The sequence below is a fragment of the Podarcis erhardii genome, assembly GCF_964252035.2.
Source record: "Podarcis erhardii genome assembly, chromosome: 17".
Lineage (NCBI taxonomy): Eukaryota > Metazoa > Chordata > Lepidosauria > Squamata > Lacertidae > Podarcis > Podarcis erhardii.
The window spans coordinates 22,814,538-23,102,895 of NC_138515.1; the positions used below are offsets into that span (position 1 = coordinate 22,814,538).

The 288,358-nt window shown below is 43.5% G+C and overlaps 1 protein-coding gene and 2 long non-coding RNA genes across 3 annotated transcripts in view; 2 read left to right on the top strand and 1 right to left on the bottom strand.

The window, feature by feature from the left end:
- Positions 1–3,358: 3,358 nt before the first annotated feature.
- On the bottom strand, positions 3,359–114,924 carry GRIN3A (glutamate ionotropic receptor NMDA type subunit 3A). The gene is given in 11 exon segments (XM_081844835.1): positions 3,359–4,335; positions 9,366–9,439; positions 10,603–10,767; positions 35,073–35,224; positions 42,672–42,787; positions 43,571–43,716; positions 59,684–60,731; positions 64,526–65,130; positions 111,644–112,060; positions 112,063–112,203; positions 112,205–114,924. Coding segments are annotated over 11 exon segments (3,411 nt in total). The 5' UTR covers positions 112,388–114,924; the 3' UTR covers positions 3,359–3,971.
- LOC309332637 lies at positions 6,197–9,196 on the top strand. Its single transcript, XR_014152271.1, has 2 exons — positions 6,197–6,244; positions 8,738–9,196. It is a non-coding gene; the product is annotated as an uncharacterized lncRNA (long non-coding RNA).
- A 158,057-nt stretch (positions 114,925–272,981) lies between the features above and the next one.
- The window catches only part of LOC309332621, an 894,019-nt gene continuing 878,642 nt past the window's right edge, over positions 272,982–288,358 (top strand). The window contains exon 1 of the long non-coding RNA XR_014152253.1: positions 272,982–273,148. This is a non-coding gene — a long non-coding RNA (uncharacterized lncRNA). The remainder of the gene's footprint in view (positions 273,149–288,358) is intronic.

Sequence of the window (288,358 nt, forward strand, 5' to 3'; positions counted from 1 at the left end):
GCTTCTAACTCCCTGAAGTGTGGTAATTCCTCTTGCTTGTCTTTATGGAAAGATGTGGGGAGGCCTCTGATTCCCCCCGCCCCCCCCCCCCCCGTGTAAAGGTCACAGTTACCCCAATAGCTCCACCCACTTTTTTCTCTTGCCCCACCCACCATTGGAACACACCCCTTGCGAAGGAATATGTCCCTCTGGCTAGAGATTCTCCATCCATTACCTATGGAAACTGGGATATAGTATGTCTCAAAGCAACATGCTAAATGGCCCACAATGGTAAAATAATCTTTGTTCCTATTTAGTGGTGTACAGTGAAATTTTTCATAGGGGAGTAGCTTGCAAGGGCGATGGGGATGTTGCGTGTGTGAGCATTGTACCCCCCTCCCTAAACTGGACAGAAGCTTCCTGGGCTTTGGGAAAGAGTCGCCAGGCCTGACGGGATGCTGGGGCCATTCTACCTCCTTCCAAAAACCAGGTGGACATTGGGAAGAGGGTAAAATGGTTCTTGAACCCTTCAGAGCACCGTGTCTCTTTCCCTAAGCCAGGCAGAAGCTTCCTGGTTTTGGGGGAAGGAGGTGCCAGGCTTTAATGCTTTAATAGTCTAATTTACTGGGAACATTTAGAGGACTAATCTAGTCCCCTTAGTCCACTGACTGAACGTCACTGCTCCTTATGTATGTATGGGTTGTGGGGAAGTGTAGGTGGGATGATTTGCCCGTTTGGTTGTATGCCGTTGGACATTTTTTATCGCACCCACAGCTTGCATAGCACCTGCATAAAGAACAAACATCGACAACTGGAGAGCAAGCCACCACCGGCAACTTACACAACACATTTCACGGAAGGATACCACGTCGTGCTTCAAAAACATTTAAAGCCATGGCGCCGGCTTTTAGACCAACCCAATAAGCCAGAGGTTCCCCATCAACAGCCTTAAAACAACAGGTCCTGAAATCATGACTGGGAATCTTAGGCAAAATAGATAAAAGCACTCTGGAAAACTAGAAACACTTCAAGAAAAACCATACAATAGATAATTTTATCTGTAGCTTTTTTCAAAAAATAATAATTTTAAAATATTCTTTTTTGTGTGGAAAACCGGAGTACAAAGCCTGCTGATTCTCTGAAAGAACCTGAGGGTGGCTGGGCCCTGCCCTGACAACTGATTTTTGAGAAGGGAAAAGGGCAGAGGTTAGCAAGGAGATGTCTGATTGTATTTGATCGCTGAGAGCTGATCCACACACCAGAGCCAGGATGTGGCAGTTGAGTTGTAGGCTGTACCATTGAAGATGGTGAGTGGGAAGCCACATTTTGAGTGCTCCCCCACAGGGGAAAAACAACAAGAACCCTGCCTGCATGTTGGTTAATGCTTGGTCTGATAACACCAAGGCTACAGGTTTGATCCCCACATGGGACAGCTGCATATTCCTGCCTTGCAGAGGGCTGGACTAGATGATCCTCAAGGTCCCTTCCAACTCTACAGTGGTTTGGTTCAGCAGCCCAGCACATCTGGGCGAAAGGTTTGTAACCCAAGGTGGTTTGTTTCTCACGTGGGAGTGAAGGTAAAAAGGTAAAGGACCCCTGGACAGTTACATCCAGTCAAAGGCAACTAAGGGGTTGTGGCGCTCATCTCGCTTTCAGGCAGAGGGAGCCGGTGTTTGTCCACAGGCAGCTTTCCGGGTCATGTGGCCAGTATGACTATACCGCTTCTGGCACAACAGAACACGGTGACAGAAACCATTGCACACGGAAGCTCCGTTTACCTTCCTGTCACAGTGGTATCTATTTATCTACTTGCACTGGTGTGCTTTCGAACTGCTAGGTTGGCAGGAGCTGGGACTGAGCAACAGGAGCTCACCCCGTCACAGGGATTGAAACCACTGATGTTCTGATCGGCAAGCCCAAGAGGCTCAGTGGTTTAGACCACAGCGCCACCCGCATCCCCATGTGGGAGGGTGGACCATCTTTCAAATATATGATTCCTTTCCTTGCATTCTGAGGTGGCAGAGTCCAGAATGTTACCACCTCTCATCTTTTATTTATGTAAACCGCCTTCAGAATTTCTATTAAAGGACGGTATAATTAATAATAATGATGATAATGACGACAGTAACAACTATTATTATTAAATATGTTAACTGCCTTTCACCAACAAATCCCTGGGCGGGTTGCGACAATTTAAAATTCAGAATTAACAATAGATAAAATGGACGGCAGTCCCAAGAATAAGGTGAGTCCTGAAAACACGCATCTCAGGGGTCAAAGGTCAGGGTAAAAAGGTGTATCCTCAACTTTCACCAAAAGCTGTAGAGTGATGAAGCCAGATGCACCGCTGGGAGGAGGGAATTCCACACTTTCAGGGCGAGTACAGAAAATACTCTCTCCTGGACTACGCCCTGAATTTCTGAACTTCACTTCTGTTACTATTAACAACTGGAAGGGACTGTAGGTGATCCTTCAGATACATTCATACCTTGGATCCCAAATGCCCTGGAACTCAGACATTTTAGCTCCTGAAAGCTGCAAACCCGGAAGTGACTGTTCCGGTTTGTGAATGTTCTTTCGAAACCTGAACATCCAAGGGGGCTTCCACAGCTCCTGATTGGCTGCAGGAACTCCCTGCAGCCAATCAGAAGCCGTGATTTGATTTTTGAACATTTTGGAAGTTGAATGGACTTCTGGAATAGATTCTGTTTGATTTCCAAGGTATGACTATATTGGGGCCTAAATTCTTTAAGGTTTTAAAGACTATCATGAGCAGCTTGAAGTAGGAAGCCAATGCAACTGTTTTATGGAATTATCTGAGTTCCAGCCAGGAATGTGGTCACTGTATTTTGGACCAGATCTGGGTCATCTTCAAGGGCAGCCCCTAGCGGAGAGCATTGCAACAATCCAACCTGGAAGTGTAGATCAGCACTAGGTAAAGGTAAAGGACCCCTGACAGTTAAGTCCAGTTGCGAACAATTCTGGGGTTGCGGCGCTCATTTCGCTTTACTGACCGTGGGAGCCGTTGTTTGTCCGCAGACAGTTTTTCCGGGTCATGTGGCCAGCATGACTAAGCCACTTCTGGCAAAACTAGAGTAGCAAATGGAAATGCCGTTTACCTTCCCGCTGGAGTGGTACCTATTTATCTACTTGCACTTTGACGTGCTTTCCAACTGCTAGGTTGGCAGGAGCTGGGACCGAGCAATGGGAGCTCACCCCGTCGTGGGGGATTCGAACCGCCGACCTTCCGATCGGCAAGCCCTAGGCTCAGTGGTTTAGACCACAGCGCCACCCGCGTCCCTAGATCAGCACTAAGCCTCTGCAAAAAGATATTGATTGTTAGTATTTGTCCTTATGCCCAAATGTTTTTTGGGGTGGATATCGACACCAGTGTTGTTAAGATTGGCTAATGAAATTAACAGAAAGGTTTCACGCTAACAACGCCTTGGGGTTCCTCAGCACACAAAGGTGTATTTCCCCCCACCCACCCCCACCCCCAGGCAGGCCGTAACAAATTCCACTAGCAAACTCCAAACAAAGCACCACCAGGACGCACAAATCTGAATCATCATTTTAAGTCTTTCAAAAAAAAAAAAAAAAAAAGCACAGAAAGGGCTAAAAAGTGGGGATTCCATTTGAGAGCGTGGCAAGAAGAAAACCAGGGAGCTGTGTGTTCTGGATGCTTGGAAGAGTCCCCCAGAGGCTTGGAAGTGTTTCCTGCAGCCTGAGGGTCAACCCTTCTTCAGATGGAGGGCGAAGTTTTCCCACGGAGCCTTTGCCTCTTTGAAACGTTCCCAGAAGAGGGAACCAGGGGTGCTGGTGCCTTCTGCAAAAAAAATGCTGGTTTTGCAGGAAGCAGCCGTATTGCTTGTTGATTCCGGTGCCGCTTTCTGGCATTACAAAAAAAAAAGAGAGAGAGAGAGAAAGAAAGAAAAGTGCATTATGAATAGTTACAGGGAAGAGAGGGCTTGTGAGGGCCGGAGCCCAGCCACTTAGGGCTCCACAGTCCTGTTTGTCCTCTGAAACTCTTCCAGCTCCAGTTTCCTGCTCATGGCCAACTGCAGTTCCTGCTTGATAACCTGAATCTGCTTCTCCAGCTCGGAGAGCTCTTGGATCACAGAGGTCCTGGCCACGTTGAGGGAGTCCGCTTTCCCGTTTGTGGTCAGCGATGCTGGGGAGTCTCTCGTCAGGAGGGGGAGAGGGATGTCTTGCTGCTGCTGCTGCGGCGGCGGCGACTGTTGCTGCTTAAGCACCACTTCATTTTGGCTCTCTTCACTGCAGATGTATTTCTTCCGAAGGCAGTTGCCTGGGCTGGCTGTGTTCCAGACTGAATGCTGGCTGTTCCCTGCGTTGGACCTGGAAAAAAAAAAAGAAGAAGTCATATTTATTTCTGCCCTACCTAAGGTGATGGAATATTTGCTGAAAGCATTCAAAATTTCACAAATGGCCAAACAGATACTGTCCATCAAGGAAATGGAAAAAAAACAATCCAGAATGATTTTCTCCCACAAATGGCTACTGGCCAATGGACAATGCAGCGTATGCAAGGGTAATAATAATAATAATAATAATAATAATAATAATAATACAACCCTACCCTAGGACATCTCTATTTTCATCAGAGAAATGTTGGAGTATGGAGTTATGTGGCCCCCGAGCCAAGGTGATAATACAACCTTTAGAAGTCACCTGAAGGCAGCCCTAGATAGGGAAGGTGTCTAATGTCCAATGTTTTATTATGTTTTCATATATGTTGGAAGCCACCCAGAGTGGCTGGGGCATCCCAGGCAGATGGACAGGGTATAAATACCAGAGTCCCTACCAGAGAAGAATGGCAAACCAAGCTGATGGACTATGCAGAAATGGCAAAGCTGACTGGAAAATTCGGGAACTAAGAGGACAAAAACTTTACAGAAGAATGGGGAAAATGTGTAAGCTATTTAAAAGACCACTGTAAGCAGGTGGAAACTTTGGCAGGATTTTGATTTCACATGTAGTGTAACAATTACCATGGAAAATATGGATTGATATAATAGAGTATGGAATAAGATGCAGCTTTAAATGTTTAAAATGGGACTCCAGGGAGGGGGGAGGGGGAAGTCCTGAAATTTGGAGGAATCTCTGTATATGCATTTGATTTTTTAAAAATAATTTTGTATTGTAAAATCAAATAAGAGTGATTTCATTAATTATTATTACTATTATTATTATTGAACAAGACTTCCTTATTTTCATAGGAGAAATGTTGGAGGGTATGCCAGGGGTGGGGAGGGTGAGGCTCTCCCAGTGTGAATGGACTCCCACCAGGATGGTCAGGGATGATGGTTTCCCAGCCCTGACTTACATTGTGCCAATAGTAAAGTAATGGGAAACCCCCAACTCTTCCTCCTATTCTTCTCGGCCACCTCTTGCTTCCAATGTGTGAATGCAGGCGATGCAAATGTAGGAGTACTGCTAGATCAGCGGTTCTGAACCTGTGGGTCCCCAGATGTTGTTGGACTACAACTCCCATCATCCCTGAGCTCTGGCCTTGCTAGCTAGGGGTGATGGAAGTTGTAGTTCAACAACATCTGGGGACACACAGGTTGAGAAAGGCCATGCTAGATGAAAATAAAGGCCAATTGAGTTCAGCATCTTGTTTCGAACAGCATCCAGCCGGAAAATCCACCAGCCCCCCCCCCCATTGTTGTTCGCTTTCCCGGGAGGCGGCATCCATAGACAAAACTACAGAGAAAGTGCCCAGGCCTTAATCCAGCCCATAGGGCATCAGATTTTGGTTCTACAGACTCTTTTTAAGAGATAAAAGCAGAGCAATAAACAGAAATGGCCCTGGGCATATGCTAAGCGCAAGTGGGGCAGTGCAGAATCCACCTGCAATGAGCTTTTGTTTTCAAAAAAGAAAACAGGGGCCAAAAATATGCCACAGATCCAGATTGTGTGTGAACCACATAGAAGAAACAAGCATACAGTCTCCACTGATTCTAGAATAAAATGTTGTGTATATGCAGCCCTATACTAAAATATACTCCACTTACCAGATGTTGTTTCATTTTCATCTCAGTTATTTTATTACGTTTTAATCACATCTTTTTTTAAAATGTTTGCAGGCCTTATAACTCAAATTTAAGTTTGTTTCCTTCTTTTGCTCTTATTGTACGGAGTATTTTCAACTGGTGTATGCTTTGCAAATCTTATATATTGTGTGCATGTTTACAATAGACAGTTGAAGAAGACCTCTGGTCAAAACATCTTTGGTTTAGCTATGGTAAGGTTTCCAAAAACGAGCTCATGTTATTCTATTTCGTGGAATTTTGCTATCCAGATCCCAATTTGCTTGCAGAGGTTCATATCCCCACGCAGCCACGAAGCACACTGGGTAACCTTGGGCCATTCCTGGTCTCTCAGCCTAACCAACCTCACAGGGATGTTGTTAGGATGAAATGGGGAAGTGGAGAACCATGCACATCCCAGTCTGTGGGATGCAGGAGTTGACGGCAGATGGCGAACATCTTACCTGCTGCCAGCTAACAATCTCGCTTGTAAGATTTCTTGCTTCTGCTAGATCCACATAGAGAATGTGGACCCCTAGGCCAAAGAATTTGCACTTAGCAAAATCTATGCTGACTGAAGCAAATGAATCCTGATACCTTTGAAACTATCAAAGAGGTGAAGGTGTGCATGTACTTTGTTTTTTATAGGTAAAAGGTAAAGGTAAAGGACCCCTGGGCGGTTAAGTCCAGTCAAAGGGGACTATGGGGTTGCGGTGCTCATCTTGCTTTCAGGCCGAGGGAGCCGGCGTTTGTCCACAGACAGCTTTCCGGGTCATGTGGCCAGAATGACTAAACCGCTTCCAGCGCAATGAAACATCTGGGGACGGAACCCCAGAGCGCACAGAAATGCCATTTACCTTCCCGCAGTAGTAGTACCTATTTATCTACTTGCACTGGTGTGCTTTTGAACTGCTAGGTTGGCAGGAGCTGGGACAGAGCAACGGGAGCTCACCACATCACAGGGATTCAAACTGCCAACCTTCTGATCAGCAAGCCCAAGAGGCTCATTGGTTTAGACCACAGTGCCACCCGTGGGGGGGGGGGTGCGTGCGCCCCCGGGCCTTCTGGGAAATGTATGATTGAAGAAAGTGTCAGAGTATTATTCCCTAGGGAAATAATAATACAGTAGAAGCTATTTTCATCAATCCTCTGTTTCTTCTCGTTTTCCAATGCAGCAGCTATCTAAAGGAATAAATGAGTTTTATCGTGGGATGGAGGGGGAGCTTTGCTACACTGTTCGACTGCATTAATTTATTATAGTTTGGTGCCTGTGCTCTGGTTCAGCAGCATGGCCCTGTGGACATTCTCGGTGAATCTGCAACAGAAACGCTGCTGGTTTGAACAGGCTTGGGGCTGGGATGGTTCCAATTAGACCCAGCAAATGTAAAAGGGATATTTTTTATGATGGTGCACGACCCTTCCTGCTGGAGAGATCTTGGCCCCGCCATCTCATGCAGAATTGTTCTTTCTATCAAGAGTGTTCGGGAAGTCACATTTGCCCGGGGATTCAGTTCTGTCAGATTTCCCAAACTTGCCCTACGGTCAGGCTGGGTTTGTTACGGGGACATGGAAAGGGAAGGCAAAATGGGCTCCGTGGAAAAGCAGAGGCAGGCACAGTTTGTGTGACTCATGGCATGAGTAACGCCAGGGCACTAAAAACACAGCTGTCAAATTTGATGCAGTGTTGCGATGCCAACTTGTATACTTAAGCCTTTTAAAGAGCAAAGGCATAGTGTGTTCTCCTTCATGGAGAGCACGTGTCGCGGTGGGGGCCGACAGGACACTCCAAAGTTGGGGGTGGGCTAATTGATTGTTGGCCACTGATGTGATTGGGCTTCCCTTGTTGTTGGGAAGAAGTTAATGTTGCCATTTGTTGACTGATAGCCAGAAATGCTAAAACTTTTTGCACCAAGCTAGGGCTTCCTCTTTTCGCCCGTGCATCGGATTGCCCGTCCCTCCCGCCCTCCCTAGAATTAGGGTTGTTCGCTTTGACCTTGCTGTGCCTGTCATGGGGTCGTCTGCTCTTGGGGCAGGGGCCCGGTAGGAATTTTGTCCATCTGGCTGTTTGGCTGGGGCCATTTGGTTTTTGCCTACTGCGTGGCAAATCGTCACAACTTGTAAGGTTGCGGTTAGGCATTGGTTTATGGTTTGGTTGGTTGAGGGGCATGGATTGGCTGTGCCTGCCCCTCTAATGCTGCTGCTGCTGCTGCAAGGGATTCCGTTAAAGGAATCAGGGGCTAAGTATTGCTTGTCCACCCTGTCAAGGGGGCTCGGGCCATAGCAATGAGCTCCTGGTTGCATTTGGGGAGGGCTGAGGGCAGCTTCCCTGCTCCGTTGCTACCCCCAAGTGTATTCCCCTTTTCTGACTTTCGCAGGCGTGTGGAATATCAGTCTGTCCCCTATGGTGGGGGCAGATAGTCGCAACCAATGCCTAAGCAACCACTCACATTTTTGTATTTTAATAAAGTTGTGGCCAAAATTATGCCCAAACCTTAAACAAAAATTTCTGTGTGATGTGTGAGTTATTGGGGTGGCCCTGGGGACCTCGACATGCAACATGTTGTAAACGGCACATTATTATTATTATTATTTTTAAAAGGTCAGCGGTAACAATGTTGGAAAAAACAGGTTCACAACTGTGGTGCCTTTTTTAAACAAGTCTGAAAAGGCCCAAAATAAATGTATGCCTAATTATAATTTCTGAACAGATCGTACAATGCCTGGCATTGCGATGCTTTCTCCATTCCTCGGTTTGCACATAAGGAAAGGGATTTGAGCGCACAGAACAGCTTGGCCTACATCTGCAAACCTGCACTGGGATGCTGACCTTTTGGGGGGACGAAAGGGCAAATTCAAAAATCTGCCTTCTGTGAGTGTGCTGCTGCTACAGATGAGGAAGTCAACTGCAGCTGCCATTGTGAGTTGCTTCCCCTGTTTTTCTAGACGTGGTTGTCTTAATGGGAAGTTTGTGTGCCAAGCACATTGAAAGGAAAAAAAAGTGATTACATGTCTGACTGTCATGTCACTACTGGGTCAGACAGCTATAGTGTGTATATAATAAAATGATGTGAATGGAATTGCTCCCTCATATAAAGTCATACAGCCAAAGGCCATTCTTTATGATTTACGATTCTCTTGGCACAATAATAAAAATGATTTTCAGTTTCTCTTCAGTGTGTGACTCACATTATACACTACAGTTTTCCCAAGTGTTTCTCTTTCCTTTTCCTTAACAAAAAAAAAAAAAAAAAGGGGGGGGGGAGTGTTTTGTGTCATGGGAGCCAATATCTACAGATTCATCTGGAAACAAGGGGTTTTAAAAGTCATTTTTCTTACCTCTTTTCAACTCGCTTTGCTTTAGGCTGGTGTTTGTCTTCAATAAATGAACTATTTAGAGCACGGTGCAATCTCTAGAGGAAAAGCAGGGAACAAATTAATCAGTAGCATAATCAGCCTTGCATTTTAGGGTGGAGCGGATAGGAAATATGAACACTGCATGTAACAGGCTACGATTTTGTTTGAAGCAAAGCACAGTGGAACCTTGGTTCTCGAACGGCCTAGTTGACGAACAAATCGGCTCCCGAACGCTGAAAACCTGGAAGTAAGTGTTCCGGTTTTTGAACATTTTTTGGAAGCTGAACATCCAATGCGGCTGTTCCAGGATGCCTGAGCCAATCGGAAGCCATGACTTGATTTTCAAACGTTTCAGGAGTTGAACGGACTTCCGGAATGGAGTAAGTTTGAGAACCAAGGTTCCACTGTATTGAGCTGTTTGTGTATGACCACCACTGTTCTGACCCCCCCAACCCATTTTCACTGATGCTGTATGGTTTGGGAAGAGACCACAGAAGATAGCTAGAACCTTTCTTATTTAGAAAAGATGCTTAGAAAGTTGAAGTAATTTTGATCCTTTCTAGTATTTTAACATTTGTTTGTATGTATGTTTGTTTAATTTGTATACTGCCCTACACCCGCAGGTCTCAGGGTGGTTCACAACATAAAATCACAATATAAAAACACAAAATACATAATAAAAACAAAAACAAGAATAACTCAATAATCGCCCTGCTCCCCAGCACATTTTAAAAGGGCATTGGATGTCAATTGGCCAAAGGCATGGTTAAAGAGGAACGTTTTTGCCTGGTGCCTAAAGGTACATAATGAAGGCACCGGTCAAACCTCCCAGGGGAGAGCATTCCACAAACTGGGAGCCACTGCAGAGAAGGCCCTGTTCTTGTGATGCCATTCTCTGGACCCTCATGGAGTAGGCTCATTAAGAAGGGTCTCAGAAGATGATCTTAGGGTCTGGGTAGGTTCATATGTAAAGAGGAGGTCCCTGAGGTACTGTGTTTTGACGTATGGCTGTGACCCCCGATTTTGTTGTTTTGTAAACAGCTTTGAGGGTTTTTCCCGATCAGTTAAGTGGTGTTAAATTTTTATGAAATAAAATAAATACAATTTAAAAAAATAAAACCTTTGCTTCTCTGGGTGGAGGATATAGAGAGGTTACCCAAGGCAGTTTTGTGGTGTAATCGATTCAGAACAAGAGTGATTTAATACCAGGAGGACGTACCTGACTTGTATGAAGCCAGTATCTCAGCTTGGATTTCTTTTTGATTCGTGGGATCACCAGCCTGTATACGATGTGCTCTCCAATAGTAGTGAGAATTGACAAGCCAAACCCAATGCATAGCATCACAAAGAGTCCAGAAAAGTGCTTGATGCCCATCTGCAGTGTCTGTTAAGAAAACAAAGGAAGTGAGTGACATTAGAAAAACTGGCTGGTTTTCTTCTTGCTGGTTTAGTCCTTGCCCCACCCAGGTCTAATCAGACCCAAGACCCACCTCCAATCTCAACATGCAACAGGTCCCCTCTCTTTATCACATATGCCCATTTTATCCTTCCCACTTTCACTGCGCTTGTGCTCATCCCCAGCATCTGATACAGCATGAGGGGCTTTAGCCAGAGGCAATTCTGTGCTGAAATTGGGGTTGCTACCCGTCCCTGGAAAAATGGGATCACCTCGTTTTTGGACAAAAATGTCCCTTGTCCCATTTGGACTTCAAATGGGATGTCTTAACCCAAGGTAATATTTCTGGGTTAGCGGAGTCTGTCACCTGAAGTGTATGTAACCTGAAGCGTAAGTCACCCGAGGTACCACTGTACAGCAGAGGTACCACTGTATATAGTTTTCACTCAGGTCCATGTCAGTTAATTTAGGCAGGACACCCTGGGCTGTTGTTGTTACAATGTTGACTACCGGCTGCCTATAAGAGCAGGCCGGCTGAGCTGTTCAGTTCAGTTCTCCAGAACCACTTGGAGAAATCTCTGTGTTAACTGCTATGTACAATCACAACCTAATACATGGCCTGGGTCGGCTGCTGCTTGGCCACTCTGCCACACCAACCAGACCTTTCCTCCTCCCTCCTCCTTCCTCCTCTGCACTTGAGTCTCTTCAGCTGCAGCATGCATGAGAGGCTGGAGCTGCAGCTCAAGTCGTTCACGGGAGCCATCTAACCCTGGCCTCTGCCCATCTATGTGGGTCAAGTGGAAGAGCAGGACACCTAGCTCTGAGGGCCTTCTGGTGGTTCCCTCACTGCAATAAGTGAAGTTACAGGGAACCAGGCAGAGACACCTCTTGGTAGTCACACCTGCCCTGTGGAACACTCTCCCATCAGATGTCAAGGGGATAAATAACTCCACAACTTTTAGATGACTTCTGAAGGCAGCCCTGTACAGTGGTACCTCTGGTTGCGAACAAGATCCATTCTGGAGCCCCGTTCACAACATAAGCAGAATGCAACCTGCGTCTGCGCATGCGCGGTTCACGATTCACCGCTTCTGCGCACGTGCGGGACGTCATTTTGAGCATCTGCACGAGCGGTGAAACCCAGAAGTAACCTGTTCCATTACTTCCGGCTCGCCGTGGGACGTATCCTGAAAGAACGTAACCTGAACCGAATGTAACAAGAGGTATGACTGTATAGGGAAGTTTTTAATGTTTGGTGTTTTATTATGCTTTTATGTTTGTTGGAAGCCTTCCAGAGTGGCTAGGGCAACCCAGTCAGATGGGCAGGGTACAAATAATAAAAATCATCATAATCTTTTAAGTTCACTAGTAACCCTGGTTAAGTACCTGACCAATTTGTAGCTATCTCTGGAGACAACCAGGGATCGCAAACAAAATGTATGACATGCGATTAATACCAGCTTGATACCCTTTTGTCCATTAGGACATTCTCCTCAATAAGCCCCCATGAAATACATAAAACTTTGGTGTCTCTGCTATAATATTCTGTCTCATGTTAATTAATGAGTAAAGGGTGCTATTGAATGACGCTCTCAAATTTGTATTGACCAACCCCATGCAAAACAAATAGATGGGTTCCTAATGGAGGCATTTCAATGTATGGGTAGTTTTCGGTTAGTAGGTAGGTGTGCATCAGAACAAATATCTTTCTCTGTTCACAAAGGAGATGCCAAAACAAAGCACGAGCGAAACAGCCGATAAATATACTGTGACAGCTCTTGAAAGCCTACATTTCAGATGCACATTTAAATAAAAATAGAAGAAGAGGAGGCAAATATAATTACAGCAGCAACAGCAGATTTACAAACCAGCAATTTTATTAGCTGTATATATCATAACACACACACACACACACACACACACTTTGGGCAATCATAGAGCAAAATATGTATAAATTTCAATAAAGACAACAGAGCCTTGTGGCACCTTAAAGAACTGACCAAAGCAGAATAAAGTGGTATTATTCCTTTCCTTGATCTGGATGCTATGCTTCTGTTGATGTAGCCTAGAATAGCATTAACTGTTTTTTGCTGCTGTATCATACTGTTAACTCATATCAAACTTAAGGTTTACCAAGACCTCTAGAACTTTTCCACGTGCGTCGCTAACAAGGCAGGTGTCTCCTGTTCTAAATTTTGGCATTGGATAATTACTGCCTTAGGGCTTATCCATACACCTGTTTGTCCTGAGACTTCCCCCCTGGAAAACCTTTTGTTTAGTGCTGAATCGGAACAAAGGGAGTGGGCTTTCTGTAGATTACCATTTAGTGCTAAATCGAAACAAATGGTAATCTACAGAAAGCCCACTCCCTTTGTTCCGATTCAGCACTAAACGAAAGCTCGGGAAAGTGGCTGGTCAAAGGCAAATTTGCTTGGACCTGTGTCTAGAAAACATGGGGTGAGCAAAAAACAGCTTGCACTCATGTTTTCTAGGTATGGGGCAAGCAGAAAGTATGGATGACACCTGAGTATAGTACCGTACATTTGAAATTCATTTTGTTTGTTAGTCTGCCCCCACCCCCCGTAACCAGCTCTGGTAAGTAGACTGGCCACAGTCTCTTAAAACTAAATGCTCCCCAAATGCTATTGTTGTTATTAAAATGCATTACAAAATGCAATTCAGAGCACAGCTGCGTTGAAGGGAAAAGGATAAAAGCGACTGCAAGAGCAATATCACCACAAGCCCAAAGAATGTGGCTAATACAACAAATCGGCTCCACTTCCCAGTGGGGAGGAGTTGCAGTGGACCGCGTGGCCACCCACTCCCCACCGAGGGTGGGGGACTTTGTCCCCCGTTGCCTGGGGGATCCCGGCCAGCCAATCCGCTGGCCGGGGGGGGCGTGGCCGGAGCCATTTAAACATAGGAGTGAGCCAGAGGACTTCCTCTTTGGCTCGCTTCCTCAATCACCTGCCCTCCCTCCCTATTTTGCAGGTTAGGCAATGGCCTTGCTATGAACTTCGGTTGGTCGCCTTGGTTGTCCGAGGGGACTGGTAGGAATTTTTCCACTTGGCAAATTGGCACTGGTCACTTGGTTTTCACCTACCTCGTAGCAATTGTCACAACTTTGTTAGGGTTGCGGTTAGGCATTGTTTGACCTTGTGTGGGGGAAGGTGAGGTGTGGCCATCGCCTGCCCCTCCATGCTTGAGGGTATTCCATTAAAGGAATCCGTGGGTGTTGATCTAGTCTGAAGCCCGGCTGGTGGGCTAAGGCCTTGACATGACCCCGACGGGAACACCAGGGGGAGCTTGAGTTGGTTCGCATCGACAGGGCTCCCCCTACCAGTGGCTTACCCTTACTGGACTTCCTGCACAATGGGCAGGAGTCAGATATAGTCAGGTCCAATCAATGCCTAAGCCAATACTGCTCACACTCTGTATTTTCAAGAAAGTTGTGGCCAAAATTTTGCCCAATAACATAAACCTAATATCTGTGTCCTTGCGTGAGTTATTTCCAACGAGGGGGTGGCTGTGGGGTCTCGACACGCAACAACAACAGCAGCAATTTTATTATTTGTACCCTGCCCATTGGGTTATCATGCCCAATTTGGCCCCGGGACTGAAAGAACAAGTTCTTTTGATGGCACAGATAAGCTTCACCAAGCTGAAAAAACCAGAATTGATCCAGCTCCAGGATATGCCAATCTCAATAAAACTTTTTTTTGTTTTGTTTTTGTTTCAGCCCCTTTCTTTTCTATAAACCGCATTAGTGAAATCTAATCTTGCTCACTGGCTGAAGCAAGCTTTGTAATGAAAATGTGCTACTGCAGAAAAGGTTTCAATATCATTCCCTTCCTATTCAGAACTGATAGCAAAAAAGTGTGGCATCTGTGCTTGATTAATTAAGTAATGAGCTTAATGATTCCATTTACTTAATGGGGGGGGGGTGCTCAATTTCAATGAGCTGAGGCCAAATGAAAGTGAAGGTGGAATTCAAAGTGAAATATCTGAGTAGACCGGACACCTGAGGGGGTTTGGTTTTTCTCACAAGGATTCCGTTGTGAAAGTGCTCCCTTTAACTGGGACCTTTGTAAAACTGGGACGGCTTCTCCAAATCAGGGATGTCCCTGGAAAATAGGGACACTTGGAGGGTCTGAATGTACAGAGTTACATGATTTAGAGGAAAGTGTCCAAACAGATCCTACAGAGGTGCAAAAGCTGTCTTCCATGCCTGAGTTGGGAAGAGGAGGAAGAAGCAAAATGCCAAGAAAGGCTTGGAATTCAGGCAGAGAACTGAACTGCCCATTGAACAGTCAGCAAAGTCTGACTCCAACGAAAGACTCAGCAAGACACTCTGTGATAGAAATGGGAAGTAGGGCCAGCTGAGGAGTTGCCAACAGTAGACATTTTGGCCTAGACATTTGCAAATTGCTTTGCAAAAATGTGTCTCTTAGGAGAAAACCAGGGCAAAATGCTGGTGAATTTTCAGGGTGTGTATGTGTGTGAATCTGTGGGATGTGACACATAGAAAGCAGTCATACAACATTCCTAGAGTGGACATGAAAGGGGATGTTTGCTCCAGCCAGTCAGAACTTCCTGTGTCCTCCTGAGCTGGGACAAACTTCCTCTGCATGTGACTAGAGATGGGTGTGTCCTTGCCTGCTCAGGTAACAAAAAGGCAAGGCACACTTCCTTCTTTTGGACTAACTTTTCCATCTTGCTTTCGTCGTGTGAGCAGCAGTGACTTCCTGTGGGGTAGTTCCACATGTATATACTTTGTAACCTAAGTCTGCCTTCAGGGATCCATCTGTGAACTGAATGTGTGAGTAAACTTCTTTTATAATACTTTGCACAAGACTGTGTCATGTCTTTTCTTTTTAAGGGGGAGAAAAGGGGATTACCAGGAATCCTTTATTGAGAAGCTTAAACAAGCTTGCAACAAGTTAACTGTTGTGTGTTTAAAGGGGAATGATAAAACTCTGCTAAGTTATAGAACTTGCTGGTGCAAGTTAGGAAGGATATTATAAAACAATATATCCTCTCCAGCCTCCTTGAACATTCCAACAGAATCATAGACTGGTGTAAAAATGTAGAGAACTAATATAGGAAAAATGAGAAAGCGAGAGAAACTGAAATTGATAGATTTGCCCATTCCTTCCACAAACGTTGTGCAAAAAAAGCAGGGTGAAGGCACAATAAACAGGTCTCCTAGCCACAACCCCTGTGTTGTGGGAGGCATCTAGATGTTCCTTGACCTGTGCTCTACCCACAAGACCGTCATTTCCTAATAAAACTTAAATCGATCAAGCAGCTAACACATGATTAGGTGAAGCAGGCAAACAGCTCTGCCCAAGGAAAACAGCACCTTTCCCCCATAGAACAAGTTCAACTGTTTGGTTTTTTTTTTTTTAAATGTATGGGAAAGCAAAATCTAGAAATCAATTCACAGAATATTTCATCTGGGAATAAAGTGAAAATGCATTGTGTGTCTAAAAATGGGTTATAACACCACAGAGGTAGCAGTGAAAGCACCAAGATGGATATTTTGCCGTTTAAAAGGGTCATCACAATCAATATTTCACTTACAGATATGAGCAGGGTTGTGCCATTATTCTTTGCTGACATATCCTTGTAGACCAGCCAAAAAATTCATTTAAAGAAGAAGAAGAAAGATGCAAGGGGGAAACTGCATGGAATCTTGCACTGGTTATTACAAATATCCAGGTTCCCATTGTAGCATGTAGCAAGGGAGAATATCCTCTTTGCCAATTCTTTCAGCCCAGAGAGATTTGCAGTGGAGCCAGCAGAAATGCAGAGAATAGGCTGAGGGGATTGTTATGAGGCTTACGCGGCAGTCCTGTGCCCACTTACCTGGGCGTAAGCCTCACTGAAATCAATGGGATTTACATCCAAGTAGACGTGTATAAGGGACATGTATGAGGGACGCGGGTAGCGGGAAGCCTATTTCCAGACCCCTTTGTAGGCTTTGCGCTTAGAAACCTAGTGGGGAGACCAAGATCCACTGGACTGTTAATGCTGCGAGCCCTTCAATCTTATACTCAGCCTAAATACAGTGGTACCTCGGGTTAAGAACTAAATTCGTTCTGAAGGTCCGTTCTTAACCTGAAACTGTTCTTAACCTGAGGTACCACTTTAGCTAATGGGGTCTCCCATTGAGGCACCTAACCATAAGCCTGCATTTTTATCAAAGCTTCTATATATTTCAATCAAGGCTTGTATTTAAAAATGAGCTTAAAAAAAGGATTTTCAAATGTTTCATGCCAGGCAGAAGAAACCTTGGCCATTCTCCTAAGACAAGAGGGCCCCATTGATTTATAGTAGAAAAACAATTCTCAAAGTCATAAAAAGGGAGAATTACATATGCTGCCCCAAGGCTGAGAAAACACCATTAGGAATGGGGTAAGATAATACTAATGTGCCTCCCAGTAAAATGAGCCAGATCTTCTTTCTAAGGTTGAAAGGCCAGGAGCAAATGGAAAGAAAAACATTTAGCTAGAAGAAAGAGAGCATTTTTGGGGAAGTCTTTTTCTAAAGCCATTCTTTCTTAAACTGAAGAGGCTTCTTTTAAGAGCTGTTTTACTGAGTTTCTTCCTTTTTACTTTGAAAAGCTTTATTCTTTTAAGAGGCTACCTATGATAAATGTATGAAATATATTAGCTTAAATATATTGGCTTAAATGTAATTATGCAAAGGATTTAAGGAATGCTAGATTCTTATTTCATAGAGTCATATTGCAATAGGAGACCAGAGGGGCAAATGAGCCTAGCCCCCCCCCCCCTGCCAGACAGAAGACGCCATCCAAGCAGTCTTGATATATAGTTGTCAGGCATTTGTTTAGAAACATTAAATGAAGGAAATCTTTCAATGTTGATGTGAAACTCAAGATCCTTGACATCTGTTGAACATAAAAAATGTAAGATTAAACATTTGTTTTAGAAGGCAATAGGGCAAGAAGGGCAAGAGGTGAGCTGGTAATTAAGATTCCATGTAAGATATATTATTACTTATATGTCATATATATAGCTCTTTGTCTCCCTTATAAGGGCAAGGAAATGGGTGTATCTTTTGTGGGTGTATTTTTTGTGATTGGTTCTAGCAAACAGCCAATAGGAATTTCAACCAGGCTGATTGGACAGAGGCAGCCACAGGAGGAGCAAAGGGGGCTGGATTAAGGGAATATAAGTGCTGGCCAGAATGGCAGGAGGCCAGGCCAGAGCTTGGTAACCATGTACCACTGTGCCTCTTATTTATTTGTCTGACAAATAAATTACTATTTTAATTTCTCTATTGCTGCGTTGAATATTTCATTCCAGCTAAGCGTTAACCACAAGCAGGGTGCTACATTTTATGGTGCCCTGTGACTCGGATAAGTGGTCTGCTGGAACGCAGCCCCTTCGCCCTACTGGGCAGGGTACAAGAGAGAGGACAACTGCTTACCCAAAGCGCGCACTGGTAAATTTTTCCAGGGGGAACGCAGAAGACTCGTCTGTCTGATACCCTGCTCACTGGCGGCGACGGACCGGGGGAAACAGGGAACCAACCAAGGGTAAGTGCACAAAGGGATTTTTGGCCCTCCAATTAATTAGGAGGAAGAGAAGTCTTGATCAAACTTCTGCGTCTCAGTAAGGGGAAACTGAGTACGCTAGGTGGTTGGGTACATCAGATGGTGATCTGGTGTAGGGAAAGGGAAGGATTGGGAGGTAGAGTGTGGTGAAGTATCCAGCGCATTGTATGTGTGAGAAAGTACAGAGCAATCTGTAGCTGACCTGAGTGTGGAGTGGGCAGTACTTCGGTTCCTAGTAAGGCGACTTCACTAGGCAAGGAAACCCACGAAGCGCGTCTGTGAGTGACTGAGTGGATACTTCACAGGGCCATACAATGGGAGTTGGGGGTTCAAAGGGGGAAAATACACCTCTTGAGTGTATGTTAAATAATTTTAAGAAAGCCTTCTCAGGGGCATATGGAGTCAAAATGACGCCAGAGCGCTTGAGAACGTTATGTGAACTAGAATGGCCAAAACAAAATACTGGATGGCCATCTCAGGGAACTTTTGATATAAATTTAGTGAGCAAACTTTGGACTGATATCGCCAAAGAAACTGGAGGGTGCCCAGAACAATTTCCATATATAGATTCCTGGCTGAGCACATTAAATAAAAATCCTCCATGGATAAGGGAATGCAAAGTCAAACGATGCAAATTATTGGCTGTAAAAGCCGAAGCTAGGAAAGGAATCTTGCCAAATAAACTCAAACCCATTTTTGAGGGGCCAGAGGAAGAGGTGCTTCCACCTCCACCCTATGCTCCACATCGAAGGGAGCTTAATCCAAACACTCCACCAGTTGTAACCCCAAGGCAAGAAACTGGAATGAATAATGGGAGTGGAGTCACAGAGCTTGATTCCTTGATAGATTATGATAAATATCTTCAGGAGGCATTGGAGTCCTATAATAAAGCCCAAGCAGAAGTGGTTATTCCACCTGTGACTCCTAATAGACCTCCATCTACAGTCTCCTTTAGTGGAACAACTGATTGCCCACCCCAAACCCCTGTACATCCAAGTCCCAGAGAAATATTACAGAAGTTACAGGGAGACCTTGCTCGGTCAGCAAGCAATACAGCCAGGCGTATAAAGCTGCTAAAAGAACGCCTTGCGACAGATACCATCCCCTATGATTTGAGGCCCCTAGAGCAAAGTGAAGAGAAAGATCACGTAGTAGCCCCTCTTAGAAGAGTATTTGATGCACTTGAGGAGCCTGCGCTGGTTAATGGGCAACCCGGACCACGGCCACCTCGAACTTCGACCCTGCAATATATTCCATTCACAACTACAGATCTGATGAATTGGAAAACACACACCCCATCTTTTGCAGAAAAACCTCAGGCTATGATGGACTTGGTGACTTCAATAGTAAATACTCATAGTCCTACTTGGACAGATTGCCGCCAGCTCCTGAATACTCTGTTCACCACTGAGGAAAGGAGAGACATAATTGAAAAGGCACAGATATATTTGCGTGAGCAGGCCAGAGGGGGAAATATTTATAATATTGACCGTCATCTCCAAGATAACTTTCCCTTGGAAGATCCTAATTGGGATCCAAACAATGCAATTCACCTGGCCAGACTTACCACCTACCGCCAGACACTTGTGCAAGGTATCCGCAGGGCATGCCAGAAGCCCACTAATATGTCTAAAGTCTCAGAAGTAGAACAAAAACCAAATGAGAGTCCGGGAGACTTTTTAGAGAGGCTGCAAGAAGCCTATCGTATATGGACTCCTTTTGACCCTGAAGCCCCTGAAAACAGTAGAATGATTACTGCTACATTTGTGGCCCAGTGCGCTTCTGACATTCGTAAGAAAATTCAGAAATCAGAAGGATGGGAAGGGATGCTGATGAGCCAAATTATGGCCATTGCACGCCGAGTTTATCGGAATAGGGATGAGGCTGAGAAGCAAGAGAAGAAGAAGTGGCAGAAGGAAAAGATGGTAATGCTAGCCACAGCAGTGAAGCAAGACCACCGCCCCTTAAATGGAGGGCGAGGGCGAGGAAGGAATCCACCACTGGGAAGGAATCAATGTGCAAATTGCAAGAAGGAGGGTCACTGGAAGCGGGAGTGTCCTGAACCCCTGAGGTTGGAAGAAGTACGCCCAGGCCCAGGCCCAGGCTCCGGCCCAAGAAACCAGGGACGGGGACGGGGAATGATCCGAGATGGAAGATATCAGAGACCAGGACAGGGACGGAGTAGAGACAATTTCATTGGACTGGCAGAAGAGGATTTTACTCAAGACTAGGAACGACCGGACTCCATAAAGTTAGGCTTCCAGGAGCCCACGGTCACGATTCAATTAGGAAGCCATTTAATAGATTTTATGATTGATACTGGGGCTGAATACTCAGTACTCCCAGAACTATTGCAGAAAAAGGCATCCAAAAGTGTAATCATTAAAAGTGCCACTGGACAGTCAGCTAAGAGGTCTTTCCTCCAACCTTTGGAATGCCAGATTGGGGGACATCGTTTAACCCATCAGTTTTTGTATATACCTGAGTGTCCAATACCTCTCTTAGGCAGAGATATGCTGTCCAAATTGCAGGCCCAAATCACTTTCACTCCTCGAGGTCCAGAAATGAAACTGCCATCAAAAGCAGCAGGAATAATTACCCTCTCAGTACCTAAGGAACAATCATGGCGCCTAATGTCAGCCTTGCAAGTCCAACCCACATTGGATACAGAATTAAACAAGCTCCTCCGAACTCTACAGGTGCCACCAGGAGTATGGGCCGAAAATAGCCCACCAGGAATGGCTAAGAATATAGCTCCAATTGTAGTAACCCTAAAACCTATGGCTACCCCTGTATCTGTAAAGCAATATCCCTTACCCCGGCGAGCAGCGGAGGGCATCCAGAAACATTTGGACCGCCTATTAAAATATGGTCTGCTTAAACCTTGCCAATCAGAATGGAACACACCCCTTTTGCCTGTTCGAAAACCTGGGACAGATGAATACAGGCCAGTGCAGGACTTGAGGCTCGTAAACCAGGCTATCGAGACCTTGCACCCAAATGTACCAAACCCATATACCTTGCTGAGTTTGATCCCACCAGAAGCAACATTTTTTACTGTATTGGACTTGAAAGATGCATTCTTCTGTTGCCGGCTGGCACCACAGAGCCAACCTATATTTGCCTTCCAGTGGGAAGACCCTTTGACAGGAACAAAAGGCCAGCTAACCTGGACAAGATTGCCCCAAGGATTCAAAAATTCCCCAACTTTATTTGGCACTGCCTTGGCGAGGGATCTAACAAGTTACCCCTCAACACCGGGAGAAAAGGTGGTTCTGCAATATGTGGATGATCTTATACTAGCTGCAAAGGATTTTGATACCTGTAAAGAAGGGACAGAGGAACTGCTCCACTTGCTCTGGGAAGCTGGCTACCGAGTTTCCCAGAAAAAGGCACAGTTATGTTTAGAAAAGGTCAAATATTTGGGCTTTGACATCTCACACCAACAACGAGCATTGAGACCAGAGAGGAAAGAAGCTATTTGCCTTATCAAGGAACCTACCACAAGAAAACAACTTAGGGGATTCCTGGGAACAGCAGGGTTTTGTAGACTATGGATACCTGATTTCAGTAGTCTGGCCAAGCCCTTACATGAAAGCACTCGAGGTGCAGAAAAGGACCCATTCGTATGGGGACCTGAGCAGAAACAAGCCTTTTTAGTTATCAAACAACGACTTATGGAGGCACCAGCCCTTGGATTGCCTAATTCGGAAAAACCCTTTCAGCTGTATGTACATGAACAGAATGGGATTGCAGCGGCAGTCCTGACCCAGAGATTAGGAAGTTGGAACCGTCCAGTAGCTTATTTGTCTAAACAATTGGACTCAGTAGCAAAAGGATGGCCTCCATGCCTAAGGGCAGTAGCAGCCACTGCGAGCCTTGTCAAAGAAGCTGATAAATTTACCTTTGGCCAGACGATGTATGTGAATGTACCTCATGCTGTTCTGACACTCATGGAATATAAGGGTAGTTATTGGCTAACGAACCCAAGGATGGCTAGATACCAAGGCCTGTTGTGTGAAAATCCCAGGATTCATCTACGAGTAGTGAATATGCTCAATCCAGCGACTTTGCTGCCCCTACCAGAGGTAGATGATGAGGAATCACATGATTGTCTCCAAGTAATGGATGAAGTTTATTCCAGTAGACCTGATCTGAAAGATGAGCCATTGAAAAATCCAGATGTTGTATATTATACGGATGGTAGCAGTTACCTGCATGAAGGTGCCAGACGAGCAGGATATGCTGTGGTCACCAATGAGGAAGTTGTGGAAGCTGAGGCTTTGCCTGCTGGCACCTCAGCACAAAAGGCTGAACTTATAGGTTTAACTAGAGCTCTGCAATTGGCAGCCGGATGTAAGGCAAACATCTATACTGATTCAAAATATGCCTTCTTAACCCTGCATGCACATGGAGCTCTATGGAAAGAAAGAGGTCTAATCGGAGCCCACGGGAAGGCTTTGAAATATGGACCTGAAGTAGAAATCCTGTTAGAAGCAGTATGGGCTCCAGAACAGATTGCTGTAATGCACTGCAAAGGTCATGGACGAGGAAGGGATCCAATAACCAGAGGAAATCATGCTGCTGACAAAGCAGCCCGAGAGGCAGCCCAAAAGCCTGTGGGAGGATTTATAGCAGCCCTCATACCAGAGGTAGTTCCAGAAGATGTTAAACCTCACTATACCCCAGAAGAGAGGAAGTGGGCTGAACAGGAAGGAGCAGTTGTGAAGGACGGTTGGATGATCCTGCCGGACAATAGGATTTATGTACCTCATCATCTAGCAGGCACAATTGTAAGAAATTATCATGAATCTACTCACCTTGGCGGTACTGCAACTAGAGAGAGTCTCAGTCGGAAGTTGTATATTATTAATCTATCACAATTAGCAACTTGCATTTCACAGAAATGTGTTCTTTGTGCTAAAAACAATCCCAGGCAGGGACCGGTACAACCTCCTGGAATTCAGCATGTGGGATACGTCCCCATGGAAAGCCTAATTGTGGACTTCACAGAGCTGGTCCCTTCTAAGGGATTCAAGTATCTCCTTGTGTTTGTAGATACTCTTACCGGATGGGTTGAAGCTTTTCCCACCCGAACTGAAAAGGCACGAGAGGTAACTAAAAGACTCCTCACTGAATTGATCCCAAGGTTTGGATTACCTAGATGCATTGGAAGTGATAATGGGCCAGCGTTCATTGATCAAGTAGTACAAGAAGTATGTCGAGTCCTACAAGTAAAATGGAGACTGCATACAGCATATAGGCCTCAGAGTTCAGGGAAAACTGAAAGAATGAATCGGACTCTGAAAACCCAATTGGCAAAATTAACCCAGGAAACGGGATTGGGATGGGTAGATGTGTTACCCATAACACTGTTTCGTGTTCGGTGTGCACCCACAAAAAGACTTAAGTTGTCACCTTTTGAGCTCCTGTATGGGAGACCGCCCTCCTTTGTTCAGGATATTCCAGCTGACCTTAAACAAATAGGAGATCATGTGACACAGGGACAAGTGCAATCTCTCTCCCGTGTTTTTGTTTCTCTTAACAGGTGGGCCCTCGAGCGCACGCCGTGCAGCATTGCCGAGCCGATTCATCAGTTCCAGGCTGGCGATAGCGTATGGGTGAAAGAGTGGAAACGTGATCCACTTGCACCTAAGTGGCGTGGACCTTACACCGTCTTGCTCTCTACTCCAACAGCGGTGAAGGTAGCTGAGGTGACCCCCTGGATTCATCACTCTCGTTTGAAGAAGTCTGAAGGCAGTTGGACGTGCAAAGGTGACCCCTCTAATCCTTTAAAACTAACTCTCTCCAAAAACCCCTGTATCTAGCCCTACCGGGAACGGGCTAGGTCACGGGCAACATTTGACGACCGGCCTGCTGCAGCCACAACCTGGAAGCTGGCTGACCTGCGCACGCCTGAAGCTTGAGGAGCGTCTGAACCAGCGACTGTGAACGGAAAGATTCTCTAATACAATTGATTGACTGCCCCCCCCTTGTGGAACAATTATCAGAGATATTACTCATTGGGGATCCTCGGGATATATGTTTTGGTCTTGGTGGTTCCCCATTTCTGTCACTGGGGGAATTATATTGGGGCTAATAATTATTTGCTATCACAATAAGGTAATCTTTTGTGGAAGGAATGCATATACTAGACATCAACATGATTTTATTATTAATCCTGATCCCTTGGGAAGGGGAAGGGTCCTTGAATCTGACCAAATTGGCTAAATATGGATTCAGCCATGACCACAATATGTGGGTAGGTTTAGCTGAAATGGTAGCTAATGTTGCAAATAGGACCAATTGCCTTGTTTGCTCTCTTGGGCCAGATGATTCAGAGGGAGGTATGCCCTTATTACCAATACCATTAGATGCTATTGGTATGGTAAGCGAAATGCCACACCAAACTGAAATACAGAATTTCCCCGGATGGAACTCAACTAAACCATTACGAGTTATACCTGTACAAGGGGAATTCTGTGTACATAAATCATCAGATGCAGCTGATTCTCCCATGATAGGCTCTTCTCATTGTCACTATACTTGGGATTATAAGAAGAATAGTCATACCTGGGCACACGGTACTACCTATCGAACTCGGAATACCTTGCCCTGTGCACCTCCTTTTATTCATGCATGGAAAGTGGTGTGGAACATAACTGTGACAGAAAAAGGCAATCTAACATACTGCACTGTAAACTCTCTACCCCTTTTGGTATTTCGCCTTCTGTATTCCCCGTACCAAAAACCTCAGACCCGATGGTTGTGGTGGATATGTGGAGAATGGGCATACAAGAAACTCCCTTCCAAATGGAGTGGGACTTGTTTCTTGGGTTGGGTATTACCACCAATGTGGATTATGCCCACTAGTTCGGCCAGGCGAACACGAAGGAATGCTGATATTTCTCATATAGCAGGAGGAAGTACCCAAAGTTGGAGCGGTACTGATGATTGGCCACCAGAGCGCATTATAGCCTATTATGATCCTGCCTCCTGGAATCCTGGTGAGCTCATACAAGGGGCACAGGATCCTATTTATAATCTAAACAGAATAATTCGATTGCAAGCAGTAGTGGAACTTGTAACCAATGCAACGGCCCAGAGTTTGAGACTTATTGCACAACAGTTGGATGAAAGTAGAGCCGCCATTTTGCAGCTGAAAATGGGAATGGATTATGTACTTGCCAGGCAGGGAGGCCTATGTGGAGTCTTGAACTTGACAGGGAATGCCTGTTGCTTTAACATTTCTGATAATGGTGAGGCAATCCGTGTGTTGGCCACAAAGATGGAGAATATAGCACATGTCCCAGTACAAACATGGGAAGGATGGGATATGGGATGGCTCACCAATTGGTTACCTAATGTCACAGGACTCAAAGGGATACTATTGTCTTGCTTGTTTTTCTTGACAGTAGTAGTATTGGTTTTATGTATGATGCCATGTATCATTTCATGTTTTAGAAGTACAATTAGCAAGATGGTTTCAAATGAAACTCTACCTCATATCATGGCCCTATACAGAGCTTTACCTCAGGAATATGATGAAGGTCAAGCTATCAAGGACACTTGGGATGAAGGTCCTTGAGCTTGAAAGGGGGGAATGAGGCACCTAACCATAAGCCTGCATTTTTATCAAAGCTTCTATATATTTCAATCAAGGCTTGTATTTAAAAATGAGCTTAAAAAAAGGATTTTCAAATGTTTCATGCCAGGCAGAAGAAACCTTGGCCATTCTCCTAAGACAAGAGGGCCCCATTGATTTATAGTAGAAAAACAATTCTCAAAGTCATAAAAAGGGAGAATTACATATGCTGCCCCAAGGCTGAGAAAACACCATTAGGAATGGGGTAAGATAATACTAATGTGCCTCCCAGTAAAATGAGCCAGATCTTCTTTCTAAGGTTGAAAGGCCAGGAGCAAATGGAAAGAAAAACATTTAGCTAGAAGAAAGAGAGCATTTTTGGGGAAGTCTTTTTCTAAAGCCATTCTTTCTTAAACTGAAGAGGCTTCTTTTAAGAGCTGTTTTACTGAGTTTCTTCCTTTTTACTTTGAAAAGCTTTATTCTTTTAAGAGGCTACCTATGATAAATGTATGAAATATATTAGCTTAAATATATTGGCTTAAATGTAATTATGCAAAGGATTTAAGGAATGCTAGATTCTTATTTCATAGAGTCATATTGCAATAGGAGACCAGAGGGGCAAATGAGCCTAGCCCCCCCCCCCTGCCAGACAGAAGACGCCATCCAAGCAGTCTTGATATATAGTTGTCAGGCATTTGTTTAGAAACATTAAATGAAGGAAATCTTTCAATGTTGATGTGAAACTCAAGATCCTTGACATCTGTTGAACATAAAAAATGTAAGATTAAACATTTGTTTTAGAAGGCAATAGGGCAAGAAGGGCAAGAGGTGAGCTGGTAATTAAGATTCCATGTAAGATATATTATTACTTATATGTCATATATATAGCTCTTTGTCTCCCTTATAAGGGCAAGGAAATGGGTGTATCTTTTGTGGGTGTATTTTTTGTGATTGGTTCTAGCAAACAGCCAATAGGAATTTCAACCAGGCTGATTGGACAGAGGCAGCCACAGGAGGAGCAAAGGGGGCTGGATTAAGGGAATATAAGTGCTGGCCAGAATGGCAGGAGGCCAGGCCAGAGCTTGGTAACCATGTACCACTGTGCCTCTTATTTATTTGTCTGACAAATAAATTACTATTTTAATTTCTCTATTGCTGCGTTGAATATTTCATTCCAGCTAAGCGTTAACCACAAGCAGGGTGCTACACCATTGCTGCTGCAGAAAATTTCTGTTCTCATCCTGAAGCAAAGTTCTTAACCCAGGGTACTATTTCTGGGTTAGGGGAGTCTGTAACCTGAAGCATCTGTAACCTGAAGCGCCTGTAACCCGAGGTACCACTGTATATGTGCAAATAGAACCATACATCACCAAGGCACCACCGTCTCTAGTGACCTTTCTTGTAAGGAAATCAAACCTGAGGTATGCACTGGAATGCTTGAAATCTCTCACCACCTGGAGCAGGCTTCCTCAAACTTGGCCCTTCAGATGTTTTTGGCCTACAACTCCCATGACCCCTAGCTAGCAGGATCAGTGGTCAGGGATGATTGGAGCTGTAGTCTCAAAACATCTGGAGGGCTGAGTTTGAGGAAGTCTAGCCTGGAGACCGGGGAGAATATAACAAAGGTAAACAAGCCAATCCTAACATTTCCTTAAAAGGATTTACTGCTGAGACTAGACAATACATTTACCATATGATCATCTCTCTCTCTCTCTCTCTCTCTCTCTCTCTCTCTCTCTCTCTCACACACACACACACACATCTATATCTATCTATCTATCTATCTATCTATCTATCTATCTATCTATATCATCTATCTATCTATCATCTATCTATCTATCATCTATCTATCATCTATCTATCTATCTATCTATCTATCTATCTATCATCTATCTATCTATCTATCATCTATCTATCATCTATCTATCTATCTATCTATCTATCTATCTATCTATCTATCATCTATCATCATCTATCTATCATCTATCCGAATAGTATTGCAGATTCAAGTGGTAACAAGAATAGCACTATCACACAAGTGTGTGTGTTGTGTAACTGTGACTCTTCCACCTTATTTCCTCCTTTGCTAGGCCTCTGGGAACTGGACATGCAAACACAGCTTTTGCTTGGCAAGTGTAAAGAAGGATGCAGCCTTGAGCTTGACAGATAAACTCAATATCCTGCCTTTAGCCTGCACAGATATCTCAGATGTAAGCAAGGGTTATCTAATCTGCAGAAGGATTTTTCAGCTAGGGCTATCTTCTGCTTTAACAGTTACAGATAGGTAGCCGTGTTGGTCTGCCATAGTCAAAACAAAACAAATTCCTTCCAGTAGCACCTTAAAGACCAACTAAGTCAGTTCTTGGTATGAGCTTTCGTGTGCATGCACACTTTCGTGTGCATGTATCTGAAGAAGTGTGCATGCACACGAAAGCTCATACCAAGAACTGACTTAGTTGGTCTTTAAGGTGCTACTGGAAGGAATTTGTTTTGTTCTGCTTTAACAGTTCACATCTCCTCTAGTATAAACTTAACATTTTGTTGTTGTTACATGGAATCACAGAATCATTGAATTGTAGTGTTGCAAGGAACCATGAGGACCATCTAGTCAACCCGCTGCGATGCAGGAATCTTTCATCCAACGTGAGGCTCAAACCCACAACCCGGAGATTAAGAGACTCATGCTCTACTGACTCAGCAAGGCTGGGAGAATATTTGAAGCCACTTCACCTCATGTTCAATGGCCAAGGCCTTCTGTTCTAAAAGGCTCATCACTTAGCAGGAGCGAGAGAAGCTTCTGCCTGAAACAATGGACAGCCTTGGCCAGCATATAATTCTAGGCTAAATGGATCAATGGTGTGACTCAGTAGAAACTCCCAAAACAGCTAATTTTTTAATGAGCCAATATATTGTGTTGGTACTTTATAAACAGTAGTAGAAGAAAAAACACCGTCCATGCTAGTGCAGTTTATTCTCTTTCTGCTGCCCATGCAGAAGGATGATATTTAGCTTCTGAGATTCGAAAAAAAAGTAGTCCAGATAGTTTCCAACTGATGCTTTGTAACTGAAGAGCTCAGCGGGGAGGTGTTTTTTGTCAAGATCCTGACTGGTGAGGGGAGGGTGAAGCCTTCCTTACCCCTGGTGTGTTGCTGCCCTGATGAAAATTGGTATTAAGTTTTTAAAAACCCTGATATAGTTGTTAACAAAGCATTTAGCAGCACATGTAGTTTGATGCTCTATGGCAGAGGTGTCTAATCTGTGGTCCTCCAGGACTTGTTGGGAGTACAACTCCCATCATCCCTGATTTTTAACCAGGCTGGCTAGAACTCCAGCATCATCTTGGAGCCACCTCTGCTGTACAGACCAAAAGGATGCTGAAATCTTCCAGAATCAAAGATTCGTGTAATTATGGTTACATTTAAAAAATACATAGAGGGCTGCAAAGCATGATTCTTAAGCAAGCAAGCAAGCAAAATGCATGCAATCCTTTACTTAAATTTAGAAACATAAAGATTGCTTTTCAGCATTCCTAATAGGCAATTTTGTGCAATGCCTCAAAGGCTCAACTAGATGTCTCTCTTCCAGTACGGATTAACTTCAGCTTTTGAGTGTCATCACACATTTACTCCATTGTGGTTTAACTTTTAATTCAATAGGAGGCTTCTAAATAAATGTTATTACATTTTTTTTCACTGCAGGAGTTGCCAAGAAGTGTTGTCTCTCTCTCTCTCCCCCCCCCCCCCCATTTAAACAACTTGACAGACTTTTCTTTCTGACCTATTAGCTCCTTACCGGGGGAAAAAAGGAAGAAGAAGAAAGTTATATCCTTTTTGCATTCCGCAGGCCAGCTTTTTCCTGGCAAAGGTACTGTTTCCTCTGTAAGTACCTTGATGCTAATGGACGGCAATTGCCTGTTGTTCCTTTTAATACAATTTCATCCAAGTGGACAATATTCCAGAATATGTAAAGGACCAAGAGGTCAGAGATTATAGAGTTTGCTGGGTGCAGGCGTGCTGCCTTGAAAACTGGCATCCCCCCAATAACATTTTATTTTGGATGACACTGTTGTTGGAGAATGTGGAGTGTATCTGGCTTTCAAGAAACATCTCGAGATCAGCAGGTTGTCGGCATTAACTTGCTCTGCTTAAAGCCTACTGATTTCTACACGGCTGCTGCAATGAGTGCTGGAGGGAAGACCGCTCACTGCTGCAAGGCCCATTTCTATCTGGCCTAGCGGGCAGGGCCCACACTCACCCTGAACAGCTAAAAGAGGCTCCTGGGAGGTCACTCAGACACTGCCGGAACAACTCTTGGGTTGGGGCAACTGGCTAAAATGCTTAAAACGTTTCTAATTTTGGTTCCTCTGTTTCATTTTTGTTGGGTTGGTGTTGGTTAAATGTTTAGTTGGGGTTGGTGGTTACTTTAATTTGGGTATAACTGTAAATTGTTTATTCTAATTATTATTATTATGGATTTTTATTGATTTGTTTGTTGCTTGTATAGGATATCTTGTTTTTTTATGTTTGATGTTTTGTTGTGTTTTATATATTGTAAGCAACTCAGAGTTGCTGGGGAAAGCCAGCTAGATGGGCGGGATATAAAATAATAATAATAATAATAATAATAATAATAATAATAATAATAATAATAATATAGCCCCATCTATTTTTCTGTGCTCTACAACATCCAGAGCTGGGGAACCATTGGCTCTCTAAATGTTGTTGGGCTCCAACTCCCATATACTCCAGCTAGCATAACTGCTAGTCAGGGATGTATTGTGGCATGGGCAAAGTGCCCATTCAGCACGCCAGCGGAGTGCGCCAATGGAACAGAAAAACACCAGACAGTCCCAGGTAGGGTCAGTCCCTTTACTGATAATATAATGCAGCCTCACAGCTTATAGGTGGCATACAGTTGTAATATACAGTCCTTCCAGCAGTATGCAGGCTGGATCTAGACACATCCCAAAAATGTTTCAGAAAAATGTATTGTAAACCTCATCATGGGAAATCACATCGCTGAAAGATGTAACATCACAGCGGCATCTGGTGTCATGGCGTTATAACGCATTTAAAATGCCTTTTCTTTTTCCACAGTCTCATTGCAGTGTTCCAAGACAGACTAGGCTCTGGCCAAGGCAGTGGTAGAGCATATGCCCTCACTGCCCAGTGCAGACACGTTCCCGAGGGGTGCGGGGCACAGAGGGTGCCCTCCCAAGCATGGGATAGCTACTCGGGTGCATGGAGCGGTGCACATGCCCTGCAGCCGGGGGTGGAGTGAGCTGCTGGTGGCATACATTTGGCACACAGCCTGCCCACAACTTCCAAGCCTCCCCCAGCTGTCAAAACGAAGGGGGAAGGGCGGGATGCTGCTGGCAAAGCGGCGCAGCTCCTCTGTTCCCCCGACGACTCGGGGTAGGCTTGGGAGTCACGGGCGGGTGGGCAGTGTTTCCAAATGTCACCCCCCTCATCAAAGGCACCTGGGGTGGTCCGCCCCCACCTCACCCCCTTCCTCCGCCCCTGGGCCATGGGCAAGGGTCAAGAGCAAATTTGCTTCAAACACAAGTACATTTAAACTTTAGATTGTGCTGACTCGCTCTCAGATGCTTGCTTAACCAATTCCTGGTGCAGGACAAACACACTCGAAAATCAACCAAAACACCTAACTCAACCCTTTCTTGTCCTTTGATGATGGGAGTTGGAGTGCAGCATCCTCCGTGGGACCACAGGTTCCCCACCCTTGCAACATACAATCCAGTTTTGCAAGTTCACAACCTGCGTATCTCAGCCTTACAGATGAAGCCTAAAGTTTCCTTCCCTTTTAAGGTGCCATTCCATCAAAAGGCAGCAGCGATTGTTCTCATAGTTCTCGCCACACATCACCATAATCCCCAAACTGCAAAATTGCTACATTTGTCTTAGCAGAGGGCGTTTATTTTCCCGGTGTTTTTCACCCCACTGTCCCTTGCATTAACAGTGATTTGTCCTACTTTTCGCCATGCTGAAGCGCAATTATTCACTTTAGCATATGGCTTTGGATTAATGGAAGCAGCTACGTTTTGCCATGGTAACTAATATGGCTGTAGCTCAGCAGCAGAGTGCACAGACGGCAAGCGAGAGGTCTCATGTTCAACGTGACATCTCCAAGTAGGGCTGGAAAGGCTCCAGCCAAAACTCTGGAGAGCCGCCACCACCACTCAGCATTGCCAATGAGCTGACTTTGCACAGGCCTGATGACTATTGGGCTGTGATAACGCAGAGGTGGGATTTTCCACTGCATTATGGAACGCACTCCCTGAAATATGAGAGGCCCCAGCTTCTGAAGACCTATTCACCTAGACTAGTGTTTCCCAAACTTGGGTCTCCAGTTGTTTTGGGACTACAGTTCCCATTATCTTATCCCTGACCACTGGTCCTGATAGCTAGAGATGATGGGAGTTGCAGTCCAAAACAGCTAGAGAGACCCAAGTTTGGGAAACACTGACCTAGAAATTTCTAAGGTTTCTCATCCCGAATCGTCTGTTTTCAATTGCTCTACAGTGGTACCTCGGGTTAAGAACTTAATTCGTTCTGGAGGTCAGTTCTTAACCTGAAACTGTTCTTAACCTGAGGTACCACTTTAGCTAATGGGGCCTCCCGCTGCCGTGCGCGATTTCTGTTCTCATCCTGAAGCAAAGTTCTTAACCCGAGGTACTATTTCTGGGTTAGTGGAGTCTGCAACCTGAAGCGTCTGTAACCCGAGGTACCACTGTATTGTCTTAATGCTGCTACTTTAATGTGCATCTTAATAGTGGATGCTTATATTTCAACATTTGCACAACTTCTTATACTTTGTCAACCATATGGCTGCTTTGCTTACACAAACCCCACAGCAGCATGGGTTCATAGCCACTGAAAAGTGAAACCCAGAGCACTGTGTGGCTGCATGTGGAAAGGAATCAGTAGAGTTAATCTTTGGTATTTGACTGGCTTACATTGGGCTCAATGGTCCTCTGTATTCATCATGCTGCAGCTTCCAAAACCACCTGGGTGTGTCAGAGATTGGCTGGATGAGGAGGAGTGGTAGAAGCTGCCTGACCGAGAGCCCCCTCAGGGAAAGCACAGAGGGAGAGAATTTGGATCCTGGCTTCAGGTGGTGAGAAACTAATCACACCCCAGAGGAGGAGAGGAGCTGGGAGGTAATGGAGGCTGAAATCTTGAAGGATGACAAAGAGGAAACAGGTAGGTGCCCCAGTACAGGACAGAGACAAGAATCAGACTTGGCAGCTCCACCACAGAGCCACCTGGACAGATTCTGTGCTGACAGCCTGCAAGTCCCTGCTCCCCACCCCGCTCCCAGAACAAGGCGTCTATTGCATGTTACTGAGCAGAGAGCCAAGCAGAAACCAAGAGGCTCCCTCGGGGCTCACCATCAACAGAGGGAGGGGCCTGACACAGAGGGCTAAGAAGTGAAGGGGGAGCTACAAGCCAGTCCAGGCAACTGCTTCATTAAGACCAGAGCAACCCTTAGAAGTCTCCTTGTGTTCTCTGTTCTGCTTCTTTTATAAATAAACTAACTCTAAGTTAGCCAGTGTTTCACTGACTTTCTCTGATCTGCAAACGACCTGTTCTCCTTGTCGGCTCCCTGACAATGTGCCAATTAACCGTACATCATACAGTGGTACCTCGGTTTAATAACAGCCCTGTTTATGAACTATTCGGTTACGAACTCCGCAAAACCGGAAGTAGTATCCCAGTTTGTGAACTTTACCTCAGTCTAAGAATGGAAGCCGAACGGTGGAAGGGCACTGGTGGCAGGAGGTCTCATTAGGGAAAGCGTGCCTCGGTTTAAGAATGGTTTTGGTTTAAGAACGGACTTCTGGAATGGATTAAGTTTGTAAACCGAGGTACCACTGTATTGGCATTTTACCAAAGTGCTGCTCAGAGGCTTGTCGTATTATTTCTCTCTCCACCACTTCTAATAGTCATTGTTATTCAGACCTCCAAACACAAATACAAAGGACAGGAGCCCACCTGCATGAACAGCTACCTCTATTCACTCTGTTTTGCTCCCTTGACACCTTTTTAACCCCCCCCTGTAATTTCTGTATTTTTTGTTTTGTTTTATTCTTTAATTCTCAAGAAGCACACATGGTTTGCTTTTCACCCAGGGCAGCAAGAGCAATTGCTGCCCATTTCTGGTCAGTACTTAGAGGGAGCCACCGTTGAACCTTGGTGCATCAAGGTTTGGGATTTAGCAATACTGGAAAAGCTGATTCAAGAAGGCCTGATTGCTTAAGGGGCAAATTCAATATGACAAGGTTTCACAATACATGGTTTTCTTTTATTAAATTTCCAACAGGACACAAGGAGTTCAGAAAAAGTTCCTTTGCAGTGCACATTTCTGTGGAGTGGGTAATGGACATGTGTTGTTGCTCTAGTGGATACCTTGACAGGTTAACAGAACATCTATACAAGAAGCATTTGGCCTGGGGAAAAGGCCAGGAGAAATATAATTGTTAGATGGTTGCGTCTCTCCCCACTTTACTTTGTATTATTTTATTTCCTTCTAAGGAAAAGGAAAATGAAAATCTTTTTTTAAAAGAAAGAAACACACCACATGATCACATTTCAGCTGCCTTTGCATGCTAATCCCACACACTTCTTGGAATAACTCTGCAAACAGCACTCCTTACATCAACCAGAGGCAGAGGAAGCTGCTTGGGCTCCTGGGACGGTGTGCCCAGGGGTGGGGTGAGCTGCCCATAGGGGTGGAATGCACTGTGGGGTCTCTGGAGTCTGCCTGCCTTCTCCCACTCAGCTGCCCTATAGCTGGGGGGAGGCAGTGGGCGGACCGTTTGGGCAGCATGGAGCCTGAGCGAATCCAAGCCACTGTGTCTCTCCCAGGAGAGACGTGTGGCTCAGGCGCAGAGTGCTGTCTGGCATTTTGTCACCCCTCTCAGTGGTGACACCTGGCATGGACCACATCCCCCCTTCCTCCACCCCTGACATCAACACCAATTATCTTTTAATTTCTCCCCTTGCTGCATGCCACGTACTGAGTATGTGTGCGTACATGTAAGTAAGAATCTGAGCCAAGAGAAAAACGAGGATGCTGTCGGCTGGGTAATTACGAAACGTCTCTTACCTCAGTCACAGCAAAGCTTCTTTTCCCACACGGTACAACCTTGTACCACTTGTCATGCAAGACATCCATGAAGCCATGGGACTTATACTGGCTTATCAGTTCAGAAATATTTGAGGTTAGTGGAGAGTTTGGAGGAAGGCCAATACCATACCCTATGGAAAGACAAAACACAGTGCAATTAGAGAGGCACAAATTTGGAAGACATCTCACGAGGTCACCCTTGTCCATTGTTTTGCCATGATGACCATAATAATAATACCCACATTTTCCTGAGTACTCTTCAGCTTGCTTATATACTCCATGAACAGTGGATGTTGCCAGCTGGATGTCCAAACTGAATTAGGACTAATCCAATTTAAAATTCAGTGTCTATCCAGGGGTCTCCTGAGAACAATTGATTGGCTGCACAGCTGAATGTGGGTTGCTCTTTTTCTTATAACGAAGCAAAGGTTCCTCTCCCTCCCCCAGATCATTAATTAAGGCTTTTTTTGTCTATTAGTATCTTCATTTTGGCAATAAAAGTCCAATAACAGATGCTGGTTAGCCAATCATCATACCTTCAAAATGTCAACAAATTTGCTTCTCCCACTTTCTCACACCAGCTGTGGGGGGAGGGGGGAAAGCATAACTTATTTGTCCTTCCTGATCCACTCCAAACCTATAATATGCAAGGGATATTAACCCTAACCCTCACCTACCTTGTAGAATGAAAGTAAAGACCCCCCCCATGTTCCACGGAATAAAGTGTTCAAATATAAATGTTAACAAATATATGCATATGTGTTTACTCAGTTCCCTGGAAAGCCATAATAATAATAATAATAATAATAATAATAATAATAATAATAATTTATTATTTATACCCCACCCATCTGGCGGGTTTCCCCAGCCACTCTGGGCGGCTTCCAATAAAACACTAAAATACAATAACCTATTAAACATTAAAAGCTTCCCTAAACATGTGGTGCTTGGGATATAGTTTTGTGACTGGCGAACAATCAACAAAATTATATACCTCCCCCATCGTGGACCCCCAGTTCTAAACACACTATAATTCTATTATGCGAAATAAGTCGCTTGAAGATGAAATGTCTCCACTATTGTAAGAGGGATTTCCACCCTCATTTGCTTTGTTCAGTTTTGTTGTTCCTTGTCAACTGGCCAAAATCAAGGATCTCTCTGTGAGCCACAAGAATAAGTGACAACTATTGGCAAATGTGGAGGCTTTTCAAGGTCACATAAGTAATAATGAGGTAACCCAAACAGGGAGCTCATCAGAACCGCAAGATTGAAGCTATTTCCACCAGAGCAGTCACAGTCTCCTCTAGTACTACTTCAGATTGTGTTGTGATTTGCAGACAATACATCTGTTATTGTGCACAAATGTGAATGTGTGAGTGCATGTACACCCACACACCATGTGGATTCTTTGTGCCCCATCCGCCCCCGTGTATACACATAAGTTCATTTGTCTCTTCATCTACTGACAAACTGGATACAGACAAGGAAAATGCTGTCATAATGACTGATGGGAGTGTTTGCAGAGGGTTCGTATAATGCAGAGGTGGCCAACTCCCAAGAGATCTACTCACAGAGTTAAAAGCTGACAGTGATCAACCCCATTTTTGGGGGTTCAGGTCAACGAACGTTGTTGAGCTTTTTTTAGGGGAGCCAAGGTTCTTGAGCTTCTTTGGGGGGGGGAGCCAGTGATCTACCACTGATCTATCAAAGTGATCTACTGGTACATCACGATCTACCTGTTGGACGTGCCTGATATAATGCATAGCAAACCTTTGGTTCCTTTGCATCTAGAGACATTTTGAACCTCGGATCCCGGTCAGCGTGGGTTGGGTTCCCCCCACTCCACCACAGCCCCAAAGTGCAGCACTTTACTTTCCCCTCAGATGGAAATGATAACTGTTCACATATCTTGGAACAGACACAACGGCTTGTGCCAAAGATTGGGGCAGCGTTGCATGCATGACATGCGACGTCACATCACAACCATTGGGAGGAGGTAGGAGCAGAGCTGAACACAGTGCCAGAAGCTCCTCCTCTCAGGTGCTCAGCCTCCTCCTCCTGCCATTGGGGGTCTGCCTCCGTACCAAAAAATATTGGGGGGGCAAATGAGCCCAGCCCTTAGGAGATGGCACCCTTGTCTTGCAGAAGGTAATGGGGAGTACTTGGAATGGAAGCTTGACCAGCTCCTTCTCTCATCAGAAACCAGCCATCGTGAATCATGGCTGCTTCCATCCTCTCAGCCCCAATGCGGATTCTATTCCTTGGTCACACTAAAGTGCGACAGAGTGCTGGGAACTACTGCAATGCACTCTATGTGGGACTACCTTTGAAGGTGACCCGGAAACTACAACTAATCCAGAATCTGGCAGCTAGACTAATGATTGGGAGTGGCCACCAAGACCACATAACACCGATCCTGAAAGATCTACATTGGCTCCCAGTACATTTTCAGGCACAATTCAAAGTGTGGGTGCTGACCTTTAAAGCCCTAAACAGCCTCGGCCCAGTATACCTTGTTGTAAACAAAAATCTGCCCTTTCCCCCCTTATGGGGTATCCAAGAGCCCATATAGAGTCCTTACGTAGGTTCCCTATTGGTAGGAGAAAATAACAAAGGCCAACCAGAGAATATTGAGAAGCAAAGCAGCTAGTAAGCCTAATCTTTATTGATCTGTTGCAACAGGGTCCTCACTCACCACATGCTGGAGGGAGGAGGAACCCAGAACAATGGCGCGCAAGGCAAAGGAGCGTCTCCACTCCTATCGTTCAGCCTGGACACCGAAGTCCCGCTCTGAGGGCCTTCTGGCAGTTCCCTCACTGCGAGAAGTGAGGTTATAGGGAACCAGGCAGAGGGCCTTCTTGGTAGTGGCACCTGCCCTGTGGAACGCCCTCCCATCAGATGTCAAGGAAATAAGCATCTAATTGACTTTTAGAAGACAGCTGAAGGCAGCCCAGTTTAGGAAAGTTTTTAATATCTGGTGTTTTATTGTATTTTTAATATTTTGTTGGAAGCTGCCCAGAGTGGCTGGGGAAACCCAGCCAGATGGGCGGGGTATAAATAAATTATTATTATTATTGGAAAGTGGGGCAGAATATTGGAAACTATTTCTAGTCAGGTGTAGATCTCTTTGCATGTATGTATGTGGAGGGGGATGCTTGTGGTTTGCACTGTCATAAACTGGATGTACAATGACTATGCTACATTGCTTCCCATTAACTATGCATGTGAGTCCTGCATTCAAATGCCAACTCATAGCTCCAAAGATCCTTTGTATGAAGGGGTGGGGGAGGAAATTGGGCTGGCTGGGGTCAATGAGAGTTGTATCCCAAAACAATGCAGGGTACCAGGTTGATGAAGGGTGGTACTGATAGGCATAAAGGTAAAGGTAAAGGGACCCTGACCATTAGGTCCAGTCGTGACCAACTCTGGGGTTGTGGCGCTCATCTCGCTTTATTGGTCAAGGGAGCCGACGTACAGCTTCCGGGTCATGTGGCCAGCATGACTCAGCCGCTTCTGGCGAACCAGAGCAGCACACGGAAACGCCATTTACCTTCCCGTTGGAGCAGTACCTATTTATCTACTTGCACTTGACGTGCTTTCAAACTGCTAGGTTGGCAGGAGCAGGGACCGAGCAACGGGAGCTCACCCCATCGCGGGGATTCAAACTGCTGACCTTCTGATTGGCAAGTCCTAGGCTCTGTGGTTTAACCCACAGCGCCACCTGCGTCCCACTGATAGGCATAGGGGTATGTTTATGTGTGTGTCTGGTAAGAAATTTTTTAAAAGTACATGTATTTTGTGTGCCACAGTTAGTTCACTGTTGCACTAACCTCTAAGTGCACAGAGAGAAGCAGCAGGTTCAGATTAGTAAAACAGAAGAAGCAAAAAGCTTTTATGCCTATTAAGTGGGTGAATTCACAAACAACTCTGCAAGTTGCCAGCGGGAGATTGCTAATTGCTTGTATAATCACCCTTTTTAGCACATGCAAATTCATGACTATTTGCGGCAGAAGAGTAGCCCACAAAGCCATGAGCACAAAGCCAAGAAGCAGCGGGAAGTCGGCAGCCCCACTGCCATGTTATACAACTAGGAAATTAGGCGACGTTGTAGTGTGTGTGTGTATATATATTTATATATATGGGTATATACACATGAAACTATATTTAGCTGGTTGAGCTGGCCTGCTCTAGGGGCTTGCCCGTTCTAATCAGCTAAACACACATAGGCGGGAGGGGAAAGTCAGGCTACCGAAAGTTTAAAGTCAAGTTCTAGAGAGAGGCAGGCAGGAAACTCAAAGTAGTCTCAGAGAAAGAGAACGGCATGTTCAGGACTTGTGCACTTGGATTTGGCAACTACAGATGCACCAGGGGAGTGAAACAATGGCCCGAAGGAGCAGAGGAAACAGACCAGTTTCAATATGCAAACCAGTTCCTGGATTGCATCTCTTTGTCACACTACAGCATGACCAGAAGAAGAAGAGGAGTTTGGATTTGATATCCCACTTTATCACTACCCTAAGGAGTCTCAAAGTGGCTAACATTCTTCTTTCCCTTCCTCCCCCACAAGAAACACTCTGTGAGGTGAGTGAGGCTGAGAGACTTCAGAGAAGTGTGACTGGCCCAAGGTCAACCAGCAGCTGCACGTGGAGGAGCGGGGAAGCGAACCCGGTTCACCAGATTACGAGTCCACCGCTCTTAACCACTACACCACACTGGCTCCCTGACCAAAAAACTGAATGCCGGGCAGATCTACGGTTGATTTGAGAGCTGCATTAACATTCTATAGGCTGTCCTGCAGGCTAACAGTACATTCATTCTCTGGGTGTTGATCCGTATGTCACCAAAACACCACCATCAACAGACAAGAGGAAGGTACCAGCAGAGTGCATGTGTGAGGAATCCCAAGGTTGGCAAAAAGCAAAAAGCAAAACTCTTGGGTTTTTTGGGGTGGACCCCTTAGGTAGGAAATTGCAGAACAGTTAAATGAGGACATGCTCCGTGGCCACAAAACACTGGATAGTTCAAATACAAAGACCCTCCAAGTGTCCCTATTTTCCAGGGACAGTCCTGGATTTTACAGAAGCCACCCTAGTTTCTGATTAGACCCCAGAATGTCCCACATTTTGTCCCAACATTTTGAAGACATCAGGATGTCCCAACATTTTGAAGACATCAGGAGGCAGTCCTGTACCCAGCCAGATGGGTGGGGTAAAATAATAATAATAATAATAATAATAATAATAATAATAATAATAATAATAATAATAATGGCAGCAACATCCCTCTTTTCATCAGAGAAATGTTGGAGGGTATGTAATATTTCTGCTTTTATCTGTGAAAAAATGGAGGGTAAGTTAGTGGTGCTGAGAGCCTGTGACTGCTGCATGCAAGTCATGAATCTAAAGGACATTTAAAACACACCCCAAGGATTTTTTGAGTTATCAAATGTGTGGTGTGTTTGCAGCCAAGGGCTGGGGGACCTTTGACTCTGCAGATGCCATCGATCTACAGCTCCTCTCATCCCTGACCACTGGCCATGCTGAATCCAGCTGATAACAGTTCCCCAGCCCTGGCTTAAGCCTTGCAATATGAGCTTTCAAGGGATTTGGTAATCTGAGACAGCAGCTACCATGTCATTATTCATCCACAGCAACGGAGAGTTTAAAATGGCTTTTCAAACTGTCAGGTTGGACCGCAGCACCGCCAAAGTCTTTAAAATGGCAGTGCTCGAGTTACAGATAGAACCACTCGACTTCTCTTGGCTTCATTTAGCACATCAAGTGGCAGAAAGTGTGCTTGGTCCAGCACAGAGGTCGGTGGGTGTGTAGTTTGATAGATTGCTGCAGAAAGCGGCGGACGGGAAGTGGGGAAAGGGCATCAATCACGTCCAGCTTGGATCATTCCTCCCAGAAGAGTGAAGAAGCCCAAAGTCTAACGGCTCCTATTATGGTCCATGGTGGTTATGTTGCTGGTCCTTCAAGCCGTTCTTTTGAGTTTCCTTCATATCAGCCTCAAGGGAGCATAGCGGTGGGAGAGGCAAACCACCCATTTGGTTGAAAAGTCAATATGTCTGTTTGGAAGAGGTATCGGGGGAACCCAATTTAGGGTGCAGTTGTGCACCAACAGCACCAGTGAAACCAGGACTCTGAGTCATGAACCACTGGAACTTTAGCGAGCGCCTTCAGTTGCAATCCTGTACCACACACACATTTACTTGGAGTAAATGCAATTGAACTCACCGAGACTTCTGAGTAGACATGTGTGGGATTGAGCTGTTTTGTCATTTAATGCCCAAACAGACAAACCCCCAAAACCTGATTATAAAGGAAGTGAGATGTACTGGAAATGATGGAAGTGATTGATGTTGTGACAAATATCAGTGACGGTTATGGATGGCAGGCAGCCTGAAATAATCCCAGAGAGGAAAACATACAACAGCAGCACAGTCTCAAGTCTAATCAGAAGTAATCCCCTTTGAGTTCAATGGAACTTACTCCCAGGTAAGTGAGTTCAGGATTTCAGCCAAGACGGCTTTGGCTTGCACCCAATGTTAGCATAGATCCACCGAAATCCAATGTAGCACAGATCCACTGAAATTTAACAATATTTTTAAATTTGGTCCATTCAGTTCAATGGGTCCGCCCTGAGTATACAGCCTTTTGATTCCAGAGGCTGAATTGATGACTCATTACACAGCCCCAAGACTTACTGCTTTTCATGCTACACCCCGGGCTGTCGCTTATTTATTTACTTGTATTTAAAACTTTAAATGATTGCTATTGTACTGTTTTCAATACTGAAATGCTTCGAATTTTATTATTGTAAGTCATCTGGTGGGCTTGTGTAAAAGAGAAAGAATCATAGAATTGTAGAGTTGGAAGGGACCATGAGGCTCATCTAGTCCAACCCCTTGCAATGCAGAAATATTTTGCCCAATGTGGGGATCAAACCCCCAACCCTGGGATTAAGAGTCTCATGCTCTACTGACTGTTAGGCTTCGGGGAATTGGCTTCCTCCCCTGTGGCCGTAAACAAGCCGATCAACGAAAGGGAATTCTTACCAGTTTGTTTCTTTAATAAACACAGCGAAGGACAAAAGAAAGCATCTAACCAGAATGGCGGTGCTCCCAATTAAGGTCTCTCCCGTCTCCATCCCTATTAATCCACATCGCTCCCACATTTTGTAATCTGAGTTTGTACCCTCTGTGCTTTCTGTTCTGACACTTTCTGAGCTCTCCGGGACTTTGGGGAAGGGGGTGGATATACTATCCAGAGACTGTGAATCTGTTAACTCTCTCTCTCCCTGTGCTTCTTCTCCTAGCTGTTCCCCATCCAGTATCCCCCAGCTTCTGCCTTCTGAACTATGCCCCTCTGCAAACCACTGTTCCAAATCTATACTGTCCTCCTGCTCCTGGGAAGATCCAGGATCAGGGGGAGGGTGTGGCTCCCACCATTATTATCAGTGCAGCCCTCCTCTGGGGTAGCACACTGACTGAGTTACCCCAGTTAGCTGGATGTATGTATAAGTAATAAAGAATAACTGAGTGGCCATACACATTTGTAGAAAGATATTTCCTACCTTCAATAGCAAATGGTTTCCCCACTGTTAAAAGTTTGCAGTCGGCATCTATTGACACTTCATAATCCAGGAGTGCTTTGTCCATGATGAAGGCATCTAGTTTCTCTGGATCATGCCTGTAAGTCAAAGCATAAAACCACCACCACCGAGAAAAATCACTTGATAAGGAACAAGAAGCTATTCCACTGTATTCATCTGCAGAGGCCTTATTGTTTCTGGATGGAAATTCTGGATCTAATTTAGCTAATCCTCAGGAAGCCTTTAACATAAACACTGTACAAAATCAAACAGAAATCTAATTTATAAGTCAATAAACACAAGTGCTTGATGCTGATGTCAGAACACATAGTAGTCAATCGATTTATTTATCTGATTTTTTGGTGTGTGTTTTTTTAAAAACACACCTCTACGAATTGAAACTAAGTTGGTTTATAAATGCTTTAAAATGCATTTTATCTAAAATATAATTAAAAATAACCAGAGATTATTTTAAAGGAAATGGGTAATATTTTTTTTAAAAAACAATTAAAGGTTGTCTGGAAGGATTCCCTAAATAAAAATGATTTGATGGGTCCAGAAGGCTAAAAATATATTGGCCACAACACACCTGTAGTTAAGAATTTCAGTGGGAAATATTTAAAGGCATGTATAATTCATTACAATTGATGGAGCTTTCAAGCACTTAACTTTGACTTTGAGTTCATAGAGCATTGTACAGACTTCTCTGGTGGCTTAGCTTTGATGGTTTTTAGTAATCTCTGCCAATTTACACAGGCTAAGCATCTAGGTGGAACTGAGCCAAACGGTGGCAATTAAGTCAATCTATAGGAAACCTACCAGATCCCAAAGGTCCACCTCAAGATACAGTATCTTTATGTGAAATTGCAATGTGCACTTACTTCAGGTATTCCACTCCATCGGGAGTTGCAGGCACATTGAATCTTTTCATGTACTCGTGCATGTCTGGAAAGCTTTGCTTGAAATAATCTTCCGCGCTGCTTTCTCGCACAGTTCCAAAGCGAAACCCTTGTGAAGGGTGGTGCAGCTAAGGAAAAATAATGAAACATTTTTTTTTTCAAAAAAGACGAAGGAATATGTATTATGATTTCTGTGTCCAGGGTAGCTGTCTACCAGCTCTATCTGGTATGCAGACTGAGACCCTACCTGCCCACAGACTGTCTCACCAGAGTGGTGCATGCTCTGCTTATCTCCCACTTCAACTATTGCAATGTGCTCTATGTGGGGCTACCTTTGAAGGTGACCCAGAAACTGCAACTAATCCAGAATGCAGCAGCTAGACTGGTGACTGGGAGCGGTCACTGAAACCACATAAAACCGGTCTTGAAAGACTGGCTCCCAGTATGTTTCCGAGCACAATTCAAAGTGTTGGTGCTGACCTTTAAAGCCCCTAAACGGCCTCAGCCCAGTATACCTGAAGGAGCATCTCCACCCCCATGGTTCTGCCCAGACACTGAGGTCCAGCTCTGAGGGCCTTCTGCTGGTTCCCTCACTGCAAGAAGTGATGTTACAGGGAACCGGGCAGAGGGCCTTCTTGGTAGTGGCACCCGCCTTGTAGAACACCCTCCCATCAGGGAGTATAAATAATAAATTATTATTATTATTTCATTCATGGGTGAGGAACCTCTGGCCTTTATTATGCTGTTGGACACCAACTCCCACCAGCCCTAGCTAGTGTGTCTAACCATCAGGCGTGATGGGTCCTGTAGTCATAGAATCATATTATCATAGAATTGTAAAGTTGGATGGGACCATGAGGGTCATCTAGTCTAACCCCCTGCAATGCAGGAAAATTTAGCCCAATGTGGGGCTCAGACCCACAACTCTGTAATTAAGAGTCTCATGCTCTACCTACTGAGCTATGTACTTGGCCCATAAACATCTGTACCTCAACATCATTTAGTTCCTCTAGCTTCTCAGGCCTTTGAGCATCTCAGCCACATTAACAGATGAAGATCACAACTTCTGTGCTTAGGGAGTTAAGTGCTTAGAGTCTTCAGTTGTCTGTGATAACTGTCTGAGTTGTGTGATGGGCTGCACAGTCACTGTGGGATCATTCTCCTGATCTAAGATTCCAACATCCTCACAATTGAAAGAACTGTATGCTTACACTTTGCTTTCCATTCTCTTCCTTCTACATTTTATTAATTTATTAATTTATTAAATTTATTTCTTGCCCTTCTTCCCAAAAGAGCCCAGGACACTAAATGACAAAACAATGGAAGTATTGAAAAACAATTTCATTACAGACGCAGACTGTTTTGCGGAGGTTTTTTTAAAAAAATCAACCTTGGAGGTAAGCCTGGAGGCAGGCAGGTGCTTTGAAAGCTCAGTCAATACTCAGGACTTAGCTATACAGATGCAAATAAAATGCATTGTAAGGTGCATTATACAAATGTGACACCAGATGGCGATGGTGAGCTATGGAAAAAATTCAATATATTTTTCAAAACTTTTTTTAAAAGCATTTTCACAGCGTTTTTTAAATACAAGTCTAGATTCTACCTCAATCAACATATTGTTTCAATGGCGGAGCCAGATCAGAGTGAGCTTCTTTTATAGGAACAGCTGCAAACTTTGGGTGTCACCTGTCCTCTGTTCAGCAGGTAGCTGCAATACCATTCTCTGTCCATTTATGGTGGTGGTGCTAAAGTACAGCAGAGATCAGATGCGCTATCATTTGGCAAGTTTATACTGTGGCACAGACTATAAAGTATCTGAATGACAAAACACCAGTTGCAAAGAATAAAGTATTCTTTTAAATCTATGTTGTTGTTGTTTGTTGTTTAATCGTTTAGTCGTGTCCGACTCTTCGTGACCCCATGGACCAGCGCACGCCAGGCACTCCTGTCTTCCACTGCCTCCTGCAGTTTGGTCAGACTCGTGTTTGTAGCTTCGAGAACACTGTCCAACCATCTCGTCCTCTGTTGTCCCCTTCTTCTTGTGCCCTCAATCTTTCCCAAGATCAGGGTCTTTTCCAGGGAGTCTTTTCTTCTCATGAGGTGGCCAAAGTATTGGAGCCTCAGCTTCAGGATCTGTCCTTCCAGTGAGCACTCAGGGCTGATTTCCTTAAGAATGGATACGTTTGATCTTCTTGTAGTCCATGGGACTCTCAAGAGTCTCCTCCAGCACCATAATTCAAAAGCATCAATTCTTCAGCGATCAGCCTTCTTGATGGTCCAGCTCTCACTTCCATACATCACTACTGGGAAAACCATGGCTTTAACTATACGGACCTTTGTTGGCAAGGTGATGTCTCTGCTTTTTAAGATGCTGTCTAGGTTTGCCATTGCCTTCCTCCCAAGGAGCAGGCATCTTTTAATTTCGTGACTGCTGTTACCATCTGCAGTGATCATGGAGCCCAAGAAAGTAAAATCTCTCACTGCCTCCATTTCTTCCCCTTCTATTTGCCAGGAGGTGATGGGCCCATTAAATCTATAGTATGCCTAATTTTCCTACAGTTAACAAGAGAAAACCATGGTCTTTTAGAATGTTCAGTATCCAACCCCACTATCCTCTCATACAGTTCAACCAATTTTCAGATTTTAGATACAGAAGTTGCCAATATATATGCACCCTAATATACTGCATTGTTGTATGTCATTTCCCATAATGTCTTCACTTTCATGCACACTTTCCCCCTAATATATGCAATTTTGTGAATAGGGTTTTGCTGGAGAATTAGATTGCAAAATTCAAAAAAGTGTGAACTTCAAAAGATAGTTGTGTTTTAGTTCGCATATTATTTCAGAAAGTGTGAATTTGATAGATTCAAAATCTCCCCTTTCCCCGAATTTTAAATCAAATTGCACATGCGAAATTCAACACGGAATTGTGTGACTGTAAAATTTTGCAACGATATTCCATGTTTTTGAGTACTTTAGACTTGATGGAATCTCTTGATAGTTTCCTCAAGCATAAAATATGAATCTCAGCTGTCAAATGCTACAGACCATTGCACATTAAATACCAAATACCATTTCAGGCCAACTACCAAATTCAGTAAGATATGAAATACCATTGCATTCCAGCATATTAATGCTTCAGTTGCAACACATGAAAAAAAGAAAGAATTTTATGTCAAACTACTGAATGCAATGATCAAATATTGTAATAAAATATCAATAGGGAAATCCAATACTTTCATATTTCAGGTACAAGTTTCACTTGTTCAGCAAATGTTCAACAAACATTTGAATATTCAGAGAATATGGTGAACTTCCAATACAAACACTTGCAGAGGAGAATGGGAAGAATATGTTTTGTGAGCAAATTCATTTCCACAAGAACTCTGCTCTGTGGCCAAAGTCTCTCAGGGGAAATGGAACTGATTTTGGAGACCAGGCATACTTCACTACAGAGCTACTTCACATTACCTCATCTTTTCTTAATGTTTTTTTGGTCATAAATAAGACTTAGGGAAAAGCTTGTGAGGAGAATGCTTAAGTCTCCTTCTCCTTAATGCTCAATGTCATTTAGTGCCATTTCGAAAATAGACCTGTGCCATTATCAGGCTAGTTGTGGGCCTACTTCTGTCTTGTCACTATCCTTCAGTCATTATTACATCAAAACACCTCTGCTGCTCCTTAACTGAGTGATGTGATTCCTGAGTTTCAGATACTTAAGAAGTCCTTGAAGGATACTTCATGTCTAAAGTTCGTTTCAGCGGCCTAATCCGGCCTGGCGGTCGGTTCAATCCGGCCCCTGTGGCAGTTTATTTCCTGGGGTAAAATCCTAAAAAAAACCCTCAACAACTTCAATCCTAAAAAAAAGCTCAACAACTTTGGTTGGCCCTTTGGTTGGCCCTCACGGCCCTTTACTTCATCAAATCTGGCCCTCTTTGAAAAAAAGTTTGGACACCACATAACCACTCGCTAGTCAAAGAGCTCACAACTGTATTGTGAACAAGAGTATTTGAAAACTGAATATGCATGCCTCTCTGTAGCATAGTTATTTTCAGTTACAGTGTTTGTCAAATCAAGGTAACAGAATTGCCCAGCAAACCTAAAGAGATTCAAATAATATTTCCAAAATATGCACACAAGCCACATCTTGCTGACCCCTCTGCTGTTCTGTTCTGCTTGTCTGCCATGACCCTGATACACACCCTTCTATTTTCCAGGGACAGTCCCAGAATTACAGAAGGTGTTCCAGTGTCTGATTTGATCCCAGTATGTCCCAGTTTCCCCTTCTTCCTCCCCTCCATGTCTCAGAGAACCTCTAAAAGTGGGGTATGTGGAGATGCAAAAATGGAGTCCTGTTTATATTGAAAATTAAATTCCTGCTAAATTCCTGCTGAATGAAGAAAATTAAATTCCTGCGCTAAATGAAGAAAATGGTGAAGCTGGCATACAAAGCCTTCCCTATAATTTTGAAGGAAAATGTCACCAAGACACTTTTAACTGCAATGCCAATTCTTTAATTGCAATGCTTCACCAGTCAGCCATTTTTTAAAAAGGAAATGTGTGAAGTGTTTATTCCTTTATTGTAAATGGAGCTTTATGCTGCAAGCCTTTATATGTCTACTCAGAAGTAAGTCACACTGTATTCAATGGTGCTTACTCCCAGGTAGCTGGGTAAAGGCTGTAAAGTCTTAAACTGCTATTCTAAGCATTTTTATACAGAACTAAGTCCCACCAAGTTCATTCTCTCAGTTTCTTCTTCTTCTTCTTCTTCTTCTTCTTCTTCTTCTTCTTCTTCTTCTTCTTCTTCTTCTTCTTCTTCTTCTTCTTCTCCCTCTCCCTCTCCCTCTCCCTCTCCCTCTCCCTCTCCCTCTCCCTCTCCCTACTACTATTACAATTATACCTTTTCCCCTGGCAGGGGCCCAAAGCAGCTTACAGCCAAATTTTTATTTCATTGTATTTATCTATGTAAGGTGTTGTACATGATCCCTTCCCTCACACAACCATCTTCCTTCACAACAATCCTGTGAGGTAGGATTGGCAGAGATCTTGTAATTGGCTCAAGGTGACAGATTTCTATGTGTACAATACGTCTATGTGTCTGTCAAGTTCTAACACAGGAGAAGCTTCCTGATGTAGAATAGAAACGCCTCTCTTTTTATTGGAGAAATGTTGGAGGGTATGATCTAAAGGCAGCTCTGCAGCTTTCGATAACAGAAATGCATCCCAGAAATTAGCTATTTCCCCATTTAATTTGCAGTTGAGCCAAACAGAAAGTTGAATAATTGCCCCATAAACACAGCAGGGGGGCAATAGCTGGCACCAATGCTTTATTGGGGGACGTACAGCACACACTCTCACGCGCTTGGCAAAGGCTGCTTTCATTGCAGTCATGTGCTCACTGATTCACTCTGATTAAATCTCTCTGAACTAAAAGGCTGCAGATTCATCTCCAGCTCTGTGACACAGCCGGTCTTGCAAAAATGCAGATAGGGTGCCCAAGGCTGCTGTAAAAGTCAGCGACATTAGCACGCACGGCTGTCAGGAATGGAGGCCTGGGCTAGTCCAGAAATCACTTTTCCTAGCATCTGTAGCAGAGCTCTTTCCAAGCAGTAATCCAAATGGGTCCTTACTTTAAAATTTGATCTTGTTTTTGCCTCAGGGATTTCTGAGGTCCAATTCTTAATAGCTTTGTTGTTGCCACCTGGAACGCCATTGCACAAGGAAAGATATATGTGACAGTTTTACCACACCACTGCACCTGATGCTGTAAAAAAAAATATTGTTACTGCTGTTGCGGGATGATATAGAATTTTGGGAATGACATGTAGCCAGAGAGGCTCATGGGACGCCCATGCAGATGTGGTGATTTTCATCACTCCAAGGCTATCTCTTGCAACCATAAAGGCTTCTTCTCAAAAGAAAGGTTTACAACGTGTGATGCTGCTTCCACAGGGCTGTCAGGAAATTGGCTCTTGACTATGAGGACAATTGGAAATGGGAATGATGGGCAGTGACTCTGAAACACAAGGACTTACCCTCCCAAAATGGCTGAGCACCCCGCCCCCCAAGCTAAGCATGGTATTGAAAAAAAGAGTGCTGTTGTAGTCAAGGCTAATTCACAATGTACATTATAATCTACGGTTGTCATATTTCTAGAAGTAAAATACAGGACACAAAGCTTTTTTTGGGGGGGGCATGGAACTCAAAGTTGTTAAGCATTTTGGGGGAAGAGCTTTGTCAAAGAGTAAGTACCGTATTTTTCGCCTTATAGGACACACCGTCCCATAAGGCGCACCTAGTTTTTAGAGGGGGAAATAAAGGGGAAAAAATTATTTCCCCCCCCCAGGTGTTGGGCTGGGGTGGGGGAAGCCCGAGCTTCCCCCGACCCCAGCCCCCAAACAGGCAGCTCTCTGCAAGCCGTGGGAGCCCAGCATCGGCTCCCACTGCTTGCGGAGAGCTGCGCGAAGCCTGGAGAGCGAGAGGGGTCGGTGCGCACCAACCCCTCTCGCTCGCCAGGCTTCAGCGAAAGCCTGCATTCGCCCCATAGGACGCACACACATTTCCCCTTCATTTTTGGAGGGGAAAAAGTGCGTCCTATAGGGCGAAAAATACGGTAGCTCAGAGCAGCTGAACTCAAGCCTTTTTCAGGGTGTGAGGAGGGGAAAGGAAAATATTCCTTTTTGAAATCCTGGAGGGCAGCTGCAGGACCAGGGCCAGATTTAGCTTTGCTGAGGCCCTAAGCTACTGAAGGTAATGGGGCCCTTTATATGTCCAGCTGTCCTTTGTCAACAACAAATTGTCACTGTTTTTTGTTTGTTGAATATATGCTATATGGTAATTTATGGACCTAAAGCCATTTGCACATGCAGAATGTAGCCACCCTATATATAGAAATGAGCAAACCAGTGATATTTTAGGAAGCAGGCTAGCAGGCGGGGCCCATTACTTATATTATAGGAGGCTACACAACACAAAACACTGTTGCTGTATGTAGGATTTATTTTATTTGCTTTTCATCTTGTATTTTGGAAATGTACATCCAGGGTGTTTTTTCCTTTATTTTTTTGCCCCCCCAAGAGAGTGGGGCCCTAAGCTATAGCTTATTTAGCTTATACATAAATCTGGCACTGTGCAGGACAGTGCAGATCATGAGTAGGCAAACTAAGGCCCGGGGGCTGGTTCCGGCCCAATCGCCTTCTAAATCCGGCCTGTGGACAGTCTGGGAATCATAGAATCATAGAATCATAGAATCATAGAGTTGGAAGAGACCACAAGGGCCATCGAGTCCAACCCCCTGCCAAGCAGGAAACACCATCAGAGCACTCCTGACATATGGTTGTCAAGCCTCTGCTTAAAGACCTCCAAAGAAGGAGACTCCACCACACTCCTTGGCAGCAAATTCCACTGTCGAACAGCTCTTACTGTCAGGAAGTTCTTCCTAATGTTTAGGTGGAATCTTCTTTCTTGTAGTTTGGAACCATTGCTCTGTGTCCGCTTCTCTGGAGCAGCAGAAAACAACCTTTCTCCCTCCTCTATGTGACATCCTTTTATATATTTGAACATGGCCATCATGTCACCCCTTAACCTCCTCTTCTCCAGGCTAAACATGCCCAGCTCCCTTAGCCGTTCCTCATAAGGCATCGTTTCCAGGTCTTTGACCATTTTGGTTGCCCTCCTCTGGACACGTTCCAGTTTGTCAGTGTCCTTCTTGAACTGTGGTGCCCAGAACTGGACACAGTACTCCAGGTGAGGTCTGACCAGAGCAGAATACAGTGGCACTATTACTTCCCTTGATCTAGATGCAATACTCCTATTGATGCAGCCCAGAATTGCATTGGCTTTTTTAGCTGCCGCGTCACACTGTTGGCTCATGTCAAGTTTGTGGTCAACCAAGACTCCTAGATCCTTTTCACATGTACTGCTCTCAAGCCAGGTGTCAGCGTGTTTATACCTGAGTAGAATGTGTGCTTTTATTTAAAACGCATCTCTGGGTTATTTATGGGGCATAGGAATCTGTTCATTTCCCCCCCAAAATATAGTCCGCCCCCCCCACAAGGTCTGAGGGACAGTGGACTGACCCCCTGCTGAAAAAGTTTGCTGACCCCTGGTGTAGCTGGTTCTCGACTCGGTGCAAGGCAGCTTCCAGTGTTCCCTGGAATGGTGCTGCTGTCCTTAAGCAGCAGGTCCTGAAGTCTGAGGCTCATCGCTGTAGGATTTGTTGATCCGAAGAGCTCCCAGTGCCCTCCTAATCCTTCTTGACAGTTCTTGAATGTACATCATCATCAGCTGTCAGATTACATATCTCCAAAGAGAATGGCAGGAGATGACAAAGAGCAATTTCACTTCTAATATTTTAGGGCCAAATTAGATGAGGGGATGAAAATGCATGTATAGTGGTACCTCTGGTTAAGAACTTAATTCGTTCCGGAGGTCTGTTCTTAACCTGAAACTGTTCTCTCTTTCTTTGAATTTTTTATTAGGAATTTAAACAGAACATATTATCTTTAAACATATCATCCTTAATTTCCCCCCTCCCTCCCACAAAACAACCCAGCCTCCCCGCCCACCCACCCCCGACTTCCCTCAGTTCCAATCTCTGGTTTCTCTATAAACACTCACAAACTTTTTATTGATAATAACCAATTAGACTAATCAAGGATTTATACAATTTTGTAACATGCAGAAAATAACCTGAAACTGTTCTTAACCTGAAGCGCCACTTTAGCTAACGGGGCCTCCCACTGCTGCCATGCCGCCACCGCCCGATTTCTGTTCTCATCCTGAAGCAAAGTTCTTAACCCGAGGTACTATTTCTGGGTTAGGGGAGTCTGTAACCTGAAGCGCCTGTAACCTGAGGTACCACTGTAGTAGGGCTATGTGTTAGATGCTATTTATTGAAGGGTTTGTTTTTGGGGTGGGGTGGTAGAATGGCTAACGATCCAGATTGATGGAGGAGGATTTAGCCCTGTCCTCCCTTGCTGCAGTTGGTTAGAGCTTGGTGCTGATGATGCCAAGGCTGCAAGTTAGATCCCCATATGGGGCAGCTGCATATTCCTGCATTGCAAGGGGTTGGACTAGATGATCCTCAGGGTCCCTTCCAATTCTATGATTCTATGAAGCTGCTTGTTTGCATAGGGAGCAAATCCCCCACTAGGGCCAATGACGGATTTCCCCAAAAGCAAATCCCAGCTTGAGAGGTGGAATTTTCTTCAGGAGCAGAGTTAGAGTTAGGAACTCCATCATTATCAGCTACCACCCTTGCGATGATGCCATTTGCATTAAAAATATAAAATAAAAAACTGTATGTGGTTTGACCCGCAGAAAAGTCTGTTTTTGGATCCGGTTCTATCATACCAAGAATACACAGTGTTTCGTATGAGTTATATACCAGTGATTTCTTCACTGAAAATTAAGTGGTCTGCCTGTAGCCATCACTGACCTTAGACAGTGGAAGTCACTATGCTTGACATACTGGTCTTGCAGTAGTGGGATTTGCAACTGGCTCATCAGATGCAAAAGATCTAACCTGATTAAAGTAGGACTCTGTTATTGCCGTTTTGCAATGCTGGCAATTTGCTGCTAATGTAATAAGGTTTTTGATTCTGGAAGCAGTTACCTATCTTCTAAAAAAACTACACACACCCCAACTCCCTTTCAAAACAGCAGTGACAGCTAATGGGTCTTACTTGGTGCTCCTTCCCTTTTTAATTCTTCAGAGTGCAAACGTAAAGCCCATTTGCCATGCTTCAGTGCTTTTGATCTTTATCTGAATTTAGATTGCTTTTTTTTGCTGCTACTGTTCTAGTTCACACACAGTTTAATTGCCAGGAGATTCCATTTTTAGAAACACATAGAGAAGGGTGGGAGAAATGTCAGGGTGCTAGACTGGTGACTGCCTGATCCCAATCAACATCTGGAAGCCCTCCCACACAGGATCCCCAAGGCCTGTGACCTATGCTGGAACAGATGTGAGGAACCATTGGTCCTCCATTTGCTGCCGAACTACAACTCCCATCAGCCCTAGCAATCATGGCCAATGGCCAGGGATGATGGGAATTGGAGTTCACCAACATCTGGAAGCCCACCAATTTCTCACTCTTGTTCTCTGACTTGATGCATTGAAATGAGTGGCAATGACTAACTTAGGTCTATTCATTTCATTGGGTTTTAGTCTGGGGGAAAAGCTAATAGAATACAACCCTTTCTATCACTTTCTCTTATAATCTGTCCCTCACTATCTTGAAAAGATGAAGAGACATCATAAAATACAAACACTATATTATAAAATATAGTACGTAGCCAATCATGTACTGAATTTCATGCACTCCTGATTGCTCATTATATTCAACTGTTTCTTTTAAATTATCACCACCATCATCATTAGTCTTCTGAGTTTAAGAGCCCAGTATCAGGGCAGACTTGGGTGATACCAGTGAGGACAAAATTTGGCGCCCCCTAAATATTTCCTATTTTTATGCTCTCCTCCCTTTTGCCTTCCATTCTGCACATTTTCTCAAGTGTACTACGTCATAGTTGTGGCAACTCAATTTCCTCTCTGACTTGGGCCTAACTTTGAGTAAGGTAAAGGTAAAGGGACCCCTGACCGTTAGGTCCAGTCACGGATGACTCTGGGGTTGTGGCGCTCATCTTGCTTTACTGGCCGAGGGAGCTGGCATACAGCTTCTGGGTCATGTGGCCAGCATGACTAAGCCGCTTCTGGCGAACCAGAGCAACGCACGGAAACACTGTTTACCTTCCTGCCGGAGCGGTACCTATTTATCTACTTGCACTTCGTGCTTTTGAACTGCTAGGTTGGCAGGAGCAGGGACCGAACAATGAGAGCTGACCCATCGCGGGGATTTGAACCTCCGACCTTCTGATCGGCAAGCCCTAGGCTCTGTGGTTTAACCCACAGTGCCACCCGCGTCCCAACTTTGAGTAGGTACCTGTATAAATATAGGTAGCATCATCATCATCATCATCATCATGCACCCCCTCAGTTTGGCTCTCTGTGTGGGGGAACCCCCCTCACTGCCAAAAATCGGGCACTGTTAGCATTGCAGGGTAGCAAATTCTCACCTCCCATATAGCCATTGGTGTCATTGGATGGAATGAACAAGCTTTACAAATTTTGCTTGGTCAATACTTAATGTATTGTCTGAAAACCACAGAGGAATGTATATACTGTTACTTACATGGATGAAGACCTTCATTTCCCTCCTGGAGCTACAATTCCTTAGAATGTTCAAACAATCAATCCCTCTTCACAGGAAAATCTGAGAATGGTTTCTCTCTGCAGAGGATAGGAGTTTCCTAAGAGCTCTTAGCTCCCTTAACAGACTAAAGCTCCCAGGATTCTTTGGGGGCAGCCATGACAGTTTAAAGTGGTCTCATAGCACTTTCAGTGTGTGATGTGATTGGGCCTTGGATTGAGGAGACCTGGGTTCAAATCCCCATCTGCCGATGGAGCTGAACACAAGGCGTTGGGCCAGTTTCTCACCTGAAGGCTAACTTACAGGGAGAGAAGTGGGTAGCGCTGTGGTCTAAACCACTGAGCCTCTTGGGCTTGACGATTGGAAGGTCGCGGTTTGAATCCCCATGGCAGGGTGAGCTCCCTTTGCTCTGTCCCAGCTCCTGCCAACCTAGCAGTTCGAAAGCACCCCAGTCCAAGTAGATAAATAGGTACCACTGTGGTGGGAAGGTAAACAGCGTTTCTGTGTGCTCTGGTTTCTGGTGTCCCGTTGCGCTGGAAGTGGTTTAGTCCCGCTGGCCACAAGACCCAGATAGCTGTCTCTGGACAAACGCCGGCTCCCTCGGCCTGAAAAGCAAGATGAGCACCGCAACCCCATAGTTGCCTTTGACTGGACTTAACCGTCCAGGGGTCCTTTACCTTTACCTTACAGGGCTAATGAAAAATGACTGAACATTGCTCTAAGCTCCTTGGAGGAAGAGGAAAGGGGTTTAATTTTTTTAAAGAAATAGCATGCACCGTATTTTTCGCCCTATTGGATGCACCGGCCCATAGGACGCACCTAATTTTTTTTGGGGGGGGGGGAAATAAAGGGAAAAAAATTATTTCCCCCCCGGGTGTGGTGCTGGGGCGGGGGAAGCCAGAGCTTCCCCTGACCCCAGCCCCCAGAATGGGAGCCAGAGCGATGCCAAAGCTGTGGGCAGCTTCAGCATCGCTCTGGGAGCTTGCACGGCTGGGGGAGGGGGAAGCCCGAGCTGCGCCTCCCCGCTGTCCCCCGAGCTTGTGGGGCTGGCAGTGGGGCTCTCCTGAAGCCTGGAGAGCGAGAAGGGTCAGTGCGCACCGACCCCTCTCGCTCTCCAGGCTTCAGCAAAAGCCTGCATTCGCCCCATAGGACGTACACATGTTTCCCCTTCATTTTTGGAGGGGAAAAAGTGCGTCCTATAGGGCGAAAAATACGGTACTTTAAATGTCTGGCAGGAAGAAATGAACAGGAGCTTTTATCCTGCATGGAGAAGGAGTGATGGGCACACTCCACCTTTTGATGTCTGCCTCCTTGGCACTTGTTAAAGAGATGGGGGACTTGTTTCATTTCAAACACCCTTTAAGACTCTTAGCCCCTGATGAGTTCTTCAGCTACCTTAGCATGCCTTCTTATTGTGCATTTTGATAGGGAGACAGACAGCTTTGTTTCCATCTGACCCTGCTTATCTCTTGGAGGCACCAATGTACCCTGGCAATGGCGACTTTGGATGGGAAAGTTCTTAATCTCCCTTTTTTTTCCGGGGCAGAAAGTCTGTTTAATATTTCAGCGCAGACTGCCGACTCGCTTGAGAGCTCGCAGGGGATTTTATTTCTGTGTCAAACTTGCCATCTGCCAGCCCCAAATCATACTTGTCTTCCACCACCTTGAAAAGGTTAGCATTTGTTAAAAGATTTTTTTTAATGCTCCCCACTAAAACCGAAAAAGGATCCAAGAGGCAATTTGAGTGGGAGGAGACCATCAAGAAGAAAGTCTTGAGAAATGCAGTTTGATACTATTTGATCTGTTTGATTTTTTGTCCTCATTCATACTACTGGTTTCAAAGTGAGGGCACAGTTAGAGTTTTTGTGGTGATATGCCCCACAGCTATTTTTAGATTTATTAGGTCTTTTTATTGTACATGTAAGAGTCAAATTAGATGCCAGGAGCCATTTGTCTTCCCCAATCATTATAAAGTAGGGTGGAATAAGAACATAAGAAAAGTCTGCTGGATCAATTCCAGCTTCTTCTTCTCACATTGGCCAACGAGATGTTTTCTAGATTACACTGCAGCCTCTGCATGCTTAGTTGGTGGAAACCAGAAGGAGAGTCTTCTTTGCGGTGGCCCCCTTATTGCAGAACTACCTTCCTTAGGGCTCTTCCAGATACCATTTCTATTGCACATGATGGTTGGCATTGGGGTGGTTATATGGTTGGTATTGCTGGGTAGGGACAGTGGGAGTAGGATGTCCCTATTGTCATCAGAGAAATGTTGGGTGGTATGCAGCTTGCAGAGGAGGAAGCAGCAGGACCCAGAAGGAGAGGACATGGGGCAGATTTGGGTGTGCTGTGGACCACACCCAGCCCACAGCAAAGCAGCCCCCCCTGTTTTAACTGGGCCCACAACATAAACAGGGAGAATAAAGGAGAATAAATGTAAGGAGTACATTTCTTCCACGTTTTCCTTTCACCTAATGAATAGATTCCACCCACTGCAGGAGCTAATTGTGCACAAAGAGAGAGGAAGGATTTGTCATAGCCAATCAAGGAGAGGGCAATAGTCACCCAGAGGCTTTCCGGTTAATTAAACACTTGGGGGGGGGGAGGGAGGGAGAGAAAGCCAATTACTTTGATTGGAACTGGTCTGGACTTCCCTTGAAAGTAGCTGCTGTTTTATCACTGCATTTGCCAGGCCTCTAACCAATATTAATATCGTAAGCCATCTCACCACTGTTCTCTTCAGCTAGAACAAGGAAACCCTGTTCTAGATTCTTGTCTGGGCTAGAAACAGAATGAAGAAAGGAGCAGTAGACATTATGGGATGACATGCATGGAAGTAATTTCAAAGTGATCTAAGAACTGAGATGGCTTTTCTCCCGAAGAAAGGTAAATGCATGTATATTTCAAAACCAATGAGAAGAGGACAGAGCCAACTCTTGTTAACTGCAGTATCTCAAAACCAGAGGATGCTTGAAATTCATCCGTGAATTAAAGTATTACAATGGACCCTACATGAAAACTCGACTCCTATGCCTGCTCAGAAGAGCATAGTGGCACACTTTCAAGTAAGTGTGTTTATTATTATTAATTATTTATTGAATTTACCTACTGCCCTATGCTGGGATGCGGGTGGTGCTGTGGGTTAAACCACAGAGCCCAGGGCTTGCTGATCAGAAGGTCGGCAGTTTGAATTCCCATGACGGGGTGAGCTCCCGTTGCTCGGTCCCTGCTCCTGCCCACCTAGCAGTTCGAAAGCACGCCAGTGCAAGTAGATAAATAGGTATCACTCTGGCGGGAAGGTAAACGGCGATTCTGTGCGCTGCTCTGGTTCGCCAGAAGCGGCTTAGTCATGCTGGCCACATGACCCGGAAGCTGTACACCGGCTCCCTCGACCAATAAAGCGAGATGAGTGCCACAACCCCAGAGTCGGCCACAACTGGACCTAATGGTCAGGGGTCCCTTTACCTTTACCTTACTGCCCTATATCCACAGGTCTCAGGACGGTTCACTGGATGTAGGATTTCACTGAACGTAGACAGAAATTTCATTTGAAACCTTCCTTCTAGAAACAAAACCCAGCCATTTTGTCAAAACATTTTCCAGCCATATTTTGAGTACTAACCTTCACTGTCACTTAATTTCAAAAGCAATCCTGCATTTAATTCTTTAACTCCATCCCACACATCCTCAGATCTTCCCATTAGTATTCTTTTTGCACACAAGAAGATCCTCGTTGTAAGAGAACAGAGACCCATCTAGTCTAGCGGCCTGTTCTCACAGTGGCCAGTCAGATGCAACAGCCAAGTGCAACAGCCCTTTCGCCTCTCTTGCGATTCCCAACACTTGGTAGCCAGAGGCATAAACTATTTTAAATTAAGACTTGCTAGTAAAATCCACTCCAATGGAACCAACTGGAACCAACTTGGTTCTCATTTTAAAAGCTGCTAATGCAAGAGAAGAAGAAAAAAGAAATCTAGATCTTTGCCCTCTAGCAAATGAAACCATGTTCACACACACACACACCACCTTTGTGAGGACTATCCAAAATGTCATAAAATAACCTTTCTGTTTCTCCAGAACTCATCACCAGGCCAGATGTTAAGCAAAGTAAAGGGGCGAATGGGTAATGACTCTTAGGCTCTATACTCACTACCTCAGGTTTGAGAAATCCATGACCCTCCCTATATAGGTGGACTCCAGTTCCCAGCAGCCAGCAGGACCAATGGTCAAGGATGATGGGAGCTGTAGTCCAGCAGAAGTTTCCCCACTCCTCTGCTATGTGTTATGAATGGGGATGCACATTTCCACTTGTACTGCAAGGTACATAGGAATGTGTAGGGTGTCCAGGTCCTGAGTCAACTGTGGCTCATGATTATGTTCAGTCAAGGCTGCTGCTAGTGCATGTATTGCATACATAGCTTTTCATCCCTTGATGACTCAACCATTGCAGTCTCACCGCTGAATGTACAATGAGCACTCAATTTGAAAGTAGGGCATTGGAGTTGACATGTGGCACAAAATCTTGTCCGTGATGATTGATCCGGCTCATTCATACATAGAATCACAGTTGGAAGGGAACCCAAGGATCATCAACCCCTTGTGATGCAGGAATCTTTTGCCTAACTTGGGGCTCGAACTCACAACTCTGAGATTAAGAGTCTCATGCTCTACCGCTTCTTGCTGCAGTCATCAAGTGATGAACAGTACGTATGTCTGAACCAGCCCCCTCAAAGCCCTTACAATGGGGAAACATGAAATACAGTTCTAAATGTGGCACTGTGGCATAACGGAAGAATTTGCACAAACAGCAGTAGGGAAGACTGTTCTTATAATGGAAAGAACCAAAAGCTGACTATATAAATAAACGGCTGGTCCTTACTTTTGGATCGTGTATTCCAGACAGTTCTTCGTAGATTTTCTCTCCCACCATGACAGCAGCCAGATTAGCTGTGTACGTTGACAGACAAAATAAACAAAAAATGGCCCAGAGGTTCATGAGAAACCTTCCAGTCCAGCACTTGGGGGGTTTGATGGCAGCTGTTCTACCAAACAAGATGGCGTAACAGACATTCAAGGCAGAGGAGAAGGAGAAAACTTTATCCCTGTTTCTTCCCTTGGGGGTCATCCCAAAGGGGCTTTTCCATTCATACAGAGTGAGAAAGATTGCAGTGATGTGCAGCGCCACAAAAATCCCCAACCACATGGTCCAGTGGAGCGGCCACATAAAAGCTCCAATAGGAGCCGCGGTGTCTTTGGTTCTCACCAGAATGCCCAAGCTGGTGGAAAAGAATGGGCTGGTGAAATCGATCACTTGGCTACGGGCTGTGTTGATGCTGAACGATGTCACAGCCATGTGGGCGGTCCCAGCCAGGAGGTCGCCTACAAGCCCTGTCCACTGACCGTTCTTCAGAGCCCCATATTTCCCGTCGCCGACAATGTACAGGTCGAAATCGAAGTTCATATCCTCCGCTAATTTTTCCAGCAAATCTATAGTGTAGCCATAGCAGCATTTCTTCAGCTCTGTGGGCACTGTGTCATTGCCCCCTTGGAGGCTTTCGAAGAGGGCATCCAGCACCGCTGAATCATTGGTCAAGGGGTCCAAGCAGAGCTGTCCAGCTGGGCACAGTCCTTCATCATCCACAGCCCTTGTGAACACGAAGGGATGCTCAATGAGGGTCACCACCCTCAGGTGCAGCCGGGTGGGATGCTGGTTGTGATTTTTGTGCCTCTGGGCCTGCTCTGGCCAGATCCCGTAATCCATTATGATCTTTCCTTCTTGCCAGCTCCCCAAACGAGTCCACATCGGGTTCCCTACCGGATCGTGCTGCAGATTCCAAATGAAGAAGTTGTTTTCTGAACTGATGATGGAGGAGCCTTTCACTTTAATGTGGCCACTGAGCCCGTGAAAAGTGGTATTGGCTAAAAACCTATGGGACAAATGCAAGGTGTTACCAAGAGAGAATCAAGACAACAGATCTCCCACAGCAGAAATTTGCTTTGCCCTCTCATTCCTATGCTTTTTCTTCAAAAGAGCCTGAAACTGTAATCCAAATGCTATCTACTCAGAAGTAAGCCGCCCTGAATGCATTGGTAAATGGGATGAGGACTGGAGTTTAAGGCCAAATTCAGATTTTTCTTTGGGATGATCCATTTCCCATGATGTGGGGAATGCTGTATTTGTGGTTTTCAGACTCAAAAAAAGAAGGCGAGACATTAGGGTTATTTAATCATGGGAGCATCTGTGTGGAACACCTGCGTCATATATTACATTATGGATCTGATAGAATATTGAGGGCATGTCTGTGCATCCAGTGGCGGAAGAAGCTTCTCTGGCACCCGGGGCGGCGTGTCCAGGGGCAGGGCGAACCGCTCATAGAAAGGGAGGGGAAGGGGCACGTGGCACCCATTCCAGCCCCCTGGTTTGTTTGCTTGCCTGCCTCCTTCCCATCCTCTCCCCTGCCTGCCTGCGTCCTCCAGCCGGGAGTGCAGGGCAATGGCGTACCATCCACCTGCGACTCTCCCCCAACTCCTGGGTTGTCAAAATGAAGGGGGAAGGGCACCAGCAAAGTGGTGCAGCTCCTCCCTTCCCCTGAAGGCTCGGGACTCTACCCCGAGCCATCGGGGGGAAGGGGGAGAGCTGCGCTGCTTTGCCCGCAGCCTTCCCCCTTCATTCTGACAGCTTGGGAGGCTTGGGAGTCTCAGGCAGGGGGCGCACACCGAATGTCACCCCCTCAGGATGACACCCAGGCGGACCACCCCGCGCCCCCTTTCTCCGCTACTGCCTTTACAGTGGGAGAAAGATCTGTGGCCTGGACAGAAATATATGAGATTTGTCTAAGGCAGGGGTGGCCAACTCCCAAGTGACTGTGATCTACTCACAGAGTTAAAAACTGGCAGTGATCTCCCCCCTTTTGGAGGGTTCAGGTCAAAGTTGTTGAGCTGTTTTTTTTAGGAATGGAAGCCCTGTTTTGGGGGTTTCAGGTGAAAGAGTTGTTGAGCTCTTTTTTTAGGGAGGAGGAAAGCCCCATTTTTTGGTGGTGCAGGGAGAAAATGTTGAGCTTTTTAAGGCAAACCAAAGTTGTTGAGCTTCTGTGGGGGAAGCCAGTGATCTACCAGTGATCTATCACAGACGTCCAGTGATCTACCGATACATCACGATCTACCTGTTGGACGTGCCTGGTCTAAGGCAATGATTAAGGCCTTGCTGGGGTAAAGTGAATGATAAATGCAACAAAGGACTTCAGCTTTGGCCAACTACATCTCCCTAGTAGTGTGCAAGTATGTTACATACAGTGGACGCACGGGTTGCAAACGTGCTCCGTGCAGGAGGCACGTTCGCAACCCGCAGCATTCACAACCCGCAGTGCCATGTCTGCACACATGCGGGTCATCATTTGGAGCTTCTGTGCATGTGCAAAGCACAATTTAGTGCTTCTGCGCATGTGCGAGCACCGAAACCCGGAAGTAACCCTTTCCAGTACTTCTGGGTTCGGCGCAGTGCGCAACCCGAAAACGCACAACCTAAAGCGTCTGTAACCGAGGTATGACTGTACTTGTCATCTTCACACTTTACATTTTAGGTGGACACTTTTTTCTTTTTTTTAAAAAAAAAGCTTAGTTGTGTGCCTAAAATGTAATGCGTGCAGCCAGTAGCTCATAAACACAAAGGCACTGTATTTTGGTCCTTTTCATGAAGATTTTGAAACACTGGTGCTTCTTTCCCACAGAGTCACAGTAGTCAACATTCGCTGATGGGTTAATTCAATTATTCTGCATTCATTAGTCTGATGACTTGGTCATTCTGTCTTTATCTCGCAAAGTTTAGTACAGAATGAGAAAATGAGTATGGGCAGCAAGTCAAATCACACAGTGCTTTAATTACCTAAATAGCACAGTTAAAACACCATAATTTACAGATGAGATGGGCCTTTCAAGTCCTAATGCTTTTTACCCTGTTACAAGGGTGATCAGCAGAAATTCTCTCATCACGAAGCCTCTAATGCATGTGATCCACTGCAAAAGCACAGCCGCAAACTTATACGAGAACTGTTGAGAGACCCCAGTATTTAAAGTACAGAGATTGCTCTCCTGTACTAGCAAAGAGTGTGGGTTTCATCTGCAAAGTAGAATGCAATAGCTTTTTAAAATAATTAGCCTTTAGAAACTTATAATGACCATAAATCCCATAAATAAGGAATAATACAATCATAAAATAGGAGAGTTGGAAGGGACCCCAAGGGTTATCTAGTCCAGCCCCCTCCAATACATTAATAAGAATACTGTCATAAATCAGAGATGGGGAATCCTTGGCCCTCCAGGGATGGGGAATCCTTTGGCCACCCAGTTTCCTGTTTCCCTGGCCATTGGTCATGTTAGCCAGGGCTGATGAGACTTGAAGTCCAATAGCTTCTGAGGGCAGGGTACAGGCTTCCTACTGCTGTCCTAAAGTTACCCCATATCCTCTATCATTACTGTTCTCCAGTCTTCCTGAACAAAAACCAGTAACTCAATTTAGCTCCTATGACTGAACATACTAAGGTGAATAATCATAGGAGGTAAATGGAGTCCTCCCCCCTCTTCCAGGTTGACTTAATAAGCCCAACAAAAGTGACTGTGCTTTTCAAAATATCCCTGGGTCAAAGGGGAGGTCAGGTTGAAACACTACTATTTTGAGGGTCATCACCTGCCACCATTTTTCCCCCCAGACCATTACAAGTTCTATTCTAAAAGCAAGCTGCACACCTTTAAATGGAAGCTGTCACATCACAGAATTTAAAAGTCAACTTAAAAAATTCTGGCTAAATCCTTAGATATCATAGTGTCATAGTCAAATGGCTTAATTGCCACAGCAACATCACGGTCCAAAAGCCTCGCTTGTATTTGAGAAAGCCAGACTTGTGAGAGCGGAGATGCTTTGTTACTTTATATAACCATTTGGAAAGCTTCTCTATAATAGGTGAGAATAGGCTAGCTCTTGGTTCTGTATGGCCACGAGTCCTGTGATCACTGGAAATGGCCATAATATGCTGACATTTCCTTGATACCATCATAGTTGGGTCATGCCAGCTGTCACATTATTTCTGCTCCTGGAAAGGAGAGTTCTCACATCAGCACTGGCATTTCTGGAAAGGAAGTGATGATGTGATGACCATAGTCATTTCCACCAGACTCTCCATGATGTCATTGTTGTTTGTTCTGTCTAGTACTCCACTGAGGTCAACATGAAAATCCAAGTAAAATTATTATACAGTCAATCATAAAAATAATAGCCTACAGAGCACATGAAATTAAAAAGAAGCTGTTTCACTGGAAATAAGGGCTAGATTGAATGACTGGCAGAAGACCCAGGACTCCACCAAACAGCTGCAAAGTGAGTGAGGACCCAAGTCATAGTGGAGAAGTTGCAGTTGGGTTAACAGTGCGTTAACTCCCTGTCCCTGTTACTTTCCTCCTACACTTCAAACCCCAGCTCAGGTTCCCAGGCCCAAGTTTCCTGAGGCTGAGAGAAAACTAGCTGGAGAAGTTGAGCTCCAGGGAAAAACAGGAGGCAGGGTCAGGGTTAAGCACCTCATCCTTGCCCTCTTGCTCCTGTTCTCTAAGTCCCACCCTACTCAGTACCATCTGGACCTTTAGGCAAGTCCTGATTGAACCCTTAAATATGGAGTGTCAGCATCACACATTCACAGTGCTTGCAAGGAAATTAATTGAGAGATAATCTTACTTTGATAAATACTGGCCTGAAGTGAGATTTTTTCTCTCAGTGTTCAAGCAATTGGTTGTACTTGGAATAAGCGCCAGTTCTGGTTGGATCATTGTAGCGGAAGCAACAGCTCTAGCTACAAGCTCCATTGCATCCTGTATGTAGTCTTCAAAAAAAGACTGTGTTGTTTTCCCATGAGCTATGAGACCCAACGGCAAGCCTTCTGTCCTCAGCTCTTCCACGTTGTGCGAATCTCCAAGAATCCAGTGGAGATCAGGAGGCATCACCCCAAATTGGGTGGTAATTTCAAAAATCCTCCTTGTGCTTTCCATGTCACAGCCAAACATCACCACCGTTGACGTTGTGTCCTTAATGTTCTCCAGATGAACTTGCAAGTAAGTCAAGAGGTTGCTGGTTGACGTGAGGTTCCCTGTGATATTTATAATGGATCCCAAATGAAACTTGGAGCTCTGCTGTGTGAGGAAGAGAAAATCTGTGATGTTCCACTCTTCCTGGCACACCATCAAGCTAAAGTTATACCAGTTGTTCAAGGCCAAGATGGAGAAAGTGACATCAGCGTCAAAACTTAATGAGCGTTCTAAGCTCAACTGCAAGTGAAGGGGATTCTGTAAAATAAGAAAAATATTGGTTAGGGAAAGCCTTGACCACAAATATATTATACTTGGAAAGGGATTTTTTTGCGGGTTGGGGAAGCAAATGTATGCAAAACTCTGTTACTTGAGTAAAGCCATAAATCATAGAATCCTTTAAAAGTATCTAATTCACCTTGGTGTTTCAATTTTTATTGACCTTGTAGCATATGTTCAATTTACATCTGCAATCAAGTATCCTGTTCCTGGCTGCTATTTGTAATAGCTCATCCCCTAAGAAAACTCCCACAGAATGAAAATCCATCCTACACATGCTTGCTTGGCTCTGGAGTCCTAGCTTCCAAAATGGGGCAAACCTATCTTCCCATGTTTTGACTGTTCATTAAAACATTCCATATCCAGCCTTTCCTAGCTTTTCAGGAAGTCTCACAGGCTATGTGCTGATCAAATTCAACTTTTCTATCTAGCTTAACTATTTTGGGGTACTCTTCATATTTCTCATTTTGAGGGAGAGATGCAGAAATGTCCTATTTTCAGATTTATTTTTTAAAAAGCACACAATTAGGGTGCACCAAATTCAACGCTTTACATGGTGTGGAGGTATCCAAATAATTTTGGTCGATGTAAGTGAGTGACTACCAAGCATCATTACATATCTGCCATTTTGTAAAAGGTAAAGGACCCCTGGATGGTTGAGTCCAGTCAAAGGTGACTATGGGGTTGCAGCGCTCATCTCGCTTTCAGGCTGAGGGAGCCAGCGTTTGTCCACAGACAGCTTTCCAGGACATGTGGCCAGCATGACTAAACAGTTTCTGGTGCAACGGGATACTGTGATGGAAACCAGAGCGCATGGAAACACCATTTACCTTCCTGCCACAGTGGTACCTATTTATCTACTTGTACTTCATGCTTTCAAACTGCTAGGTTGGCAGGAGCTGGGGCAGAGCAACAGGAGCTCACCCCATCGTGGGGATTCCAACCACTGACTTTCTGATCGCCAAGCCCGAGAGGCTCAGTGGTTTAGACCACAGCGCCACCCACATCCCTGTGCCATTTTGTATAACATGTTAATCACTAGAATCATGCAGCTTGGAAACATCAAAAGGCTACCGAACATAACCTCCCATTTGAGTGCAAGACCAGCCACACACTAAGCTCCAAATACCAAGAGGTGCAGCCTAGGCTACAAGGTTTTACAAGTCAAAGTGAATAAACAGAAGCAAGACATACTCCATACATTTTGTTTTGCCCAGTGCTTTACATTTTCAAACACCAGAGACAGGTATATGGATTTGCAGTGTGGAAATCACATAAGAAAGCTTATTAACATGGGAAAGGTTTGCAGCATGTTAATCCACAGCGAGATGAATATGCAGTAGCAAGAACAGATTTGTAATGAGCCAATGATGTAATTCCCAAAGGTGTGATAAGCAAAGCTCCAGTTCAGGATATTCAGTCTCCCCCCTCCCTTACTCCTCCTTTAAGTATCCAAAACCTCTTTCGCAGACCAGCTAATTAAATGGATAAGAGCAACACAATCAATATGCATCTTGTAATAGCAATAATTTACTTGGACTGTAGAATGAATAAAATGTGCTGATGACTTGGAATTGCAGAAATCCAGCAGCCACTGAAGAGGGCATGGCATACTCTCCAATGGTACTATTTCATAAATAGTTCAGTAATGTTTTCTCTCTATGCATAAAGTGGGTGGTGTGCACATGTGTTAATACTTAATTTTACTTAGGATGTGTCAGGGACCTGCCATCAGAGCTCAGGGGGGTGGAGAGGCTCCCGGATGCTGGGGAGGGAACCAGCAGGGAAAGAGGGAGAGCTTCCGCTGAGAAAGGAGGGAAGGAGGAGGAGTCGGAGGGAAGGCTCAGGGACGCTTCCAGCAAGACCAGTGGCGAGAGCTCAGGACCTCCCCTTGGGACGCCCATTCTGCGCAGAAAGCTGTCGCGCAGGGAATCCAGGCGGAGACTCTCTGTCAAGGAGCTTTTATGTTGGAAAAAGTTCAGGAAACACCCACTGACGGATTCTGCCAGTGATTAAGACAGCCACGAAGTAAGGGCTGTCCGGTTAGGGAAAGTTTTAGCCAACTACTCAACTTGGAGCGGTTTGGCGCTTACGCACAAGCAACCCCTTATCCCATTACAGAATGCTTCCACACCAGAGTTTATCATTGATGCTGCTCAGGCATGGAAGTTTTGTGCAGCATCCACACTATCATCGTCTTCAAAACCTCTTCTCATATTATTTTTCCAGTTTAATCTGGATTTACCATAGAAAACCCAGCACGTAAATAAAAATGCAGAAAAAGTAAATGCAGATTGAAACGGGGGAGGTGGCAGGAGGAGAAATATGGGATATCATTTTGAAGAACACAATATCACGTGATTCCTGCAAAAAATTCACAAGCATCAACAGTGCCAAGTCCATAATAAACCACAGTTTGGAAGTGCCTTTAGCAATCTAGAATATAGCTTCAAAACTGTTACAAAAAAACAAACATGCAAACAACCCATTACATATTAGCAATGGGCTTCAGTCTTACAAATTTTGCTCTTGCTGATCCCAGGGTGAGATTTTAAACATCTTTACTAAAATGTAGCTTCTCTGCTAAAATCACGAACAGCACCTCTCTCCTTCTGCTGTGTCTCTGTGTTGCAAGCATCCTCATTTACATATATACACACAGGCAGGTACTCAGGTCTTAGTTCTCCTGTTGAGTGACAGACCTAAAACTTTTGATGCATTCACAAGATTTAGTCACAAGTCACCTTACCACACCCAGTGGAAAATTACTAGTTCTGTCCCTATACCCAAAACACACACACACAAATCAATGCTTATAATACACTTTAACACAGCATTGTTATGTACATGAAATTTATAACTTCAGCACTGGGGACATGGCCGAGATGCATCAGACGATCTCTAAATTCGCCTCACTGTGCTGTGATGCTGAGCCTGGGTCCTATATAGAGATCTAGAAAGGTTGTGTGCCATCTTAAGATAAGGGACCATTGCAGGCAGGAAGTGAGAACCACAAGAGGAAGGAACAGCAAGCTGCAACTAGGCTAGGTGAGTGCACAGTGGTACCTCGGGTTAAGAACTTAATTCGTTCTGGAGGTCCGTTCTTAACCTGAAACTGTTCTTAACCTGAAGCACCACTTTAGCTAATGGGGTCTGCCGCTGCCGCCACGTGATTTCTGTTCTCATCCTGAAGCAAAGTTCTTAACCCGAGGTACTACTTCTGGGTTAGCGGAGTCTGTAACCTGAAGCGTCTGTAACCTGAGGTACCACTGTATATGTTTGTTCAAAGTGGTATCTCAGTGCTTAAAAGGTATGGTGTGAATGTGGCCTAGGACTGAGGAGCCCTGGGTTTGAATCCCACTTTGTCATGAAGCTGACTACATGATGTTAGGCCAGTCTCTCGGCTGAAGCTATGGTGTGTGAGAGAAATGACCATTGTACATTGCTCTGAGCTCATTGGGGGTTTGTTTTTGTTTTGTCCCCCCCCCCCTGGCATTAGCTGAATCATATGAAGATGCTCCCATTTAGTTCTCTTAGTCACTTTACAAAATGCATATTGGAGCACAGTTCCAATATTCCGTTTATGTGCTTGGGGATCTGGCTCAAGAAATGTAAGCCTGCTGCAACTGCAGTTTTGGCCCACAAGTCTCTGGAGTTCTTCCACTTATATTAATAGGCATTGGATCAAACTCATTACTCTGATTTACTGATCATGTTAAGCCTGCTTGATGTATAGTGCTATTTCGTTTCTTAGATGGGAGTACTTCTAGAACTTATTTGTTCCTTTTTTTGGATGGCTTCAGGTTTCTCTACACCACTGTAGTAAGAACTGTTATTTCATTTAACAAGCAAAGGCTTGTAGCTGTGCCTTGATCAGCGACTTCCTTGTGCAGGAATGAGTCCCACAATTATATTGTCTCCACGTGATGCAGCATGAGCTATCTTCAGTTGTAAAACTTAATTATTTTTATACCTTTAAGCTGCTGTAATCTCCCCCGGGACCTCATGCTAGAGGGTGGGCAAATAATTGAACAACAGCAAATTCTTTTCCGACCCACTATTTAATTCAGAAGGAGCCATGTTGAAATTGCCCAAACTCTTTGATCAAAACCACCGACATATTACCTCTCTCTTTGGGAAAAAGATTTCTCTCCAAGATGTGTGAAATTTTCTGCCTTATTTAGACAGAATTTCCACTGTCCCTCCCTCTGTACCCTTCATAGTGTTCAATATTCATGTGGCATGGCTCAGATACCTTCACGTGCGCAGGGGTGTGGTCAGCCCTGCTTGATTGGGGGAGGGGGATTCCCGGCTGTGTCACTGCCCAGGCAACCAAGCCGATTGCTCTGGGGGTGTGGCCTGCTTGATTTAAGCAGGACGCAGCAGGAATCTCACCCCTTTTCATGCTTCCAGGTGCTCTGGCTTGGCGGTTAGGAATTGGAATATTGCTGGACAAGAGAGGAGGGGAGGTAGCGCCATCACATCACATTGAAGGGTATTCTGTTAAAGGATTCAGGGGGCGTGGCCCTGTCCAAAGCCTGGGGAGGCTAGGGCCTAAGGCACGACCCCTATGGGCAGGAGTCAGATATAGTCAGTTAGGTCCAATGCCTAAGCCAATACCGCTCACAGTCTGTAACCAATAAAGTTGTGGCCTTTTTTTTTAGCCCATTAAACTAAAATACTGTTGTCAAGTGTCTTATTCAACCTCGTGGGGTGGTGGTGGTTTGGGACCTTGCCATGCAACATCTGCCGACAGACATGCACTACCGTATCTCTAAAATAAGAAAGCAGCAATGAAACTCTTTGCCTAAGGAATCATGGCCCAATGCAGACAAATGTATGGATGAACAGCAGCAAGGAGGGGAAGAATGGTTCAGCGAGATCCATTCCCACCTGCCTATTTTTGGAGCTGCTCCATACATGCACCTATATGGAAGCTGAATATGGAACTATGTTTCTCTGTGTATTTAGCAAGCTAGATTTCAGAATCAACTTCTGAAATGTTCACGAAGGGAGCTTCAGAAATGGAAGCTAATTTAGACAGTCTTAAAGATCCCTTGCTCCTTGCAGCAAAAGCAACTTGGCAACCAGCCAAGCATCACAAATATGCAGACATCCAACTATTGATTTTTAAAAAGCAGCAAAATGTTAATCACCCTCTCTTTTGATTAATTTAAAGGTTCTCTGAATTTTGTCTTTGGACCAGATTGTGGACCACGGCTCGCAGGGTTGCTGAGCATTTTGAAAGGCTACACTCCAGCACCCCAACGTAGCGCATATGAATATTTCAAGCTTTTGTACAAGGTCAGAGAGGCTCTAAACAAAAACCCCAAAAAAGCAAAATTATGAAGAGTCAGCCATTTTAGGAGAGAACAATCTATTATTTATTCACATTTCTGGTTACAAATGAGGATAAATACTGTGGCTCCAGAAACTTGCAAGTGTTCTCCATTAAAGGGCATTTAAAGGGAGCAGAAAAACTGGAATCTAGTACAGGCTATTTTAAGTTATGAAAATTAGATCAATGAACAGTGGTGGCTCCATCGAAGCATGGCATGATGTTGAAGCTAAATGGGAATACTATACAAAGGGGCTTTCAAATTATTTATACTGCAGCCTGTGTTCTACTGCCTGTGTTTCTGAAGCCACACCACAGAATACAGATCCTCAGCAAACATGATGCCTAACTTTAGCTTGTTTTCCTTACCAACCAACATTAAGCATAGTGTCTGAATACCTAAAGCACAATCAATGACTGGTCAGCAGCCACAAAACAGGATTTAATACGATGGCTAAACTGTACAGCCGTACCAAGCAAAACATAATTAAAGCATCTTTCCACTTGGATACTGGAAGACACATCAGACTAAAAGTGTGAATTATCAAATATTGCAATCTATCAATATCATGGTCAATAAATAAGCTGCCAGGCAGGTCTCACCTGTGTCCAAACATAATCATGGGTCCGTGGTATGCTTAGGATTTTAACTAGGCCAAAGGCAACAAACTATGGTTACAATTAACCACAGAGCCTAGGGCTTGCTGATCAGAAGGTTGGCAGTTCGAATCCCCGCGACGGGGTGAGCTCCCGTTGCTGGGTCCCTGCTCCTGTCAATTTAGCAGTTTGAAAGCACACCAAAAAGTGCAAGTAGATAAATAGGTACCACTCCGGCGGGAAGGTAAACAGTGTTTCCGTGCGCTGCTCTGGTTCGCCAGAAGTGGCTTAGTCATGCTGGCCGCATGGCCCGGAAGCTGTATGCTGGCTCCCTCAGCCAATAAAGCGAGATGAGCGCTGCAACCCCAGAGTCATCCGTGACTGGACCTAATGGTCAGAGGTCCCTTTATCTTTACCCTTTAAGAATTGTTTACAGTGGGTCCCACCCATATCCATATCACACACAATCTTGCTTTAAGTGCTTGGACTTTGCCATCTGCAGGGAAAATCTTCAGATTCTGAAAGAGGAGGAAGGGGAACAGTAGAGTGTTTCTCAACATTTGGCAGGACGGTGTAGATAGTTAGGCTTACTACATTCCACTTGGTAGCTGGCCCAGAGCAAAGAGTGGAAATGAGCAGTTCTGAGTGGATAAGAACACACACAGGACAAGATAAAAAATTGTTCTTATATGCAACAACTGCAGCAAGAATCTTATTAGTCTGAAAGTGGAAACAGCATGAAGTGCAAACAAAAGAAGAGTGGCAGATGAAAATGATGGACTTTGCAGAACTGGCCAAACTGACGGGAAGAATCCGGAACCAGCAAAATCAAGCATTCCAAAAAGACTGGAACAAATTTATATTATACTTGAAAGACTACTGCAAGCAATTAACATCATTATCAGGGTTATCTGAAGACTTGTAAGATGAATTAGTTACCTATTCAGGTTGATTAATTGAAGATCTTAAGTAATGATATAGCAAGAATAGGAAAAGAAGTGAAATGCAATAATATAAGATTTTAATTTTGTAAACCATCAGTGGGAGGAAGGGAAGTCTTTTAGGCTCCATTGAGCCAAGAGATTTAATAAGAGGATATGATGTTACATATTGTGACCAATCTTTTTTTTAAAAAACAAAGAACACACACAGGAGAGAACTGCAACCATTACAAAAATATGCATGAAAACTTATCATTTGGATAGAGCCACTCAAGTGATGCTGATCAATTGCTAGGAGGCCAATGGAAATTCAATATCTCTAACATCTTCATCTGTAAAATGAGATTAATAGCAACCTGTTTGTACCATTTTCAAGTTGAATACTACTGATTTTCCCCTATAAGCATTGAATAATGAAGGTGGGCAAGTTATAAAATGGTCTGAGGATTCCTCTCCGACCTCCCCCACCCCCATGACCCCTGTAGTGCCTGCACAAGCTGCCAGTCCCTGACAAATCTGAGGCATACCTGGACACTGACATGCAGCACAACCTTTTGATTGTTTGCCATATGTCTACACAGGAACGTAAGCAGGTCTCCTATTCTTGGAGCCACAGCATAACACAGAACAAGACCCAAAAGATGAGAAAGGTACTGTGTTGTACTCAGTGCATATAACGTAAGCTCTATCAGTAAAGATACGTTGAAACAAAACAAAACAATATACAGTGGTACCTCAGGTTACAGATGCTTCAGGTTACAGGCGCTTCAGGTTACAGACTCCACTAACCCAGAAATAGTACCTCAGGTTAAGAACTTTGCTTCAGGATGAGAACAGAAATCGTGTGGCGGCGGCGCAGCGGCAGCAGGCGGCCCCATTAGCCAAAGTGGTACCTCAGGTTAAGAACAATTTCAGGTTAAGAACAGACCTCCAGAACGAATTAAGTTCTTAACCCGAGATACTGGTGTACACCAGAAAATATAAATCAGAAGATGCAACACAGCCCTCCACTGTCCCGAGAAAACCCCTTCATCTCGGTTTTATTTTGTTTTATTCTTCAGTAAGTTTTAAAAAAGAAAAGCACTCACCAATAAATCAATTTTAGAAAGGGGTAAGATTAGATGCAAAGGGATGTGGGTGGCGCTGTGGGTTAAACCACAGAGCCTAGGACTTGCTGATCAGAAGGTTGCGGTTCGAATCCCCGCGACGGGGTGAGCTCCCATTGCTCGGTCCCTGCTCCTGCCAACCTAGCAGTTCAAAAGCACGTCACAGTGCAAGTAGATAAATAGGTACCGCTCCGGCAGGAAGGTAAACGGCTTTTCCGTGTGCTGCTCTGGTTTGCCAGAAGCGGCTTAGTCATGCTGGCCACATGACCCGGAAGCTGTACGCTGGCTCCCTTGTCCAATAAAGCGAGATGAGCGCCACAACCCCAGAGTTGGCCATGACTGGACCTAATGGTCAGGGGTCCCTTTACCTTTAAGATTAGATGCAGATGCACAAAGCATTTTTTTCAAAGATCAAGACTCCTTGCTCTCCACACCCCTTTCTTCCCACCCAGGGCAGCCCTTTTCTCTGCTTGCCCCTCAGAGCTGGCACATCACACAGGGCTGGGCATCGCCAGCCACAGCTTCTCCTCCTCACCTGCTCTCCAGCAGCTGCTATGAGCTGCCCAAAGGAGGAGGCTGGCAGCAGCAGCAGCCACGGAGAGGCCATGGAGAGACAATAGGATGCTTCCTCACAGCCACCAAAGCTGCAGCCACTGTTGCTCGGGACAAGCACTGACTCATCTTCCTCCCCGAGCTGGGAAGTGGCTGGACTGGTAGAGGAAACAGGGGCATTCCAGGATCAGATCAGAAGCCGGGATGGCTTTCGTGATTCTGGGACTGTCCCTGGGAAATCTGGACACTGGGAAGGCATGTAACAATAATCTCTCAACAACAGCAAAAGAAAAGATTTCACATGCCTTTTCCAAGTGAGCCAAGACCAATGAACTGGTATGACTACCCTGACTTACTGGTAGAATTGACATGTGGAATTGACAGCTTGCTACTGTCACAGAGCTGCCCAATCACGAAACCAGACACTACCAAGCCTCCATGGCCCTCATAATCTGTCTGGGGCTTGCTGGGACTTGACTAGTGCCTACAGGGTAGGATGTGTGTCAGCTCAAGTCAATGGCATGCAACACAGGCATTGCTCAGTTTACTTTTCCTGCAAGAAATGCAATTGTTTTCTGTGATCGTAACAATGCAGTTCTAGCTGTGTCTAATGTTGGGTGCATAAAAAGCTTTAGCATTCTCTTTCTCTGGACCAATAGATGGCACTCTATATCCACTTTGCAAAAGAGCACCATGCAGCTCTGTATCCCTCTTCTAATTGCCAGGACACACCTTTGCCAGGTCTTCCACACCTTGAGGCCCTTTGACATACTCTGTTTGGTATCTAAACAGCCCCACTGTCAAGGAAATCTCTGCAGAATGACAACGGATTCATCACTGTATTAGAACCTGAAATTCTTATTCTCTGGAGCGTTCCTGATTTCTTCATGTAATTGTGAGAATAGTCTTATGATTAAGGATTGCTGGTGGGAGGAAAAGCTGGAGGACCAGTGCTTTATGTGGGCTGGGACAAGAAGAAGAAGAGAGTTTGGATTTGATATCCCGCCTTTCACTCCCTTTAAGGAGTCTCAAAGCAGCTAACATTCTCCTTTCCCTTCCTCCCCCACAACAAACACTCTGTGAGGTGAGTGGGGCTGAGAGACTTCACAGAAGTGTGACTGGCCCAAGGTCACCCAGCAGCTGCATGTGGAGGAGCGGAGACGCGAACCCGGTTCCCCAGATTAGGAGACTACCGCTCTTAACCACTACACCACAAAAGACCACTCGGAGCATGTAGTGAAGGCACTAAATGCCATGCACCACTGGGGTGGCTCGCTCTCCCATGTCGCCTGCCTCTGCCACCCACCGGTAGTTGTAAGGGGGATGCCCAAGTCTGAGTGGGTTCAGGGGGTGGCGGTGTCAGGAGCTCAGCCTACACTCAAGTAGGACCCTGGCAGAGACACATGCCCAACTGGCATGTTCGCTCCCTCCTGGCCATTCGTTCGGGAGCTTCGAAAGCTTTCTTCTGCCTGAACATCACAGCGACTGATGCCAACAGACACCAGCACACTTAGGGATCTGCAGAGTCTGTGCAGTTCGCATGACAGACCTCAGCAACTCAGCATTTTGGCTAATCTACTTTATTTACATATAAACACACACGGAGCACTGCAACATTGCTCCCCCCCCCTCTCTCTAGCATTAGACAGCAAAGAGGGAAAAAACAAAGGACAATAGTCCCACTTCACGGAACACAGTATATACAAACATCCTGTCTCCGTCACATCCCCCTCTGTGGAGTCAAAACATATACCGTCATGTGAAAGACAACAATCCCATGACTGCAATCATGGAGCAGGAATTCTAACAGGCGGCACATGCACACACTCTCCCACTGAGGGAGAAGGAAGGCACGGAAGGGGGGAAAGAATGAATAGTGCAGCATGGCTGCACCCCTCTCACTGTGCATCCCTGTGGCACCCGGGGTGAGCCGCTCCTCTCGCCCCCCCTTCCTCTGCCAGTGACTGGTGGCCCAGAAGGTCAGCAGAGCAACAGAAACTGGAGTCCGAGCCAGACGGAGCTTGATGGGGCATTGGCCCATTTGCCTGGATAGTCCAGCATGCAAACCTTTCAGACTAGCTGCAGCCACTGTTGACAAGGGGGTGGGGTGCCACTATCCAATAAAGTAAGCTATGCACACTGTCAGCGGATGAGAAAGCAGAGCGTACATACTTTACGGATTATTTTCAGCTGACATTAAAGGAGCCCCCCTTCCTCATGATGGTGTCTGAAGCCTAAACCTCTCATCCAGCATTTGCTTAAGGAGCATCTGGTGCGCTTTCAACCATTCAGACACGGGGATTTCTTCCGTCAGTCTTCCTGGCTGTAAAATATTCAGTGGTGAAATTAAGTTGGCCTGCAGAGCGTATAAATCAGCTTGATTTCGTGCCCAAGGCTTGTAAAAGATCCTGCTCCTGGGCCACTTCTAATGCTGTTTTTAAAATGTATATGAAAGCATGCATTTAAAAAAGCCCCTGATACTTTTAATAAGAGTGAAGCGTTTTTATGACCTCATTGAAGGTGACTTTGAAAATGGAAGACACACACACACAAAGAGAAACACACACAGAGACACACAGACACCAGTCACTGAGAACAGAGTTGGGGCCTTTTAAAACTAGTCAAGGAATTTCAAGGGAAGCACTACTTAGGGAAAGAGGAAGCTGCCACTCTGAGTCAGATCATTGGTCTATCTAGCACAATGTCTGCAATAACTTGCAGTAGTTCTCCAAGATTTCAGAGAGTGTTCTCTTCCATCCCCACCTGCAGATGCCAGGGGTTGAACCCAGAACTTTCTGTGTGCATAACACATGCTCCACCACTGAGCTATAGTCCGTCCTTGATCAACCTTTTCCACACTAAATATGGCCTTTCCCACATTAACTTAATTATTTACTTGTGGATACAGTATTTTTGGTCTGAACTGGAGAGAGAATGGCAGAGAGGGTGTTTAAAGAAGGTGTTAAAGGTAAAGGTAAAGGGACCCCTGACCATTAGGTCCAGTAACGGATGACTCCAGGGTTGTGGCGCTCATCTTGCTTCACTGGCCGAGGCAGCCGGCATACAGCTTCTGGGTCATGTGGCCAGCATGACTAAGCCACTTCTGGGGAACCAGAGCAGCGCACGGAAACGCTGTTTACCTTCCTGCCAGAGCGGTACTTATTTATCTACTTGCACTTTGATGTGCTTTCGAACTGCTAGGTTGGCAGGAGCAGGGACCGAGCAACGGGAGCTCATTCTGTCACAGGGATTCGAACTGCCAACCTTCCGATCGGCAAGCCCAAGAGGCTCTGTGGTTTAGACCACAGCTCCACCTGCGTCCCTAAAGAAGGTGTTAAGAGGGTGAAATTTTCATTTATGCATGTGGAGGCCTGTAATATAACCCCCACATAAGTGGGGGTGGGGAGGACACAGTTGTAATATATGTGTGTGTGTGTGTGTGTGTGTGTGTGTGTGTTTAAATAATGCATAGAACTTTGCCATTACAGTCCTGGAAATTATTATTTTTTAGCGTTTTCTCCAGTTTTTGTCATTCTTACCAATTTAGTTGAATAAGTTGTTTTGATGTTGCATTTTATTGTTTCCATCATAGGCAGCCTTGGGGACACATTAGCCAAAGGGCGGGCTATAAATCTATGAATGAATAAATGATTGGCCTTTGTTCCTGCAAAAGGTTGGATGAGACAAACCAAAGACACAATTCTTTCTCTGTGGACTCCTCCAGATTTGTTTTGTTTTTTAATGCATTCACGATGATTTGTGCTCATAATGGCTTGGGGGCAGCTATATGTGATTCTGCTTTCAAATACTGTTGACATCTGCAAAAGTTTCAGGGTAGACATGCTGCTTCATTTCCAATCAAGGTATGTCCCATAATTTCCTGTTGAATCCCTGTGACTTTTTATACCAGAAATGTTCCAGATTACTTTTTTGCCCTGCTTTTGTCACCCCATCTGCACCATACATTTAAAGCATTATCATGCCACTTTAAACAGACTTAGCTTCAGAGCAGTCTTTCCCATTGGGTTTACTGGCACTTTGCGCCAGGGCTCTGGCCTCTTGGGGTGCCCCAGAGATTGGGGGAGCTGTGCAGCTTTGCCGGTGGCCTCCTCTTTCCCTCCTGCATGCCCGCCTGTTGCGCCCCATCAACCATATGGCTGGCAGGCATGTAGCTTCCTTCCCAAGCCCCCGTGAGAGGAGAGCGATCCCCGCAGAGGCTTGGGAAAAGGTAGACAACTCTGGGAAATGGGGGGTGGGGTGGGGTGTCAGAGGAATCTTTTCACCATGGTGCCGGATATGCTTAAGATGACCCTGCATAGCTTCCTTCAAAGATTCCAGAGCACTGCAGTTTGTTAAGGATGCTGAGATTTGTTCAAGACCCCTGTTCCCCTCACAGAGCTACAATTCCCAGAGTTCCCTGGGAAAAGAGGCAGACTGTTAAATTACTCTGAGAAATGTAGTTCTGTGAGGGGAATAGGGATCTCTTAACAACTTGGCACAGTTACCAATATGTGTGTGTGTGTGTGTGTTTTGTGCAGATGGGGCTGCGGTAGCAATAATGCAGTAACACTGGGGCATTGCAGAATAACTAAAAAAGTGGGACGACGTGTATTTCTTTTTCTTCTCCTCCTGCGATGAGGCTACATTCTAATATTTTAATGTTCCATTATTTTAATGTTGTATTTTATTTTTGTTTTTAAGTTGTAATCATTCACCTTGTTTTTATTATTGCTTGTAAGCTGCTCTGAGCCCGGCCTTGGCTGGGGAGGGCGGGGTATAAATAAATTATTATTATTATTATTATTATTATTATTATTATTATTATTATTATTATGGTCCAGCATAAATGAGCTTTTATTGTGTCGATGCTGCAGAATATACCCACAAAAAACACCTGTCTGCAGAGGCTCTGTGAAAAGGTCTTTGAGAAATAGCAGGTTTGACAACAAAGCAGGCACACAACATAAAAGTCTCCATTTCCCAGTTACTAGAAGAGATCAGAAGGTGGTGTTGATCTGTTTAATTAATGGGAGGACTTCCTGTGGGAAGCCAGCATCTGAAACTGAGACCATATTTTATTTCTTGCTGATGTTGCTCTTCTGCCACAGGACCAGGTGTACTCCCACTTCTCAAAGAAAGCCTCATTTGAAATGGTTATTTCACCCCCCCCTCTTTGTAACACCTGCTTTTGGGTTGTAAGTTATAAATAGCTTCACATTTCGCTAGGAGAAAAGTGCATCCGTCTTCTGAACAGGCTAGCTTAAAACTGGAATGGAAGTTGGAATGGCCCAACTTCTCAGGAGTAAATCGTGGTTTGAAAACAAAACAAGCCCCACAACTCTTTTGCATGTTTAGCATGTTTCACCCAGATTCCATTTTTATGAATGGTAAGCCGTGCTTTCTTTTCTAGAAAAAGAGGTGCAGGAACTCCCACTTTCCTTTGACAGACATTGAGCTTTTTTTTAGGGGGAGCCAAAGTTGTTGGGGGTGGGGGCTGATGGTTAACTATGTTACCATTAGAATACCAATCTTTGATTTTTTTATTTTCGTGTGAATGTTTTAAAAGAAGCTAGAGCCAGTGACGTACCCTCCAACATTCCTCAGATGAAAATAGGGACATTTCTCACCAACCCCACACCCCACAACTGATCCTCCTCAAACCCCCATTTTTTACCACCTCCCCACAGAGCATTTCCTGTCAGAAGAAGAGCAAGTACAGTGGTGCCTCGCAAGACGAAAATAATCTGTTCCGCGAGTCTCTTTGTCTAGTGGTTTTTTCGTCTTGTGAAGCATCCCTATTAGCAGCTTAGCAGATTAGCGCTATTAGCAATTTAGCAGCTTAGCGGCTATTAGCGGCCTAGCGTCTTAGTGGCTAAGCGGCTATTAGCGGCTTAGCGGCTTAGAAAAAGGGGGAAAAGGGAAAAAACTCGCAAAACTCGCAAGACGTTTTCGTCTTGCGAAGCAAGCCCATAGGGAAATTCATCTTGTGAAGCACCTCGAAAAATGGAAAACCCTTTCGTCTAGCGGGTTTTTCGTCTTGCGAGGCATTCGTCTTGCGGGGCACCACTGTACCACCACCACTACCACCACATGAATGGAACAAAGCGCACACACCCTTCTCTGTCATGAGAAAACCCCCTCATCCCTATTTTATTTTATTGTTGCTCAGGGCATTGCTGAAAGTTGAAAGATCAAAGTCTCTATCCCTGCAGGATGGGAATGCTGGAGCTGTGTGCATGAGGAGAGATTATGTCCTCCCTCAAAGAGGGTGAGATCTGGAGACCAACCTCCTGTGTTGTGGGTGGGTAAGATTGGATGGCCACAACACCCAATTGGTAGCTCCCTCGATGTTGGGTTTAATCTGGCCAATGGGGCGCAGTCCAAAGATCGAGGGACCTATATATACCCATGCATATGACCCAGAGCTTCCTCTTTTGGCTCGTGCATTGGAACACCCTCCCACCTCTCCCTATAGTTAGGGCATTTTGTGATTGACCTTGCTACGCCGTCGTGTGTCGTCTGTCGTTGGGACAGGGGCACTGCAGGAATTTTCCCCACTTGGCTGATTGGCTGTTGCCATTTGGGTTTCACCTGCCGCATAGCAAATCGTCACAACTTGTAAGGTTGCCGATAGGCACTGGTTCAGGTGATAGGGATGGGAGAATGGTCTTGCTATCCTTATGTGAAGGGTATTCCGTTAAAGGAATCCGGGGACTCAACTGGTTTGGTCAACCCCCAAGAGAGGGTTGTGCCCGTGCCTAAGTCCAGGGGAGCATCGGGGGGGGGGAGTGAACACAGTCTGTTTCCAGCTTTTCGCCGACCCAGATGTTCACCCTTGGCTGACCTATGCTGGTGCCCTGGGTCAGCGCTGCCTGCAAGGCTGCAGGGAACTAGTCGAACCAGAGCCTATGCAACCACTCACTTTCTGTAATCAATAAAGTTGTGGCCTAAATTCTGCCAAAAACCAAAACTAAAATTTGAGTCAAATGTGTCTTTATTTAGGGGGCAGGTCTCTGGATCTGAACACGCAAAAGGGGAGAGGTGAGGAGGGAATGTGCGGGCACATAGCTTGATAAACCAGAAAGCATGGATCAGCAACCAGGTAGCATTATGTCTGAACCAAGCCATTGTCTCTAGTCATGGTGTCAGTCTTCAACACTGGACACTTTTGCTCCTGACTCTCAAATGTCAGGAATATCCCCACTCTGGGATTGCTTTGGCGACAGAGAGTCGGCTAGAAATATTTTAAATAAATGAACAGAAGGCAGATTTCATGCCAGTAACTTCACTGGAAAATGACCCCTCGCCTCCTGCACATCTCTCTCTCTCTCTCTCTCTCTGGTGTCCCTATTGCCCTCTGGAAATTTGTTCTTCCTCACATGGAGGTTATAGTAACTTTGTTGACGTGAAGTACTTGGAGTGCTAAAAATGATTATGTCAGCCATAACTGTCAGCAAGATGCTATTTATGCTTCGGAATGTTAAGGACACTGCATTAAGCATTAGATCTTCTTATAAAGCATCTATGGAAATGGAAGACTCGGGTAAGGCATTGGCTCCCACTGCAAAAAAGGAAAGAGGGAAAAGCCTCCAGAATACAAAGATCAAATGGAAAGGCTACTGGAGATCAATGCCATACAAGTAAAGGACAAACACTATTGTGGCTTTTCAGAATTCGGCCCATTCTTTGACACCTGGGTCATCATGCCAAAAATAGCTTCCTTCTTGCCTCCATCTGAAACAGGCATCAGAGGCGTTGCAAGCCCAGGTGCTACACAATGCAGAAATTTTTTTGTCAACCCCCGCCCCCCAAGAACGACAGCTCGGGTAGGCTTGGGAGTTGCAGGTAGGTGCAGAATGTCACCCCCTCAGTGATGACATCTAGGGTGGTCCGCTCCCTTTCCTACGCCATGGCTCCTGTCCGCCCCTCCCTGGCTCGCTGTAAAGCGGCAAAGCAGGAACCGCTTACGACGAGCCGGGGAGGGAGGGAGGCTGAGAGGGGGGTAAGCGGCTCCTGCCAGCGGTGGAGGGATTCCACTGCCATCCGTAGGGCGTTCCAGCGGCACCGGTGGCAAACCACTATGTACAGCACATGTGCGGCGTCACTACACACAGCGCATGCATGCGACACCGTGCATGTGTTGTATGTAGCAGTTTGCCGCCGGCGCCGCTGTGAAGTGAGAATGTACCCATTTTTAAAAAGCATGAGATTGTAAATATATTCTTTTCAGTTATAAGCTAATGACAATAAAGTTCTTTTGAATATAAAGACTCTGGACATTGTATAGTCTTTACAAAGAAGCCATACATCACTTGGAACAGTTATTTAGCTTCCTGGGTATATGTTTCTCTGCTACTTTTAATATCATCAACATTTATTATTTACATACCACCTCTGACAGTAAGGGAGAAATTCAGAGCTATAATCATTGGAGGTCTCATAAAAAGACTTCCAGTGCTGATCCAAAGCATAGGACTATTTATTTCTTAAGGGATTTCTTTTGGCCTGCTAACATACTATTTTTTAAAAAACAAAATAATTCAATTAAATTTAACAAAGGTTCTACCATCTCAACAGCCACCAGTTAAAAAAATTGTATCAAGATGATCTATCAGTGGTACCCGGACTGCTTGGCTATCTTATCAAGTTGGAAAAACTGGAAATGCTAGGTGTTGGCACAGTGGAAAGGATTTCATTCATCTGTGATGGAAATGTAGCAAAGCAAAAAGCTGTTGGATTATGAGAAATAAAATTCAGGTATGGTATCCCATTACACACACCTCTCCCCTGAATTAATTAAATGATAGGATAATGACTCATGTATTGAACACTGTAACTTTGGTCATTTGATTGCCCACTGCTGTCTTTTTTATTTGTATATATTTTATTTGTATATATTGCTTGTTTTATGTTGCTATGGCCATTGGCTAATGCGAATAAAGTTTATCTTATCTCTCTGTCAAAACAATGGCTATAACTTTATATGCAAATGCAGTCATACTTTGGAAGTCAAACAGCTTAGTTCCCAAACATTTTGGCTCCTGAATGCGGCAAACCTGGAAGTGACTGTTGTTGTTTGTGAATTATTTTTGGAAGCTGAACATCTGACGGGGCTTCCGTGGCTTCCGCAGCCAATTAGGAAGCTCCTGCAGCCAATTAGAAGCCGCACTTTGGTTTTCGAATGTTTTGGAAGTCGCACGGACTTCTGGAACCAATTCCGTTCGACTTCCAAGCTATGACTGTAGTTGGAAATAAAGAGGAAACAGGTAGAACAGGTGAGCTAGATATTACAAAACCAACTGCTATTTTTAGGAAAAAAAGGAGATTTAGGGAAAAGATAAATGGTTGGAATCTAGGAACACAATTTGTAACACCCTCCCCCAAACTAGTAATCAAGGAGAAGGAATTTTTAATGCCATTTATATCCTTCATGGAATGTGATGGAGTTGTGACCTAAATTAAATAATGTGATGATAGATTATTCAGAAGTTCATACTTTTTATACTACCAGTGCTAGAAAATATCTATACTCCCACACAATCTTAGTGGTACCTACTTAAAAACAGTCGACTCAGAAGTACATGTACTAAATTGTAGATAACTTAATACTGGCATACAGTGTTTAATTGTCATATGATTTGTGTATATAGTACATTAATATCATGCAACCCTTACTCTCGAAATAGTCCACTGGGCGGTTGTTGAATCCAGGCCTACTCTCTCACATTAGGTACCATCACCAAACAACATACAAACACCACTCCTGCCCCAGGGACCAGGGGTGTTCACATATTACATTCAATTAGTGTACAAGCTGTGTTCTTGTGTGCACAAATGGATGAGCTGTACACATGTTATGCTCAAGGAATGTATTGGCTGTATACCTTGAACATAATGGTTATGCAAATCAACAAATGTGCACTCTCTTACACAAACCCTGTGTACAGTCTGAATCTGTGTTCTGTGCTGTATGTGAATAAGCCTCCTCTTCTGTGATGGCTGATCAATGCGCTTTATTTCAAAGTATTACAGTACAAAAGAAAACATTTTGCTCTTGGTTCCTTTGAAAGAACCTAGTATCACCACAGTCAAAACTAACACCCTGTAAAAAAAAAAAAAAGTACAGCTGAGGGAGGACATAATAAATATTGTGAGAGAGATTGCACTCACTAAGGAGAATCTTCTGGGTGTAATCGGATGCAAACACAGCACTAATTGCTTTAGCCAGCATGTAAGTACCCGACACAAAGTGAATAATTCATACTGATTAGAAAAAGTGGCCCTGGAGATGATTGGGTAAATGACAGCTTTGGCTCCAAACAGTCACTGCCGCAGCAAGATTTTTAATAGGAGTTCACAAGAGAGCACCGTGGAAATGCAATAGCGCTATGCTCTGTGCTGTGCCGACACACTTAATGAACCTGTTTATTTTCAGAAGAAGAGTTTTGCTCCATGGATCTCCATACAGTGACAATGAACAGAGGTGAAAATCTGGCTTTTACCCAGAGGTCCAAAAAATAATAATATACAGGGCCATTTTTTTTCCTTTTTGTTTTTTTGTTGGTAGGTTGACAATACTAATCATGTCTCTCTCTCCTTCTTAGCTTTTTTCTTTAGCTGCAGGCGGAGATGCTGAAACTCAAATGATCCAAGAGCTCACCCCTCTGTTAGTGTTGTCATGTGGCCAGGATTCATAGGCTTTTTGACATGACATGTTTAGTCCTTCAGCTACTTCAGAGTCCCAAGTTTGAAAAGCAAGGCTGCAGCAGTCCTAACCCCACTTACCTGGAAGTAAGCCTCCTTGAATTCAACAGGATTTGGGGCTACCATTGAGACTGACCCAGAAACTCCAGCGGGTGCAGAATGCCACGGCGAGACTCCTTATGGGGTCTTCGCTGCGAGATCACATTCATCCAGTACTATACCAGCTGCACTGGCTCCCGGTGGAATACAGGATCAGGTTTAAGGTGCTGGTTTTAACCTTTAAAGCCCTATACGGCCTAGGACCCTCGTACCTACGGGACCGCCTCTCCTGGTATGTCCCACAGAGGAACTTACGGTCTGCAAATAAAAACATCTTGAAGATCCCAGGCCACAGAGAGGTTAGGCTGGCCTCAACTAGAGCCAGGGCCTTCTCGGCCGTGGCTCCAATCTGGTGGAATGCTCTGTCACAAGAGACTAGGGCCCTGCGGGACTTGACATCTTTCCGCAGGGCCTGCAAGACAGAGCTGTTCCACCAGGCCTTTGGTCAGGGCGCAGCCTGACCCCCCTCCTCTGGCAAGCTGCACAGAATTTTGCTTATTGGTTGCCATCAATTTGATTTTAATTAATTTTTATAATGAAATGTTTTTAGAATCGTTGGATTATTTTGATTGTTGTTAGCTGCCCTGAGCCCAGCTTCGGCTGGGGAGGGTGGGATATAAATAAAATTTATTATTATTATTATTATTATTATTATTATTATTATTATTATTATTACTTCTGGATAGTCATGGTTAGGATTACACAGTTTGTCTTTAGACCTTTTAGAATTAATGTGGTTAGAGATGCTTGAGGAAATCAGTCTTTGTGAATTCCATTATAAAATGCCCTGATCCAATGGGGCTTACTTCCAGGTAATCAGGGTTAGGATTTTCAGCCTTCGTTATTCTCTGGGGTTGTTACGAGGATAAAATGAAGGTGGCGAGAACTATGTACTAAACTTCCTGGGGGGGAAGTGGTATAGAAATGTAGTAGTAGTAAAATAATAACAATAATGACAACAATAACCATATGGCTCATGCTGAAGCATATTCTTTTTTTCTTTGTCACAAACACATTTTCCTCCTTAAAACCAATAATATTAACTGCAAAAATGTGGTTCCTTAAATATTATCAGCAGTGTAGCTAAAGTGTTCTTTGGTCATCTTTGGGAAGCAACTGCTGCATTTGATAATAGTTCTCTGTCCTTTCCACTGAGATTTTAAAATGCTACCTGAGCAATCTGAGATAAATGTATGGGGTTTAGTTCCCCATAAGAGTCTTTTATAAAACTTCATCAGCGCAGACCGTGTATCCAATACATCGTTCGCATGTCTAAGAGCACAAAAAAAACCCTGGAGTGCAACTTAGACTGCCATTAGGGAAATACAGAAATCTTGACAAAAATGCCCTGGCAGCATATTTTCTACTTTCGGTTATGTCTTCCCCATTTCCTTTCCCAATTTGTGAAAGAAACACTGGGAATATAGCAGAAAGCTGGCGATGAATCAGCAGTAAAGATTCCATGGCTGAAAATAAAAGGCTGCTCAGCTCTGAATTTCTGGACACTTTAAATCTTGCAATATGATTCTAGCAGTCAAATGATGGCCATCATTTCCCCATTCATTCCTCATTGGCAGTGGCTAATGGTCCACCAATGTCTTCCACCCCTCCATCTGCCACTTGCTGCTATTCAGATTTCGCAAGCGGAAACCTTTTCAGAGGAAAGTTAATTAGCCAGCACGCTGCAGATCAAATATTTCCAGTCTGCTGCCGAATGAATGCCTTCTTGTCAGCTGCTGCAAGGTGTCCCTATCAATCTCTGCCACTCTAGACCCAGTATTGTCACCCCTCAGACTTGTGAGATTCTGATCTCAAAGGAAAGTCTAGGCAGCAGCCAGCAATGGCTGGTGTTCCCTAGAACTGGTAGGGCAGGAGGCAAGGAGGCCAGCAGCAGGTGGCGCTAGAGCTAACGACAAGCAGAGCCACCCCTCTCACTAAACAAAATAAAAATGCATATATCATAAACATGTGTTATGTTATGCAAAAATGCTTTGAAAACATGGGAACATTAGGCAAAGTTGCATATCTGAATATTAGGGGGAATTTGCACTAAAACACTGATGATTTTTGGAACTGATGTGGGGATGTGGAGAACTTACACCTGGTAAAATAAGAAATGGGGAGAAACTGAAAACAACAGATTTGTTCAGCCCTCGTTCTGGGTGATCATCCCTAGGAGTCACCATTTTAGATTAGGCTTCTAGTTCAGGGTTCACCAGACCCTTAACTGCGAGAGCCACACAAGGCTTAACTGCAGCTTGCACAGCTGAGGAATGGCGAGTTGTACCACTTTAGGAATCAGCTCCTGGTGTCGTGTGCAACCGAATCAGATGTTTGATAGAGGAGAGACCTTGCACCTTTGAATTGCAAGGTGGCTGCGCCATTTCGAGGAAACCCATGTTGCCTCTGGCTTTCCTAGTTGCTAACATCAGATCAAAAGGTCTTGCCATTTGAGAGCTCATAGACAAAAGTAGACAGGAAGGGGGGAGGGAGAAAGAGAGTGCTGCAATCTCCCTTCCCATTGGCTTTCTGAGTGTGAGCACAGCAGCAGGAAGGCTGGATAACTGGCCAGTGATTGGCCTTTAAATTTTTTTACCTTAGTGATCCCACAACATGGCCTGTTCTGAACTTACCAAAACAATAAAGGTAAAGGACCCCTGACATTTAAGTCCAGTTGCGAATGACCCTGGGGTTGCGGCACTCATCTTGCTTTACAGGCCGAGGGAACCGGTGTTTGTCCGCTTCCGCAGACAGTTTTTCTGGGTCATGTGGCTAGCATGACTAAGCCGCTTCTGGCGAAACAAGAGCAGTGCACGGAAATGCCGTTTACCTTCCCGCCAGATCAGTACCTATTTATCTACTTGCACTGTGTGCTTTTGAACTGCTAGGTTGGCAGGAGCTGGGACTGAACAACGATACACCAACCTAAACACAGCTATCCTTTGAAATTTGCACTTGTCTGAATATTGTGATGCAGTTCTCCAACAAATGTTTACCAAAAATGCGTATATCATGGGAGCGTGCATGAAAATGAAGGCATTAGTGAAAGCAACATACAAAACTGCATTATTTTAGGGAAATAGTTCTCCATCCCTGGTGTAACAACTAACCAAAAACTTAAAACAAGGTTGCAGTTCTCTAAAATAAGAGAGCAAAAGATCAAGAATACAAAGAGGAGTGGAATTTCTGTGTGGAGTATTTAGAAAATAATTGTAAACAAGTGAAAATGCTAGCAGGATTATTTAAATTCAACAGTATACTACATAATAAAGGAAGCATAAGGGGAGGAAGTGAACTACCATAAATGGATATATAAGCATATATAGGAATGGTGGGAAAATCAAAGGAACCAGGGAAGGGGAAGAAGGGAAGTCGTTGAAAAGAAAGATATTAATGGTGGAAATGCATATTTGAATGTGAATGTGATTTTGGAAATGGTATATATAAGCTTTAAACAAAGCCACTCTGAAGTTCCAATCCTATTCTCATTTACCTGGGAATAAGCTCCATTATACTTAGTTGTGGATTATTCCTGAGTAGGCATGTATAGGATTACACTGCATTTCCCAAGGGCAGTAAATTTCATTTCGGTTGTTTTTGTTTGCCACAAATGAATGACTACTTGCATTTGATTTGCGCAGTCAGAAAGAGCCAGTTGCCTTTTGCTCTCAGTCATACAAGAAGCCTTGCAAGCACCATCATTCCTGTGCACAACTATAGCATTATGCTACATTAGCACAAGTTCCATCCTTTCCATGGCTTTGCTTGAGAAATGCATCTGGGGGAATATTCTCCCGTCTGTGGCTTGGCTTGGCCTTTTCATCACATTACCGAATCAATAGGGGTAATGATTTCATACAAGTCGGCTGCAGAGGTGTTTTGTCATGCAATGTCAGATAAATGAAACAAGCCAAGCAGCAGAGTGCATGCCTCCTCTTTGACAACTCCAAAAGGGAGGGGAGAAAAGTAATTAATTCTGGCGTCTCACCCACTCGCTGTTTTAAGAAATTGCTACAACTTCGCCAACCTTGCTAGCTTTGAAAAATCGAAAGGGCTGCACCCAACAGCTATTTGCTTAGACTTGACAGATACGATTTGCAAAATGCTAATTGGATAGGTCAAAGGTTTACAGAGGAAGCTTTGTGAGTGGCTGTGAGAGGAATAAGAGATAGTGCTTTTTCAGCTAGTCATTTTGTTCCTTTGAAGTGTGTGTGTGTGTGTGTGTGTGTGTGTGTCGGGTAGGCGAATGTAACCTTTTATTGGGACCAACTGATCACGCACTGAGCAGCAAGCTTATCACTTTCCTAGAACTTTTCTTCAAGCTAGATATTCAGAGGTTGGGGGGGGGAGAGAAAATGTATTTCAGGCCATTACAAAGAGCCCAAATTTCACTAGTTTTGGATAGAGCTGGGCAATATATCGATCTAGCGCCAAAAGCTAATTTGGAGTCCATACCGTGATATCGGTTTCTTAATTTTTGACCTGGCAATATATTCTGAATCATGTGTGTGTGTGTGTGTGTGCCATGCAAAAATCACAATGCGGGGAAAACTGTGAAGCCAGCCAATGCCTCTACATAGCTCCATCCTTATTTCAGATGTCGTGATATATCAGTAAATTACAATGTTTAGCTGGTGATAAATCACAACATTAAAAACCTGATATCGCCGAACCCTACTGTTCACCTCTACATAGTTCCACCCTTACTTCTGACATGATTATTAATTAATTAATTAAATTTATATGCAGCCCTATACCTGCAGGTCTATTGGTCTTTTTATCTCTTTATTCAGCGGAGTTGTTTATATTCCTCAGTGCTTTACCTAAATCAAATCATCTTTCTCTTTCCTCAGATAATGATCTTATAATACCTTGAATCAAATTTCATACTAATGAGTAAACAGACCTGCAAAGGTCAGAGCTGTAGTGCCGTTTATCTGTAATCTGCATTTCAATATACACCTGTATCGCAGAAAACAAGATAAAAATACTAAAAAGTACAATGAATTCAATTAAAAATGCTGGTGAACTACAAAATCAATTAAAAAGTGGAAAGAATAAAAATGAGAGCAATACAATCTGAGCTAAATTATGAAAGTTGGTGGAATATGTTTGTCAGAATGTTATTTCCAGAAACAGGCCAGGGTCATGTCTACAGCATACATTTAAAACACAAGGTAAAAGCAAAATAAAAAAATTCCTTCCAGTAGCACCTTAAAGACCAACTAAGTTAGTTCTTGGTATGAGCTTTCATGTGCATGCACACTTCTTAGCTCATACCAAGAACTAACTTAGTTGGTCTTTAAGGTGCTACTGGAAGGAATTTTTTTATTTTGTTTTGACTATGGCAGACCAACACGGCTACCTACCTGTAACTGGAACAAGGTAAAAGGTAAAGGTACCCCTGCCCGTACCGGCCAGTCTTGACAGACTCTAGGGTTGTGCGCTTATCTCACTCTAGAGGCCGGGAGCCAGCGCTGTTCGCAGACACTTCCAGGTCACGTGGCCAGCATGACGAAGCTGCTCTGGCGAGCCAGCACCAGCGCAGCACACAGAAACGCCATTTACCTTCCCGCTATAAAGCGATACCTATTTATCTACTTGCACTTAGGGGTGCTTTCAAACTGCTAGGTGGGCAGGAGCTGGGACCGAACGACGGGAGCTCACCCCGCCGCGGGGATTCGAACCGCTGACCATGCGATCGGCAAGTCCTAGGTGCTGGGGTTTTTACCCACAGCGCCACCCGCGTCCCACCGCCACCCACGTCCCACTTAAAACACAAGACTTCCCCCCAAAGAATTCTGGGACATGTTTAAGGGTCCTGGGAATTATAGCTCAATGGCAGTAAACTATGGTTCCCAGGATGGTGTGGTGGTGTGGCCCAAGACTAGAAAGAATGGGTTGAAACTGTAGCTAAGCATGTTTTGGTCAAATCACACTGGGTTCAGCTGCGGAACAGACTGCCTGAGGAATTGGTGGTGGGCTCCTCTTCACTGAAGATATTGAAGCAGAGGCTGGATGGTAAGGTGACTGGAGATGCAGAAGAGGACAATTCTCCTGCATAATTAAGTGTGAAAGGGGGAATATTAGCAAATGTAACTTGTCTATTGCACATCTGTCAAGGATGCTACAGGTGTGCCTAGAAATGAACATATTAGTGAAAGCACTATTCTACTCCTGGTAGATGACCAGCCTATCTTTAAAAAAGGATGGCATCTGCCATGGGCCTTTTGGACAGAGCTTTCAAACAATAGCAAACAGAGTATCATGCATGAGAAGGTGCTCCTTACGTTTTTCTTTCTTTGAGTCTTTTATCAGCCACATTGAACAATTGTAGACCTATCACAGCAGTGGGAACCACCAACCCTGGACCCTAATTAGGCCCACAAGGCCTCCATATTTGCTGTGCCTGTCTGTTTGGCTCAGCTGTGCCTAGCTATGCATCACCTGATGTCATGTGATGTCAGGCACAGGGCAGAGAAAAGCTTGGCTTCCAACAGCACCAAATCCAAGCTGCAGTTGCTAAGGAATACCCTACAACATCTTGCTAATCAAAATTGGAATGTTCATTTTTTGGTTCTGAGAACTTATGAGAGCCAGGTGACTTGTGCCAGAGAGCAAGACCAAAAAACCCCAAGTGAATTTTTTTGTCTGGTACTCTGGCACGAGTTAGCCGATTCATGCCACAGCGCTGGACCAAAAAATGGGACATTCTGGAATCCAATCAGAAGTTGGCTTGGCTTCCATAATTCTGGAATGTCCTGCTAAATCAGGATGGTTGAGGGGTATGCAAAGGCATATTCCTTTGTAGCCACGGGTTGAATATGATGCCTGACATTGTCACTCTCCTTCTGCCAAAGATGGGATCACCAGTGTCAAAGGAATGATTCTGCAACATCAACTTCATTGGGCTAGTCATGTTGTGTGGATGCCTGATTATCATCTTCCAAACCAACTACTCCATTCCAAACTTAAAAATGGTAAACATAATGCTGGTGGTCAACAAAGGAGGTTCAAAGATTCTCCCAGGGCAAATCTTTAAAAATGTAGTACAAACACTGACAACTGGGAAACACTGGCCTGCGAGCGCTCCAATTGGAGAACAGCCTTTACCAAAGGTGTCATGGGTTTTGAAGACGCTCAAACTCAGGGCGAAAGGGAGAAATGAGCTAAGAGGAAGGCACGCTTGGCAAATCCACACCATGATCAACTCCCGCCCGGAAACCAATGTCCCCACTGTGGAAGGATATGTGGATCCAGAATTGGCCTCCACAGTCACTTACGGACTCACTTTTAAAATCGTGTTTATGGAAGACAATCTTACTCGGCTATGAGTGATTGCCAAAGAAGAAGAAGACACTCAGGAGATCTTCACTGCACCAGAGAGCTCTCAGTTCTTCCTTGGCAGCTGTGTCTTGAATACAAGCTGAGGTTGCCAAGAAATAATCTTTATAGCTACAGCTTAAATTCATTTTGAATTCAAACTGTGTTTGCAAAGGAAGAACTGGGGATTAAGTGACCCTCTTTTTACATTTCAGTCTTCTGATGTCAGGTAACTGACAGCTGGGCAGCTCCATCCACCTGTCAGAGTGGTCCACAGAGGGTTGCTCACTTCTGGGTCCTTTAGTTGGATCCAATTCCTCATCCCTGACTCAGAACAATACAATATTGTTTTTCTTCCTTTGGTGGTGGGAGAATAATCCCAGAAGTGCACCACAACCAATAGGGAACCATAGTAAGAGTAAGAGTCCCGGTACTGGAACATAGTAAGAGTCCCGGTTGATTAGGCCACAACAGTGGAGGCTGCTCCATCAACCTCAGTGCATCCTTAGCCAGGTCTGACCTACCTGCCTTCAGAATAACAACCAGTCTAGGAGGTGGTCAGCTGTCAGCTTCCTCCTTCTCCATCTCAGTGCTGCCCTTGTAGAACTCAGCAAGGAAGCGGATGGGGACAAAACTATAAATAATTGTCTCTGCCTGTCATTGTCTCTGGGTCCACCAACTGTGCCATCTCTAATCCTGGAGGTTTCTTCTTCTTCTGTTCAAGTTATCTTACAACATCACTTGGTGGATCTGTCAATCCTGGAGGTTTCTTCTTCTTCTGTTCAAGTTACCTTACAACATCACTTGGTGGGTCAGATGTAATCACCATTGAGCTAGAATAAGCTTACTTCTAGCAACGGTATTTCTGAAGATGAAATGTTTCAGGTCAAGCATTAAACTCCCAGAAATGGACCTCAGAAATATCACAGGGTTGTTATCTAGACTATTATAAGTATCAAATTCTGTGTGCAGAATATAAGGATGGATGAATCTGTAACTTTCAGTTTCTCTCCATTTTTCATTTTTCACACCAGCATTTTAATTTTCCAGTTTGCAATCTTTCTCATATATATTCATATATATATGTGTGTGTGTGTGTTTTCACAAAAAAAAATGCCAGCATGATAGTGTGCTTCTCCTAATATAGACATTTGTGTGTGTGCATTTTGGGCTAATAAATACATTTTCCTGCAAGTAATTTTCTCCAACACAATGTATTTTGTATATTTTTTCTATTAATATATGCATGTTTATGTACACTTTCCCTAATATACCCCGGTGGTTACACATTCTTTGGTTGGAGAAGAGCACTGCAAAATTCAAAGAAATGCAAATTTCAAAGGATAGCTGGATTCACAGATTGTATTGCGAATTGCAAATCTGGCAGGTTCACATTGAAAACTGAACTGAACCAAATCTCGCCCCCATTCCTAGGAGCAAAAGTAGGATGTGATGTAGGATGCCCTGAGTTTTTAATGCAATCTCAGCCATGCCTTTTCTAGGTTTCTCATCCTTTTATCCTAATTTGGGAATAATATTATTGCTATCACTTTCACATTTACTACATGGTTCACTGAGAATGTAGAGCAATTAGGAAAAGTGTGTCATAAATATTAAATAGTATAGACATGAAGCTTCGAGAGAGAGAGACAATCCCCATGTTTTCATGCAAAATGTAGTTGTAGATAATTAACAGGAGTTGCTGGGGAAAGAGACAATACTTGTGGCATGGTAGCATTCAGCTAAGCTTCAGCTAAGTATGGTGAGTTTTAAAAAAAGAAAGAAAAAGGAAAATGTTAATTCGTCGCATTTTAGAATACACAATTTATACATGACAACAGGGGGTACCCATGGGAGTTAGTGCCAATCTATTGCCTTAACTGCCCACAATGTAAATTGCTTTAGTTGAGTGCTAGAAGATCTGAAAAGCAGCAGTTATAACAGGCATTTTTTTTGGTAGACCAGTAACATTTCAGGTGTCAGCCAAACTATATGTTACATTAGTCACAGTGTTTCTGAAACATGCTTAAATTGGTCATTTTTATTTTGAAGAAAAAGCAGCTCTGGGACCTTGTCTGGAACATGCTCCAGATCTGGACTGGTGTCCCACATTCAACATTCTTCTCAGAATCCCTTTGTGCATTTTAGGAGCAGATAACAGGTGTGAGCAGAAAGCTGGCATCTCCCACTTCCACCTCACAATCTAGATTAAAAAAAAAAAACATTCTGTACTGGAATCCCGGGGCTACAGTTTCTTCAAAATAAAAGTTACGAGTTCCAACAAACATTTTTAACAGCATGAGTAAAGTAACATGCAGTTTGGTCTTGTGTTAAATCAATTCTCTATGGCATCTGAATTGGCATCAGTTAGACATATGACTTGTTACAGAACATATGCCATCAGAGTGCAGACATGGCAATTCCAAATATGTTTGTATTGCACCAAAAAGAACCCCATCTGCTATAAGTGGCACTGGTGACTCCTTTCAGACCATGCCAAGAACCCACAAATGGCTGATGCTAGCGCTGAGAGGAAGTTCAGGTTTTGGTGACTTCAAGGTTGGATTACTGCAATGCGCTCCATGTGTGCCAAAATGAGTTCACGTGCCTTATGTTGGAACAGGTGTTCCAGAAGGATCAGAATGAAAACATTTATTGTTACCGTTTTGCTTAGTTTAAATGTATTTAAGCTTACAGCGATACATTTTGGTTCTCAGAAGATGCCTTGATGCCTACAAAGTCGTCTTTGAAGTGGAAGCTATACCACTTTGTATTCTCTCTGGAACGAATCCAGTTTTCCATAAAATATTTTAGAAGCTTTTACTGACAAACTTGAACTTGATCTCTTACTGGGAGTGCTGCCCCATTGAGAAAAGGATATCAACCTACTCCATGAACTTCAGAACCTCTAACCAGCGATACTGTCAACTTTCCTGGGCTGCGTTTGTTTCTCCCAGTGCAAATGTCGAGCATCAATTCAGCACAGTGAAGTTGCTCGTGTGTTTATGCATGTCTGCACTCTCCCTAAATTAGAGGCTCCAAAAGCAGAGGACAAGCAAAGTTCCCTAATGACCCTGGATTCCTGCATAAAGACCTTCTTAAGCAATTGTGTACAGCAGCGAAACATGTATAGTGCATAATTGGAAGTTTCCCAAGCAACCTTAGGAACAGCAGAGGACTGATAAAATTGAGGACACTATGATTATATACACATTTATTCAACAAGTGCAGCAAGCAAGAAACTCCAACTTTTTTTAAAAAAAAGAAAGATATAGAATACTATAGTTTCCATAGGTCTCCTGTTTGGAAGCCCTTCAAGTCTCTGACCAAATTTCAAATACAGATGCATATGTTTTCTTTGGTTTTGCTGTCTTTCAGCTATGTAATTAGCACAATCCTATATATTAGGGCTGGGACGCGGGTAGCGCTGTGGGTTAAACCAGAGCCTAGGACTTGCCGATCAGAAAGTCGGCAGTTCGAATCCCCGCGACGGGGTGAGCTCCCGTTGCTTGGTTCCTGCTCCTGTTGACCTAGCAGTTCGAAAGCACATCAAAGTGCAAGTAGATAAATAGGTACCGCTCCGGCGGGAAGGTAAACAGCGTTTCCATGCTCTGCTCTGGTTCGCCGGAAGCGGCTTAGTCCTGCTGGCCACATGACCTGGAAGCTGTACGCCGGCTCCCTCGGCCAATAAAGCGAGATAAGCGCCGCAACCCCAGAGTTGGTCACGACTGGACCTAATGGTCAGGGGTCCCTTTACCTTTATATATTAGGGCTGTGCACTGGGACCCATGTTCATAGTAAATTGAAAACATGAGTAGTGTTAAGATATATCTGTTTTATATTTATTATTTCATAAAATTTACACACTGCTTGATTGTTTTTTTTTAAAAAACCCTTAATGCAATTTTAAAAAAGAACAAAACAACAAAATTACTATCAAAACAGTTTTTTTAAAAAAATGACTATTTAAAGCATTCAAAAAATGAAAGTAAAAGACTAAAAACAGATTAAAACACATGCCAACATTTGATGCATCTGGGTGGGCTTGTCTAAAGACACCCGTTTTTAGCAGGTGCCAAAAACAGTACAGTGAAAGTGGCTGTCTGATGTCGATAGGCAGGGAGTTCTAAAGTGTAGGCTTCTTAAAAATGGGGAATGAATGGCACCTGTAATCATGCTAGTTCTGCAGGGTAGGGAGGATCGTGTGTTGGAACACACCTCAGTCACTCATGCTTTCAGTTTCCTTTTGGATAATTGAAGCATAAGAAGATCCTGCTACATCAGTTTAATGGTCCATCTAGTCCAGAAGGGACACGGGTGGCGCTGTGGGTTAAACCACAGAGCCTAGGACTTGCCGATCAGAAGGTTGGCGGTTCGAATCCCCGCGACGGGGTGAGCTCCTGTTGCTTGGTCCCTGCTCCTGCCAACCTAGCAGTTCGAAAGCACGTCAAAGTGCAAGTAGATAAATAGGTACTGCTCCAGCGGGAAGGTAAACAGTGTTTCCATGCACTGCTCTGGTTCGCCAGAAGCGGCTTAGTCATGATGGCCACATGACCCGGAAGCTGTACGCCGGCTCCCTCGGCCAATAAAGCGAGATGAGCGCTGCAACCCCAGAGTCAGCCACGACTGGACCTAATGGTCAGGGGTCCCTTTACCTTTACTTAGTCCAGAACATTCTTACAGTCACCATCCATACGCAGATGCCTATGGGAGACCTCCAAGCAGAAGCTGGGAATGGAGGTGTGACTTGTGGGTGCTAGGGAAGACCCTGTGGCAGCCACAGGGCACCCCTCCATTCCCATGTGTGCCCGTGGGCAGCATTCTGGAACTATGAGGTCTCAGAAAAAACCCTTAGAGGCCTGTTCTTGTCCTGGTTTCTGGTTAGCCTAACTGATGCCATTTTGCTTCTGTAAAAAACTGCCTGCTTTAGAATTTAGAAGGGTGAGCCACAAATATGTGAAGACCAGATAACATTGCCAGGCGATTTTCAGGAAAACCTCCCTGTGCTGGGCAACTCTCTTCTTCAAGGTCTCCAAGCAAGGTGTCCTGTTTTGATCAGCGCAATGAACCTTGAAAGGGGGAAAGGGGATTTCTATAAAAAGTATGAACAAAGGCTATTTGGGGTGGCTTCACCATCACACTGGTGAGTGTGGCTTGCCCACTCTGTTTTACTCAGCTGAATAAATGAGTGGTTATAGGGATCTCCTCTGTCTATGGCATTTATTGGCTTTTCAGGGACCAAGGCAGCTTGGGCCCGATTAGCGGACCCCAACAGAACCATCTGGTTAACAAAGGCCATCTTGTTGAGAAACTAGAAAATGTGGCTCCTAGGCTTCAAAATGAATGAAGCACAGGTGAAGCCAAAAATTCCCAAACTTGCTACAAAGAGGGCCCAGTAATGGAATTGGCTTTGTCTCCATTTGGGACCCCACCTCTTCCTCCTTTCCCTTCCTATATCCCCTTAATTTCTTTGTTCTGAAGGAACTCAGCACATCTCGCCAGCAGCCTGGAAGCCTACCAAGAAGACATCCATAACTCATGAGGCTCTTTAGTCACTGCAAAGCCACTCTTCATTTCTATTATATAGACTCAGTCCCCCAGCAGCATCTCGGATATCACATTTTAAAAAATTACTTGGCCAGCTAATTAGTACAGAAGATATTCATTCTTTCTTACAGGAAACTGAACTTTCTTTTGGCAGCATAGAAGTACACTTTGTTTCTGGGTTGCCTGCATTTTCAGCCTACCATCAAGCCTTGCTTCATAGGTAAATTATTTTTATTTTATTTTTAAAAAACACCTTTATGTTCATGTGTGAAAATGCTTCCCTCTCTCACACTTTTTATGCAAACAATATCTTCTGCTTGTTTAAAGTTATAAGAAATGGAGAACTTCCACATTTCGGTCTTGCCTCTCCCCTTTGATGTTGCACATCATCTGTCCTCTTGCTTGCTGTTTTGTGTTTTAAAATTGTCTTCAAATATACAGGCTTGCATGGAATGGAATGCCAGTCATAGCCTCTCTATGCTACATGGTGCCATCTTCATTATGGAGAATGGCCACTGTTGAGATGGGTTGCAGCTTAGCAGACAGAACATCTGCTTTGCATGCAGAAGGCAGATTCCATCCCTGGCATTCCCAGGTAGAGCTAGGGAATGGCCCCCTCTCTGAAACCTGAATTGCAGGTCTTTTATACCTACAATTATTGTACATTGGGAACAGAGGCACTGCATTCTAAAGATGAAACTGAGTATTGCATATGTTTGTGTGTGTACTTAAAGAGACTGTCAGCCACAAACTCCTCTCTCTCCAAAACAATTACCTGTCAGATCTTCAACACAACGAGCACTCTTATCAAGGAAAATCCTAACCGCCTTTGCTAAACGATTGCTTCAAATTGCAGCATTTTGCTCACAGTTATGATTTATTTATTTCCAAACGGACGTCAGGAAGTAAGCAGCCTTCCGTGGTAATAACAATGTTTGGATTTATTGTCAGCAGACATTACCAAATAAATCTTATGGAGGGTGGATAGAGAAGAAAAGCAGGCAGTTATATCAGATTGTTCCCTTCTGGCATAGTCCTGATGTCTGGTGTGTTTACATTTTGGTTTTGGGTTGGTTTTTTTTTAAAGATCTACATTTCTCTGCCTGGCTGAACACCTGCATTCCCAGCTTCAGGATCAGGTTTGCGATATATGTATTTTGCTAGTGTTGCCAAAAGTTAGAAAGACTCTGTATTGGGCTACAGTACTTTGCTGTTGTTCCACATAGTTGCTTGATGGCCAGTTATAAAACACTAGCATCAGGGTTGTGCACTGGATTCTGCGATCTGTATAAAATGAGGCACACTAAACACACCTTGACATTCTGGACTCTTGTGTACAATTTATATGAGTTCTTCTAGTGAGGATGGTCAAAGTGATAAGCCATCCCATTCTCCCTATTTTTTGTATAATAATAATAATAATAATAATAATAATAATAATAATAATAAAATAATAATAATAATAATAATAATAATAATAATAATAATAATAATAATAATAATATATTTATACCCCACCCATCTGGCTGGGTTTCCCCAGCCACTCTGGGTGGCTTCCAACAGAATACTAAAACACAATAGTCTATTAAACATTAAAGCTTCCCTAAACTTTGTTAATAAATTTTACACTGCACATTTAAATTCAAACATTAAACACCCTGAATCCTTAGACTCTCCTCCATCCTACCATTGTTACCATTGTCAATCTTGTTCAACTGCCTTGTGTATTTTCTCTATTTTTCTTAAGTACAGTAGTCCAATTTTTACCTTAGTTTTTAGTACATTACAAGCATTACTCAAATCCTGTCAAAGTTTTTAGTTGTTTACAGTGTTCTCTTAAGGACATTGTGAATTTTCCCCATTCCTTATTAAAGTTCCTCTCTTCATGGTTTCTGATTTTCCTGGTTATTTTCGCCATTTCGGCATAGTCCATCATCTTCATCAGCCATTTGTCTCTGGTCAGGACTTTATCTTGTTTCCATCTCTGGGCCAGTAGTATCCGCGCTGCTGTCATTGCATATATAAATCATTGTTTCTGCTCCTTTCGTATCTCTGCACCAAGCCAACTCATTCTCAGACCACTGGAAAATTCTTTTGGCATTAGATCCAATGTGGAAAATCCAAGAATAGGATCCCCTGCAGCCCCCCCCCCCGAATTTAAAAGTAGCTGTAGGGAAGAGATGATGGCAGCACCCACATATTGACACCAGACAAGCACCTTCGCTGTACTCTTTTCAGTGCCCCCTAAACACATTTTTGTTTAGACAAGCCTACCCAGACTACCCAGACATCTAGAAAGTTGGCATGTGTTTTAATCGGTATGCCGCTTATCATTTATTTTAATTAATTTTCAAATGTTTTAAATAGCTGCTTTTAACTGTTTTTACTTATCTTTTTTATTCTTTTTGTGAACTATGTTAAGGTGGTTAGGGGATTTTTCTACAGTGTAGTGGTATATACATTTTATGAAATAAATAAATGAAATGATGGCTGCAGGGGGAATAAACTCTTTCCATCAAAAAAATATCTCTCTTTAAGTTGCCAACTCCCTTTTGAAGCTACTGTTTGCCCTGCAGAGGAGAATGTATAGCACTCTCAAGTGTATCTTGATGTTTTTATCCATGGGACCAATAGCAGTTCAGAGGAAGGTGATTTAAATTGGGAAATCATTGTCATAGAAAAGGTTGAAGTCACAACAACAAAACCAACCAAGTCTCCCCTAGCACCATGGTTCCGAAAGTCTGTTTTTAAAAAGCAGAAAGTCTTGCTCTTGCTTCTTTTTTGAGCTGAGATTCAGCAGACATTGCTCACAAAACTCCACATCATGAAAAGGCACTTCCAAACTGTTGTTATTTTCAGATGGGATTCTATCATATACTGGCAAATCCAGCGTGCTCAATAACAGCTGATTTGGAGCTCTTGCACAACAAACATGCTTCCCCCAACTCCTAACTCCTGGGCTTCTTGCAACCAGGAAAGCAATGGGAAAATGCACTGGGAAGTGTGGTGTAACATTTGCCGGATGCAATTTCATCTGACCTTCTAGCAAACAAATCAGAATGAATGTCCAGCAGATAGTTAGAATCATCTAGTCTCCCTGAAAACAAATCAGGACGAATGCTCTATAAACAGTTTGTCTGTAAGAGGTCCATAACTATGGAGTTGCTTTGAAAAGCAAAATTAAGATATTTTTGGCTTTAAAGGGGGGGGGGGGTAGCTGAATTCAGTGGCTCCTGGACACCATGATGCTATCTTCAGTATATGTTAAAGAGGAAGTGTACACAGGGGCCTATGAGGGCTCAGCCTCCGGCAACAGGACACTCATGAAGCGTTCGGCAGCAGTCCTGTATCTCAGCGACTCATATCTGCTCATATGAGCACACAAAACAGCAGAGTAAATGAAAGCTTGGCTGCGGAAGTATGTAGCATCGCTAATTTTATTGCTATACGTCAAATCAAACCGAATCAAAACAAATCATAATAAAGAAAATAACAAGAGTGCGAGGAGCGTCTCACACAGACATCCTATCTGTCTGGGAGACAGAACAAAAAGCAGAAATACAAAAGCACAGAGAACGGAAGTGCTGTGTCTCAGTTTCCATTCTCACACTTCCAGAGGAATGGAATGTAAACAGTGTGGATCACAAGATCCAACAGCAATGGGAGAATGAATAATACTAACATGCCCCACCACTACTCCTGACACACACACACACACACACACACACACACACACACACACTGGTTACTTGATGCTTTGCTACAGAAGCAAGTCTAGCTCCCAACTCTGGTGCAAATAAATGGGGACCCTATTAAGGCACCTCTGAGAGCTTGGAGTTACTTCCTATACTATGGTCTGTTGCACAGGTTAAGCAGAGGGCTTGACTTCTAGCTATACATTCCATTAAAATTGGCGGTACTTATGAAAACTGTGTTATGGATCAAGCTGCAAGACAAGCTGATACTAACTAGTAATAAATAACATCATCACATCTGACGACCCCCATCCTGTGCTCTGAAACTCACACACAGATGCACAAATTTTTATCCATTTTAAAAGCATAGCGGTCAGTAAGAGCTGAGCTACATGACCAGTGGAATCTTCTGATGCCTTGATTCTGGACTTTACCATTAAAGACTGAAGCTGGAGGAAGGACGGACTGAATCAGGGCTATACCATGTCAAAAACAAACAAACAAACAAGACACCCAGCCACACTTTACCTGCAAAACTGCCACAGTGGACAGAAACCTAGCCTAGAATCTTTTTGCATGTCCAGAGGGTTTCATTTACACAAGTGAGCATTGATTAATGCCTACAGATCCTCATCTGCATTCTGAGTTGGCACACTCAACAGCAGCTACACCTAAAGAGTCTGCTGTTTGTGTAGCTTGGTAGAAAAGGAATCTTCCTCTCAGGCTGCAGTCCTGCAACCACATACATTTCTTCTAACTGTGACTCACAGCGCTGGGGTAATTTGTGCGACTACAGCTATGGAAATGTTGTGATATATGCCTCTTTCCCCTTCCTGTGTCCTATATATTTCTCAGGGAGATATTCGAACCAGTTGTCAAGCACACCAGTCCTTGTTCAATTGACACCTCTGCTCTGCTCCAGGCACCCCATAGCACAAGGAAGCCAATTTAATAGAAATGCTCTCAGCTCGTTTCCATGGAATACCCCACCCCACTGCAAAACTTGTAACAGCTATACATTACTGCTCCACCTAGCCCTGGATCTACATTTTCTCTCTCTGTGATTATATTTCAAAGATAGCTTTCACTGCTGTCACCTTCAAGCAACCTTACTAAGTTCTTGTCAGGAGCTGCCAGCCTCAAAGGAAGAAAGGTCTGCTCCCTGGATGTCAGCTCAAATCAGCATGCTGTCAAAAAGCTGGTGAGTGGGCCTGAGATGCAAAAGTCACAGCACTGCCCTTTGCCTCCTTTCTCCTGGCTGGTTCAGCCTTCCTGAACCTGGCACCCGTCAGATGATGCTGGACTACAACTCCCATCATCTCCACCCCTTGGCCATGCTGGCTGGGGCTGGTGGGAATTGTAGTCCCTCCTAAATCTGAAAGGCTGGAGAAAGACTAGACTACACCAATGCAGGAAGCATTTCAGGACTTGTACCTGCACTGTATGGGAAGTGCTTCCCACAAACATGCAATTCTAGCCTATTGATATTGCATACCTTTCAACATTTCTCCAATGAAAATAGGGACGTCTTATTCAACAACAACAACAATTTTGTTATTTATATCCCACCCATCTGACTGGGTGGGACGGGGGTGGTGCTGTGGTCTAAACCACAGAGCCTAGGGCTTGTCAGAGGTTTGAATCCCCATGACGGAGTGAGCTCCTGTTGCTCGGTCCCAGCTCCTGCCAACCTAGCAGTTTAAAAGCACTTCAAGTGCAAGTAAATAAATAAATAGGTACCACCCCGGCAGGAAGGTAAACGGCGTTTCTGTGCGCTGCTCTGGTTCTCCAGAAGTGGCTTAGTCATGCTGGCCACATGACCCGGAAGCTGTCTGTGGACAAATGCCGGCTCCTCGGCCTATAGATCGAGACGAGCGCACAACCTCGGAGTCATCTGCGACTGGACCTAACTGTCAGGGGTCCCTTTACCTTTACCTATTCAACAACAACAACAATTTTGTTATTTATACCCCACCCATCTGACTGGGTTGCCTCAGCCACTCTGGGGAGCTTCTAACACATATAAAAACATTTTAGGACATTAAACATTAAGAAACTTCCCCATACAGGGCTGTCTTCAGATGTCTTCTAAAAGTTTTATAGTTACTTGTCTCCTTGGCTTGTGGGTCACATAACTCCATACCCTCCAACATTTCTCTGATGAATATAGGGACATCTTAAGGAAAAGTAGGACATTCCAGGATCAAATCAGAAACCAAGATGGCTTCTTTAAATCCAGGACTTCCCCTGGAAAATAGGGATACTTGGAGGGTCTGATATTGTCACTTGGGCTCTGCTTATCATCCCATCATCCAGAGCACGTATGAGCAAGGCCTGCAGCAGCTGAGAAGTTTGTGAATAAGTTCGTGGAAGAGGTGGGGTGATGCATCTCATTAATTGAAACGTAATCCTCACCAGTTAACTGCAGAGATTTTGGCTGCACACCCATTTTATTCCAGAATCAATGGAGACAGAGTATTTGTTTTTTTCTACGTAGCCCACACACAATCTAGATCAATTGCTTATATTTCGTCCCTGCAAAGCACTTACTGAGAAACTGGTTTATTCCAAAAATAAAGCTCATTGCAAAGTGAATCTGCATCGCTCCACAGTATGCCCTTTTGAAAACAGATGCAGGCAGGCCTGGCAAAGGGGGTTGTATTCATACATGCCCAGTGATGCTGTACCAAAATCGCAAGTGCTACTTCTTCATTCACCTGGGGCATGTGTAGGGAGGAAAAGTTACAGATAATCTAATCCCAGGGAGGGTTTTCAAAAGCTTTACAAGTAACCACACCTATCCTTGTGAATGGCAGGATCTATAATTAATCTAGATTGAAAACAGCATGTTGAGGACAAGCATGAACAATTCTGGATTTAGGGGAGGAAACTGCATTTTGTGCTATTTAACAGGTTAGTGTGTACACAGCTTTGGAAATACCACTTGCTGAGGCTGAATTGTTAGGAGATGCTGTTTATCTGTGATGATCTGCTTGCCTTTTAATATAATCAGTGACCTGATTCAACATTTTTGTTATTTCTATTGACAGTCTCTCTCTCTCCCCACTCATCTCCACCCCCGGCCAAGCTAATTTGTAATCCTCATATTGGCTGGAGAGGTGAAGAACAATGCAATGTTCCAACTAGATTTTACAAGCTTCTGCAGACACATCCCCATCTGGACAGTTGATGGGGACAGAGTGTCACCAGCACTAAATTCTGGTGCTTAAAACCTTGTGTTGACTGCCTATATGCTACTAGGTCAGGTTCAAAACACTTGGAATAATTTACAAGGCCTTTGATGACTTGGGACCAGGATAGCTCAAGGACTACCTAATCCCTTGCAACTCTGAGGTCTTCAAGGAAGTCACTGTTAATGACTCAGATGCACAACTCATATCCTTCAGAAGCCATGCTGTATTGTGAGCCCAGTTTTGTGAAACTTCCTTCCAGCTGAGGTCAGATAGGCCCACTCCCCCTGTTGAACTTCTAGCTCTTACTGAAGGCTTTTTTTTCTATTCTAGCAGGTTTTTTAATTGAATTCTGATTTTGTAGCTTTTAGCTCATTTTCAGTCTTATTGTATTGGGTCCCTTGTACACTGCTCAGGGATGACTGTCGCTAAGCAGATTACAAAATGTTGAAATAAATAAATAAGTATATGGAGTGGGAGATTTCAGAAAAGAATTAGAAATGGAGGAGTATAATCTTCTTAACTGTTGCTAACTTCCCCAAGCATGGAGTTTTTATTTGAGATCATCACTCTAATCCTTTCTTGACCTCTGTCCTTAAATTATCATGATTATATTTAGCCAGTTTTTATCTACATCTATCTATCTATCTATCTATCTATCTATCTATCTATCTATCATCTATCTATCTATCTATCTATCTATCATCTATCATCTATCAACTATCATCTATCTATCATCTATCTATTTTATATCTTTATACATTCACACACCCAAAATAGCTTATAGGGGAATTTTTTCCTGGGCACTTTATCATATGTTTTGTTAACATTGAATTCCACCCTTTCTGATTTTTGTTAAATTAATTTCATACCTCAACAGCTTGCTAAATTCATCAATCAAACTCAAGACATTTCAAAAAAAAAAAATTCAGGATGTTTGACAAATAATGCATCATCAGCATAGAGATTAACTGCCTGTGGTAATGGCTCAATGGAGAGCACAAACAACCGAGGTGATGAGGGTCATCCTTGTTAAGCATCAACTTAAGTCACAGGTGACTAACCTTCAAATCTGCTGGATTCCAAACTCCTATCAGCTCCAGCCAACATGGCCAATAGTCAGAGATGATAGGATCTGCAGTCAAGCATCATGGGGGACCCCATTCCTAGGCTTATTCCCTGGCATGTATAATTGAAAAGCAGCTCAGATAGCACAGCTTGGAAATATATCCTTTTAACACTATCAAGCAGAGGTGGAGAACCTCAGGATTGTGGGCCAAATATGGCCCTCCAAGTCTCTCCATCTGGTCCTTGAAACTCTCCCCAGGCCATGCCCCTCAGTGTCAGGAACTGGCAGGATGAGGAAGAGTGGGGGGAGCCACCCACCCACAAGCCCCCCAGGGACAGCACAGAAGATGACTGATGGATCCTAGTAGTGGGACACTGAAGAGCAGTCAGCAGAAGGGACAAGCTGGGAGGTGCTAGAAACAGGAGGTGTGAGCAATTAAGAGGGGTCAGGAGGAGGGTCTTCCAGAACAGGGTGAGAGGCTGAGAGTCACAGTCTGAGTGCAGACTCAGATAGAGAGGAGTCAGAGAGTGGCCCCGCTACCCACCAACAGGACAGTCCCGGTCCTGCTGACTTGCCTCCCCCTCTGAGACCCTGATCAAGCAGAGTCCTGCACATTGCTGAGCAACAGGCCAGACAGGCCCAGAGAAGGAGCTCGGCACTAGATGCAACCTTTGTCTTCTTGGGAGGGATCCAAACAGAAAGACTAGAGGAAGAAGGGTGGAACTACAGTGGTACCTCTGGTTATGAACTTAATTCGTTCTGGAGGTCCGTTCTTAACCTGAAGCCATTCTTAACCTGAGGTGCCACTTTAGCTAACGGAGTCTCCCGCTGCTGCCATGCAGCCAGCACACGATTTCTGTTCTCATCCTGAGGTAAAGTTATTAACCCGAGGTGCTACTTCTGGATTAGCGGAGTCTGTAACCCGAAGTGTTTGTAACCTGAGGTGTTTGTAACCCGAGGTACCACTGTAGTGGCCAGTTTCAGCAACCTCTCAGCTAGAGTAAGGTGAACCATAGTGTTATTGTTTTCTGTTAATGAAGAGCTAATTGTGTCCTGTGCCTGCCATGTGTGTGCCTGCCCTGTGGTTGACCTTGACCCTCAGTGACCCTCAGTGACCCTCATGAGCACCCTGAGCGTAATGTGTCCTTGAACTCTGACCATGCCTTTTGCTTATCTAGATGGCTGGTGCAGATGGATGTTTGAGTAGGTGTAGAAACTACCCTACTTTGCCCCTCCCACTTTTGCCTCTCGCCTTGCCCACCATTGAAATGTGGTCCTCTAAAGGTTGCTCAGAAAGGAATGTGGTCCTGCAGCCAAAACATTGGGAAACCTGCTGTAGATAGCTGTAGCAAGTCAGGGTAGGCAGTGCTCAGTGAAACGTCTCATTAGCACAACTCTGTAAGGCAGTCCCTTATATTATGGTTCTGTTCTTGCTCCCCAGCCTAACTCAGCAGTGTGGCTTATGTCCTCAAATCACCCCATTTGCAGAGGAAGGTCGCAACTCTTTTTTCAGAGTCCACTTCTGTGTCCATTAACAAGCAACCTGACTGCTTGATTCAAGATAGGAAGGGCCAGAAAGCAGCTCAGTTCCTAAGTTCCTAATCATAGTTCCAGCTCCTTGATGCCTTGCTCTGAGTGGTACAGTGCAGAGCACATGTCAAGTGATGCTCTGCCCCTGGATGATATATGGACAGAAGGTAGCAAATAGAGGGATGACCTGGAAGACTCAAGAGGGAGCAAATTAAGCACTAGCCTTGTGAGAGAAGCAGTGTGGACAATTTCAATGCAAATTATGCTGTACTTTATGAATGTGAATGCATTTTTCTAGGTTATAAATGCACCATTAGGAGTAGAAATATCCTTACAGCACAATAACTTTTATTATTCAACAACTGCAGGCCTATTTTAATAGCTTTATAAGTTCATAGCAGTACCACTGACTCTTCTTCTGGGGTATTAAGTTGCTCTGTAGTCCTGGAGGACAAGAACTGCAAGGAGTCAGCTAAAGTGTGTTGACGATTCTGGAGAAAAGCAACCATGTTAGGACATCATCCTTTGGAGCTAAGAGGGTAATGGTGTGGTGTTTTTCTAATGGGCTACACAGGAGGAAAAGATGGCTTGGGTGGCAAGGGTGCAGTGAAAGAAGTTAAAATTGCATCTTAAACTATGTTAATGACCTGATGGCTGAAAAGCAGGAAGTAAATATACCAAATAAATAGACATTTTTCAGTGGTGCAGCTGCCAATGGGGAATCCAGATAATTGCTTGTATAAAGTAAGGATGGGAAATTCATGGCCCTCCAGATGTTGTTGGACTCCAACTCCCATTAGCCCCAGTCAGCAAGGCCAATTGCCAGGAATGATGGGAACTGTAGTCCAGAAACATCTGGTGAGTCAAAGGTCCCATGTTTTAGAACGCTGGCACAGTAGAAAGAGGATGAAATTTAGCACAGTCCATTCCCTCATATGCACGCAGGGAATGTTTTATGGGGAGGTGGCATAAAAAAAATTGATCACTTACAGCAGCTGTCTAAAGTGGCACAGTCTCATCATGTTATTTCTGACACATGGAAATATACAGAAAACAGCAGTGCTACAATTAAATGAATACAATATAAATTCATTTCTTTCAAAAAGACATGGGGGCAGTTTTTACCACATTAGCTGTGTCCAAGAATTGAAGCTCACTAACTTTGTCCATAATATCTCAGTGGACATAACTGAGAATTAAGCTTTCCCCAGTCTGTACAGTCCCATTCTGGGTTCCACTGAATAGCAATTGAGAAAGAGACAAAACCCAGGAACTGACTTCTACAGGTATAACTTCTAACAGGTGTTATGTTAAATACGGTCAATGGTATTACATGTTTGCGTTATTCTGGAGCTCATGTGGAACTCGAGACCAGAGCTGGCCCAAGGCCATCAGCTAATCATCACAAAATGGCAGACTTCTGACAAGTGGGAACTGCTTCCCCTCTGGGTCTATTTCAAAACAATTTGACATGAGATGGACCACAATGTGTCACAAGCAGAGAGCAGGAGCAAATAAGAAACACTGCATCAATTAAACGGCAGAGCCAAGGGTTCCAGGTAACTAATTCAGACTCTGCAGCAAGGGTGAGTGCACATCTGTCCAGGTAATGGACTCCAACTCTCATCAGCCTGAGCCAACATAGCCAGTGCTTATGGAGTATGAGGGCTGTAGTTCAGCCACATCTGGAGGGCCAGAGGTCTCTTCCCCACTCTGCAAGAAAAGCCCCTCCACACATCCTGGGTCAATACCCAACGTGACTTAGAGGGGAAATGCACCTAATCAGTCTTACTCAAAGAACACTTTCCATTTTACCTTCCACCTGCCAAGTGACATCCTATCTCTATCTGTACCTTAGTTCAGTTCCAAAACATTCATTTATCAGTAATGTATTGATGAGATGTTTATACAGGTAGCAGCAGGCTTTCACAACTTATAACCTATCAAGCTGAATGCAACCCATCTTGTAGAGACATTAAAGCCTAGAAGGTATAGCAACCTGGTAAAGATTATGATACCTCTACCTGGGACTGCAAATAGAAGGGGAGGAACTGCAAGCTACAATGCATGAGTACCAGTGGGCTCCATTCCATTTCCTGGAACTCAAGCTGTAGTCTCGTCAATAGTACAAATTCTGCTTCAGTGCACTGTCCCTCCTTTAAAATGCCTTTGTTGAGAACCACCCAGCAGCTGAATCTTGGGCTATAGCTTTGTCATGCTGAAGTCAAAGTTAAAACAATTGATGGCATTTCAAAAATGGTAAAGACGGCGAACATCACATGGGAAGAGAGCTTGCAGAGGTCTTACAATTGCAGAGAGTGGGCTACAGAGGTCTCACACTCCTAAACCATAGTGGAAACTCTCTCTCTCTCTCTCTCTCTCTCTCTCTCTCTCTCTCTCTCTCACACACACACACACACACACACACACACTGCCCCAGGCCATTTTAATTATCTGCATCCAAATTCTATACATGTTTACTTTGCAAGTATGTCTGACTGAGTTAAATGGGGCTCACTTCCCAAGTAAATAAGTATAGGATTGCTTTCTCAGGCTACAATACTATACACACTTGACTGGGAGTATGCCTGAGTAGATACATAGAGGGTTGTATTGGTATGGCAACATATCAGCGTCTTTTCACCAAAGCCAGAATAAATGTATTCCCATCAGAAGTGTTAAATGGCAGATGGAGAGGTATCCCTTATCAAAATATCTGTGCATGCTCTCAGGACGTCAACTGCATGAGGCATATTTTATTGCATAGTGGACAATATGATCAAGCTAGGGAACTATTGATTAAACCACTGTTGGCAAATTGGCCGGGTCAATCTGAAGCCTACTATATCAAATATCTTTTGGACGACAAGTCCAGTGATATCACAGTGGCCATGGCAAAGTTTCTTTCAGTAGTCATACAAATCAAAGATCAACATACCCATGACTAAACAAATAACGCTTCGGTCTCCCTTCCCTGGGGGGTCGTCTGTATGAATCTGTATTTTATTCTGAATCCATATTGTGTTGGACCACAATAAAGATTTATATTATATTATATTATATTATATTATATTATATTATATTATATTATATTATATTATATTATATTATATTATATCATATCATATCATATCATATCATATCATATTGGTATGGTGTCTGTATGCCCTGGTTCTCCATCTAGATAGAAGAAGAAAAACCCACAACAGCTTCATCACTCTCTGAATTGCCTTTTTAGATGCAAGACTATTACCTGCAGTGAGCTAAATGAAGAGGAAAATGTAAGTTGTCATAGAGTGAAAGAAGATGGTGCCAACATTCATCACCTTTCCATAGACTTAAGACAGATGAGTCATATCCCTGACCTCTGATCTTAAATAGGAAGCAAAGTAACATGGGAATTTCTCCAAAATCCATGATTGGGCAATGCCAGCCAAAATGCCAAAAAATCCAAAGGCCTGGCTTAGTGGCCTAGGACCTGGGAGACCAGTGATCAAATCCCCACTCAGCCATGAAGCTCATAGGTTAACCTTTGGTCAGTCAGTGCCTCTCAACCTAACCTACCTCATAGGGGTGTTGTGAGGATAAAATGAGGAGGTGGTTAAGTGTGTTTGCCACTGAGCTCCTCAGAGGAAAGGTGAGATATAAATGCAAGAACAGAATGTGGCAGAACTTTGAGTTTTCCAAAAAACTTCATCCATCATGATGTTACATAAATCAAGGGATGGGAGAAAGAGAGGGAGGCTGGCGGGGGGTGGGTGGGGTGGGATAAAAAGATGCCTTGAAGTTGCTTAGCTGAGTTAGACTTATGTAGTGCCTTGAATGTTGAAAAGTGTATATAAATAAACAAATAATAGTTTAGCATCTCAAATATGACTGTTCATCTCACCCACCTCTGGGTTTTTGTGTATGTGTGTGTGGGTGTTATTCAGGAATAAATGTGTGTATTTATCTGCAGCATGCATATGTTTGCAAGAATGAGAGAGAATAAGAATGAGACTGAAGAATGCATCTACTCAAGCATTAAATGATCTGAAAGAAGTGGAGTAGTCACCACTGAGAACGTCGAGTTGTTTAACAGCTTCATGAGCTTTAAAACCACACAAGTCTCTCTCTATAACGCACAGATGTTCAGGGTAAAGTTAAAACAAAACGGATCTCTCTCTGCGCCTGGGTGCTTAGATTTGGTGGGTATCCATCTGGATTCATCTCTGAGAACAAGCAAAGTCTCTAGGCAGAAGCTTATGAGTGAATTAAAAGTTCATTTAGCATGAATTACAAAAAGGTGGAACCAGGTGGGGAACATCTGCCGGCCTGATCCCAAGCGCCTTTGCCAAGTGGAGCTACTCTCTCAGTGGGAAGAAAACGGAGAAGGAAGACAAGAAACCCAGAATAGCAAACGCTCACGCGCAAGTGAGCGCTCTTTGATGAAAGACGGTTTTGTTGTAGTGTTGTTATTTTTTTGAACGCGGAAGTGTTGGGACCGTCTCTGCATAAAGCAGTACTGTACTGTAGTTACCAGGTGCGCTGTCCGTGGTGCTGAAATATCAAACCGTCTGTTGTGCTGAAATTCGCAAACTGAAGCAGAACTTGCCTAAACTCACATTCTCCATTGGAACCGCCCCCCTTCCCCTTCCCCTTTCGGAAGCTCTTAAATATGTATAGTGGCTCCGGGCCATTTCCCCTCCTCCCCTCCCCTTCATCACTTTCCCCGGTACGCTCACAGAGGCGAGACCCTAGGCATCCCTTTCTCTCTCCCCCCCCAACGCCCCCCCCCACAAACCCTCCACCCGCACCTACCAGGCTCTTTCTAGGGAACTCGTTGAGCACGATGCTGATTACAGGGATGTGCAGCGCGGTGGCGACGAAGTCCATCTCCAGCATCTCGCTTCTGCTCTGCGGGAAGGCGAGGATGGCCGAGACCCCTTGCACCACGACGGTGTGGCAGATGCTTTGCAGGAAGGAGACCGGGTCGTTGCTCCACGAGGCGCTGGGCGAGGAGAAGGGGAAGAGAGGTAGATCGCCCAGCCCCGCTTCGATGGCCATCACGACCTCCAGGGACAGGTTGTAAGGCAGAAGCCCCTTGACACGGTTGAGGGTCTCCACCGCCGACAGCAGCGCCTCCCGGGGCAGCAACGGAGGGAGACCCTCGTCGCCACTCCCGTTGCCCATGTGTGCCCTGCTCCTCAAGCCGGTTCCCGCTCGCCACCTCCCTGGAGACCCTCCGGGCCCCTTCCACTCGGCCGCCCTAGGCGCCTGCGGCTCGGCTTGGGGTCCGGCTGCCGCCTCTCGCCCTCCTTCTCTTCCGAGCGCAATGCCATGGTGCGGTCCTGGTCCCCAGGCGTCCGCGCCGGCGGGGGAAGTGGCAGCCCAGGGCTGCAGGTGCGCCGCGCCGATCCTCACCGTGTGCCCGATCCGCTTGAGGATTTGGCAGGGCTGCGGGTGGCAGGAGGAAACGGGCACCCTGGCCAGCACCAGGGCGCAGGGCGGCAGCAGCAAAAGGCACACCCTGCTCAGGAGCCACCACACGCTCAGTCTCCACATCACGGGAGAAGAGCCCGGTGCCCTGCGCGCAAGGAGAAGCCCCCTTCTCCCCCGCTGGCTTGGCACCTCAGCCGCCGCCTCCTCCTCCTCCTCCTCCTGCGACGCTAGGCGCTCCTCTCCCAGCCCCTTGCCTTCCGCCAGCCATACAACTCGGACGGCTCGCCAGTCGCTCCGGGCACCTTGCGGGCTCCTAAAGTCCACATCAGCCAGGGCGGGGAGAACACCGACGGGCAGCCGCCGCCTCCCGTCGGCGGAGGCTTCGGATCCCCGCCTCGAAAGGGAGACCTTCCGCTGGCCGCTCTCGTCGTCCTCCTCGCGCCTTCCACCCAACCCGACGACGCGCCCCAGGGCTTAGCAGGGGAGTCGCGAGAGCCACTCCATCCCGGGCGGATCGCCGCAGCCCTTCGGGGCGATCCCTTCTGGCTCCATGGCTTGCGTCTGCTAGGAGGGAACAAGCGGGGAAGCCAGATCTCCAGATCGCCACGGAGGGAAGCAGACTCGGAATCCCAGCCTCCAGATCTGCCTCATCTCCCTTCGGTCACTTTGCTTCTCCTTCTTTTCTCCCTTCCTTCCTTCCTTCCTTCCTTCCTTCCTTCCCTCCCTCCCTCCCTCCCTCCCTCCCTTGTTTCTTCTTCTTCTTCTTCTTCTTCTTCTTCTTCTTCTTCTTCTTCTTCTTCTTCTTCTTCTTCTTCTTCCCTCTCTTTCCCCCTCTCCAAGGCGCTTCCCCTTCCCGCTTTGGAGGCTCTTGCGAAGAGGAGACCAAAGTTGCCCGGCGCGGAGGCTGAAGCCAGAGGCAGCCGCTCTCACCGCTCTCCGCTTGTCCGAAGTGGCTCCAGTCGGTCGCTTGGCTGCGCTAAACTCCCACCGACTGGCTGCCTGGCTGCCGAAGACGGCTTTGGGGGAGGCGAGCAGGTAGCGCCCCGAGCGGGACAAGCTCCCCGCGAGGGATGTTGGGGGTTGTAGTCAACCCAGCCCGGGTGCTGGGAAGGGCCCACAGCTTCAGGGCTTGGAGGAAAAAACTCCTTGGCGTCATCGGAGCCATAGTTTAGAAGGCTGCTTCCCCCCTCCTCCTCTCCCCATCGTCACAGATTGTCTAATATTTGATGAGCTAGAAGAGAGCTGGAAATCACCAAGAAGGATGGGGCACACCCCTATTTCCCAAATAATTTCCTGGAACGTCTAACCCAGTGTTCCCTGCACTGGTTGGTAGTGGCTCTCCAGGATTTCACACAGAGCAATGAACCAGGGAATTGCATGGAAAGCAGATGCTTAGATAGATAGATGAAAGATAGATTTGTAGAGTTGGAAGAGACCACGAGGGTCATCTAGTTCCTTGCAATGCAGGAATGCAATGCAGGAATCTTTCTATTGAGATACAGCAATCATACCCTCCAGCTATGGGTTGCTCTCCCCACAGCTGCATGACAGGCACAACAGCTGCATGACAGGTAGAAAATCAACAGGTGCACTGTTCCCTCCATAAAAAGAAGGGATGGGAAAAATCCACTCATCAAATGAATATAAAAATAGACCTAACTGAAGATCAGACTGAAGACTTATCAAGTCTAGAATTCTGTTGTCACACTGATTGGCCAGCTGCCTGTGTGAAGCACATGGGATCATAAGAGTTGGAAGGGACCTAGTCCAAGACCCTACAATGCAGGAAATTGCAGCTGTCCCTTATGGACCAAACCTTATGACCTTAGTGTTATTAGCACCATGCTCTAACCAACTGAGCATGAGCACAAGAGCTTCCCAGTGAGAAGATCCAGTGAGAGCCCCTGTGGTGTAGTGGTTAGAGCAGAGGTTTTCAACCTTTTCAAGTCTATGGCTCACTTGGCCAGCTGCATTCTTTTCGTGGCACCCCTGTGGGGCTCAGAAGCTCAGTTATGTCACCCCTTGCCTGCAGAGCTGGCAGCCTCTCACCCTTTTTCAAACACCCTCCCTTGAGGAGGGTTCCCTCAGCCTCCTCTCGCCTCTCCTTGGGAGTCCTGTAGGCAGCTGCAGCTTCTTCCCCTGGTCTCAGAGCGCACCCCCCCCCCCCGCGTGCGCCACAAAGAGAGATGCCTCCTCACACTGCCCCTCAGAGAATGGAGAAGCAGCTTTGATCAGCCCCAGAGGCACCATTCACCTGCAGAACTTATAGCCAGGGTTGCTGCAACAAACAGCTGTGCAAGCCTTTGGGAGGCAGAGACACAAGAGGGCATCAGAAGAGGGAGGGAGGGAGGGAGGGAGGGAGGGAGGGAGGGAGGGAGGGAAGGAAGGAAGGAAGGAAGGAAGGAAGGAAGGAAGGAAGGAAGGAAGGAAAGAAAGAAAGAAAGAAAGAAAGAAAGAAAGAAAGAAAGAAAGAAAGAGGCCACTGGTTGAAATAGCAGTTCGAAAGCACGTCAAAGCGCGAGTAGATAAATAGGTACTGCTCTGGCGGGAAGGTAAACGGCATTTCCGTGCGCTGCTCTGGTTCGCCAGAAGTGGCTTAGTCATGCTGGCCACATGACCCAGAAGCTGTACACCTGCTCCCTTGGCCAATAAAGCGAGATGAGCGCCGCAACCCCAGAGTTGGTCATGACTGGACCTAATGGCCAGGGGTCCCTTTACCTTACTAGGTTAGAGTACCTGGGAAAGCAGAGGTCTGGTCCCCACTTGGCTGCAAAGCTCATTTGGTGACCTTAGGCAAATCACTCTCTCTTGGCCCAACCTACCTCACAGTGTTGTTGTGAGGATAAAATGGAGAAGAGAGAACCGCTTATGTCACATTGAGTGCCTTGGAGGAAAGGTGGAATATAAACTAAGTACAGTCATACCTCGGGTTAAAGTAGCTTCAGGTTGAGCGTTTTCAGGTTGTGCTCCACGGTAATGGGTTACTTCTGGGTTTCTTCACTCGCGCATGTGCAGATGCTCAAAATGATGTCATGCGCATGCACAGAAGCGGCGAATCGTGACCTGCGCATGCACAGACGCGGGTTGCGTTCTGCTCAGGATGCGAATGGGGCTCCGGAACAGATCCTGTTCTCATCCAGAGGTACCACTGTAAATAAGAGTGTAGTAGTATTTTTGGAAACAGGGGCAGACTTCGGTAATCTTTCGCAGTATGGTACCCTGTGTGGGGCTAAATTTTGGTGGCCCCAATTGGATCTTCTCAGTTAAGGATCTTCTCCTTGGCTCAGACCCTGTGTAATGGAACTGCCCATACCGCCTTAGATCCAGTACTGCTGAAAATGTGCCTCTGATACTGAAAATGATGCCGCGGAATCATGACAAGTGGCATTTTAGAGAAAAGGTGTTTAAGGCATGCTAAAAATTTCTGAAATTATGCAGGGTATGGAGAAAGAGGTTAGAGTTTAAGTGTCTCTCTCTCCATCTCCCTCCCTCTCTGTTGGGGACATCCAGTAAAGCTGAATGCTGGAAGGTTTAGGATGGATAAAATAAAATCTTTCTTGACACAGCACATAGTTAAACTATGCAACCCCCCCCCCCAAGATGTAGTGATGGCCACAATTTGGATGGTTTTAAAAGACATTTAGACAAGTTCTTGGGGCATAAGGCTACCAATGACTGCTAGCTCTGATTCCAGAGTCAAAGGATATCAGTTGCTGTTCAGGTTCTGCATGGAGGCTTAGCCACTGTGAGAAAAAGATGCTGGATTAGTGGTATTATTATTATTATTATTAGTAGTAGTAGTAGTAGTAGTAGTAGTAGCAGTAGTCTATATCGCCCTTCATCCAAAGTTCATCCAAAGTTCACAAAGCAGTTTACAATATAAAAACACAAAGATATACAATATACAATATAAAAACACAAAGATACACACCATACAGTGGTACCTTGGGTGAAGTACTTAATTCGTTCCAGAGGTCCGTTCTTAACCTGAAACTGTTCTTAACGTGAAGCACCACTTTAGCTAATGGGGCCTCCTGCTGCTGCTGTGCCACCGGAGCATGATTTCTGTTCTCATCCTGAAGCAAAGTTCTTAACCCGAGGTACTATTTCTGGGTTAGTGGAGTCTGTAACCTGAAGCGTCTGTGACCTGAAGCATATGTACCCTGAGGCAGTGGCGTAGCGTGGGGGGGGTACAGGGGGGGGCTGACCGCACCGGGCACAACATCTGGGGGGGCGCGCTCGCACTTGCAGCTCTCTGCCCCTACCTGGCTCACTCAGGGTTAGGGGGCGCAAATTACTTGCCTTGCCCCGGGTGCTGACAACCCATGCTACGCCACTGCCCTGAGGTACCACTGTAATCACAAACAAAAACACCAGCAACAGTTTAAAAGGCAATAGATTGCTTAATTAGCCAATATTTCTAGGTTATCTTTAAAATATGTCATATTAAGAGTTGTTTTAAAAGAAAAGTGTGAAATCATTTTTGTGTCATTTGCATGACCATCTCATTTTCGAGATATTAGTAAATGTGGATATGTGTGCAATGTTTGTTTCTTTGATTTTTCCAATGACATAATGTTGTGGGTGATCATTTAGCTAAGTATATATTTCTATGGAAATATATGTGTGTTATAAGGGTGTCAATATAGTGATTTTATTAGTCGATTTGAGGTTTGCGAAGGCGATTCTCGGAAAATAAAATATAGTATTTTCCTACACAGCTGCTGTTACTGTTTTCCTGATTGCTTTTGCAGCTGGCTTGATCTCACTTGTTATTTCAAATCTTGCTTCATATCTTACATCTTATAAACATTGGAACTGATCCCTGAGTACAGAGCAACCTCTCAACATATCATTCGTTCATAAATTTATTCATTCCAATGTATCAGCAGTCCTGCCATATGCTTAGAAACCTCCCAGGGCAGCCAAACCCCAATTAAAAAAACATAAAATTGAATCCATATAATATAAGAAAATCAATTTGGAACGTAAACACCATCAATAACAATTACAAATCCCCCCAAAACCAGCAGCAGGCTCCAATAAAAGACCTCACACCTGAAATAAAATGCACCTTTCTTGTAATGCTCACATCACAAGAACAATATGGATCTAGCTGAATTTTTAAAAATGACAAAACAAGCTGATGTGCTGAATCTCTCTTGGGAGGCATTTCCATAATCAAGACCACCAAAGTCTTTGTGGGCCAGCCTAAGATCTACCAGTGCTGAAACTTAGAGCAAGGCCCTGTATGATGACTTCCATACATTGGTTGTTTCAGACAGGAGAAGGCATTCCCTGCTGTATCCTGGGGTGAAGCTGATTAGGACTTCAAAGGCCAAAAACACCACTTTGAATTGTGCCTGGAAGCTCATTGGTGCTTTCATGCCCTCCCTCCTAAGTATTCAAAATATGACTTCACACCTGCAGTCTGAAGTGGTACAACCTCAGCCTACCACTTCATCTGCTATTTTGAGCAATTGCCACTGTAGTTCCATCAGACACAGTCCACAATGTTTAGCAGGTCACTTTCTGCTATCTGAAGAGATTTTATTGGGGTGGGGGGTAGAAGAGGAGGAAAGAGAAGGGAAATACCAGGTCCATGAGATTGGCTTCTGCTCATGCGACACAGAATATGATTCACATTGTTGATATATACATGGCGACATTTAATGTTATTGACATTGTTCCTTGCCTTTCTGCAATATACCATTTATTCATGCATTCGTTCCATTTATCAGCCAGCCAATAAGAATGATTCTTTGGGCAGCATACACAACAAAACAGATTACAAATCACATTTCCAATAAAGCATGACTCAATAAAGCAGCAAATAAAACAAATCTAACACCAGGACAATCATTTCAAATCAGAGATCTTGAGAGTCCAACATCAGACCAATGATCAGTCAAATACAGCAAACTAAAAGGATACATTCCAAAAAGTTAAAACAACCATGACAAAACCACAGTAAAACAAAGTTGTGGTTGTTGTTTTTATATTTTAAAAGCCCTGGGAAAATGAAAGAAAAATGATTTTCCTAGCACTCAAAATATATTTAGGTAGGCTCCAGGTGGGTTTCTCTGGAGTGGGCATTTTGCAATCTGGTTGGGTACAACTGAAAAGAACTTTTCAAGGTGGTCTACAATGATGAACCGACAAAGTGCAAATGAACAATCAAAATAATGATAAATGGATCTGAAACTAATGCAGCATGTAGTTAATTTATGAGCTTCATTGCCACATCATATGATGTTGGTCCAGCACACCCTTCTCATACTCTATGAGAATGGCTGGTTTGTGGTAGCTGAATTACACAGGGGAAGAGCTTCACACAAAGTGTACATCTATTTGAGTCAGGTCTGCCTGTGAGCAGAGAGGGAGACCTAGGGTCCTTTGCACCCTAGGCATGGAGCTGGATCAGCCCCAATGGCAAGCAAAAACCCACTTTAACACAATATGACTATCAGAAGTTACTAAATTTTATGTGATCCAAGTATTCAAAATGTCCAGACTGAGGGCGAGGTGAGAAGGAAGGGTGAAAAATAAATAAATAAAAACTCAAATGGCCTTTGCCATGGTGAGAGAAGGATGAAAAGCTTATTCCATGTTTGATCTCGCTGCTATAATAGTGGCACATTGCTACACAGATATACCATACATTGTACACTGCATAGTCTCATACCCTCCAACATTTCTCCAATGAAAATAGGGATGTTCTATTCTATTATTATTATTATTATTATTATTATTATTTCACTATTTGTACCCCACCCATCTGACTGGGTTGCTGTAGCCACTCTGGACGGTTTCCAACATATCTAAAAACATAATAAAACATTAAACATTAAAACATCCCTATACAGGGCTGTCTTCAGATGTCTTCTAAAGGTTGTATAGTTGCTTATCTCACATAACTCCATTCCCTTCCACATTTCTCTGATGAAAACAGAGATGTCCTAAGGAAAAGTGGGACATTCCAGGATCAAATCAGAAACCAGAATGGCTTCTGTAAATCTGGGTCTGCCCCCAGAAAATACGCTCACTTGGAGGGTCTGTAGGTGATTTTTGCACACCCATCCACCAGTTGTGCACCCCTGGCGGGGTCTGTTTTGCCAACTCCTAGGTATGCCTCTGCCTGAGAGTCCAAGAACAGTTCACTGCACAGCCAATGCGATCGTCTGAGGGCCAAGACATAGCAGCTTGGATTTGGATTTCTCATGAATCACCAGCCAGCCAAGCTGTGTATTCTGATTTGATCTGACTGAGAGCAATTTGGCCTGGCTTGTGACTGCCTACAAAGCGCCATCCTTTTCTATTGATGGCACACAATGTTCATTAGGACAAATGAAGCAGGGTAGTGGAGAGAAACCTGACGAAGGTAACCACAAAGGAACTTTAGCACTGCCAATAAAACGTGCAAGTCATTATATTCATCATCCCCAAATTGCCCACGTGGGCATTAGCTGGGTTACTTCGTGCAAGGAACATCATTGTTTCCACACCAATTAATTCATTTCAAAGGCGGAGGAAACAGGAACTATGTAATAAGGGAAGAGCAAAAGAGAAAATAAAACAAATAATTAGACCGAGCTCATGTGGCATGATCAAAATATACAATAGCATGGGGCCCTTTAAAGGTTTATTGCTATTTGTTTGGAAAGACATCCCACACAAATCCTTATAGCGCCTCACATATTAAGTCGTGTTCTTCTCCCCTTTGTATGTCAGAGGCTCAAATCCTGCATTTCTCCTCTGATTTTAGATGGGTTTCAGGTTCTTCCTTGGGACAATCTTAATGAATATCTCTGTAGTTTCTGGCCATATCCATATTATGGATTTAAACTGCATTAACATCCATTCTATCTCCCAAGGGAACCCTGGAAAAAGGTCATCTCATCCCTTTTTAAACCAATCGATCATTGCACTCTGCAAGAGAGGTCTTCCATCAGGAGGTCTGTTCCATATGAAGTAGGAATTGGGACTTTTGTGTGGTGATACCTACCTTTTGGAACTCCCTCCCATTACACACCAGACAGGCACCATCGCTATTATATTTTCAGTTCCTACTGATGACTTACCCAACCTGCCTTTTAAGAAGAGATAATAGAATCAGATAATTGTATAGTTGGAAGGTACTCCAAGGGCCATCTAGTCTAACCTCCTGCAATGCAGGGATCTCAGCTAACGGAGCCATGACAGAAAGCCATCCAACCTCTGCTTAAAAACCTCCAAGGAAGGAGAGTCCACAACCTCCAGAGGGAGACCATTCCACTGTCAAACAGCTCTTACTGTCAGAAAGATTGTCCTGATGTTGAGACAAAATCTCCTTTGTTGTAACTTGAAGCCATTGGTTCAAGTCCTACCCTCCAGAGCAGCAGAAAACAAGCTTGTGCCCTCTTCCATATGACAGCCCTTGAGATATCTGAAGACAGCTATCATATCTCCTCTCAGTCTCCTTTTCTCTAGGCTAAACATACCCAGCTCCTTCAATTGTTCCTCATAAGGCTTGGTTTCCAGACCCTTGGTAACCTTGGTTGCCCTCCTCTGCACATGTTCCAGCTTCTCAATATCCTTCTTAAATAGTGGTGCCCAGAATAGTCTACCACTGAGCTAAGGCCCTTTGCTGTCCATCTGCTGTTGCATAGTTGTGCTCCCACACCAGGGACACTTCTCTCTACCATTGGAGGCCAGCTGAGGGAGGCGACATTGAAGGTGTAGGACTGCAGCTTTAAAATAAAAATATCTTAAACAGATAGATTTTATCTGCTTCAGGTGCTCTCAGAATTAAGCATTTTCCTATCATAGAATCATAGAGTTGGAAGAGACCACAAGGGCCATCAAGTCCAACTTCCTGCCAAGCGGGAAACACCATTAGAGCACTCCTGACATATGGTTGTCAAGCCTCTGCTTAAAGACCAAAGAAGGAGACTCCACCACACTCCTTGGCAGCAAATTCCACTGTCAAACAGCTCTTACTGTCAGGAAGTTCTTCCTAATGTTTAGGTGGAATCAGTATAGTCTTGTTTCATTTGTCTCATTCAATCAAAAATATTCTGGTTAGGGTTAGGATGACAGAATATTGGGAAGCCGCAGATACAGGCAAGTGATGTTCCGAGGCACCAGATGAGTCAGTGAAATTGTGTATATTTGAAACACAATTGGAAAAGCCTGCAACCCTCTAAATCTCTGGATACCCTTGGAAAATGCTTTTAAAAACCTAGCAGTCCTACCAGAGGGGCAAGAATGGTGTCAGTCTTCTTCATTGATGGACAATATGTGTTAGGGACTGGCTGGATGAGGAGGAGTGCTGGAAGCCACCTTACCAAGAGGGAGAGTATTTGGATCTGGGCTCCTGGTGGTGGGAAGCTGGCCACACACAAGAGAAGGGGGTGATCTGGGAAATACTGGAGGCAGGAAGCTTAATAGATAGTGAAGAAGAGGAAACAGTCAGGTGCCCCAGTACAGAGCAGAGGCAGGAATCAGATCTGGTAACTCTACCACAGAGCCACCCTGACAGCTTCTTTGTGGCAGCCTGCAAGCCCTCTCCCTCCCAAAACTTGGCATCTGTTGCATATTGCCAAGCAGAGAGCCAGGCAGACACACAGAAGGTCCCTTGGAGCTCACCGTAGACAGGAGGAGACTGAGACAGAGGGCTAGGGAGTGAAGGGGGAGTTACAAATCAGTCTGGACAACTGCTTTATCTGGACAGAAGCAACTCTTAGGGCTGGTGAAACAAAGGTTGTGTACAGACCACACCAGGGGCCAGCAAACTTTTTCAGCAGGGAGCTGGTCCACTGTCCTTCAGACCTTGTGGGGGGCCAGACTGTTTTTTTTTTGGGGGGGGGGATGAACAAATTCCTATGCCCCACAAATAACCCAGAGATTCATTTTAAATAAAAGTACACATTCTACTCATGTAAAAACACCAGGCAGGCCCCACAAATAACCCAGAGATGCATTTTAAATAAAAGGACACATTCTACTCATGTAAAAACATGCTGATTCCTGGACTGTCCATGGGCTGGATTTAGAAGGCGATTGGGCCAGATCCGGTGCCCAGGCCTTGGTTTGCCTACTCATGGTCCACACTATACCTTTAAAGCACTTTTGAAGCACATTCTTAGTTCAAAAAAATTCTGGGTGCTGTAGTTTATCCCTCACAGAGTTACAACTCCCAGCAACCCTTAACAAATTACAGCAACCAGAGGTCTTTGATGTAAAGAATGTGCTATGAATGTGCCTGTAGCTTAAAGAAGCTATTTTTGTACGGATAACTTGAAAGCAAATAAGCCTTCAAACTTTAATCATTTTAAGAGGTAGATTAGTCAGATAAAACTCTGATTCATTGTCGAGGGGGTCAGTTTTGATGAGCAGGGGCTCATTTTAATTGGTGCAGCTGAGACCATTGTTTATATTTTGAAGTTACTTTATTTTTGATGTTCTCCTGTAATAGGGAATGCAAAAAGATGATATAAATGGTGACTTTCCTTCAAAGGACAAGCAACAGGTTTTGTTCATCCTATTCCTTGTTACCTTTCTGTACTTCAAAAAGGTACCTATTATATATTGAGGTTTGGTGATATGCAAATTTATTTAGCTTTAATCCTTTGGTCTGCACTGTTGGACACAGAGGGTGTTACTTGAGAGTAAACTTTATTTATATGGCATTGATTCTATCATACGTTGCTGAGGTATAAAATTCAAGTTGCTTTGCAAATAAAGCAAACTAACAATAAACCACACAAAATTTAAAAGCAGCCTAACAATATAGCCAATGAACCAACCAGCCAACCAAAGGGGTACTGAACAAAGTTATAATCAGAGTAGACACACTGGCTGGTATTCAGCTAAGTTTTACTCAGAGTAGATCCGATGAAATTAATGGACATAACTTAGTCATTTCCATTAATTTCAGTGGGTCTATTCTGACCCATTGAATATCACCCACTGAAGTCAATGAACTGAAGCTGGTCATGATCTCCACTGACTAAAAATCTAAGCTAAACTGTCAGCTCAGAACAGCACCACTGCAATAGCTTAGCTCTTTAGCAAGTTAATTAAAAAATGAATATCCTGGCTTTGTAAGAGATCAGCAGCGTATTAGGACTATGATTTACAAACCATGAAATAGGTGGTAATGTGGGAAGCAATCCACCCTCAACCTCTAGCAACAGTTCAGTGCAGATGGCTATTCATGGACATAGCAATGCATGGAATGGAAGAATTTGAACTTGTTCTCTGGCTTCACCCTCCATGTATTAATGAGCTCTTCTACACTGTATGCAAGCCATGCACTTCCTTTCTGCACTGTTGTGTACAATGTCTCTGCATAATCTGTACCCCACATTCAGTGCCAGATTTAGAGCAGTGCTGGTATTTCCACCACGCAGGACACCAAGCTGAGGGGCTGCAACATTGAGAGGATCCATAATCGAGAAGATCTGTTTTGGAGCACCAAATTTTGCCCCTCATGCAGATGAAGGATTTCTAAAGTTTGTCCCTGCTTCGTTGTTTTCGGGGTGCAGAATGTGCATGCAGAAACTGAATGTGCACATGCAGTTTTTACACAGGTAGACTCTGTGCAGAAGAGTCCATCAACGTGTGGACATCAAGGGACACAAACCTGCTTGCTTGCTCCTTAGGTATCTACAAGCACCCCACTGCTTGTCCCAAAAGTAGTTGGGCCTTCACGAGCATTTCCACTGAATACTCAAATTTGTGTGTGTGCTAAATGTGAATTCTTGCCTCCCACCCCACAAAAACAGAGAAGGTTTTCACAGAGTAGCCTCCTCTGCCAAGGCTTCCTGACATAGGAAAGCTCCCTGCCCCAGAGCCCTTTGCTTGGGACTCACCGAAACTTGGAGCCAGCCCTGGACAGAATGCTTTCCTCTTCTCTTCATATGAGAGTATTTTCAGGCAGTATTCAGTTGCATACTGACAAATTAAGGTAGTACAATTATAGTTGATTGGGAGATTTTCTTCAACAAACCCACTTCCCCCAAAAGGCTTGTTGTTTAGTCATTTAGTTGTGTCCGACTCTTTGTGAGCCTACGCCAGGGACTCCTGTCTTCCACTGCCTCCCGCAGTTTGGTCAAACTCATGTTGGTAGCTTTGAGAACACAGTCCAACCATCTCGTCCTCTGTCGTCCCCTTCTCCTTGTGCCCTCAATCTTTCCCAGCATCAGGGTCTAAGTGATGGGATATTGCACTGGGAAGTTTGGGATAACACTTGCTTTGATGCAACAGTAATTGAACCTCCCCACAAAAAAGCATAATGGATGCTTTTAAAATGGCCAGCACCATCTAATCTCTCTGAAAACAAATAAGGATAAAACCCAATAAACAGGCAATCTGGAAACACCCTTAGATTCTCTCTCTCCCCCTGTGTGCTATTTCTCTTGAACACATGAATTAAAGCTAAAGTTTTTCTTATAACAATGGCATTATTGAAAGTGCAGATATGGGGCTGTGCCGGCAACAGAGCTGCTGTTGTGTGGGAGGATAAAGCAAACACTTTTGTAACATGTCATGGGGAAAATTGAATGTAATAACAGGCCCACGGTGAGCAATAAAATAAACAACACAAAAGGGTGCAATGAAGTGAGCCAAGCGACTGAAACAAAATAGTAATAAGCTGTTTGGGTTTTCTTTTTTGAGGGGGGTGGAGGCATAAAGAAATAGAATTAATTATTATTTTCATCTGAAGTGGAGAATCGCAATACATATGATTGACAGCATGGTCTTCTGTCTTTATTCATAGGGTTCTATTCAATGAAACCCTACTTTAAGTAGACCCACTGAAATGAATGGACCTTAGTTAGTCATGCCTATGAACTAGGAGCAGCATGCCTATGAACTAGGATGCCACCCTTACCATTTGATGGAGAACTGTAGTTCTGCTTCAGGATATCATCAGTCACCTTATTTAAACATATTCAGGGGTAAAATTCTAAAAAAAGGGACGTGCCAGAGCTAACGCTTGTCCAGATGCTCCACCTCTAATGATCCCATTTGTGATAGGACAGATAAATCGGTAGCTTTGGTTCTCACAATATCTCACTTTTCCGCTGTCAGAGCTGGGAGGTTGCCACTGCTGCTCTGCTCCTCATGTCTCGCTGCAGAGGTGGGTTTAGGGGATCGCAACCGGTTCGGTCATACAGGGTGCACAGCCTCGGGGGCACTACAACTATGATGTAGAATGGAAAGCAAGACTTGGGGAGGGGGCACCAAATTTTGGCATTGCACAATTATGTTTCTGAGCACAATTCAAAGTGTTGATGCTGACCTTTAAAGCCCTTTAACGGCCTCGGCCCAGTATACCTGAAGGAGCATCTCCACCCCCATCATTCAGCCCGGACACTGAGGTCCAGAGCTGAGGGCCTTCTGGCTGTTCCCTCACTGCGAGAAGTGAAGTTACAGGGAACCAAGCAGAGGGCCTTCTTGTTAGTGGCACCCGCCCTGTGGAACACCCTCCCACCAGATGGCAAAGGGAAAAAACAACTACCAGACTTTTAGAAGACATCTGAAGGCAGCCCTGTTTAGGGAAGGTTTTAATATCTGAAGGACTATTGTATTTTAATCTTTTGTTGGACACTGCCCAGAGTGGCTGGGGAAACCCAGCCAGATGGGCGGGTTATAAATAATAATAATATATGATGATGATGATGAAATTTGAGACTCCAAGATCTGCCACTGCTGGCTGCTAGGTAAAAGTAGTAGCAACAATCTGGGTTCCAATGACTTGGGGTCAGAGATGCCGACTTGTGCCCAAGATTGAAGGCCCCCCGATGTGCATCATGTATGACTTCATGCACCCATTGTGCATTGCACATGTGTGACATGATGCACACAGTGTGAAATATGGACACGACATTGCATCGTCATTTGGAGGATGAACACATTGCACAATGTGGCACAGCTTCAATGGCCGGTGGATTCTCCTCCCTCGTGCTCAGAAGGAGCCAGTCAATGAAGCTGTGCCACACTTGGCTCCATGCTCAGACTCCTTGGTCACCTCAACATTGAGGGGCCCTGGCCCCCTTCCAACAGATATTGGGGTGGGGGGCAAAGACACCTCGGCCTAATAGCTTTGGTACTCTTGCTTGGGATTACTTATGAAAAAGGGCTGGAGTTACGCATAAAGAAAGGAAAAATGGGGATGGCAGGGTTCATTCTGGAAGAAGACAGATGAGGCAACAGACTGAAGCAAGGGGAACCAGCAAAGAGGAGATGGGGGATGTAGGAAGCATAAGGCAGCTGAAGTGGTGCCCTCCAGCTGTTGATGAAAAGTTGGTGGGCTTTTTTTTTTTTTTTTTTGCAAAATCGTAAATAAATTGGATGCTTTTGAGCCAGACTATCCTCCACCAGGGCCAGGGCTTTTTCAGTGACGGCTCCGACCTGGTGGAATGCTCTGTCCCACAACACTAGGGCCCTGCAGGACTTGATCTCCTTCTGCAGGGCCTGTAAGACAGAGCTATTCCACCTGGCCTTCAATTTGAATTAGCCTGATCCTCTATTCCCTTTACCCTTTCCTCTTCTATGAACAAACCCTTTCTGGGACCCCACATTTAAATTCTTCCCTGGTCCCCTTGCTGGCCCTAGCAGGACCAATTTGGCCAGTTAGCCCTGGTGATCATTTGAGGTCTAGTGACTCGGGTTTTTTTATTCTTCCCCAAAATGACCCCTGAATTTTTGAATTTTATTGATATTGATGCTGCATTTTATGTTGTATTTTATGCTGTTTTAAAGTCGCATTTTAATCAATGTTTTATATTTGTTGTTAGCCGCCCTGAGCCCGGTTTTTAAACAGGGAAGGGTGGGTTATACTTCTTCTTCTTCTTCTTCTTCTTCTTCTTCTTCTTCTTCTTATTATTATTATTATTATTATTATTATTTCCAAAGGAAATCAGGGAAAACAACAGTGCCAACATGGGCTGCCGGATTTTCCTGGACATCTCAACAATTTTCGCCCAGACACTGCTTGTGGCTGCAGTATTCCAGATATATCAGGGAAATTCTGGCAACCCTACTCCAGGATGATAGGAGTCCAATAACATCTGGAAAGCCACTTAGGTTCACCACTCCTGACCTAAGGTTAGGTTAGGTAAGGTAAAGGACCCCTGGGTGGTTAAGTCCAGTCAAAGGTGACTCATCTCGCTTTTCAGGCTGAGGGAACCAGCGTTTGCCCACAGACAGCTTCTAAACCGCTTCTGGAGCACAGAGGACCGAAAAGGAACAAGGGTCTGGCATGCTCCCATTCACTCTGCTTTTGTTCATCTTTATGGATATGTATCGCTTTTGCTGCACTTGGTGGACATCTTGCAAGTAGTGTATGAATAACTGGCACCTCCAGAATGATTAAATTTTCACCTTGACTTAATGTAGGGACAAAATCTCTCACCTTCATTCTGCTGAAGTTTCCAAAGACGCAGAGTCCTTTTAACGTGAGTGATATGCAGCTGTCTGACCCGTCTCCAGTCACTGGAAAGTAACTAGACCATATGATCACTGGTTCCATATCCCTTAGCATAATTCTTACCATATAATGATCCTGTGGTTCATAACACTTGATAAAAAGGAGCCCACTTATTACTAAAATTACAGCATTTCAAAAGCAACTTCTTCAGAAATCCAGTCCCCGTCTACGGGTCACTGCTACCCTACCAGTTATAAATGTTTCTAACTAGAAATGGAGTTACACCAATGGATCTTTGTCTATCTAAAATGTGAAGAGTTTCCTTTTCCCAATGAATAAAACTGGTATCTGTATTGAATTTGATAATGTTTTTTAAATGCCCTCATTTTAACTGTTTTTATACATGTAATGTTTTTAAATTATTTTTATATCTGCACTTATTTTATAAATGCTTTCATTGCATTATGAATTTGCCTTGAGATGGTTGTTAGGAAGCAATCCAGATGACCTCCAGCACTGGTCCTTATCAGCTTGCACTTGATGTCCATATTGGCACATATTTCTGGGCCAAGTTCAATGTTCTTTTATTAACTTAAAAGGCCCTTAGCAACCTGGGTCCAGGATGCATTAAGGACCACCTTATTCCTTATATACCTGAAATATCTGGGAGAGAGTCTCCGATACTGTTCTCCCATGGCTCAGATGCACAGCTCCCATTCTCCAGAAGTTGTGCATTTGTTATGGTCCTCCTCATTCTGTGGAACTCTGTCTTGGCTGAGATTTGACAGGCCCCCTCCCTGTTGAACACCACATGCCAGACAAATCCTATTCAGCATGGATTTAAGGAAGTTTTCTGGTTTTTATTATTACTTTATATTGATTTAATAAAAAAAATGTTATTAATGTTCTTTGCATGTTTTTTTAAGAATTTTTATGTACACCACTTAAAAACTTGGGTAATCAGGTAGCCTATAAATACCTTAAAATAATAAATATGTGTTGTAGATCAGGGGTCACCAACATGGTGCTCCCCTCCCCCAGAATCTTTTTCTGGTGTCCACAGGGTCCTTCCCCCCCTGCCCTGTTGAAATAAGATTTGAGATAAGCATCTTATGGTGAACAATTGTTACTGCTGCATATTTATTATTATAAACTTTGGGGAAGAACACTATAGTGAGGGGAAACCCCCCCCCCTCAATTGCTCAGTATGGACTAAACATCTTCAGTGGGCTTAGAATAATGATTGAGGGCCTAACTATATTTGTCATCAACAATGCAATTAGTAATCCAATCATGTGTTTTATTATAGTGATTGTTATCAAGATTGCAGCAACATTCAGATTCTCTTCCTAATGCTAATTACTGTGCCGGGGGAGGGAGATTCAATGGAGATTGTAGCGGTGGGGGGAGCTCCCCTTCCCATGTACTGTGATACTGATAACAATCACCTGCAATTTGCTGCACCTGGAATTTGATGTTTGAAAAACACACACAATGTGATTGCTTTTCCCCTAATTCACATGTTGTTGTTGTTGTGTATATAAAAATTTAATGATATGCAATGTACAGACTCTTTATATTCAAAATAATTTTACTTTTATAAACATATAACTGAGAAGAACATATCTGCAATCTCATGTTTATTCACTTTGTTCCTTATAGAAAGCACAGGTTTCTCTCTATTGACATTTAGGGATCTTCCTCTGTCTGCCTCACCCCAGACAGACATACACCATCCTCAGCAGCAGCCAGAGAAACCTCTCTCAGAAGCCATCCCCCCACCTCCAGAGAACAAGGGGAGAACAAAAACAACAGTTACTTGAATAACAGTCACAACAGAATGGATTGCAGTCAGCCAATCACATGAGAGCTTTTGCCAAAGTAAAAATCCCATGCTAAAAATACACAGCAATTCAACATAAGCAAACATTTCCATTTCAGGAAATTAAACTATTATCCTTAACAGTTTTAGACTCTGGTTATAGGCAAGAGGGAGAGAGGGAAACTGGAAAGGAGTATGCTGGAAGAGGCATGGCTGACTGGAAGAATCTAAAAGCAGAGCACTCCACAATGCAACGTTTTGCTGCCTGCCCCATTTGTCATTGATAATGGCCATTGATGGGCCTATTTCCTGGGGACAGATCTACCTCCCAGACTAAATTAAAAAATATGTCCCCCGTAACAATTAGTTTTGAAACAGGGAGTTCTTCTGTCCATGTCATCAAGCAAAATGACATTGCAGCATTAAATGTGTCCAATTTAAGTGGAAATATACTGTATTTAGCAGTCATCATTAGACTGTGTGCTATCAGCATATGCGAAACATCGTACCCCGGCTGCTGCTATTTATTATTATAATGTTGCCATTTCCAGCAATAAATATCATGCTGCTTGATGGATTCATGATCTTAATTTCAATTACACGAATAGTCCTTTGGATGCCAGATGGTAAACTTAAGCAATCAAGTCAGAGCTGAGGCTAACTTTGCAACTAAACGAATTAACCGCCATGCCCTTTCCAGTAATTTTACATATGAAAAATGCCATATCAAAAAACCAGTTGCAGTGTGTTAAAATGCCAGAATAATTCCTAAGCCTGTCAGCTTTGCTAATGCCAATGGAACCTTTTGTATGATGTACATTTCATTTATGAGCCTTAACGGTATTCTAAGGCAATTATATGCTTGTCTAAGCATTTCCCCTCATTTGGACGTTGGTGTCTTGATTTTCCTTAGGACTCAAAATAAATTTCAGTTTTGTCATGATTTGCTTTGCCTTGCAGAGATTATGGTCCCTTTTTTCTCATCCTTGTTTAAAATAGCACAACTCTTTGCAAAAACGAAAACCCTCAACTCTGAAAGAGGGGGAGGTATAAGAGGAGCCTGGCAGTGGAAAATGGATCCAACTTATTGGTAACACACATCAGACTTTGGAGCTGGAATATACAGATATTAAGACATTCTTTTAGACTAAGGCTCCCATCTGTACTATACATTTAGAGCTATCTCATAAGCCGTATAGAGCTATGTCATGGTTTGACCCAAAGAATCCTTGGAACTGAAGTTTCTTAGGGGTTCTGATAGTTTTTTTTTTAAAAAGTAAAATCTCTTTATTAAAAACAAAAATAATTTAAATACAAAAGATGAATGAAGAAGAAGAAAAAAAAAGGGGGGGGACCCGATAAACTTCCAGATTATTTTTATACAACGAAAGGACGGAAGGTATGTATAAACTCGCAACACATGAAGGGTTCTGAGTGTAGGAGACCAGCATTTCTCTTGGAGAGCTACAGTTTCTAGAGTGGTTTAATAACCACTTCCTTTTCCCAGGGAACTTCTATCAAAAGGATCCCTTCTTGATCCAGGCCCCTTTTCGAATCAATAAATTTGTGTGGACCCTGCTGGACCAGACCAGTGGACCACCTTGGCCAACTTCTTGTTCTCTCAGTGGCCAACCAGATGTCTATGGGAAGCATGCAAGTAGGAAGGACACAAGCATAAGATTGCTTCCCCCTCCTGCAGTTTCCAGTAACTGGTCTTCAGAAGCACACAGCCTCCAACAGTGGTTGAACTCTCCCATGGAAATCAATGAGCTTTAACATACTTACCTTTGCCTCAAATAGTTTGGTGACTGTCATGTAGGTTTCAGAAATGTCCTCACTCAGGTCTTTTGGGATTTAATTGAAAAGGTCATGTTAAGAATGTTGTTTCCCCCCCCTGAAGGAATGATGTTGTCTACAGGAGAATTTAAAAACAAAACGGAAGACTTGAGTTGCCGCATTCTCTAAAGTGTCTGATAACCATACTTTAATGATGAATTCTTTTGTCATGTAAAATTAATTTTCGCCCATCTGTTTCTAGATTGTAGACATCTGGTTCCAAGGTACTTACCTCCCCCCGCCCTTCTCAAACCCCAGGGGGATATGCACAGCCACTAATTTTATACTCTTCTCGAAGTCCTGCCTGAACATTTCTACTTAAGCAAAACTTTTATGGGTCTTCAATTAATAAGATGTGTTTCAGACTCTGGTTATGAAACAGCTCGATTGAGTAATGGCTGTGATTTTAATGGGGTATACAGCGGATTCCTCATTATTCTTGGCTTTCAGGTGATATATGAAAGTTTCCATGGACTGGATCCAAAGGAGAACAATGGTGGATCCAGAGGCAGCCTTCCATGAGTGAAAGGGAACATTTGTATCCATTCCTCTCCTTGGATCCAACCGCCTATGTCCGGCGGAGAAATCTGTGGTCCTCCTGATGCTTTTGGACTCCCATCAGCCAGCAGGTCAGGGTTGATAGGAGTTGTATGTATTCTGGCAACATCTTGAGAGTCTGCTCATCCTGTCAGTGATGGCCATGTTAGGTAACTGTCTCAGGCTGCAGTTGCTAGATCCCCTCATTGGAGGAAAGAGCTCTGTGTCTTTCAGCTGCTACACTGGTTGGCTTCTGTATGTAGAATGTGTGAAAGTGAATCTTGTCAGGGAGAGAAATATCTTTGGCTGGATCTGCTGCTATCTGCTGGATCTGCTGGATCTGTTGTAATATTTAAAACACTCTCTTTTTCTTTTTCTTACCAGTGATGACCCATTCACACATAATAGTCATGACTTCATGTCACAGGGATCAAGTGATAAAGAAGAATGCCTGAATCCAGCCCATACAAAACATCTTAAATGCCTCTTAAATGGCTTACTTTTCCATTGCTAAATGTGTTCAACTGCAACAGCATCATAAGACTGGGCTGCCCATTTCCCTTGAAATTCTCAGACTAGATCCTTCCAATCCTGTCATTCCTGGTACAGGAGAGACAGCCTATTAAACCACAAGATACCTTGCTTATGAACATCTGCGTCTGTTCCACTACATTGTCTGACTCATCACTTTTGTCCTAACCGTGAAAAGTCTTTGCTGAGAACAAGGAAGATTCCACCCCCACTCTCCTGTTAATGATAGACTGTAAGCAACGAGAACTCCTAAACCAACTAGGCACTATCCCTTAGGAATTCCTTTCCTGAACTCCACGCTGAGTGGTTTTGAAATGAAATAATGAGGGGATCTGGACAGCATTTCATACAGTTTGCGATGGAATATGTCACTGATTAGTCAAACTGAGATGCCTACGGTGGCTTTCTGGTGAGAACATGTGCGGGTGCTTCATTCTCCCTTTCCCCATGTACAAAACACAACAAGGGGGGGAAAAGTCCAGGCTGCTAACTTAAGAACTAGCTTATTTCAAGAAGGGGGGGGGGGACACCTGAGTAGAAATGGAATTAGACTTGACACAGCACAGGGCAGGATTTATTTCTTTAAAGGGAATGTGGAACAACACCCTAGTTTAAACACTTGCCCAGATGCTGACGCTGTGCCCATCCTTGTGTGGTGGATGAGGAAAAGATGCACATCACTCCTCTCCCCCATTCTCATAACCTGTGATGCACTCACTCCTTTTGCTTTCTGTCTGACCTGAATGATTCTTTCTTCTTAAACAGCTTAAATTAGATGTTCAGAGCTGCAATTTTCTATGCACTATGTATCCTGCCCCTTAATCAGTTCAGTTGCCTTGATGTTTGTCCTGTGGAGATCTTCAGCCTTGGGTCCCTAAATATTGCTGGATTACAACTCCCATCATTACCACCCAGCCTAGTCAGTGATGAAGGATGATAGAGGGATTGTAGTCTCCCTGCTTATTTAACTTATATGCAGAATTCATCATGCGAAAGGCTGGGCTGGATGAATCCGAAGCCGGAATTAAGATTGCCGGAAGAAATATCAACAACCTCAGATATGCAGATGACACAACCTTGATGGCAGAAAGTGAGGAGGAATTAAAGAACCTTTTATTGAGGGTGAAAGAGGAGAGCGCAAAATATGGTCTGAAGCTCAACATCAAAAAAACGAAGATCATGGCCACTGGTCCCATCACCTCCTGGCAAATAGAAGGAGAAGAAATGGAGGCAGTGAGAGATTTTACTTTCTTGGGCTCCATGATCACTGCAGATGGTGACAGCAGCCATGAAATCAAGAGACGCCTGCTTCTTGGGAGGAAAGCAATGACAAACCTAGACAGCATCTTAAAAAGTAGAGACATCACCTTGCCAACAAAGGTCCGTATAGTAAAAGCTATGGTTTTCCCAGTAGTGATGTATGGAAGTGAGAGCTGGACCATAAAGAAGGCTGATCGCCGAAGAATTGATGCTTTTGAATTATGGTGCTGGAGGAGACTCTTGAGAGTCCCATGGATTGCAAGAATATCAAACGTATCCATTCTTAAGGAAATCAGCCCTGAGTGCTCACTGGAAGGACAGATCGTGAAGCTGAGGCTCCAATACTTTGGCCACCTCATGAGAAGAGAAGACTCCCTGGAAAAGACCCTGATGTTGGGAAAGATGGAGGGCACAAGGAGAAGGGGACGACAGAGGACAAGATGGTTGGATAGTGTCTTTGAAGCTACAAACATGAGTCTGACCAAACTGCGGGAGGCAGTGGAAGACAGAAGTGCCTGGCGTGCTCTGGTCCATGGGGTCACGAAGAGTCGGACACGACTAAACGACTAAACAACAACAGTCTAGCAACTATAACTACTTGGGGACCCAATGATGGAGAAGCCTGGTAGCAAAGATAGATGGACTAATTTGGACTGAGGGGAATGGTTCTCAATTCAGCCTACACCCAGTATTTGGAAGGGAAAGAAGGTACCAAAAATACATTTGCATTGGAGTAATCCCCTCTGAGCCCAGCCTCCCATAGCATTCTGAAATTAGGAGTAGGCACAGACTAGGATAGCCATCTCTTCCCACCAAAAGGCAGATACAGTCCCAAGATTATCCACAATGATTTCACCGACCCCCAAGAAAACAAAATGTTGTCTCTCTTTACAAAGTTATCTTCACAGTCAGAAAGTGATGATGAGCAAATTGAGCCATTGCTCTTCTCCGTATTTTCCCTCCCAGACGTAGAGAGCACGAAAACAAACAAAACCCAAGCATGAAAGATAATAATGCACAAACTAGCTCCTATTATTGCAGCAGAGATGATATCGCACTAATGCAAACATTGGTTGTCTCCCAAACAATCAGGGCTTGCTAAAGAAATTCATCTTGTTGCTCACATTTTATTTCTGGAAATAATAGTATCTTTGCTTGCAGGGTATTAGCTTCCCTGCTGGTAAATTGATGCCTAAGCAGAGCAAATCTCTCAATTCCTTCCATGAATTATACATCAAATGTTATGTATGGCACACCCAAATCTTTCAAAGGAGGAAGTTAGTCAAAAACTATAGTTAGTTCCATTTTCAGTGACAAAACCCTGGTTTCCTGTAGGGACCGGGGGAGAAATTTGTTTGTTGACATTTTAATGCATATCTATCTAGCTTGCACTTCCCCATACAATATTTCAAGCGGGGAACACGGGGCTCTTCACAAGTAGCTGGACTCCAACTCCCATCAGCCCCGGCCAGCATGACCCAGCTATCCTTCAAAATTAGCTCTTTCATTAATTTCACAATGAGTTATTCAATAAGAAAATGCATGCAGAGAAAGTATCAATAAATCCAACTGAATCATAATTGGATTAGACCATTTAAATCAGTGGACTTCTGTTCATAGATTTCAATGGGGCTTACTTTGACTCTAGCATTGACTATCATTCTTAACTAGGAAAAAATGTGCAACAATGCATATATCTGTGAAAATAATGTATAAATCTGTTAAACGAGGGACAATTGTTTGAAAAAAATGATTGCATCACAGAAAACCATGTACGGAATATTGTATACAAGGAGAAAGTTGCATGAAAATGTTATGAATGTTCATGTGGACATTTCTTTTTTATAAAATTGCAAACTGATGTGGAAATGGGATGAAATGAAGTTCAGACTGGAACTAAGAGAGACCCGAATTACCTCACCCATCCATCCCTAGTTCCTTAGAATAAATCCAGAATTTGAGATGGAAATTCTCTTTCTGGAGCCAAAGACCATAAGTATCATATATATATGATACTTATGTGCCACATGCTTTAACTTTTTGACGTAGACTTCCTCCTAGACCACTTTAATGGGGTACCCATTCATCACACAGTTTTGGGGTGGGAGTGATGCACCCCTACATGATGTTATCTGCTCTGTGTTCTTTGGCTACCAGTAGCCATTGGGGTTGGCTGCAGCCAGCCTTTATCAGGACTCAAGCCCCGCCCACCTGGCCCAGCCGGATTGGCTAGTACGTATTTCAAATAAGCCAATGGGAGGAAAGCCATTGCCAACCTCCACTGGCCAGCCTGGGAATTCCCTACAGCCGGCTGCCTAGCTCTGTTGTTGCTCCCAAGGGGGGAGAAACTCAGCACGATGAGCCACAACAGCCACCCACCCTGTGACTGGGCAAGCAGCCATTTACTTTACAGTCCACTGCAGCAGAGAATGCTAATTCTTTGGTATCCTCACCTAATGAGTAACCCTGACCTACCAATGCAGCAAGTAAAAAAGGTCAAGGACCCCTGGACAGTTAACTCCAGTCAAAGGCAACTATGGGGTTGCGGCGCTCATCTCGCTTTCAGGCCGAGGGAGCTGGCGTTCGTTCACAGACAGCTTCCTGGATCATGTGGCCAGCATGACGAAACCGCTACTGGCACACAGAGAACCGTGACGAGTGCCAGAGCGCATGGAAATGCCGTTTACCTTCCCGCCGCAGTGGTACCTATTTATCTACTGGCACTGGTGTGCTTTTGAACTGCTAGGCTGGCAGGAGCTGGGACAGAGCAATGGGAGCTCACCCCGATCAGCAAGCCCAAGAGGCTCAGCACCACCTGTGTCCCTAATGCCTTCAGGAATCTGTAATGTGGAGCTTGTTGCAAAGTAATCACTGGTATGAAAATGAGGGTGTTGTATGTCTGTCTTTCTTTATACCCATCAAATCTTGGCAGGCATCTAATCATCTTCATTTTAGTAGCTGGGGCTTAGTGAGGGAGAGAGTAGGTTGTCTTCACTTCTATCTTGGATGAGCTTTGACCCAGCCTTCCCCATATGTAGCATGTGCTTTTAACCATTGCAGTACATCACTTCACATGCACTACGACTGGGAACAAATGCTTCCACACTGCTCACATGTCAAGAACATAGTCAGCTAGAGGCCATTAGCTTAAAGAAATGAGCAACCGTGCAAGGATGCTCACTGACATTTTTGTAATGTGAATTAACTTGGGAGAAAGACGCATGGGGGAAGGCGGGAACCAAGCAATTTATGGAGCATGGCTACTTTGGGACTGTGCCCTGCCAGTGCCTTCTGTTATGAACAGAGGTGCGACAATGGAATGATGTGACAAAGCATGAAACCCCTCAGAGGCTGCATGCATGTGCAGTTTCAACCACGGAACTCAGTGACTGTGGTGGAGAGCAAGTGAAATCTCATCTCCACCACATTATGGTCTTGCTTGAAACATCACCTCCAGTAAGATCTTGGCATTTGCTTGCCTTGAGAATATATGAGCTCCTCGAAGCCTGGAATGGTTAATTATGCCAATGTCAGTATTTTCTTAGCTGCCGAAGAGGCAACATTTCGAATGTCTTGTACAGTCATTAGACAGCTTTAAATTCCTCCTGGAGTAGCTCGTCTCGTCTTCCTTTGTAACTCTCGCAATGCAACCTAATGGCTAGTAAAACCTTTAATGTTGTCACAGATGAAAGGCAAAGGCAGCGTGTGGAGCTTGTTAACATGGGCTGTGACGACCGTTTATCTGATATTTTCAGCACATTTGAAGCGATTTCATTACCACTGAGGAGCTTGTTTTAGGTCTGTCTCTTGCAGGCGTTCATTCAGAGAACAACAATGTCAGCAGCACTCTGAAGGAATGTGGTGCCTTGTGGATGAAGAATTATCTCTGCTCAGAGCCTCAGGAAAACACACCAGCAAAATGGTATTAAGCTCTGAAGGAAGGAAAGTAACAGGGGCACCACCTCCTTCCCACCCAGATTACAGAATCAAGGTGTTAAAGCACTTCGGTATCATTTCCATAATAATAGACCCCAAAACTATGTTGTATGGATTGCATACCATCTAAATACTGAGCAAAGTGGAAAAAATCATTGGGATTATCTTTGCAAACCACAACCTCTTTATTAATGCATCTCAGCCGCAGAGCATATGTCCAGCTCCGAGGGCCTTCTGGCGGTTCCCTCATTGCGAGAAGTGAGGTTACAGGGAACCACACAGAGGGCCTTCTTCGTGGTGGCGCCCACCCTGTGGAAGGTCCTCCCATCAGATGTCAAGGAAATAAATAACTATCTGACTTTTAGAAAACATCTGAAGGCAGCCCTGTTTAGGGAAGTTTCTAATGTTTGATGTTTTGCTGCTTTATTAACATTTTAATTTTAATTTTTATTTTTATTATTCTTTGGGAGCTGCCCAGAGTGGCTGGGGAAACCCAGCCAGATGGGTATGTATGTATGTATGCATGCATGTATGTATGTATGTATGTATGTATGTATGTATAATAATAATACGAATAATAATTGTATCTGGAAGGTCCCAGGTTTGATTGCTGGCTAAAAGGAGCAGGCAGCAGGTGATAGAGAGTTGCTGCCAATCAAAGTGCTGCAATCTGTGGCCCTCCAGATGTGGCTGGACTCCAACTTCCATCAGCCCCAAGCAACACGATGGGAATTGTAGTCCAAAACATCTGGAGGGCCTGAATTTTCCCACACCTGGAATAGATGGACTAATAATCTAATTTCAAGCCATTTCCCCTAGGTTTTTTTTTTTTTGGTTATTTATATTTAATTCAATTTGTGTTTAGAAGTAACACATCAGAACCATTTTCCTTTTTATCCTCATATATCATTTCCTATCCTTCACCCATTACTCAATTTCTTCCTCTTTTTCTTTAAAAATAAATAAATCTAGAATGGATTAATCACATTCTTCCTGAAAGGTATCCAAGACAACCTAGGATTCCTAATGGGTTTTAAATTTGGGTTCACCTGGGAATTCAGCCTGTTCCAAAAAAACATCCTCAGACGAGAGAATATTTGCTTCCAGATGTCTTTGTTTCTTATACGTTATCTCTTGGCATAAGTGGGCGTTAAATTTCTGAAATGTTATCCCTTGAAAAAGAAGTACCCTCAATAAAGGATATAATGTGGGTGAGGGGGGGGGGAGTAATTTTCACCTTATGAATATAATCTGTCCTCTTGGTTTTTCTAGCTAATTGTGCTATTAATGCAGCTGTCTTGATGACCGTGAATGGATTTGTCACTGGGCAACTTAATGAGCAGCCAAGGATTTTAACAAAAAAGATCCTTAATGTCTTCAAATCTCTCTCCAGTCTCGAGAATGTGACACATGCCAAATTTTGACGGAAGGGCAGTGAAAGGCAATGTCTGTCTGTGTCTGGGATGGGCAGAGAGAGCTGTGAATTCAGTTGGACGTGAAGTAATGTAGGGGAGTGAATAAGCTATTTTGGGAGTTTGGGGCAGGTTTGGTTCACAAAGAGGATAATTAAAAACACACCTTAGTTGTATCCAACTAAGGTCACATCCACACCATGCTTTAAATCACATCCAAACACATTTAAAACACATGAGCAAACGATCCTGGGAATTGTAGATTGTAAAGGGTGCTGGGAATTATTGTTCAGTGAGTGGGAAGCTACAGTTCCTAGAATTCTTTGGGGGAAGTCATGTGTTTTAAATGTATGGTGTGCCCAATGTTCTACTCAAAAAAAGACTTAAATCAATGGAGCCAGTGTGGTGTAGTGGTTAAGAGCGGTGGACTCGTGATCTGGGGAACCGGGTTCGCATCTCCGCTCCTCCATGTGCAGCTGCTGGGTGACCTTGGGCCAGTCACACTTCTCTGAAGTCTCTCAGCCTCACTCACCTCACAGAGTGTTTGTTGTGGGAGAGGAAGGGAAAGGAGATTGTTAGCTTCATTGAGACTCCTTCAGGTAGTGATAAAGTGGGATATCAAATCCAAACTCTTCTTCTTCTTCTTATTCTGGTCCAGGGTTTGATGGTTCTCCTGCCACAGACTAATATAACTACCTCTCTGGAAACTTTGAATTAGGGTGGTTGTGTCTTTACATATTAAATATTACACATTACCTAATAGAGCTCTCTATTTGGAGGAGTCTTCTGTCTTAGGATCATAAGAATGGGAGGAGAGACCTGAAGTTGTTAATCCAGAGTTAGCACCTGGGCAATAGACTGAGCAGGCACTCAAGTCATCATATATATAGCAGCACATGGAAATGTTGTGCTTATCAGTGTCCTGTTATCAGTGTGATGCATATGTAGCCAACCCTACTTTTCCAACTTGTGCCTTAGAAGTGGATGGGCACCAATGTAGATGACAAAGCACTGGTATAATATGACCAACTCATCCAGTCCCACTTAACAATCTAGTGGCCCTGTTCTGGACAGCTGAAATCCCCAGACTGTTTTCAAAGGATCTCCATGTTCAATGCAGTAATCCAAGAGAGAGGTTATCAGAACCTGATGAACTGTAGCAAGGCATCTCTGTCTGGGTCAGGTTGCATTTCAGCACAAGCTGGAAAAGATGCTCAGCATCACTGAGGTCAGCTGTGCCTCTAGTGCAGGCATGGCCAAACCTGGCCCTCCAGCTGTTTTGTTCCCATCATCCCTGACCACTGGTCCTGCTAGCTAGGGATGATGGGAGTTGTAGTCCCAAAACAGCTGGAGGACAAAGTTTGGTCATGCCTGCTCTAGCCTGCTCTAGCCTCTAGCCTGCTCACACTGAATCTGTGAGCCTAAGTTTGGTGAATGTTCAAGCCCTCCAGATCAATTAGAACACAACACATCTGGGAAGGCAAACAATTCACTAACAATACCTCCCTCTTTTCTCAGTAGAGGTTCATTTCATCGGCCCTTACCCAGTCTGTTATCTACTAGATGCTCATTCAGAGAACTCACTTCCTCACCTGCATTTGCTGAAAAGAAGAAAATCAACACCACTTGTAGGTCAGTTTTGCTCTAACTAAGGTTTGCTTTCTGCATGACAACTCTTGTTCAGGAGACAGCAATTCAGAGGCCCCAGTTACTATGCAGATTGGTTCCAGGAACTAACTAGCTTGTGACCTGGACATTGGCATTCCTAGCAATGATTTTGAATATTGATCTGATATGCATGTATAGACACAGACAAACATTCTTGGATTATTCATAAATCAGCCTGACATGACTGCAGGACAGTCTGTTTGCTTAGGCAACCAATACTCCCCCCCCATCAATTTTTCTTCAAAGTAAAAATGAGATAAAGCACATGCCATATAACCCAGACAGGAACATGAAGCAGCTTTGCATCTCACAACCAACATTGAAAAAGAATGTTGGGATTTGATCTCATTAATCTCTGCACTTTAGATCAGCTCTGGATACTGGGCTGCCGGCTTCCTATTATGGGCCCATTTCAATTAATTTTAGGGCAACATAAGACATCAAGTTTTGTACCTTTGGCTGTGACGGTGGTGATGATAATAATGTAGTAAGATGCACATGGTTGGCCACTAGGAAAGCAGAATGCTAGACTAGACAGACCTTTGGTTTGATGCTGATGGGCTCTTGTTATGTTCTAATGAGAGGCTGCTTCTCAAATGCCTTAATCATGTCAATTTGTTGTTGTTTAGTCATTTAGTCATGTCCGACTCTTCATGACTCCATGGACCAGAGCATGCCAGGCACTTCTGTCTTCCGCTGCCTCCCGCAGTTTGGTCAAACTCATGCTGGAGCTTCGAGAACACTATCCAACCATCTTGTCCTCTGTCGTCCCCTTCTCCTTGTGCCATCCATCTTTCCCAACATCAGGGTCTTTTCCAGGGAGTCTTCTCTTCTCATGAGGTGGCCAAAGTATTGGAGCCTCAGCTTCACGATCTGTCCTTCCAGTGAGCACTCAGGGCTGATTTCCTTCAGAATGGATGGGTTTGATCTTCTTGCAGTCCATGGGACTCTCAAGAGTCTCCTCCAGACCATAATTCAAAAGCATCAATTCTTTGGCGATCAGCCTTCTTTATGGTCCAGCTCTCACTTCCATACATCACAAAATAAAAAAATTCCTTCCAGTAGCACCTTAAAGACCAACTAAGTTAGTTCTAGGTATGAGCTTTCGTGTGCATGCACACTTCTTCAGATACACTGAAACAGAAGTCACCAGACCCTTCTATATAGTGAGAAGTTGGGGAGAGGTATTACTCAGAAGGGTGGTGGGAATGGGTGATTGGCAGATAGCTGTGATGAGCCTGCTGACGACTCTTAACGACTGCAATAGGTCTTACAGGAAAAAGCAAAGGGTGAGAAGGTGAAAAATGGCTTTGTCATGTATAATGAGATAAGAATCCAATGTCTTTGTTCAGACCAGGTTTCTCCATGGTTTTAAGTTTGGTAATAAGTTGCAATTCAGCAGCTTCTCTTTCCATCCCTGACCACTGGTCCTGTTAGCTAGGAATGATGGGAGTTGTAGTCCAAAAACATCTGGAGTGCCGAGTTTGCCTATACCTGCCCTAAACAACCCCCCAGCCCACAAATAACCCCCCCAAAAAATCCAAATTAACACAAAATATTTCCTTCCGAAAAGCTTCCGTAGGGGTGCAGGAGGTTGAAAAAAAGCAGGGCAGAAGGTTTCAGGACTGGAGTTGATGCCTGGGAACAATATAAACCGAGTGTGTATATGTCTGCTAATACCACTTTTGATCCACAGCAGTTCTACCTTTTCATGGATTTATGTCTCTGCATTTGAAATAAACAAAAACAAAAAACTAACAAATAATTTCCAGCTGTTTACATGGCATTTACGAAGAGCTAATTGGAAATTATCTTGCTACCCTTCCACAGATTTTTAATGAATGGGCACTGGCTTTATACAGGTAAAGGAGTCCATGTTTGGTAGACAGCTGGAAGGAACAGGTGTGTTTCAGATTTTGTAGCCAATTTACATATCTAATTGAATAAATGATCAAAAAATAGATGGGAGTCACACTCTGACGCTTGTAAGAAGAACACCACTGGGAAAAGCCCTCGCTTCTACTTAACATACCTTGCAATATGTCGTTTTGGAAAACTTACTTGGGGAGAGGGATTAGTTATAATGCTAGATGATGACTCAACTCCATCTCCTTTCTGGGGAAAAAAAATACGTAGGAACAGGAAGCAGAATGATCATGCACAAGCTCAACTGCTTCTGTCATACAGATTAATAGGTTCCCTGACTTAACTTGGACAGAGATACTGGTTTGCAAGCCAGGCTGCAATTTTGTCACCATAAATTGTTTGGGGTGTTTCAAAGCAAAGCTGTTGGATATAGCATTGTTTTTTATTACAAGTGCAGGAGCAGTCAGCTTGCAGTAAAAGTGTCTTGTTGGGCTGACGATGGCCATAGTATTTAAGGAGCAGCTTCAGAGTTTTCATCATCATCCTTTGCAGCTCAGGGGCATCCTCAGCAAATTGCAAACAAATGCAAGGGATCAAACTATGGGTGAAACCCAGGGCCGGATTTAGGTTTGATGAAGCCCTAAGCTACTGAAGGCATTGGGGACCTTATATGTCCAGCTGTCCTTTGTCAACAACAAATTGTCACTTTTTTGGGTTGAATATATGCTATATGGTAATTTATGGACCTAATAGGTACCTAAAGCCACTTGCACATGTTGCCATGCAACCAGTCCATGCAGAATGTAGGCAAGCTATATATAGAAATGTGCAAACCAGTGATATTTTAGGGAGCAGGCTAGCAGGCGGGGCCCATTACTTACATCATAGGAGCCTACACAACACAGAACACTGTTGCTGTATGTAGGTTTCATTTTGTTTCTTAACTTATATTTTGGAAATGTACATCCAGGGGTTTTTTCCTTTAATTTTTTGAGGGGCCCCCAAGAGAGTGGAGCCCTAAGCTATAGCCAGTGTGGTGTAGTGGTTAAGAATTATAGACTTGTAATCTGGGGAACCGGGTTCACGTCTCCACTCCTAACACATGCAGCTGCTGGGTGACCTTGGGCCAGTCACACTTCTCTGAAGTCTCTCAGCCCCACTCACCTCACAGAGTGTTTGTTGTGGGGGAGGAAGGGAAAGGAGAATGTTTGCCGCTTTGAGACTCCTTCGGGTAGTGATAAAGCGGGATATCAAATCCAAACTCTTCTTTTTCTCTTCTTATATGTAATTCCAGCACTGGTCAAACCTTAGTCTTGCCTGTCTGCTTGAGCCAAGTGGGAGATGACCACCTTAAAATGATGGCTTAAAGCAGCACAGGAATGTTGATTAGTGATGATGGAACTGACCTTATTGCACGTTGGCACTGAATGCTGAATATGAGCTATCTGCCAAAAAGTGGGATGAAAGTCTTCCTTTTTGCCGAGCTTTTGAATCATGGCTGAATTTTCGCACATGCACATCAGTGAAGAAGAAGACGTTTGGGTGGACAGGTGTCACAGGGTGGGGCAAGGCAGGAGGGAGGTGCCTTAGCTGCTCAATTTCTCTTATTGCATGATCTGTGACATTCTGTGCATGTTTATTTTTTCTGGTCTCGTCTTGGTAGTTTGCAATTATTTAATGAATTTTTGTAATTTACAGAGCTTCACTCCTGAGGGCAGATTGTGGCCTATCCAACCGTCATGAGTCTCCTCAGGCCACGGCCATCACTAGCCTGTTCTGTTCTTAACCAGAATGTGTCCCTGTACAGTAGTGATGCTTGTCTGGATAGAGAGATGTGTGTGTGTAATATATATAGCTTTGTACACAAAGGTAAGAATCACATCTGTTGCTTGGCTCACTGTTGCACCTGGTTCTGTCCACATGTGCCCCCCAGAATGCTGCCCATGAAGCAATGTGAAAAAGTTCCCCCACCTTTGTGTGCTTGTTGTTTGCTGATATTTCGTGGATCATCACCTCATATTTCTGCATGTGAAATGAATTCTGCACTTGAATTTTGATAATGTGCTTTTAGTTATCTCTCAAATATTTTGCATAGAGCTTCCTCTTCAATAGTTGGTGCTCAACGTGTGGATGTGAGGGGCTGGGCTAGACTGGCTGTACAGCATCGGAAATGGGGCAAGCACACCCTGTCCTTACTCTATGTACAGACCCCCCTTCATGAAAATAATGCATGAAGGAGACTCTGGAAGCTCTCCTAGCAGCAGGTCAGTGGTGTGTAGCCAGGGGTGGGGGCAAGAGGAGCTATGGCCCAGGTGCAGAATTCTGAGGGGACGCAACCTGGCACCCCACAACAGGTTCCCTTGCTGAGGCTGTCTGGCTGCCACCTTCTGGGGCCACGGGGAGGAGAGCTGCTCCTAGGCTGGGACTGGGGGCCTATAGTGATGCCTCCTTCTCCTCACAGCTGGCAAAGGGACGGCTGTCCCTGGATGGAACTTCTGCCCGTCAGAGCCTGGACTTTTCCCAAACCATGCTGGACCTTCCCCAGGGCCTCCCTCATTGCGTGTGTCCACACACACACACTCCCCAAAGGAAAATGAAACAAAACAGCAACCATCACTCCCAGGGGGCGCAGCCTGACTAGCTGCACAGACAGTTGCACTTTGTCATTCTCTTCACTTCTTTGAAGACCTATTGCCAAAGTAAAAAAAGGGGAGGCAGAACCATACCCACACAGATCAGCCTCTATTACACTAAAATGGGACATAGAAGGATCTAGTTGAGCCTCGAGGGAGTTGCTTCAATTCCCACTAATTGTTTCCAGTTAGCAGTGATCTTCTTGAAAGGTTACCAAAAAAGCAAGTTTCTGTTCCATGAAACAAACCCCTGATCGAGCAAAGGGCTTTTCTAATCAGCACCTGAACCATCGTACTAAACTGCCATAAAGCACTGATTGCAGTCATAAGGAGCAGAATAGAGAAGCCTCCAAGGATGTCATAACGTCATCCTGGCCTTGTATAATGTTTGCCTTCATTACATCATAAAAAAGCAGCTGTAAATGGATTTACGGCATACACTGAACTCTAAAATTTTTTTGCCTTGACATGCGCTGTGGGGGATAACATTAGATCCATTAATCAAGCTGGGCCACAACAGATGCGCTGGATTACTCCTCCTTGCCATGCTAGCTTCAAAGTGATAAAGGCTAATATTACTTACAAAGCAAGTCCCATTGGAGTGTGCAAAGCTGCCACACTGGCTTTAATGGCTCAGGAAGTTGAGGGTCAGTTTTGTTGCTCGTGTTCCACCAAACAGAGCCAAACACGTGTTGTTTGTCTCCATGTGGCAAAGCATTAATTCACAGCACCTTGTGCATGACTTAGGGGATTGTGACCATGCTGTTGTGAATGGTCCTTCTGCCATGTTGTTGAGAAAATTTCCTGAGGCGTGCTGCGCATGAACGGCTTACCATGTGGAGGAATGATGCAAAATAATGTCAACTCTGGACGTACATACTGACCCTTACACTCAGGGCTACTTCAGCCACCAGACTAGCAGTTTCTGGGATCTATTCAAGATACTTGTCCAGTTTGATCTTCAGCAGGAATTTAAAAACTGGATCTCCCAGTGAAATATTCTCTCCATTCCATTGGCTCTTTGATACTTGATTTCAATATTTGATATTGGACAATATCGGATCATTGACATGCCATGATACTAACCAGATCACCTTAACTGTGTACAAGAACAGGGTATAAAAGATAAGAAAAGCTTTGCTGGCTGAGACCAAAGGTCCATCTAGTCCAGCATTCTTGTAGCTTATATATCAGTAGCACTCATTATAATGTAATTCTAGTCCATTTAAGATGGGACGCGGGTGGCGCTGTGGGTAAAAGCCTCAGTGCCTAGGGCTTGCCGATCTAAAGGTCGGTGGTTCGAATCCCCGCAGCGGGGTGCGCTCCCATTGCTCGGTCCCAGCGCCTGCCAACCTAGCAGTTCGAAAGCACGTCAAAGTGCAAGTAGATAAATAGGGACCGCTTACTGGTGGGAAGGTAAACGGTGTTTCCGTGTGCTGCGCTGGCTCGCCAGATGCAGCTTTGTCACGCTGGCCACGTGACCCGGAAGTGTCTCCGGACAGCGCTGGCCCCTGGCCTCTTAAGTGAGATGGGCGCACAACCCTAGAGTCTGTCAAGACTGGCCCGTATGGGCAGGGGTATCTTTACCTTTACCTTTATAGTCCATTTAAATTTCAGGAACTGACAATGCAATCCAATGCATGTCTATTCAGAAGTAAGCCCTTTTGAGTTCAAAAGTACTTGCATTTGTGTAACTGACTATATGATTTCATCTTGAATGACTGAAAAGACAAGAATCAAAAGAACACACAATGATCCATCATGGAATAAACGTCACATCTGATTTGGTTGCTGTAGATGAAATGAAAGGCAAATAAGTAAAGCAAATTTGGGGAACTGTTACATATTAAAAATAAGGCGCAGCAAAGGGCTAATAGAAACTGGAAGATTTATCACCGGTAATGCAGAACCTTGTGTTGGATTGACTGAGCCATGCGTTGCAGAGCCAGTCCCTCCAGCCAGATGATCAATGGATTTTTTGAACTCATGGGAATCTCAAAGGCTTTTCAGATTTCAAAACCCACCCAAATGTAAAGGTGTTATGAAACAATACTAGAGTTGGGGGTCATCCAATGACACTGGAAAAACAGGACATCTTCACATCACATAATTAACACATGAAACTTGCTACCACTAGATCTTATAGGGTTAGGCAGTCTTGAGAAAAGACTAGACAAATTCATGGATGTTGGGTCTTTAACCATAGTTTTAACGATTATATAAAAACAACAACTGGTCAACCGGTGACCTGATGGGCTATATCTGGTATCTGAAGCTCTCTTCAGGTGTTCCCTTGTCATGCCAATTAACTAAGGGGTGATGTAGGGACAAATGTGGCAGGTCTACCCTCACCACGATTCGTGCGTTGACCTCCAATGTGTCTGAAGCAGAGAGCTGCCTGATCTTCCAGGGTTCTAGAATGGGGGGGGGGACCACCAGCTGGCCTTCAGCATGTGGAAGCCAATGAGTTCCTTAGTAAAAGGATGAAATGCAGCTTCCCCAAATAAATGAAACCCACAAGCCAAAGTAAGTGGATGCTTAAGGATACAGTTCCTATAAGACATAAGTTTACCACTCCTCCCCTAAAACACATTGTTGTTTGGTGCAAAAACTCATAATCCTGTACATAATTCAGCCTTCCCCTCCTCCTCCCCTCCCCCTCCTCCTCCTCCTCCTCCTCCTCCTCCTCCTCCTCCTCCGCCTTCTTCCTACTGTGTTGTTGTTGTTGTTGTTGTTGTTGTTGTTGTTGTTGTTGTTGTTATAGTAGTGGTGGTAGTCTTAGTCTTGTTTCTTGTTCAGCTAAAGCTTAACAATGTTACTGTGTAAGTCAACCAAACAGTGAGCTTTTTACAAAGCTGGGAAAACTAAAGTAAAATAAAATAAGGTACTGATTAGAGAAGATGAGGCTTATTTTGTTTCCAGCTCATCTTTTCAAATCCAGTTAAAGAAACTGACAATTACAACTCATCATGTGGGGAGATCAGAATGAAATCTTTGCTTTAGGGTGGTCTCTGTACAAATAAGTAATGTAACCACTTTATTTGATCAACAGCATATGAAGAAATCCTTAATTTTCACAGCCATGGTTCCGGATCCTGCCGTGCCAATTGCTTTGCTGCCTCTGAAGAGTGCAGCACCAGTGGTTTACAACAGCAAAATCATTCAATGAGCATCGTCAATACGTGGCTCACAGCTGAAGCAAAAACTTTGTGAGGTTTAACCAGCAAATCCCCACCATTATTTTAATCTTAAATATCATAACCGCGGCAGTCTTTTGAGAGAGAAAGTATTTAGCAGCAGAATAATTCATATATCACATTGCAAATGTTGGAACTGAATATTCATGTAGAATCTAGGAGGCTAACATGTGGTTAAGTTCCTCTACTACTTTAGCATCTTATTTGGCTCCCCAGACCTTATAAAATGCCCTTCAAGCCACATAAGGGGGAGATTGTGGATCAAACAGCCAAGCAGCTCATCTAGAGACCCCTATGCTTTGATCACCTTCTGCTTGCTCTGAGAGACGATGATGCCAGGGAGATCCTGGAAAGAAGCCCCCAGGATGAAATTGACGTGAAGGTCATCAAAGATTTGGCAGACATAGTCCTGGATGTTGTCTGATAGTCCCTGGATGTTAAAAACCAGGACAGAGCAGGTGGTTTGCAGATGCTCAGTGACCTTATCCAACACTGTCAGAACCCTTGATTCCAAATTCTTCATCTTACTTATTAAATTTATATGCTGCCCTTCAGCCAAAGATCACAGGGTGGTATATGATATAAAAACACAAAAACACGTATCGTAAGAACAAAAACAGTAGGGCTCCCACACTTTAAAAGGCCATAGATTGCTTAATTATTCAAAGACCTGAGAGAAAATGGATATTATTATTTTTTTGGGGGGGGGGGTCTGGTACCTAAATATATGTAATGAAGGTGCTAGGAGAACCTCCCTGGGGAGAGCATTCCACAAGCAGGAAGCCACCACAGAAAAGGCCTGTTCTTGTGTTGCCACCCTCCAGACCTCTCATGGAGGAAGAAGGGCCTCAGATGATGATCACAGGATCCAGGTCACTCGGGGAGAGGCAGTCCTTGAGGTACTGAGTTCCTGAGCCATTTAAGGTTTATAGGTCAAAACCAGCACTTTGAATTGGCATTGGAAACTAATTAGAAGCCGTGCAGTCAAGCCAGCATTAGTGTTATTTTGCCTTGGTGAGCAAACTGGCCACTGTATTCTGCAGCAGCTGAAGTTTCTGAACTGTCCTCAGAGATAGCCTCACGTATAAACACATTGCAGTAACATAACCTAGAGGTTACCAGAGCATAGATGAGAAAAGTTAGGCAATACCTGTCTAGATAGGGGCACAACTGGGCCACCAGCCGAAACTGATGGAAGGCACTCTGTACCACCAATGCCACCTGAGCCTCAAGTGACAGCAAAGGATCCAGACGTATGCCCCAGCTACATACCTGCTTCTTCAATGACACATTTCAGTGAATGCCCCCTAAGACTTCTTGGCAAAATCAGCTGGGGTGGTGGTGAGGAATCCCCCATAGCATACTTGGGGACATTCCACTATGGAGCAGAAGTTGTTGTACTCACATAATCATCATCATTTTTTATTTGTATGCCGCCTTTCCACAGTTAAAAAAACCATGCTCAAGGCGGCTTACAGCATAACAAGATTTACATAATTACAAAAGTCATAAACAATAAATAAACCACATCAAAAAATACACAACCAAATGGGAAACAATTTCCACATAAATCAAAATCTAAAACTAAGAATACAGCATTAATATCACAGTTTAAAATGACATAGGTAAAAAATTACAGCAATTTAAACAAAAACAAAAACAGAACAGAACGGAACCTTCTCTGCCAGCAGCGGCAGCAGCGGCAGCAATCCTTTATAGAGCCCATCAGGCCCCACTGAGCCAGTGTGGTGTAGTGGTTAAGAGCGGTGGATTCGTAACCTGGGGAACCGGGTTCTCATCTCTGCTCCTCCACATGCAGCTGCTGGGTGACCTTGGGCCAGTCACACTTCTCTGAAGTCTCTCAGCCCCACTCACCTCACAGAGTGTTTGTTGTGGGGGAGGAAGGGAAAGGAGAATGTTAGCCGCTTTGAGACTCCTTCGGGTAGTGATAAAGTGGGATATCAAATCCAAACTCTTCTTCTTCCCACCCTGGGCCAGGTGTTGTGTGGCAGGACAAGGGCCCTCAGGCGCTGAGCAGTGGAATCCTGATTTCAATGGACTCAGCCCCATGGGTGTACTGAAGAATAAACATCAAAATTTAGAGGACTGTTTGGGAAAGATCCAGCTCTAGGGAGGGTGGAATTCAATGCAACTAAAACTGAGAACAGAATGACTGAACTCCTCAAGATAGCAAGTTATTGCCACTGCTCGGTAGTTGAGCATCTAAACTATCAGAGCCTTTGTAGAGGACCCCATTCCAGCTATCAAAGTGGCCCCCACATACCCAATATGAGTTTGTGAAAGAACACACTTGGTATGCAAGAAGTGGAGCACTGTTTTTACTGTATGCCTCAAGGACACCTCCATCCAGCTGGTCAATAAAGACTTTAATTGAGTCACCCATCTTTGGGCATCCAGTTCAATCACAGAGAAGACAAATCACACAGGATGCATCAGAAGGATGAGTCTTTACCAAACCAGATTAAAAACCAAGGCTTGGTATCTAGTCTTTTGAGGTGACAGTATAAAGTGGAGATAAACAGCAGGGGTGCACAGTGAATTTAGGCAACCGTCCATCATAGCCAAGTCAATTGATTTATGCGGTTGGACATTAAGGCAGCTGAGCCAAGTAACAATTCAGCATGCTGGGCTCCTAGTTTGATCCACATAGCCAATAAAAGAAAAACCCAATGGCATAAATTGGCTTGTATAGCAGTTTTGAGTCTGTTTTAGGATAAGTAGCTAATTTGTGCAGAACTAGGCAGGATTGATTTTCATCCATTGGACATGGTACAGCAAATCTTAGGATGTTGTGGATGGAGAAGAGATGGTTTGTCTAAAGGCAAGAACTCCAGAAGCTCTGAAATGATGATACATGTGCCTCTAGACTGGGGTGGAAATCTCTTTTCAGTCAGAGGACCACATTCCTTTCTGAAAACCTCCTGAGGCCCACATGCCAGTTGTGGTGGGGCCAAAGTGAGTGAAGCAATAAGTGTGAATCTTGCCTTTGTTTGGGTAGGCTCTTTCCCACATACCCCTCTCTGTTCTCCATCCGGACAAGCAGGAGACATTATTAGAGTTCAAGAGGCATATCTCAACGAGGCAAAAACACTCAATGTCAGAAGCTGACCAGTGAGAGGTGTAGTCAGATGGGAAGGTTTGAAGGGCTACACCTGGCCCCTGAGCCTGGGTTTCCCCTCCTCTAGAAGGCAGAGTTCGTCTTCTAAGATTTGCACTAATACATACTTATGGAAAAGTTGATCCATTTTGCTGAACTCACCTAGGTCTTCATCTGTCATTGGGAGAAAGTGGTCCACCCAATCCTTTTATTTCCCCGGCAAGAGATCAATGTGACTGACCACTTTCTTGCCCTAAGTTCACCTCTGTCTGCATCAAAGCAAATGTGAATTCCATTTCAGTGTTGTCCCAGACATCTGTCCCTTAATATGGGGTTGCTCAATCTTGGTCATTTTGGATTTTCTGCATTTAAAAGGGAAGAAGACAACACTGGGATGGGGAGGACATCAATGGAGAGACAGGCCATTGCAACTCCACATTTTGCTCTGGTGTGGACAAGCTGCTGGTGGATAGAACATTAATATGGGCATCTCATAGGAACAACCAATGAAAGAGTCTTTTCTCCCAAGTCTTCTCAAATTGGTCCATTTTCTCCTGCAGTTTTAAGTTACTGTTGGTTTTTAAATATATTTTAAAATATATGTATTTAAAAATAAATGCATTTTATTTTTAAATTTCTGTATGCCCCCTGGGGATTCCTTGAATTTAGAGCCGTTTATGAATTCTGAAATAGTTTACTGATCTGCAGAACAGTCCTGAGTAAAGAAGGTTGAGACCCATTTGCTCTCCCCAGTCTGTTTTCAATAGACTGTAAAACTTACTGTTAAGTTTAGTAAATTTCTGCAAAATTTAATTTGGGAATTGTTTAACTTTTGAGACCAATGGACTTAGAAAGTTGAGAGTTTTTGTTTCAGACCTGGGGGAGGATGCAACAATAAAACCAGCATGCATACAAACATTATAGGTGGGATTCACTTAGCAATCTCTATCAACAGAAGCCCTGAACAAAGACTTTTGCTGGTGCAGTGGGGCTTCCCCCCCTCTCCTCTCCACATGTGCCCCTCAAATTAGTTTTTTTGGGGGGAAGGGTCAGGAGAACCCCCAGAACAGTGCAGGAGGGAGGGAAGCCATTTGGCAAGCTGCAAACAGTTTGTCTCATTGCTTTCTTATCCTAAGTCTTTCATATTGGACATGGCAATTGGACAGCCTCTGCACTGCTGCCAGATTAAGTACTTGAAGAAAACTCCTCTATTTTCCTCCTGCAATTGCCCTATCCATTGGCTGCGTTAGGACTGGCAGTTTCTCTTCCAGCTTGTCTAATCCTTGGCAGGCATATTCATTTACTACAGCAACTGCTTAAAGGAATGGTAGAGATGACTAATTACTTGGCAGAAGCCAGCAGTGGTAGAAACAGCTGTTCCTTGCTTCTTCAGTTTAGTTCCTCTAACCAAACTTTTGTTTATGCCATTCACTGTTCTTGGCTGGGTAGCAGTTAGCTAAAGCTTTACCCTCCACAGTTGAAAATACATTGTGTATGCAAGAAACTAATGAAGGACACACCTTGATTTACTGTCCCTTTTCTAGACATGCAGCAATAATTCATCTTGCTGATAAACAGCAGGTGATTTTTCCTTACTCTTGTTTGTCAGTGGGGAAAAATGGCAAGGCAAGACAAAAAAAAAATCATGTCAGGTGTAGCATGGGATGCAAAATTCTTAAGGGTGCAAAATTTCAAAGGAAAAAAGAAAGAAAGTAGTAGTAATAAGAAAATAGTGTACCCTCCTACTGACACAGAAAATCTCCCAGTGTTCACGTGAGTAGACTGAGGAGCAGTCGGCTGGCCACTAGGGCACACTCTGCATGGGCTTTAGAAAGATACCTGCTCCTGACCAATCTTCTGTCCCGCTCTCTGTCATGCTAAACACTCACGGGGCGCTGTGGCTGCCACTTGGGTAGGTTGCTGAGCTATTGCCCCTTCTTTCCAGCCTGTCAGTGGAAAGTGTCAAGAACATATAACTTGCCCTGGATGCCAGCAACCCACGCTATGCCACTGATTCTAGATTCAGGTAGGTAGCCATGTTGGTCTGATGCAGTCGAAATAAATAAAAAAATTGTCCAGTAGCACCTTCGAGACTACCTAAGTTTGTTCTGGGTCTAAGCTTTCATGTGCATCTGAAGATGTGTACATGATCACAAAAGCTTATATGCTACTGATGTTAGTATATGCACTATGATGTTGAATGTTTAGCCTGTTAGGATGAATCTTTAAGTGCTTAGTTTTTATTATTTACCTCTGCCTTCTCTTTGGGTTTGTGGCATTAGTAACACAGAACATATAGATGTGGTAAAAGATCACAGCCATCCATTTGCTCCCACTGGGCATATTTTACACACAGGAACAGTGTAGGAGCCATGGCAACCCACATCACGTGGATGGCAGGGATGGGGAACTTGTTGTCCTCCATATGCTGTTGGACTACAACTCTCATCCTTTCTGATCATTGGTCATGCTGGCTGGGGCCATAATAACAAACAAAAACATAACCCCCTCCAGTTTAAGATGCCATTGATTAATTAGCCAGGAGAAGAGGCAGTATTCTGTAGCCGTATTTAAAAAAATAGCAAAGTACCATTCTAAGGTTGGAGCTGATCTATTTGGTAGAGCATTGAGCTGCCAGTGTATAGTTCCTTTTCGGGCTGACCAAAAGAAGATTCACGGAACAAAGATGGAAATCTGGGTATCTCGTTGTCGGACTTCCGTTGGGACCGCACCAGCACACAAATAGAGAGTTCTTTCATGGACTTGTTTCAGAAATATTTAGACTGCTTGGCTCTCAGATACTGAGTTGCACAAGTCATCATTATTTTGACATTGTATATCTTATTTAAGATTTCATGTAAGAGAAGGTGTTGAAATACTGTACATTATTGTTAATGAGTTGTTAAGTTTGTGGCAGGGCCCCACTGCAGAAATGGCCCATTCTTGTGTTGCTACCCTCCAGACCTTTCCCAGAGGAGGCACATGAAGAAGGGCCTCAGATAATGACTTCAGGATCTGGGTTGGTTCATATAGGAAGAGACAATATCCTTGTGAAAAGGTCTCTCTTTGCTCACATGGAAGAGCTGAACTTCTGTGGTATATACTAATATCACCCACAGTTTATGAAATCTTGAGGCAAAATGAAACATCTAAACTTCCCAGCACCTCTGTTCTTTGGTCTCTGGAGAAGAGGTCTCAGTTTCTATTAGAGACATAGTGAAGTCCAGTACTGTTGGGAAAAGGAGAGGATGACAGAACGTAAATATTGAGCAGTACATTTTTACATAACCACTGATCTTTCTCCATCACCATCCCATACACAGTGGCCACATCCAGGTTGTACTGTGCACTGGCAGTTCCTGTGTCCCATTTCCAGAACAGAACTTATTGAAGATCCACTGCAACTCCACAAAAACATTGGGTTTCATTGGGCTCTGGATGTTAATCAAGATCTATTTAGGAAGAAATAAAACAGCATGTGCTATGCTCATGGTTATAATACAATACAGCTGGGGAACTGTCCCCAGTTATTTCCAGTTCCAAATGGAATCGACCCTACATGAAGCTGAACTGTGGTGAACTGTGCCAGATTTCAGCATAGCCAGTCAGAAGACCTTTTCAAAGATTTGGATCAATCCAAGCTTATCTTAATTAGGTATTAGATGGGACTGGCAATTTTGACAATCTCCCATGTCCACAGCTTAATTTGGCATTACCACTCTGTTTTGGATGTTTTTAATAACCATAGGATATGGAGTACTTGTTTGCTATAGGAACAGTAGCCTAACACTCACACTTGAGGGATGATAAGAGGTGCAAATACTCCCCCCCCAAAAAAAAAGGGAACTTGAAAGATTATAACATAAAAACTTTCCCTCTTTCTAAGTTCTGGGTGGTGTGGATATACAACAGGTGAATGATGTTCTCCTTATGCCTCACTTGCAAACTCTCAATAGATAGTTTATTTCCTAGGGTTCTCGATGACACTCTGCCTGCACCACCCCACTGACTGTTAGTGGTAACTGCCCTTTAAAGGTCTTCATGCACTTTTTGACTTTGAAGGGTGCTCCTGTGTCTTAAAATAAGACAATTTCCTCTCCCCATTTCTGTAGCCGTAAAGTGGAGGGTGGGAAAAAGATGCCTATTGAACTTCCATATGTAGTGGTTAAAAGCCAAAGATAAGGGTTGTCAAGTTTGCTTCCTGGCCCTCCTTCTGTAATTTTAAGAGGAACAGAAAAGCTCTTACCTTAAGTCATTCAGCCACTCATTTCCAAAATTTTCTCCTTAGTTAGCCAATGCAGCAGTTCATGGTAGGGTTTACTCAATTTTTGTTTACTCAAATATTGGCTTAAAAGAGTGAATGTATAAATGAGGAAGGAGGGATAGCTCCTAGATTTGGCTTAGTTGATTTATCTCTCTTTTATGTCTTACCATGATTGGAGCACAAATTCGCCTCTGGATTGACCAGTCTCTATCTGATTTTGTCTATGAAAGAAAAGTATCTTTAATATTTACTGGTCTGGATAATACGAGGAAAATGTTCTTGGTTCAACCCTACAAGACTGAAAAGAACTATAAATAACAGTCATGTACTCTTGGTTTTCTTCAGAGACACCTCACTCAGTCAAATCAAAATTATTTCCCCCTCTCCAGTAAGCAAAGAAAATACTTCCTTATTCAAGTGATTTCATTGCCAAAAATTAAACTTTCACCTACAAAGCCATTCTAACATTTTATTAAGTTTCAGAAGTTAGTGCCAAGCAATTTTTTCCCCTTTTTGCTGAAATGCAGAATGTCTAAAGAGAATTTGGAAGCCAGACTTCATTTTTCTCTTACAGAGAAAAAAAAATCATTTTTCATTTTTTTAAAAATCATACTTTCTTTTCTCTCTTTATATTTTAAAGAAAAGTTTTGCCACATTGCTCGTTTAGATTTAGCCTCTGAACTAATTATTAAGAAAGCTTCAATTGAAGCAAATTAAAAGGATAACAGTGTAATCCTACACCAGTCTCCTCAGAAGTAAGTCTCACTGAATTCAGCAATGCTTACTCCCAAGTAAATGTCTACTGTATAGAACTAAATTGCTGGTATCTGTGACACTTATATACTGTTAGTATATTTACTCAGAAGTAAGCACCCTTGAATTAAATGTCCTTTAAATCCTAGTATCTATTACATGCCTAGGATAGGATCAAGCTGCAATATTTACAATGTGGAAAAGGAGGAAACAGCCCATAGAAATATTGTAAATGCTTTTAGTGTTATGACTGAGTTGAAGTGATATATGAGCTTGTTGACACGACTTGTAAAAGAGATCTTGGTAGAATTAATTTTGGTGACCTGTGTCAAAAATAAAAATCGGTGTAGGCTTGCCGCTGACAAAAAGTTAAAGAGTTATTTTGTAAAGGGATCAATATATCTCAAGCTCACTTCCAAGAATCTGCCATGTTCTCAAGTCAGGTGTGGTTTTCAGAAGGGGTGAGGCTATGCAGATAAGGAATTGGTTCCGTTCTCAGGCATTCTGTTGAGTTCTTTATGGCAAAGTAAACACAGTTCATCTGAAGTTGCAATTGAGTGGGGCAAACCCTGATCTTCACCAGCGGCAAAATGCAAGATTAGATCTCCTATCCCATGTTGTTTCCTTCCTGTTCCCTTGTGATGTTCTCATTTGTATCTCTTAGGGTTGCCGTATTTCAAAAATTAAAAACCAGGACACCCCTGATATCTAATTCACACATTTGAAAGAAAATGTGAACCAAAATGCAGCTGTCTTGCACATTTCTCTGAATAATTCTGTAATGCAGTTCTGCAGCTGAATAATGTGTGCAAAAATGCATTTATTAAGTGTGCACTCAAAATGTATCCTTTAATGGAAAATTGCTTGCATAAATATGTATATTAGGGGGATTGTGTGCTAAAATGCTGACAAATTCTCACGAGCCTTTTAAAAATAATAATATGGAAATGTAGAGAACTGAGAAAATAGGAAACCGAGAGAAACCAAAAAGTGACAATTCACCTAGCTCTCCTCCCATGTGGGCATACGGCTAACCTCAACCTTGAACACATTTACTTAGGAGTAAGGTGAGTGCCTAGAGAAAATGTTAGCTACAATGTACAATATTGGAAATGAGACACTCAGCAGAATACATTACATATACTGGAATGGGGGAAAGACTTATAACAGAGCACTGTTGTCTCAAAGTTCAGAGAGACATCATGGAGGGGCTGGTCGGATCAGGACAGAGGGGAGGGAGAGTAGGAAGACCTGCTTGTTGGTGAAACTGGCGAGGGACCCAATGTGTTGGGCTGTGTCAGAAACCTGAAAGAGGGAGGGAATTAAAAATCAGATCCTGGGGAGGGTTTTAGTGGTGTAGTCTCCCAGCTCTTAGCTTTATCTCCCCTCCCAATCACTCAGATGTGCTGCGCACCCACTTCACCTCCAAACTGGCACCCCCTCCAGTGACCCTGGGGCCCGTGTCTAGCTCCTTCTCCTAGAAGGAGTCAGGCACTCATTCCGGTTTGGAGCAGCAACTTTTGCCTCCTCCATCATGGAGACTCAGCACAGGCCAGACAGAAAGCTCAGGTCCAGCCCTCCAGAAGTAGCTCTTGTTTGCTTGCCCATTTGCCCCACTGAAGTTATCCCTGTCCCATACAACAGATGCTCATTTTATGATTTTTACTGTCAAGGCAATAGTGCTTATTTCCCTGCGTAAATGTGTGCAGCATTAGGCAGCAGAAAAAAACCCCCGTCGCAGTGTCTTCTTGGGCCTATGATGAGCTAATAAAAACAGGGCATCTTTCATCTGAAGGAGCATTGTTACCGCATGAGAAAGTTCACTGCTGTTTCTAGGCAAAGCCCTTTATGGTGCTCTAATTCAAAGTCTAATTAAGCATCTTTCCCATAAGGCTCTAGACACATATTACCAAAATTTTTAGCAATTGTCCAACGTCAGACACAATGTCTGAATTCACTCCCATTTTGAGTCAGCAAGGTTCGCTGAGCTCTGAACTTTATTGGCTTAGTGGCTTATAATGTCTATCGTAAAAAAACAAACAAATGGGTTTATACCTCTGCCTTTCATACTTTTCTAACTTCTATAAATGAATGAGACATTAAAGCTGAGCGATGATTCACTAGCTATCCAATCACACTGCCCAAGTCCAATTGGAGTTAGCAATACTAACATTGTATACGTGGTCGATAAACTGCCCTGTTTGACTTAGCAGAATCACTTTGCTAGCTTTTGATGACTTTAACTTTGGGTAATGAATTTGCATTAAGCAGAAATGAAGCAGTTCCAGATTATGGCAAATAGACTTTATTGGGCTTTAAAAAAGAGAGCATCTGATTAACATGAAAACAACTTTCATGCTGTTGGTGGTCACTGTGCAGCTGATTCAAATAGTGTATTCCAGGCAGCTGGGGTGTTTTCGTAGTCACAGTATTCTGTTACGCAAGATAAACCTGTCTCCTAGGGGTGTGCACTGACTCTCTGTGGGGACCAAATAATGAGGCAAGTTGGAGGACTGGAGAGCCCTGGGTTGCAGAGAATGGGTGGTATTGAAATCTAGTCCTACTTGGAGTAGATCCCTTGGCGTTTATGGACCTGGCTGAATTAGGTTCATTAATTTCAGTGGGTCTTCTCTGAATAGGATTTAGTTGAATTCAACCAAATGGGAGAAATTCAGTATTGTACTCTTGTGATCATTCGGTCAGCACAAGTATTTCTGCTTGCCAGATGGAACAATCTCCCCTCCCCTCTCCTCCCCACGTGCTGTTCTGGGGGTACTCCTGACCCCTTGAGCCTGATTCGCAGGATGCTGGGGGCACACAGGGGTAGTAGTGGGGGAACTGTGAACTGTTCTACAGCAAAGAGTGCAAAATCCTCAATCAGATAGTTGTGTTTTACTACTGCATATGGCAGCCATAGTATACTGAGATGAGTTTGACATGAGATTTGTGAAATGATGTGATTAATGAATTCTACTCTAGACCAAGATGGTGGCACAGCAATAAAGCATTCATGTTCCCAAAGAGCTCTCCTAATTACATAATTACATAGTAAGAAAAGAAGATGGAAGTGGTCATAAATAATATCCTTCCACAAATACACATTGATATATTAAACAGAGGGGCAGTGTGTCTTGTTTACCACCTGAGGCAAAATGTGAAGTGCTGTTCTGCTGCTGCTACCATCGGCAAAGAAGGGATGTCAGCATCCACACCCATTTTGAGTGACAAGTCATGTGCTCCACTAGATCTCATGTGATTTGGGTGAGATCTCACCCAAAATTGGTGTGGATTCTGGTGTCGTTTCTCCACCATTGGTGGAGGGGGTGCCATTTGGGGGGCTTTTGCTGACAGAGGCAGTGGTTGTGAGCTATTTTTCTTCTTCTTTTTTAAAAATACACTTTTTATTGTTTTGCTTTTTTCAAAAACACAAAATATAACAAGCTTTCAAATACATATCAAATACCGTATTTTTTGCTCTATAAGGCTCACTTTTTCCCTCCTAAAAAGTAAGGGCAAATGTGTGTGCGTCTTATGGAGTGAATGCAGGTAGTGCAGCTATCACAGAAGCCAGAACAGCAAGAGGGATTGCTGTTTTCACTGCACAGCGATCCCTCTTGCCGTTCTGGCTTCTGAGATTCAGAATATTTTTTTTTCTTGTTTTCCTCCTCCAAAAATAGGTGCGTCTTGTGGTCTGGTGCATCTTATAGAGCAAAAAATATGGTACTTTTGCTCCGTCAAGCACGTGACTTCCCTCCTTCCCTTCAACTATTTTAATGTTTTGTTAGAAGCCACCCAGAGTGGCTGGGGAAACCCAGCCAGATGGGCAGGGTATAAATAATAAATTATATTATTATTATTATTATTATTATTATTATTATTATTATTATTAACTGGTTTTCCAATTTCTAATAAATTGTATGTGCTTTTCAACTGCCAGTTTCTGTCCTTCAATAGATATCAAGTCTCTTTTTGTCCTTGGTAAGATACTATTTTTATATGCCTCTTGTCTTTGTCCATGGAGTTTTCTTGGCAGGGATACTGGAGTGGCTTGCTGGTTCCTGCTCCAGGTGGATCACGTTTGGTCAAAACTCTCCACTATGACCTGTCCATCTTGGGTGGCCCAGCACGGCATAGCTCATAGCTTCTCTGAGTTATTCAAGCCCCTTCGCCACGGCAAGGCAGTGATCCATGAACATCTTAAAAAGCAGAGACATCACCTTGCCAACAAAGGTTCATATAGTAAAAGCCATGGTTTTCCCAGTAGTGATGTATGGAAGTGAGAGCTGGACCATAAAGAAGGCTGATCGCCGAAGAATTGATGCTTTTGAATTATGGTGCTGGAGGAGACTCTTGAGAGTCCCATGGACTGCAAGAAGATTAAATGTATCCATTCTTAAGGAAATCAGCCCTGGGTGCTCACTGGAAGGACAGATTGTGAAGGCTCCAATACTTTGGCCACCTCATGAGAAGAAAAGACTCCCTGGAAAAGACCCTGATGTTGGGAAAGATAGAGGGCACAAGGAGAAGGGGACAACAGAGGATGAGATGGTTGGACAGTGTTCTTGAAGTTACAAACATGAGTCTGACCAAGCTGCGGGAGGCAGTGGAAGACAGGAGTGCCTGGCGTTCTCTGGTCCATGGGGTCACGAAGAGTCGGACACGACTAAACGACTAAACAACAACTATACTATTTTTACATTACGTTACAAGATTTATTTCAATCCTGCTAGTGTCTTCACATTTTTACAATAATCTTTCAAGTACTCAATAAATTTACTCCAATCTCTTTGGAATTTCTGGCTGCCTTGGTTCCGGATCCTAACAGTCAGTTTGGCTAACTCCTCATAGTCCATCATCTTTATCTGCCACTCCTCAATCATTGGTAATTATTTTGTCTTCCACAAAGTTCTTGCTGCTGTTGTGGCGTACATAAATAATCTTTGGTCTACTTTTGCAATTTCGTCTCCCATCAGCCCAAGTAGAAATGCTTCTGGGTTTTGGGGGGAAAGTATATTTTAACATATTTTTTACTTCATTGCAGATCAGTTCCCAAAATGCTTTTATCTTGCCACAAGTCCACCACATATGATAAAAGTCTCTGTCTTTTTCATTGCACTTCCAACATAATTTGTTTTTCATTCTATACATTTTGGCCCATTTCACTGGGGTCAAATACCACCTATACATCATTTTCATTACATTTTCCTTTAAGACCATACATGCTGTAAATTTTAAATTCGTGAGCTATTTTTTTCTGAATAATGCAGAGTGATGCAGTAGTTTCACCCTCAAAGCCTTAGTGATGAAGTAAACTCCACACACAATACTTTGAAGACGGCTCTTTACTTGTAGGATGACAACTATTACAAGCAGTCTCATACATATATACTAAGTCCAGTGCCCTCTTTTGAGCCCAAGAGAGGGTCTTCTTGTTCCTAAAACTCCTTTGAAGCAGCCCATAAATTATAACTTGTCTGTCCTCATCCACTCCTCTGGGCAGTGTTCTCAGAGTCTCCACAATCGGCAAAACATCCAGCCAACTCCCACCCACCCCATCACTACCTAACACACACACACACACACACACACACACACTCACTTTTAATGGGAGTTAACAAATTGATAAGGCAATGATTCATCACTACTGTGACCTTGATTGCAGAAAAGATTTTGCAGCTGTTACATGACATGACATTATACTACATAGGTTTTCTTTTCCCCACTACACTATACTCTTTGTAAAATACATTTTCTAACAAATACAGTACAAATATTAACAGTGGTCTCATCCCACCTAATGGTTGGGCTGGCCCTGATTAAACATGATGTATAGCAGGAATGGGAAAACTGTGGTTCTCCAGATGACAATGGAGTCAGACCCCCATTATCCATGATCAATGGCCCTACTGGCTTGAGCTGATGGGAGTTCAACAACATCTGGGGGGTAGCCACAGGTCCCTCAACCCAAATCAATAGTAAAGGTGTTTCTGTGCAACAGACTTATATTGAATTTATAGCTGTTTTACACTAATGGCTGTAGTTTCGTGAGTGTGTGAATAATTGTTTGGCCTTCCACACAGAACTACTGCTCCTGGGCTTCCCTGTGGTGAAGAAATAACTATTAAACTATTAAGACTGCGGTTTAGATAGGCCTTCAATTACAGCAGCCTATAAAAGGGATTGTTGTGAAAAGCTGCACCAAGAGCATTGCATTAATTAAACCCCAATACTCTTACAAGCGTCAACAACTTCAGATAATGAAAACACAGTGAATCTGACTTACTTTTTCCCTTTCCACCTTTTTAAACCTAAGTCAGGGAACTGCAGGAGAGATTTATATGGCCCATTACTTATAACGATATAATTCTTTGAAAAATTGGAACAGGAGAAAACCTTGCCTTTAAATCATTGATCACAAGGATCTGAGCAGAACACAACATTCCCATGGAAGCCTTTTTCTAAAAAAACACCTTTCTCGACATGGAAATTGTTTTGCCACCCCATAAAATGTGTTTCTGGTCTAGCCTTTAAGGGTTTTTTCTTTCTTTCTGCCAGTAGCAAGAGTTTTCAAGGTGAAGGAATCTGCCTGTTTCAAAATAAATAAATAAATCCTGAGTCTGATATATAGCAAAAGCTCATTCTGACAATGAATTTTATCATATTTCTCTCCCACATTCCCTCCAATGAGGTCATACAGGTTGCCCTATCTTCTCATGATGTATGATATGATATGAGCCTGGTTAGCTCTTGTTGGTTGGGAGACCACTTGAAAAGCCTTTGCTTTGAGTTTCATGATGAAGGAAAGGGAGGAAGCATGCATAATTATTTATTTACACAACTTCCCTGGGAAATAGGTTAGGACTGAGAGATGCTGGAGTTGGCAAAGATCTTGTGGGATAACCACCTTCATATAATGAACATGCTTAAGTCTAATTAATGCATGAAGGGGTTAATGCCATAGAGTAAGCTGTCCTGCCAGGGTTAGATAGGTAACTCCCCTTCACATTGGGAAGAAGGTAATCAATGCCTTTGTTTACTTTCAGTCTACCAGGGAAGCTCAGTCTATGTAGAGGCTAAGCTAGTTGCCGCAGCTTAGCCACATGGGTCTAACAAGCCTTTCTTGTATTCCTAAACCATTAATTCCAGAACTTTCACCAGTGTAACTACATTCCAGAAGTTGGCATTGCCAGAGATAAAAGTGGCCAAAGCAATGGATGCAATTCATACCGTTTTTTGACTAGGGTACAGGAAGAGGCATTGTCAGAATTCAAGGACATATTTCAGCCTGGCAAAAGCATTCAGGGAGGGCACGGATAGGATCAATGAGAGTCAAGGCCTGGGGAGAGTTGTCAGGGCCACAAAGAGAGGCTTGGAGCAGCTAAACAAGCTGTAGCTTATGGCCCCACTCTCTTGCCCCCCCCCCAAATATATAAAGGAAAAAACCTGGATGTACATTTCCAAAATATATGATAAAAAACAAATAAAATAAAACCTACATACAGTAACAGTGTTTTGTTTTGTGTAGGCTCCTATGACGTAAGTAATGGGCCCCACCTGCTAGCCTGCTCCCTAAAATATCACTTTCATTTCAACAATTACTCTGATAAAATACATATTTTCTTATGTGTGAATAGCTTTAGATACCTATTAGGTCCATAAATTACCATATATCATGTATTCAAGACAAAAAACAGCGACAATTTGTTGTTGACAAAGGACAGCTGGACATATAAAGGGCCCCATTACCTTCAGCAGCTTAGGGCCTCATCAAACCTAAATCTGACCCTGAGCAGGATCACATTCAGCCTTTGGGCCTGAGGTTCCCCACCCCTCACAAAAGGTTTTCTGGCTGAAAAGGGATTCAAACCCAGGTCTTTCAAAGGACACAAACCTCCCTGTTCTCCTCAAGTTCTCGGTGGATCACAACCCATTGCTGGTGGCCAATACTTCTCTTGGAGCATCAAAAATTGCACCGTGTAGGGTCAAGTGAAACTTGCTTATTGATTCTTCCTCTACATCAGATGTTGTACCTCCAGATCTTGTTGAGCACCATCAGGCAGCATGATCGGTCCAGAGGGATGATGGGAATTGTAGTCCAGCAGCATTTTGAAGGGCCACAGTTTCCTGAGCCCTGGTCTGCATCATCCATTCCCCCCCCCCCCACTTTTAATACCTACCACCACATAACATTATTCTGTATTCCCTGGAGAAATCTGGGCCTCTGATATAGCACTCCTGCCCTGAATTATTTCCATGGTATTTTTTAATGCCTCCCTCCCTCCCTTAAAAAATAATAATAATTGCTCGGCTTGGTTCCCTGACTTTGCTACTGACACTCTCCTTCCCCTCTTTACTCTCTCAGTTCTCCGGCTGAGCTGATAAAAGTTCATGTCGCAGGTACAGGAGAATGGGCAGCTGCATCCCTCACCAGGCGAGAGACTTCAATCACTATGGTAACAGACATCATGTAGCTTGCTGCTGTGGTACGGGATGCTACTCCCTTTGTGGAAGGAAAATGAGAGCCAACTTCTTGAAAAGAGGTGTCATGTGCTTCCCCGGAGATTGTCAGGGCATTGTCCGGCATGGAGGGGGAAAGGAAAACAGTTAAGTTGTAACCTGTGGAGGGAGCAGACTAACCTCCAGGTGGTATTAGAAGTCAGCTCCAATCAGCCCCAGTCAGCATGGATAATGGTCAGGAATGATGGGAGTTGTAGTCCAACACCACCTGAGATCCTGTAGTCTTTGGGATCATTCAGGATGAAAAATGGTCTAAAGATATACATAAATAAGAAGTTACATCTGGAGGGCTGCAAGTTCCCAGTTCCCTGATATACAGGCTGCATTTAGATGTGCAGTTTGTTGTGTTAGCTTTACTGGTTATAATGCCGGACATTATTCTATATATGTATATAATTTTATCAATGTTTAATTGTATTTTGATGACTGATTTCTCTATGTTTTTAGCAGTTCTTGTTTTTATCCGCTAAGTAGTATAACCTTCCTTTTATACTGCAGCACCTCCTGCATTATGGAAATGTGGCTTTGTGACCAATGTACCACCATGCCATGCTAAAAGTTAAATGAGGGGAAAGGACTGTGTGCCAGAATACTACCCAAATTCATCCTGTGAATGACAGTGGCATGTTCATGAAAACCATGGGTATATTACTTAAGGTAGCACAAAAATGTAATGAATTAAGGGAAATTGCTTAGGAGAAATGCACACAAAAAAGCATATGGATTTTCAAACATTTTTTTAAAAAGGAAAAGAAAAGAACTGAATTTAAAATTGGGGGTGGGGGTGTGGGGAGAAACTGCAAGGACCTAAAATTGACAGATTTGTTCATCCATATTAAACATTTGTAAGGAGATGATTCTACAGTGCAGTGCTGCAATGGTAAATGAGCTTCTTTGCATCACAAGCAAAGGTGCTTCTGGAACTGGCGTACAAAGCCCCTGCTGCAGATCAGATAAGCTGGGTGTGCCTTCCAAGCAACTGCTATTCAATGAGAGATGCCTAAAATTAAGAAACCTATAAACACACACACACACAGTGTTGTGCTAGAAAACTGCCACATTTCTGGAACATAATTAATGCAACCTAGTTCCTGTGGAAAACCCACCAGAAGGCTCTCAGCCTCAGGGATAAAAACAACAACAATGATCAGCTCTTGTTGCCTCCAGACCTGGAAATAAGACTTGGGAGAATAAGATGGTATCCAACTAGCTGGGAGAGTAGATTTAGGAGACTAAGGTAGTATCCAACTGGCTTGTTCCATCAATGCAAGGATTTCCTCTTATGCAACAAAACGTCCTCCTCTCCCTGAGTGTGCCCTGCACTTTCCCCAAATCTGATCCTCAAAAAATGTATCCTGACGCCTATAGATTTTTGGTTGGGAGTCGCTGGGTGCATCTTCTTTGGGATTCAGCATAGTAGGTTCTAAGTCCTGGGTGAAGAAAGAAGCTGGTTATGCACACTCTATTTCTTCAGAGCTCAGGTCCGGTGAGTCAAGTCTAGTCTCCCCCAGAGAGCACTTCAAACTTTCTGTCACTGTTACAGAAGGTTAAAGGCCCTCTGTGGAAGTGGACCTTAAGTCACTGCCGCACTAATGCAGTCCATGAGAAACATAATAAATCAGCCCGGAAAAGATATGCCACAGCAAGTCTTACTTAATAAGAGTAATAGCACCAATTCTGGCTAATTAGGATGGCTTTTAGAGGTAGTAAGTCTTCCTGAAAGTCCACGTTTGCACCCATGTGCCAAAGTCACTTTTCAACGTGCATCTGATTTTCAAAGAGTTTGGGTTTTATTCAACTCAGTCCTACTTAGAGCAGGGTAATCAGCTGCCTGGTTGAATGGCTGGCCCAGTGGGGAAGCAAGCCAGCAGGGTTGATAGAAAAAGTTTTCTATTTTCTATTTTATTTATTAAATTTGTGTACTGCCCTATACCCTCAGGTCCCAGGGTGGTTCACAAGATAAAAAAAGTTTCAGGATTGTTTGCATAGAGTGACCTCTTAGGGGGATTGTATGTGAAAAGCAATCTTCTTGCATGGGGTTGCCCTGAAAGGCAATTCCGTTTCTTGTCTCTTTTTTTCGTCTAGAGAAAACAGGAATAAGAGACAATGTAATAGAAGTGCATAACATTATTCATTGTGCGGCTCAAGTGTTTCTCCTGTCTTGTGACACCAGAACTCATGGACACGCTGTGAAACTGAATGTTGGAAGATTCAGGAAAGCATAGTTGTCAGGCTTCAGGGAATCAGCTTCCTCCCCCGTGGCTCTAAATGAGCAGATCAAACGAAAGGGAATTCTTACTAGTTAGTTTCTTTAATAAACACAGCAAAGGACAAAAGAAAGCATCTAACCAGAATGGCAGTGCTCCCAATTAAGGGTTACTCCCACTTCTGTCCCTATTAATCCATGTCACTCCTATGTCTTGTAATCTGAATTTGTACCCTCTGTGCTTTCTATTACGACACTTTCTAAGCTCTCCAGCTCAGAAAGGGGAAAGGGGATGGATACTATCCAGAGACTATGAATCTGTTAACTCTCTCTCTCCCAGTGCTTCTTCTCCTTAGCTGTTCTCCATCCAGTATTCCCCAGCTTCTGCCTTCTGAACTATGCCGCTCTGCAAACCACTGTTCCAAATCTATACTGCCCTCCTGCTCCTGGGAAGAGTCAGGATCAGGATCAGGGGGAGGGGGTGACTCCCACCATTCTTCCTCAGTGCTGCCCCCCTCAGCACGATCCCTGACAATAGTTAAACTATGAAATACACTCTACAGAAGGCTGTGATGGCCACCAACTTGGATGGCTTTAAAAGATGATTAAACAAATTTTTGGAGGATAAGGCTGCCAGTGACTACAAACCCTGATAGCTACATTGTACCTCCTCTATCAGAGGCACCATAACTCTGAAGAACGGTTGCTGGAAACCATGGGAAGAGAGAGTGTCGCTCTGCTCAGATTCTGTCTGCAGGCTTCCTATGGGCAGCTAGTTGGCCAATGTGAGAACAGGAGACTAGGCTAGAGGGGCCACTGGCCCAGGGGTGTAGCACTAATTCTTGGTGCCTGGGGCATGCATACTCGTGCCGGGGGGCAGGATGCAGAGGGTGGCTGCGACAGTCCAATCCCTCACCACTGACTCAACCATGGCGGTTTGAGCCAGTGGTGAGTGAAGTGAGGGGAGGGAGAAAGAGGCTCAAAGCTGCTCCATGACAAGGGCAGACCTGATAGCTATGGGCCCCATTCACAAAGGAGGTGTGGCTGTCAGAGGGCGGTGGCAGCGCTGCCCATCTCCTCTCTCCCTTTTGTCTGGCCCAGGAGTGGGGGGCGGGAGTGGGGGCATCCCTTTGCTGGCCACAAGGCAAAGGAGGCACTGCTGCTGCCCAAGCCCTGAATGCTTGGCCTGGGCGCAACTTGGTGAGTTCAAGAAATTTTAAAAAATATTTGCCCGGGGAGCCACAGCTCCCCTGGCCTTCCCTATGCTATGCCCTTGCGCTGGCCTGATCCAGTTGGATTTTCTTATGTTCTGTGACTGACAAGTCTGCCTCTGTTGTGATCTGACCCACTAATGAAATGCAGAGTGCCAGTGACATATTGTTACCTGCCCAATGCTTGAGAAGCTCTCTGCTTTTGGAGTTCTTAGGCAAGCGACAAACACAAGTTTATTAAGTTCCAGTGAATCACTGTGTGTGACCAAATAGCTGTGTTTGGCTCAGTAGGTCGTGCAGGTTCTATGATATGCAATTGCAGTAGTCCCAGCAAATAAAAGACTGACTCCAAATTGGATTCTTTATCAGTCTGTGGAACAATGCCATTTCAAATAAACAGCATAGGTGCCTTCATTCATTCAGGTGACTTTTTAATGCCATTAAACCTAGCAACAAAAACCTGGCAGGATAAATGTTCACGGCCAACATCCACACGGGTAATGTTATTTCATATTTACGTAATTGATTTTCCACATTCTGGATTAATTTTGTTGGGGAGCGGGGCTGGCCCAAGACACTTTGCTGCCTGAGCTGAAAGATAAGATGTAATCTTTACACAAAAGGTGGTGACCAAACCAGTTTATTGAGAACAAATTTCAACATCCGGAGGCAGCTACAAGGATAGTGTCAGGCGTGAGGAATTCTCTTCCTCCCCCAATGGCACCAAGAAGCAGGGAGGAAACAAGAAAGTTCTTACTAATGATTTCAATCAGTCATCACGGTGAAAGACAAAGAAATCCAGTCATTCCTCAATGATGGCGTTGCTTGCACTGAGCTCCTCCCTCCACTGGCAGAGGAACGGGGGAGCAGAGGGAGCGGACCACCCCCGGCACCACTATTCCGGTAGGGTGCCATCGCGGTGGCCCCCCCAGACACGTGCCACGCACCCCCACGCACCGGATGCCACGCGCCCACAGACGGTGTGTCACGCCCACAGAACACGCCCCACACCTCTGCGGGCGCCACGCCCTCACGGGTAGTGTACCATGCCCCCAGGAATCGCATGCCCCCAGGAATCGCATCAGTGTACCATGCCCCCAGGAATCGCATCATGCCTCCTGGGGTGCCAGCCATGCCCCCATCTGCTCTCCGCCCCCGGTAGTGGAGCATGCAGCTTTGCCACTGTCCCCCCCTTCCTTTCCAGCAACAGTACCTGCCTTTACGGTGTCCACCCATGGTCAATGGTGTCTGTGCCCTTTGTTCTTGCACCCTTAATGAATGCCACATTGTGGGAGAAGGGGGGGTCAGTTATGCTGTCCAGTGACGTGTCAGTTAGCTGCTCTGTCTCCCCTCCTCCTAACACCTTATAACTCTGCTATTCGCCTATCTCTGAGCTGTTACCTTCCTCAAAGCTCTGCTGTAATTCGAGACTGCTTTCCTCTTCTCTTGAAGCTACAGAATCCACCATCCCTCCTCCTCTTCACTCCAGTCCCTGACAGATAGATTTCTGGGTGGGGGCTGGTTTTCTCATGCCTAAACGCTAATACACATTAAGTATGAGAAAAGCCCACCAAAAACCTATCCTTGAAATGGCCTCTGGGTCTATTCTCTAAAACTCCTGAGCTGTGCGTAAAAAAAACTGGACTAAAACTGGTCTAGACTCTGGTGAACCAGAGCACATAAAATGCAGACCATATTCCCTAACATTACTAAAGCCTGACTGGTTTTAACAAGAAGTTGAGGATTTGGTGTCACCAGTCTCACACTCTACAATACTCTTACCACAGAGATTTGGCAGGCATCCTTGCTTCTGTCTTAACGCTGACAGGACTAGGCAGCTGTTTAAACTTTCTTAATTAGCCTGTCATTTTCATGATTATTTTTATAGCATTTTTAGGGTGTTATAGTGTATAGAGATACATAGATATAGATAGTTGTATGTCATCTCATTTTTTTTATATACGAGTTCAGGGACGTGCAGTTAAATTTTTTGTTAGGGCCAGAGGTGCCAGCTTGTGAGGGCAATGGGAGTGGGTGGGCAATGTTGCATGTGCAATGTCCCATCATGTGCATGAGTGTTGTGTGTGTGAACATCACGCCTTCCTCCCTTAGATGGGCAGAAGCTTCCTGGGCTTTGGGCAGGAGGCAACAGGCCTCTGACAGGATGCTGAGGTCCAGCGCCGAGGGACTTCTGGCGGTTCTCTCACTGTGAGAAGTGAAGTTACAGGGAACCAGGCAGAGGGCCTTCTCGGCAGTGGCGCCCTCCCTGTGGAATGCCCTCCAAGGTGGTATATAAATATTTATATAAATAATATGCAAAAGCAGTTAATGGTTACTTCAGTGCTTGCAGTAGAGGAACATTCTCCTCCATACCACAAGACAGCAGATAGCTCGGGTGTGTGGGTGTGCAGGGCAAGCCATATTGCACCACAGCTCTGTCCTCCAATGCCTCAGCTGCCTGTCTAATGGTAGGGCTGGCTCTGTTTGGGAACTGGTTGGCTTAAAGGCTGATATGACCTAGAGCCTGTGATGGCTTCTCATGTTTTCTACCAATGGCTTATGCCAGTGAATATCTGAGTGATGGATCTTTGTTATGGGCATCCCTCACACCCTACTATAAATGGTTGGATGGGAGAAAACCAAAGGTGGATTTTGCTTCTACGCCTCAGAGCTTCAGTGGAGAAAGGAACACAATTCAATTTCCTTACCCTCAAGCCTGCACGGTACAACAAGCCAGGGTCCCAAGTCACACAAAAAAAGAATAATGAAATGGCTCACTCACAAAGAGACAAAGAAGGGTAATATTTTAGGTGGTGTGACAAGAAAGGTGTGTGGAGGTGATATTTAAAAATATGCATATTGGGCACAATTGCTTGGGTTTTTTTTTCTTTTTCATTCAGTAGAATAAACAGGGATTTGAACAGAACTGGCATGTGTTTGCTTGCTTGCATTACAAAAATATAAAAATATATAAACAGAGTTTCACAATGTAGAATTAATCAGCTTCAGTGTTACATAAGAAAACTTTCAACATCATCACATAATAACATTACCTGTGTTGATGTCAGCCATGTGTTTTAGCAAATCTAGGTTATGTCTGCTCCTCATAAACTCAGTTAACACCCTGTCCCCCGTTATGAGTCAGTTTCAGTCAATTTCATCAGCTCTGCACCATTCCAAAATTCAGAGGGCAATCCTATGCATGTCTATCTAGAATTAAAATTTATTTCATTCAATAGGTCTTACTCGGAGGTAAGTGAGTATAAGACTACAACAGGTGTGTGAGATCTTTGGCCTTTCAGATGTTGCTGAACCACAATTGGTGGACTATTGGCCACCCCCATCATTCAGGGGATCCAGCTCGGAGGGCCTTCTGGCGGTTCCCTCATTGCAAGAACCTCTGTAGTTGCTCCCACCCTGTGGAATACCCTCCTATAAGACGTCAAAGAAATCAACAACTAATTAACTTTTAGAAGACATCTGAAGACAGCCCTGTATAGGGAAGATTTCAATGTCTGATGTTTCACTGTGGTTTTATAATTTGTTGGAAGCCATCCAGAGTAACTGGGGAAACCCAGTCAGATGGGCGGCATATATATATTTATATAATTATATATAATAATTTTGGCTGAGGCTGTTTGGGCTTGTTGAGGTTGTTGGGGCCTGCTGGTGAAGCCAGTCTGATGCTGCTGATGGTGAACTTGCATAGCCTCAGGCTCTCTGCCACCTTGCCCTGTCCTCACATTGGCAGTGTTGCTGACATCAGGAGGGTGTCTCCCTAGACCTCTCTAACACACCAGCTCCTCCTAATGTTGGGTGCAAATGAGTGCCTTGGCATAGGCAGGAAGTTAATGTAGGCTGGCTTCTTCTCAGAAAGATCTCAATAATCCCCTCTGCTTTTCAATCTGCCTGGGATTTCAAACATGGGAATGTCCTTAACTTCCTGGCAGGTTGAAATCCATGAGTGATGGAAACAAGTTACACAGGCCAAGAATAGTTATTTCCAGATAGTTGAGAAAAGGGTTGAGGGGCAAATTTTCTTGGCTCAGTATTTTAATGAGAACCAGAGCCTAGGGCTTGCCGATCAGAAGGTCGGTGGTTCAAATCACTGCGATGGGGTGAGCTCCCGTTGCTTGGTCCCTGCTCCTGCCAACCTAGCAGTTCGAAAGCACATCAAAGTGCAAGTAGATAAATAGGTACCGCTCCGGTGGGAAGGTAAACGGTGTTTCCGTGAACTGCTCTGGTTTGCTAGAAGCGGTTTAGTCTTGCTGGCCACATGACCTGGAAGCTGTATGCCAGCTCCCTCGGGCAATAAAGCAAGATGAGCGCCGCAACCCCAGAGTCGACTGCGACTGGACCTAATGGTCAGGGGCATAGCTGCCAACTTTCCCCTTTTCTTGCAAGGAATCCTATTTGGAATAAGGGAATTTCCCTTAAAAAAAGGGAAAAGTTGACAGCTATGGTCAGGGGCCCCGTTAACCTTATGGTCAGGGGTCCCGTTAACCTAACACACCTTCCCTGAAATGATGTATGGACTGAAATGCAGCTATCCCTCAAAAGCCATATCTCTCTGAATTTTGCAAACCAGAACACACATACAAAGATTTATAGATTAAAGGAAAATGTGCATAACAACGCACCTATTTGTGAAAATCACAGACACAAGTGCATTTTATTAGGGGAAAGGCCTTGCAGAAATATTTATACACAGGAACACTGCACACACAAAACATGTATATTAGGAGATTGCACACTAAAATCCTAACCATTTTTTTGAGAATACATACATACACACACATCTATATCTTGGGAAAATGGAAAACTTGGTGAAACCCAAACTGGTGGATATGACTATCCCTAGCTGAGAATGTAGCCCACTGCTTTCAGGTGCCGAGGAAGCACTGAGTATCCTACACAAAGGAAGTGTTTCTCACTATTGTTACTTATCTTCAGAATGGTGTTTTTCCTTTTCTTATTCATTGCATCCCAAAACTCTTGGGTTATACTCTGCAGTGCAGTTGTGCATTGCGCTGTGATATTGAGTCACTAACATTATGTTACATTATCATTTTGCAGCATACGGGGAAAAGAGAAGAGGTTTATTCATAGATTCCACTCTGTGGAGCCTTTCCTTGTTCCTGTTTATTACTGACAAAGTGGTGCTGGGTCAGCTTATGTGGTAATGAAATCAAGCAACTTTCCAGTTAGCCCTTTTACAAAACAAAACAAAACAAAAAAATCAACGTCATTGGCAAAGAAAATAACCACAGCTTTCATTATTAAATTGCGCCCCCTTTCATTAAAATACAATTAGGAACCTGAAAATGAGCTGGCTTCAATGGAAATTTAATTATTTTTTAATATGCACCCAGCTTCAATCCAAGGCAGTTTCTGATGACTGTTCATTAAATGTTTCACAAAATGGTTTTCTCCCAATATACTGGACCCTCCGAGTGCCCCTATTTTCCTGGGACAGTCCTGCATTTACAGAAGTCGTCCCGGTTTCTGTTTTGATCTCGGAATGTCCCTCTTTTCCTTAGGATGTCCCTATTTTCATTGGAGAGATGTTGGAATGTATGAAGTTATGCGACCCCAAAGTCAAGGAGAGCAGTAACTGCTGTATACAACCTTTGGACAGCAACTGAAGGCAGCCCTGTATAGGGAAGTTTTAAGAAGTGCTTAATGTTTTACTATATTTCTATGTGTGTTGGAAGCCACCTAGAGTGGCTGGGGCAATCCAGTCAGAAGGATGTGGCATTATTATTATTATTATTATTATTATTATTATTATTATTGACATCCCTATTTTCACTGGAGAAATGTTGGAGGGTATGATATACATCATGCATGGCTTCCTTTTCCTTGTCCCATTGTGTCTTATAGATCTGCAAAAAGGCATCTGCAAAATTGACAGATGGCCTTGAGTTGGCTGGTAACAGAAGCACCTTCTTGTTTTCTTTTGCATAGTTAAACAGCACATAGTTAAACTATGAAATTTATTCCCAGAATATGTAGCGATAGTCATCAACTTGGCCTCCAATGTGGATGGTTTAGAAGTAAATTTAAGATTGGGGAACAAATGAATTAAAGATTGAGCTGGGTTTAAGATCTGATTTGATTTAAAGTCTGAAAAATGAGAAACCAAAAACTTGCAAATTTATCCATATCTAGCTACCAACAGTCCTGCATGTACCATCTGGGTTATAATGATCTGATTTTCATGTTTCAGCTTCCCAGCTGCATCTTTTTTCCCCCTGACTCCATTTGTCCTTCTCTGCTCCAACCCAGCTCTTCAAATAACTGAACTTTGACCTGCCTGCATGTCTGTCAGTCTAGTTCCGAACATTGCTGTGAACCCCAGGCCCCAGGAAATATTGCGCTTTTATCCGCCGACGTCCCAAAGGTGACAAAACATGACCATGAGAATGTGACAAAATTATCCTCTCCCCCTCACCCGTTTTCCAAAGGCTATCAAACATGCCTTGTCCCAAAGTGATGAAGAGAAGCTGTGCCCGACCTTGGTGGAAAGCAGAGTGATTCCAGGGAATGCATCATCAGACCTGCTGAGGATGAACAAGGATGGCAAATGGATTCATAGCACTACAGCCACAGACAAAGTATCTGAACTTATCCCAGGTGTGATGTGATTTCCCACTCCGACATCTGTCTTCCTTCACACTTATAATTTGTTTGCACCAGTATGTTTTATCACACCATTAAAGAATCACTGAATCTCAGAGCAAGGCTGCCCTTGTGTTGATTTGTAATAAATATCCAGGCAAATGGCAAGTCACAGTCTAAATGTAGGGTTGTATTTCTTGCAATCTCCGAGGGTGTCACTGTCACACTGTCACACTGTCAGCTTCTTCTGTACCATTACAAGGAACCCTGTAGCCCAGCCTTTAACACAGAAGCACAATATACCAATACATATTCACATCTGTATTCCCTGATAATAGGATTTCACTTTTTGGAGAGAGAGAAATCCTCTTCTGTAGCTACCTGGAGCAGCCTAGGGCAGAATGTTTCCTGACTCAGAGCAATATTTATTGCTCAGTCTTCAAACTCACAGCTATTAGGAGCCCAGTCTGGACACCTATCAAAATTACTAGACTTGACAGGGCCTTTTCAGAGCTCAATGGGGCACATAAATTCAATTTGGACACTATCTTCTTTCCCCATAAATATTACGGCCTGTTACCCTGCTGTGTCTCAATTATGTCTTCTTCCAGAGCTCATCCTTCCTACGCACACGCAATCCTTCAGTCAGCGCAACAGCAGCACCTCCTCACAACAGGGCAAGGGTAGATCTGTGGCCAATGATGTTCAATTCTAGACACAGAACAATATTTCTCAATGATTTTGTTTGGGAGGGGCTCGGAAAGCTGAGGTGAGAGCTTGGGTCAGACACAGAGCAAGCAGAAAGAACTATAGATCGGCGAATGGCTAAGGAACGGCTAAGGGAGCTGGGCATGTTTAGCCTGGAGAAGAGGAGGTTAAGGGGTGATATGATAGCCATGTTCAAATATATAAAAGGATGTCACATAGAGGAGGGAGAAAGGTTGTTTTCTGCTGCTCCAGAGAAGCGGACACGGAGCAATGGTTCCAAACTACAAGAAAGAAGATTCCACCTAAACATTAGGAAGAACTTCCTGACAGTAAGAGCTGTTCGACAGTGGAATTTGCTGCCAAGGAGTGTGGTGGAGTCTCCTTCTTTGGAGGTCTTTAAGCTGAGGCTTGACAACCATATGTCAGGAGTGCTCTGATGGTGTTTCCTGCTTGGCAGGGGGTTGGACTCGATGGCCCTTGTGGTCTCTTCCAACTCTATGATTCTATGATTCTATGACAGAGATGAATGGGTCTCTGTTTTAGTATCAATTTTAGTTTTTCCAAGCTTAGCATCAGTTTTCCATGTTTCCACATCGGGTGCCAATTAAAAAAAGAAGTCCTCATGAAAATACGTCAGCGAATTTGGAATATGTCTCCAAATATTTCCATTTTTTGCATGCAGTCTTGCCTAAAACACACATTTCCCCTAACATAATTCATTTTTGTATGTTGCCTTTGCCAACAAATGCATTTTTTCTATATATTTTGCCTTAGTATATACGTATATTTGTAAGCACCACCTGGCTGGAGAACCCCTTAGAAAAATTTGGATTTTCGAAGGATGGCTTTTTTTTATTCACGTATTGTTTGGGAAAGTGCAAATTAAGTACTTTTGCTTTAAATATGAACTGAATTGAATTTCTCCCCCATCTCTAATGGTAAAAAGCATGTCCTTGCACACCAAAAGTCTCCCTGACCTCTCTCCAGTTAAATGATTTGGATAGCAGCTAGCAGGTGCTGGACTTAGGAACACACACAGTCCAGGGACCTCATTTAAGTTTGGTTCCAGTCACAGGTCTTGAGAGTTTTCATTTAGAATCTATCATATATATTTTTCCCTTCCATACGTTCAGGAGGTGTATAATAGCTTGCCAAAGGAAGAGTGGTTGGAAACTTTAAATCTCTTACATACTTTGTGAGTCATGGTTGGTCTGAAGAAAGGTATTGTTCCAGTTCCAGCTAAGGCAATCAATAAATTCCACCAAAAGCAAATGGACTTAGTGACAACTGATTTTAGCTGAATAAGGGCTGCCACTTGTTTTGTTTTGTTCCCATTTGTTATCTAATGAGCCAATTTTTGACCTTGCTCGGATTTATAAAAACCCCTTTGCGTCCACAAATCAGGCTTGGTATGGTAACAATTTTGGGTCACAGAGAGTCACTTTCTGTGGGAGGGATTCAATTGTACACTGGAAATTTAGATTCACACAGTTAAAGAGGAGTAAAGCATTCTGTCTCTCTGGTGCAGCAAATCTGCTTTTTTAAAAAATTGACTTTCTGTGGTTAGGGGAAATGATGGGGAAATGCACCCCAAAGTGTGGGATACATGACTGATACATGACTGGGAAGATGTATAACTTCTACATAAGCAAATCTGGATGAAGGCTTGTTGCTGTATAACTTCCCTGCGCACAATTCAGGATGAATGTTCAGTAAAAACTGCACATTATCTAACTTCCACTGTAGTGTTGTGCAAGCAGGATGGATACTCAATAAACAGGTAATCTGGGGGGAGCCCTCAGTCAATGCCTAAGTATTGCAGCTTAACTCCTCCTCTTAAAAAGTAGGGCTTTCAAAGTGATAGTTTGTCAAGAAACAGCTGTGTCTCATATGCTGCTGTGCAATGCAATCAGTGTGAACTGCATTTAGACACCAACATTCATTATAAGAGATGGAAGATGATGTTATTCAGTCCACATTTTCATAGAATTGTAGAGTTGGGAGGGACTATTTAATGGGGGAAAGTTATTCAGAAATATGCATCTTAGTGGGAAACTGTGGGACACTTGGTGGGACGTTGACTATGTAGATAGAATACCAAGTGAGATTCTATAGCTATATTTGAACATGCCTGTGACCTATCTAATGCTCTTTGGTTCCATGTGCACAAGATCTATGCCATGGAAATAATAATAATAATTTATTATTTATACCCCGCCCATCTGGCTGGGTTTCCCCAGTCTCTCTGGGCTGCTCCCAACAGACACTAATAAAGAGGTCTAATAATACACTAATAATAATAAAGAGAACACATTGTAGTAGTCTAAGTGGGAGATAAACAGAGCATGCACCACTGTGGTGAGACAGTCTATGGGCAGGTAGGGTCTCAGCCTGTGTACCAGATGGAGCTGGTAGACAATTGCCCTGGAGACAAAATTGACCTGCACCTCTTTGGACAGCTGGGAGTCCAAAATGACTCCCAGGCTGCACACCTGTTCCTTCAGGGGCACAATTACCCCATTCAGGACCAGGGAGTCCTCCACCTCCGCCCCCCAAAAAACAGTACTTCTGTCTTGTCAGGATTCAACCTCAAAATATTAGCATCCCACCTCAGAAGCTGTTGCTGAGGATGAATGAAAAAGGAGAAATATGCTATACGAGTAGTTAAGAATAATTCAAATTAAAATCACACAATGCTCTTCTCTTTTTGTTAAGCGCCATGTCTTTTATGCTTAATTTCAGTCCAGCCAAAGGATAATCATGAAGTCATTTGGAAACAGGCTTGGATGAAGCGAGCGACACACTTCCAAATGCAGGGAGGGCAGGAGTGCTGTGATTAATCTGCTGGCACTCAATAGAAAATGAGGAAAAGCTGATGATGGGATGTCAGTTTTAATCAGCTTTGGTCGGGATTAACAAAATGGCATTACCCAATGGTGAAATCCACCCCTCAGTTATTGAAGATAATTAGGGCATTAGAGAAAATGTCTGAATCAGAAAAAAACCTTAATAAACTGATGAATCACACTCCAGCCCATTGCTCTGCATTGAGAACTACCCAAGATAACAATTCACGCTGGATCTCTTGTGCTTGGGAGCATCTGCATAACACTGAAGTCTACTCTTGGCATAGTCAATTAATGAGAGAGAGCAAAGTTCTTCAGATGCATGCTTCTTTTATTAAAAACCTCTTTCCATTTAGCTGCTCCAATTTAGCGAGATGTGTAACGACTGTCAGTCAACGGGCAGTTTGGCAGTCACTCATGGCCATCGAGGACAGATAGAAAAAGTTCGTACTTGTACATTCAGTCCCCTCATCTATAACTAATTCTCTCAACCGAATCCTTTTCCTTCCATGCATTTGATAGAAAAAGGGACTGATGGTTATCTTGAGCTTTTAAATAGGCCAGTGTCCTTGCATAACATTGTATCAAATTGTATGCATGCAATTCTCTTCTAGGTGAAAAGGCCTCTGGGTGACATGCAAAATCTGTTGCAAACATTTCTGGGACACAGTAGAACAGGCATAGGCAAATTCGGCCCTCCAGATGTTTTGGGACTACAAATCCCATCATCCCTGACCTAGCTAAGGATGATGGGAGTTGTAGTCCCAAAACATCAGGAGGGCCGAGTTTGCCTAGCCTGCAGTAGAAGCTGTGTATTGCATCTTAGAAAGAAGAAGGAGAGGAGACTATGGGAGGCATGGGATAGGTGATGGTTCATGACTCCCCCCCCCCCCGCAAGCCACCATTTGGTGGCCTCCCTCAGCAGTGGAAGCAACTTTCTGAGAGCAGAGATGTTGGTGCTGGCCAGAAAAGGGTCAAATGTGCTGCTGCTGTCCATCATGTTAGCCTCACCCTAGAGCCTGGCTCTGCAAACTTCTTAAGTCTGATGGCACTTGGAAATCTACCCATTTCACAAAACTGCCAATGCTCAGACTCCACCCCCAAACAATAGGCAAAAGTGGAAGTTTTCTTAAAGGACATTCTTGTTAGTGGCACCTCGGTAATTAACAACAACAACAGGCCGCCCATCTGACTGGGTTGCCCCACTCTGGGAGGCTTGCAGCATATATAAAAACATAATAACATGTTACACATTATAGAGCTTCCCTATACAGGCTGTCTTCCGACATCTTCTAAAGCATGGGAAGGCAAACTGAGGCCTGGGGGCCGGATCCAGCCCAATCGCCTTCTAAATCTGGCCCGCGGTCAGTCTGGGAATCAATGTGTTTTTACATGAGTAGAATGTGTTATTTTATTTAAAATGCATCTCTGGGTTATTTGTAGGGCCTGCCTGGTGTTTTTACATGAGTATAATATGTCCTTTTTTAAAAAAAATGCATCTCTGGGTTATTTGTGGGGCATAGGAATTCATATATATATATATATATATATATATATATATATATATATATATAGTCCGGCCCCCCACAAGGTCTGAGGGACAGTGGACTGGCCCTCTGCTGAAAAAGTTTGCTGACCCCTAGTTTAGGAGCTTTGGTTGGGGAGTGTATTTTTTATTAGTTTGTATAATATGTTAGTATTGTTAATTGTTTTGATTATTTTGATTATGTATTTTGTGCTGTAACTTTGTGTTGTGAACTGCCCTGAAACCTACAGGTATAGGGCAGTATACAAATTTAAAAAATAAACAAACAAATCAGTGGCCAGCCCAAAACATTTTGCTGCCTGCAGCACAGCTGCAAATGGCCCTCCACCAACCTCAAGCCTCCTATGTGGGGCATAGGAATTTGTTTCCCCCCTCAAAAAAAAAAAAAAAATATAGTCCGGCCCCCCACAAGATCTGAGGGACAGTGGACTGGCCCCCTGCTGAAAATGTTTGCTGATCCCTGTTCTAAAGGTTATATAGTTACTTATCTCATTGAAATCTGATGAGAGGATGTTCTAAAGGGTGGGTGCCACTACCGAGAAGGCCCTCTGCCTGGTTTCCTTTAGCTTCACTTCTTACAATGAGGGAACCATCAGAAAGCCTTCTCAGAGTTGGATCTCATGGCCTGGCTCAACGATGTGGGTGGAGACGCTCCTTCATTGAATGCCCTCCCTAGAAGGTCTGCCTGCTGTCTTCTCTAACATCTAACATTATTTCCCCAAGGCTTTTAAATCACACTGTGACTTTTTACTGAGTTTCTCAGCCCTGAGTTTTGTTTGAAAACAAATTATCTGCATTTTCTTTCAATCTCTTCTGTCACCTGTTTTGTCCTCTCTGGCTTTTGCTTTAATGCTGCATTTTTTTTGGGGGGGGGGGGGTTGAGGGTAGTATTGTACTCTTACTGCATTTTTAAAATCTCGCTCTTAATCTTGTTCAGCCACCCATACAACTTTTTCTTAGAGGACGGCAACATAAATAAAGTAGATGAAATAAATGAATGTCTCCACGTCCCGCTGTTGTTCCTGGATCATTTCCTGCAGGCCAGCTGTTCTTCTGCTTTAAACAGCATAACTAAAATCAATGGAATCGCACCTATTTAAAGCCACAAAGCATCTGGTCTCTTATGTTTATTTCAAGCACCTGCAATTATCCCCAGAGACCAATAGACCTAAAAAGATTAACTGCCCTCCAATTGGTAGTTTTTTTAGATCAATTGTTGCTTCCCCTCCCCATGGCGTTTCCCCCTCTGTGATTTAATACACATTTTAAAACTATTTAAAAACTGTGAATTAAATTGCATCTGTGTCATATATTCTTAGGCACCATGATGTCGTAAAGAAGATATACCACATGGACCTGAGCGTTGAGTGGGGGAAAAGATTCTCATAAAGATTAAGGGTTTTTTTAAAAATAATAATAATAATAATAACAAGTTGGCATTGCTACTTTAAGGAAAACTCTAAGATAAAGAGCACACCTGAGCCGTGTATGTTGGAATTTTGCGCTGGTGATCTGACTAGAGCAGAATTTTCCAAAATGGGGTCTCCAGCTGTTGTTGGACTACAACTCCCAGCATCCACAGCTAGCAGGACCAGTAGTCAGGGATGATGGGTATCATAGTCCAACAACAGCTGGAGAACCCAGTTTGGAAAACCCTGGACCAGAAGAAGAAGAAGAGTTTGGATTTGATATTCCACTTTATCACTACCTGAAGGAATCTCAATGAAGCTAACAATCTCCTTTCCCTTCCTCCCCTACAACAAACACGCTGTGAGGTGAGTGGGGCTGAGAGACTTCAGAGAAGTGTGACTAGCCCAAGGTCACCCAGCAGCTGCATGTGGAGGAGCGGAGATGTGAACCCGGTTCCCCAGATTACGAATCTACCGCTCTTAACCACTACACCAAACTGGCTCTCACTGAGACCACTGAGACCAGAGTCATGTAAGACTGAGACCAGAATCATGTAAACTGATCCAATGTGGCTTTCTAGTTGTAGAATTGGGTAGAATGGGGTCAACATGCTAGCCTAGACAAACCTTTGTGAGGCAGCTCTTAAATAAGCTGCTTAAAAAAAATAGGAGTGAATGTATTCAACAACTCCAAATCTAATTGCTTCTTGACCTGTTGGGAAATCTTTCTCACACTCTCCTGTGTTTCGCGTACTGAATGTTGATTTTGCGATATGTGAAAGTGATTTCGAAGTGCTCAAATGTGTCTGTGTCCAATGGGCTGTCTGAATCAGCAACCAACTGATAGGCCAAATTGTGGTCTGCCAGAGGCATTTCTGCATCTATTTGTGATTTTTTAAAAAGGTCATCAGCAGTTTAGCAAAAAATTGTACACCACTTATGTGCAATTTTGCCTGATATGCACTTTTATGCAAGCAATTTATACGAAGACAATGCATTTTGTATGTTACATGCAGTAATATTTGCATTATCATGCACATTTCCCCATCATAGAAGAAGTGCCTCCAAATATACAATATATGCATATTTCATTGAAGAAATGCCTCCAAAAATATATAGAAATGATAATGATAATAATTAGAATTTATATGCCGCCCATCTGACTGGGTTGCCCCAGCCACTCTGGGTGGTTTCTAACAAATTAAAACATCAAACACAGTAGATGTCAAAGGATATATTTATTTTTTTTGACAGTGTAGATTAGGTAGGTCTAAATTTAAATCCAAACCATGCTATATTTCTTTCTCATTTCTTCCTCATCCCTGTTCTTACACCACAATTTTACTGTTACAAGTTTGCGGCATGCCTGAATAACATTCTAATTTCTGGGTACCCGACACTGGATTTAGCATGTTAAAAGATAAGTCAGGAGCCAGCCTGGTGATGGCTAATAATAATAATAATAATAATAATAATAATAATAATAATTTATTATTTATATCCTGCCCATCTGGCTAGGTTTCCCCAGCCACTCTGGGCAGCTCCCAACAGAATACTAGAAACACAATAGAAGAGAGGTCATTAGCTGGGACAAAGGGAGTGGCTCTGTTCCAGAGAGCAAATGGGTGGGACTCTTCCTTTAGCTCAGAATTAGTTAGCCTTTGAAGCAGAGTTTTAGTGTTGGAAAGAGAACAGTTGGTTTAGGCTGTGACATGATCGAGGGAAAAAGGTTTCAGTCTGTAAAACATGGCGAGCTGAAGAGGAGGGGTCAGAGCACAGTATGGGATGACAGTTTGACTCAAAGGCTGAAGAAAAAGGAGAAATGGAACTTCCTTGGAGTGTAATGCTGGAAGCTCCTCCATTAAGTTGTTTTTTAGTCGTTTAGTTGTGTCCGACTCTTCGTGATCCCATGGACCAGAGCATGCCAGGCATTCCTGTCTTCCACTGCCTCCCGCAGTTTGGTCAAACTCATGCTGGCAGCTTTGAGATCCTCCATTATAGCCTCAGGTAAATGTGGTTTATGTGTAAATAAACCATATATCATAAAGACACCACAGTCTCCACTGTGCCTCATTCCCAAAGGAAACATGAACCTGGGTAAGTGCTTGAACCCCTGGAATCATACACCACTGTGGAGGTTGAGGTGGCATGTAACATTACATAGTTGGAACAATATCAGTGGGAGGAGGATAAGGTTTCTTTCAGTTGATGCATTTCTAGGTGAGCTCTCAGGAGAGAGAGCTAATATTACAACAAATCTAGTAGTTGTGCGTAATTGAATTTCTGCAACCTGTTCAGCAAAGTACTTTCCATTTCCCACCAGTGCTGCTGATCCCAGAATGTCTCAAAGCACCCTTAGGGCTATTCCACATGCTACCTTATGCTTGGCGTACAGGTAACCATTTTTTAAAAGTACCTAAAAATGTAAAATTATGTATGCAGCAAATGTATGGTTCATATCAGACATACACAGCAAGCAGCTGGGATAGGCTGTGGCTACCCACTCAGTACATATTCTGATTTGAAATTCAGGTTTGTTGCCAGGTAATGTGTGAAAAGGCCACTTACTCAAATGCAATCTGTATCCTACTGAAGTCATTAGCAAAGCTCCTATTGATTTTTTTTTTATCCGCCCTTGGATTCTGCCCAGCTGATTTTGCATGCTGTGTGGTTCTACAAATGCAGGGACATGAGCTTTCCTGGTGGCCCCAACACATGAATGGTATTTTCAAAGGGTGTCTAGCCAGTGTGAATCCATCATTTTATGATGCTATAAGAAGAGGAGATTGGCTTGATGATGATAAAACAACATGCCAAAGCACTTAAAAGGTCCTTGTGAATAAAGATCTCTATTCTCAACTGCAGTATATTTAATGTTTCCTCATTAGCTGAAAGTATTCATCATTCTAAGGCTCAACATTTATGTGAATGCTATTGAATAAGAAAAGGCCAGGTACGTTCCTGCTGTTTTTTTAAAACCTGAGGCTAGGAATGAACAGGATCTGACCGTTCCTGGTTTCATTCATTTCAGTCCATTTTTGCATTAATCTGCAAACCTCTCCCCATTAAAATATTCATTCTCTCTCTCTCCCTTTATATACATATACACATGACTAGATGTATGCATTTTTGGAGCCAAGAATTGTAGTGCAACATTTGGAGAATGAGAAATCTGAATTGGTAACTATGTTCCAACCTACATAACACTCTGAGAGATGTGAGTTAAGTTAGTTCATATCAAAATCCAAAAAATTCAACAAGCATCACTCCCTGAGCCATTCTCATTGCATCGAGAAAGTGATGATTATGATAATAGTAATAATAATAATAATAATAATAATAATAATAATAATACATACATACATGCCCATCATAGATAATTTGTTTTGCTCTTGGGTAAAAGAGATTCAGTCTCACAAAATTGTAAAGAATCCCTCAAACGAGGTTCAGCCCACCTAGTGGAGTGCCAAAAAGCAAAAGCCATCACAATTTTAATTACACAAACAAAATAATGCATGCATACAAACACATTGATGCAGGCATTTTCCAATAGAGAACATACACTTCAATTTCTGTTTCTGGGGGGAGATTAACAAAACAATGAAATATCCCTCTCCATTCTCCAATTCAGCAAGCAAGAAACATTATCAGAGTTTAAGGACATCATGTGGCCTGATTGAGGGGCCCAGATGTACAGGGAAAGCATCTTGTCCAAGAAAGATGAATCTTTGAATGGTCCAGCAGGAGTTTGGAGTGAGTGTGTGGAAGGTCTTCATGTTGCTGGAGAAGATGACTCCCCCAGGTATTTGGTCACACTTACGTTAAAACTCTTCATCTGAACTAAATTATATAAAGATACTAAAGAGAGCCCATCCCATAAACCACCCAGGAAGATCTTGTATTAAGTACATATGGCATTGGAATAGTTATAGTCCATGAAATGGACTTTTCCTACAAGAGAGGCTGGGAAGGTTCATCATGAGAGCAAACTCTAATTTATGTGACAAGACCGGTAACAACCCACCATGTGAAATAGAAGTCCCATCCTTGAATCACGTTTTAAAATTGGGTCAGAAATAATAAAACATTGAATTGGCAACCTGACCGGCACACTTTGACATTCCAGAAGAGCTCATTCTTGTAGATTTATGAAGGATTTGATTCTTTTCGCTTTCCATGCCTTTCTCAGACCCAAGGTTATATGTTTAACGCTGCTTGTATAAATGACTGCAGGCATAACAGCGACAGCTGTAATCCACAGTCAAGAAGAGGACAATAAAACAAGCAGCATTGTCACTTGTCTTGGGTGCAACCTGGATGGCGCATGAAACAGGGATCAACACTTATGTAATACCCTGACACTAAAAATGATGTTGCATTTTGTCATGCCTTCTATGAACATAATGAAGCCTGTTTTCAAGGTGATAGATGAAAAGACAGATATCATCTTGCTCAGAGGCAGATGAGCGGGAAAGCTGGGGAATAATGAGAGAGGAGGAGGAAGAAGAAGAAGAAGCAGCACCAGGGGGGCGAAAGCTGGAGGCCACTGTGTATTTAGAAAGCATTACAGACCCCCCCCTCTCAGAATCCGGCGAGACTTGAAAGTAGGAGAGCAAAGAGCTCAAAGGCAGAGGGCACTTTTCAGCACCCATAGTAATGACGCATGAGGAAGTGGGAGAGATGGAAGGAGTGGAGATTCACTTGGGACAAGGCCATTATTCCAAGAAGCTGTATTCCCAAGCCTTTCTCTGTAAATATTAAATAAACAGCAGATGGTAAGGACTTTCCCTTGTCTTATCCGTTCCTGGCAACCTGCCGTGAGGGTCGGTTCCTCTGCTGTCTGACAGATAGATTTGTATGAGATCTCAGTACCAGCAGCCTTAATGGTTCCTATAACCATTGTTAACTCATCGTGGTGGGGGTAGAATTAGTAATTCCATCACTGGAAAGAAAGTAATGATTAAAATGAGAGCTGGCATCAGGTAGATCAGGGATGGGGAACATGTGGCCCTTTAGATATTGCTGGAATTCAACTCGCATCAGCCCCAGCCAGTGGCCAGATATGATGAGATTTTGTACTCCAGCGAGATATGGAGGGTCACAGGTACACAACAATGCCTGGTAGCTGCCTTAAAGGCATGACATCAGCTGAAGATATATGCCTTGTTTTCAGACAGGAAGCTTATGTGCACATGTGGCTTAAAACTCAGCTAGGTTGTCTTCCCGCCCCCGCTGTGCTTCTAGTTGAATTTGCATGTTACTGTACGCCCCACATGTGTGTGCGTTCTCCTAATGCGCATTATCTGTTCGGTTTCCCTGCAATGTCCTCAAACTCCTATTTATGAAGCTGTGCATGCACAATGTGGCACATGTTGGGTTTAAGCAACCTTGCATGCCTCCACACATGCATGGAGGGGATAATACACATTGTGGTTTCCCACTAAAACCTGAAGCTCTGCCTCTCCCCACCCCCCTCTCCTGCATGAGACAGCCATGAGAAACTAGCTTGACCACATAGGCTTAGAATCCAAAGGCATCCTGATAAAATACGAAGAAACTGGAAGGAAAGAATTCTCCCCTCCCCTTTACCAATGAGGCATCTCTGTGTTTTATTTACTCTTTTTAAGCAATGCTAGCAATGTGGGAATATGGCACAATGGGTGGTGGAGGGCCTGGGCAGATCCAGCTTCCAAGCTATTAACTCTATCAACCAAACAATTTTACTTTTTCAGATCCAAGAGCGTCATCTCTTACGGCATAGGTTACCAAATCGGACGGAAGCTAATGTGAAAGGAAACCCACCCCACAGCAGTATTTCTTGAGAAAGTACAGGACAGATCTGGATTGTGGCCATGGATTCAAACACAAGCGGCAGGAACACACTGAAGTCAGAGTAAACAGTAATGCACTCACAGCCTAAATTGCATTAAGAAACACCCCCAAAACCCAGAGAAACACAAGAAAAAAACGAGGAATAACCATAGAAATAGAACAGCTGGAGAGATCACATATTTATATTCATACTTAATGGCTGATATGAAAGGATCCTCGAAGAAACTCATGACACTCATTTTCATGACAAGAAGCTGAGTCTATTATTTCCTTTTATTAAAAGAAAACACTACCCAAAGCAAGAAGCTCTTGATGCAGGCACACAGGCTGAGTGATGACTAAGCCTGGTTCGAAGGAGCTTTTAAACCTGTTTTTGCTAATGAGGTTCACAGTGCATTAAGATTCATTAATGGGAATAAAAAGGCGAGGGCCAACATCCTGAAACCTCAATTTCTCAAAATTACTGCCTTGCTTATTTCTAAGCCCTGTTGCCAGAATGTTTATTACCTTGCATTTTCTGTGGTTAAATAACCATTTAGTCAGGAGGGAAAGTGTCAGGGGGTGAGTTTACTGTACAAAGATGGGAGCAAAACTTTCTTGGAATTATCCTCTGCTCCTCTCTTCCCGGGCATAACTCAAAGCTGGCAATGCTTGCTTTCAAATGACATGGGTTTTTGTTTTGGTCTGTCTCAGTGCTATTTTTCTAGAAAAAGAGGTGCCAGAGCTCACCATGAACGCCTCCCTTGTTCTCTTATAATGGCAATGGCGTCCATCTAAGAGGTGCTAGAACTGAGTTCTGGCGAGTTCCAGATGAAAAAAAGCCCTGGTCTGTCTGAATAACAGAGGCTAACATCTACTTCAGCCTTTGCCAATCTAGCGCCTTCCAGATGTTTTGGACAACAACTCCCATCAGCCACAGTCAGCATTGGTCATATGACCTGGCAAGTGTGTCAGGAGTTAATCCCAGAGTATGAGATGGTACCATCACAGTGATCTCTTCAGTATCTATGTAGCATTCTGTTCATTGCATTGGATTTGCATGTATTCTACTGAGCTGGGGAGCAGGCAGGGACACACTACAGGCAGGGAAAGCAGAAATGTAAACCTAACTCTGTGCCACAGCCAGTCTCATGGGTCCTTGCGCTACTGTCCAGGTTAATTTGAAACTCCCTCTGCCTATGCTACTGGTTCCAGTTATACTCCTGTTTGCCCACCCATGCATTTGAGGCTTGTTGTGTTAGTCCATGTGTCACCATTTGATGGTGCTTGCCAAAGTCCAGTCAAAGGCGACTATGGGGTTGTGGCTCTCATCTTGCTTTCAGGCTGAGGGAGCCAGTATTTGTCCATAGACAGCTTTCTGGGTCATGTGACTAAGCCGCTTCTGGCACAACAGAACACCTTGACAGAAACAAGAGTGCACGGAAACACCGTTTACCTTCCTGTCACAGTGGTACCTATTTATCTACTTGCACTGGCATGCTTTCGAACTGCTAGGTTGGCAGGAGCTAGGACAGAACAATGGGAGCTCACTCAGTCACAGGGATTAGAACTGCCGACCTTCTGATCAACAAGCCCAAGAAGCTCAGTGGTTTAGACCAAAGTGCCACCCGTGTCCCTATTAGACATTCTGACAATGGTGTGGTTGCTGTTACTCAAGATAGCCAACATAGATACGCACTTCCTCCCTTGAAAGGTCCATTAGAACATATCCCAGGGGTCAGCAACCTAAGGCCAATGGGACGAAAGTGGCCTGTGGAGGTGGTTTGACTGGCCCACGACCCACCCCTGAACCAAGTTGCCTGTTTTCGCGCTGCACTAAACCGGCACAGCACGGCGCGGGGACTCGCTTCCGCAGTGCCGAAAATCATGGGCAGGCGCACAATCCGGCCCACGGAGGGATCTCCATGGGACCGATTCGGCCCAGGCAAGATAAACCTTGCCGACCTCTGACATATCCCATATCTTAATGTCACAATCTGCCTTTCTATGGCATCACTGGCTGCGAATGGTGTGTGGGGAAATAGGGAAGTGTTGACCATTGTGATATCACAGCTTAGGCACATTCTGCTAGTAATTAGACGTTCTGGTATGAGAAGGGAAAGCTTATTGAGTTTGTCCCTTGAGGTGTAATGAAAACCTTGTGGTACTTCAACTATCAATAGATAGATATTCTTCAGGGTTTATATTATGCATATTTTGGCCGCCAGTGTTGCAATAATGAACCTTTGGTCTTGGAGTCAACAGGAGGCTTTTTAAAAAAAGGCTAATTGTTTTCCAGTGAGTGAGGGTCACAGTGCATGGGGAGGGTTGACCTTTCCTTCCAAAGCCTTGATCTCCACCACTGTTGGAGGCAGCATGCCTCTGAACACCTCTTGCTGTAAATAACAAGTGGGGAGAATGTTGTGGCCCTCAGGATCCACTTGAGGGTATCTCATGGTCATCTGGTTGGCCTCTATGAGAACAGCATGCTGGGCTAGATGAGCCTTTGGTGTGGTCTAGCAGGGCTCGTCTTAAATTCCTGTGCTTTTACATTCTGACATTTTTATCTGAAAGGGAGAGAGACCTGCCAAAAGGCAGCACTGATAAATAGTGTTACTCATTACCCTGAACAACAATATATTTTTAATTTGTGCTGCTCCCATCCCTGCACTCCCTGCATGTGTATTTTATTGACAACACAACCTTTTAATATTTTCCAGATGCTTTATCAATAAATAAGTTCCTCTTAAGGAGCTAGTTGGAGGGAACAACCTGCTTACACTTGCATTGCCGACTTTTATCACTTTGCTTCCCGAGGCACTGGGGAAATGGAACAATAGAGGAGAGCTCAAGATTTATGGCTTTCCTTAATAGAGAGAGCAGGGAAGAGGCAGGAGAGAAAGAGATTGTATCTGCACAAATTTATTTTGCATATTTCAAAGACCCTTTTTAAAAATGGATTTTCTCGGAAAGGGGCTGTTTTCATCCACAATAATGTTTCCTAATAGCTACCAGTTGTTGTTTTTAAAAATTGGTGCCCAAATGTACCAATAAAGAGCAAGACTTTGATGCCAGAAAATGAGGTATTCAGGGGGTTTGTCATGATCAAATTCTTAGACCTTAGATTACCACTGAATCTCTGGTTTGACAGGTAAAGGTAAAGGAACCCCTGACCATTAGGTCCAGTCGTGACCGACTCTGGGGCTGCGGCGCTCATCTCGCTTTATTGGCCAAGGGAGCCGGCATACAGCTTCCGGGTCATGTGGCCAGCATGACTAAGCCACTTCTGGTGAACCAGAGCAGCACACGGAAACGCCCGTTTACCTTCCCGCCGGAGCGGTACCTATTTATCTACTTGAACTTTGACGTGCTTTCAAACTGCTAGGTTGGCAGGAGCAGGGACCGAGCAACGGGAGCTCACCCCGTCACGGGGATTCAAACCGCCGACCTTCTGATCAGCAAGTCCTAGGCTCTGTGGTTTAACCCACAGCACCACCCGCATCCCGGTTTGACAGTTATGTGGTACCAAATTTGGACCAAGAGTTTTTTGGGGGTGGGGGGAGGACCAAAAAGGTAGCCATGTCCTTTTGTGAGTCCCCTATGACTATGTTACACTGATCACCTGAGTGCAAATTGGGAAAGGATAAAGGAACAGGTGTGGCAATGGTACCCCAGGTTATTCATCTCTTCTCTGGTCTGATAGAGAAGGTGCAATTGCTTAATTAACCCTTTAGCCAACAATATGTGAACTGAAACACAGTCATCCTTTGGAATTCACACTTATCTGAATTTCGCAACATAGTTCTCCAGCCAAATACCACAGTACAATATATATATATATATTAGGACGGAGTGTGCGTAAAATGCATATATTAATGGGAAAAGCATACGAGAATATAATATACTAGGAGAAATTGCTTTGTAAAATTGCTCACATATATTCAGAGGAAATCACTCTAAAATGCTGACGAATTTTCATGTGGGCTTTAAAAACACACAGATTGTTTTGAAAATGTGGAGAACTGAATGGGAAAAGAGTGATGGAGAGAATGTAAAATTGACAAGTTCGTCCATTCCTAGTTGTTATTCCAACTGGCCAGAAAAAAACAAACAAAACAAAAACATAACCCAGCCAGGGATGGTGTACATGTGTTGTGTTTATGTTTTGGGTCCATTTTCAGAAAAGCAAGAGAGAATACCCCCCTCCCCATTCGTCACCCATTTTTAAAATGAGTACACATCTTAGTTAAAGAGAAAAATCCCAACCTTGACCAAAACTGCCTTGAGTTCTGCTCCTAGACTCACCCCCAAATACTAGGCTCCACCCCAGCTCTTCCCCTTGGAACTACTCAGGGCTCCATCCTCAGACTCCACTTAGGTTCCAGGCTTTTAAATTATTATTTCAAGAGCTGGAAGACTCTAACTTCTGTTGCTTTTCTTCGGGTGGATTTTGAAAGGGAGAGAAATCCATCTAGGTTGAATAACCACTAGTGGCCTCTTGTGGTTGCAATCACAAGTTCAGGAAAATCAGGAATTGACAAGCAGGAACATTTTTTTTCCTCCTTCCTGTCTAAATAAAGTAGATGCTTTTGTTACTTTATTGGCAAATATCCAACAAGTCAAACAGATATGGTGGCTCGTATCTTTTCACAAAAACCCAAAGAAGCTGTGATTTACTGATTGCTTGGCAGGTAAGCTTGTTAACTGTTCCGTATTTAACAGAAATACAAAAGCTTAATGGTAAATAAGGAACCATTCTTGGAATAAGAAACAGGTGTGAAGTCTATTGGCAGACCACCACACATTATTGCCAGGCTACATTTCACTTAATGGGCTGCAGTGTTCCTTTTGTTAATTCTGACTATTGGTGGCTTTCTAGGAGATGCCTAAACTGGACTTGATGGGGAACAAAATGCAGCCCTGATTGCTGTGTTATGACAAGCAGCCAACAGCATGTGTTTTCTGTCTCTGGCACTCCACTCCATTATACTGTGTTATCTCTCTGTGTGACTCTTGCGGCACCCCACTTTCTCCCCTTTGCCTCCCTCCCAGTTGCTCCACTCCTCTGGTCTCTTTCCTCTCAGTCTCTCATATCCTCTCAGTCATTCCATTTTCTGTTCAGCTGCTCAGATGCTGCTCAGAGTCTTGAAGAAACACATAGGGCTGAAAGAGGAAATGGGAAAGAATCTTATTCCTCCCAGTTCCTCCTTCAACTCTATGGTTTTCAAGATGAAAAAAGTAATTGTGAGTAAAGAGGCAGTGAGCAGAGGCTTTGACAGTACCATTGTGCTCATGTGTGTCCCATTGGAAACCCAGAATTAAACAATGATTGGGAACAATTAAAACATCCTGACTGTTTGGGTGTGTATTCTGTATCTTTAGTACTCCCTTTGAGCAAGATGAATACCAAATAACCCTAAGAATTCATCTAACAGTGATGTTTATTCTTACATATGTTTCTGCTATGATTGTTGCCATTTTAAGTATTTTGCTAAAAAGGTATTTTAATGTCCGGGGGGGGGGGGAGAAAATGCCTTAAATTTAGTCCTGTGACATTTCTTTCCTCCTAAGAATGGTTTTTTATGTGCTCTTGTGACTTGGTAGTGCTCTGAACTCAGCGCATGGAAATTTATTATTATGAAAATGCTTCTGCTTTCAAGGCTTTTATTGTGGGAAACAGGGTAATTAAAAAAGGACTTTACATCTCTGTCAGTTTTAATGCCAGGTGGAGCTTTATCTTCAAGATAGATTTGGTCTACCTTCAGTACTGCAGCTGCTTTTAGTAAGAGGGGAAGGGGAATTAGCATAAGGTTTTTGTAATGGAGTGGAGTGGATGAGCATTAGGGTCCTTGGCTAGTCATCTTAATGCACTCAATGAAATGATGTTTTAATTTAGAAAAGACATTGTTAAGAGCCAATAAGCTTTGGAAGGGCATCAAGTAACACAACCACATACTGCAGGTGGGAAGATGAAAACACAAGCAGGTTCACTTGCAATTAGGGAGAGTTTCACATTTTAACTCCCATATCCTTCAATTTAGTGCCTTTCATCTACCTTGCTGTGGTGTAGTACCAGACACATTTGCTTTGTGCCACTCTTCAGGCTTCTGTCTCCAGAAACTGCAAAGACGGTTGTAATGGAGGCATGCATGGCTGGTTTGATATTTGAAGGAGCCTTTTAAAACTACTGTGTGAAAATCCTTTTTTTTTTAAAAAAAAAAAAAAAAGGAAGGAAGGAAGAAAAACTCAGCAAAGACTGAGCATGCTCTGTGGCCACTGAATACCAATTAAGTTTCCTGTTGGAAGATACACTGAAAAGAAATATAATGGAAGAGGGCACAGCCAGCTGGCTGGCTGAAACATTGAACAGTGGCATTCCATTCAACAACTTTTCATTTTGTATCCCTCTCTTTGATTTGTTTTCCAAGGCTATCCATGTTGAGCTCTAGCTGCTGCATATGCATAGTTGTATCAGGGCAATTGTTCACAGTTTAGGTACCTGCAGTGTACAGTAATTGGGAGAGAGCTTCTCACATCCTTCCGTTCTTCACACAATCACAAATATTTTCATGTTATCTCTTAATGCAGACACAGTTGAATAGCTGGTTCAATGACACAATTGATTAATCTGGTAAGATTTCTTCCTCCTCATACTTTCATACCTAATGGAGGATGGTAAGACCTAATATTGGCAATGTTTGAGTATGAATCCAATACATTATTCTGGATTAATGTGGATTCTGGATTATTCTGAATACCAGGGTGTGGTCTTGTGTATGTTGCTTAAGAGACTGGGAAGACAGAGGCAACTTTATTTCTAAGCAGCACTGGAATGATAAAGATGCCTTTAGTTACACCACATATACTTGGAAGGGTGTGTGTGTGTGTGTGTGTATATATATATATACACACACACACATATATATTGCCATGTGGCTTGGCTTACTTTCCTGAGTTATTGAGGCAGGGGACTCTGGGGCGTTTTCTGTACACATATACCTCCTGTCCTCATTGTTTAAGAAAGCCCACTTAGCCCCTGGCCACGAAACCCTGAAACTAGCCCTAGGTAACCAGCAGTGTGTGTTTTGCTAATGTACAAGTTACTTTCCCCTAGGATATCAGCTGCTAAAAATTCTACATTTTCAAAACAAGCTGAAAGGCCAGCAAGCCATTTGCTTCATTTCGGGGGGTGGCAACAAATCTTTATTGTACTAAATGCTGCCAAGTGAGTGTGCGTGTATCTAATATTGTGCTGTCACCAAGAGCTAACAAGCTGTATTTGATTTTACAAGTGAAGCAATTATTTACATAAGGCATCTATGAAGTAGCTGTATTTTACATCCAGTCTTCTAATTGGGAGTGTTGATTTATGCAGGGCAAGAGTCCCTTGCCTTAGTTATTCAAAGGCAGGTATGTAATCTTAAGACCAACCAATCTGAGTGCAGCCCACTAGCTGTTACATAGCAGCCCAGTCAATTCAATAAGGGTTCTATTCACAAGGGGAGAGTATTTTCAAGCACCTGGAAGACCATAACACATAATGTATAGCTGGCTGGCTGCATCAGTTTGCTTATTCTGTCTTGTTTTAATGATAGTTGTGGGACCAGGAGCAGTGAGCCTGGGCCATCAGGGGATGTGATGTGCAAAGAATAAATAATGGCAAGACAAATAGCACGGGAATCCAATGGTTTATTGATTCCAGATGTCAGTAGGTTTTGGCATAGGCATTGGGCGTGTATCCTGAATCACCCAAACAGTCTACTGGGTGATTATTCCTTCAGGGTCTATACTGGGTTTCAGGATCACCCTATGACATAAATCAATTCCAGGAAATCCCACCTGGATGCCATCTTAAGGAGTTCAATGCCCTGTTATGCCCTGCATGGGCATTTGGACAGAATATGTTCCCCTGGACTCCTTTAATGGGGTACCCTGAAAATTTGACCTATGTACTTATTTTACACCTGTCCCGTCATCTCTTAGCATAGGATGTGAGGGGAAACCAGTTTGAAGGTGGGATAGGGCAGAGCTCACATTCTGAAGGGTCAAGACAAGGCAAGTGTAAGCACTGCCAAATGCAGGAAAACCAGCCGTCAGTACCCTGGACAGCTCACAGTGGCCAGTGTTGGCTAGAGCTCACTTAAGAAGAGCTGTTGCTTTAGCAGCATGTTGAAGCCTCCTAGCTGGCATGAAACCACAGCTGGTTGGCCTAAACCTCCTATTAGCCCCACCTCCTATGAAGAGCTATATGTTCTTTTAAAGTGCCAATGCCTTAGTTCAGAGGTGGGGAATCTTTTCCAGATGGCATGCTGGATCCTGAGCTCTCCCATCCCCCATGCCCACCAGTCAAGCACCTGATTGCATCAGGCGACATCAGGCGACAACTTTAAAGGGGCTGTGTTTCATATTGCACAACCATTATTCTCACCCTTATGCTAGTGCAACAGCCCTTGCACGGACAGAGATCATTGAACCTGGGCCAAAGAGTGCTTCTAAGTAATTCAGGCAAAATGACTCATAGCTTATAGCCTTTAGGATCCAATGTAGGTGTTGCCTTCCAAGATGGAGTCAGCCATTGTGGAACCTGATAAATTTGAGCCAATTAACTTAGTAGGCACAGTCTAGTAGGTCGTTCCCCCACCAGAGGCCAACAGTCAGCAATCTGTTCTTCGCATTACTCTTAATTCCTATGTAGCAACCTGGCATTAAAAAACTGAAAGGGTAACTGACCAAAGCAATCAAGACAGGGTTAATTTCCTCCTCCCATGGTTTATAAACTCCACAATCAGGAGCCTGAAAGACTCCTGTCCATGTTGTCTTGTATAACTTAATGAATCATTTAATATCTAAATGTTTCCAGATGAGAAGCAAACTCTGTAGCACATTTTCGACAGAGTGCATAATTTTCCTATTTCTATTATGGAGATAAAAATGTCTTCGTGGGAGTTCATCAATAAGATGTAATTTATGGCAAGATAATGCACTTGGTCACTGTAGGAAGTATATAGGAGAAGGACATTAAACAAAAACCTGCAGCCAGTAAATTTCATTGTGCATCATCCACCACCCCTGTGCCCTAGCTACAAAAATCAGCCAACTATGGGATATTATCTCTTTCTCTCCTATATAGTCATGGACCCCAGACCCCTAAAACAGGCTCTGTCACACTACTTCTTCTCTCTCTGCCTCCTTCACCTTCTCTCCTGTATCTCTTGCCTTTATTTTGTATGGCTTCAACAGATTAGACCCTCACAAACCCCCTGTGAAGTAGGTTAGGCTGAGTGACTATGACTGGTCCAAGGTCACCCAGCGAGTGTCAAGGCTGAGTGGGGATTTGAACGCTGTTCTCCCAGGTCCTAGTCCAACACTCTAACCACTATGTTACATTGGCTCTGTTATGAAGAAGACTAGCTTGTATATTGCTCGGTTCTGAATCTGATGCAAGGCATCTCTGTGTCCTCAGCCAATTGTTACAGTGGGAAGGGTTTTTTCTCTCTCCCAAGGCAGTACTCTCCTTATTCCTATTTAAAAATGTCTCTATCATCTGGGTTGCCATGCATTCAGCAACATCCTCAGCAACATTGAAAAGCCCAGCCTATATCTGGGGAGCGAAAGGAAGGCTAGTCTTTGCAGATCCCAAGAGCCCAGGAAGACAAGATCCAGAGGAGAGGTGACAGATAATGTACTAAGTTTCTCATCCCTTTCTCCTGAGACAGCTGCTCCTTCACTCAGTCAGATTTGGAATAAATAACAATCCACAGCAGCTCTGGTCTGCAGTCAGTCCAGGCAATTGGTTCAGGCCTTAAACCTAACCAGAGTCAAAGACCCAATTTCTGCAAGGGCTATATGTAAGCATGCATCATGGGGGTTTTGTAATGAAGCAAATACACTGGCCTGCTAGATATTGTAATATATCCCTGGAGGGAGGAAAGTAAATAATAGTCAGTTACAATGAGTATGTTGGAAACTGTTCAAATATATAACGGATAGAGTCAGAAATATTCATTATAACCACACGTATAAAAAGTCATGAAGTATAAAATGTAGTGCAAACTAAAACTCAATAGACCCTTTTGCTACTGTAGTGTGAAAGACATTTTGATTTAGATTTCATTAATAAATACTATTACAAGGCTCTCGTTGTTAGCGTGCCAGATTTTCCAGGGCTGGTGACCAAGCTGCACAGTTCTACTGAGATGTGAAACTGCAGTAACTAACTTCCTCCTTTCATGGGGATCTGCACAAACTAATTTTTCAGACACTGTGTGATTGCTGTATTAACTTAGCAAGAATGTGCCACACAACCTTGTGTACGTCTTGCACTTCAAAAAGGTTTAGAGCTTTGCGATTGTTGCCAGTAAGTAAAAATAATGCCTTGAGCTTTAATAAGGGTGGGGGGACCTCAAGCCCAGGGGCCAAATGTGTGTTGAAGTAAGAGTAGTGAAATCACAGCTAAGGAGCTCAAATCATATATATGACGGACACCCTTCTTTGGAAATTAAACCAATGTCCATATTTTAATATTCAAAAGCTTTACTTGCAGAAACTTATAGATCAATTAAAACATAATATTTACAGTCACATGCTTGTCCAAGCATGGGCTTACAGTCTCTTCTAATTTCCAACCAACTGTATTTTCCTCCCTTTCCAGAGCTCAGCACTCATCCTGCTGTATCTCAATTAGGCCATGCCTTGCAGCTCCTATGTGAGATTTCCACTTTTACCTTCTCCTTTGTCTTTGCTCTCTGAAGAAGCACACCAACACTCTATTCAACGCAACAGTGTTCACAGTGGAGTCTAAAACACAGCCATCTTGCTTCACATAAAATGGAGTTTCTCCTTCGCTAGATACCTCCCATGTGACCAACATTAGCCAATCACATGAGAACTACTAGAGATCTCTCTGGATTTCAGCTACCAACCAATCAAATTCAAACACGTAGTAATGCATACAAGCATTTACAATTTCAGTGAATTAAATTACTAAACAATGTGGGACTCCAAGCCTCTCAATGTGGCCCTCAGGACTCTAACCACATCACCCACCCAGGCTATACCCCACACAGGTTCTGTTTCATACCTTTACTTAGAGTTGTTTTGCCTGGCTGGAGTTTGTCTTTAAACTCAGATAATGCCTCTTGCTTGCCCAGATGGAGAAACATACACTTGTAGAGTTGCAAGGGACCCTGAGGATCATTTAGTTCAACCCCCTGCAATACAGGAATATGTAGCTGGCCCTTACAGGCATTGGATCTGTAACCTTTGCAATATCAGCATTATGCTCTAACCAACTGATCTAACCAGGTTTGCCAATGTTTGAAGAATGTATATAAAAACCGTGTATTTGATAAAGCAATTCATATTTTTACTGTGCAAATGTCAGGGAAGGAAAAAACCACACACCCTGTGGAGTTAGTTCAGATGTTCTATGTGATATTGCTTGTTTTCAGTCTTGGGATCTCCACACATGGTTGAAAATTGGAGATTTCAACTCTCATCCTGTATTTATATCTTCTATTACAAAACATGGCTCCCCTCCCTGCCCCCCCCCGTCACAGCATTCCATCCAAGTGTGCTGGGTCAGTGGATCAACAGCTAAGTATGTGGTAGCACATTTTAGAAAGATAAAGAGGCACCAGCACGGTTTAAGATGAGAAAATTCAGATTAAAAAATAATAATCTGACAGCAAGCGTCTTTTTCACATAACCTCTTCCTGGGGAGAAAAAGAGCAAAATGGGAAACAGCACCTTTCCCTTCAGGAAATGGGCTTAGACAGGCAACAGTAGGGGGGTGTTTTGGATTGTTTATACCCATTGCTGCTGAATATTTATGATTTCCAACCCCTATGGATTTAGTTTATTATAGTTTTGTATTTCCCCCAATATATTTCCCCCCCAGATATTGAGGGTGCCATCGTAACTCCACTTACTTGGAATCAGTGCTTTTGGGGGTAAAATGTGAGGTGAATTAATGAATGTGTTGTGGTTGCCAGGACAAAATAGCCAATGGAGGCAGCAAAAAAATAAAATTAAAATAAGGTGCTGGTACCTGTGTATAGCATCGCCAGAAAAGCACTGATTGGGCATATGTCCCATTGAACTCAGTAGGATTTCCTCCTGACTAAACATGGATCAAACATATCCATTCTATCAAACGTATCCATTCTTAAGGAAATCAGCCCTGAGTGCTCACTGGAAGGACAGATTGTGAAGCTGAGGCTCCAATACTTTGGCCACCTCATGAGAAGAGAAGACTCCCTGGAAAAGACCCTGATGTTGGGAAAGATTGAGGGCAGAAGAAGAAGGGGACGACAGAGGATGAGATGGTTGGACAGTGTTCTCGAAGCTACAAACATGAGTCTGACCAAACTGCGGGAGGCAGTGGAAGACAGGAGTGCCTGGCGTGCTCTGGTCCATGGGGTCACGAAGAGTCGGACACGACTAAACAACAGCAAACATGGATAGCAGCTGCAGCTGTTGAGGGCAGGAGGAGTGAGGGTGGGAAGTTAAACAAGACTTCAGTGTCATCAGAAGTTTCAGTTGTGTTTTTGTCACAGAAATCTTCCTTGTTCAGAATGTGCAGATGCCATAAACACCATCCAGGCATTGCCACCCTCAGATGTTCTGATCTGACTCAGAGTGCCAAAGGAGGTTGTGTACTTGCAGAAACATCCCACATGTAAATTTTCCAAAGATGCTTGTTGCTGTTGACCTAGTTCCAAACCAAGCAGAGATGGGTGCTGTTTGGTCCATTGCTAATAATAAAGCAATACAGAAAAGAGAACTGGGCCCAACCAAACTAACATGAATTTCAGTAAGGGCAAATGCAAGGTTCTGCACTTAGGCAGGAAGAACCAGTGGCACAAATATAAGATGGGGGACATTTGGCTTACTAGTAGTACATGTGAAGATGATCTAGGGGTCTGAGTGGACCACAAGCTCAACAGTGCGATGCAGCAGCAAAAAAGAAAGAAAAGCAAATGCTATTCTAGGCTGCATCAAGAAAAGTACAGTGTCCAGGTCAAGGGAAGTAATAGTACTGCTCTATTCTGCCTTGGTAAGACCATACCTGGGCACCACAATTTAAGAAGGATATTGACAAGCTTGAATGTGTGCAGAGGAGAGCAACCAATTCTACTCATGAATCAATCTGTGACTTTCTTCTTCTTCTTCTTCTACTACTGCTAAAAAAAGCCTTCCAAAACACACAATGTAATACATATTTAATGTTATTTAACACATTTAACACCATTTGCATTGTCCTGTACAAGGCAGAATAACTACATACAGCCAGGCTAAAGGATATGGATGAAACATTCTTTGTGGTAGGCAAGCAGTCCTTTCTTTTATTTATAAAATAACAGCAGCAATAACTGGAGGCCAATTTCTGCTTGTCAACTCTTGCCTGCTTGAATCCATTTTTTAAAACTTTGAGTTACCACTTGCAAACACCTCTCGGTTCCATCTGGGAAGGCTGGCAAATGTGCAAAGCTTTGAAACGGTTGCCAACCAGCTTCATTTAGGGAACACTTTTATTTTATGGCAGATACAGTTTCGTTGGGCTCGTAGGTTATGCAGCAGGTCTCAAGATGGCTTGGCGATGAAGCAGCCTTGGGAAATGAATCTCTTATATGCACATTTAAGCTAGAGAAAGCCAGGCCTATGGTATGTAATGGGCTTGTGCAAATAGTTCGGTTCTCCGTGAATCACCTGGAGCGTTCATTGTGTAATTAGGCTATGCTTAGATCTTTGCCAGCCATATTTGCATGAATGGTTTTTACTCTCACAGCATGGCTCGATACCTTTGCAGTCTACTCATTGCTGAAATACTGCCATCTTGGCTTCTGTGTGGAACCTAATTCAAACTCAGTTGCACTAGCAGGCTAATCGGTCTGAACTCAGTAAAACTTCATGTGTGTGCTGGCTGATTGCAGATGGAGAAATAATAGAGTTTTGTAAGTAAACAGAAAAAAACCTAGTTCAAGTGTCTTGCAAGCCCATCTGCACTATACATTAAAAGCAGCATCCCTCTAAACAGTTGTGGCTTCCCACAAGGAATCCTGGGAACTGAGAGTTATTAGGAGAATCCTATTCCCTTCACAGAGCTACATTTGTCAGAGTGGTTTAGCAACCAATCTTTCCCCCCAAGGAACTCTGAAAATTGTAGCTTAGCACATTTGACAAACTACAGTCCTCAGGATTCTTTGGGGGAAGCCCTGACTTTGGGTGAAGACACTCCTTTAAATGTACAGTGGTACCTTGGTTGTCAAACTTAATCTGCTCCGGGAGTCGGTTTGACTCCGGAACCATTTGAAAACCAGGGCATAGCTTCTGATTGACTGCAGGAGCTTCCTGCACTCAATTGGAAGCCTTGGAAGATGCATCAGGTGTTCAGCTTCCAAAGAATGTTAGGAAACTGGAACACTTACTTCTGGGTTTTTGGCGTTCAGGAGCCAAAACGTATGAGTACCATGGCATTCGAGAACCAAGGTACGACTGTATAGTGCAGATGAGGATTAGAATCCTAAAAATGTAGTTTTGATGACACACACAAGTTATACCCAAGTGTCTCTATTTTTCCAGGGACAGTTCCAGATTTACAGAAGCCTTCCCAGAATGTCCCACTTTTCCTTAGGATGTTTCTATTTCCATCGGAGAAATGTTGTAAGGTATGGTCAGTTATCCAACCATTTGAAGGCAGCCCTCTATAGGATATTTTTCATGTTTAGTGTTTTATTGTGCTTTTATATATTGTTATAGATTAAAGGGGGGACCCTCTAAACCCTAGAAATTAATAAATGCTGGGTTTTTAATTATTTGGGACATGAAAGGAGAATGTAAGTCTCAGAGGAATTAGTGCGGCTGAGCTACAGCCATCAAGGAACAATAGAGAACAACTAAGGGACATTAGCAATACAAGAGAACTCCTTACCCTGAGGTGTGAACAGAGACTAGGCATTTGGAAGGTTGCCAGGGTAACTGCTCTGGGAGCAAGGGTGGCTGGGAGGAAGAAGGAGGACGAGGAGCTGGGATCCATCTTTGGGGGCTGGCTGCAGAGATGCCTTGGACTTCAGGGCTGCACTGCTGTGGAGTACAAGCCCCTCTTGAAAAGACCATGCTGTAAGATCTGGACTCCCTCCATGCAGACTGAAGGTGTAACAATATGCTGGAAGCTGCCCAGAGTGGCTGGGGCAACCCAGTCATATGGGTGGGGTATAAATATCAGAAGAAGAAGAAGAAGAAGAAGAAGAAGAAGAAGGGGAGGAGGAGGAGGAGGATGTCCCTATTTTCATTGGAGAAATGTTGGATGGTATGTTATATATGCATACAGACCTCTGATTGAGGGCCAGTGAGTATGAAACAAGATGGAATTAGCTGCTCAACCCATCTCTACTGGAGATGAGGAAAGAGATAGATATGGCAGGAAGCTGCATAATGATCTGGGGCTAAGTCTTGGTTTATCATCAGTGCTATAGATAGGGACTTCCGTTTCCAGGCCTTCCTGCACCGGCCGGGTTTTGTGGGCGACCTGCTGGGCCTCCTGGAGATGCAGATGGGCATCAAGAGGGACTACCTGGCCACAGGTGCAATTGCATTTCTGGGACTCTACCTGATGTTTGGCTATGGCGTCTCATTGCTTTGCAACCTCATCAGTTTTGTCTATCCTGCTTATGTCTCCATCAAAGCCATTGAGAGCTCCACAAAGGACGATGACACAACGTGGCTATAGATAGGATGAAAAGGAGCTGTGATTTTTCCATTGATAGGAATACACCACAATTGAATCTTTACCACAGCATACAGAAAATATTGCCATCTGGTGCTGCAGGGGAGTTTCGGAATACCCTATAGCTCAACAATAAAGGTAAGTGGTTCAGCTAGCAGTCTCTCCCCATGGCCGGTAGATTAAACTAGCATCTGAACACAGCTCTCTGAGACTGCTGGCTTCAGACAGCATTTGGCACCAAAGATCATTTCCCATGTATGATTTGTGAGGCAAGATAAAATGTTATCTCCATCCCCCAAAATAGCACCTGCATTGAGTTAATGTAATAACTACATTGATCAGCTGGTTCGTTGATCAGTTAACAGGGAAAGGAAATAAAGATACCTAATCAACTGGAAAACCTTTTCCTTGGCTGACAGCCCTACTTCACATTGTAACTTGGTTCTTTTAAATCTATAAATACAAACATTAGTGCGGTAGGGAGAGCTTTCTGAACTATTCACTTTCAAATGAAATCCAATTAGGAGCCATATTTGACTGAACCTAAAGTAAGAGGGCATTTCCAGACATTTGACTGGAGCGTCTCTGCTCATCGATGAAGTTAACTACGTTTTCAGAAGAGCAGGAAATGCCCTGCCCTTTTCTGATATATTTATATCTCCCATTCTATTTGGCAGGAGATCAAGTTGGACAAATTGCACAGGTCCACAAAATTGAACAGTAGGATCCAAATGCAGCATTATGAGAATTTCAGCTTTCATTATGAATGTCTTGACTAAGTAAAAGGAAGAACAGCATAGGAAACTGGCCTTCTGGCTCTAGAGCAGGTGTGAGGAAGCTTTGTGTCTCCAGATGCTCATGATGTACAACTCCCACCAGTCCTGCAAACATGACCAGTGGTAAGTGATGATGGGACTTACAGTTCCGCAACATCTGGAGAACAAAAGATTCCCCACTTCAGCTCTGGAGGCTGAGTAGGTCAAAATGTAACTGTTTATGAATCTATTTTTGGTATGATAATATAGAATAATGCTACGCTAATAGTATATTACATTACAACCAGGACTTTTTTTTTCAGTCGAAAGTCACTAGAACTCAGTTCCAGCACCTCTCAGGTGGGCGCCATTGCCATTCTAAGAGGTGTTCATGGTGAGCCAACAGTTCTTTTTCTAGAAAAATAGCACTGATTATGATAATGAATTGTGTACATGGAAAGCATTTTTATTGTAAGTTTCTCTAATATGCATCTTTTTCCTGGGATTTATATTCCTAATATTAAACACAGAGGGACTTAATGTGGACTTCAACAACCTTGATTAACCAGTATTTTGTGAAATGCATGATTTGTATGAGGGGAGCAGAACACCTTAATTATCAATCATGACCGATTTCTCCTTAATTGCAACACTGCTAGAACATGATCCTTACACTGCATTTACATCATGGCATTGCATGGTTTCAGTTAGGCATAGATATCCAGATATCACCCTCTTAAATATACGGCAGGCACTTCCTTCACCATTGTTAAGGGCCAGAGAGATAGAGATAAGCTGACTAGGTTTTTAAATCAGAATTATCAATGTGCTGAGAGAGATCACAGTGATGAGGCCATCTTTAGTCTGAAAACATGGACATCATGTACAGATTTTCAGTCCCTGAAAGCAAGTGACAAGGTGACAGGGCTTGACTAATTGCACTTTGCACCAGAAAAAAAAAATCCCTAGTTAAATATTTACTATGCCCTTGGATGTCAAGGAAGGCTTAACTTTGCTGTTTGTCTGTAACAGATGCTGCCAATGGAGGTAGCAAAATATGTTGCTGTGAAATAAAGTGAAAGACAATAATTAAGCGCAGATAACCGCATCTGCAGATTTGTTGTGAGGCATCCACTTGATCATTGGGCCAGCTTCACACATGCAACTGTTTTTATTTTCTTGCACTTGATTATTATATTGTTGGGCCTTTTTTTCTCCACGCTTGATTGATGGCTCATAACTGAGTATGCAAATTGATTTCACAGGAAAGCATTAAGTCTGTGGTGGTATGAGGGGTTAGGAAAGGTCTACATTCTGAGTGCCAGTGATGTATAATGGTGACCTTAGCTTAGTTTACCTCATGGGGTTGTTAGGGGGGAAAATGTGTGTTTGTGTGAATGAGTGAAGCAGAACCATCTACACAGTCTTGAGCTCCTTAATGTAAATACAGGCTAGAAATATAATGTTCTGCCACTGCTGGCCCATAGAGGTCTATGTGGTGGGGCTGAGCCACCCTCCCAACAGCAAACACGAACAGGATTGAGGCAGAGCAGAGTGACAGAGAGGGTAGGCCTGACATTTTCAATTTCTCATCTTTAATTCAATTCTCCACCAGATTGCGAATCTTTTGCTTAAAAGTCCTCAAGAAAATTCATCAGCATTTAGTGTTAATTTCTCCCAGTATACACATTTTGGCACACCGTTTTGCCTAATTTATATTTGCCTGATTTATATTATTTCCCATAATATAATGCATTTTTGTATGAGAATCTTCACAATTACATATAATTTTATGCACATATTTGTGCACTTACTTAGCTGGATAACTACAGTGTAAAATCCAGAGAAATGAGCATTTTGAAGGATGGTTGTGCTTTGGTTCTCATATTGTTTCAGAAAGTATGAATTAGGTGAGTTTGCCTTTAAATGCAAATAGAATTGAATTTATTCCCCATTCCAACCAGAAAGTAAGCCCCAGTTCTGAGTCAACATCTACAGAATGGCATAATTAGCCTTTCAGCCCAGTGACATAACTTCTCTTGTTTTTTCCATCCTGCGGCGCACAGGACTATTAACTAGACACAACATTGAAGTCATACTGTTTTGTTTCCCTTATTGATTTCATTCTGTATGAAATGGGAATAGTGTTTTGTTAAATGAATAGTGCCTATTGTCCAGGCAGTATTGTTGAAATATGAGAGGTGTCCATTATCTGTACTTTCCTGAAACAATGGAAGAGGTTTTCAGTTTCAACAAGCTTTTCCAGCAGGGTGAAAATGTCTCTGCTATAGCTGCTCATTTTGTATTGCTTTGAAACCTATTTTCACTTGTTTTGGTTCCTGTTTTTAAGCCTATTTAAACTGTTTTTATGAAATGTATGTAAATCAGGCCCCACAAAAGTTTTTTGTGTGATCTCAAGACCCCCTCCTGAACCTGTCATTATTATTTTTTTTAAAAAATACGATTTTAGTTTATCTCCCTCCCTCTCTCTATATATATATTGCTGTAATGGTGAAAAAAGTGTTGTTTTGCCTCCACCTTTGTCAATATCAACTTGGTTTAAGTGTCAATCCCTCTTCATGGGTAACTCTGAAAACTGTAGCTCTGTGAGGGGAACAGGGGCCTCCTAAAATTTCTCAGAACCATGTACAAACAACAGCTTTCAGGATTCTCTTGGGAAAGAAATGACTGTTAATGTGGTATCATAGTGTTTGAAATGCAGTGTGCAAATGTGGCCTGAAATTACCACTGAGCAAGTATTGTTTCAAATATGGATTCCTGTTCTTCCAGAAGATGGACCTGTCTGAGATTCCTTTGTATGGCTGATTGCACTGTGGAGATTCTGCCCGCTACCACAGAGCATGGGATGGCCGTCTCACAATGTCATTTCAAGCACAGCCCACAGTTAAAAGTAATTCCACCAATTCTGTGCATTTTATCTAGTAGTAACATGGCCAAGACAAAATAAAATTCTCCATGAAACTCGTATCCGCCTGTCACTTTGAGACTGGCTTCTTTGCAATCATGGCCAATATTAATTCAGACAGGGGACTAGTGCTGGTGGAATATCTGACTGGAAAGTATTCATTAAAATATATTTGATATATTATGAGCCAGCCATTATTCTTCATTTTAGTGCCTCTGGGCATGGGAAAATCTTACGAACAAGAAGATATTTCTACTGTAGCCTAGTATCCTTTCAAAAAGTATATCTAGCTGTAGCCAAAGAAGATATTATATGGTAGAAATGGAATGAAAACAAACAGAGCTGTATCATGTGAATAGGTCCAATCAACAGAAAGCCTTATGGCACCTTCTCACACATTTATTATGTTATAAACTTTCATGTGCCAGAATCCACTTTGTCAGATTTATACATCTCTAATTAAACATCTGATATCTGTCAAAAGTGCACGCCACAATTATTTTGCTCAATTGCTGTTAAGTCTCTTTTGGGTAGATCTGCACTACAGACTTTTAAAAGTAATTTAGTAAATGTATTAAGAATTATGCTCCACCTTGAAGAACCATGGTTCTATGGGGAAAGGGATAAGCAGCTTCTTCCTCCTCCTCCTCCTCCTCCTTCTCCTCCTCCTCCTCCTCCTCCTCTTCTTCTTCTTCTTCTTCTTCTTCTTCCCTTCATCCAAAGGTCACAGGGCAATTTACAAATACAATTGTGCACCCACTTATTGGGGATTAAGCAACATTGAACTCACCTATTAGTAGGCATTGTGCTATAGTCCCTGGAAGGGCATCCTAGAGGCGAGAGGAGATTTTTCTTTCCACTCACAGAGAAATAGGTCCATCCTCCTAGACGTCCTGGATCAAGAAACCTCTGCTGCCCTTGATGCTGTGACGTCAATGATCCAAAAGTGGTAACTGTAAAAAGGAGTGTTCTGGTGGGCATATCAGGGCTAATCCAAAGCAGTCATATTCCTCTGAAACCCACCCTTGTATGGGCCAATGGGGAGGGAACGGGGGGAAGCTGGCAGAAGAGGAAGAGGGCAAAACAGCAACATCCTGCCCTGCTGGCAAGAGCCTGGCAGGGCTTCAGATTTTGCAGTTCCTTTGGCTCTGGATTCTCCTCTCTCCACCTCATCAGGAGTGCCCTGTCCATCAGCAACATGTACAGTGGTACCTTGGTTCTCAAATGCCTTGGTAGTCAAACAACTTGGAACCCAAACACTGCAAACCCAGAAGTAAATGTTCTGGTTTGCGGTCGTTTTTCAGAAATCGAACATGCTCCATTTTTAGTATTATGCTTCTGATTTTAGTGTTATGCTTCCAATTTTAATGCCACACTTCCGTTTTGAGTATTACACTGAGGTCTGTCTGTTTTTGCTATTTATTTTGCATTTTTGTTTTGGCGGCTCTTTTTTGTTGCTTTTGTTACTGTGTGGAACCCAGTTCAGCTACTGATTGCTTGCTTATGTGACTGCAGTACATTGTTTATTGCTTTCATTTTATGGATCAATGCTCTCGTTAAATAGTAAAATTCATGTTAAATTGCTGTCTTAAGGGTAGTGGCAGAGCTTCATGCTCCGGCACCGGGGGCAGAGAGCAGGCGGGGGTGGGGCTGGCGCATGTCCTGGAGGCGGGGCACACATTCTGGGGGCGGGGCGCCCAGTGCGGGTGGGGGGCAGCCGTGATGGGACCCCACCGGGATCGTGCTGCTGGGGGCAGGGCACTCCCCCACCCCCTCTTCCTCCACCAGTGCTTAGGGGTTGTTTTTAAAAGTCTGGAACGGATTAATCTGCTTTGCATTACTTTCTATGGGAAAGTGTGCCTTGGTTTTGGAATGCTTTGGTTTTGGAACGAACTTCCAGAACGGATTAAGTATGAGAACCAAGGTACCACTGTGTATCCCTTTCCCATTTTTTTGGTACAACAAAGTAACACATTTATTCATTTGAAAGTATTGGCCTGGGAGAAATTTGCCTCAACTCTATTCAGCAGTCCTCTGCAAAATATCAGATCTCTTCATTCCCAAACTGGTTGCAGAAAGCCCCCACTGATCCATGACCCATAAAGCAGAAATGAATGCAACTACTAAATTAACATTTCAAATGAAGATCTGTTACGTGTTGGAGAAATAATAATTTATGTGGACATAGTGGGTTAATCCCTCCTGGATGGGGGGGGGGGAGTATACACAAAAAGGGTGTGTGTAATTACTTTTATATTAGATTGCGTTGACATTACCATACTGCCTGTCAGCATTAGGAGAATATTATCTACTGGCAGTGAGTGAGAGTGTTTCCCTCCCCTTTAAAAAGTAGTCTTTCTTAACGTTTCTGAAATTGGAGCCTGGGATCAGTTCCTTCCATGGAGTTTATGAGAGTGCAAGAATTTAGTTATTAAAAATACAATAAAGGTGATTTTTAATCTGAAATTTCAATTCAGATATGGCACTGGAGCTAAAAGATTCATGAACCTGACTTTGATTAATTCAATATACTTTTATTGCCCATAGTTAGTTAAATTTAAGTTAAACTACCTGTCAGAAAAATCTTATTAGTCTTCTCTCTCCTTTTCAACCGCTTAACTGAATTTATCGCTGACAAAAACTTCCCTGTCCTGGTGAAAGCTCTGTGGGATGTTTAGAAATCATGACTTGTTCCCACTTTCTCCCCCATGCCTCCAGTTCTACCAGAGAACATGTATTATAAGATTAAACTAAACTGTATATATGGGGCACGTTGCTGATTCACTTACAGTTATTTTTGGGTAGAATTTGCCATAATTAGCATGAGAATTTAAAGCAGAGCTGGGGAACCTCTGGCCCTTCAGATATTCTCAGTCTCTATTCTAGTCAGTTCCATCCTGTATGAACAATAGTCAAGGAAGATGGGAGTTGTAGTCCCATATTTGGCAAAAATGTGACGCTGCAATTGGTGTAGTGGGAAGTTAGGAGAAAGCAGAGACTCCACCCCCTGTTGAATGAGAAACAGTGTTGAAGAAGGATATTCAGTTTTGAAAACTGCAAATATGGTACGCCATTGTTACGTCTATCAATAATAGATAGATGACATAGATATCATCAAAACGCTTTTGGTAAACCAGCTGGAGTGTTTTTTTTTTTTTTTTTTACAATCTAGCAGTGTATAACTTTTATGAAATAAATAAATAAATAAAGAGTACTTTGAGAACTGCTATGATGCCATTCCCGAGAACAATGGCTCTTTCTTTTTGTTACAATCCAAGCTGTACAGCAAGTTCTGGAAAATAATGCTTGTTCAAGAAGAAGCAATTTCATCCTTCAAGTAAAGGGTCTGCTTTTTATCCAGAAAGTCCCTGTTCAATCCCTGGTAACTCTAGGTAGGACTGCAGAAGAACCCAGTCTGAAGTCCTGGGACAAATCTACACTGGTCGGTTATAACGCTAAAAATGTGTTATAAAAATGTGATACCAGAGGATACTGTAGGGCAGTAATCCATTGTCAAAGGAATATTGCATTGAGAGCTTTTCTTTGATTTTTTGCATCGAGATTTTTGTTTACAGTGGTTATACAGTAACTGTAGATCCAGCACTGGTGAACTGATATCAGACAAAACTGAGCTGGATGGGTCTGACTTGCTGCAAAACAAGTCCTGTTGGGTCAGGAAGGCTACATCCTCAAAGTGGCAGGCATGCCAACTCCAGGGAGCTGAGGGTGTTTGGGGCCCCTTCAAAATCTCTGGGCAAGGGGCTAAGAGGTTCAGCCTTCCGGAATGTTGACCTCCTCCACGAGCCTGGAGTGCCAGCACTGGGTGCTGTGCTTGTCAGAAGGGCCATCTCAGAGCGCTGGACCTTCGGCACTCTGACGAGCCCAGTGTGCCTTCCCATCAGAAGTTGCGCCAGAGTGCTGAAGGTCCAGCACTCTGGCATGACCCGCTAATGAGCCCAGAGCACTAGCACGAGCTGGGAAACATCAGCAGGGTTGTGCCAGAGTGATGGGGGTCCAGCGCTCTGGTGTGACCTTTTGAGGAGCCCAGTGTGCCAGTGGTGTGTGTGCATGATGCCACGTATGTATGACACCATGCATGTGTGATAAAGGTAAAGGTAAAGGGACCCCTGACCATTAGGTCCAGTTGTGACCGACTCTGGGGTTGTGGTGCTCATCTCGCTTTTTTGGCTGAGGGAGCTGATGTACAGCTTCCGGGTCATGTGGCCAGCATGACTAAGCTGCTTCTGGCAAACCAGAGCAGCGCACGAAAACGCCATTTACCTTCCTGCCAGAGCAGTACCTATTTATCTACTTGCACTTTGTGCTTTCGAACTGCTAGGTTGGCAGGAGCAGAGACCGAGCAACGGGAGCTCACCCCGTCGTGGGGATTCGAACCACCAACTTTCCGATCAGCAAATCCTAGGCTCTGTGGTTTAACCCACAGTGTGATCTCCCCCCCAAAAAATCTGGGCACAACTCAGCATCTCTTCAAAGTGGTATAGGTCTCTACCACAGCATGGGAAGGGCTAGCATTTATTTGAATTTTAGAAGCATTACTCTTTGTGATATTTTAATATTCATAAAACTTGGGATGTGCTACTTGATAACTTACAATGTGGGTTGCCTGTGAATACTGCTTAAACCTCTGGAACGGATCCCTCATTCAAGACTACAATAGTGCTAAGCTGTTCTTCTATCCTGTCAACAAGTGGCAAATAACAGCTTGTGTCCCCTCGAGGATTCCAATCCCCCAGGGCTACAAAGCAAACATGAAATCATTTCTAAAGTGCCTTTCAGAATAAATAAAGCTCTCTTGCCCAGTTCTCTCTCTCTCCGCCCCCCTCCCTGCCCCGAACTGCAGAATTTATCAATTCATTTCAAGCCGCGAGATGTCAAAAGCCGATCTGAGGCGGCAAATTATGACAGAGTGGGAATTGGCGAGATGAAATGGCCTTTTGGAATTAATACATTTCTTCGACAGATTTTTAGAGTGTTCGGCAACCATTAGCCACTTTGCCTCTTGTTGTATACAAAAGATCTGCGGGAGTGGAAAAGGCATCTACAGGAAAACAAAAGCAATGAAGGCAGAAGCATGGAAATTGCTTCAGATGTCTGTTTAGGCAAATCAGGTGTGCGCAGCTAAATTGGGTAAGGCAGATTAGCAGTATAAGGAAAGAGAAGATGATGCCATTCATCTTATTTTGACATATTCACATAATAATGGGCCTGGAAGGCAGGCGTCACATCTGATAGCAGGCAAGTCTGCTGGTTTGACAGGCAGAGAAATGCAGGGCAACTGAGATACCAGCTTGTTATCCCTTTCACATTTTTTGCAGAACTCTCCCACCACATCTTTATCTGCAGTAGGCAAAATATTTAAATCAAGAGAATCATTGGGTCTAACAAAGGGACCGCTCTGATACCCTCAGCATCGGTCTAATATTTCTTTTGAATGAAGAGAATATAGGGACATCGGGAACACCATTTGTGGAGAGCAGAGATGACACTACTACACCACACCCCTATTCATTTAGATCTAAGTATAGAAAGAGCTGTAAATTTTGGTTCTCTCAGTTTCTCATTATTCCAGGCAAGTCCTACACTACTCTGTAGCAATTTGCTTCTTCTTTTTTTGTATTAATAAAACCTGATGAAAATTCACCAGCATTTTAGTAAAAGTTCTCCTAAGAAGCACATTTTTGTATGCATTTTTGACCAATGTCCACATTTTTTTGCAAGCGATTTTCCCTAATACAGTGCATTTTGCATTTTTATATATAAAAATTGGATGTGGCCCTGGCAAGGAACAGATTGAATGCTACTTTGGGCAACAAACTTTCCAACAGATTCTGTTGTGCTGTAATTAGCAAAATACATCACTCCTCAAAAAGATGATAGTAACTGACAACCCCAGATCTAGAGCCCTTCAAGCTTTGTTTTTCTTCCTCTCCTAAATGTCATTCAGTCAATATTGAGAAGGAACCCATTCCATTAACAGCAGCACCATTGCATTGCTAATGCAAATGTGTGGGGTTTTTTTCATGAGTAATTGCCTAGGAAAACCACTTTTGTTGATGTTCCCTTGGTATGCTTGAAAATGTTAATTGGGTGCATTGGAAGGAAATGAATGCCACAGACATTTTGTTTTCTCTTTCAGGTTTTGGCCAGACACTTGGGTCCAATAAGAGTTGTGTCCTTGTCAAAGGTCCAGTTGTCTTGCCCCATAAAACCATCAACAGCACCATCACCATTTCTACAATGGATATTTTGAGATGATAAAATCTGGGTTGGTGTCAGAGCTCAAATCTGTGTGGACTCCCCTCTTCTGGAAAAAAAACACACACCACATTTTCCAATGCGCTATGTGCATTGAAAGGAAAGCTTCCACTGGGAGCTTCCTTTGAAATATAAATAACACCTGGAAACTGGAAAGGCAATTTATTCCAGCATCATGGCAGGGAGAGTGAGATATAATTTAACTTCCCCTCCCTGCAGTCCTAAGGCCACCCAGGCTCTGATTAAGGTTGTGCTTTGTCCTCACTGTAATGTCCTGAAAACCACTACATAATCACCAATATTTCTTCAATGAAAATTGTTGTTGTTGTTTAGTCGTTTAGTTGTGTCCAACTCTTTGTGACCCCGTGGACCAGAGCACGCCAGGCACTCCTATCTTCCACTGCCTCCTGCAGTTTGGTCAAACTTATGTTCATAGCTTTGAGAACACTGTCCAACCATCTTGTCCTCTGTCGTCCCCTTCTCCTTGTGCCCTCCATCTTTCCCAACATCAGGGTCTTTTCCAGAGAGTCTTCTCTTCTCATGAGGTGGCCAGAGTATTGGAGCCTCAGCTTCAGGATCTGTCCTTCCAGTGAGCAATCAGGGCTGATTTCCTTAAGAATGGACAGGTTTGATCTTCTTGCAGTCCATGGGACTCTCAAGAGTCTCCTCCAGCACCATAATTCAAAAGCATCCATTCTTCGGCGATCAGCCTTCTTTATGGTCCAGCTCTCACTTCCATACATCACTACTGGGAAAACCTTAGCTTTAACTATACGGACTTTTGTTGGTAAGGTGATGTCTCTGCTTTTTAAGATGCTGTCTAGGTTTGTCATTGCTTTTCAATGAAAATAGGGATGTCCTAAGAAAAAGTGGGATATTCTGGGATATCAGAAACCAAGATGGCTTCTGTAAATTCAGGACTGTCCCTGGAAAGCAGGGACACTTGGAGAATCTGCCGATACCACTGTGATTTCCATTAAAAAGCACTGTGGTAACATCTTCCCATTTCTAGCTTCCTCCCCATCTCACTGTCAAAACCCAGGTAACTTTCAGAAGGGATATACCACTTGTATTATTTATCATTGTTATTATGGCCTTCCATAACTCTAGCTGGTTATATTTCTGGTCCAACGACAGTGAGCAGAGCAGGTTTAAAAATAAACAGGTCCCTGCCTTCCTTGCTTTTCTGCCACCGGCTTCTTTTTCTAAAATGCATGTTATAAACTTCAAAATACTGACTCTTTTGAATAGTCCCACAGAAACCAGCGGGACAGCTTCAGACTAAGTGGTTTGAGGGCTTAGGCATAAATGTTTAAACATGTTTGGCTTTGGACTGGGATGTAGAGTTTCAGCCAAACATTTTCCCCTTCAAAAATAAAATCTGCAGCAACAAGCAGCAGCAGCAGATGAAACTTAGTGGAATATTTAGAGGTGAAATAACACTCACATTTCACTGGGAAATGTTATCTTCCCTCCCTAGCTAGTTTCTTCAGATTCCTCTCATTCTCTGCTATTACTTATTTACATGGGCGACTGTATTATTTAAGATCGTAAAACATGCTAGGATACAAATTATATGAAAGATGCATACCAGAGTTGTTGGGTTCAACTGGGCTAGCTCTCCATTTCCTGATTTATTAATCTCCCAGATATAGAGAATCAAAGGAGGCTTGGCCTGTTGACCAGAGCAACAAAAAATGGCTATCACAGTTGGCTGTAAAGAAGTACAGAATGTAAAAAAAGAAGAAGTAAGTTCATGTCTCTGTTTCTTGACCACAGGAGAATTAAGCCTTTTCTTGGGAGGGAATAATAATAATAATAATAATAATAATAATAATATTATATTACTTATACCCTGCCGATCTGGCTAGGCCTCCCCAGCAACTCTGGATGGCTTCCAACAGGATATTAAAAGCACAATAAAAGATTGAACATTAAAAACTTTGCCTTCAGATATCTTCTAAAAGTCAGATAGTTGTTTATTTCCTTGACAACTGGTGGGAGGGCAGGTGCCACTGCTGAGAAGGCCCTCTGCCTGGTTCCCTGTAATCTCACAGTGAGGAAACCGCCAGAAGGCCCTCAAAGCTGGACCTCATTGTCCAGGCAGGACAATGGGGGATTATAGTGGTGAATCGGTTTGGAATTTGGAAGACTTGGACAAACTGTTACCATTAGTGCTTAGATTATTAACAGAAAAAATGGCTCAAATTTGGGCTGATGGGGGATGGGCAGCAAAATCCCCTAAAACATTTTGTTTTAGGGGGGGTAGGATTCACTGACCAAAAAAACTCCTCAACATCACCTAGGTAAAATGACAATGCAGTATTTATAACGAATGTTGTTATCAACAAAAACTTCACCATCACCAACAGCTGATACAAGTAGGTCAAAATCTAATTATTGTACGACGCTGTGTTTCTCAACTCCACACTTCTAATCAAAGCCAGAAAAAGTCATTTGGTGTAAAATTCATTATCACATTTAGCAAATTCATTTGCTACTGAGGTGGAAAATTATGCATGGAATAGGGTTTCCAATATATTATTGTAAATGGATATAGATTTCTTATTCTCTCTCGACTTGTGAGGCTGTGTCTCCATCCATAGTGGTGCTAGAAGAAGAAGAATGTAGAGTTTTGCAATATGGCCAGTAATAATGTATAAGAAAGCCATTTGGAACCCATTTGGAAAATGGCTGCCAAACTGTCAAAAGACTTCAATAGTCCAGGATTCATTGCATGCCTCCGTCATGCCTCATTAAACATATATGTAGGCTGCATTCTGTAGGTAGCATATCGTCAGCTGTTTTCACTCAACCTTTCCATTCAGAATTTCAGAGTTCATTCCTTCCCAGATCTGGGACCAGACCAGGGGTGCCAACTTGAATAAAATATTGGGGGGAGGGAGAGAAATATTTTATTCGGGGCCAAAGGAACCTCGGCCCTTGGGAGTTGGCTCCTATGGACCAGAGGCTTCTGTACAGTGAGAGAAGGGTTCCCTATCTCCAGCAGATGTCCATACCACAAATGACCCTATAAATCTCTAGTACTGCAGGACCTCACACATGTTGCCTGGATTCCCAACTTCATCTCTGTCTATCTATTCTCCCCAAAGAGAACAGGAGATAGCAAGCCAGCCAGGTGCTTCAGGGTCACTCACAAAGCACCCAGCAAACTGCACACAAGACTACTCAGCAGAAGGGTGAAGCACATTGGAGTCGATGGAGGCTTGCCCAGCCAGCTCCTACCCGCCTGTCTTCCTGCTCAGTTTGTCCAGACGGTGGCATTGCCTGCCAGCTTCCTCCTCCTCAGTCTCAGTGTTGCCCTATTAGAACTCGGCAGGGGAAAGGAGAAGAGGGACAATGCTAGAATTAGTTGACTCTGCCTATCGCTGGCTGCAGCGCCACCTACTGTTGGCCTCCCTACTTTCTGCCCTATAAGGCCTAGTGGGCACCAGCCATCACTGATGGAAGCACCTCCATGTATCAGAATCTGACTAAGAACCAGTCTGGGCTGTTTCATGGTTGAAGCAACAGCTCTTGTTGCCTTAGCCTTCCTGGCATGGGGAAGCAAATTGGCATTTTGCACGGTTAATTAGCTATGATCCCTGAGAAAAATGGGATATAAAGGAAAGCAACTAGACGAAACAAGGACTTATTTATGTTGGCCAACATGCTTAATTGAGATAAATAAAAGTTTGGGGAGTATAGATTATAAACATTGCTGTCCCTTGGGAGGCATGTTCATGATCTGTTTTATTATGGTGCTTATGCCGTATTACATATGGTGTAATAATTTTGTGTATGTGGAACACACTGACATCTTTCTGCATTATACTGAGCTGACAAGGCTTGAAGTATAATAATAAAAGCCCTTGATCTTCTACTCTCATTACTGCCAATGCCACCCTAGGAGGAAAGCTGATCTTTATCTCTGCATTTGCATCTGTCTGTGGTTGGCTGGCACTGCCGCCTTCACAATCTGTTACAGCTCCTGGTCGACCATCCTTTCTTAAGCTGATTGCTTGCTAATTTCCAGGGATGATTGATTGGGTGATATTTCCTTAATGGGATATAATACTTAGGAGATTTTTCTCGCCCGCCCCCAATTTACCTGCAGGGTTCAGTCTGAGATCAATGCTCTGCTGGAGTGGGGACTGAGAGAAAAGAAGAAAAGAAGTTGGTTGTCTGAATTTGGAGAGGGACCTTAAGAAACAGATAGAGAATGGAGAGGAAAATTTAGTAGGGCTGGGGGATGGGTTTGGCTGAATCAGGGTCTGTAGAAGGTGTCTCAGGTTGAAACAGGGCACCCCTGAAGTACGATTGGCACCTGAGTGACTCATTTCCTGAAAATAAAGTAAAAAATGCTACAGACAAAAGTCCTGTAAAATCAAAGTAATGTCTTTGGTCTTTCCATGTAAGGAAAAGGTCAAGAGGAGGAGAAAGAGGTAGAGCAAACACTAGGAAGGGGACATTGAAGAGAGAGAGTTCTTGTTGTGATAGACAGGTCAAGCTTGCAATCAATTACCGATTCTGGTAAATCTTCACTTCCCTCTCAGACCCAACTTTGCAGAGAATTGATCAGAGGGGAAAATGATGAGTATCTCTCCAGTCCTCACCACTGATTGCTTAATAGTGTCCATCCCAATGCTTACCCGGGAACTGGTACTCTAGTACCAGTAAATGATGCTGGAGTTGGAACCAGGAATTAGAGATCCCTCAAGCTCTTGCCAGACCCACACCAGGTTGTGGGAGGAACAGACTACCTCTGGTTTGCAGGTGTTCCAATGCAGTGCATTAGCATTCATGGGTTTTCAATATGCAATCAAAATAGAAATTAAGTAGTATTCAATTCATAATCACATCTAAACTTCTGGTCCATTTACAAATCTTGTTTGCAAAAATTATATAATTTCTTTACCACTAGATTAGCTACAAAATTCAAAATTCCATGTTGCTCAAAAGGAATATTCTTTAAAAGGGAGTTGTTGGGGAGGAGGTGTTGCTAAATATGTTTGCCAGAAATGACAGTTCTGAATATTATATAAGCATTTCCACAATTCAGAGCATTTTTAGGGGTCTGGCTAAACTGGTCCAGTAATCAACTCTGCTGCTGTCTCTCTCTATTAATTATGCCTTTTGAAAGTTTAGCGAGTCCTATTTTTAAACTGTAGGATGCTGCAGGGATTCAACTCATTGATGATTTCATTATGGGAGTGCTTCAAAGACCTCAAGAGAACCTGTAATCTTCACATGACATTTGCTTGATTAAGGCTTCAGCATTTTCAATTCACAAATCTGTGAAACTCTAATAGAATTATTACCCATTTTCTCATGAGGAATCCCTTGAAGATAAGCCTGGCCTAATTACATTGCTAGTGTTTCCTTTTAAAGAAGTTTTTAAAAGTTCTGTGCATTTCAGGTGAGGGAGAGGCAGCAGAGCAAGCTCTGGGAGGGAGAAAAAAATTCAAGGCAATGATTGAAGTGCCAGAATCATCCTGCATGTTCTTGGCAGGCTTGTTTGGCCTCTGAGCCCATTGATCCATTGATTTTGATTCATTTGGAAACTTTGCCTGAACTCCAGGCCAGGGGTGAAGGTGAGTAATCTTTAGCCTCTGGAAATAATAATAATAATAATAATAATAATAATAATAATAATAATAATAATATCCCACCCATCTGGCTAGGTTTCCCCAGCCACTCTGGGCAGCTTCCAGCACATATAAAAACATAATAAAATGTCAAACATTAAAAACTTCTTGATACAGGGCTGCCTTCAGATGTCTTCTAAAAGTCATGCAGTTGTTTACCTCCTTGACATCTGATGGGAGGGCATTCCACAGGGAGGGTGCCACTGCTGAGAAGGCCCTTTGCCTGGTTCCCTGTAACTTCACTTTTCTCAATTCTCCAAAGGAGCACAGACCCTGGGTGAGTGCCTGGAACCCTTGGGAATCTTGCTGCAGCTTCTGCAACACTATATTTCTGCTATTGAATGCCTTAGCAGGAAATCAGTGCTCACTGTTAGGCTCCTGAAAAGACATAATAGTGGTAGCACTTAGGCCTGGTTCATATGTGAGCCACAGGTATCTGGAAGACAATCAGCTAATCTAGCATGGCACTCTCTAAGTGAGGCCACCCTGGCAATGACTCAAAAATAGTGATCAATACCATCATAGTGATTAAGGCAGATAATCACCACGATTACCACCACCACTACTACAATGTCAGGGAATCTTGATAACAAATGAGCGTAGTTAATTAAAAGGCAGATTTATTGCAAAAATACGCAGAGTTCACTGGAGCGGCGATCACAGCTTTCCGTCCATAAATCAAAGATGTCCCTTCTAAGGAGGGTGTTTCCGGCGAGACCAGAAAAAGCCAAACTTCCTCTTGTGACATATTCTGTCTTGAAGACCCCCCATATGCTTAGACCATGGGCTAAGGGGGTCAGCTCCCACCCCTTCCTCATTCTCTGAGAGTATACTTCCGTGGTCTTTCCCGCTCCCTGAGCTGCTTTCGTTTCTAGCCCCTGTATTTTGTCCTTCACTAGCATGCTGGCAGACTCTCCAAAATGCTGCTATCAGTTGGCATTCCTGAGGGAGAGGGAGTTGGCTATAATCTTCCTGTCTTGTAGTTAACTCTCTCTCATCCTGGCTCCTTCCTTCACTGGGAGCTGGCTGGGCTGGCTCATTCATGACATAGGACACGGGTGGCACTGTGGGTTAAACCACAGAGCTTAGGACTTGCCGATCAGAAGGTTGGCGGTTCAAATCCCCATGACGGGGTGAGCTCCCGTTGCTCCTGCCAACCTAGCAGTTCGAAATCACATCAAAGTGCAAGTAGATAAATAGGTACCACTCTGGCGGGAAGGTAAACGGCGTTTCCATGCGCTGCTCTGGCTCTCCAGAAGCAGCTTAGTCATGCTACCACATGACCTGGAAGCTGTCTGTGGACAAATGCTGGCTCCCTCGGCCAATAAAGCGAGATGAGCGCCGCAACCCCAGAGTCGGTCACGACTGGACCTAAAGGTCAGGGGTCCCTTTACCTTTAACTTTTATAATTTGTTTAATATTTGAACCAGGTCTGATTCATACCAGAGGAAGGGTCGCTGCTCAGGAACAGAGCACTTGCTTTGCATGTACAAGGTCCCAGGTCCAATCTATAACATCACCAGGTAGGACTGGGAGAAGCTGGACTGAAATCCTAGAAAACCACTAGCGATGAGCATAGACAATACTTGTCTGGATGCACCAATGGTTTGACTCAGTACAAAGCAGCTTCCTATGCTACCCACGCAACCTTTTAAAAAGATGTCCTTGTTTAACAAGATGTGAAGATAATGTGAAAAGTGTTGGCTTTGCATTTCTTTTTCAGTTATTGTCAGTTGACGCTTCTGGAAGTAATTACCTGGAGTCTCTCAAACAAAACCAACAAATAGAGCTAGGAATTTTTTTTATCATTACGTTTTGATTAATTTCCACTGTTGGTTTCCCTGACTACTGTGTTGAGAGTGGAAGGAGGTTAATTTGAATCGCTTGACACTACACAAGGGTTATGTTTCCTAAGAAAGGGAAGGGGTGTAAACAAATGAACAAGCTTTCTACAGTCGCAGTGGCACAGAGCATGAGGTTGCTAGAATGCTATCTGCAGCGCAAGCCAACAACAGAATGTTGCACCACCTTCAGGCACACGGGATACTCTGAGAAACAATCAAACACAGTCGTACCTCTGTTTACGTAACTCTCTAGTTATGTAAGCTTCAGGATATGCGCGTGGCAAATCCAGAAATATTTTACCAGGTTTCGCCGTGCGCGCATGCGCAGAAGTGGTCCTCAGGTTGTGGAAACCTCAGGTGCTGACAGGATCTCCAGAACAGATCCCATCCGCAACCAGAGTACCACTGTATGGCATGAACCTGGGCATGGGGGTCATCCTCCCTACATATTGCCTCCTAAATTATATCTTTTGCAGCACATCTGGGCATCATGAGTCTGTAAAGCAGGGATTGGGAACTTGTTGTCCTTCAGATGTTGATGGATCACAACTACCATCTTCCCTGACCATTGTCCATGCTGACTGGGGTTGATGGGAGTTGTAGTCCAGCAGTAATCCAGTTACGGTCCAGGCCTATAGCTTCCTCATCCTTGCTGCCTTTCTATGTCACACTTCACCTCTGCCCTTATCCCTTATTCAAGGTGGTATGCATTTCTTTCATCCTCTCAACACCCCTGTGAGGTGGGTTAGGCTGAGAGATAGCAGCTGCTCTGACATAGTAGGTTATGTGGCTGAGAGAGGATTTTCTGGTCTTTCTGGTCCAATACTGTAACCCAGCTTTCCTCAACCTTGGGTCCCCAGATGTTCTTGAACTACAACTCCCATCATCACTGACCACCGGCCTTGGTGGCTAGGAATGAATGCTTTTGGGATAGCTCATCTGGAAGAGCATGAGACCCTTAATCTCAGGGTTGTGAGTTCAAACCCCACATTGGGCAAAAGATTCCTGCATTGCATGGGAGTTGGACTGGATGATCCTCATGCACCTTCCAACCCTACAATTTTATGATTCTGTGACTGATGGGAGTTGTAGTCCTACAACATCTAGGGAACTGAGGTTGAGAAAGGCTGCTTTAGACAGTACGGTAGGCTGGCTCTGATGTCCTATTCTGTTTGCCTGAGAATGGCCAGAAAACAAATTTGTAGGATTTCTTTTTTTACTGCCATCTTCTTTTCTCAAAATTCTTCGAGCCCCTGAAGATGCTAACGAAATCTCTTCAGGCTTGAGATCCCAAACTACTCTGGTGCTGGATCTTCTGATGAGCTACGGACCTCACAGGCTGCCACAAAAGGCACGTTCTCCTTCTGGCCAGATATATGCTCTGAATCCAGTCCCTCTATTGTGTGGGCAGGTAGTCCCTCCCCTACCTGGCCTGGTCTCCTTGGCAATGCTTCCCCCAGGCAGGATTGGACAACTGACTGAGATAGGTGGAGACCTCCAGGTATCCCACCTGGGGGAAGGCGAAGCCAAGCCTGTGTTGATGGAACCGCTCCAGATCCAGGGGCTGCACGAGTCCACGCAAAGGGCGCCCCCCGTTTTATGCGGGGAGCGGTCATTGCCTCTTCCAGTGTGGAAGTGCAGTCAGAGTGCTGGTTCATGAGAGTCTGTCATCATGACAGTGCATGCATCAGTTTTAAAGCGAAAGTTTTAAGTTCTTAACTACTTCTCTAAAGTGATTTTGACTGAAACGAAGTGCTATGCCTTATCAGAGTAACCATTAAGCTTTAACCCTCATCAAGTGTGTTGAAATAAAATTCCAGTTTTGTTTTCAACATGCCTCATCCTTACTTTCATCCTCTGATTGAGGGATAAGTGGGCACAGATTTTCCTTTCACGTTATTAAAGATCTTTGCTGCTGGATATTATTAGTAAATGCTACCACATACAGAGAATCTCAGACCTCTCAAGTGTTACTGACAGGAAGCATTTTAAGATTTAAAGCACCCAAAATCTGGTCGTGTTACCTAGCTCCCCCATCCTTATTGAAGGAGTTAGCTGCATTAGCCATAACAAAATCTCATTGAAATAGTCTGTTTGCCCTGCACGGGTGGGCAGCTTTGCGGGTGGGCACCGGGCCTCCCCTGTGGACTAGCCTATTGCAGGCTGGATTGTCCTTCTGCTGCTGAATTGGTCAATGGCAGCAGATTAGGGGGTGTTCCCCTTGGTGAGATGCCAGCTGAAGAATTTGGATTTGATACCCCACTTTATCACTACCCTAAGGAATCTCAAAGCGGCTAACATTCTCCTTTCCCTTCCTACCCTGAGTCCGGCTTCGGCTGGGGAGGGCGGGATATAAATAAAATTTATTTATTATATTATTTATTTATTTACCCCACAACAAACACTCTGTGAGGTGAGTGAGGCTGAGAGACTTCAGAGAAGTGTGACTGGCCCAAGGCCACCCAGCAGCTGCATGTGGAGGAGCGGGGAAGCGAACCCAGTTCACCAGATTATGAGTCTACGAGATTACCACTCTTAACCACTACACCACACTGGCTCAGTAGCAGTGCTTCACATCATGCCCTAGCAAGGCTAATGCCTGGCCTGCAGGGCCTTTCGGCCTCTCACTTGCCTTGCTGGTTCTCCTACCCTCCTTCAGATTAGGATTTGTTTGTTTGCTTGTTTGTTTGTTTGTTTTGGAGATGGTACGACCTTGCTATGGACAATGTCTGTTGCTGGATTTAGGGGCTGGGCAGGATTTCTTCCCATCCAACAATTTGGCACTGCCATTTGGGTTTGCACCTATCTCATAGCAATATTCATGACTTTGTGAGGCAGATAGGCAGTTGGATAAGTCTAGTTGTTATGTACTAAGCTTGGATCCTAGAACAATAGGCAAGTAGGATCCTAGAATGCAACAACTGATTGGCCTGCAGGAAAAGACCAATCAGGCTCCGGGAGGGAAGCAGAATCAGCCAGTCAGATGGGACTCCTTGTGTAAATAATGTATATAAAAGCCTGAGGTTGGGGGGTGGGCAATTCAATCACTGTTTTACAAGATGCAATAAAGAGCATGAAATCACTACAGGACTCCGAGTATATTTCACTAGTCTTGGTTGGAGATGAGGTTGTAGCCTCTCCCTGCCCCTCCACGGGTAAGGGTATCCTAATAAAAGGGTCCGGGAGGAGTGGCTCCTGTCCAATGCCCAGATGGGGGCTAGGGCCATACCACTCCTCCGACGGGGACTGTTTGGGGGACGTCCTGATTTGATGTAGGTCATAGAGCATTCCCCACCCCACCCCCCGTTTTCACCCTTAGAAACACTTCCAGTGGATGGGCAGGAGTGACAGTCACAGTTGCTTGCCTCAATGCCTATGGCCAAACCTTCACATCTGTAACCAGTAAAGTTGTGGCCTTATTTGATCCCAAAAGCCATATGCTGTGTGTTGACTAGTTATTTGCACCTTAGGGAACAGGGTGGTCACGGGGCCTTGCCACGCAAGTCAGATGAAATTCATGTTCTTCTCATTGCTTTAAGGCTTAATTCTGAGTGGATGGAAGTTCAGAAGAAGGTTATGGTGTAATACCAGTATCTCAGCCAAGTGTGTGCACTAATCCTTAGAGGAAGTGGCCGTCTACCAAGTCTCAGACCACTGGTCCCTCTGGGATTTTAGGATGTATGAGTGCTACCAATGGGCTAATCCTAACCCTTAGAGTGAAGGTGAGAATGCAAGTAGGCTTCCTAGGTACTTTTATTGTAGTCACATGCAAGCTCATTGTGTTAGCAATGGGAATACAGGATATGTCTACAAAACAACCCAGAATGGAAATCATATGCTGAAGACAAGCAAACATATACATATAATCTTGGGCAGGAGCTTGTGTGCCAGGTGATCTGTTCTGTTCCCACTCCACAACTCAAATATATGGTAATATTTCCCCCTTGCTACCTTTTTATTTCCCCCAACAAAATTGCTTTTCCATTTGTACTTCGTGCAAAATTTGCCATAGGAAAGGTACTGTAGGTAGAAAGGAAGGAAGGGGTGCCCAACTTGTCGATCTGCTGAAAATATCCCCATGCATTTCGAATGGAAGTCGCAACGCAGAGTGTTTAACCATGTCAGGCTGCTCTCATGTCCAAACCCAATTAAATAATTCAGCGTTGTGTCCCTGAAGGCACCATGAGAAAGAGACGTGCCAGTGCTGGACCTTAGAATGCTGTGAGACTGTTCAAAGCAGCACAGGAAGGGTTGGGGATTTTTTATTTCAGAGAGGAAGAGAGAAGACAAAGATGAATGGCCCTTGAACTGTGTAGCACTGGGATTCTTGAACCAGGAACACTGAAAACTTCAGGTGTAGAGGTTCATTTTTAGCATGGGACTGGGGCTGTGACAGAACCTGCCTTCCAATTTGTTGATTTTTTTTTTCCTGCCAGAAAAGAGGCTTTTGTTTTTTCTTCTGCCTGTTTCAGAGGGTGCTTTATGATTTATTTATCATTTCAGCCTTCTCCATAAGAAAAAGTCCCATGGAAGGCGTGATCTCATGACGCCTTTCCCTAGGCTTGAAATGGAAGGGCTTGAAGTCATGGAGGCTGGCTACCAAGTGCTTGAGAATACAGTGGTACCTCAGGTTAAGAACTTAATTCATTCTGGAGGTCCGTTCTTAACCTGAAACTGTTCTTAACTTGAGGTACCACTTTAGCTAATGGGGCCTCCCACTGCCACCACCCCGCCGCTGCACGATTTCTGTTCTCATCCTGAGGTAAAGTTCTTTTTTTTAAAAAAAGTTTTTTTATTAACAATTTCAACACAACAATTATCAAAACAAATCATCTTCATTATTTTTTTCGCTTCCCCTCCCCTAAAAACCTCCCCTCCCTCCCCCCAAGACTTCCCTCAGCTCCTCTCTCTGATTTCTCAACTCATGTTATTCTCTGCATACTGTAAAATTGTATATATCATTTTATTATCTATCTACTATATTAACCCTCAATAAATTTGTGTATGTTTATTCAAAACCTGCCAAGGAGTCCAATTCATTTTGTTGTCTTTTTAGATAATTTGTTAAAAGTTTCCATTCTTCTTTAAAGTCACAGTTGTCCTTATCTCGCAATTTGTATGTCAGTTTCGCCAGTTCTGCATAGTTCATCAATTTCTCTTGCCACTGTTCTTTTGTCGGAGTTTCCTCATTCTTTCATCTTTGTGCTATCAAGACTGAGGTAAAGTTCTTAATCTGAGGTACTATTTCTGGGTTAGTGGAGTCTGTAACCTGAAGCCTCTTTAACCTGAAGCGTCTGTAATCCGAGGTACCACTGTAGTGCTTTCATTGGTTTTGTTTTTAAAGAAACTGCTTCCTTTAGAAGATCATAGAATCATATAACTGTAGAGTAGGAAGGGACCCTGAGGATCACCTCATTCCTGCAATGCAGAAATATGTAGCTGCCACATATGGGGATTGAACCTGCGACCTTGGCGTTATCAGCATCACACTCGAACCAAAAGTAAAAGTAACAACAAAACATCAAAAAACGCTTAACAAATAACAATGGGCAACTGTCAGGTTCAAGGAAGGCAGCCTTCCCACTTCCCATGTTTCAAGGAAAGCTCAGAAAAGCCCAGCTGAGATACCACTGTAGTGTGGTGGTTAGAGTATCTGCCTATGACTATGACCTGGGAGACCGGAGTTCAAATTTTCATGAAGCTCACCAGGTGAGTTTAGGTCAATCTCTCAGGCTACACTCTTCATAGGGTTGTTGTGGGGATAAAATGGAAAATGGGGGAGAGAGCGCCATGTAAGCCACCTTTAGGGATGGAAAAGAAGGCATTGTTTTCCATTTTGACCTGTATTTGTCCTATGCAGGACTATTTCTATTCTGCTGCAGTTCTTCTTCCATTAAAAACTATGTAATTTGTCTCGCTGTCCACTGTGGTGAAATTATGTAACTTACACAATTAATTATCTAAATTTCATAAATTATGGTGCCATTACATTTATTCCACCCCATCCATTTCCGTGCAAAGGAAATGCAGTGCAAATGGGGAAGGGGGTGTAGTACCATTTATTGACCGATGCAACTTCCATGGCCACTACTGTGAATGAAACGTAGCACAATATGCCGGTGTGTCAGTCAAAAAGCTCCATAACGCAACTGGTCCCACTGTGAAATGAATGTTAGAAAACAGAAAAACCAATGCAACCTTCCCTGCATCTGAATGCACCCCATAAACGTACAAAGATTTGCATGCCAGGAATATATGGGCAAAAGGGCTACTCTGTGGGCAAACAGATGCTTATCTACAGATGCTTGGGCATCCTGTGTTGATGGAGAGCCTAGAAGGAATGGTGCTTCCCATAGAATTATTCTCAGCCAAGCATTTCTTCTGTTGGTATGGATGTGTGGAGAGGTTAAAAGCTCAGGCTCTGGAGAAATACCTCTCTTTCTTTACCCTTTCAAATTCCATTTCCTTCTTCTTTAAGCCCAATGTGCCAATACCTGATAAGTGGTAGCAGGAGGTTAATAGGGGGATCATTATTGCTGACAAAGTGCATAATCCATTCATATGGAAGGCAAATTGGAAATAGCACTCCGGCATGCGGAACGCAAGAGACCTGCTCCTTGGGCCTCTCACTGGCTAGCTCAGTGACGCCCAGCAGACGGCTTTTATTAGAAGCGTGCATCTGAAGGGCTAAAGTAGTTAACAGTAAAAAATAACTTGGGACAGCCTTTTTGAGCTTGGGTCTGGACAAGTCAATTTCTGCCACTTGATAATTGCTCCAGAGAGATTTGAGAGCTGCGTTTGCTCCCCCTGCCCTCTTGCCTCAGCCATAAGCTCTCTCCCCAATATGGCTCTTGAAAAAATGGGAGCAATTCTAATGTAAGAACCCCCATCCCTCTCTTGCTATGCAGGTGTATTTGGGATCAGGGCTGGCCCAGAGCTGTGTTTTACCTTGGAGACTGCAGTGTATTCCCCTCCAGGGTCTGTTTCTCACTTCCTTAAGGAAGGCCCTTTTGATTTGGAGAAGGACTTGTCTTTCTTCTGAAACCACAATGCCAACAAGAAGATCTCTGCTGATAGGGGCCAAAGGGGTTCAAGAGCTGGGGAAATCTGTTTGTTTCTCTCTCTTGAGCAAATCTGTCAATTTCCATTTCTTTCACTTTTTCGTTTGCCCTTCTTAAGTTGAGTTCTCCGCAGGCTGTTGAAGTTGCCCCACCAGTCAGCCTCCCAGACAAGAGAAGATCCTCAAGGTGTCTCCGTAATTGCAAGTACAGTCGTACCTCGGAAGTCGAACACCTTGTGAGTCGAACCTTTTGGCTCCTGGACTCCACAAACCCCGAACATCCTATGTGGCTTCCATGGCTTCCAATTGGCTGCAGGAGCTTCCTGCAGCCAATCGGAAGCTGTGCCTTGGTTTCCAAATGTTTTGGAAGTTGAACAGACCTTTGGAACGGATTCCGTCCAACTTCCGAGTACAACTGTAATAAAGTGGTGCTATGTTCTTGCCTGCCAAGGGATTGTGGGAATTGCAGTGTTTTTACTAAAAGCCCCAGGCTCCCCTTTTGAGACATGACATTCTACACATTATTTAGGCTTACTAGAATCCCCCTCTGTCTGTAAGAGAAGTCTCCACAGCCCGATACTCCCTTCCCTATAGGAGGCCCTTTTGATTTGGAGAAGGTGGGAAGGACTTGCAGAAGTGGATGTGGTGGCTGGAGTGGGCTGAAGTCTGTTTCACAAACGGTTTCAAGACTTTCAGTAGGGGGAGTTCACACCCTGTACTATGCCATGGACCTTTAATAATGCAAATAAATTGATTTCTCATGGCACACAAGTGTGTCCAACTGACAGGCAGGGAATGACTGAGAAAGACAATTCAGGCATAGGTGAATCATGTGGTTTGACTAGAGATGGGCGGGTATTCCAGTTTTGGTTCCTCTCGGATTCTTATTTTCCAATCTTCTATTTAGTTCTCCATATCTCCACATCAGTTTGTGGCTTTTTAAAGAAAGGTCTCCAAGAAAACACAGCATTTTAGTGCAAAATTCTCCTAATATGCCAATTTTTCTTGTATTCAATGTTGCCTATCTAAACGTTTTTTGCAGAGTAGTTCCCCTTAATATCTTGCATTTCTACATTTTTATGCACATTTTATTGTGCAAATTACTTGACTGGAGTACTGAAATGCAAATTTCAAAGAATGCATGTGTTTCGGTAAGCCTATTATTTCAAAAAGTATGAATTAGGTAGGTTCCTCTTTAAATGTGATCGGAATTAAATTTCCTCCTCATCCCTAAAGTATAAAGTATCTTTATGTGTATTGATTCCAGCAGATCCCCCCACCCCCGCTTTCAAGCTGACAAGCAGGTTACTTTGTCATGTATACGAACTACCAGCACACTAACAGGAGCCAGGTTTTTTTTTTCTCTTTTTAACCATGGAGGTCTTTGACTCATGCTGATATTTTCCCACCTCACCGCATGCTCTTTGCTCATGCTAGGTTCCAGTGCAACCTTTGTACTTGGCACACACCAATATATAAGCTGTCAAATGAAGATGGATCTCTCTGTCAAAGTCCACCAAGCATGAAGCGTTTGCTCAGCACCACTCATACAATGCCTTGGCAGTCTTGAGGAATCAGGAATACTATGTGCAAAGGAGAAAACAACACACAAACACACACAGAGCAGCAACAATATGCTGAATGAGGGAAAGGCATTCATCACACTGAAGGAAACGTCTGCATAGATTTCTTTTCTTCTAACCTTTATGACACTTTGCAGAGACGTGAACCATTTTGAAGGGTCAGATTTAACAACTGCATGACCTGATATTTACCCAATACCATTGGAGCCAACTCCTAGGGGCTGAGGGGGTCATTGCTCCCCCCAGTGAGATATTTGAGGGGGCTGGGTCCCCAAAAGTTGATGAACATTGCTATTCAAATGGTGTGTCATCATATGATCGATTATGCAGGGTGGGGCTTATCTGCTCCTCCCAATATTTTATTCAAGTAAGTACTTCTGTCCGGTACAATGATTGCATAAGGAAATTCCCCCCTCCAGGATGTAAATAATGAGGAGTAAATTGGTTATTTGCCATGTCTAAACACGAAAGTGTCCATGGACTGAAAATCAGCTGATGTTAGGGATAGGTGGATCTGTCCATTTCAGTTTCTATCCGTTCCTCATTATTCCAGTCTTAAATCCAGTTCTCAGCACTTCTGCATCAGTTTGCATTCTTATTCTTATTCTTATTAGGCCCTCATGAGAATTCACTAGCATTTTACTACTAGTTTCTATTTATACTTTGTATGTCATTTTGCCTAACACATTTTTTTTTGCAGAGCAATTTTACCTCATATCATGCATTTTCAGGAACCTATGCATCATTATGCACACTTCTCCCTAGTACATGCATTTTGGGGCACATTACTTGGCTGGAGAAGTGCACTGCAAAATTCAGAGGAGTGAGCATTTCAACAGATGGCTATGCTTTGGTTTGTGTATTGCTCAGGCAGTGTGACTCAGGTGGGGTTACCTTTCAATGTGAACTGAAGCAAATTCTGCCCACCCATCTTCTCTGTACCTAGCTTTGTGCTGGTTCAGCACAACCCTTAAGTCCACTTGTTACATGCAGGCAACCACATGGGTACTGCTTGAAACTAGGGCTGCAGATTCCAGCTGTAGTTTAAGTAACCATAGAGTTTCAGTGAAATCCGATACATATCAGTTGCCCAGGCACTGCCCTCTGCCTTTGGCTAAAAGACCAAGGGTCACCGGAAGGCTGTTCTGCCTGCTTCCCAAGAAGAGCATCATAGCAATGGAGAGACCAACCTGGTCCTATGCATCAGCCAGAGAAGGAGAAACTGCAGACTTGCTTCCCTCCTCCCTGACAGTGAGAACATTATAGTTAGTTCTTCTTCCTTCCACCAAGTTCCCTTTCCTTTTGTGCCAGGTCTTGAAGGCAGAGACCTCTTGTTAGGATGGGACATAAACTTATTTTGCTTTGCATTTTAATATGTTTCTACCCACTTCACACTTCCTGGAACAATATGTGAACCAAAACAAAGCTATCTGTTTGTCTCCTTGAAATCTATGGGAGAAGTTAGTCACAACTAGGTCTAACCTGGGTCTAACCCAGAAGGAATTTGAACTCTGTAAAGAAGATGGAGCCCGTCAGCTCTAAACAGGAAGCAGGCTCTCAAACGATCCTCTTTTTGCTGCAAGAATGAATAAAGTTGCTGAATACCAGATGCTTGGATGACATGTTCAAAGGCTAGATAGAGTCAGGGCCCCAAGACAAGCTGGCCTCTGGTGCTCTGCTAAGACTGCATTCATTTGGAAATTAAATAGATAAAGTACTCTGAGACCAATTAGTGAGAAAAGTTAATAATGCAAACATTCTGAAAAAGATTAAATGCGCTCTCTCTCTCTCTCTCTCTCTCTCTCTCTCTCTCTCCTGCAGGAAAAAGAATTCTTCAGGCAGTGTACTGAAGTCAAATGTAGAATATGCAAATAGCTTTCACAAAACAGCAGGAACGGATTCACACTTCATGCAAAATGTGAGGGAGAGAAATGGCAATAGATTAGGTGCAAAAGAATATTCCTATGTTGCATCAAAATATGTACTGGGGGCTTTTTGTTTGCTCAGTTTTCCCTCCGTTGCCTCAGAGCATGTGATAGTCTGCTTGGGCAGGATATACAATTTGCTGGAGGAACTGGCAGGAGCAAAATGCCTTCATATAGGGATATGAATTCAGATTTGGGTATCTAGTCCCCTGAAGGGAATATCTTTATTTGGTTCATACATTTCTGAATATGCATTTTATTTCAGCTGGGAAAAGCATGCTAGCCCCACCAAGTGGTATTGTCCCAGCACAAAGAGAGAGAGAGAAATAGAATGGCAGAGGATTCCAAATTCACTTTGTGCTGGGCTGGCGGGGGAGATGGATTCAGAGGTGGCATCCTTCACCCAGCTTTGTCATCCTCTGTTAGCCTTCCACTGGGGCAGAGCTCCCCCTTCCACCTGCCAAATGTGTGGGCAGATAGAACTGCCAAAGGCAGAATTCCTACTGGTGGCAGGCAGTAGAAAGTCTCTAAATGGGGTTCTCTGGGGTTGGGAAAGGAGTGGGGCTCCTTTATCTCCTTCTTCCTGGTAAGCAACAGCATCCCATATGTTGGGAAGTGAGGTGTTGTGTTCCAGTTTGGTGCTGGATGCCACAGAGAAGATGCAAAGGCTGGAGACAGGACAAGTCAGGTGTTTCAGGACCATGGACAACTCCTCCAAGCTCCAAACCCTCACTCAGAGAACTTCAGAGCCTGCAAGGACCAAGCACATAGCCTGAATATTGGTACTGCTAAATTCCATAGCCTCCCTGCTATGGTGTTCTCCCTGCACTGCTGGGCTGGTGAAGTGTTATTAAAGGCGCATCCCAGCTAAAGGAATGTACACAGCAGATAGTTATTTCTTTATCATCAAAGCTGATACTTAAGAGTCATTTCTATGGCTCCAAATACTAGTCTAATATTTAGGCAGTTATTCCCAGGTCTGCGCTCTATGGAGCAGTTGCAGCAACAGGGGGGACACACAAACACACACCTTCCACCAGTTTATGTACCTTCCACTGGCGGGCTGCAAGCACACATCCAGGGACTACACCTGAATGGCATCTGCCTCTGCTCTTCCCTCTTCCATCCATTCCTGGTTCTGGGAGATAGTAGTGCAGGAAAGGGTGGGGAAGCACATGGTCTTTCACTTACCTGCCTCTTCTTCATCTTCTTCTGACCCATCCTGTGCTCCACCCCACCCCACCCCAGTTCTGAAGCTTCCTGTGTCCCTGTCTCTTGCCTCTTGGCTAGTACACTGGCTCCCATTCCTGAGTCAGACTCCAATCCCCCTTCTCCTGGTGCACACTCTTCAGCATCCTGCCAGTCCCTGACAAGTGGTGGGAGGCATCTGGTGAAATGTGGTGGGACGCATGTGGGTCTAAGCTGTGGCCTTCTTGGCTTACCCTGGCAGCATCCATCCTCCACCCCAAGGTACAGCGGTCCCCTGAACTCATTCCAGCATCTTAGCTGGCTTCTCTGCAGCTTCCAGCTCTGAATTACTATTGGATTCAGGGATCATGGCACCAGTGAAGCTGCTCCACCCCACCCAGCAAGTCTCTTCTGGAGTCCCCCTTGACTCCACCCCTCACCTCCACATGTTACATGTATGTCCTGTACATACATATGTTTGGTTATACATACGAAGGCTCCTCTGCACAAATGGGAACTGAGCATTTGAGATCTGCATGAACAATATGAACTTCAGTCTCCCTCCCTCCTTTTACCTCCTTCGGTTTGAATTGGAGCCCTGCACTTCTGTGAGGAGGGATTCCATTAATAACATCACTATATGTGAAATGCTAGCAAAGGCCAGCCACCATTTGTAAAAGGTCAAATCACTTGTAGCTTGTGCTGCGAGGTCTGAATCATCCGTACCCAATATCAGCCTGTAGTCAGGTTGTAAATATAAGGTGGTGGTGGTGATTATCATCCAGTCTCTTCCAGAGACAAATAGCTCTTACCACTAGAAAGTTTCCACCCATTCATTCTAGTCCTGCCCTCTGGAGCAAGGCAGAAGAAGGCTGTACCCATTATCATTACTATAACTATTAACACTGATTACATTTCTGTACCTCCATCCGATGATCACAGGCCAATTTACAACATGAAAACACAAAAAGACATAACATAGAAGCAAACGAAAACAACACCCCACCACACTTTAAAAGGCCATAGATGATTTAAGTAGCCAAAGGCCAGAGAGAAGAGGAATGTTTTTGCCTGGTGTATGCATGTCATGTAACAAAGGCACCAGGTGAGCCTCCCTGGGGAAAGCATTGCACAAACAGGGCCTGTTCTTGCATTGCAATGTAAGATTCAACAATGAATCCCTTTCCACAGGAAACTCTGAGAATTGTAGCTCTGGAAGGGGGGTGCGGTCTCCTAACAACTCTCAGCACCCTTAACAAATTAATGCTCCCAGAATTCTTCGGGGGAAGCCACAGCTGTTCAAAATGGTATCATAGTTCTTTCAATGCATGGTGTGAATTTAGCATGTCTGCTCCATCTTTTACATCACAGCCTTTTAGAGGCAGCTATCACATCTCCAATTCATCTTCTCTTCTTCAGGCGAAACATCCTGAGCTCTTTCAACCATTCCCCATAGGAGCTGGTTTCCTATGGAGCTGGCATGGCTGCCTCAGCGCTTTACCCGTGAGCTAATGATTTAGTACAATATATATAATACTTAATAACTGAAAGAAGAGAAGAAGAAACTACACAGGTAGTATGGGTGGGCGGGGAGTCATTAAATATTCACCTGTGGTCTTTGAGAATGTATGTGTTCTGCAATTGGGAAAATCACCAGGGCCAGATGGACTGACGGCGAGATACTACAAAGCAATGAAGGAATGGTTAATACAACCATTGAAAGAAGTGTGTAACCAAATCTTGGAGGGGGAAAAGGCTCCCGAATCGTGGAAAGAAGCATTCATCTCACTTATACCAAAGACAGAAACTGAGAAACATCAAGTTAAGAACTACCGCCCTATATCACTCTTAAATGTGGATTATAAAATTTTTGCAGACATTTTAGCAAAAAGATTTAAAAAAGTGTTGGTAGAGGAGATTCAGAAAGACCAAACAGGCTTTCTCCCAGGGAGACATATGTCAGATAATGTAAGGAATATTATAGACATTTTGGAACTATTGGAGACTGATATAAATAGAAAAGCAGTACTGATTTTTGTGGACGCGGAGAAAGCCTTTGACAATATTTCTTGGAGTTTTATGAGGAAGAATCTCCATGGGATGGGGGTAGGCCAAAACTTTGAAAACGGTATAGGTGCAATATATTCAGAGCAAAAAGCTAAATTAATTGTGAATGGTGTAGTTATGGATGAAATTCCAATAGAAAAAGGGACACGACAGGGTTGCCCAATATCCCCTCTATTATTTATATCGGTCCTGGAGGTGTTGTTGAATATGATTAGAAGGGATCAGCTGGTTGAAGGAATACACCTCGGAGCTAAACAATATAAATTAAGAGCATTTGCAGATGACCTAGTTTTGACATTACAACAGCCAGAAGTCAGTACAAAAAGAGTTTTAGAATTAATTGAAATATTTGGTCAAGTGGCTGGTTTTAAACTAAATAAGCAAAAGACAAAGGTACTGGAAAAAAATCTAACGATGGGGGAAAAAGATAGCTTTCAAAGGGAAACTGGTTTGGAGATAACAAAAAAGGTGAAATATCTGGGGGTGAATCTAACATCCAAAAATATGAACCTGTTTAAAGACAATTATGAGAAATGCTGGTTAGAAGTGAAGAAAGATCTTGACACATGGTCTAGATTGAGATTATCCTTGTTAGGCCGAATTGCTGTTATTAAGATGAATGTATTGCCGAGATTGTTGTTTCTGTTCCAGACATTGCAAATTATAGACAAGATGGATTGTTTCAAGAAGTGGCAGAAAGATATATCTAAATTTGTCTGGCAGGGCAAAAAACCCAGAATAAAATTTAAGATTTTAACTGACGCAAAAGAAAGGGGGGGTTTTGCGCTGCCGGACTTAAGACTTTATTATGAAGCAGCAGCTTTTTGCTGGTTGAAGCAATGGCTACTTCTTGAAGACACAGATATTTTAGACTTGGAAGGGTATGATAACAATTTTGGCTGGCATGCATATTTATGGTATGACAAGGTAAAGATCTATAAAGGCTTTAAAAATCATATTGTCAGGAAAGCTTTATATAATGTTTGGAATCGATATAAGGATTTGTTGGAAAATAAAACACCCAGATGGTTGTCACCAATGGAAGCTAGAGCGGTAAAAAAACTTAACATGGACTCTAATTGGCCAAAATATAGTGAAATTATAGAATATGATGGTGAAAAAGTTAAATTACAGAGCTTTGAGAAATTAAAATCCAAAGTTCGAGACTGGTTACATTACTATCAGATAAATGAGACTTTTAAGCAGGACAAGAAACTAGGATTTCAGAAAGAGAGGTCAAAATTGGAAACAGAACTGTTAGAGACCAATACTAAGAATTTGTCTAAAATGTATAACTTGTTGCTGAAATGGAATACACAGGATGAAACAGTTAAATCAGCTATGATTAAATGGGCACAAGACTTAGGTCATGATATTATGTTTGCTGACTGGGAACAGTTATGGACCACAGGACTTAAATTTACGGCATGTAGTGCCTTGAAAGAAAACATAATGAAAATGATCTATAGATGGTACATGACTCCAGTCAAGCTTGCAAAGATATATCATTTGCCCAGTAACAAATGCTGGAAATGTAATGAATGTGAAGGAACTTTCTATCATCTTTGGTGGACCTGCCCAAGGGTTAAAGCCTACTGGGAAATGATCTATAATGAAATTAAGAAAGTCCTTAAGTGGACATTTGTAAAAAAACCGGAGGCTTTTCTCTTGGGCATGGTCGGCCAATTGGTACCAAAAAAAGATAAGATCTTTTTTATGTATGCAACTACAGCAGCAAGAATACTTCTAGCAAAGTATTGGAAGATGCAAGAATTACCTACTCTGGAAGAATGGCAGACGAAGGTGACTGAATTTATGGGACTGGCAGAGATGACCGGCAGAATCCGTGATCAGAGGAAGGAGACAGTGGAAGAGGACTGGAAAAAATTTAAATCATATCTTAAGAATTGTTGCAAAATTTTGGACTGATAAAATGTCAAGGGTTAAGAAATAGAGAATTATAGTTGGAAATATTTAAGTTAAGAAAATCATGAAGGAAATCAAATTTTGAAAAGGAATGAAGGATTGCTAAAAATTTTGGACACAGGGGTGCAGTGAAGGGGAGGCATGGGGAAGTCATGTATTGTTTGTTTGTTTGTTTAATTTTGTGTTTTTTGTTTTATGAAAATTAATAAAAATTATTTAAAAAAAAAAAGAGAATGTATGTGTTCAACGGAGTGTGTGAAAGATCAAAAACTGTCAGAGGAGACTTGAATAAGGAGAGAATATTATTGAAAGAGAAGACGTGTGGATCCTCTAGTCATGTTGGTGGAGGGAAAATGCCTGGAGATTTTAGCAGCATACCGCCCAAAGTTATTTATTTGTCAAATGACATTGAAATCTCTTGTTAGACAATCAGGGGATACTTGGACATTCTCACTTTCACAAAATGATCTCAAGTGATGACAGGTTCCTTGATGAAAGTTCAGGATCTTTTCAGATGTGCCAAACTTCTAATTGTCAATAAATTACCTTGGTGGTCCTCAAATGTCTGATTAGTTGACACCATGGATGTAAGAAGCCAGTCATTTCCATTCAGACCCATCTTCATCACAATCAGTACTGTTTCTGTTCCGCTGCAGTTTGGTTTCCACCAAATGCTACAAAATTCATCTCACTGCCTGCTATTTAACATATGTTATTATTCACATAACTGATGTAGCTTACAAATTTAACAATTAATTGTGTGATTATTTCCACTCCATTTCAATTTAAAGGCCACTAATTTCAGTGCAGAGGAAACACAATTTTAAAGGGGGGGGGGGCTCAACAACTATGACTCAAAGCCGCAGCAGCAGCAGATACAGTCAATAATTGATGCATTGATTCCCATTCTGAACATGGGATGAACAAGCAAACATAAGCAATTTCCACTTCTCCTTCAATTTTTTTTTTTGTCAGAATTCTCCAACATCCACAGCAGAAGCACAAACTACCCCCTCCATTGAAAAAGACACATTTAATTCTCAGATGCCAAAAGGTTTGTATTTTTAGAGTGTTTAATCCTACTTTTATATAAACCTAATTGACTTCCATGTCTCTGTACAGAGGATGATTTGGGTCTTTCCAATTTCAGTGGCTCCCTTTGAGGCCAAAATTCAGCACCCCCTTGTCTTCTGCTCAATTCACTTCTTCATAGCTGCGATGCCCTGCTGCACCCCCTAGACTTGTGGCACTCAGTGTGGCGGAGCTGGATGCGCTGCCCTAAATCTGCCTCTGCTCTGTATGAGTCACCGTTGAAAGAAGCAAGCCTAAAGCAATAACTCGGGTACCGACACAACAGAGAGCCACATCTGAGAATAGAATTCTGCTCCATCTTTATAATTAGGACTTGGTTAAATAACTCCAGGCTGCCTCAGCACAAAAATAGTCCCACCCACTAGCTAGCAGATAAAAATAAAACTCAAACACTTACAGCACCTTCCTAGCCCAGAAATCAGCCATGTCAACTTGCTAATCTTCTTCCTCCTTGGAAGTCTTGGCTTGGAGGTCAGCTGTTGCAAATCAATGGAGGTGAGGGATGAACCAGCAGCTCTCTTCTCCTTGCAGGGGCACCACAGCCAAATGAAGAACATGAAGAGAAGTTTGCCTGCTCTGCACCTGTCCACTGGGGGATATAGGAAGCCCTGAACACATATTTTTTCGATGTCCCCTTTATGATGAGGCACGTAGAGAAACCATTGACCCCCTGCTGGTGAGGCTTGCTGACCTCCCGGTAAAGCAAAACTTCGATCTTCTCCTGTTAGACAAAGACCACAAAACGACCCGGATTGTCGCCAGGTTCTGCGCACAGATCTGTAGGCGCAGACCATCCCCTGATTCAATCTAGTTTGTTAAGAAAATTCCCAAACTTGGGTGCATCCATGACTCTGGGTCATTTCTCTAAAGTAGCCTATCTTAAAGTTTTATGTGTTTATATGCTTATTGCATTTTTTAATTTAAAATCCATTGTTGTATATTGTTTTAATTGTTTGTTTTGCTATTGGGATTGTAGTTCCATTTGGGTTTCTAAAGCTGGTCTCTGACCATAATAAATCTCATGCCATGCTTGCTCTGCAATTGTCCCAGCTGCTGCTCAGAGTTCAGGAAACAACCTTGGGAATTCATCTCCCCCACTCAGAAGATACTTACCCAACATATCCAAATGACAAATTGAAAGATGCCTTCTCTCTTTGGGGCTTTTAAAGATTTTGTTTCATTTCTTCTTCTTCTCCCCTCCCCTCCCCCAAAGAAATTATTTCTGCTTTCCTCTCCATTTCTTCTTTTATTCCAGCTGCTAAAGTATCTAGAGCATTTAATTCCATTTAAGTTCTGAACCGAGCCAAGCTGAAATTGGTAACTAGCCTGACATCGTATATTGCCTTTAATATTTCATACACTGTACTCTAAATAAATCCCCTTGCACATAGCATCTTCCAACTGGTTTGTCCTCAGCACATATCTATTCATCTGTCACTACATGCCATGTTTGGGTCAGCGAAGCCTCTGGTACTGATTTGCTGAGAGGGCATCATGGCACAGAATGTTCATAGATATTCCAACTGCTTAGTAAACAAAGCTGGAAGAATGTTTGCAGTCCAGCTTCTTTGAGGGAAGGGTGAGTTTAAGGTGGAAATCCTTTGTAAAATTGTGAAGAAGGGGTTCTGTTGCAGCCACCCTCAGCAAACCACCATTTCATATCTGTCCTGAAAATCACTGAAATGCCCCCCCCCCACTGATTGGAATGATGAAAAGGGGATGATTGGGGCTGGGAAAGAATTGTTCATTTTGCAAAGTTGTCCATTTTGCTGTTACTAAACCCTTATATGCCCTAGGTGTGTGTGTGTGGGAAATACATTATGAACTTTGTTTGTTTACTTTTTTATGACTGGGAAGAGATTCCAGGAAGTTAAACTCAGAAGCAACGTGACTGAAAGATGGGTGTAGAGTACGTTTTGAAAAATAGGAGCCTAAAGAATGAGTAGCTGAAGGAGAACTTGAGGGAGAAGGCACAGGAGATGGGAACTGAAGCAATTCCGTATGACTTAATCAGGGATAAATAACACACACTCCCTTACATGCACTGCGTAAGAAGGATTAGAAATTCTGTCTATGCCCTAAGAAGGCATGTGCTTGCCCCCCCCCCCCCATCTACCCACTCTGGTGTTATTTTGTTATGGTGAACTTAGAGACATTACTTTCACTTTCATGAGGCATTTGACTGTAGCATTCATTTGATGTTTGGATCGCCAAGGTGCCCAAAAGAGCTTCAGGGATCCTTGTGTTGACTTGTGTTCTCATTGGGATTTGAGATTCATTTGAATCTGATGAACACCTCTAAATATCACTGGTGAAGAAGGATGCATGAACCTGAGGTTCTCTTTTGGTTTCCAACACACACACACACACACACACACGGTTTACAAGGGCTTTTTGTGAGTTGTCACTGGTGCTATGTGTAAATTCAACTTCATTCATAGGAACTCTTTTAAGGAACACAAGTACAATTAGAGGAATATGGGATTGCAACAATTCTTGTCTTATTGCATGACTTTCAGAACAATCCTCTACATGTCTGCTCAGAAGTTAATGGAACTTACTTCCAGGTATGTGTTTATAGGATTTCACCTTTAGGCAGCAATTCTATGTACACTTACATAAAGTCAGTGGGATTTATTTTTGAGTAGGGGGTCTAAAGTGGCATCTTCCCACATCCCAGCAGCACATGGGTTTCTTACACTTTCTTCTGGAAGCTGTGTCCAGGCCACACCTTTTTTGGTCAGCTCTTAACCCACTAAATACACCTGAACAACTTCTTTTAAATAAGCAGATTGATTGTGAAATGTGGCGTTTCTCAATTTGGCCACTAGGTGGTGCATATGTTTCTCCTTGTCTAAGACCAAGACCAAGATCATAGAGCAGTCTCTTTAAGCTTCCTCTTGCTTCTTTCCACATGTCTTCATTTTCTTTACAGTGCATTCGTTAAACATACCAAGAACTGACTCATACCAAGAACTGACTTAGTTGGTCTTTAAGGTGCTACTGGAAGGAATTTGTTTTGTTTCGTTAAACATGTTTACTCATGGAGTGCAGTCGGAGTTACTTCCGTGGAAGTGCATATCGGTTTGGAACTTTACCTATGCAATCTTACATAGGAACATGGGGACAACCCTATGCAAACTTACCTAGGATTAAGTCTCACTGAACACAATGGGACTTATTTCCAAGTAGACATATACAGAACTGTGCATTTAGTGCAGGAATTCCCAGCAGCTCCTGACTGTAAGATCTTATCAGGGATTACTGATGTTCCTAGAGATTTGCCTGGAAAGTAATAATAATCTTATGAGAGTTAGCAAACATAAACACACATTTATCTACAAGTAAAATCCACCCATGGTCGAACCAAATGGAGCTTATTTCCAAAGAAGAATACAAAGGATCAGGCTGTAAAATTGCCACAATTTTAGAAGGACATATTTACCCTTTCTATTCCAAGTAAAGTGTGCAGTAGAATAGCAGTCCTTACTAGGGAGCAGACCCTCACATTAAGAAGAAGAAGAAGAAGAAGAAGAAGAAGAAGAAGAAGAAGAAGAAGAAGAAGAAGAAGAAGAATAGTAGTAGTAGTAGTAGTAGTTTGGATTTGATGTCCCACTTTATCACTACTGGAAGGAGTCTCAAAGCAGCTAACAATCTCCTTTCCCTTCCTCCCCCACAACAAACACTCTGTGAGGTGAGTGGGGCTGAGAGACCTCAGAGAAGTTTGACTAGCCCAAGGTCACACAGCAGCTGCATGTGGAGAAGCGGGGAAGCAAACCCGGTTCACCAGATTACGAGTCCACCGTTCTTAACCACTACACCACACTGGCTGTCTAGAACGGAGGATGACCCCTTGAATGATACAAAGCATCAGGCTGCCCCGATCCAACCAGAGTACATTTACCTTGGGGCAGGGGGAAGGAAACCCCTACCATGGTTAAACCCAAAACATCCTAGTCTCCTATAGAGGCAGGTGGAAGAGGTAAACTTCACAAAAAACACCTTAGCCCTTTAAGTTGAATTGTGATTTCCTCCACCCTGTCTCCTACTCAACCCATCTGTCCCAAGCATGCTGCCACCTAGTGGCAGACTAGTCAATGCTCAGAACATTGGATGAACTAGCATTTTCCTTTTGTGTTGTGTATTTTCAGATTGTAAACAGAGATGACCTTTTACTGTATGTTTTGTGAACTGGAAGTCAGTCTGGGAACCTCTGGCTGAAGAGTGGAATAAAAATCCATTAAATAAACAAACCTGCTAGTGCTGTTAGTTGGTTCTTATGTATCGTTTTTTTGGTTGTTTTTTTACTTGCTGCAAAACTGTATCCAGCAGATGTGCTTGTAGCAGGAACCCCCCACCCCAATCATTCTGTTTGTACAAACTTCACACACACTCACACTCACACACTACATACGCCACACTTCTGTTATAAATTCATAAGAAAATCAACCATACATCGGATTTGCACTGTTCCATTTTTATTTTACTCCATGAAGGAAGGTTTGATACAGGGCAGCCATAATCCCTTCACCATCCCAGCACATCTACAGGAGCCCTGCCCAGTTATGGCTATGCCAACCCTGATGATCCCAGACAGAAGACAATCAAGATCACAAAGAACTTGCATATGGGAGTGGATTCAGCATGGACTGAAACAAAGGACACTGATCAGATCTTCCCTCAGGGGGCAGGAAACTGCAAACTCCCCTTTGTCTCCTGGAAGTTCCTGGAAGTGACTCATGGGGAGGGGGGAAAGGAGGAACCAGCCAGGTGACAAGACACTCAGGTTACCACCAACCCCTCCTTTCTGTAATGTATGCATGATGTTTCTGGGGGTGGGCTTGACCTAGGGGATGGGAATTTCAAAAGTTTTTATAAGGTCTTGCACACCATTATTCTGGGTCTTTTCCTCTCACCTGCAAGTGAGGGGAGCACCCTGTCGCGACAGTCTTTCTTCAATAAAGACCAAGCCTACAGGCTGCTGATTTGCTCCAATTTACTCTGGTTGGTGTCTTTACTTTTTGTCCAAGGGAGCCCTCAGATTTTTCCGGTAACAGCTGAATACATTTTCACATAACACTGCATGTTTTAAAAGTGGGCATTTTTCATTCTGTTTGAATATCAAAAGCTCTAGCTCCCTTCACAGAGTAATGCTGGCAAATGTGAAAAACCTTAGCCTGTGACGAAAAAGAAAAAGAGAGAGAGAATTGAATTGATAATCTTCAGCGCTGATCTAAAGCTGAAAAAATCTGTCTTCAAGCAAGTATCCATTGAATACATAGATCCACCCCCTTCTGCCACAAAAACAATGACTTTGCTTTATCTCTTGTGGATTCACAAGCTTGTATTTGAGATACAAATGCCAGAATGTGTTGGAGTGTTTACTGAGTAGGTAAATAACTGGAGCCCTTAGAGGCTTCGGGGAGTTTTCCTTCTTTCTTTTCCAGATCTAATAATAAGATTAAATGTCAAGAACATACATTATGGTTGTTCCCAGAGCTTGAGGGTGTTGTTCCTGTGCTGGTCCGAGAATGGTAGTGTGAATGTTTGTTTCTCTCCCTTCTAACTTTTAACATAAGGATACTCTTATTCTCTCTCTCTCCCTCTGACATTCTGCAGCCAGAATTTTAGAATTCAGGTCCATCCAATAAAAGCTGAATGTTGGAAAATTCAAGGCAGACAAAACAAAACACTTCTTCATGCAGTGTATAGTTAAAAGTTGGCATTCACTCCGAAAAGATATAGCAATGGCCTCTTCATAAAGTTAATAACTAAGGCAAGGGCTCAGCCTCCTCTCCCTGACCCTATCAAATGTTCAGGGAGTGATTCTGCCCCCCTCTGCAAACAGTGACTGGGTCCTTTTGCATGCAGTGTATGTGCTTTACTGCTTAGCAATGGCACTTCCCAAAGCTTGGCCATAAGGGAAGGTTCACCACTGGGAAACAGTGAGTTTTGCCTTAATCTAATTCAATTGAGTGCCAGGACTGGCGTATCATGTGATTGGTCAGGAGCTGATTTCATGTTGCATGCATTCTGCAGACAGGTGGCTAACTAGTTACCCAACCAACTGTTACTGTAGTTACACAAAACCACTTCTGCCCTAAGGAGGAGGTGGGGTTGCGGGCTTCACGGCCCCTCCACGCACACGGTGGGTGGAGGCCAGCCCCCGTGCGATTGGGGCGATTCCCTGCCGCATCACCCCTGGCTGGACAATTGGCTGGTTCAGGGGGTGTGGCCTGCCCTATAAAGGTGGGATTCAGCCGGGGATCTCCCTCTTTGCCGCTCGCCAGCTGTTCCTGCTTTTCCCACCCTCCCGCCCTATAAGGTTTCATTCTTTGACCTTGCTATGGACCTTGGTTGGTTGCTGTTGAGGAGCCTGATAGGAATTTTTCCACTTGGCAAATTGGTACCAGCCACTTGGGTTTTGCCTACCTCATAGCAAATCGTCACAACTTTTGGGTATTAGCGGTTAGGCTTTGGTATAGTTCTGTAGATGGAAGAGGGGAGGTAGCGCCATCACCTGCCCCTCATATTGAAGAGTAGTCCATTAAAGGATTCTGGGGGGCCTGGCCCTGTCCAAAGCCTAGGGAGGTGAGGGCCTAAGGCATGCCCCCTAGCGGTGACCCCGGGGGCAGTTCCTAGTTGAGGTGCATCAGCAGGACTCCCCCTATCGGTGGTTAACCCTTCCCAGACTTTGAGCAGACGGGCTGAAGCCGGATATAGTTGGTTAAGACCAATGCCTAAGCCAATACCACTCATCACCTGTAACCAATAAAGTTGTGGCCTTTTTAAGCCCATTAACCTTAATAATTGTGTCATTATTCCACCGGGGGGGGGGAGAGATGGGAACTCGCCATGCAACCAACATTTGGAATGATATCATCCAAATGAAAGCTTAGTGTCTAAGGAGCAGAATAGTCAAAGGAATATTCACACCAGGGCTTTTGTTTCTAGTCATTCATTGCATTATTGAAGGCAAGATGTTGTTTGGTTTCCTTTTTTTATTTTTAAAGCAAGTTTTAGATTTGAAACTCAAATTACTTTTCTTGACTTTTGTGTGTGCAGGCAATGAGAGGAGGATGGATTGCCAAACTTGGTAACAAATAGTTCAACGAGATGCCGAAGACAGGAGGACACTGACCTTCAGTGACACCAAAGGACATTTGTTTTCTAATGATGAATGGAACCTGCAATGTTTGTCAGCGATCAATATAGCATACACATATCCACAGCTCCATTTTTATTAATAACACCACCACATTCTTCCCCAGTGGCTTATCAGTGATTCTAAACCTTTGATAAAATAGGGCTTAGAAGATTTAGTTCAGGTATGGGGAGATGTTCCTGGACCACGACTCCCATGCTCCTTCATTAGCTGGGGCTAATGGGATTTGGAGTCCAACAACTTCCAGAGGCCCACAGCATGACTCTGCTTAACCACTTCTGTACAATGCAAAAATAATCGATTCTTTTAAGCTGATTTTGTTGCTTAACCAAGGAACAACATTTTCCAGTCTACCTAAATCTCCCTGATGATTTTATCATTTGCAATATGTATATGGAGAGATATCTGCTGTAAATATTATTGTTATAGATAAGTCCATGCGCTCATAAAATGCCCTTGTAAATAACCACTTTGATTTTAATGTATTCATGAAATTTCTTGATGACATACTTATGGTAACAGCATTATGCCGGGACTGCATTAAGAAAATGCTTAAGGTGTTCCTGTATACTTTTATAGCATACTGTTTAATGGCTTTCCCTGTCACTGAGCAAAATAATACTCTGGCACTTATTTGAAAAGTTTTGTTTTGTTTTGTTTTTTACTTCCTGGAAGATGCATCCCTTCAGAAAACTGAACTAAAATGGAGGGGGAGGTTGCATTTGGGTATTTTGCTTGGCCTGTGGGTATAGTATAATTGCTGGGATGATGGAAAGACTGAAATCTAGTGAAACCTTTACTCTTGCATATGTATCAGAGTCACTCAAATAAACATTGCATTTAATGGGTTCTTTAATTGGACTTGCAGGTGACAAAACTAGATAGAATTAAGCCCTTTAGGCTGCATTTCATATATTCATATTCAATTGCCGGGGAGTGGGCAGAGTCTCATTGAATTCAGTGGGGCTTTCTTCTAAATGGACAGGGAAAGCGCTGCACTGTTGAGTTCAATGGAGAGATTTAACCATGTGAGATCAATGGAAATGTGCCAGTTTTTGTGGGATTGCATCTCATGGAGTTGAATTCATGCTGAATTCAGATCGCACAAAAACCACACAGAGGTGCACATCCCTTCTTATCGAAGGTCTTTTAAAATCCTTGTTCCTCATCTTGAAGCGACATAGCAATGTGAAGCGTAGGTTAAAGGCTGCCACTAGCCAATGACATTGACTGGCACATGTTTTACAATCCTGCATGCAGTTCCTAAACTCATGAATGATCTATAGCAGAGCTGTAAATAATACTTAATGTGGTATCTTGGAATGAGTTGCAAGTCACTGGATGATAAATGGAGATGAGCCCCTGTTCATTTAAAGTGACTTTAATCTTTATGAATGAAATAGAAGGGATTCACTGCCTTTAAAAGTACATTCTGCAGTCTTTGAAGCTGGTGACCTAAATGGAAAAGGCTGATAAAGGTGGGGATTTGGGGCTGCCACTCATTTTGTTCTGAGTATTATGAACCTAATCCTAGAGATGGACACCCACGTCTGTTCCATCCCATGTGCACAAACTGCAGTATGCACAGTCCCAGTTCAGTGTGGATTAATTAAAGGGGAAATTCCCACTACCCCCCCCAAAAAAATCCACATTGAAAAACTGAAAGTAAAAATTACTTAAAATAATAGATATAGGTTGGCCCTGGGTTCCTTCCTTCCTTCCTTCCTTCCTTCCTTCCTTCCTTCCTTCCTTCCTTCCTTTTTAACAGTGTGATGCTTCTAGGAATAGCTTCTTAGGTCCTTAGTATCAACAGGTCGTCAAAATAATTAAGCTGCAAAATCTGTAACCTGCAGCTTCCTCCATCTTTGACTCTCTCCAGTATCCAACCTGTTTGACTGAATGAATTTTTTTCAGGAGAGTTGGTTTCACGGTGAAATATTGCAGGTATTCGCACTCCAAATGGTCGTTGATTCAATTAGAAAAGGATGAGGAGAAAAGAAAAAAAATCGATTTTTCTTTTTTCTTCTGTTGTTTTAACAAATTTGTATGGAATGCCAGACATAAAATCAATGGCTGGGTTTGCAGTACACACTCAGTAGTAATTGCTATGTAATAGTATGACACATTTTAATACCTTTAGGGTGCTATCCAATTCCCACTGAATCTTTTCTTGACTACATCAACATTCAATCGACACTATTAAACCTCATAACCTTTCCCCAAAGGAATTGAATGAGCACACCTAGCAAGTGTGTCCTTTATCAGAGGGCATATCAAGACTGAGTTACCAGTCAAGAGCTTTGCAAACACTCTGATGATGCACACACAGGAATCCCACGGGTGTAGGCTATTCCACTGAGTTTATTGGAATGGCAGTTCGGTGTTGCAATCCCTTTGCTCAAAGGAAGTGTGCATGAAAGTGCATCACTATTGCAAAGTGTCTTGGAGATTATGCACACTGTCCAGAGAATTTCTTGGAGATTATGCATACTACCCAGAGAAATTCCATTGAGATATGCACATTGCCCAAGGCCTATTGACTAGAGAATGTGCACAATTTCTTTTTCATGGGCTGATCATGTGTATATTCTGTGTGACACATGCTAAAAGTGCACAACGACTATTTGTGGTCCCACTCACATTTCCCCTAACTTTTACATGGTCATGCAAATGTGAAGAAATTGTGCACCATGCAGCGTGTCTAGAATCTGCACAGTAGATGGGACAAAATTGTTAATGTATGTATGGAAAAGCCAGATCATGTCACACACTAGTGCAGCCATCTCCAAACTTGTTCCTCTGGTGGAATTTGATGGGAATTGCCATCCAAAACATCTGGAAGGGACCGGCTTGGCAAAACCTGCATTATGGTCTCTCAAATGGAGCTGGAGATGGGTTATGCATCAGCATTTATGATGGCGCACTTAAAATGCTGGCAAAGAATTGAATAAATGTGTTTCTAATAAGGGTGGCAGAGCATTTTGATGTCTGCGAAGTCTGATGTATGAAGTGACCTCATTCATACCTCCCAGACTAATGCCCAAATGGAAACTTCATTATCTGGTGGTTTTTGCACTTTCCAGAAAAATATTCCGACACAGCACCTGACTAAAAAAAAAATGCATTTTAGAAATGAGGCTGTTGAGAGAAAATACATTTAGAATATATATATATTCTATTTACTTATTGAAGCTATTTACTTATTGAAATGTATATATCAGAATGATGTGAAAAACAGGGCAGAATGTACTTATGCAACGGTACAATGTTCTTTCTTTCTCCTACCCCTGTCACCTCCACCAATCTCCTCACAAGGCCCCAAGGTCCATACATCTAGAGCAGAAAGGGAAATGACCATCTAGAACATGGGTAAGCAAACTAAGGCCTGGGGGCCAGATCCGGCCCAATCGCCTTCTAAATCCAGCTTGTGAACAGTCTGGGAATCAGTGTGTTTTTACATGAGTAGAATGTGCCCTTTTATTTAAAATGCACCTCTGGGTTGTTTGTGGGGCATAGTAATTCGTTCATTCCCCCCCCCCTACAAAATATAGTCTGGCCCCCCACAAGGTCTGAGGGACAGTGGACCGGCCCCTTGCTGAAAACGTTTGCTGACCCCTGATCAAGAATTTTCAGGTGTCAATTCTACCAGTAGTTTCAGTAAGCACTTTCCTCTTTGTCCAGGCTCTTGGTATGTAACCAATTGTTTTGCTGACTTTACAATTGCTATTTTATTCTGTGGCTTTATATTTGGATTTGATGTGATGTCTGAAATTTATTTCATTGCTGTTTTTTACTGCGGCAATATTTTGTAGAATCCACTGCTCTATGCACCCATTGGAGGTAAGACTGTGGTGTAAGTACAAGGAAACAAAAATGAATAAATAAAAAGAGTTTACTGCTTGTGAAATGGGTCACTAATGTTGTGAGTTCTAGAAGAGAAAGATCCTGAGCTTTGTCAATAGCGTGTGTGGGGTGGAAGGAGGGCCTTCGGCTTAGTATGATACATATAAGCCTACCTGAACCTTCTTCTTTGGAAACCCTGTTCAGAGGTCACCACCAACTGAAGTGAAGCAGGTGGCTACTAATGGAAGAATTTTCTCATTCGTGAAACCTCAGGTATGGAACAGTCTCCCCAGAGAGACTCATCTGACACCTCCTCGATGGTGTTTTTGGTGCCACCTTTCTCTGCAAGCAGGCAAAAGTTTGTGCTGTTTTAAGCTACCTCTTTGCAAGAAACATTTCAATTAGCTCTTATTGTTGGTTTTAAATCCTGGGTCATCTAGTCCAAACCCCTGCAATACAGGCATCACAGCTAATCCAAGATTGTATATTGTGCCCTTGCTATTTTGCCATCAGTGGCCCAAGCAATGTTCATTGACAGGCAACAGTTTCAGCAATCTGGTGTATATACATTTATTTATGTATACAAATGAATGAATGAATGAATATCTTCTGTGGCTCCCGCTGAGTTCTAGTTAGTGTTTATTGTCTGTTTCAGCAATTCATATAGCACTTAACACTATAGTCTCTAAGAGGTGTACGGCACGGTTGAAAAGATACCATAAAGATTTGAAAAGTAATCATAAAATCAGAACAAACCTACTTAAAGTGCCTGTTCAAATAGAAAAAAAGGGTCTTCCCTAAGTGATGTAAGTTCAACAAACCCTCCAAGTGTCCCTATTTTCCAGGAACAGTCCTGGATTTACAGTAGCCATCCCAGTTTCTGATTTGATCCCAGAATGTCCTGCTTTTCCTTAGGACGTCCCTATTTTTACCGGAGAAATGTTGAAGGGTATGGAGTTACGCGACCCGCAACCAATCTGAAGGCAGCCCTATATAGCAGGGATGTCCAACCGGTTAACCGCGATTGACAGGTTGACGCCCGGTTGTTAGAAGTCAATCGCAGGTTCAAATTCTTCTCTCCTTTAATCGTGCACGTTCTCCAGAATGGAAGACAGAGGGATTACTTCTTGTTTTGCGATTTATGATGTGCATCCCCCCCAAGCAGTAGAACTACTAGGTTCCCCCCCTAAAAATAGTTCAACAACTTTGGCTCCCCCCCCCTTAAAAAAGGCTCAACAAAATTTTTGTGGTTTCCCCACAAAAAATGAGTAGATCACTACTATTCCTCCCCCTCCGGAGTAGATTGTAGTCTCTTGGGAGTTGGCCATCCCTGCTATATAGGGAAGTTTTTTGATGTTTAATATTTTATTATGTTTTTATATATGTTGGAAGCCACCCAGAGTGGCTGGGGCAACCCAGTCAGATGGGGGGGGGATATAAAGAATAAAATTATTATCATTATTATTATGGAATAGGGTGTCCCTATTTCCATCAGAGAAATGCTGGAGGGTATGAGTCCAAACTGCAGGAGGCAGTGGAAGACAGGAGTGCCTGGCATGCTCTGGTCCATGGGGTCATGAAGAGTCGGACACGACTAAACAACTAAACAACAACAACAACAACAATGAGTCCAAAACCAGGCTCAAGGGGAGCCCCAGTCAGAGTGCATTGTAGAAATCAAATCTATGATTCAAAGCAACTTAGCTGCAATCAGAGACAATGTTGAGAGGAAACAAAGCTCCCCTTCCCCACTAGAGGCAAGGACCACTCTCCCTCTCAACCAAATATACACCATTACTTTCACTCAGATAACAGCCGTTACTCCAGTGAATGAATTGCCGTCCAATGATAAAAGAACTATGACTTCTGAAACTTGAATCTCACAGCAGCAGGGGGCGGGGGAAAGGTGACAAAGGATAAAAGGGGCTGCTTTTATGATGAAATTTGTCTAGCGAGCATTTTAATAATGGCCATAAACAAGGAGATTGTGCGTATTTTAATGATGTCTCTGCAGTGGCAAGTCCTTGCGCGGGATGAAAAACAGCACAATTCCTGTTTACTTTGCATCAGATTAATGGCATGTTTTCGCTCAGCGAGCTTGACCTATGGGACAGGCTCAGTATTGCCAACTTTTGCTGGAATGACTGTTTCACAAGGACAATGGCATAACGCTTGCTGAGGTCATTGGAGCAAAATCTGTCCTATGCTAATGAGTTCCCAGTTAAGAGGACCTGTCATTCAGTCTCATTATGTATTTTCCCTTGAAATGATAATTTCATTTGGAGTTTCACTCAGAGGACAGGGAATTAAAATGCAAACATCATCCTTGGTGGTGGTAGCTTTTCCCATCCCCCCCCCAGCCCTGAAATACTTTTTATGGTGTTCAAAAGAACTATATCCTTTATATGTTCCAAAGATTATTAGCATGTCATATTTTGTTCAGTTTTAATGTCTATGGCTACAGGTTCAAATAGTCATATTGCATTAACCTGTCACACCCACATGGGTTGAAACAATTCAGTGTGCATTTAAAAACGAGTCTACCCTTATTCACAAGGTGGCACTGTGGGTTAAACCACAGAGCCTAGGACTTACCGATCAGAAGGTTGGCGGTTCGAATCCCCACGACGGGGTGAGCTCCCATTGCTCAATCCCTGCTCCTGATAACATAGCAGTTTGAAAGCACATCAAAGTGCAAGTAGATAAATAGGGACTGCTCCAGCAGGAAGGTAAATGGCATTTCTGTGTGCTGCTCTGGTTCACCAGAAGTGGCTTAGTCAATGCTGGCCACATGACCCTGAAGCTGTACACCGGCTCCCTCGGCCAATAAAGCAAGATGAGTGCCATAACCCCAGACTCAGTCACGACTGGACCTAATGGTCAGGGGTCCCTTTACCTTTACCTTTACCCTCTTCACACTTTCTGAAACAATACGAAAACTGAAACACAGCCACCTTTGGAAATTTGCAGGCATACAAATTTCACCAACCAAGCCATGTGCACAAAATGCATATACCGGTTAAAGTCCCCCAAAAGCACATATTAGTGCAAAAAATGCATATACAATCAAACCTCGGTTGTTGAACATAATCCATCCCAGAAGCCCATTTGGGTTCTGAAACTGTTCGACAATCCAGATGCGGCTTCCTGCACTCAGCAGAAGTCGCATCAGATGTTCGGCTTCCGAAAAACGTTCGCAAACCGGAGCATTTACTTTCGGGTTTTTGGTGTTCGGGAGCCAAAACATTCTGAAACGGAGGCATTCAGGATCCATGGTTTGACTGTAGTAGGCAAGATTGTGTACAAAAATGTGCATATTAGGAGACAACGTGTTGTGAGACAAAGACATGTTGCTGGTGATTATGAAGAATCAAACCCTGCAATTTGCAATAGATTAAGATGGAATGGAAGAAGTGTTATAGAGACCTACAAAGGCAGTAATACACACATACCTAGAGTAAATTCCCCACTGAGTAGACATGTATAGAGGTATGCTATTAATTGTTTAGACCGTGTTTTGGAGGAAGGGTGGAGATTGCAAGTTGTACTAAGGATTGACCCACTAGAAGAACAAATTTGATGCTAACTTTTTACACTTAGCATGATTCTGGGTGTAACCCAACATCTATAGCTTATTATGGATGGCTAGTAAAGCATATGAATTTGTCTCAAGCAGCTGCTAAAGGCAAGACAATTCCAATTATATTACACCCTGGTTAACTTGGCATGAATCCAGAACCTCCTCAGCTATTATTTGCTGACCATGAAATAACAAGCTGAGGGTCTTTGTCTGAACAGCTCCGGAGATGTCAGTGGTGGGTTAAGCTACAGCCCTGTTTAGACTGACCTGGGGTGACAGGCAGCTGTGTAAAACTCTCCTAAGTGTTTGTCTAGTGTTATGAAGATAAACAGCTTAGCAATAAGAATGTGGGCAGCCATGATAAATATCAGCACCGGGCCATTAAAAAAGGAGATAATATTTACGGTTGTGTTATTTTGTGTCCGACAGACTCTGTGTTTCTCTCCTTGTAAATATAATATTTTATTACTATTAGCGTCGCCCTTGAAGAGTCTACAGTAATCTAGTGGGAGCTGTTGTGAAATTCATAACCAATGAAAAATAGATGAGCAACATCTATTTTTAAACTCTGTGCTGCTTGGCTTGAAACATTGGAAGAGTATTCACACATAAGCAAAAAATCCGAAGTGAATGGCAGCTTCTAAATAGAATCGCCACCCAACTATTGTCTAAAGTGAATTAAGGGTTTCTCAGAGAAAAGCTCTGAGGCATTTTGAGGAAATGCAAAAGTATTTCAGTGAGATGACTTATGGGGTCTTGTACGCCCCTAAGAAGTCACTGAATTTCATTCGGAGCAAAACTAAAGAAAGAAAATTGGTGTGTGGAGGTTCCTTCCCAGGAGAAAACACCTGAGGAATTTGGGAAGGAGGCAGAATAATTTTGATAAGATAAAATCCTGTTTTCTATCCCCATGTTTCTTTTAGGGGTATGCCCCAATCACAAGAATTTATTTTGATTTGGATTCAGTACTTTGTAAAAGAAGCAAGCTCAGTCTGAGGTGCTTCCTAGATCACCTGTTTTGAGCTATTTATACGTGTCTGCTTTGTGTACTATTCCTTCATTCACTAGTGAGAAATACTAATACTAATACTAATAACAATAAAAATAAAAATCCTGTAATAGCTATACAGTGGTACCTCAGGTTACAGACGCTTCAGGTTACAGACTCTGCTAACCCAGAAATAGTACCTTGGGTTAAGAACTTTGCTTCAGGATGAGAACAGAAATCACGCAGTGGCGGTGCAGCAGCAGTGGGAGGCCCCATTAGCTAAAGTAGGGCTTCAGGTTAAGAACAGTTTCAGGTTAAGAACGGATCTCCAGAACGAATTAAGTATGTAACCAAAGGTGCCACTGTAATCTTTCGTTTTTTGGACTGGACAAGACATGGATGAAATTTCCTGGCCTTGTGGCCCTTCCAGAGTGGATAAAATCTGCTAAAGTTAAGGAAAGTTAGGTCCATGGGCACATTTTTATTTTGGGGAAAGAGTTAGATAAAATTTTCAGGCAGTGTTACCCCTTGTGAGAGGATAAAGCAACTTGACAACTGCAGGGGTTTCCCCACAAGAGTAGCCAGCATAGTTCTAGAGATCTGCTCATTTCTTCTCCTTCACCATTCGAAAATAAAAGCAAATATAGCCATAATTTTTTTCTGTTGTGTCTAAAATCTGCAGGCATATTAGGCCCTTCAGAATGGGAAAAGCCTGCCAAATTACAGGCAAATTTGCCCAGGGGTTTTTGTGGTGGACATCTCTAAAATGCAATCTTTTCCAGAAAAAAAAGCCCCCTGTAACTATCTATCAAAATTTTCAAGCATTTCTGAGCAGATGAAGCCTTACAAATTTCCGAATGATCACTGCAGTGATTTTTCTGCATAGACACATTTTACTGTTTTGGGATGTGTGAAAAAGGAAACACACAATTGTTTTGTGGGCAATCAGCCTGGAAACTGCAGGGAGATGCCCCTGGGTGAGAAACCTGCCAAACTGCAGGCAATTAAGCCCAGCAGCATGCGTATGAGACACGTACAAGCTTGGTCTGACAATCACCATGGAGAGCTCCCAGTGACCTTCTCTTCCCATTCTGGTATCTTTCTGAACTTTAGAGGAGACAGGTGTTTTGCTCTTGCAATTCTGCTCCCTCTTGCAGACAACTGGGTTAGGAGACTGAGGGTAAAACCATTCCCTTTGATTGTGAACTATTCCTTCCATTGCAAAGGACGTCCCCCTCCCTCTTCCTGATCTTGGCATTTCCCTTAAGGTAGAAGACTCCATGGAAAAGACCCTGATGTTGGGAAAGATTGAGGGCACAAGGAGAAGGGGACGGCAGAGAACGAGATGGTTGGACAGTGTTCTCAAAGCTACAAACATGAGTTTGACCAAACTGTGGGAGGCAGTGGAAGACAGGAGTGCCTGGCGTGCTCTAGTCCATGGGGTCATGAGGAGTCGGACACGACTAAACAACAACAACAACAACGAGACAGAAGTTGGCAGAGCTGCTGATGCTACAGTTCCTTCCACATCCTGGCATAAACAGTTAAACCCAAAGACATAGTTTCACAAATAGTCTTCTGCAGCTCTTTAAAGCTATCTGCATCACCAAGGCCATGAATCACTTGCAGATCTCTGCTTGGACTTCTGTAGAAGCCCCAAGTCTTAGTTTATTATTAGGGAGCCCAACAAATCTTCTGCACACCTTTTTTCTGAGAAACCTTTTGCAGTTAAGCTATTAGCACATAGATTGTGAGTTATTGTATTCCATTTGTAAAGTATTTATATACCTCCCATTCATTTAAAAAAACACAGGAATCTCTGGTCAATGGGCTAAATTAGGCTCATCTACACCCGTTGGTTATAATGTTAGAAATGTGATATAAAAATGTGACACCAGAGGGTGCTGTAGAGCAGTGAGCCTTCGACAATGGGAAACTGCACTGAGAGTTATATAACGTTATAGTTAATAACGTTTTGCAGATCAATGTAGATCCAGCACTTGTCTCTTCACATAGCCCACCAGGTCGTTTTGACCAAGCCATGGTCATATGCTGTGAGGTATGTGGCAGGGGCATCTGCAAATGGGAGAACCTGCCCACCTGTCAAATGTGGCCTACAGGCAGGCAGATCCCGTTCCATGCTGTGATGTAGTTGAAACAACCACACATTGTTTCCCTGTTCACCCCTTCCTCCACTTCCCTTTCTGCTTCCCCTTGTCTCTAGTTCTGGCAGCAGCCTTCTTCTTTTGCATTCCCCAAAGTCATCATGGACCGCAACTAACTGACTCATTTGGAAAACCAGAGATTCCCAGTCGCTCCAATGCAGATTCACCGCTCAGGACAGATAACCACCATTACGAACAGCAAAATCAAATAACGTTGAGAACAACAGTATAAAAGGGAAGACAAGCTTAACAGACAAAACTATGGACTTATATAAATAAGATAATAATAGTAATCATCATCATCATCAGAGAGTGTGTGACACTTTGCAAAAAATAACGCCTGTGCCAATTTCGATTGAGGCTTTCTTTCTTTTGAAGTGAGTCACTGTATTTAATTCAAAAGATGTGCCATAGCTCCCTCCTCTGTTGCAAACCTTTCAGCTTTCTCATTTGGTTGTGCAATAGGTTTCCATGGGACTGTTTTCCCTTTCTCCAGCGAAAGGGTGGTGATAATTTAGGTCACACACTTCCTTAACCTACTTTACATAATTGTAAAGCAGCGCGCTGGCGCACACTCACACCCCAATCCAGTTGTAGAACATCTAAAAGATGTATTAACCCATGACTCAGCAGCATTAAAAACAGTGCCAGTCTCTGCGCTGCTGCTGCTGCTGCTGCTGCTGCAATGTAAAATTATTCTGGACACAGTAGGGATTTTGTTAAGTCTTGCAGAAGAGCACAGAGATAGGGTGAGTGGCCTTCCAGAGGCAACCTTTGCTGTTTTTCTCTGCCTTGCATTATTTTTCATCAGACTTGCTTCTGAAGGGCCAATAAGAGCTGCGGTGTTTCTGTTTTCCTGTGTTCATTTTTGCTTCCCTATTTCATCTTCCTTCTTCTGATGGCTAACCTCATCAGATGAGCAACCTGGATATTTAGCAACGTAAGATCTACACATATAAAAAAATGCACAATACAGGGTGTTATCTATCTATCGTCTATATTCTATCTATGTATTTTACTCATTTGGACCCCAGGTGGGAGGTCAGATAGTTCAATTCTCCTCTGTACACACACACACATGTAGAAAGAGTAAGTTAAAACACTTCTTCCTGAAATGCTTACTTTCTGTAGGCAGGGAACCTTGTAACTAGCAACATTCATCTTTGTGGGGATTTGTCACCTGCAGTTTGAATGGTCTAACAAGAAAGTAAAGGTAAAGGGACCCCTGACAGTTAAGTCCAGTCATAAACAACTCTAGGGTTGCGGTGCTCATCTCACTTTACAGGCCGAGGGAGCTGGCGTTTGTCCACAGACAGTTTTTCCGGGTCATGTGGCCAGCATGACTAAGCCGCTTCTGGCAAAGACAGAGCAGCACACAGAAACACCGTTTACCTTCCCACCGGAGAGGTACCTATTTATCTACTTGCACTTTGACGTGTTTTCAAACTGCTAGGTTGGCAGGAGCAGAGACCGAACAACGGGAGCTCACCCTGTTGCGGGGCCTCGAACCGCCAACCTTCCGATTGGCAAGTCCAAATGGCACAGTGGTTTAAACCACAGCGCCACCCGCATCCTCTAACAAGAAAGGTGCCACACAGTTCTTGCCAGGGTTTGCCTGATTACAAAGATACAGAACATGATATCAGATCTTTGAACTACTCATCATGAAAAAGTTTGAGGCAATTTCTCCCTTCCCCTGAGGCGGTTCCAGAAAGCCTATATATATGCTTTTCAGGTATGTACATTTCACTAATTTTACAATCATTTTAACATATTTGACTTTCTTCCCCTTCTTTTGCAGTTCCTTAAATTTATTTTTTCTGCATATCCAAATTAACTTAATTTGCTCATTTATTCATCTACTTTAAATATATACTCTTATAAAACTGCAGGTTATTACAATAATCCTACCAATGTTCTTACCTGTTTACAATTTATCTGTAAATATTACCTTTACTTGGGATGTGGGTGGCGCTGTGGGTTAAACGACAGAGCCTAGGACTTGCCGATCAGAAGGTCGGCGGTTCGAATCCCTGTGACGTGGTGAGCTCCCGTTGCTCAGTCCCTGCTCCTGCCAACCTAGCAGTTTGAAAGCACATCAAACTGCAAGTAGATAAATAGGTACCACTCTGGCGGGAAGGTAAACGGTGTTTCCGTGTGCTGCTCTGGTTCGCTAGAAGCGGCTTAGTCAATGCTGGCCACATGACCCGGAAGCTGTACACTGCCTCCCTCAGTCAATAAAGCGAGATGAGTGCTGCAACTCCAGAGTCGGCCACAACTGGAACTAATGGTCAGGGGTCCCTTTACCTTTACCTTTACTTACCTTACAACACACACATGCACAGACACAACTGATGGAACAAATAAGTGAATTTCAGCAATTTCTGCTTCCATTTCCATTTTTGTCAAAAGTCTCCAATACTCTTAATTGCTACGGCTAGTACTGTCAAGTGAATCTGTGATAGTTACATGGAGACTGTTACAGGCTACATCTTTGAATGATGACTCAGTTGAGGCTCCTCTCTAGGGCAGCAGAACCAGAGGAGCTGGTTTCTGGCCCATCTATCTGTAGACAAGGAGACAACTATGTAGATCAGACTATTTTCATAGTTCATTTTGTTCCTGATTTAAAATACAATTTGTGACTTAGCCGAAGAACTTACATCCTCCTCTTTACAAGTCATTCTTTTTAGTTTGAACAAATGCAAAAAAGCGAGGATTGCAACCAAATTGTGGATAGCAGCCTTATTTCCTGTCCACAAAGATTTTGTACGCCTTCACCAAAAATTATTCTGCTTTCACTTTTCACATTAATTTGCAAAAATGCCCAATTAATTGCATATGTTAAACACATTTTCTTTCAAATGTATTCCCTATTAAAATGTGCATTTTAAAACATAGGCACATTTCAACTGTGTCACAACCTTGGGGGAAGTGCAATGACTGGTGAGTTTCTAAGTTCAGACCTGCACATTTGTCCAATAGGTGCAGATCAATTTGATTCAATTCGTATTGGAATTACTGACATTCAAATTCTTCAAGTATCCCTAATTTTACCGCTGTTCTGCATATTTAAAACTGCAAACGTTTTAATAGTCTGTGTCATAAAGGGTAATTCATTCTGGATTGCATCCAACAAGTCATGTTCAGAGTAAACCCATAGAAATCATTGCTTTCAATGGATCTACTCTCAGTATGATTTAGGCCACAATCCTAATCTCACTTACCTGGGAGTAAACCCCACTGAATTAAAAAAAGACTGACTTCTCAGTAGATATACTTGGGATTGCAGATACAATCCTTTCTCAGTATACTTCCATTTACATGTACTGAAGAATGCCAAGCAAATTTCACCTAAGGGTTAAAGATATTTTGAAACTAGTCTGGAGTAATATACAATTTGATATTTTCTCGCAGAATGTGTTCCATTTGGAGCTGCTGCTCCCTGTGCCCAAATCAAACTTCCATTTCCTTCTGGCAGACAAAATGAATGTTGCCGTTTTACTTGCCCAAAGGAAGGCACCCAAAACTCCTTTCTTGATATTTTAAAAAATTCTCACTGTTCACATAAGTAATTGGAAAGTTGACAGGTTTCATTTCATTCATAGGAGAGTTGATAAAACACATTTCATCTAAGGTTCTGGACTGAGGCTGAAAATCAACAAACAGGATATATATATATATATATATATATATATATATATATATACACACACACACACACACACACACACACACACACACACTGTATATAGCCAAGCAAGGTTTTATTTATTTATTTATTTATTTTTTAAAAGCCAACATTATTTTTTCTCTCTGCATTCAATACAGCATCACATGAAAGGATAGCAAACACCTTGGGAAATAACTAGTATCTCGTTTTTTTCATCTGTTGCCAAACTGGCCTTTCATGTCTGCCAGCACTTTCTAGTTCTATGGCAGCACCTGATCAATTCTGTTGATTAAAAGAAAGATTATTGGCTGTTTTACCCTTTGATAGTAATAGGTTGAGAGCAGTACATGTGAAAAGGATCTAGGAGTCTTGGTTGACCACAAACTTGACATGAGCCAACAGTGTGACACGGCAGCTAAAAAAGCCAATGCAATTCTGGGCTGCATCAATAGGAGTATTGCATCTAGATCAAGGGAAGTAATAGTGCCACTGTATTCTGCTCTGGTCAGACCTCACCTGGAGTACTGTGTCCAGTTCTGGGCACCACAGTTCAAGAAGGACACGGACAAACTGGAACGTGTCCAGAGGAGTGCAACCAAAATGGTCAAAGGCCTGGAAACGATGCCTTATGAAGAACGGCTAAGGGAGCTGGGCATGTTTAGCCTGGAGAAGAGGAGGTTAAGGGGTGATATGATAGCCATGTTCAAATATATAAAAGGATGTCACATAGAGGAGGGAGAAAGGTTGTTTTCTGCTGCTCCAGAGAAGCGGACACGGAGCAATGGTTCCAAACTACAAGAAAGAAGATTCCACCTAAACATTAGGAAGAACTTCCTGACAGTAAGAGCTGTTCGACAGTGGAATTTGCTGCCAAGGAGTGTGGTGGAGTCTCCTTCTTTGGAGGTCTTTAAGCAGAGGCTTGACAACCATATGTCAGGAGTGCTCTGATGGTGTTTCCTGCTTGGCAGGGGGTTGGACTCGGTGGCCCTTGTGGTCTCTTCCAACTCTATGATTCTATGATTCTATGAATTTGGCATTGGACTGAAGAATCCCTGTGTTGTCTTTTGTTTTGTTTTCTCATGAGCTTGCACCTACAGCTGAAAGGTGTGATACAATCCATAGGACAGAGACCCCCAAACTCTGGTCTACAAACCACCAGTGGTCCTCAAGTTCCATTGTCTCATTGTTCCCTTCTGGTGATTCTCTTACTGTGAGAAGTGAGGTTACAGGGAACCAAACAGAGGTCCTTCCCAGTAGTGGCGCCCACCCTGTGGAACGCCCTCCCATCAGATGTCAAGGAAATAAACAACTATCTGACTTTTAGAAGATATCTGAAGGCAGCCCTGTTTAGGGAAGATTTTAATGTTTGATGTTTTATCCTGTTTTAATATTCTGTTGGGAGCCCTCCAGAGTGGCTGGGGAAACCCAGCCAGATGGGTGGGGTATAAATAATTTTATTATTATTATTATTATTATTATTATTATTATTATTATTATTATTTCTAGAGTTCTCAAACATGTAAGGGGTTTGCACAAGTAAAACAGTCTCCTGATTGCATAGATGTGGAAGATGAAACAATAGAGGAGGTGGAGATAGAGCATTAATTGCATGGAGAGAAAAAATGGGTGGAAAGGGCTTAGATTTAGACCTTGGTAAGATGAATTGGAATTTGGCCAATGAGGCATCATGTGATGCCTTGGCAAGTAAATGGAACAAGGTATGAAGGAAGCATTTATCTGACCAGCCAATTTGTACTGCCACAATTCATTGTATAGCTCCTTCTGTTGTCTCTTCCAGCTTGTGACTCTGTGCATGAAATCCACTTGTCCATTTTCAAGCCACACATAGGATTTGCAAGAGAAAGTGGTCCAAGGCACACATAAACCTGGCTTTTAAGCAAAACGGTAAAGTAAAAAAGAAAGAAAGAAAGAAAGAAAGAAAGAAAGAAAGAAAGAAAGCAATGAAAATTCATAATATTCACAGGCATCTAATTAGGAAACACCTCTGTAGGTGGGGAATTTGATACATGAGTTTTGAAGCACTTTCTGCCACAAAATTATTTGCAAATGCAACATCCATTTAGCACTTTCCTGAGGAGGACATTATCCGAGACGAAGACAACATAATGAGAATGCAGAGGTTGGAATGACCTATAAGCAGAACGGCACCTTTCATAAATATTTGAATATGTGTGCAGGAATTTTCAGCATCTTGTTGCAAAAGAATAAACAAGAGTCAAACTTCCTGTGTTGTTTCCCAAAGAACAATCAAGCATGTCTCCTTTGGGCAACCACTTATAGAATGCCACTCACTTATTTTTCCAATGCACTTTTCTTTAAATAAATCATCACCTTGCTCCCTTTTTCTAGTATAACCCCCCCAAAAAAAACCCCCACTGTTGTTTCCCATAGAGACCAGTTATTATTGATAAGCTCCTGTGGGATATAGATCTAGTGGGGAGATCTGTCTGGAAGAATATTAAATCTTTCTTAAAAGAACTAGTCCCTTTATTAAAAAAAAAAACCAGCAGTGTGATAAACAGCTCCATGCTTTCCATAGATGTAAACAGAATTTATGATATTTGCTCAATTTATTGCACAACCTTAAGATTGTTAGCTTGTTAAGAATCAAGGAAAATGAAAGAATGATGATGATCATGTATAGCTTGGGCTACAGAGGCAATGGAGAAAATGCTTATTAACTCCATGTTGTATGTGTTGCTGGCTAAAACGGAATTTGTTAATCAAATCCTGTAGGCATAGCATTCATTGCCAACAGCGGCCTGCATCTGAGAGTTGAAAGGGGATGGAAAAACATCATGTGAAAACTCAATAGTAGAAACTTTAATTCCTAAGATACAGAATGTTGTTAGAATTACGTATTGGCTGGCATTGAGGGTGGGGTTTTTTTTGGTTTTTTTGCACCCTCTTCAAAATTTGCATTTATCTGAATTTTGCAATCCAGCTATACAACCAAAGTATGTTTACAAGAATGCATGTATTGGGAGGAAGCGTGCGTAAAGTGAAGATTTTTGTGCAAATAACATATAAAAATGCATTCTATGTGGGAAAATTGATTTTAAAAACTGGGCACCTCATCAAAACTGCATGTAAAATGTGTTCGTTGGAAGAAATTGGCACTAAATTGCTGATGAATGTTCACGAGGATTTGAATTATTTTTCTTAAATTTCTGAAAAATGTGAATTTCAAGTTGGAAGCAAAAGAAACTGGGAGAAGTGAGATTGACAGATCCTTTCATCCCTAATGGAGAGTCGCTGTCTAGTGCTATAGTTACGCACATTTATGCATTTAGCAGCTCATTTTGGCCACAAATCTCAGCAGCAACAGATCATTTTGGAAATGGAAGGGAGACATTTTAATGAGTGTATTCCCACACTTTCTGGTAGAGCATTAAGGACTTAGAAAGTCAATTCAAAGCATATTCATTCTTCCTAAAATTATGTAATTCATTTTAGAACAGAGACCATTATTATGTGGGGTTAGGTACCCACAAGGACATCTGGGCCTTTGTGATGCCATTCCTTGTGATGCCAGTGTGGTGTAGTGGTTAAGAGCGGTAGTCTCGTAATCTGGGGAACCGGGTTCGCGTCTCCGCTCCTCCACATGCAGCTGCTGGGTGACCTTGAGCTAGTCACACTTCTTTGAAGTCTCTCAGCCCCACTCACCTCACAGAGTGTTTGTTGTGGGGGAGGAAGGGAAAGGAGAATATTAGCCACTTTGAGACTCCTGAAGGCGAGTGAAAGGCGGGATATCAAATCCAAACTCTTCTTCTTCTTCTGCATACTGTGAAGAAGAATGCAGCACTGGAGACAAATATGGTTCCCATCCCTCACCCCAGATAAATTGCAAAAGGCTATAATCCTCAAGACACCAGTGACCTATGTGAAGGTAAAATTAAAGTGAGCAGAAAAAAACCCTAGAGTTCACAGAAGGCACAAAAAGCATATAGAAATTTATTTGTCCATAATATAAATGCTCATATTTGAGCCGCATATTAAAAATGCTCTGTTTGTTTCAGTTCTAGAACGAATGCATAATCAATCAGCTGTGAAATTGTCCTTATCTTATACTTTAACCTTGAAAATTGGCTACCTGCCCCTAGAATATATTATCATTTGAAAGGCATAGGGAGCAAACACCTATAAAATGAAGCATTTAGTGGCTCTCAACCTTTTTTTGAAAAAAAGGAGACATAATTTTTCACTAAGTACTCTAGGTAAGGAGGATGAAACAGCTGAGGTATTTTATTCCTAGCTCTCCTCATCTCCATTTGTGTACTTCTTATATAATTAAACAGTAAATTATTTACATTTCTTTGTACATCTAACACAGAGGTAGTCAGCATTGTATCCTTTAGGTGTTGTGAACTACAACACACAACATCTACGACCACTGATATTGCTGGCTGGGGCTCATGGGAGTCATAGTCCCATGCTTTAATTAGTGAGGGTTTGAGACACAGAGGGTTGAAGAAGTTGTTAAGAATATCCAAATTCCAGAGTGGGGACAATGTGAGCTTGTTGCACCCAAAGAACAAGAGTCTAGTGGCATATTGAATACTAACAGCTTTTTACTGGAGCAGCCATCATGGTCCCTTTGAGATGGTACTTAAACTACAACATCCACCAGCCCCAGTCGTCATGCCCCAAAGACTGGGGATGATGGGAGTTGGAGTACACAACATCTGGAGATTGCTACATTGGCTACCCCTGGTTTAAATCTTATGCCACAATGAATCTGTTGCTCTTCAAGCTTCTGCACATAAAAACAATGGGAAACCCACTACACATGCAGACAGGGATAAGGATATCCATTTAAAAGGGTTTTCTTTCTTTCTTTCTTTCTTTGTTGTTTTTAAGGAATGGATTCAGTAGGCACCTAAAAGACAACTATGTTAGTCCCTGAAATAAATTAAAAAATTGTCCAGTAGCACCTTAGAGACCATGTTTTTTCTGGGTACAGTGGTGCCCCGCAAGACGAATGCCTCGCTAAACGAAAAACCCGCAAGACGAAAGGGTTTTCCGATTTTTTAGCGGCTTCACAAGACGAATTTCCCTATGGGCTTGCTTCGCAAAACGAAAGCCCATAGGGAAATCTCCGGGGACAGCGGGGAACCCTCCTCCCACCGCAAGCCCCGGGAAGAGAGGAGAAGCTGCGCGCCTTCCCCTCTGTTCCCGGACCTGTCCTGAAGGCTTGCTGTGGGAGGTCCGGGAACAGAGGAGAAGGCGCGCAGTTTCTCCTCTCTTCCCGGGGCTTGCGGTGGGAGGAGGGTTTTTCCTCCCCACCGCCAACATTCAGAAGGCTGTTCTGAAGGCTGGCGGTGGGAAGAAAAGCCCTTCTCCCGCCTCCAGCCTTCAGAAGAGTTCCCCGCAGGGCTCCCCAAGCTGCAGATGTCTGCCCCACCCGAGGGGCGCTCTGCTTAAGAGCGCCCCTCGTGCGGGGCAGCAGGCTGCTATCCGCAGCTTGGAGAGCCCTGTGGGGAAGTCCGGCAGGGCTCCCCAAGCTGCAGATGTCTGCCCCACCCGAGGGGCGCTCTGCTTAAGAGCGCCCCTCGTGCGGGGCAGCAAGCTGCTATCCGCAGCTTGGAGAGCCCTGTGGGGAAGTCCGGCAGGGCTCCCCAAGCTGCAGATGTCTGCCCCGCCCGAGGGGCGCTCTGCTTAAGAGCGCCCCTCGTGCGGGGCAGCAGGCTGCTATCCGCAGCTTGGAGAGCCCTGTGGGGAAGTCCGGCAGGGCTCCCCAAGCTGCAGATGTCTGCCCCGCCCGAGGGGCGCTCTGCTTAAGAGCGCCCCTCGTGCGGGGCAGCAGGCTGCTATCCGCAGCTTGGAGAGCCCTGTGGGGAAGTCCGGCAGGGCTCCCCAAGCTGCAGATGTCTGCCCCGCCCGAGGGGCGCTCTGCTTAAGAGCGCCCCTCGTGCGGGGCAGCAGGCTGCTATCCGCAGCTTGGAGAGCCCTGTGGGGAAGTCCGGCAGGGCTCCCCAAGCAGCAGATGTCTGCCCCGCCCGAGGGGCGCTCTGCTTAAGAGCGCCCCTCGTGCGGGGCAGCAGGCTGCTATCCGCAGCTTGGAAAGCCCTGTGGGGAAGTCCGGCAGGGCTCCCCAAGCTGCAGATGTCTGCCCCGCCCGAGGGGCGCTCTTAAGCAGAGCGCCCCTCGTGCGGGGCAGCAGGCTGCTATCCGCAGCTTGGAGAGCCCTGTGGGGAAGTCCGGCAGGGCTCCCCAAGCTGCAGATGTCTGCCCCGCCCGAGGGGCGCTCTGCTTAAGAGCGCCCCTCGGGCGGGGCAGCAGGCTGCTATCCGCAGCTTGGAGAGCCCTGTGGGGAAGTCCCGCAGGGCTCCCCAAGCTGCAGATGTCTGCCCCGGGCGAGGGGCGCTCTGCTTCAGAGCGTCCCTCGCACCCGGCAGCAGGCTGTTATTCGCAGCCTAGGCAGCCCTGCAGGAACTCTTCTGAAGGCTGGCGGCGGGAGAAGGGCTTTTCTTCCCACCGCCAGCCTTCAGAAGGCTGTTCTGAAGCCTGGCGGTGGGGAGAAAAGTCCTCCCCCCCCCACCAGCCTTCAGAAGAGGTCCGGGGAAAGACTGTCCCCGGACCTGGTCTGAAGGCGGTCTCCCTAGGAACGCATTAATTGATTTTCAATGCATTCCTATGGGAAACCGTGCTTCGCAAGACGAAAAACTCGCAAGAAGAAAAAACTTGCGGAACGAATTAATTTCGTCTTGCGAGGCACCACTGTATAAGCTTTCCTGTGCATGCACTCTTCTTCAGATACCCAGAACAAACATAGTTGGTCTCTAAGGTGCTACTGGACAATTTTTTAATTTATTTCGACTGTGCCAGACCAACACAACTCCAGCGGGTACAGAATGCTGCAGCGAGGCTCCTCACGGGGTCTCTGCCATGGGAGCATATTCACCCAGTGCTTTTCAAGCTGCACTGGCTCCCGGTGGAGTACAGGGTCAGATTTAAGGTGCTGCTTTTGACCTTTAAAGCCCTTCACGGCCTAGGACCCTCGTATCTACGGGACCGCCTCTCCTGGTATGCCCCACGGAGAGCCTCAAGGTCCATAAATAACAACACCCTAGTGGTCCCGGGCCCTAAGGAAGTTAGATTGGCTTCAACCAGAGCCAGGGTCTTTTCAACTCTGGCTCCGGCCTGGTGGAACGCTCTGCCTCATGAGACCAGGGCCCTGCAGGATCTGATTTCTTTCCGCAGGGCCTGTAAGACAAAGTTGTTCCTCCTGGCCTTTGGCTTGGAGCCAATTTGATTACCTCCCTCTCTCTCTCTTCTTTTCCTTCTCCTCCTGCGATGAGGCTACATTTTAATATTTTAATGTTCCATTATTTTAATGTTGTATTTTATTTTTGTTTTCAAGTTGTAATCTTCATCTTGTTTTTATTATTGCTTGTAAGCCACTCTGAGCCCGGCCTTGGCTGGGGAGGGCGGGGTATAAATAAAAAATTATTATTGTTATTATTATTATTATTATTATTATTATTATTATTATTACCTGATGCTAGTACCTGTCTAAGATGTAATGGAATTCCAAAGGTTCAATATCAGGGATAATGGCATTTTATGGGTACAGAATGTTCCTGAACTTTCTCAAAGCTTCTCTGCAACTTGGGTGTGCTTAGGAGAGTCATATGAGACTCAAGGTCAAAATGCTCTCAGTGGGAGATAAATATCCTCCTGCTGAGGATTTCTGTATTCCTTCTATCTTTTCTCTTTCTTCTGTACAGTCTATTGGTGTTTTCACCTCTGTAACTGAACACATTTTCTGAGCTAAGTAACTGGACACGTTTTCTGAGCCCCAGGCTCTGGTGTGCTGTTTTCAGGCATGGAGACAGGGTGTGACTGGATTGTGTACCAGCCCTGACTGGTGCCACCACAAGGAAGGCCTGGTGCCAATACCCCATGAAATGCACCACGTTATGAAATGGTATCTGCAAGAGTCCCTTTCCTGCATAGCGTAATCATCAGCTGGACACCCAGTCAGTATGGCCAATGGTGATGAGTGATTTACCAAGGCAGCATTGCATGTGAGAACTGAACTTCTGGATGCAGGACGTTGGACTAGGAATACTACTCCTAACCAGTACAGACTGGACCACGGGAGCACAAGAATTCTGGTCACCTCATTAAAAAAAGATCAAAGCTGACTAGCCACATGGCTAAGGGAATTGTGTGAGAGCAGTGGGGAGGGGGGTATGAATAAGTGCCTATCAATATGTAAAATTCTCCTTTCTTTCAAGAGAGGGAAGACACTGGTCCATTCATTCACTTGCATGTGGAAACTTGCTCATTCCAGTCACTGAATACAGTAGCTCCTGTGCACAACAGTTCTATGTGTGCATTTTATCGTGCACAGAGCCGTATAGTGGGATGATATTTAATTTGCCACTTTTTGATCGAGGCTGATCCGTCCATAGATATTCAATTCTCCTTTAGTCTTCAGCCACATAGGAAGATGGCACCATTAATTCGAAATGCCAAAATCCGGTAACACAGTCTGGAAGGAAGAGAGAGAAGAGAGAAAATAACAATCCCAATTCAACAGATAAATCTGAGTAAGAGAGCACAGGAAAGATATATAGCATACTCTTTTGGCCCAAATCCAAAGCAAGGACCCAAAATTTGGTTGCCTTGTAGAGGGAAAAATGGTTTAGATATAAAGAAAATGGAATATTTGTCTGAGGCCATCACTCACCCACTTATACTGGCCAAGGATCCATGACTATGTACGAATATGATAAATGTCCCCTAGCTTTTGCTTTCTCTCTTTTCCCCTAAGGCTGATAGTGTGGCTAAGTGCACTGTGCATATGGCATTTTAAGAAAAAAGTGGGGGCGCACACCAGAACTTTTTACTTTAAAACTGTGCTCAGCTTGCAAATTGAAAACCCCTGTATGCCAAATCTGCCCTGAAAAGGAGGTTGTAGGAAAGGAGCTTGAATGTCAAATGTGAGCAATGTAAAAAAATGTTTTTGTCCTAAAAGCACTTTGAAAGAGTCAAAGTGGGGGAAAGGAACAAACACTTAAAAAGCACATATTGACTATTGTTTGATTCACAAGCAACCTGGCTGGAAGCCCAATAAAGCAGTCATTGGCTTGACAGATTTCAAACCTTAGGTGAGTGGTTAATCTGTATAGCAGCCTGCAGTTGTGCACATTCACCAGGCCTCATGGAAAATGTGTATATTCTACCCATGAAGAGGAAATCTAGTTAATATAAATCGACTTCAAAAGGTCTTAGGAAGTGTGCATATATTGACCGATTTTTGCACATTCTTCAGCCTTTATGGATAATCTCCAACTGGCTTTGGGAATGTGAACATATCAACTGACTTTTGTACATTCTATAGAGACTATGAGTGGGAGCCTGGATTTAAAAAAAAATCATTTTTTCCTCCCTGCAGCCTTTCACCATTCTATTTCTCATCCACAATTCTGATGAAAATTATCCCATGCTGTCTTAATAGCAGCATGGGGTATATCAGCATCAGAATCACAGGGGATTCTGCCAGTGGATCTCCATTCTTGGATAAGCTACAGAAAGCCATGAAGCAGGATGATCTGGGATAAGTTGCCATTGGCTTTGAAGCATGACATATTTGCCAAAGCGGCCCAGTCCTTGAGTCCATCTGCTGTGCTAGCCCAGAACTGGTGCAGCAAAACATAAGGATGGAGCACATAATAGACAGGATTCTACCTTCTGCTATGGCTGGTTCGAATTGGCAGAGTTCAAGATGTATTGGGCACATAGCTGTCAACTTCCCCCCTTTTTAAAGAGAAATTCCCTTATTCTGAATAGGATTCCCCGCAAGAAAAGGGAAAAGTTGACAGCTTTGATTGGGCACTGTGCCCCTCCACTGCCCCCTGACCATCCTGAAATTCACTTCTCCTTATACTACTGTTGGTAAGGGAATCTTTTTGTCAGGTAGCAGAGGAACCAACCCCCATGACAGGTTGCCAGGAATGGATAAGACTATGAAAAGTTCTTACCAACTGATTTTTATTCAATATTCACAGAGAGAGGCTTGGGAAAGCAGCTGCTCAGAATAATGGCGTTGCCCCAAGTGGGTCTCCACCCCCGCCCTCCCTCTCTTCATGTGTCATGAAGGTGCTGCAAAGTGCCCTCTGCCTTTGAGCTCTCTGCTCTCCTACTTTCAATGCTCGCTGGGTTCTGGGAAGGGGGGTCTGGAATGCTTTCTAAAGACACTGTGTCCATCCATCAGCTGTTCCCCCCATGCTTCTTCCTCCTCTCCCATTATTTCCCACTCATCTGCCTCTGAGCTGTAACCTCCCTCAAACCCCTGTTGTAATTCTGAACTGTCTTCTTCTCTGGAAGGGTCAGGCTGGGAAGCTGGTCTCCACCATCCCTCCTCTGCCCAGTCCCTGACACTTTTGCACACTGGCTATTTTTTATGCATAGTGCATTGGAATTGCTTTGCCCTTCATCACACCCGACATATGGCTCCAGTTAACCTCATTTTTCATTGCTTCGCATTAAATGAAATGTATCTGCCCAACTTTCACCAATGATCTAGCTTCACAAACGGATCAGTTCATTTAGCACAAATTTACATTTAGTCCAGTGTATTTCAATGACATGGAAATATAGCACATATTCCAAGTACTGTAAAGTATAATTGGTTTAATTCACATAGAAATGGGAATGCCTGTGTATTGGTGAAGAGATTTAACATGGGGAAATTCCACTGAAGCTAAATAACAGCAAGAAGAGCTCTCCCTGAGCTTTAGCTAGTTGATAAAGAACTGATTGTTCTCTAGGAGCCAACATGTGAGTGAATAACATTAGATCAGAGGAAAATGCTATTTGGTTTCTAATCGCCATTTTGAAGGGAGTTGCCTTTGGTTTTTTGTTCTCTCCCAAACTCCATGGAAGGAGGAGGTAAATAAAGCTTTCCAGGTAAACAGCCTAAGGCAAAATGCAAGCTGTGCAGAGAGACAAAACTCTGCTTTTAGATCTGTTTGGATTATTTCATATTTTCTATGACGCTGAGCCTGTGCTGGACACCTCAAGATATTGTATAGGTCTTTTTGGATGTATCATTGGGTGTTTCTGCTTCATTTTGAAGAAAATTCTGCAAGTAAAAATTTGAAAAATAAGTAATGGGTCTGGACAATGCTTCATTCGGAAAGGAACTGTTTTCATGCATCCAGTCACTTCAGACTGTGCAATATTAGTATCTGAAATATTCCAATGCTATTTCATGGTATGTAATTATAGTTTTCAGCAGCAATTCCCTAGACTGAACACAAAGTGATGCTACTGTAAGCAGGGCTGGATTTAGGTCTGATGAGGCCTTAAGCTACTGAAGGTCATGGGGCCCTTTATATGTCTAGCTGTCCTTTATCAACGACAAATTGTCGCTGTTTTTTGTGTTGAATATATGCTACATTATATGGTAATTTGTGGACATACTAGTTATCTAAAGCCATTTGCACATAACAAAATATGTATTTTATTGTTGAATTGAAATACAATAAGAAGGCACCACTGTATATAGAAATGAGCAAACCAGTGATATTTTAGGGAGCAGGCTAGCAAGCGGGGCTCATTACTTACATCATAGGAGCCTACACAACACAAAACACTGTTGCTGCATCTAGGTTTTATTTGTTTTTTATCTTATATTTTGCAAATGTACATCCAGTTTTTTCCCCTTTATTTTTTTTTGGGGGGGGGCAAGAGAGTGGGGCCCTAAGCTATAGCTTGTTTAGCTTATACGTAAATCCAGCACTGACTGTAAGTCCATTGTCTCATGAGTCCTCCTTGCCCAGCATTGCACTGAAGTTCCAAACTTTGCTGTACTGTGCTGAGGAGGTTGGGAAGAAGCAGCCATCTAAAGTCTTTTCCTTCAAGGGCCTATTGAGCACTTGTCTGGTAGTATTAACTGTGTCATCAATCACCCTTGGCTGAAGCAGGCTCGGAAACATCCTTTGGACACTTTGGTGTGTGAAGGAACAAAGAAAAAGGAAGCTCTTCTATTATGGGTGAACGAATAATTTCTCTAGGAAAAAAACAATTAATACATGGATATCTGCAGAACCAGGTCACACCGAAGCTTTAAGTGTGATGCATAATTCTGATAGGGTTACAGTGAGGACAAATGCTGCTGTCCAGTGCAAACTAACAAATTGGTCAGTCTCAGTTTATTCTCGTTATTCCAAGAAGAAGAAGAAGAAGAGTTTGGATTTGATATCCAGCTTTATCACTACCCTAAGGAGTCTCAAAAGTGGCTAACATTCTCCTTTCCCTTCCTCCCCCACAACAAACACTCTGTGAGGTGAGTGGGGCTGAGAGACTTCATAGAAGTGTGACTGGCCCAAGGTCACCCAGCAGCTGCATGTGGAGGAGCGGAGATGTGAACCCGGTTCCCCAGATTGCAAGACTACCACTCTTAACCACTGCACCACACTGGCTCTCAAGCTTAAGTTTAGTCCACCACATCAGTTCTCAATTTTTAATTTCTATCAACTTCATATGTGCCGAATACAGTGAATATTTGTGTATTTTCACTAAGGCGCACTACTTTATAAACACTCTCTCAATATACACATTTTTTTTAATATACTGTAGGTGGAAACATGCACCACACCATTCTGGGAAGTGGCAAATTTATGAGGATAGCTGTGTTTCAATTCTTCTATTGTATCAGGAAGTGTAGTTTAGGTAGGTTCACATTAAAATGTCGACCAAACTGAATTAATTCATCCATCCTTACCATCCAGCTTTGTCTCTGAGTGACCTGGTCCTCACCAAGTGATGAGCTCAGCATAATATAACCCAGTGGAAACCTTACAAATTCAATTTCTCCTTCCACACACGCTTACACACACACCCCATCAAAAACGACAGGGATTTTGCTAGTTTCTAATAACTCACTTTGCGTTCTTGACTTTACCTTCAAAGCCAAGTTTGCATACCACTTGTAAAGTAATAGTGGAATAAATTTTCGAAATCACAGGTGGCAAAAAGGAATAAATACACTTAGCACTCCAGACAAGAGCACAAGTTAAAGGAAGAAGGAAACTCACTTATAACATAATTAGAATAAAACAGCCTAGGGAGAAGCTCATTGTAGAGACAGTTTGGATTATTGAAGTTATGAAATAGTATCACAGTCAGGAAAGACGTATGCATCTATATTTGATTGGAATGTGATCAGAAGCTTGAAGGGCATTATATCTGCTGTTCAAAAGCTTTCAGTCACTGATAAATAATACCCAGTAGAATATCATTTTAATTAACTGGAACTCATGCAAAGCTTCTACAGTCATGGTATGCAGGCTTAGGAGAAGATGCAATTGGTACTTGTAGGATGTTCACTGGATACAAAAGCATATTTCAGTCCTGAGCTTTATGCAAAATAAAATAAAAAACTGAAAGTATATGCATGTGTCTAAAATTCTGCAGGGCCAAGCTTATACCAGTTACAATTCTATTCACATCAGTGTGATTACAGAAGGAGTAAATGTGGCCAAAAATGCATTTCCATTCTTAAAAAGGAGGAAGGTTTTATTGCTTTTTCAATATATGCACATATGGACAATGGCTATCACTGTCACCAGCAAGTCAGTGAAAATGCAAAATGCTTATTCCTCAAAACACGGATGCAAAATATGCAGATATAGCAAAAACAAAAAAATACAAAAAAACACATCCAATGATCCTCACATTCTCTAACAATATTTTTGTTTTGTTTTTAGAGGGGACGGAGAGAAGATAATAGAACATATCTACACATTTTTAAAATGAATTGGAAAGAGATATAACCAATAAACTCTGTGGATAATTGGCTGGAACATGGGCCTCCAAATGTCATTTGATTAATCTCCTATGGTGACTAATTTAAATATGCACTTTGAACTCAAGATCTCATTACATCTCAACAGGAAGCACAATGGTCTTTCTACCTTAAGGTTGCAGGCTATGGAAGGAGAAGAGAACTCCAATTAATTGAGGTGGTGGCTCTTCAGTACAGCTGCCTTCATTGGGGATTTTCGCTCTCTGTGGGATCTCTCTCTGTGTGTTTGTTCCCAGTCTCTGTTTGAAATTTGCTTTTCTTGTTTGTTGTTTAGTCGTTTAGTCATGTCCAACTCTTCATGACCCCATGGACCAGAGCTCGCCAGGCACTCCTGTCTTCCACTGCCTCCCGCAGTTTGGTCAAACTCATGCTGGTAGCTTCAAGAACACTGTCCAACCATCTCGTCCTGTCGTCCCCTTCTCCTTGTGCCCTCAATCTTTCCCAGCATCAGGGTCTTTTCCAGGGAGTCTTCTCTTCTCATGAGGTGGCCAAAGTATTGGAGCCTCAGCTTCAGGATCTGTCCTTCCAGTGAGCACTCAGGGCTGATTTCCTTAAGAATGGATAGGTTGGATCTTCTTGCAGTCCATGGGACTCTCAAGAGTCTCCTCCAGCACCATAATTCAAAAGCATCAATTCTTTGGCAATCAGCCTTCTTTATGGTCCAGTTCTCACTTCCATACATCACTACTGGGAAAACCATGGCTTTAGCTATACGGACCTTTGTTGGCAAGGTGATGTCTCTGCTTTTTAGGATGCTGTCTAGGTTTGTCATTGCTTGACAACTGAAATTTGCTACTATAGGATGATACTAGGCAGCGAGTGGGTTGTGAAGAAAACAGAATGATTAGAAAGCACTGAGATTTGGAGAGGGGATTTGAGTCAGTTCACATTTAAAGGGGATCCTCCCTAATTCCTACTTTCTGAAAGAATATGTGAACCAAAAGTACGGCTATCCTTTGAAACTTGCATTTCTCTGAATTCTGGCAGTGCAGTTCTCCAGCTGAGGAATGTGTACAAAAATGAGTACACTAGGGTAAAGAGTGCATATAAATGCATACGTAACATATGGAATTGCAATGTGTTGAGGGAAATTGTCTTGCAAAAATGTGTAAATTAGAAAAAAGAAATGCAATAAAATGCTGAATTTTCATGAGGACTTTAAAAATAACACAACCCAAGCATACTGATGTAAAAATATGGAGAATTGAACTTAAGATAGGAAAAACAGGCCCTCTGTGTCCCTAATTTCCAGGGACAGTCTCAGATTTACAGAAGCCTTCCTGGTTTCTAATCTGAACCTCGAATGTTCAGCTTTTCCTTAGTATGTCCCTATTTTCATTGGAGAAATGTTTGAGGGTATGGAGTTATGTGACTCCAAAGCCAAGGAGATAAGTAACTATACAACCTGTGGAAGACATCTGAAGACAGATGAAAGATGATTATTTTTTTAAAAAAAGTTTAATGTTTTGATATGTGTTGGAAGCCTGCCAGAGTGGCTGGGGCAACCCAGTCAGATGGGTTATTGTTGTTGAATAGGGTGTCGGAGAAAGGTTGGAGGGTCTGGAAAAATGGGAAGTTGAAACTGATCAATTTGCATATCCGCAGCTGAGACTATCTCAGATTTCTGGGTTTCTTCTCTTGAAAGAAATGAAAACTTTATCTATTGTGGTGTGTGGAGGAAGACCTTTAACTTTTGCCCGTCTACCCTGCCAAAGCTGAAGGAAGCTGAGCCAAAGAGTTTGGCCCAGCTCTCCTTCAAGGGATTTCCCTATGAGGAATGTTCAAGATGGTGAGCAACAGCAAATCCCTCTTTGTTATGTCAGGTCATTCTCTTTCATCTGTTATGATGGGATCAATCAGCCTTTGAGAATAGTATCAGTGACCTCCTGCGATCCAATAACGTCAAAAATGCCCTCAATGTCCTAAAGTGAAGCAGCTGCTTACAAAAGAGCGGAAGACAATCCCAGCTGCTGACAAGGCTTGTTACTTAGCTGATTTGTCTGTCAAAGGCACTTTCAAAGGGACCGGGCACTGTCATGTTCAGACGCTGTTAAAATATTTAAAATATCATTTAAAGGAAGCATGAAGTGCACTTTGCACCTAGAGGAGACTTTAGGTCAGTGCAAACACATGGCATTTTCATGTACCATTCAGAGCCATCACCACAAGTTGGGTCCAATATAACAGGCAGAATAGACCACTGTTTGGGGAGGTAGGGTTTCGTGGCCTGCAAGCTAAGAATATTCTCTGGGAGAGAAGCATCCCCCCTCAGTTATCCATAAGATTTCTCACTTCTTCAGGGTGCCATTCTTGGTTTAATCAAAATGCATATTTAAAAGATATATTTTAGGATCCAAGCATTTTTAGAAATGTAAACTTTAAAAGAAGGCGGTGTATTTAAATATAAATTCTGTGCAGGATTTTTTAAAACATAATAATAATAATTTGAAGGTTACTGTTGATATGGGAAAGGACACTTTTCATATCCTCCAACATTTTTCTGATGAAAATAGGGACATCCTAAGGAAAAGCCGGACATCAAATCAGAAACCAAGACAGCTTCTGTAAATCTCAGACTGTTGCTGGAAAATAGGGACGCTTGGAGGGTCTGCACTTTTGCACTGTAGACACAGACTGGGAATAAGACTGATATGTCCATCCCTACTTGTGGGTATGCTCCAAGGTCTCTGGTGTGTTGAGGGTTAACTCCTCCTGCTCAGTTCCGTCTTGCCCTGTCTTGGCCTCCCCTACATTGACCATGACCTCCCCACCTTATGATATTTCATTATATGCCGGGATTGGATACCTACCCTTCCACCCCTTCTGAACAGAGGAAAGGTTCAAAGAGCTTCTTTGAGTGAGTGAGTGAGTGAGTGAGTGTATAGCAGGGGCTGATGTAGATGCCTTTTGCCATGCCCACAACACGATGTGGTCCTGTCTTTTCTTTTAACTTTCAAATGTGGGTTCATTTTGTGCCATGCCACAATCCCTGGCCTGGTGTAAACGTGTGCCACCCTAAGTCCCCAACTCACATATCCACCAGTCTCAAAAGCAAGGAGAGAATGATGTCTGAACTCTTTCCTGTGCAAGAGTCTCCAGAGCCTTGTGTTTTATATTGACTGTCTCTTGGCTGACCAGTTTCTTGAGATGACAGTGGTACCTTGGGTTACAGATGCTTCAGGTTACAGACGCTTCAGGTTACAGACCCAGAAATAGTACATCGGGTTAATAACTTTGCTTCAGGATGAGAACAGAAATTGCACGGCAGCGGCACAGCAGCAGTGGGAGGCCCCATTAGCTAAAGTGGTACCTCAGGTTAAGAACAGTTTCAGGTTAAGAATGGACCTCCAGAACGAATTAAGTTCTTAATCCGAGGTACCACTGTACTGCCAAGGTAGCTAGCAATAGCTTGTCAGCACAGGATCCTGTCTTAATTCTGAAATTATAAAATGTTATTGTTTTTACCACTTTAATGTCATTATTTTATATTTCTCATTTTATATTTTATATTATATAGTTTACTTGATGTATTATATTGTGTTTTATGTGTTCTGTTTTCTTCCTACCTTCTTTACTAGTTACTGGTGTGTGTGTGTGTGTGTGTGTGTGTGTGTGTGTGTGTAACAAAAAAAAGATATCTGAACTCCTTCCTGTGCAAGAGGCTATAGAGCAGGTACAGATTTCACATTCAAGACCGTATTTTGCAAGCTGACATTTGTGTGGTGCAGAATGGATTCATTCATTCATTCCTCGCTGCAACAACCTTTCTGGAATGGATCGCAACATTTCTGCTCATCACTGCCCCCAAACAGCAAAAGGCACAGCAGTGTAATTTGGCACATAGCCCCAGTCTCTCTTTTTCTCATCCTATTCTCTTCCCCCACAGTATAAAATTTAGGACACATAATTAGACTTGACTGGTAAGAAAATGGAGAAGCATGTTTATAAATGGCAGAAAGGACTAGCAAGTGACCTAAATTATGAGGAAACACCACTGACACAATTACAGAAAGTCCAAAAACCCTGTTAATAACTTTCTTGAACAATTCACATGAGTGAGTTAGGAGCACCCAAGTGAATGAATCTTCCACAAAGACTAACAGATACAGCAATTGGTGCCATTACAGCTGCACAAGTGTTTGAAATATTGATCAAAATGCTGAGCACTATTGACGTAAACCTAATGAGTATTTTGCCATTCCAGGTGGATTCTGCATAAACAAAACTGCTGATTCCTTGCATTTTCTGCTTTTTGAAAAGCATGTTAAGCACAAAGGTGTGCCTGAATTTTGTTTTGTTTTGCATTTTGATTTTAGAATTGGGGAATAAGCTGCTTTGAAATTAATCAGTACTGCTACTGGTGCTAAGCATACCTGATGGAAACAGACCCTAAAATTAGTTGCATACTTTATTTATTTATTCACATTTGGACCCACACAGAAGTCAAATGTGATTTTTAAATAAATGCTCATTCTGTGAAAAACTCACCATGAACACCTCCCTTGTTCTCTTATAATGGCAATGGCGCCCACCAAAGAGGTGCCGGAACTGAGTTCTGGTACATTCCCATTAGGAAAAAAAGCCATGGGGATAGCTCTTTTTTAGATGGCACCTGCTCCTTGTGCTTTTTGTGGTGTGGGTGTGTTGCGGTGCTTGATTTAACTGGGAGAAACTTGTTCCGTAAAATTTTTTGTAAATAAATTGATCTAGCAAATTAGCTCACAAGGGTCTCCTCACTCCTTTGCAGCTGAGAGTGGGATTTAGAATAGATTATAGGTAAAGGGTAAAGGGACCCCTGACCATTAGGTCTAGTCGTGGCCAACTCTGGGGTTGCAGCACTCATCTTGCTCTACTGGCCGAGGGAGCTGGCGTACAGCTTCTGGGTCATGTGGCCAGCATGACTAAGTCGCTTCTGGCGAACCAGAGCAGTGCACAGAAATGCCGTTTACCTTCCCACCGGAGCAGTACCTATTTATCTACTTGCACTTTGACATGCTTTCGAACTGCTAAGGTTGACAGGAGCAGGGACCGAACAATGGGAACTCACTCCGTCGTGGGGATTCGAACCGCCAACCTTCTGATTGGCAAGTCCTAGGCTCTGTGGTTTAACCCACAGCGCTACCCACGTCACATGAGAATAGATTATAGTTACCATATAAATGATTCTCCAATTAACAACAACAACAACAATAATAACAACAACAACTGAGAACCTGGAGTGTGGAGAGGGGCTGAACTTTTCATCCATACTGTTTTCCTGCTAAATATTCTCTAGTACTTAATGATGCCTAGTGAACATACCTGTCTCTGTGTGCAGTTTTAACTGGGAAAACAGTGCAGACCGGAAAAGTCAACTCCTTTCCCTATGTGCCATGATGTGCCAATCCATTACAACTCCTGCCACTCGTGGTTTATATTCCTAAAAATAAAAAGAACAAGCCTGGGAGAGACTGTCATGTGGCAAAAATACATGCTCTAGTCTGGGTCTAGGTCCTATTAGATTAAGTGGGACATACTCCCCGAGTACTCATGCATAGGATTTGTCCGCATGTGTTGCAACCCATTATCTGGAGGACACCAGATTGTAACCAATGATGTAGGCTGAGCATTTGCTAACGGTTCAATTTCCCAATGGATCAAATGTCTGGGTAGAAGCAACACCTGCACATTTCCCCAGATGAAACCATGTGGCATGATGCATCTCTGTGAAATGTACAACTGCCAGGAAGCCTTCCCAAATTTTGACAGGCACACACAGGCATAGCGTAATTGATGCTGCATGACAGCTCTATTAGAGAAGCCATATCCCTATGCATTCATATCCAAGTCAAGCGAGTACTTATTCTTGTACTCTATTGATTTACCCCAATTGTTATGATTTATTTTATCTCCCAGGATTCTAGACTTCGTTTCCTTTATGCTGTCGTCTCCCATGCTCATTCTGTCTGTCTACCTCCTACTGTAACTGCTGTCAGCTGCCACTACCTTTGTACAGAGAGTATCTTTCACGTCTCCGCCAATTGCCACAGCTGTGAGTGATGTGCTGTCTGGTGAATCTCTTGCATCTCTAAATAAGCCATTCTCATAGCCTTCTAGCAAATGTAGTTTTGAATGTATAGACGGAATGTGTGGCTCTTTTTCATTTGCAACAAATGCTGCCCACTACCTGGCAAGATGAGTAAGGACCATAGCAAGGTGGTAGAGCATGCAAAAGGTCCCAGGTTCCTTGGCATCCCTGGCCTCTCCAGGTATGACTGGAAATGCTCCTTGACTGAAACCCTGGAGAATCATTGCCTGTCATGGAATCACAGAACTGTAGAGTTGGAAAGGACCTCGGTGCCATCTAGTCCATGTTGGTTTCTATTTCCCTCGCTGAGCAGCAACTGCAGTCACAAGGCATTGTTTTGCATTCCACAGTCAGAGTTACTGTTGGGTTCCCACGGGAATGGGAGACTGGATGTGACGTTCACTGGTTTCCTGTTTTTCACTGATCTCTCGGTGTTCTTTGTTTCCGAGAGGAGTTGCTTCTCTGCTCTCACAGAGGCAAGATGCACGTTTGTATTCTCTCAGCATAGAAGTGTAAATAAAGTTGAGAATGTGGAACATACTGCTTATCCTTCTGCTGTGTGACGATGCTCTGCTTGGGCTCAAGATATGACGAGCCTGTATCAGCTTCAGATGGGCCAAAGCTGGTCAAAATCTCACAGTCCAACACCCTGCAATGCAACGCAGGAATGATTGCTGGCAATACTGGGCTAGATGGACCAATGGTTTGATTCAGGATAAGGCAATTCTCTGTGTAATGTGGCAGAACACATGGAATTCCCAAATTCCCAGACCATCAGAATCGTAAGAATTATGCCTGAAACAAAACAAAATAAACCAACAAACCAACAAAAAACAGGCTACTTCCTGTTAAGACCAGTTGAGAATAAGGGAGCAGTTTCTCTAGAATTATTCAGATTCATTCAGAATTAGTGTCATTCAGTGTCATTCAGAATTATGGTTGTATTCATATGGAACAGCTGATTAAACAGAGGAATATGATTTGGTGATGGGGGATGCAGAAGTCTAATACAGGTTTCTGTGGCTTCCTTAAATAACTTGCCCACCATTCTGTATCTACTTTTTGGTAGACCTGAAGTGAATTTTCTCTGCAATTTTTCATAGTGAATACCCTCTGGGTTAGTCTCTGAATGAATACTTTGCATCAGCATTTGACAGACGATGATGTTCGGTAGCAATCAATATTTGGCAGTATGTGACATAACGATCCACAGGTTATGGTATATTATTTCTTACATGCCGGAGCAGTCAGCTATCCCTGACATGTACAAGCCAACATCTGACAGTAGCTGACATCTGACTCACAGTGACATACAGTACGTTTTGTACAAGCTTCACTCACCCATTCATTCATTCATTCAGAGAACATTCTCTTCAACAGGTGAATATTCAAAGCATTATGTCAAAGTCACATTCTTTCAGATTCCAAAAAAACAACAACAACTGATAATCAAAATGCATGGTCACATTCGGATATTGAAAAAACAAACAAAATTGTCACATTTTGTCAAAATTGTATCCCAGCTCTACTTTTTGAGTGTTTGGTTATCAAACTCAAAAGACCTGTTAGGAATTTTCAAAAGCCTGTGTTTCTCGCTCTTATTGTTGCAATACAAATTGCGTCCCTTATGGGGGCATAAGTTTTTGTGAAACAATAAGGTCTAGTTGAAAAGCTCAAGATTATGGGTATGAACCTACAACAGTTTTATATGGTGGTTCTAATGATGTCATTGGGTTGCATCAAAGCCTTTTCTTTCATTCATGATCAGTAAGTTAAAATTGTACTGACTATATATTATGGGTGCTATCCTAGACTTGAGATATGACAGCAGAATGGCTAAACGTTATGGTAAAAGCCTGGCTATGCTGCTGAAGCATCACATAGAATGCTTCTACTGCAAATGCACTGGTGCCAGCTGCTCAGATACACTTGCAGATCACACACACACACACACACACACACACACACACACCATGATACATCTGCTGTGCCCGGGGACCTATGTGAGTGCTGCGCTGTGTGTCCTTTCCTTCCTTTCCTTTGTGTGTTCTGCCCCCAAACATGCTTGTGTGAGGTACAAGGAGGCTCAAATACCCTGCTTGGGGTTGTTGCTGGCTGGGACACTGGAGATGATTGAGTGAGAGTGCTGAAGAATTGCTGTGTGTGCTCCATTTTAAGAGATGTGACATCACGGGCATGCAATCATTGCTGTGAGTTCATTGGTTTTTTCCATGTGTGGGCATGCTCACCAGGATAGTCCCTGATGGGTGGGGGTTGGTGGTGTTTTGATGGACACTGAGGACATGGTTGCCTCCCCAGACCACAACTATTTGAGGATATTCTCAAGTGTGTGTTCCACTTTATGTGCTGGGCATATGGTGGTCATTGCACCAGTGAAGGGGCAGTGAACATCCCCCTGCCCCTAACATAATTGCCATATAGTACAGCTCTGTAATTTTGGGAAATTAGGCAGAAGACACAATTAGGATGCCAAAAAAAAATATCATTTATTTAACCATGTTCTCTACATTGAAATAGGAAAACCTGCCAAATACAGTGGTTGTTTATTTAACTGCATTTCTGCACTGAATGTCTTTGCGAGAGGTTTAATTAAGTCGGTGATTATATAGTGTTTAGCCAATAAAACTGTGTTGCATTTAACCAATTAATTGATTAATTAACTTATCCATAGTATATAATCACCAATGAAACATTCCACCCTAAAATTTGAACAGTTATAATTAGATGTGACCCTTATGAGTCCGGAACAATGTAATCAAAATTTAATAAAAATGTTCTACACAGATCTGTTGGTAAAATGAACCCAGGGGTGTGTGTGTGTGTGCTCAGCTGAACCTGTCTCTCTGTGTGTGAATCAGAATTCACCCACAGTCTCCATTCCATTCAGGGGCATACAAAGGGGGCGGTGGAGGGGGCGGGCCACCCCGGGTAGCACTCTGGGAGGGTGACAAGATGGCCCACTGCCTCCCCCCAGCTGTAGAGCAGCCGAGGGCACGTGTGCAGTCAGTATGGGCTGCCTCTCGTATGGTGAACGTACGGGCTGTCATGCATGCGCAGTCCGTATGGACGTCGTGCCCGCACCACCGGGCAGTTCGTCTTGCCCCTTGGCGTCCCGTCCCAGGTGCTGGAGAGGATTCCTCCGCCACTGATTCATTGTCTCCTGAGACATAAGGATGCCAACCAGTCAGTTAGTCCCAAACGTATCCAAAATAGTCAGAATATTTTTAGCATGACTGCAATAACTCTGCTCCTGAATTGATCCATTCCTCAATTAGTGTAAGATATGCCACAGTCCTTGCATGTTTAACGTAAGTATGCTCAAAATATGAAAATATGACATCACTTTGACAACTGAAAATTCAGCAGTTGGTGATAGCAGAACAACTTGGTTTCATCTCAACTTAAATTGAGTCATTAAAATAGTTGGGAGCTATATAAATCTTCGTTGGGAGCTAAATAAATCTGTCTTGCTATAATTATAGTGGACACCGTCCAATGTGTTAATGATTTTCTCCCAGGTAGGGTATCCTACTGCAATATTTACAGTCTGAATATGAGATACGAAATATTGCCTTGATGTCCTTGATGTTATAATGACATAATTTCTATTGTTTCCCTATCTGGGATGGCTTCCTGTTATCTAAATCCTCTGAACCAGTAATGGAGATGGAAGCCTACTCGAAAAATAATGGATTTTCCTTGTTCTCTACAGACAAAAAGGAGCAGTGTGGTTTAGGCTGTGCTCCTGTATACACTTACCTGGGAGTAAGTCCCACTGAACTCAATGTCATTTACTTTTGAGTAGACACATATAAAGCTGCATTGTTAATTGCCACACAGATGATTATGATGAAGATAACTACAATTTGCATGCCACTTTCTTACAATAAAGTGCCCTTGGCAGCTCACAACGCAAGAACAGCAATGAAACAATGGACAACGAGATGTTAGAATTTCACTCCTCCCATTGCAAGGATCATCTGTTCCTATTGTTTACTTTCTGTTCCATGAGAAAGGAAGCCTGTCTGTGTGACTTCCATCTCTGGTACAGTGAACGCTCAGGTTGCGAACGTGATCCATGCGGGAGGCACGTTCGCAACCCGCAGTGTCCGCAACCCACAGCGCCACGTCTGCGCACGCACAGGTTGCAATTCGGCGCTTCTGCTCATGTGCAAAATGTGATTTATTTCTTCTGTGCATACGCGAGTGCCGAAACCCAGAAGTAACCCCTTCTGGTACTTCCGGGTTTCGGTGCATCTGTAACCTGAAAATGAGCAACCTGTCAAAACAAAATAAAAAAATTCCTTCCAGTAGCACCTTAAAGACCAACTAAGTTAGTTCTTGGTATGAGCTTTCGTGTGCATGCACACTTCTTCAGATACACTGAAACAGAAGTCACCAGACCCTTCTAAATAGTGGGAAGGTGGGGAGGGGTATTACTCAGAAGGGTGGTGGGAATGGGTGATTGGCAGATAGCTGTGATGAGCCTGTTGACGACTCTTAACGACTGCAATAGGTCTTACAGGAAAAAGCAAGGGGTGAGAAGGTGAAAAATGGCTTTGTCATGTATAATGAGATAAGAATCCAATGTCTTTGTTAAGACCAGGTCTCTCCATGGTTTTAAGTTTGGTAATAAGTTGCAATTCAGCAGCTTCTCTTTCCAGTCTATTTCTGAGCAACCTGAACAGTCTGTAACCCGAGGTATGACTGTACTATTGTACTCCCCCCCACACACACTCTGTCTTGTGATGAGACAGGATGTCTGTATGAGGGCTGCTCCTCTCATATGTGTTTGTTATGTTCTTTAATCTGTAATTAGTAGATATAAAGTAGGTATGCCCAGATACCTCCTCACCTCCGTCTGTGCTGCTGTACTCTGCTAAGACCAGCTGCTCACAAGAGAGCAGCTGTGAGTCCCAGAACACCAGGACCCCTTCCCAGGAATGCCGCGTAGCTGTTCCAGTTGCCGGATGAGGCCATGGGCCCTGCAGGAGTGTTCCATTACAAAATGCCCTTCAGATGATACTGGAATTCAGCTCCCACTATTTCTGTCCATGGGTCATGCTGCTTGGGGCTGATGGGAGCTGGAGTCCACAATATCTAGAGGTCCTCACATAGGTTACCCCTGCAATAAACAGTCCACTACTAATGCATTTTGTAACCTAACGTAATAATCCAAATAACCAATTCAGTTTTGATCGCATAAATATTTATTTATTTATTTATTTGGAATATTCACAAACTTCCCAAATGTTACAAAATACCACAGCAATACACAAGGCTAAAACAAATAAAGATGCAGCAAGGAAAAGGAGAGGGAACAGCTCCAAAAAAGGGAAAAAAAAGAAATCAGATTCATCCAGTGAGTCAACTCAGGCTTCTGAGGAAGCCTATGAAACTCAACAGAAATGCTTGCAGCACCCAATGACACCAAACAGGCCACATCAATCATTAAAAGCCATTTCAAGCAATATTATTTATTTGTTGTTAAAATATATAAACCAGAGTCTGATATGATTAAACCTTCCAGTACAGTCAGGTGTTAATAAATAATATAGCTAACAGCCAATTCCTCCGGAGTGCCAAGTGCAGGAAATAGCAGTCAGATTTTGCAGCCTGCAGTGGGTGATCTCTCACATGCCCCAGCCACTCTCTGACACATTCTGAGGGCAGTTGCTAAAAAATACAACAGCAGCAGAGATAGCAGGTTAATTTTCATTCTGTTCCTCTGCACTCTGATGGAAAGCGCTTTGTTAGCCCTAAACTGGATCATAGGGCTGAAAGTCTCCCTTGAGCTGCAGTTCCCAAGTGCCTGATAACCACAGACCCCTTCCCCCAAGTGTCCCTATTTTCCTGGGATAGTCCCAGGTTTACAAAAGTCATCCTGATTTCTGATTTGATCCCGAAATGCCCCACTTTTCCTGGGGATGTCCCTATTTTCATTGGAGAAATGTTGGAGGGTATGGAGTTATGTGACCTCCCGAGCCAAGGAGTTAAGTAACTATATAACCTTTAGATGACAGACAAGCTATGGACTGATAACCTATGCACTGCTACGAATGAGTTTTGGAAACAAGAAGACCCTCTCTTGGGCTCAAGGGAGAGAAACACATTATGTTGGGCTTGGTGTGCATAAATATTAGGTAAAGGTAAAGGGACCCCTGACCATTAGGTCCAGTTGTGACCGACTCTGGGGTTCCGGCACTCATCTTGCTTTATTGGCTGAGGGAGCCGGCGTACAGCTTCCAGGTCATGTGGCCAGCATGACTAAGCTGCTTCTGGCAAACCAGAGCAGCGCACGGAAACTTCGTTTACCTTCCTGCCAGAGCCATACCTATTTATCTACTTGCACTTTGACGTGCTTTCGAACTGCTAGGTTGGCAGGAGCAGGGACTAAGCAACGGAAGCTCACTCCGTGGTGGGGATTCAAACCACCGACCTTCTGATCAGGAAGTCCTAGGCTCTGTGGTTTAACCCACAGCACCACCCGTGTCCCGCATAAATAATACTGCTTGTTAATAGTTGCCATCTTGCAAGTAAAGAGTCATATTCAAAGTCTTGTGTGTGGAGTCTATCACTAAGGTTTTGAGGGTGCATCACTCTGCATCACCCAGAAGGTGAAAAAAACCCTAACTAACATGGGTAACAGTTCAGTGGCAGTGAAGGTGGCTTTTACCAGGGCCTCTGGATCTCAGCACTTGTCCTAGTTTGTCATGTGCTGAGCTTAGAAAAGATCTAGGGTATCTGTTACCACTCAGCGCGTAGACAATACCAGGCTAGATGAACCAATAATCCAACATGGTACAAGGCAGCTTCCTTTGATGGCCCGCAAAGAAGAAACTGATGAAACTAAGTGGCTCACAGCCCAACACGGTTTCAGATGTGGGACAACTGAGTGTCTAACCTTTTCCTAAGAAAAAGAAAGCCTATGGAGTATGTGGGCAATAGATCTTGCCTAGAAACCGACACTGCAGAAAACAAAAACCACCAGCTAAAAGATACACTCCCATTTTCCAAGCTTCATTCACTCTGACATTTCAGAGGATGGAGAATCCTTCCCGACCTCATCAGTGACAACAGGAGGATCATTTCACAACAGACCAAAAATGAAACGGCGCGTGTTGCGGTACAGTGAGTGGAGGAGGCCTGTGGCCAGTTTGCTGATAAATTCCACAACATCGCAGAATGAGGTGATGGAAAAGGGAGGTTAGAAGCCATTGCTTTATTCCAAATGCTATTGATCAGTTTCACGACGGCAACAAAAATGCTGCGTTCTGGGTCAAGGGGAATTGACAAGAAATGCTTCAGCAGTAAGCCCAAGAGGAGATATCAATGGATGGCCTGGCACAGAGAATGAAGAAAGCTGGGAAACCAGCAGCAAGGCCTTTTTGAGACCAGAATGCTTACATAGTAGGGTAGAGGACATGGGAGCAAAGCAGCTAGATCTGCTGTAGGAACAAGCTGAAGAACATTTGCACTGTGGGAATCAGAATGAGGAATCATGCCTATTCTTAAACATGTTTCTGAATATGCAGAAACACAAAAGTAGTAAAAATCTCTCCCATTCCTGCCACTATTTCCTGCAAACATTATCCCTCTGCAAAAGCGAAGGCTGATTTTTGCAGCTTTTATGAAGGTGTGTCCAGAGATCAATTTCTCCATGGTCGGGAGGGAGGGGGTTCTCCTTTCCCCAAACTTCATTTCTCCACATTTCTGCGTTAGTTTGTGATTTTTTTTTTTTAAATAACAGCAATGATTTTCTCCTGATATACACGTTTGCTGCAATTTTGCCTAATATGAACTTTTTTTTTTGCAAAACAATTTACCTAATATAATGCATTTTAGTGTTACTTTCACTAAGGTGTATTGTTAGGCACACTTCACCCCAGTATGTGCATTTTGTCCACATAACTTAGCTAGAGGACTGCACTGCAAAATTTTGAGCATTACAGATTTCCAAATATTTTTCCAGTTCACATATTGTTTCTGAAAGCATGTATTAAACAGGTGTGCCTTGAAATGCAAACTGAATATAATTTCTCCCCTATCCCTAGGATGAACTTTTCTTCCTATCAGGAAGATGAGTTGAAGCTGGAGTTAGGCGAATGCTGCAAACAGCCTTCCATCCCAATTTTGAGGCCAGAATAAAACTCCAGTGAGAACTGGCTCATTTCTTTTATTGAGAATGGGGAAGTGGAGGGGTGTATGCGCCACACTCTGCTTTATGGTTTCAATTTCAAAGCCAGTTATCTCTCCGTTTCAATAAAAATGCAGCCCTGTGGACTTAGCCAACCAAGGGGTGCTGCTTAATTCTTCAAGGGACTGTGAGAAATCAGCAGCAGTCATTTGCATGCTTATTTTAACTTCGGGGACAAATTGAGGATGCTGTTCATATTGCTGGAGCACCTCTATTGCTGTGTCAGCAGCAACACATTGCAGATTTGTTCAAAAGTGATTGCTTCCAAAACTACACAGCAAAAAAACAGAAAACCACCTTAACCCAACTGACCTCGCATATACTGGCACAATTCTTATTGGAGCCCCAAGGGTGGCTGAAGGAGACATATGCTTCTCTAGACATAAAAGAGACAAACAAGGACATCATTGCTGAGGACTACTGACAGTAGAAAGATCTACAGGACTTATCTCTCAGTTAACCAGGGGTGACAGTTATGGTGTTCTCCAGTTGTTGTAGAACTACAGCTCCCATCAGCCACAGCCAGCATGACCAAGGGTAAAATATGATGGAAATTGAAGATCAAAACTTATGGAAGGCACCACATTGACAACGCCTGTTTTGGACATTCAAAAAGAAATGAAAGATGCAGACTGTCTGAGGTGCCGGAGGGATAGAGTTCTGGAATGCTGGCCTGTGGCTCAGCATTCCTCATTATCTTGTGTTTATGCATCAGGGTTCCCTTTGCTGCTAGGATCTTATCCTTTGTTGAGGATCCCTTCCTAGCACACTCTGTTTAGAGGGAAGCTGGGAGCCTTGGGAGGAATGTCAATCTAGAGAACTGCACACATGGTATTAGAGCTCTTTCTAAACATTCTGTTTCATGAGGCAAGTGACAAGATGGTGCCGTTCCCCATTCCAGGTACAAAAGCTGACCAGCTGAATCTTACCTCAATGTTGACGACAGGACAACATTTTCCCATTGCATCTGAGAGCAGTGTGTGAAGCTTAGCGTGTGTGAGGCAGGCTGTGAGGCACTCAAAGGTCAGCCACTCAACACTTTAGTTCCATCCCCGCTCCTCTCAACATCTCCCACCTAATGCAGGCACCTGTTTAGACATTTTGAAACTGTTTATGGATTTTGCTTTTGGTTATCAAATGGCTGCTTTCTGTTTAGGGGCCATTCTTGTCATATGCTTCAAAACGTCCGTTCTGGAAACTGAGACCTAAATTAATGGTGGCGGTGGTGATGGCAGGGGTAGGGAATTATAAACAGCCCAAGGTCTGCATTCCCTCATGGGCCACCTTCCAGGGGAGCCACGTCAGTGGTAGTCAGGGCCAGAGGCAAAAGTGGGTGGGGTAGAGCACTGAATGCAACACTTGCACAATAGGTTACATTGCACCCACTCAAAGATCAGTGCTGGAAACTG